Below are 269,037 nucleotides of genomic sequence, written 5' to 3' on the forward strand. Positions count from 1 at the left end.
AGATTATGGGGCGGCATACTATGCAATGTCACTTACATGTCTGAATTGTGTGACTGAAGAGTAAAAACAAGTACACCATCATTTACAAGGATCTCTTTAATCCCTTTACACTGATTTTCTAGCCACTACTGGCTTGCAGCCTCCACACTGGGCCCCTGCCGACCATTCTTCCTGCTGCCACTTAACAGGTCTATGGTGAGTCCTCATGTCATTTCAGATCTATCAGTACTTCCTCTTTTTCAGTGGGTGACCAATAAATTCAGCTTACATAGAAGGTCCAAACCAATGGACGGGCCTAGAGACCCAAGTGCTTACACTTCCTCCTGGCTGGTATGATCTTTAGATTGGATACGGGCATTATGTATTTGGTGTGCCATTTATTTCTACACCATGGTGCATGGTTAAACAGCAGCATTCCTACAACTGAGCAACATCTTTGCCTCTTAACTCCAGGCAGCAACTTGGCTTACACCCAGGGAATTTCCCAAGTTGTGGCAAGTGTTAGCACTGCTGTTCAGTCTTTGCTATTAGAACACAAGAGAATGAACCAGCCTGCATCTTTTTTTGCATAGGTATCCAAACCATTTGCTGGCTTTTACGTAGTTTTAAAAGGCATTTCAGGCCCTTCAAAAAAAAAAGTGAAAAACGCTTTAGCTTATTATGATCTCTAATAAAGTACCCTAATAACTAGCCAAGGGTTCACCCTTGAGCAACAGGTAATGCCAGGATATAGGCCATTAGTTATTTATGAAAATTTGTAGTGATACCATCATATGTAAAAAGTGCCTGGCTGGTACTGAAAAAGAGCTACTTCAGGCCCTTTCAGAAGATGCTGACCTTTATCTGAACTTTCATCATAGATTATGTGATGCCAAGCAAGGAAGTTGCCTCCATTTTTCATTAAAAAAAAAAAAGCTATCTTGTCTCTCCAGTGTAGTTTTCAATATAGCTAGTTGCTACCCTAACATCTGAGCAATACTTACAATTTTCTTGGCAGTGAGGGAAATATTTGTCAAATGGCACTGTCACACGAGAACTTCTCATCTTTATAATTTATCATTCCTGTGGCGCACAGGACACACAAAATACTTTTTTTCAGATTTTACTCTAAGAAAATAAATAGGGCGAATGTATCAACACCTTGACAATTACCAGAACAATTACAACAACTTGCCACAGTGCCCAACCAAGGGAAAAGTTAGGGAGTGGAGATTAGTTAGGTTTTAATCCACACTGATTTTTTGAGTGCTCCAAACTTAATACTCAATTTATTACTGGTTTTCTTATTAAGAAAAATGCCCATAGTGCTGTAACTATCTCTAAACATTAAAATAGTTCCTATCCATTAACTTTAAAACAAATCATCCCAATTATACCAAGGCTTTACACTAAACTACCTAAAAATTTCAAGCCCCAGGGATACTGCTGAAACACTAAACAGAACTTTATTAGCTTCACCAAATTGAAGTTTTTGTCTTTTTCCTGTCAAGATCTGAAGTCAGTTAACACACACAAAAACTTGTTCCCATTCTCAACATCTTATGAAACTGGTAGTTGTCATGACACACCCACTAAAGTTACAAGAGTTTCCTTGAGGCAGAATTCACTTTTAATTGGATCACTTACTAGCAACAGATGTTGACAGTTGTCATGCTGTAGCCATAAGCGGAAACATCCATGTAAGGATACTGACTTGTTCCTCTTGACTAAAAACTTCAATTTTTACAATAATGGCCTTTCTATTGAGGTCCTCTGTCTTAGAAAACTGATAAATTTAGATTTATGATCACTTTAACTGCATGTGCCTTGCTTTGAAGAACTATCTTGTTTAACCCAACATTCTGGAAGTAAACCTTAATTTTTCTGCATTTATATATACAACATCCCCTGAGAACACTGTTCAACAAAAACTTGCTTTTATCAAATCATTAACCTATTTATAAACAAAGTAATTTTAAAGGGAAAAACTCTGCCAGACTTTAGATTTAAATGGTGTTGGTAAGTTACTACTGGAAAGATTAAAATATGTATGTAACAAATTCTTAAGTGAAAGCCATTTAACTAATATTTAAAACCTCTGCAATTATTAGTTTATTAGTATCATCCAGGACTCAGATGTTCAGTATTCCTCCTGAAATTACATAAACAAATGCAAATGGAAAGAATCCAAGTCAAAATTATATAACAAAACAGCACTCCATCACAAAAGCGTGTAAAATTACAAGAACGCTATTTTAAAACACTGGCACTTTTAAGAGAACGATAATCTCAAAAAACCACAAAATTGCCAAATTGTTCCCTAAACTGCTATGTAGATAAACATGAGTCTAATGAATGGGTTAGGGTTTTGTAAAGAGAAATCAAATTCAAATCAGGTAACTCATACTGAAATACAAAGTTTTGTGTCTTCTTCCCTCAGGTCTATTTGACTTATATAAAGGAGTGAACTATAATATAGGAAAATACACCTGATTTTAAATGTGGCATACATTTTATAAGTTGGCCCAATTAATTAAAAATACCTTTAATGAAAGTCAAGTTTCCTAAGAAATCTATATTCAGGTAAATAGGAGAAGACATTTACAGCCAGGCCTTTTTTTCTTTTTTTCCAGAGCCTTTGCTGGGACTAATTTCAACACAAAATTTAATATGGCAGTCTTGTATTTTAAGCTCACGCTTTTGGGGATACATTCTCAGGTCTTCTTTAATGTGGGAACTGCAAATATAACTGCCATTACATGGTAATGGGAGTTAAAGAATGTAGAGTCCTCAAGTAAAGATTAGAACATACTTTTCTCTTAGTCCTTCAAGGACAGACTTTTCAAAATGTTTGATTCTACTAATCCCATGCTGTGACTAGATTGGTTACTCTTCACTTTATAAACGTGACTGGGCTATGTGAGATCTGGTATCAATTGATCAAGATTTGAGTTTCAGTTATGGATGAAAACTGTCTCAACTTTTATTACCCTCATCATGAGTATGCAGGGTGCAGACAAAAGCTTTTTTATCAGCTAACTATATGAAAAGATAAACACTGTAATAATCCATGTGATCCAAAATGGGCAAAAGCAAAAGACTAGCTTCCCCTCAAGAAGAAAAATTTCAGACCTATGAAAAGGACAACAATACTAATAAAAAAAATTGTATTTACTTAGAAGCATTCAGAATGTCAACAAAACAGCTGCAACTTTTTTTTTTTTTTGCAATTACAGAGTGGTATTCAGTTAACAGAACAACAATTATTTCGTAGAAGCTGCATCAGAGACAACTGAAGATGAAAAACTACCATCCCCATATATAACTAATTTGTGCTGTGCACCAACAAGAACCTGCTTTAAGTTTCCATGCCAATTTACAACCCCCATACTGTACCAGGCAAGGTTAGTGGCTATTGAAAATACCACCAGGACAGGGCTATCTAAAGACACATTCGGTAGTGTGTTAACTATACAAAAAAAGACACTGTACAGTTTAAAAACAAATCTTACACAGCCTTACATTTCAATTTTTTTCTTTAAAAGGAGTGAGTTGTGTACAGGGGGGTTAAATGCTTTATAGACAAGAAAAAAAAAACTGCGCTAGAACCAACTTATTCATCATCATCATCTTCTTCTTCATCTTCATCTTCTTCATCTTCCTCCTCCTCCTCATCCTCTTCATCTTCCTCATCCTCCTCCTCTTCCTTCTTTTTCTTGCTCTTTTCAGCCTTGACAACTCCCTTTTTTGCCGCATCAGGCTTTCCTTTAGCTCGGTATGCAGCAATATCCTTCCAAAATAACAGCAGGAGAAAGTGGAAGGAAAGACAAAACAGTTAAGTAAAGGGAGAACTAAAAGTAACACTGAACTTGACCAAAACTTCATGAAAACGTCAAGACCCCAATTACATGAAAATATTACATATCTTTAGACTCACCCTGACTCCATATATAAGGAGGACTGAAGAATATGCATATAAAAACACTAGGAAATAACTGCAATTAATAATGCATAACCTACAGAATGACATGATCTAAATCTGCAATGTTATGCCTCATTGAAGTACAATTATGTACCACATCTTAACTTTAGCTTTATTAAAACTAGAATGCAGTCTTTGATTAAAGGGTAGACACTGCCACCTTCTGAATGCAAAACAGCATTCTACAGGTTTCTATCAGACCCTAATCCATAGTAGGAAATTTTGCCTTAAAAACAACAACAAAAAAGGTAATTTGCTAGTAAGCACGCAATCAGGTTAAGAAACATCTAGCAACCAACATTTTCTCAGACACCTAAATAAGCTAAAATTCAACTTAATACTCCAATTCAAAGTACAGGAGCCAAATTTTTTTTATCAATTTATACAGATCAAGAGACTTCCAACTTTTTTTTTTTAAACTAAGTTGGGATTTTTTTCTTATCTAAGGAGGCAACAGAAATGTTTCAGGGTAGCTTTACGAAGGATATAGTATTTATTAATTTCCCCAGACTGTTTTTATAAATGTGTCTGATCATTTAAAGTAATCATCTGACTCAAAGGGACTACCAGAATCTCCACAAATTTGGAGGTATCAGAGAGTAATAAAAGCTGCTTAAGTGTATGGCCTTTGCACCCAAGTGTTTAAAAAAAAAAAAAAAAAAGTATAACAATTTATTTGATCTTCTGTACTCTTTGAATGATGGAAAAGAATTAAGACTATAGCCAGCCAATGGCATACTGAATGTAGCTGTTTATCTAAAAACTGCATTACACCCCAAGCTTATAGAAAACCACAAGAAAATAGGAAACTGAGATGAGGTACTAACTATAATCTAACATCTGGCATACCCTTTCATTGTTACACTGAGCAAATCCATACTTCTTACCTTTTCATATTTTTCCTTCAGCTTAGCAGCCTTCTTTTCATAAGGCTGCTTGTCATCTGCAGCAGTGTTATTCCACATTTCTCCCAGTTTCTTTGCAACATCACCAATGGATAGGCCTGGATGTTCTCCTTTGATTTTTGGGCGATACTCAGAACAAAACAAGAAAAAGGCCGAACTAAAAAGATAAATTTAATTTTAGGATTTTAAGTTGACTATCAAATGTGTATTGTATTATTACATAAAAGCTGCTTCTAATTTCTACCAGATACTGGACAGGGTGCAAATATTGTATCTAAACAGTCTTCATAACCAAAGCTTAACTTAGAGCTATTTAAACTTATGGCACTACTAGTTGAAGATGCACTAAATCACCCTAAAGTATTTCGGGTAATTGGTGTTTCTCAAAAAAATAAAATAAAGTTACATTTAGATGTATCAAGTGAAGGAGGCAAGTGTCTTAATTCAAATGCTCTGGCTAAACCTCCCATTTGATAGGAATTTTACTTACAATATTCAAATATACCAATGTGAACTACTTACCAGCTAAGAAACTTTGATCATACACTCCAAACCCACAAGGTGGCTTGCTTAACTTCTATCTTAATCTACTGCAAAACCCTCCCTGAAAATAAAAACAGGCGAGATACTTACGGAGGCCTCTTGGGTGCATTGGGATCCTTGAACTTCTTTTTTGTTTCCCCTTTAGGGGGAATATAAGTTTTCATTTCTCTTTCATAACGGGCCTTGTCAGCCTTTGCCATGTCTTCAAATTTTCCTTTCTCTTTAGCAGACATGGTCTACAAAAGAATTATTTGTAAACTTAAGTCAACAGAAAATTTTAGTAAATTGTCCTCAAAGTATTAAAATGACTAAAATCAGTATCCTTCATTATTTACTCAGCAGTCTGTTCTAATATCACTACTCATATTATGCAAATAGCACCTAGTTTTTAAAAAAATCTTAATTTTGATTTAACCTTTAAAAAAAATTATCTCCTCAGTAATTTCCAAGCCCCCTTACCTTCCACCTTTCTGAGCACTTCTTAGAAAACTCTGAGAAGTTGACTGAAGCATCTGGGTGCTTCTTCTTGTGCTCCTCTCGGCAAGTTTGCACAAAGAATGCATATGATGACATTTTGCCTCTCGGCTTCTTAGGATCTCCTTTGCCCATGTTTAATTATTTTCTAAGAGATAAAGCAGATGTTTGGTATTAGCAATAAAATTATAGCATTTTCAGAGCACTTTAACTTCCTGGGGTGTGAATGAAAACCCAAGCATTGGTTATTTAATGGTAGTGACTTTAACCTCCTATAACACTAAACAAGAAAATGGCAGTGATAGCCAATTCCTACAAGAGGCTATGCCAAGCAAACAAAACAGAACAAAACAAAAAACCCCAACAAACACCCAAAACGGTCCTTCAGGGAACTCAAAAAAAGTGTAGACACAATGGTATCCTCATACAGTATTCTTTACTTATCTGCTTTTATCTGTTCTGAATGAATACTAACCGGTCATTTAAAAACTTTTTAAATGCACAAAACCATTTTTGATCAACGAAACCAAAGACCACAAAACCAATGCTGCCGATTCGTGAATCTGCACCACATAAAAAATAAACAGGTAACAGCCCAAGTGAGCAGACTCTTTCCAAATTACGGGCCTAAATCACCGTCTACCTGAAGTTTTCTCAATGAGGGCTTTAAAAATACTCTCTCTGCACAAAACTTTGCAGGGAGGAGTAGAAAGCTCCTACGCTCGGACCCAGACTGGGGGGTGGCGGTGGTATCTGTACGGCTGCCACCGAGAGGCAGCCTCGTTTCCTATCGGTTTGGCCTCGAGATGTATTTCAGTTCTGACTAAACACGTCCGGTCTGAAGTTTCTTCGAGTAAACAAGGATGAGGGACAAAAGCCACTCCTGCTCGTTGCTCTGCCTGCCCCCCCCCCCACCAGGGGAGTATTTTTTTTTTTTTTTAATTAATCTGTTAAAAGTCGGGGCCCGCGCGAGGCGGGCTCCGCACACCTTCCCGCCACTCGGCCCCCACCCCCAGAACTTCGGTAGCGGCGGGGCGGCCGAAGAAACGCGGGACCGCGGCCCGGCCTCCAGGCCCCGGCCCGCCCGCGCCGGGCCGCCACGTGCGTCCGCCCGCCTGCCCGGCTGCCGGCGCAGGCCCCGCAGGCCTCCCCCATTTTGTCAGCTCGGCGGAGGGAGAAGCCCCGCTCGAAATGGGGGCTGGCTCCGCCCGCGGCCGCCGGGGCCGGCGCGCACGGAATGGCCGCTGCGCGTCTTCCCCGCCTGCGCCGCCGCCGCCGCGAGCGCGAGCGAGAATATGGCTCCTTCCCTTTGTGTGTGTATGTGTGTGAGTGTGTGTGAGTGTGAGCGCAGGCGGGCGGGGTGCGCGCCGCGCTCTGGCGCACACACTCGGCCATTACAGCCGGGGGGGAGGGGCGGGGGGCGCGCGGGCCCGGACCCTCCCCCCTCCCGGCCCGCGGGGGAGGGGGCCGCCCCGGGAGGCGCCCACCGGCCCGCCGCTCCCCGTCCCCCTCCGCGCGGGCCCGCGCGCCCCGGCCGCCCCCGCACGGAGAACGCGGGGCTGGGAAGAGAGGAAAAAAAAAGTTGCCTCGGAACTGCTGCGCCCAGCTCCCCCGCCCGCTCCCGCCCGCCTTGTTTTCTCTCCAGCCAGCAGCGCCGGGCCGAGTCAGCCATGTTCCAGCGAGCGCAGCGGCGCCGCTCCCCCCGCCGCCGAGCCGCCGCCGCCGCCGCCGCCGCGCCCGGGCACAGGCCGGCGGGCCCGGCCCCGCGCCGCCGCCCCCGGCCCACCGCGCCGCCTCGCCCTCAGCGCCCGTCCGTCCGCCCGCCCGCCCGCGCTCGCCGCCGGCGCCCGTCTCTCTGCGGCGGCCAATGCAGCCCGTGAAGCGCCGCCGCCTGCCCGCCTGCCCGCCTGCCCTCCCGCCGCCGGCCCCGCCGCCCGCCGACCCCCGCGCACGCCGGCCGCCCGAACATTCGGCCCGGGGGCTGAAAACACGTTAAAAAAATTTTTTTTAATTAAAAAAATTTTTTTGCGCCAGTCAGCGCGGACGCCGCCGGGGGTGGAAACTCGCGGGGCTCGGGGTTCGCAGCGCCTCAGGCAGCCTGTGGGCCGGGGTTCCGGCGCGGGGCAGGGCTCCCGGCGCCCGAGAAGAGGCTCGCTCCGTGCGCAGTTCCCCCCACGGTCCCCCCTCATTTGCCTTTGTGTGGATCCTGACCCGCCGGCTCCCGGCCGCGGGGATCCGGCCACCGCGCGGGGTGGGGAGCTGCCGGAGGCGCTCTCCCCGCCGCGGCGCTGCCCCAGACTCACCCTCAGCGAGGCACAGAGTCGCCCAGTGCCCGTCTGGCTCTCACTTGCCCCGGCGCTGTCTCTATGGAGCTCAATGTACTGCAATGGCTGTGAGAGCGGGAGCCAGACGCAGCCTCCTCACTCTCTCCGCTCTGTAACATTACTCTCCAGCCAGCGCGGCTCCTATTGGCTACCGCCAACTCACGGGGCTCGCTCATTGGCCCGATACCTCCCATTGTCCTGACCAGAGCCCGTTTGCTATTGGCTGTCTCCGGGGACACGTCATCAAGGATTGAAACAGCGCGCAAATCTGAATGTGTGTGTATGCCGGGCAAAGAGGCTGAGGCGGGAGAGGCAGAGGCAGAGGCAGCAGCTGCTACGGGAAAGCAGAGCTCTATGGTGTATGTGTGCATGTGTCTAACCCAAGCCAGCCCCACACCGGAGCGGCCGCCGGAGCGAAAAGGGCCTGACTTTTCCACAAGTGTCTCCAACTCCTCAGGCAAAAGAGACACTCACAGGCCTCCCCCCCCCTTCTTACCCCAAACTCACTTCCAAAGCCATTGAGATAAGAGACCCCAGAATTTTAACAGACCTTCAAAAGTGAGGGCGACAGTATGAGATCACGTCCCCTGAAAATTGGGGTATCGGCTAGGGCAGAGGGGCGAAGACAGCCAAGATTCGAGCCCCTCAACAGCATACGGTTGCATTACACTTTAGATCTCTGGAAAGGCAGGGCTTTTCCTATAACAAAGTGACACGATCCAGTCAGCCGGTTTTAAAATACCCCTTTTCTGGGCTCATAACCCGTAACGTCAAGCTTGCTGAGCAGCTGAAATCTTGACTCACTGAACAGGCATTCAGTTTCACTCTTTTTCTTGGTTTGATCGAGTTTCACAGCATGTCTAGAACTTTTTATTTAAATACAAAGCACTGTCTTAACTTCCTGGAAATCAAATAATTAATCCATGTAATTAAAGCACAGCTACTTCGTCTTGATATGGGGCACTCTAGCAGGAAATGTTTGTGAGGGCCTGCTAGAATTAGCAAATTCATTAGAGACCACATTTTTAACTGTTTGGCTATTTTATTTGACTTGGTGTGGATTACTGTTATAATCAAACGAATCCTTGTGATGCTATCTTTCCCTCCCATCACACCACTTAGTGCATCCATGTAACTGCTCTAGGATTACAGCAGTTGTAGGTATATTGTTACCCCGAGGATTAGATGCAGGCAGAGAGTGCATATGCCCAAATCCACAGGCTGTGGTTTCTCTAAACTCAACAAGCTGGCTGGTATTAATAGGCATACTTATGTCTGTAAAGAAAATGTGCTAGCTATAATGGCCAGTTCTGAAGACTATAGCTCTATCAGTCTTTCATGAACCTATATCTATTTCTCCTCAGTCTAAGCAGACCACACCCCTATTCAGTTATAACAGACTTCCCCTTTTTCACTCTCTACTGGTGTATTTATACACTTCTAAATCCACCAGCCAATTCCTCCCAATGTAATAGATCAAAGTTAAAATAAATCATTTTTTATGTTAATTTCATTTCTTACAGCCACTTCAAGCATCCATAACCTGATGTATTTGCTCCCATTTATTAAACTGTTTGAGAATAGGCTCAGATAACCTTTCCTGACCTATGGTTTTAATGCTTACTCCTTTTCTTAAAAAAAAATACATGACTGGTCTCAGGGATTATAGTCTTGTTGAATGGACAATGCGTGACACCTGCATGTGAAAATGAGTATAATATTAAAAAATATATAAACTAGTATAATGTACATGCAGTAATTAAAAAGTAAACATCTAACGTTAACTTTTCTGTTATTTTCATACATATTTACTCTTGTCTACTTCCTCTATGAATCAAATTTTGCTCTCTATTCAAATCTAGACATTTACTTCAATTCTGCTTTACATTCTCAGTGCCTATATTGCAAAATAGTCATAAAAATTGTTGACATTTTAAATGGCATCCATGATATTGAAATTTGACTATTATTTGAAGATAGCATCATCGGTATTTTTCAGGAACAATGTTAGATTTGCACTGTCCCAACCACACACTTTTACCAGTTTTCTAAAACAGCTTACTCCTGCCAGGCTAAGTTCATGGTGACAGAACCACAGGAAAGCAACGGGCCCACACAGGTTTCCACTTAAGCAGAGTGGTATAGTAAGTAATAGGCACTGGATTTAAATAGACCTGGGTTCAAATCCCAGCTATGCTACTCAGCTGTATAATTCTGGGTTTTTTAACCACTTTGTGCTTCAAGTCGCTCAACTATAAAATGGAGGTGATTACTGGGTTGTTGTAAAGATTAAACTTTTTTTTTTCAAAGGTTTCAATGTCATGTTGATCCCTTCAAACCCATGACTTAGAAAAACATCAAGTGCAATTAAACTTGAGTTTTTCTTGATTATTTTAATTTTACATGAGGGCAGTGGTTGCAAATCTAATTAAGCTTTTTTTTCTAAAGACTCAACACTAATTTTCATCCATTCTAGTGATGATGCCTTTATATACTCCCAAGTGTAACAGAGGCCATGTCAGAGAGAAGAATATAAAAAACTCCACTTAGGCACAACATTTCTCATATTTGTTTTTCCACAACTTAGGGAGGGTAAAACATAAAAAGGAAGGAAACTTTTAAATAAACCTACAAACTTCTAGCTCTAGTTCTGCAACCTTGATGTTCACTTATTCATGATGTTAGACCCCTTCCTTCTTCAACATGAGTCATTGGCCAGAAATCAGCATATATTTTACTTTAAAGTTATTGGGTATTTTATTCTAAATTACAAAGATAACTAATTCTAAAATCCTGAACACTCTCTCCCTACCTGATTTAGCTAATTGATTTACAGATTTTCATTAATATAGTTTACATCCTTCCTGAAGCCTACCTCAATCTCCTATAGGATAGATGAAATGCTTCTTTTCTGTGACCCCATACTATTCTGTACATTAATTACCGTGCTTACAAGTGTACTATCCCATTCTGTGTCTGCTTGTCCTACTATACTGCATCCCTTTAAAGCAGGGACCCTAGCTTATCTTTGTATCCCAAGCACCTAGCAAGCACTAAATAAAGTCTGTGGAATAAATGAATTAACAGCTGAAAAAGTACTTACTGCAAATTATTGTTTTAATCTTCCTCTTCCATCTTTGGAGATAAGCATTTGGGTGTCTCTAAATCAGAAGGCAGGAAAATAGAATAGTAAGTAATAAGTAAATGTTAGGATACTAAGATGAGGATAGGTGCCAATTGCATCTTATTCTTATACCTTAAAAGGGGGAAGGTGGGGTTGGGGGACTGGAGGGGATCTCAAATTTAGGCAGATACATACATTTTTAGCATTTATAGCAGTTTCCAACTAGGCCAAGGTCATTCCTTGTTGGATACCATGAACTATGGCAAGCCAAATAAGAATTTATCACAGAAAACTGCAAGAATGTCTACCCAAAGGTTGCTTCTAACAGGTCTTTGAAGCTTAACTCTAATGTAAATATATATATATATTTATATATAAATATATATTAAAATATATATTAAAATACATATAATATATATTATACATATTACATTTTATAATATATTTATATATTATAATATATTTATATCATTATTCTTATATATAAATATATATTTTATTATATATTTATATAGAGATATATTTTTATTATATATTTATATAATCATATAAATATATATTTATAAATATATAAATATGTGTATAATATATATAAATTTATATAAATATACATATTTTATATATTATATATAATTATATAATATTTATATATTTATGTATATATATATATAAAATGCAGATGGGGCTGCTAAGTTTTTGGCTGAAGGATACTGATTCCTTCCCAATGGAATAAGTCCTAAATTCAAGCTACGTGAATTCTCTTGTCTCTCCTTCTTGAAAAGGGTCAGGTTCTGAAAAAGAGTAGAAATAGTAAACCAAAATGTCTGATGAGGTCAACCATACTACGGATCATACATACTTAAAGCCTTTTTCCCCCCCACCCAAGGGTGCTACAAATAAAGGAGAGAGGAATTCAGGAAAAGAAGAGACAGGTTTGTGAAGTCTGGACCACAAGTTAGGACACCGCGTTCCAAGCCTCCCAATCCCCCACGCAGGGACTTCTAGGTAGCCCCTAAGGTCTGTGCTCCATTTCCGCAACTCTTGTGACTAGTGATACTCTATCTAAGCTGAAAGGGATACCGGATAGGCACAAAGCAAGACCAGAGGTGGAGGGCAGAGAGGTGGTGCTGTATCTGTCAGGGTGCGGAGAAGGGGGACCTGGTCTGGAGTTGCTTAAGTGCTTCTGCCCCCAGCCAGAGTTTTGTCTGAATGTGGCTTGCACGTGGGCAAACAATGGCTTCAGCTGTGGGCTGCACTGAGGGCTGAGGAAGAAAGAACAGTCGTGAAACTGATGTATACCAGAAATATCTCTAGAATTGGAATATTTCACTGGTGAATAAGGAGGAGATATCATACCTTTTCTTAATAAATTCTCTGCCTAGTGAAAGAATGGTATACCTGAGGAGGGGAAAACTTATTAGTAAAACTTTATATGAAATGATGATCTAGTTCAAAAAAGATTACTATTGGAGATCTTGATCTCAAGAAACACATCCACAGACCAACTCAGCTGCTGTATCGAAAGCGTCATAAACCTTAAGAATAAATGTTTTAGCACACCTACGAGATTGGCTATAAGCAAAAAGAGGGATGACAGCAAGTGTGGGTAAGGATGTGGGGAAATTGGAAACATCATGTACGGCTGGGGAGAGCGTGTAAAATGGTGTGGCTTCCTCAAAAAGCAGTCTGACAGGCCTTCCAAAGGTTAAACACAGAATTACCATATGACCCAGCAATCCCCACTCCTAGGTAAGTATCCAAGAGAGACAAAAACACGTCCACACAAAAACTTGCACATGAACGTTCATAGCAGCCTTATTTGTAATAATCAAAAAGTGGAAACAACCCAATACCCCTCAACTGGTGAGTGGATAAATGAAATGTGGTCATCTATACGGCTCGATATTATCAGCGACAGAGGGGAACGAAGGACGGACTCGTGCTACAGCATGGAGGAACCTTGGAAACATGAGGCTAAGTGAAAAAAGCCAGTGACAAAAGGCCACATATTGTACAACTCCATCCACATGAAACACCCAGAATGCAGAAATTTTATAAAGATGGAAAGTAGATTAGTGGTAGCCAGGAGTTGGGAGTTGGAGGGAAGGGGAGTGACTGTTAATGGTTATGGGGACAAAAATGTTCTAAAATCAGATTATAGTAATGGTTGCATAACCCTGTGAATATACCAACCATCACTGAATTGTGAGTTATAGCTCCATAAAGCTATTAAAAAAAAAAAAAAAGGAATAAACGTTTTAGGAGTGGGTTTGGTTAACCAAACAAATGTAGAGGGGATGACAGAATACTACCTACTAGCTAATTTTGCCCGGATGTTTCATTCAGCCAACACAGTGTTTATTAAGAGTTGGATTTTTTCCACATTGAAGAAGTCCAGATATTTGGCCTCTTTTGTAAAATCAGAGATCTGATAAGCTTGCATCCACACTTCGACAGGGTGACAATCTTGCAACATGAATCAGGGCTGCCTCCCTCGAAGGGGGTGTCCCTCCTGTGGTCGGGCCACAATCCCCACCACTACCTAAGCTTTCTACTTGACTCCTCCTCCTCGATTCATGCTTCCTGCCTGGCGGGTGACCAGGGCTAGACACTTGAGCTTGCAAGTCCTGAGTTGGGTCCTTATTATTTTATGGCTAGGATCTGTGATTCTAAAATTTTTTTGATGAACAATTCCTTTCGTAGGAAACACTTCTTATCACGACAAACCACACAGAGAGCAGGAGACTGAAGTAGAGGGTTCCCTCCGGTGAGAAACAGAACCATTTTTGGTGATGTCATAGGTAGCATGTGTTCTTGCGAGGAATGAGGAGTCTGACTGTGCTGTATAGAAGAAAGACTAGAAAAATAAGCTTTACTTATCACATGTTTCCTGTGTGGGGAGCGCTATAGACCAGTCATTTCATTTAACCCTCCATAGTGATCCTACAGGTCAGGATGCTTATTGTTTTTTTTTTATAAGTCATGACAAGGAGGCTCAGAGAGATTCCTTAAGTCGCCCAAGGTCACACAGCTAGTGAGAAAGGAACAATATTGACCCACTTCTGACCCCCAAGCTCAAGTTTTCTCCATTAAGTCACATGACCTTCCAGTTATTAGCTTAGCTAATAAAATTTTTAAGAAGATCACACTTTCCCACTTAAGTATACCTCATAACCTCACAGGAATCCTGACCTGAGTTTATAGCCTTGGCTTTCAAGTTTTTGAATAGGACCAAGACAATTTGTATATATAACATTTGAGGAAAGGTTTCATGAGACAATACCTACCACTACTGTGATAGAGTCTGATTTTTTTTTTTCCCTAAAATCCTAAATTTACTTCCCGGCCCATTAAGGAGCCCCATAGTTGGTAAAACCCCGCATTAGAACTATAGTAAATGAGCTCCGTTTCCCATCAAGGGTACCAGCAGCTCTAGGTGACAAGTGCAGGTGCTGCAGGCTGACTGAACAGGGGCTGAAGGGGGGTGGACAGACAATGCCCAGCATCCACAACCTGCAGCCAGAGTCCCCTTTGCCCCCAGCACAGCAAAGGAGTTTGGCACCAAGACTATGGGACTGTCCCAAGCCCAGAGAAAGACTCTGGGGACAAGAAAGGGGAGTGCTTTGCTCTGCCAGGGAGGACCAAGACAAAAACTAGTGCTCCAGGCCAGAGGCCTCTGGGAAATGCCAAGGAGATGCTTGCACATCATCAAACCCTAGAAGAGCCATCCTAGCAGCCCGGGTAAATGTCATCCTCACCTGGGTGAGGTCCCCCTCCTTGGATTTGCCTCTAATGACAGTCAGAGGCCAGAAGCACAGGAGTCCCTCTGCCAAGCAGGAGCTGGACTAGACAGGACAATGGACTCATCTCCCCAGGGAACCAGGCCTTTTTGTTAAAAAACACCAAGCGCCCAGAATGGCTTTGGGGCTTGATAGACGGTGATTGCTAACCCAAGCCTGCAGCTCATGAAGATGTTAATTAAAAAAAAAAAAGACTGACAAAAATCCATGTATGCTTTTTCTGAAAGGCTGCTGTTGATCTGTGTTCTAAGGTTTTGTTTTGATTTGCAAGAATGGGGATAAGGAAGTAGGAAGGAGATAACCCGATTTAGCATATTCTAAGGTAAGTACTACCAGCAAATTGATACCACACTGAGAACAGGAACTGATTTGGAAACATTCTTGGTTTACGACCAGTGATTTTGCTTCTAGGAAATATTTAGGAAATAATCAGAAAGTAGTAAAAAGTGCAAAGTTTGATTAAGAATAGGAACTGCAGGGGCGCGCCTGGGTGGCTCAGGGGGTTGGGGCCTCTGCCTTCGGCTCAGGTCATGATCTCAGGGTCCTGGGATCTAGCCCCGCATTGAGCTCTCTGCTCAGCAGGGAGCCTGCTTCCTCCTCTCTCTCTCTGCCCACTGCTCTGCCTACTTGTGATTTCTGTCTGTCAAATAAATAAAATAAAATCTTAAAAAAAAAAAAAAAGGAACTACAGCATTATCTACAATGTGGTAGCAACCTACATACCCATGACAGGGGCTTGGTCCGCCCTTATGACAGATTACCATGATGCCACTCACTATCCAACTGTTACGAATACTAAATTCAATGCCATGGAGAAATATTTATAATATCTTAGGAAGGATCCCTGGTTTAGAAAAAAGTGTGTATGTAAATCCAAAAGAGAACAGAAGGATATACTAAAAAATGTTAATAGTGTTTATTTCTGGTGAAAGGTTATCTTTGTTTCCTTCTTATTTCCTCCAGTATTTCCCCAGTTTTCTTTTTTTTTTTTTTAAGATTTTATTTATTTATTTATTTGACAGAGAGATCACAAGCAGGCAGAGAGGCAGGCAGAGAGAGGGGAGGAAGCAGGCTCCCTGCTGAGCAGAGAGCTCAATGCGGGGCTCGATCCCAGGACCCCGAGATCATGACCTGAGCTGAAGGCAGCGGCTTAACCCACTGAGCCACCCAGGCACCCCAATTTTCCCCAGTTTTCTATAATCAATTTCTGTATCTTCTGTAATTAGAAATAAAAGCCCCAGTTTTTTAAAAGAAGTTTGCTAATAAAGGACTCAAAGATTCAGATCATTTTGAAAAATTCAGACCTCATTACTCTAGAAACACTTCCCTATGAGAAAATAAACCAAATATATATAATTATATATTATTATATATATAATATACCATACATACTATATATAATATAGTATTATATATAAAATATACCATATATAGTATATTATATGTATATAGTATGTTGTACTGTATACACATAAGTCATGTGCATTTATCATAGCCTTGAAGTAAAGGCATATCTGTCCACTATTATCAAAAGGGGACCATCCTGATAATGCAAATCAGAATTAGGTAACAGGTGGAAAGAAAAGTTATCAGCATCTACTTGAAACAGCTTTTACCTCTCATTTCTACTGATCTGTCTCCTTTAGTGGATATTCCTTCTTTCCCCTTAAGTCAATCCCTAGTCAGCTTTCTGCTTCTCTGCTTAGAGACCTAGGCAAGCCCCACAGTTTAGCCCTAAGCTCTCTTTATAAATGACCCTAAACTTCCCTTTCAGCCTAAGGCTCTCTCCTGGACTGCACCACTTACCAATTTCTCAAGTTCATCTACCTGTTCGCTAGAGTACACCTCTTTCAGATTTCCCCACTCATTCTGACTTCCCATGTTAGCTCCAACTCTGGGAAACTGTGATTCCCCCTGTTAGCTCTTTCCTCACATTAAATTCTATAACATCTATGTCACAAGCTTTAAATCATTTCCTTTTTTTTTTTTTTTTTTCATTTTTATCAGCCCCAAATCTAGTTCTGGCATTTGCTATTTTGTGGTTCGGAAAGAAGAGTTTGGAACCAGACCCCAGTGTTTAAAATCCTGACCCCGGCACTTACTAGCTGCATCACCTTGGACCAAGTGAATTAACCTCTCTGAGCCTCAATACTCCTGTAAAATGGATAATACTCCCCTTTCCAAAGGGGAATTGTGAAGTTTGAATTAACTCATATACCGAAAGAGCTGAGCCGAGTATGTAAATTGCTTAGAACACTATAGATGATCAACAGATGTTGGCTGTATATTTTAGATCATTTTAAAAACTGGTATTATTAGTATTTTCCTAATGCATAGACTCTACTGCTTAAAAAGTTTCCACTTAATTACAAAATTTTCATCCAAATTAACTACATAGTCCTCACTTGACCTCCCTATTAAAGCACATTTCTCTCCGCTTCCCCTTCCACTGCTCGCCTATTTTCCAATCCACCTGGACCTTGTACTCTCCTACTTTGGAGCTTCAGATCACGTTGTTTCTTTGGCTGGTAGTGTCCTTCCCCCACCTCTACTGCTATGATCCAACCAGTCCTTTAAAACTTTCCCAACCTTTTGTACTTAACTCGGTGGAGCTTTCTTTCATTTTTGAGTTCTGCCTTTCCAATGGTTTTATAGTGTTGTGCATAGAACAACAATATATGATCATATATTTTGTAACCTATATAAATATATTACATATTATGCTCTCTTAGTCTGTTTCTCCAGCACTTTGTTCATCACAGGTACTCAGTGTCCACTGAATGTAAAGGTGAGATTTGACTTTCTGTCCATACCTACCACATTGTTCATACTCACTTTTAACAAGTGATGTCTAGAATTCCCTTCCCTTCATAGATTAAATTACATTCTAGTATGTTGACTTTAGGGACATGCAGCAAAATATTATCATGTTGTCATTTTTGTTGGTCAAAACCGGTTGATATTGGCAGCTTCGTGTTCAATTCTGTTCAGGGTGGCCCCTCTCTTGATCATTTGGGGCAATGTTTTTATGAACCACTGTTTTAACGGATTTTCCATTCTGCTTTTTACTGTGTGAGGTATTGTTATAGCTCGTAAGCTTGTAAATCTATTCACATTTTGATTCACATAGTTTATTAAAAATCTTTAAAGTCCAAGCAGTAACGCCAGGTTTCAAAATGGTTGCGCTTGTGTGGCAACAAAGATGCTTTCTGAGGTTAACACACATTTTTTCCTTCACACAGGGCCAAGATATCACAAAAGTTCATAAACTCCCTTAAAGTGTTATCATTGCTCTTGTGCAGAACATCTACTTTGACACCAAAGCGTGTGCTCGCTGAATTCAAGGAATTCAATCTAGATTTCATATTTGGAACAAGAGCAACAACAAACCAGTTTGGATTTGCCTGAAAGTACCCAGATGTAACAGGAGCAGCAGATTTCCCCGACAACACTGGTGGCGGTAGGAAGAGGGCTTCGAGGTCTCTGGAAGGAGCTTCTCTCTCTAGATTTTGGCCTCCTCCACCCTGTGCCCCATTCCCCGTACTGTCACTCTCCTCCTCCCTCCCTGCCTCAGTCCCTTTCTCTCCCCTCCATCCCCACCCCACCCCTCCCGCTGCCTCTCTTCTGCCCCCACCCACCCCCTGCTTCTCTCCCAACAATAGTTGCTGCTTCACAAACACAGTGCTTGGAGCACCTAGTTCCTGGGATTTACACTTGCCAAGTGGCTTTGGGGAACAAGCTTTTCTCAAGCCTAGGCATCAAAAGGCACTTATTTCAACACTTCAGGGAAAAATAGTAACTAAGGAAATTAATAATCTCATCCCACGCAGAAGAATAGATTTTGAAGAGGCTATGTCTCTGGTTTCCAGCCTCTCTTTTAAAAGAGGTAGAATATTAGTCTCTTCAATCTTTTTCCTTTTACCTTACCTACAGAAATGTTGACTTCTGGCAGTTAGAAACCGTGTCCTGGGGTGCCTGAGTGGCTCAGTGGGTTAAGCCTCTGCCTTTAGCTTGGGTCATGATCTCAGGGTCCTGGGATCCAGCCCCGCATCGGGCTCTCTGCTCAGCCGGGGACCTGCTTCCCCCTCTGCCTGTCTCTGCCTACTTGTGATATCTCTCTGTCAAATAAATAAGTAAACCCTTAAAAAAAAAAAAAAGAAAATGTGTCCTGATGTAAGCAGTATATGGTGGCAAATGGTTTTCATAAGCTATATGTTCATTAATGGCAGAAGACTCAAAGAACATTTTATGTAGCTCTTAAAATCTTCAGTGGCTCAAAGTGCACTTCCTAATCTTTCTCAAAGGTTTTTGTTTGTTTGTTTTGGAGCAAAAAAAATGCAAATGAGATTAGAAGACTAACTGCTAGAACAGCAGACGAAAAGAATGCCACGAAGGGGTAGGGGAACGCTGTGGACCGGGAAGCCAGTGCCAGAGTGTTCCACTCAGAAATGTTCCCTAAATCCATCCAACATCTAAGAAAGGTGGCCTGAGGGAGTCTGTGAGCCATAAATGCCAGGGGTAGATGCTATCTATATCCAGGAAGAGCAATCAGAAAGAATTTACATCCGTATCTCCTAAAGCTGAACCATTTGGAGTGGATTCAAGGCAGAAGACCTGCATTTTTCTAAACCGAGATGCCAATTGCAACAGAGCTGCAAGAGTGTTGGGGCAGAGTCAGCCTATGAAAGGAAAAAAGCTACCGTCTTACCCAGGAGCCAAACATTCCAGCTTCATTCAAGTATTCTTAGTCTTGAGTGTGCTACCATAGACACCTATGATTGTCACAAAGCCGCAGGTTAACTGATGTCAGTTGCTGGAAGGAACTCTTTCAGGTAAAACTTCTGTTCACTTAGAAAAGTTGCTAAATTGGATTTGGATCCCTTCCCCTATTCTCTTCTCTCCCTCTTTCTCTCCATTGTCTACGAAATTAAAAGCAAGGACAACAGCAAACCAGTTATCAGCAGGATGGTAAAGTTCAGAGCAGCATGGAGCTTCCCTGATCAGGGTGAGAAGGCCGTGCTGTTGGGAGAGTAAGCGTCCATGGATGGGGGCGGGGGAGGCAGAAACTAAGAATTATCGGGCATCTACCATCCGCTGGGCACCATGCATGCTAGATTTCCTGATAACTTTTGCAGCAAGTCCTTGGAGTTGGGGCGACCTTCCTTGTTTTACAGAGGATGGAACTATTAGGGTTGTTGAAGGCTTACCCAGTTGGGTGTGTCAGGCTCCCAAGTCATGACACCTTGTAAGGATGTCTCCTTATATTCTCTGCTTTGGCACTAAAACCCAACAATCACCAAGAGAGATGTTCCAAAGGTAGAAAGATGACAGCTGTAGCAAAAGTGGAACAGCACTGCCTCCTTCCAGGGTCTCTGTGGGACATGAGGAAACTGACTATTCTTCATCAGCTATTGAGGAGGAATCATAATGGACCAGAGGAGGGTGGGTCAGAGCCAGGGGGTAGCGCCTTGAGTCTGCTCCAAAGGTAAGTAGGCCAAGTAGGCACAGAAAACCCACTTCATTCTTAGACTCTTCCCTCATCCTTCCAGGTGCGCAATGACTTAGAAATTCCATAATGCTTTAGGGTAACCCTGAGAGTCAGGATTTCACTCACCTCTGCTATCCCCATGAACATCCGCTCGTGGTGCTTTCCAGCTCAGTCACCCTGGTCCCCCAGCCCACTCATTTCATCACTGATTCCTTTCCTTAACTCCCAATAATCAACAAACCATCAAGTCCTGTGGATCCTGCCTCTTTCATTTATGATCTACCCATTTCCTTCCATTTCAAAGGCCACCCTCCCAGCTGACTCCACTGTCTCTTGCTTGGTCTACTCTAACAATTTCAAACTCTCTCTCTCTCTCTCTCTTTTTTTTTTAAGATTTTATTTATCCATTTGAGAGAGAGAGAATGAGAGAGAGAAAGGACATGAATGGGGGGAGGGGCAGAGGCAGAGGGAGAAGCAGACTCCCCACTTACCAGAGAAATTCCATCCCGGGACCCCAGGATCAAGACCTGAGCCAAAGGCAGAGGCTTAACGGACTGACCCACCTAGGTGCCCCATTTTCTAACTATCTAATGTCCTTGGGCCTTGGCTTTAGAAAATTCCAGGTGGCTTTTCTTCTAAAGTAAATAGGATAATATGATCATAAGATTTCCCTACTTTAAAAAACCCCTCCAGGACTTCCCATTGTCTGCGGAATGTTCAAGCTCCTTAGCAGAGCATTCTAGGCCTTTCATGGTCGGCACCTGCTTCTCCCTCCAGCGCTATGCTCTGTGCTTCCGCCATTTTGAACCACTGGGAGGTCCTGGGACCCATATGCTTCCTCAGCCACTTTCAAGTTCTTCAGTTAGGATAATCGTCCACCTGTGCAGCTCCTGCTTGTCCTTCAGCTTTGAAGGACACTGCTCCCAGAAACCTCCCTTGACCCCTGGGATCTGAACCCAGCCCTGGGTGTGCAACTCCCTGCAAAGCTCTTACAGTACTCTGAGCCCCTTCCTATTTCAGCTCTCACTCAGGCCTGCAACTGCCCACCTTCCAGTGTGTAAGTCCTTCTAGGGCTGGACATGCTTTATTCACCATTTTTCTCAGCATTTAGCCTAGAAACTATCCTCTAGGAGCCACCTGAGTCATGAATAAACGCTTACAGAAAAGAAAGTGGAAAAAGTAATGAAGAGATGTGAGTCTAATCATGACTTTGCTACCAACTACTGTATAACCTGCTAGTAAAATCCATGGTAAAATGAAATGCTGTTTTCCCATCCTTCAAGAAGGATCTTCACCTCTTCCTCACCCACATCCTTTACCAACTGCTACCCTCTCCCAGAGATCAGGATGAGTATGAGAGTTTATTTTTAATTTTTAATTTTTTTAGAGGGGAGAGGGGCAGAGGCAGAGGAACAGAATCTTTTTTTTTTTTTTTTTAAGATTTTATTTATTTGAGAGAGAGACAGAGAGAGCACAAGGCAGGGAGGGGCAGAGGGGAGACAGGGAAGCAGACTTCCCGCTGAGCTGGGAGCCAGATGCAGGGCTCAGTGACGGACTGGGTCCCAACACCCTGGCTTAGATTATGGTCTGAGTCTAAGGTAGGCAGACCCTTGACCAACTGAGCCACCCAGGTGCCCCCAATCTTTTTATTTTTATTTTTTTAAGATTTTATTTATTTATTTGAGAGAGGGAGAGCGTGAGGGAAGGAGCAGAGGGGAAGGGAGAGGGACAAGGAGACTCTGCACTGAACACAAGCCTGACTTGGCGCTCCATCTCACGATCATGGTCATGATCATAGTCAGGATCATGACCTCAGCTGAAATCAAAAGTTGGAGGCCTAACCGACTGAGTCACCCAGGCGCCCTGAGAGTTTATCGTTTTAATTTCCCCCCCAGCATTAAGAAAATGACACGCAAGCGGCAATACACAGAGGAGGGAGTCTTTGATTCTGTAGACCGAAAGATCTCTCAAAGCTTTGGGAACGGACAAAAAGTGGAAGATGGCTATTCATGGGGCAAAGAGTAAAGTGTCTGGGCAGCAAGATTTCAGATGTACTTAGAAGATGATGGACTGTGAGCTCCTATGTATAGTACAGGAAAGGCATCTTGGGAGACACGGTTGGTAGCTGCAACAGTCCCCACCTTGGGGCGCGGCTGCCATCACAACACCTCCAGACCAGAGTACCATGAAGAAACAAATGGAAAACACCATTAACCTGGCCTTCGGTCCACACTGCTTTCTTCGGGGCTGGGGTCTCTAGAGATGGGTAGCAAAGACGCTTGAGCATTCTGAGGCTTTCTAAATAAAAGTCGATTTACAAAGACAAAAAATAAAAGACAACGGATCTGCAATCAGTAAAGCTGAGGAAAAAGAGGGAACCAGAGGAAGTTAATTGGGTCATGAAGAGACTGAACAAGCAGGCAAACCTGGAACACTAGAAATCGCGTTGCTCCTCAGCGTGTGACCACAGTAACAGGGACAATTGTGAGGGAAATGACTATCTTACAGGAGTGCTTTCAACACTCTTGTCCATCTACTATACTATTAAGTAGCAGTTTAAAGAAGGTTCATGGACTTTTAGAACATGGTTCTAATAAAATTCAGCTGCTCCCCCCGCCCCACCCTGCAATCATGTTCTAGATGAAGGAAGTAGGCCCAGGGAACTCAGAACCAGGCCTTGCCAGGGGTCACCCTCTGGCAGAGAGAGAGAGCAAACCCAAGGCTTCTCGCCCCTCGCCTAATTAGTGCTCTTTCCTTTTGATTATTTAATATAAAAACATGGCAACAGATGATGGAGACCCAAAATAGAAAAATTGGAGGAGAGGCCAAATAATATATCGGGAAGGAAAGCCAGAATGTTGTGTGCAGTGACCTTAGCAGTTTGGGGGCTGGCATGGGAGAGAGCAAGTGTTTTCTCTCAAAATAGTCCTTTGGGCCAGGCTCAGAGGCAGGAGACTGTTCTGGGTGACCTGCGGATCTATAACCCGATCTGAGATTCCCCCTCAGAGTGCCTATTCCCTAGACTGCAGGATCCACACTGTCCGCGGGGGCCGAGCGTAACAGGCTGGTTCACTGGGCCGCATTCCCTTCAAGGTTGGATGTCCAAGCCAACTGCAGCCACTCTAGGAATGTTGAGGTCAATGGAATTCTACCAACACTTGCAGGGTGGGGAGGGGAGACAGCTGCCAGTGGCGGAGGATGGAGGATGGGAGGGCCGTCCACCCCAGAAAATTCTGCTGCTGCCTCTGCCTGGAGTCTGGCTGTCAGAATGCTTAGTACCCAGGGAGACTGGGAGTGGGAAATATCTTAAGTATTCCAGTCCTCCTCTCTTGGCACTGCAGAAGCAAGAGAGAATAAAGCAGAGGAACCTGTTGGACGAGACGGTCAAGGTCGCTTCTCTTGTTGTTGGAGGCCTCCACCTGGTAGACAAGGCCTGAAGAGAAGTGTAGCAGAGAACTGAGCCTGGGCTGGAGAGACCTGAGTGAGTGGGATGCCATTTGCCAAGATCTCCAAGGAAGTGCTGGGAAACACTCCCGAGCATGCTTGAGCTTCGAGCTTCGCATTCTGTGCTGGGGGGCGGCGGTGGGGGCTGGACACAGATGCCTTAACAATGTGATCCTGAGGAGAAAAGGAGGCTGCTCAGACAGACAGACAGACAGACAGACACGGGCTGCCATAGATGTGTGCAGCAGAGGCCTCCAATTCCCAAGTTTGGCCCTGGAGGGGAAAAGAGCCCAGTTTCCCCTTCTTCATGCTGGTCTTTCCTTTCATGGCTCATTTTCTTTTCATGAAAAGATGGCTGTAATTGGGAGGAAAAAGGGATATGAGGGCCATGAGAGTGAGAGAGCCCGGCCTGGAGCTTGATGGGCAGAGGTAAGTGCAGGTAAGTGGGGGATGTGTGTGTGTGCCTGTTTTGGGGACAGGTCTGGGTGTCCTTTCCTCGGACACCTTGCAGAATGAGGAAGGAGCTGTTTTCAACTGTCAACAGCATCTCCACAAGGTCAGCCTTGACTCGGAGGTGGCCGGGGCCCGCCCGCCTGCTGCACCCGGAGGTTTCTGCCTTGAGCACTTTGCCTGGTGTTCCTATCTGCAAGGGGAGAGAGTAAGTGTTTGGCACAGAGCAGACTGCAGGAGATGGCTTCGTAGGACACACTTCTTGAAGGGGTGACCTAATGCGATGCTCTTTCCCACGTTTTTCTCAGAAAGGGACTGGGACTCATTTTTCTGTATGCAGAAATTTGCAGGAAAGAGGAGTATCTGAATTCTGACTTCGTGATTCCGACCAACCTATACATAAACCTCATAGAACTCGGTATCTAAGACATATGCTATTTATCTTTTCGTTGAAAGGAAGAAGCTAAATGACTACCCACCACCCCTTGCCACTCTCCCTTCTCTTTCAAAAAGCTGCCATATCTAGTTTATTTTACAGTCTAAAAAAGGTTGCATCACATTTGGTATTCCCTAAAAGGGAAATGGGAAAAAATTATTAAAAAGTGAAGAAAAACAGTACTTGCTTGCTTAGAAAATAAGATGTATGAACCCTTAAGAATGGGAAAACACCAGCTACTATGGCAGGGAGAAGACATTTTGCCAAATTTAGAACCCACTTGAAAATCACGGGTTCTAAGTTTAGAACTGAACTAAAAAACTTGAGCTCACATTGCATTTGGCATTGGTTAAAAAAAAATCTAAGATACTAATTAAAGGGGAAAAAATTTATACTCTTAGTAGTTCTAAAAGCTGGGAATTATTTTCAAACAAATTCTTTATTGGCTGAATGGAGGGGCCTGCACTTAGAAGGAACCATTTTTTTTCTAATTAGATTTCCTCACAAAATAATGATTTACAATTGAGGGGAAAAAACATATTGCCAAAGTCTTTCAAGAGTTACAGAATTGTTGTGTAACCTTTGGACCCCAGCAAACCCACCAGGTGGTCTACAAACTTGATGTTTAATACATTAAATGGTGTCCAAAATGGAAGCAATTATATCCTACTACTGGCAAACTTGAAATAATAAAAATGCAACTGGAAACTATCATTCTCAATAAAACAAAACAAACTACTACCAGCATTAGTTTTATTTTCTAATTTAGATGCTAAGATAGTTATTGCAACATCATGAAGAAATGGATTAAAATTGCTACGGAAATAAACTACAAAAAGTTTCAGATTCAGAGTATGCAAAGTAGGAAATCATGAACTAGCTGTGAATAAACAGTGCTTACAAAGCATCCATTGGCTCACCGGGATTCAAGGCAGCTAATGACTTTTGCAATTATAGAAACTTAAAGATGCCTATAAAATTTCTGCACACCTAACAGATATATATATACATATACACACATACATGGCCTAAGCAGAGGATCTGAATTCCAATAATTAGACAAAAGGTTAAACATGAACATTCAGTGCAAATATTCACCACAGCCCGTATTCAAAAACATAAACGTTGGGAAAAAAATTTTTTTTTCCTTTCTTTTTATGGCCTAGGAGTTTTACTACATTTTCGAGGACCTTTAAGGGATCAGGCTTAGCAAATGGTGGCTTTGACCCTCTTCAGAAAATCATTAACAGTTCCAAACCCTGTAACTTTAATTTCCAGGCACCTTGAAAACCTCTTGCTGAAGGCTATAAAATTAATTCCCAAGTTGAGTGACTTTTTCTGCCAAGAAGATGTGATTGTAGTCGTGGAAAGAGGGTCAAAATTTAAAGTGTGAAGGCAAAAAAACACTGCATGTGTAAGTGGAAAAGATTTGTCTAGAATATATTTCTAAATTTACTTGCCATCAAATAAGCATAGTGAAGAATCATTGTGTCCTGCTCCTAATAATAGCACTTGTAGCTCTCATTAAGAGAAGGGAGAGAGGTTAACCTTTCTAAGATGGGCGCCCAAGTCAGAATACAAACTTGGACTCTCTGGGTCTCCAGGCCCCATGCTTCTGAACACACGTTCTTCAACATATTCTTCTATCCCTTTAAATGAGCCGCTAAAATTGAACTTCAAATTTCGTCTCTTCCACCCTTATGTCCTCAAAACTGCTCTCATATTTATTTCAAACTCTTACTTATATTAACTTGGACTAGTGTCCTTCTTTCCTCAGGCCATTATACCCAGATAAATGGAGGGAAATAAGGAGACCCTTGATAGGAACAAAAAGTATTTCTCGAACCACCATGACATGGGATGAGCACTATTCTTGGATGGTGGTTGAATTCACTTCCGCCAAGCACTTGCTTCTCTGGGGCTCTAGAGACAGAAAGGCCCACACATCTACACCAACGCCAGGGAAACACGGCCAGGGATCCTGGTGCCCTGAAAGACGACTTTTTGAGGCATGAATTGGAATAAGAAAAGGCTGGGTAGTTTGCCAACGTCCAGATTCCTGATTGTCTTTGCAGAGAAAGTTCCCAGATCCTTTAGCTGTCTTCAGGCATTTTCAGTTCTTTAACCTGTAAATTTGTCCACAGAAATAATACATGAGTAAATTTAATGTTGTAAACCACAAGGTCTCCCAAATACTTTGTGACATGGTGCATTTGACCAAGTCTATGTCCAAGTCTTCACGTTTTCCTTTACCTTATAGTTGTAGGTCTTATCTCTAATGTCAGCCCATAAGAAATATGTATTTCACTCAAGAATTTAAGAATTGACAAGCAAACTTGACAGTGGTAAATAAAGATGCTTTTCTCCAGGGGCTGGGCAGAGATACACAGCTAGTGTTCAGCAAAAAAAAAAGTATCTCTAATTCCTTATTTCAATCATCTCATTAGATACCTCCACATGGAACAGAATAAAGACTCCAGAAATAGACCCACACATAAATGGTCAATTGGTTTTCAACAAAGGTGGTTAGACAATTCAATGGAGAAAAGGAAAATCTTTTTAATAAATTCTTCTGGACAACTACTTAGCCATATTGGGGTGAGGGGATGAACACTGACCATTACTTCATTTAGAAGAATTAGCTAATAATTTTTTAAAAAGATTTTATTTATTTAAGAGAGAAATAGAGCATGAGCCAGGGGAGGAGGAGAGGGAGAAGGAGAAGCAGACTCCTTGCCGAGCGGGGAGCCCAATGCAGGGCTCTCTTCCAGGACCCTGGGGTCATGACCTGAGCCAAATTCAGAGGCTTAACTGACTGAGCCACCTAGGCAGCCCTAACTAAAACTTAATGATAGACCTAAATGCAAAACCTGAAACTAGATGGCCCCTAGGGCTAAACAGAGGAGAAAATCTATTCAATATTGAAGAAGACAAAAAATCCAAACTTTCATAATGGAGAAAATTGATAAACTGAATTTTATCAAAATTTTAAAAAGTTTGCTTTTAGAAAGAAACTATTAAGAAAATGAAAAGATAGGCATAGAATGGGAAAAGATTTGCAATACATAAAGGTGATAAAGGACTGGTATCTAGAATATATAAAGATCATAGCTCAATAGGAGGGACACAACCTGTGCAATGTTTTAAGTGGGCAGAGATTTGAACAGACATTTCACAAAACAAAGTTAAGACAAGTGGCTAATAGGACATGAAAAGATAGTCAATATAATTAGTCATAGGGAAAATTGCAAATGAAGACCACAACGAGATACCAACACATACCAATTAGAATGGCTAAAGTTAAAAAGCTGACAATACCAAGCGCTGCTGAAAGTATGGAACGACTGCTGTTCTTTAAGAACGTAAGATAGCACAAACACTCTGGAAAACAAACAGTTCCTTAAAAAGTGAAAGGTACACCTACCATTCAACCTGTTCTTTCTACTCCTAGCTATTACCCAAGAGAAATGAACATGGGACATGTACCCAAACACATTACAGAATGTTGATAGTAGCTTTATTTATAATAGCCAAAAACTAGAAATAAACCAAATGCCCAACGAGAGACATATGCATGGACAACCCAGTCGTGCTGATAGTAGACTATCAGTCAGTAATAAAAAGGATTGAAGCACTGATAGGTGTAACAACGTGATGGTTGTCGAAATCATTATGTTGAGAGAAATAAGTCAGACACACAAAAATTAGGTGGTGTATGATTGATTCCATTCATATAAAATTCTAAAACAAGGCAAACTAATCTATAAATGTCAGAAAGCAGCAAATCAGTCATTGTCTGGGCAGGAATGGAAGGGGGACCAGGGAGGCCAGAAAACTTTGGGGATGATAGAAATGTTAGTTATCTTGTTGTGATAGATACATGGGTGCATGCATTCATCAAAAGTCTTTTGAGTTGTACACTCTAGAGGCAATTTACATTGTATAAACTCCACAGACTATTTAAAAAAATCTCCACCTGAATGGTCTTCAGGTCACTCTAATTTCATGTTTCTAAAAACAAGCTCATAGCCCCTCTCAAGCCTGTTTCTCTCTCTCTCTCTTTTTTTGGCTAATGATCTTCTTTTTGACTAATGGCCCCACCTCTACCCAGTCAGCTCAGCTAGACAGCTTGGCAACCACACATTCATTCCTCCCTCACACCTTGACCGTTATTCTCAAATGTATCTCTCTTTTAAAATAATTCAGAACAGTGTATTTTAAAAATTGTGCATAACATAAAATTGACCATTTTAACAATTTTGAAGTGTACAATTCAGTGACATTAAGTCTGCTCACATTGTTAGGCAACCATCACTACCATCCATCTCCAGAGCCTTTTCATCTCCCCAAACTGAAACTCTGTCCCCATTAAACAAGGATACCCCATTCTCTTCCCTCCCCCAGACCTTGACAACCACCACTCTCCTTTCTGTCTCTATGAATTTGACTCCTTGAGATCCCTTTATAAGTGGAATCATACAATATTTGTCCTTCGTAACTGGTTTTATTTGACTTCAATGTTCATCCATGTTGTAGCATGTGTCAAAATTTCTTTCCTTTTTAAGGCTGTGGAATATTCCATTGCATGTACACAGCACGAGTTGATGACCCAGTCATCTGTTGTTGGACATATAGGTCATCTAACTCTGAGTGCCCAATGCTACTACCCCAGTTTCAGGTCTCATCAGCTCTCGCCTGGATTATTTCAATGGTCTGTTAATTGGCTCTCACTGCCGCCTTCTCTCATGCATCTTATAACCCTACTGCCAGCATCATTTTGCTAAAGCAACAATCTGGTCCCTCCGTTACTCAGAAGACCTTGGGGCACAATTTCAAACTAAAATGGAATCCAATGTCTTATGCCGTTCTGAAATTTTTTTTCCTATTCCACTTTTGAATGACTCTGATCAGTACAATTTTTTTTTTAATTTTAATCCAATACATATTTCCTCATCAATTCCTTACATTGCTCCTAGTTCTGCCCTCCAGAGTGACACTGAATAACACCACTTCTCTCTTCTCCATGGCAGACAACGCATGAGATACCTGAAGATGGCCACCGGGCCCTCCTTATCCAAGCTTTTGCTCATTCCTCAGAGAACATGGCGGCCCTAGCGATTCTTCTCTGATTGTGACCCAAGTTGGTCAGGGTCCCTCTCAAAACGGGATGCCTAAGACAATATAATCCCATAGATGGAAGGTGGGACCACCGTCTCCTTTCTTCTGCTGGTTTACTACTGAAATGCAGCCTAACATGTCCTGAGCATTTTTTATCTCCAAAACTGATGCTATACTAACCTGCAGTAAATTCAAACATTTAGGCTTTTTTTCCCAAACAAATTTTGATGGCGCCGTTGGGCACTTGAAGAAAGGGGTAGGCAAAGGAAAGAAGACAGTGAGAGCTGAGATAGGAGAGAATTTTGTCCTCACCAGTTTTGCGTATTTATTTAATATTTACTACTCCTGATAGCAAATGCAGGTCGCCACCACACCCTTCAGGCCTCCTTCAGGCCTTCTATCGGTGCCTTACCAAACTCCAGCCCCTAGTAACTGCCTTTTTGACAATCTACCAAGACATACAATCTGACACATGGGCCTCCTCCTCACACCGTCAGTGCTGTCCCTGATAGCTACTGGGCATTTGTTGCAAGTGATTAGAAGCAGAAATTGGTTGGCAACGACCATAAAACATACATATTCTGGAAATGCATTATGCAAAATACTGGAAGTTCAGACACTGCGTCTAATAAAGGCCTTACCATAAAATACGCAGAGGGATGGACCAATCAACCAGTCTCCTGGCTTGCTCTCTCTGTGTAGTTAAAAAGCTAGGCTATCAGGGGGAGAAGATTCTTTGGGAGCATTGCTTATTTTTGTTGGATTTTCAAAAGTAAAGTAAAATATATTCAACAGGTGAAAAGAAGGCTTGCTTTTCCAGGCAATTTCCTTGAAACTCTGAGTTAAAAGGAAAGACAATGGAACAAAGTTTTGGCACTTTTTCCCTTCATGGTCAACTTCAGGCTGATGGTCATTTGTTCTTCCACAAAGACATGCCTTCCACCATCCTCAGACACACCACCAACAGATTCATCATTCCCCGAGTCTTGCACGTAACGTCTCTTCTACTCTTATAAATTCAGTGCTAATATTCCCCTACACAGGAAAACCATTCCTTCCCCTCCTCGGCCTTCCTTCCTTTCAATCCTAAGGAGAGTCCATAAGGTCCTCAGTCACCTCTTCTTTTTCTAAAATTATCCCCTAGCTCTATCCATTGGCTCTTTCCGCTTTCCCTTTAAATATAACCAGGACTCTCCAATGTGCAAGAGGTATTTCAGTTCAAATGCACTGTACCAACCCATCTCTCTCTTTTCACTTGCTGAACACTTCAAATGATTATCTAACATTCATTCCCGCCTCGGATTCACCACTTAAACTCTGTTTTCACTAATCTACAAAAACAGATTTCCTAAGGTCAATAAGGACCATCAGTTGGACCAAATCAATGGTCTTTTGGAATTTATCTGCTCATTATACTTTTGCTTATTCTGTTAGGATCCATCAGGAGTGGGAAATACTTGAGAGGAGTAATAGCTGCTGGGGGTATGAGTTTGTTATCCTCTGAAGATTATCATTATTCACTCTATCCCCTGCCCTTCATGTCTCGCTATGGAGCAGATACAATTCCAATAATTTTGCTCCAAATATCACAAATCTAGAGAAGTTTTTTAGTGTAGGAACTCACACAAATTATTTGCCCTAAAGACGGTGTCAGTAATCCTCCAACCCCTTCCATTCCCTGCTAACAGAAGAAATGAGACCCACGCTTGGGACTGTAATGGGCCCATTGAATCTCTCATCTCTAGATTAGGTGGTCTTTACCAGAATGTCTCTGGATCCTCAGTTCAAGAATTGCTGCTCTCACCTGTCCTTGATCCTTTTTTTTTTTTTAAGATTTCATCTATCTGTATGACAGACAGAGATCACAAGTAGGCAGAGAGGCAGGCAGAGAGAGGGGGAGGAAGCAGGCTCCCTGCTGAGCAGAGAGCCCGATATGGGGCTCCATCCCAGCACCATGAGATCATGACCTGAGCTGAAGGCAGAGGCTTTAACCCACTGAGCCACCCAGGCGCCCCCCGTCCTTGATCCTTAATCCAGTGCCTTCCCTGGTTTTCTTTTTCCTTGTTCTGAACAGAGTTTTCCTCTGTATCATTGTCTTTCATGAAACCTCATGGTCAGTCCCAACATGGATTTTTCCATTATCATGAGCATTCCCCAAACCACTTTTAAAAGCCACGATACCCCTTGCTTGTTCTCACAGGAGCACAAAGTATGAGAAATAACCTTTCATTAATTGTAGGTTCCCTCTTCTTTCAAAACTAGAGTGGCTAGTCTTGAACTTCTTAAGATCATAAGACCAAAAAAAAGAATCTTGAGAAGCCAAGTCTTTAGTTCTATTACCTTTAAATAATTATGTAATGACTATCCGGAGAGTTCAGAAAACAACTGAATTCACTTAAACATAATTAAATTCTGTCCCAAGCCACTGTGTTTGGTTAATGTGAATGTGAAGTCCATCTGCTAATCATCCTAGAGTCACCTGGATAGCTCATATCTGGAGAAGTGAGTATGATATTCTAATCAAGGAATTTTTTAGCTTGAAGAGTGACAGGTTAAAGATGAAAGTCACCATCAATGCAAAAGCTAGGAGCCTCAGTTAAATTACATGCTTTTAATTAAATGTACATATAAATGTATAAATGGAAACTATGGGTGTGAAGAAATCTATGGATACTTCCATACATTTGAATGATTTAGAACAGGAGTTATTAACCTGGGGTGTGGACCATCTTCAAACGTGTACATTTTTCTACTGCAAAAGTTCATCACTTCTCTCAGATCCTTAAGGGATTTATGGCCTCCAAAAGCTTTAAGAAATTTTGTTTTAGAGAAAAGGCAAGGGTAAATTCAAGACATTATTTTATATACTTACAAAGGCAATAAGATAGCAAAAAACTTCCATTTTAGCAAACAACAAGATAAAACATTTCAGATCCTGTAAATTATCATAACATGATCAGTGACCATGTTTAGACAGTAAAAAAGACAATTATTCCAGCATAAAACAAATTTTTCTGGGAAGGGAAAGTTCAAATACATATTTTAGCCTAGACTGAAAACTACTGATAGGTGTATTTTCACTATTTCCTAATGTCCAAGAAATATTTTAATCAAGTAATTCAAAAGTAATATTTCATACAAATACAATCACATCTTTTTCCTCAGTTACAGCATTTCATCTTCCTGTATTAGATAAGAAAAATTATTTTTCATGCTTTATAACAGATTGATTAAAAGACATACTGTGGAAACTCCTTTCATAGCCAAATTTTGCAGCCAAAAATCAAATTCAGAGCCTGAATTTTTAAACCAGGATCCATTCAGAGTATTCCAAGAATAGTTCTCAAATTGCTGGAAAGCACCACTTCCATAAATCTATCTTGGAAGTGGATTTTAAAAATTAGCAAGTTTGAGTCAGCCATACACAAACCTATCAAGTTATCATGCACACTATTCGGTTTCCACATTCATAATGTGATTTACTTATTCATTCACTTGACAAATATTTATTGATCCTCTGTTACATGCAGGCACTAATCTAGGTGCTAGAATAACAGCAGTGAACAAAACAGATGAAAAATATATAAGAATACATAAATATAGGCTCATTATAAAACATTCAGATACAGAAATATATAGAATAAAAAATCAAAGTTGTCCTCCAAAAGGCCCGCCCCATCTCAGTTCTTCCCTTTATAACTGTTATAATAATATGTATATATAAATAATATTGTTAACAGTTCAATGTATTTTCTGCTATATATATATTTTTTAAGATTTTATTTATTTGACACAGAGAGATCACAAGTAGGCAGAGAGGCAGGTTGGGGTGGGGGAAGCAGGCTCCTGGCTGAGCAGAGAGCCGGATAAGGGCCTCGATCCCAGGACCCTGAGACCATGACCTGAGCCTAAGGCAGAGGCTTAATCCACAGAGCCACCCAGGTGCCCCACGTTTTGTTTCTTTACACAGAATTTCTTATATAGGATTTTAAGACTGGCTCTATTGTGAAGCAATGTACATACTGTATATATACATACACATACTATAAAATTCACTTGTGTCAAGTGTACAATTCAATGATTTTCAGTAAATCTGTAGGTCTGTGCAACCATCATCAAGATCCGGTAAGTGGATCTGAAAATTTTAAATATATTTAATATCGTATATATAATTTATTAAAAATACAGTTATCTAGATTATGGTGATACGTGGATATACATGGATACAGAACTTTCATTTTCCAGTTAGTACTAAACCTTGAAGATGTTCTCTCAATGTTGGCATAGATAGATTTGTGATTACCTTCTAAAAAGAGAGGCTATCTTCCTTGTCAGTTTCCTTAGAAAAAGAATGCTCAGGCTGCTATTAGATAGGATTGCTTTTGGTAATCCTGTGATTTTAATAGACAGAGAAGCCAGTTGATTTACATGGTCTTAAGAGTCCAAAAATGAACTGGAAAATGGGGGAAAAAAGGGCAGAGAATATATTTTAAAACACACACAAAATAGCAATTTTGGGTATGTATCTTGAAATACTAATACGAGTAGTCGACAGTTATATAACCTTGACGTATAGGTTCTGACAACTGTTAAAGTTCTTACAATTCCATTAAATATTTACTGTTATTGTACCCATTTTTATAGATGTGGAAAGTAAGGCACAAGAGGTCAGGTAATTTGTCTACTAAAGTAATAAGCTAGAAAGAGACAGACTGGGCTTCAAACCCAGGAGGACTGGCTTCAGAGCCCACATTCTTAACTGATTGGATGGAATGTGGGGGTGTAGGTGGATGGAGGAGAGGGAGTAGTTCAGGATAAAAGTACTTGAGGTGAAGTAGGCTAAGTGTTTTTGCACAATGGCTTGCTCCGAGTAAGCCACCATAAACGTGAATAAAACAAAACCAAATAATAACATTATGTCATATATTTTAGGGTGAATGTTCTCTACTATTAGAAAAATAATATTTGCTTCTACCCTAAGGATTTGTTTAATGAGCTGTCTTCATTTGGAGCTGCTACCTTTCTGTAGGGTAACTGATGCTACTAGGCTTTTGGGGGAAACCTGGTACGTGCCAAACATGGGTGCTATGAAGGTAACCAAGACTAAACCTGAGCCCAAATGAAGGATATCGGTCAAATCTTTGGAAGCACCAGCAGAGAAATCAGTTTGATTTCAAGGCATCAAGGAAGGCTTTGGGAAGAAAAGCTACAGATGCAAGGGGAGAGACAGATAGAGTCAGATCTCCAGGAATTTGATATGCCCTTTAAGAAACTGGGTTTTATCCTAAAGAAAATGCAGAGCCATTTAGGCGGTGGAATGGAATAGGGTAGTCTTGGATGGAAGGACAATCAGAAGGTTGAATGTGAGCGACTCCGCCCCAGCCCATGACACAGGCTCCACCCAAAACATCTGCTGTTGTTGCTAGTCGGTTCCTTATCTTTTGACTCATAAAGTTACTTGTCTTCAAGTTTCTCAATCACAATGTGGTCTCAACTGAAAATTATCTTTTATACCTGAAATTTGTTTTGCATGCTTACTACCATTAAGCATCTTTCCAGTGCTGGAGAACTTCTAGACATTTCTTTTTTAAAATGTCAGAGACCTGTGAAAAAGCCGGACGAGTAAGGTTTAATTTCGAGATGCCCAAGGGGGCAGTCATTGAAAAACAAGTAGGACAACCAGCGACTCCCCATTACATCAATTACGTGATTGATGAAGCAAATGTTTATTGAGACTTTACCTATAACCAAGCCCTTCTTTAAACCAATCTGTAGTCACATCCACCCTCACTTCTTTCCTCCACCCTCTCCAGAGGATGTGCTCCTCTTTGCTCCTAGCCAGCATGTCTACTCTTGGCTTTCCTGGTATCCTCCCACCTCCTCCAGGGCTTTGCATCTGGGGTCACCCTGCACTCACCCTGCACTCACCCTGCCAGGCACCACGCATGCGCATGCATTCCAGCTCCTGTCCTCCCTCCCCTTGCTGCACCGCCTTTCTCCTCTCTCCCAATGCTTCCCCTGCTCTGCTTTGCCTTGCTGGACTACTCATTCTCCAAAGCCTCACCTTCTGCAGGAGACCCATGACTTGCATGCATCCTTTCCCAGGGAAAGTCCAGGGCGCTCCCTTGGGCCCCTGCCACACCTGAATGCTTGGGATTTTGAACCCCTACCCCACCAACCACATCCTGCTGATCCTTGAAGCCGTGGATTTCTGTTAACCACTCGTGTGAAGTATGCCCTGATCCTAACCCTGGTATTGTCTTCTCCTCTAGCCTGGAAGGTTCCTAAAAGCAAAGACTTCCTCTGTGTATTTCGAGCAATCAGCACGATGTCTGGACATACAAACACCTCAGTAGATGTTGGAGGAGGATATCAAGTATCTAGTTCCTTCACTTTCTGTCACTGCAGAAACATAAATAAACCGACACTTTCATGCTAATTTCTGTGGTCTGAGGAAGACAAACATCACAGTTTGAGTATCTGAGGTCTCAAAAATTAAAATCTCAGGAAACTACCCACGGTGATTTGGTGGCAGTGGAGTAAGAACTTTTCTAGTACATGATGTCCCATCTTCCTTTCCCTGTGGAACGTCAGAGACTGAGTGCTAGCTGCATGGTAGACCAACGTACCTAGGCCCTCTGTCATCAATCAACAAAAGCCAGAAAACTCCATGGCATGGAGCCACTGCTCTCATACCACACCGTATAAAAAATTAAAAACTGGGTGTAAATGTGTTCCTAAATATTACTGGTCAGGTTCGAACCCACAAAGTTAGTTCATCTGAAACTCACTTGATCATCTGAAAAATGAAGATTAGTCTAAGAAAGTTGTTTTTATTTTAATTTTTTGTAAAGATTTTATTTATTTGTTTGACAGAGAGATCACAAGTAGGCAGAGAGGCAGGCAGAGAGAGAAGGGGAAGCAGGCTCCCTGCTGAGCAGAGAGCCGGATGATGCGGGGCTCGATCCCAGGACCGATCCCAGGACCGATCCCAGGACCCTGGGATCATGACCTGAGCCCAAGGCAGAGGCTTAACTCACTGAGCCACCCAGGCGCCCAAGAAAGTTGTTTTTAAACTGTAGTCTTACAGAGCTGAAAATGGCAAAAATAAAATAAAATATAAAAAGCAGATCTTTAAAGAAATCACCTATTTCATCCTTGCACGCAATCAAAACAGGGCTCCTAAATTTAGTCTCCTCCAAATTTGCTTTGAGTATTTTTCTAAAGGTATCCTGGCTTTCCCCCTGGCTTTCACTTTGACAGTCAGGGGCTTTCCTGATCATAACTTGAATTTTCCTCCCAAATGTCTCTAAATTTCCCCTCTTCCTTGCTCTTCAATAGTCAGAATATCTGAAAGTATTTCTTGCCTATTAATTATTCATTAGTTGTGTTTTTAGAAATCCAGCTGAACAAAAGTACAACCTTCTGCTTTGCATTATCTTCCTGTCTTGGTTCCTCCTCAGACACATCTCTCATATCTAGAATATATTTATGAATTAGTCTAGTATTCTTAATTTTCATTCAAAGCCAAAATATCCAGACCTGTTCATATTTAGCTCTTGACCTCTGCCTGGAGGTGTGACGATAGTAAGATAACAGAGGGGGATTAGTGCAAAATTTGGTCTTCTTTTTTTTTTTTTTTTTTTAATGCTGATGCTGAAATAAAACTAGGGTTTCGGCCTGCAAAAAAAAAAAAAAAAAAAAGATTTATTTATTTATTTGACAGAACTAGCACAAGTGGGGGAGTGGCAGGCAGAGTGAGAAGCAGACCCCAGGACCCTGGGATCACGATCTGAGCTGAAGGCAGACACTTAGCTGACTGAGCCACCCAGGCGTCTCAAAATTTGGTCTTCTTAAAGGAATTTCCTCAACTGTTTGGTTAGAGAAGGTGCTGATACTATAGTAATGAAATATCAGTGATAATATCTTCAGTGTCTCTAATGTGCTATTTTCCAGGCCCACTAACGTTCATCTGATAGAAGATGCTCTGTATGGAGTATTGTCTCCATCTCCCACAGAGGAAGCTGAAAGCTCAGAATCATTAAATATTTTAACCAGTATCTCCCCAGGTCACCTAACCCACTCTGTTTTTTTTTTTTTTAAGATTTTATCTATTTATTTGATAGATCACAAGTAGGCAGAGAGTCAGGCAGAGAGAAACAGGGAAGCAGGTTCCCTGATGAGCAAAGAGCCCTATGAAGGGCTCCATCCCAGGATCCCGGGACCCTGGGACCATGACCTGAGCTGAAGGCAGAGGCTTAACCCACTGAGCCACCCAGGTGCCCCCTCCACTCTGCTTTTAACACTCACCTAGAGGCTAATGGTTTCCAAATCCTTATCACATCCCAGCCCTCTTTCCTGAAAAAGTCAAAACTTTTTTGTAAAATCACCTATTTGCCAGTTTCACCTGGGTGTCCCAAGGGCAGCCCGAATTCAAAGGATGGAAATCTGAAGGACAATCGGGGATTAGGCATTCCCTCTCCACTGTTGTCTGCAGCAGGCAAGGGCTGTCTAACCCACCTGGTAGCCCCAGCCAGAATCTGGAAACCCAGCAAGAGAGCGTAGAGCAGACAGGTAATAGACCCCAGAGAAGTCTTGTACGTCGGACTGATTTAATGAGTGAATGAGTGAGTGGGTGGGAGCGGGTCATCCTCAGCTCGTCCTTCACCCTCAACCTGAAGATTAATTGGTCATAAAATCCTGCTGTTTCTACAGCATAAATCTCTCCCAAATCCTTCCCCCCTTTATAATCCCTACCTTGCCTCCCTTGCTGGATTGTGTCGAGGCTAAAATGAGATTAATACACATAAAAGTGTTCTGTAAAGAAAAGAGTTGGGGGTGGGGGTGAAGAGGATAAATCCCTCCAGAATCTGTTACTAAACTTACCAGCCCTAGTTTGCCTACTCCTTTCAAGCTAGGATTTTTTGTCCTCCTAACCTTGTTGTGTTTTCTCTGCTGTGGCTTCCAGAGGCCCGTCACTCGGCCTGCAGGTAAATACGGCTAATCTCCGTGCGCGGCTTAGGGGCTAAGTTGTAGGTTCTTTTATGTTGCTTGCTTCTGGTTCTTTCTTTTCTTTCTCTCTCTTTTTTTTAAAAGATTTTATTTATTTATTTATTTATTTATTTATTTATTTATTTATTTGACAGACAGAGATCACAAATAGGCAGAGAGGAAGGCAGAGGTGGGGGGAGCAGGCTCCCTGCTGAGCAGAGAGCCCGATGTGGGGCTTGATCCCAGCACCCTGGGATCATGACCTGAGCCGAAGGCAGAGGCTTTAACTCACTGAGCCACTCAGGCTCCAGCTTCTGGTTATTTCTTATAGTAGGGTCTGGCTCCAGAGAAGGCATTAAGCTTAGGAAAAGGAGCTATTATTACCCTCTACAGCACCTCACACCACCTCAGGCATCTAGTAAGTGCCTAATGAACTCTTACTGAATGATTCTTTCTCCTCACCCCCACCGTCCTCTTCTCCACTAGCCCGAGTTTCTCTCAGAATTCTATTCCCTTATTCTTCCAAACTTACTGTTTATGCTCAGAACATTTCCTCCTAAGAGATCTGAGAAATGAAAACAGTCTAGATTAGCCTATAGGTTGGAGGGTTGTTGTTTTTTTAATATATATTTTATTTATTTATTTGACAGAAAGAGAGAGAGATCACAAGTAGGCAGAGAGGCAGGTAGAGAGAGAGGGGGAAGCAGGCTCCCAGCTGAGCAGAGAGCCCAATGCAGGGCTCGATTCCAGGACCATGAGACTATGACCTGAACCGAAGTCAGAGGCTTAATCCACAGAGCCACCCAGGTGCCCCTAGAGTTTTGTGGGGTTTTTTTGTTTGTTTGTTTTTTAAAGTTGCTCATTCCATTCAATGTCCTAAGTAAACCAGGGTGGGAGGGCCAGACTCTGACAGACTGTTCTTCACCCTGAAACCACAGTTTTACATACACAGTGCTTATAAACAGACACCTCAAACGAGTTAAGCACCCGAAACATTGCCAGTAACAATCATACAATTCAAGACAGTATTACCAGGGTCTTCCTCTTTTTTATTCTCCCTAGCCCTCCAGTCCCCAAGTCTTGTTGCTTCTGTCTTTGCAATGACAACTCAACGTGGCATTTCCTTTCCATACCTTGTCACTGTTTTGGTCCTGAGCTTGCATATTACATCTCAGTGCGTTGTTTCAGCTTCCTAGCTGGGCTCTTGGCTTTTGGTTTCTCCTTATCTGAATGCAGCTTACCGCCAGCCCCAGACCAACTTCCCTCCAACATGGATTTCATCAAGCCATCCAAGCACCCCCATCCCCATCTCCAGGGGCTTCCTTGTGTTCCGGAGGACAAGGGACACACTTCTCAGCCAAATACTCAAGGACTTTTAAATCTAAGCCCTCACTTGTGGTCACAGCTCTCTGTCTCTTCTTTACCGGGGAGTGACTGTGGACCGTCCCATGAGTCCTGGGAAGCTGTCATCATGATTAACCTGGATAAAGCTCCATACAATGGATATAACCAGCAGAAGTGAATGGAAAGAATGTCTCCTCCATAAATGAGTGATTGCGGAGCTGGGGATAAGGCCAAACTCCAATCAAAACCTGGGAGTCATAGCACGGAAGTAGGAAGGAAAAGCGATTGTTATTTGGCAAGCAGAAGCAAACAACGAACCTGGGGTAGAGAAAGAGTGTGACTAGAAGGGCTGGCAAAGGGAGCCTAAGGAGTAAGAAGGGGGCAACATCTGTTAGGTTAACCAGAACGTGATTACTCTGGCTCTGACACTAGTGAACACTGGAGTCACCTAGCGATCCTCTTCACCAGCCCACGACCCCAGAGCGAGCTCCTAGCAGACTGGTTTCCCATTGACTGGGTCCTGGTCAGCCTGGCAGACAGATGACTATAGCTCCCCACTGCAAGCATGCCACTTCCACTCTGAAAATAATAATAATTCACAAATAAAATAAACCCAATTTCTGAGCCTGAGGAAGAGCTCCAGGACCACAGGGAACTGATCAAGGTAAATGCGTTCAGGGAAGGCCTCAAAGCAGAGAGTCTGCTCCCCATCCGTGCACAAGGTCCGTATCTCTCCATGCTGAGTGCACCCCAGGAAAACCACACCAGAAAACAGAACAGTCTTCATCGGGATCCCATTTGCTCTCTGGCTACCCGTGTTTCTGGCTCTCTAGTCACTATTCACTTGCTCACAGAAGATCCTTGCTGGTATTCTCTCCTGGTTTTACTTCTGTCTCCCTGGAATCACCTGTTTTAGGAAGTCACTCCCCACAAACGTTCTCATATGCTGTGCACGTACCCATCTGGACACTACAACATCCACACGTGTGTTTGGATGTCTCTGCTTGGGTGTGATACAGATAACACAGCCTTACAGGAGCCGATGCTGAATTTACTTTTCCCTCCTTAGGCTGGTTAATGGTACCATCCTCCAAAGAACGTGCTGAATCAGACCCAGGAGTCATCCTAAAACCCCTTTCTTATTCATGGCCCACTTCTCCTCAGCCACTAAACCTCATCTACCCATTGTCCCTTCACATTCCTCTGTTCTACCTCTTAACCTCAGGCCCTTGATGTTGCTCATTGAGACTATGATGGTCATCTTCTAACTGGTCTCCCTGCTCTACTCTTGTTCCTAAATCATCCTCCACATGAGTGCTAAAATTATCATTTGGGGGTACAACACTATCCATGTTACTCTCCTATTTAAAACAACCCAACAGATTCCCCACCTATGGGGTAAATCCAAACTGGTGATTATGGCATACAACTCCCTGTGTGATCGGACTCCTGGCCTCCTTTCCAGCCTCATCTGTCCTTCCCAGTTCTCCGAGGTCAGGCCTTACAGAACCACCAGGTATATGAGCATTTCCCTAAATGGGCCACATGGTTTCATTCTTCCGTGCCTTTGCTCCTATCTGGAATTTTCCCTCCTCCATCCCAATGCTCCACATTCTCCTGGAAAACTATTCATCTTTGGAGGTAGTCCAAGAGAAGCCCTTCATGACCCATTCAAGTGGGGTTGATCATTCCTTGTTTTGTGATGCCATTGTACTGGACACACGCTCTTTCACGGTGTTTACCATACCCTAGGGGGATGATTTGTTTCCCTGACCCTCTCTCTCACCGTGAAGTCCCGAGGACTGGAAGCATAGTTTACCTTTGTATTAAAGACCCCTAGCAGAGTGCCTAGCATGGGGTGTAAAGACCTACCAAAGGTCTGTCACACTGAATGGTGACAAGGAGCAACGGACTTGGCACTGTTCCCGGTTCTGCCACTTGTTAGTGCTTTTGCCTCCCTAAGCTTCTGGTTCTTTGACTTTAAAACAGGAATCATTGTAGTTGGACTTTGTAAAGATCAAATGAGATAATACACATAAACAGCACAGTACCCAGGGCTCATAACTCAATAAATGTTGGCCATTACAACTATTATCCCGTAGGATCGAGTGTAATTTCTTTTTAAACTCTATCTGACCTTTCTAACCAACTGATTCCACTGATGTCGCCCTTCTATGAACTACGGCTGCACTAATTGTAATATTTATTTAAAAATGTATATTCTGCTCATGAGTATATATCTATCTACTAATTTTTAAAGGTTGGACAACTGGCATGTGTCTCCTACTTTGTGGTAGGCAGAATTCTATGAGCACCCCACAGTATCCCTCTTACTTGTAGAATCCCCTCCCCTTTGAATGTGGGTGGCATCTGTGAATGTGATATCATCCCCACGATTAGGTTATGGCAGAGAGCACAGGTGACTTCAAGAAAGGGAGAGTAGGTGGGCCAGATCTAATTACATGAGATCATTAAAAGCAGAGCGTTTTCTCTGGCTAGAGGCAGTAGAGGAAGTCAGAGATTCAAAGCACAGGAAAGACTTGGGCATGCTCTTGTGGGCTTGAAGGTGGAGACAGCCACACAGAAAGGACCTGAAAGCAGCCTTTAGGACCAGGGAGCTATGCTCTAAGACAATCAGGAAGAAAATGGTGACCTCCGTTGTGGAGAAGCAAGGAAGCAGAATCTGACAATAACGTGATTGAGCTTGGAAATGGGTTTTTCCCAAGGTCTCCAGACAAGAGCTCAGTATGGCTAACATCTTGATTTCAGCTTCTTGATACCAGCAGCAGAAAACCTGGCTATGTCTAGCTGGATTTAACACCTGCAGAACTTCCAACTGATCGGTGGGGGTCTTTTGAAGCTTCTATTTGTGATAATCTTTGTTATGTAGCAATAGAAGACTAATACTTCTTTTCTAATGTCTTAATTATTAACACATTATTTAACAGTACAGTCGATATATATTCATTGAGAAAACATTAATAGCTGAAATAACTTTACCTTATCACCAGTAATGTCAAAATGTCAACTACTCTTCTCTATTATTAAAATGTTTTTTTTTAATTTAGCAAAGATTTTAATTTGAGCAATATCTGTTATGCTCGTTTTATATTTATTAAATTGCTTAGGACACATTATTCCAGAAGTGATGTTTTTATAAAGGAATTACTTAAAGTGGAGATGGCGCCTAGATACACATTTTATACACCCAGGGGCTATATTTTAGTTTCAGGACGCCAAGAGTCCGCTAGCAAATATTTTACAAACTAAGGTAACCATCAAAGGAATTTATAGGTAAAACTTCTTTGAATAAATTACCATTACAAAGATGGATTCCACGTAACAATTCTATTTGCATGTCATTGCAGAAGATCCTTAGAAACAATGCTTTGTTGGTTTCCGGAAAAAAATTTTTTTTTAGAGATGTTATTTATTTATTTGAGAGAGAGAGAGTGAAAGAGAGCATGAGAGGGGAGAAGGTCAGAGGGAGAAACAGACTCCCCACGGAGTTGGGAGCCCGATGCAGGACTCTATCCTGGAACTCCAGGATCATGACCTGAGCCAAAGGCAGTGGCTTAACCAACTGAGCCACCCAGGTGCCCCACCAGAAATTTTTATTTGAAAAAATCTGGCAAGGGCTGTGTGCTACACACCCTTTTGGAGAGTTACACCACATATTACCACACTAAGAATTCAAAGAAGTCATGAAGTGAATCTACTTAATTTTTTTTAACACAGCATTTCCTAGATGTATTTACCGCAGAATCTTTGCTTTGAGACATGACTTGACATCTTGACACCACTTGGGAAATGCTGACCTAAACAAATTCTTCACTTCCCCAGACCAAACATCAAGTCAAAATTTTAGTAGGGAAAGAAATGTTTCAGAAGCTGAACTGATTCGAGATATTCGGGGGTCGGGAAAATATCCCCCCTTCTTTCCCTATTGGCTATAGCAACTTTTCACTATTTTTTTTTCCTGCGGTGAAAAATTGGAAAAATGATTTTTTAACAACTATATTAATAAAATACCTATATAGCCAAATGGATTTCCCAAGGAATTTTCTAGAATTGTTTTAGTGATATCATACCTATTTGTGCATCTCTGAAATGGGTATGTTTCAAATACAAGTGGAACAAGGTGATTTCTGTCATCTAATACTTTATAACTGAATACAGAAAACACATCAGACTACAGAACTTTTTAAGAAAAGGTACTTTTGGTCAGTGTTAATTGTCAAGTTGATTGAGGCCCCATGGAGGGGAGTAGGAGAAAAAGATCAGAATTTTAGGCTAGGATTCTTGTGCTTTTAAATATTCCAAATTCTAAAAAGAGATTTCATGTATAAAATATGAAAACAAATATTTTTTTAAATTGAATTTGAAATAGATCCGCAATGTACTTCAAAAAGGAGGAATAACCTTAGAGTCCTACCCACATTTCTGCTCAGGTCAGTGGTTCTCAAACTTTAGGAGGCTTCAGGAACCACTGGAAGACTTCGTAAAGCACCGATCATTGGGCCACAGCCCCAGAGCCTCTGATCCACAGTTCTGGGGTGGGATGGGAGAATCTGCATTTCTAATAGGTTCCCAGGTGATGCTGAAGTTGTTGGTCCAGGAAAGGTATTTCGAGAACCACTGAGAATCTAGTTCTTATCCCAGTTCCCTTGAGATTCTCACTCAATAGGTCTGGGAAAAGCTGCATAGGTGGTTTTGATGTGTGCCAATCTCTGAGATCCCATGTAGCTCTAAAGCTCCGTGTTTGGGGATTTTGTTATAAGATAGCCTCGTTCGGGCTCTGCACCTCAAATCCTTTGCAGTTCTCTCCAAGGGTGTTTCAGCACACAAAAGCAAAACCAGAATGTTCAGAGAATGAAGGTGGAAGACAGAAACTCAATTAGTTTTAACAGCTGATCGGCCCAATTTACAGAAAGAGAAAGTTGGAGCCTTTAACTACAGATTCTCACTTCTCTTGCTAGTACATGGGAAATGCAATGTTGGCCCCTCTGATCATTAACGTAATTAGAGAATGCCCAGAAGTCTGCAACTACCATATAACTTCTGTGTCCATTTGCTTCCTTGTCTGTGATTTTAAGACTCAATTTAGAATCAGCCACAAATGTGTTCTGGCACAGCATCAAAAGCATGATCTTTTTGGTCAGATGGATTCAAGTCCTAGCTCTGCCGTCTGTTGCTGAACGACAACAAATACATAATAATAGTGATAATGATAATAATATTGCCAAATCTCAGTTTCCTTTACTATAAAATAGGAAATAGTACTACCTTCTAAACATCATTGTTGTTAGGCACCAATGAGAAAATGTATGAAGAGCATACAGCATAGTATAGCATACAGCGTACTCCCAGCAGAGTAAGGGCTTATAAACAGCAAACAACACTTACTACTAATAAAAATTCTATGAAAGTCCTAGAACAGGTGTCCATTTTAATGCTTGAGAAGCTAGAGTTATACTAAATATTTATTTGTTTGTTTTTTCTTTTTTTTCAACGATTTTATTTATTTATTTGAGAGAGAGATGAGAGTGAGGGTTTGCGTGCATGAGGGCCAAGGGGGGCGGGGAGGCAGAAGGAGAGGGAGAAGCAGGCTTCCTGCTGAGCAGGGAGCTGGATGGGCTGGATCCCAGAACCCTGAGATCATGGCCTGAGCCAAAGGCAGATGCTTAACTGACTGAGCCACCCAGGCACCCCTTGCTTTCTCTTCCTGATGGATGCCCAGGTGGGCAGGGCTGGCCCTGGTACCACTATAATATTTTTCAATGCAACAGCTAGAGATGTTACCTTCAACTTAGAGGTTCCCACCATCCTCATGAACGACCATTAGTAAGTACCAAATATTATCAAATATAAGACCTCTGATTCTAAGATGCAATGTTATATTATGTAGCTCTTAGAAAAAATGTTGCCAATTAATTAAACTGTCAGATGATGCTTTCAATGAAAATCTTACGATTTTCACTGCATACATTACAAAGCTGCTCTTTCAAACTCTGATTTTTAAAAAGGAAAACATAAAAAGGAAAGCACAGGTAAAATAAATTGATTTAAAATATTCCTTTGGGTGGATGGGAGGATGGGGTAACTCGGTAATGGGCATTAAGGAGGGCACGGGATATGATGAGCACTGGGTGTTATATGCCACTGATGAACCACTGAATGCTACGTCTGAAACTAATGATATACTATATGTTGGCTAATTCATTAAATTAAAATAAAATAAAATAAAATGGAAAAAAATATTCCTACGTTGTCTTCACATTCAGAGTCCTTGTCTTCCAGATCATTTGTTTGACTCAGAGTCCATGTCCCTGTTTATTTACTCATTGTCACCCTCGGTACCACTGGGGGCATTGGCAAGGCATTTCTTAAAAGAATCCTAAAGTACGAAAAGCTCTTGGGGCTGGGCTCTTTGCTTGCCTATTTTTGATTCCTGCTTCAAGAATACTGCCAAGCATGTGATGATTTATCATTTTCCCCACTCCCTCTCTCATAAACATTTGATTCTTGGGATTTAAAGAGTGCTTGACTCTTTCTTCCGGGAGTTTACTGCAAGCAACAGGCACCCATTTCCCAAGTTTGGACACTGGTGCATTTGAAGTTCATGGCCATGTAGGTCATGACAGCTGTGGCCTGGTCAACACACTGGGAGGCATCTCCGATTATAAGATGCATCTTGACCTCACAAATGCTAGTAATAAGTCAACGAAGCCCTGAACAGATCCTTGCTGAGGTTCAACTCTGTTTGGTAATTGCAGAAAACACAGGATTACTCTGAATGGCCTTTGCACTGCACTTAATTTTTTTTTCCATAACAGCTTTATTGAGCTGAAGTTCACATAACATATAAAATTCTATGGTTTTTAGTATTTTTGCAGTGTATACCAACACATCAATTTTAGAACAACTTCATCACCCCAAAAAGAAATCCGGGACCCATTAGTAGCCACAACCCATTCTCCCCCCAACTCCCAGCCCTCCAACAGTTCAGCCACTTTTCATCTCTATGGATTTGCCTATTCTGGATATTTTACGTAAATGGAATCACACACAATATGTGGCCTTCCGTGACTGGCTTCTTTCATTTTGCATAATGCCAAGATTCATCCATGTCAGTTCTGCATACCCGTCCCTTGTTGAACAATACGAGGTGTATGGATACACCACATTTGATTCATCCGCTCGTGAGCTGATGGACCCTTGGGTTGTTTCCACTTTGAGGCTAGGATGAATAACGCTGCTACGAACATTCACATGCGAGTTTTTGTGTGGATGTCTGTTTTCATTTCTCCTGGGCACATCCCCAGGAGTGGAACTGCTGGGTCTTATGGTGATTCTGTGTTTAACTGTTTGAGGAACTGCCAGACTGTTTTCCAAAGCAGCTGTACCATTTCACAATCCAGCTGGCAAAATACGAGGGTTCCAATTTCCCCACATCCTTGTCAACATTTGTCATTATCTTGCCTTGTCGCTTACTGCCGTCCTAGTGGGTGTGAATGAGTATCTCATTGTGGCCGCTGCATTTATTTTTAAAAGCATTTTCACTTGCATTTTCCCATTTGATCTGCAGAACATCTGTCACCATTCCTTACCCACAGTCAAGGAAGTAAACACGAAGACTGATTCACTGACTTGCTCAAGATAGCTCAGTTCGGGACGGCACGGGAACTAACGCGCTTCTAGATTCTGGGACTGTTGTTCCTCCTCCGCACCCGGCTACTGGAACCACAGGATAGCTACCTGCTTCAGAGTGCGGGCAGGACTGACTGACGGATCCCAGGTGAGCTGATGGGGGTGGTGTGCTGGTGGTGGGGCGGTGGGGGCAGGACAGAGTTCTGCGCTACCTTGAGAGTTGCTGTGATGTCGCTGCTGACTTTCATGAGGCAGCAACAGCTAGTAAACTATATTGGCCAGCAACAGCTCATGAACAGGAGTCTGATTTGGGGAAATGGCCCAGCGGTAGCTTGGGAGGTCTAGAGGCAAACAGAGTCTACAACTTGCAGTACAAGTCTCTGACGTGGCCTCCACAGCTTGTACTAAAAGGCTGTACAACCCGGGTTAGTCTCTTTGGGGGACATCTGTTCTTGGACTTATGACACTGAGAAAGAATACTATTCTAGCTCTGCCCACCCCCCAGTACGAATAGCAGATGTCAGCCTCCGTTGGTAAAGCTGGATTCATTACTTTTCGTGTTCACGAACGGAGATAAAGAAGGAATTTTTGCTTATGCTTACATTTTCTATTCATGAACTATCTCCTTTATGTGCAAAAAAAAAAAAATCAATATTTTATGAAATAATCTCCTCGGAGGTTAAGCGCTACAGCACCACTCTTCTCTAGTCAAAGAAAATCCGCATGTTACTAAACCCCGGCTGAGCCAGGGAAAAGGCCTTCAAACAGAGAGCTTCCTTCCTCCCTGGGAAAGTCCGCTTCTCAGCATTGGACCATGACATTTTACTGGGTTTATGGAGTCCAACAGGTTGATTAGCATGTGGTGTAGATCTACCGAAACAAAAAAAAATTTTTTTTTCGGGATTTTGTCCCAAAGATGTGTTCCGTTCTTAGTGTAAGAACAACAAAGCGATGTTATTGATAGGGCGCACTCTCTGCATATGCTGGTGTGGTGAAAAGGACTAGAATCCTTTTTGTATTTGACACCTGCGAAGGTGATTGCGATCACGCTGACAGCAGCTGCTACGTGTAGCCCCTGGCATGGCCTTTGTTTTTGTTTTTGTCTTAATTGGAAGGCAGTATATAACAACATTAAAGAACCTATGTCTAACAACTTCTAATTATTCCATTTTGTTTCCAAGTCCTTGTCTATGCTTTAATTTGTGTAGTTGCGATGAATATACACACCTGCAGGTTTGCATTTTGCTTCATTGATCTGACCTAATATTGTAAACACTCTTCACTTTATATTTTTCTCGTAAATATTTTAGTGGCTGCATAACATTCTGTCATAATCCGTTAAACCTTTTCCTATTTTTGGACATGAAGGTGGCTTCCACCAGACCCATCTCTATGCTGCCTACAAGAGACTTGCTTTGGATGTAAGGACACGTGCAGAGCGAAAGTGAAGGGATGGAAAAAGACAGTCCGTGCAAATGGAAACCAAGAGAGCTGGGGCAGTTATCCTTACATCAGACAAAACTTGAAGACAAAGACTTAATAAAAGACAAGGAAGGGCACTACACAATGACAAAGGGGTCACTCCAACAAGAGGATATCACGTCTGTAAATATTAATGCGTCTAACATAGGAGCACCTAAATATGGAAAGCAAATATTAACAGACCTAAAGAGAGATGGTGGCTTCCAGGTTACGTCCTTATACATAAGGAAGATCTTCTGCTCCTTTTTTTTTTTTTTTTTTAAAGATTTTACTTATTTGACAAAGAGAGAGGTCACAAGTAGGCAGAGAGAGAGGAAGGGAAGCAGGCTCCCGGCCTAGCAGAGACCCCAATGCGGGCCTCGATCCCAGGACCCTGGGATCATGACCTGAGCTGAAGGCAGAGGCCCCAACCCACTGAGCCACCCAGGTGCCCCTCTTCTGCTCCTTCGTATTATTTCATTAGGATCTATCCTCACAGAAGAAACTTTATATTTACTGAACACCTCTTATAGACCACCGACTCGAGGGAAACTATTCCTTATTTCTCCAGCTCTATGAGATAGTATTTCTGTACTCCCATTTTGCAGATAAGAAGGTACCTAACGCCACTTGGCATGGACTAAGTCCTCAATACATGTAAAAAGGCAAGAACTACTAATGCAGTCCTATTGCCACCATCACTATTAAGGCACCTGTCCCAGGACAGAGACCAGAGGGGGCCTGGTCTATCAGATGCCACGGCACCTGCTTTTCCCCACTGTAGCACTCTGCCTTCCTGTGGCAGGGCTAGGTCAAAGGACTGACCATCTTCATTTTCTTGCTATTTTTCACAATCGTCCTAGTGATTTAGAAATACTCAGTGCTGTTTTGTCTCAGGTTCTCAGATCACAATCAGCCTGAGGTCTTTGCTCCCATGAGCCACTCATTTCTTATCTGTGTTTTCAACACATCCTACCGATGGTCTTTCTCTTTGCATTCCACAGCCATGCAGGCTTCTGGGCCAGGTAGGTCACGAAGGGGGCTGGGAGCCTGCACTTCAGCAAGTAGCCTGGGTACTGGCAGCTCAGGCATCTTCCCCAGAGCAGGGTCTGCGGTGGCTGTGCGTCAGGCCCTGAGCCACCTCGCTCTCCCGGGAGGTAGGACAGAAAGCTGGAAGGAGGACTTAAAGCTGGAAGGAGGACTTACTTCAGAAAGGGGACAGGACCCTGCCTGGGGAGGCTGTTGCTGGAACCAGGACGTAGGTCCCTGGGGTCCTGTTTGCCAGGACTGAAGCTTCGATTCTAAGAGACACTACAGGAAGAGAAAGTGCTGGCCACAGGCAGGATGATGGACAGAACTCGTATCAACTCTCACCTGGCCCTTCTACTAAGCCCAGGAAGTGCGGCTTTCCCTTCCCTACAGGGAATGACCAGGCCACATCTGGGCTGGGAGTGCGTCCTGGTGAGTCATGCCTGACTGATGAGAGCTTCCTTGGCTGAGCCTTTTCTGACCTTCCTCAGAGGTCCTCTAGTCTGTAGTGGTTCAGGGGACTTCCTTCTATGGGCAAAATAGCACCACCTATCTGCTACCCACTCCTGCCCTCATGGACCATCACTTCCTCACTCAGCATCATCCCACAGCATCCAGAGTCCCTTAAATACACACAAACTAGAAGGCTCTGATCCCATGTGACACACAAAGAGGTGGGAAGGGAGACAGGCAAGCGATCCCTCACTGAGCCCGGACCTGTGCCGGGCACTAGGCTGTGCCGTTTCACATTTGTTATTTATTATTCACAACAAGACCGAGAGGAAGTAGTATTCCCACTCACAGAGAAGCAAATTAAGGCTTCAAAGTAACTTTCCCAAGGTCACAGAGCCAAATACTTGGTGAAGCCAGGGTTCAAAGTCAAATGTATGTAATCATGAAAAACTTGTGTTCTTTACTTACAGTGCCTTCCATAACCCCTAAATCCACACACTTCCCACACTCTACCTCACACATCAAACTTAAAAAAAAAAAAAAGCGAACCAGGTGTTAATGATTTTTAAATTGTATTGAAAGTTGAGAACAACTGTTTAGAGAAAACTGTCAGTGGATTTATGGACTCTGGTAAAACTGAACTGGAAAAGGCAGACAGTTTTACAGCATCTCATCCTCACGTGGTCTTAACAACCTGATCCCAGACAGGGAACTCTGTGTGCTCCAACGCCCGTGACCGGGCCACTCACTTCCGAGGCTGTTTTCTTTTTTTTTTTTTTAAGATTCTATTTATTTACTTGACAGAGAGATCACAAGCAGGCAGAGAGAGAGGAGGAAGCAGGCTCCCTGCTGAGCAGAGAGCCCGACTCGGGGCTCGATCCCAGGACTCTGAGATCATGACCCGAGCCAAAGGCAGTGGCTCAACCCACTGATCCACCCAGGCGCCCCGGCCGAGGCTGTTTTCTATGTAAAACCTTCCACTCGGACCTTCCATTGCCAACAAAATGTAAAATGTCTTTTTGTGGGTGCACGGGTGAGGTGGGTGATCTTGAACCACGTACCCTCTCACGTGGCCAACTGTAAATGACTTAGGAATGTCAGAGGAGTGGGATAAAGGAAATTCGTACCATGTAGAAGGGATAACTTAAGGCATTCTCAGCCCAGAATCTTTCCCTTTTCAGGAAAACAAGGAAGGTAACTACCGTGGTGGGGGGAGGGTAAGATCATATTTACCTACAAAAATACTAACATAGTGCCTTCCCTTGCCTTTGACTGAGTCTACATAAACTCGTGAGGTAACGCTGGTCGCCACAGGTTGGCCAAATGTCCTATGCACAGTTGTATACACATCTGCTTGAGTTAAGAAAAAAAAAATGAACTAGTTGAGAATGTAGTGTGTTTGGAAGACACGCAATCTCAAGACATGAAGTCCACAGGGGAAAAGTTGATAGGTGTAAATACAGGTGAGAACCATTAGGCTTATCTCGGGGAAGCTACAGGAAAAAAAGAAAAAAAAATCCGAAACGGGAAATTTTCTTACCTGAGGTTTGTGTGATATTAAAATGCCCTTTTTCTTTCTTTCTATTTTTTTTTTTCTTTTAAGAGAGGGAACAAGAGCTTGAGTGGGGGTCTGGAGGGGAAAAGGAGAAGCGGGAGGAAATCCCAAGCAGGCTCCATGCTTAGTGCAGAGCCTAACACTGGGCTTGATCCCACGATCCTGAGATTATGACCTGAGCCCAAATAAAGAGTTGGACACAACCGACTGAGCCAGTCAGGTGCCCCGAGGTTGAAACGCTTTTGGAGGGCTGGAGTATTCAGAAAGAATCATGTCCTTTTATAACTAGGTGTCTCTGGATCCTAAGATGGCAAAACTAATAAACATGTCCTAACTGGTGAATAAGATTGTGGTGGCCATTGTCTGGTCCCATCACAGTGTGCCCAGAGGCCAGTCTCTCTACCTGTCCCCCTCCCCTTAGTGATGTCCCTGCTCAGACAGGCCTTCCCTTGAACCAAGGCTGCTCATTCTGAAAGGTGGAAATAATGCGTACAGGAACAAACTTAATAGTTCACCTCTGCTGGGCAATATAGGCCTTGTCTACATTGACAACTAAGGAGATAAGAAGTGACAGAGCAATCACCAAAAAACTGGTTGTAAAGATATCTGAACGCTCTTTTTCTCTTTAAGATTTTATTTATTTATTTGACAGACAGAGATCACAAGTAGGCAGAGACGTGGGCAGAGAGAGAGGGAGAAGCAGGCTCCCCGCCGAGCAGAGAGCCCGATGCGGGGCTCAATTCCAGGACCCTGGGATCATGACCCCAGCTGAAGGCAGAGGCTTTAACCCAGAGCACCCAGGCATCCCCTGAATGCTCTTTCTGCTTCGAAGGCTCTGCCTACATTTTGCCACACTGACAAGGCTCTTTACAGAGGTTTAAGACATGACCATTTCAAGGCAGTAATTCTAATGAAGTCTTATGAAATCCCTTAGGCATATGAGGCACCGCTAGCTGAAGCGTGCAGGCTTGATAAACTGATATTGGCTCTTCCCGATGCTGAATCAATAGCATGTCAGATTCTGGGGGAAAAAGTACATAGAGAATAATGGACAAGATTTACGTAGTTTCAAAAAAAAAAGTTGAACTGGAATAAATGACCCATTTTCAGTTAGGTGAGCAACTCAGGATTGCTGAATCAGCAGCCATACAATAATTGATTTCTATGCATAGAAATAGGCCATCATCCAACCTGCTCCCCATCCCTGCCATGGAAGTCCAAATATGAAACCATGACTACACTAGATTGTACTGTCTACTCTGACTATTCTTCCTAATGTTCTATCCTGGACCGTGTTCTAAGGATTCTTTTTCTTTCCTTTTTTTTTTTTTTTTTTAAATAGTGAAACAGGAAAGGAGTTTATTTCAATGAGGCCAACACCAGGAAGACTGCAGACTAGCGTCTCAAAGTTTGTCTCTCCCTATTTCTAAGCATATTAATATATCCCTATCACCATTTAACCAAGACTGCAGGCCAACCTTCCCATTGGATCTGCAGACACGCATAACATTTCCAAATAGATGTGGCAACAAAGAGATGTTTATCTTCAATCAAAGAAAATTCAAAATAAATGACTGGATCCATTTTACATATATCAGAGTTTAAAATAACAATAATTACAATCTAGGTGAAGGGGTGTGTGTATGGGGGAAAGGAACTGATACCGTCACTGCTGATAGAATAAATTAGTGTGACATGGTAATTATTATTCGTGTAGGTATACTTTGAACAACATTAATTCCAGTTGTAAGAATTTATCCTACAGATGTGCTCACTGAAGTGGGCAATCATATGTGTAAAAATATTTGGGGGGGACTGTTAGCAAAAGCAAGAACTATAACAATAGAGGGAATGGTGAAATCAATTATGGACAATTACGCAGTTCTTATAAAGGACGCACTGTATCTAAATCTAGAATATGGGAAGGTATTTATTGGCATACATGACATGGTCTTATTTGTATAACAGAAAGATACACACAGACATTTGCATACGCACAGACGTTTTAAAGACCATACACTGAACCGTCTCCATTCTGGGGTAGTGGGAATGAAGGGCAGAGGTGAGAATGGGGACTTTCAGTTTTTACCTGATAAACTTCAGTAATGTTTGAATATTTAAGAGGAGCTTAAATTATTATAATTTAAAAATTAAAATGAATGATGGCATGCCCTGTGAAGGGTGCCCTGAGCCCACTGACTAAAAGGGAAAAAAGAACAGGCCTCAACTATAATAATTGGGAAAGAAAAATAGGTATATTTTTACGTGGAAACGCCGGGTACAATGGTCCCTCTGCTACAGAAATATTCCATTTAAAGATGCAGACCACCCATGCTGAACGTGAATACTTGTAAATAACCACTCACTACCAAGAGGGTCTAACTGTCTGCCCAGAATTACTGTGCTAACACGAGCATGTACATGCATATATGTACCTCCAGCTAATTTTTTTCTGAATATAAAATTCACATACGTCCACCATAAAAACAGAAGAATGGACAAAACAGAAATTTAAAGTCCCTTGTAATTCTGACTTCCAGAGATCACTACAATACCCGTCTTTAAGCTACTGTAACATTTCTTTATGCATATCCAAAAAAATCTATGTATTTTTTAAAATGGAGGGGCGCCTGGAGTAGCTCAGTCAGTTAAGGGTCTGCCTTTGGCTCAGGTCATGATCTCAGGGTTCTGGGTTTGAGCCCCGCATCACTGGGCTCCCTGCTAGTGGGGAACTGGCTTTTCCTTCTCCCTCTGGCCTTCCTACCACTGGTGTGGCTGCACGCGCACACGCTCTCACACACAGAAATAAAATCTTTAAAAAGAGATAAATAAATAAATAAATATGGGATCATGGCTTTACAACTTGTTTTTTTCCAGTTAATGGTGTTGCAAATAGGAGGCACCTGACTGGCTCAGTCGATTAAGGGTCTGCCTTTGGCTCAGGTCATGATCCCAGAATCCTGGGATCAAGCCCTGCATCTGGGCTCTCTGCTCAGTGGGGAGCCTGCTTCTGCCCCTCTTCCCTGCTCATACGTGTGAGCGCTCTCTATCTTAATTTTCTTCTTTAAGATTTTATTTATTTATTTGTCAGAGAGAGAGAGAGAGAGCACAAGCAGGCAGAGGGGCAGGCAGAGGCAGAGAGAGAAGCAGGCTTCCTGCTGAGCAAGGAGCCTGATGTGGGACTCGGACCCAGGATTCTGGGATCATGACCTGAGCTGAAGGCAGCCGCTTAACTGACTGAGCCACCCAGGCGTCCCTCTCTGTATCCTAAATAAATAAATAAAATCTTTTAAAAAATAGTGTTGCATGTATCTTTCCATATCAGTTTACACCTCATTCTTTTTAATAGCTACACAGTATTACAATTTACTGATATATCGTAATTTTAAAAAATCAATCCCCTATTAAGGATTTACATGCTTGTAAAGTTTTGGTTCCATAAGTAAGATTGTAAGACTGCAATCAACCATCCACGTATATGAACGTTGGCCCATGGGTACTTACACAGATACACTCCTAGAAGTGGAATACATTTAGCTTGTTGGAAGGGGACATTAAATTGTCACCATGACTCTATCTCTCTAGGTATTATCTCCCTCCATTTTTTACTGAAAAGGCAACTGAGGCTCCGAATGGCTTCACAACTCTGTTAGTGAGTGACCAAACTAGTTTCAGGCCCAGATCCCCTGAGTCTAATCTACTACATACTACGTGGATTCACACTCAGGAAGTTAAAGCAAAGCCTTCATCAGAAGTGAGGAGTGGGGCTGAGCAAAAGGGTCTTGAAGCCAGTACCCCTTGCAATGTCCCTGCTGGGAGGAGCTAGGATTGGACAGATGGGGGGACATCTGTGTCATGACAGCCCAGAGACTCCACAGTACTGTGGTGTGCTCTCACGTGGCTCAACATGAGGGCTTCTCATTTTAAATCTCTACCAGAACCACAGAATCTCTTCTACACCAGTGTTTTTCCAACTTTTTGATTGCCTTTCACCCTGTCACCCAGCACATACACACACACAACTGCAACAATACTTCTACCTGCTATCTGCAAAGCATTGTGAAATTTTCTCTTTCATAAAAAAAAACAGTGCTGGTCAAAACCCCGAGTTTGAAAACTCTCCACTATACCCCAGAAGAGGCCATCTTGATCTCTCCCGGGCAGGCGGGCATGTAAAAAAGGTGAAGGTCCATCTGAATTCCTCATTCTGGTTTGCTTTCCTGAGCTGGTCCCCTTTCAGATTTCCATTCCCAGCCACTTTCCACATCCTCGCTCAAGCCGCATCCTCTGGCCCAGGCCAGGGTCAGTCCTGCCTGTCATGTTAGCCTTACAAGCCTCCCCTTTTTGAGGGGAAAGCTCTGTTTTATCTACCCTCCGTGGCTATCAATCCAAACAGTAACATTCCTTAGACATCCAGTCCAAGTGCAACCCGTCCTGGACATTCTGTCCCATGTTGTTCTCTTCCTTTTCTATCTCCCAGAGCTTAATACGTGCTTCTGCACGTGGCAACGCAGATTCTGTCTTGCCTTGTTGCACGTGTGAAACTGTTCCTCTGCAATGAGATAGCAACCATTCCAGCGGCTGTGAGGGATGGGCTGCCTTGTTCTATCCATAGAGGATATAGGGCCCTTCACAATAAGAGCACGGACCACAGCATACTAATAAAAAAGAAATAGGAATCAAGAATCTGGACTAGGAAAAACTTAAATAAGAGACAAAGTTCAAGGCCATGGCAAGAAAAAAAGAGAACATCAACTTTCACATCATGAAGGGCCACATCAATGTTATCGTGGAGCTCTGAATTTAGCTGGGAAGCTTCCTGGCCATCAAAGGTAAAAGGGGATTAAAGATAGATATATAGACTAATGGAATAGAATAGAGAGCCCAGAAATAAATCCTTGAATATATGGTCAAATGATTTTCAACAAGGGAGCCAAGATCATTCAATGGGGGAAAGGACAGTCTTTTCAACAAATGGTGCTGGGAAAACTGGATATCCACATGCAAAGGAATGAAATTGGAAGTTACCTTATACCATATATAAAAATTAACTCCATAGGAATAAATACCTAAAACTGTAAAATTCCTAGAAAAAACAGGGGTGGGGGAGCTTTGCAACTTTGCATTCGACAATTATTTCTTAGCTATGCCACCATAAAAGAAAAAGCACAGGCAAAAAATCCAAATAGACAAAATGGGACCTCAAACTTACCAAAATCTGTGCATCAAAGGACACAATCAACAGGGTGAAAAAGCAATCCACATAAAGGTGAAGGTATTTGCAAATCATATCTGCTAAGGGGTTAATATCCAGAATATGTAAAGAACTCCCACAACTCAAGAACAACAAACATCAAACAACCTGACTTAAAAATGGGCAAGAAACTTCGATATTTCTCCAAAGATGATATACAAATGGCCAAAGCGTATCAAAAGACGCTGAACATCACTCATCATCAAAGAAATGCAAATCAAAACCACAATGAAATTCCACCTCATACCCATTAAGACGGGTATTATAAAAAAACACAGAAAATAACAAGTGTTGGCAAGGATGTGGAGACATTGCACCCTGTGCATTGTTGATAGCCACAGTGCAAAATGGTATAGTGGTTCCTTAAAAAACCAAAAATAAAATCACAAAAGAACTCAGCAATCCCACTCTGGATATATGTCCAAAAGAGCTGAAAGCAGTAGCTCAAAGAGATATTTTTATACCATGTTCATAAAAGAATGCTTCATCTTAGTCGAAAGACGGAAGCAACCCAAATATCCAGAAGCAGAAAGTGGCATATCCACACAACAGAATATTATTTAGCCTTCAAAAGGAAGGAAATTCTGTCACTTGCTACAACACCGATGAACCTTGGGGACATTATGATCAGTGAAATAATCCAGTCCCCAAAAGACAACTACTTTAAGATTCCACTTACATGAGGCATCTAAAGTAGTCAAACTCAATAGAAACAGAAAGTAGAAGGGTGGTTGCCAGGAGCAGGGGTTAGGGGGAAATGGCTGCTGTTGTTTACACAGAGTTTACAGAGTTTCAGTTTTGCAAAATGAGAAGATTCTCGAGATCCCCATCTTGAGATGTATTGTGAATATACTTAACACTTAAGTATACTTGTACTTTATTAGTACTAAACTGTACATTTAAAAATGGTTAAGATGATATATTTTATGTGTACTTTACCACAATTTAAGACAAAAGATAAAAGGGGAGACAATCACATAATTTTATGATTAGAGAAGAATCATATGCTTACCCCAGGGTCTAGGGTCTTGCCTATGTTTTCAAAGAATCTTAAGTAGTGAGCTGTATTCCCTTCCCATCTAGTCTAGGGCCACGGCCACCCCTAGTGAAAATAACTGCAGTTATCCTCCTTGGCTGAGGAAATTGCTCTAGTTTCTGCCTCTAACACTTTGTGAAACCTTTGTACTCTTCTTTGGGCCTCCTCTTCTGTCTCCTTGGCTTTGTAGTGCATTCACCCTTCTCTCTTGGCCCTAGAGCCTGTGACATTCACCCCTGCATTCAACCCAGGCTTTCCAGTTAGTGCACCTCAGGGAAAGGTGTCTACATCCGGGGCCCTACCTAAACCGGGTGCGGGGGGGGGGGGGGGGATTGGAGGCAGGGAGTAGATTTCACAAAAATGATGGAGAAATCAATGTTCTAAACTGTCTTCCTACAGCAAATGCACTTAGAATTTAATTATATATGTAAAATTTATTTCTTACAATGCCATTTAATAAAAGCATTTCATTACAGGGCAGAACATCAAAATGCAAATCATTAAAGACAAAATAATATTCGAAGAGTTGTATTTGGAAGCAGCTTTTTTTTTTTTTCAACAAGTTTATTTATTCGAGAGACAGAGAGAGAACGCACTAGCAGTGGGGGAGTGGCAAAGAGAAAGAGAAGCAGACTCCCCACTGAGCACAGAGCCTGAAGCAGGGCTCCATCCCAGGACCTGAGATCACCACTCAGACTGAAGGCAGACTTTTAACTGGTTGACTGAGCCACCCAGGTGCCCCGAAGCCCCTCTCTTCCAGAGAAAATACTTCCTTTGTGCACTCAGATAATCTTGTCTTCTGTGTCAACTACGTACATTTTACCAAGTGCTTGGATTGTGGTTATTTGTATCATTTTGTTTTCCCTGTTCGATTGTGAGCTGTATGAAGGCAGGAAATATATCTTATTCATCCCTGTATCTCTCATGTTTAGTACAAAACTATGTTTAGTGTTGGCTGCGCTTTAATCTATAGAAAGGTGTTAAATATTATAGGCTATACTACGTGTTCTTTATTTTTTTTTTATTTTTTTTTTAAAGATTTTATTTATTTGACAGACAGAGATCACAAGTAGGCAGAGAGGCAGGCAGAGAGAGAGAGGAAGGGAAGCAGGCTCCCTGCTGAGCAGAGAGCCTGATGTGGGGCTCGATCCCAGGACCCTGAGATCATGACCTGAGCCGAAAGCAGAGGCTTAACCCACTGAGCCAACCAGGTGCCCCACTACGTGTTCTTTAAATGTACACATCAATCAATATGAAAAATAACAGAAACACCTACAAAATAATACATTTTAAAAGCACTCTAGGAGATCCTTATATCCACCAGAAAATGCCACATAAATGAATTCACTTAGTGGCTCCTGGGTGGTTCAGTTGGTTAAGCTTCTGACTTCAGCTCAGGTCATGATCTCCAGGTCCTAGGACTTAGCTCCCCGTTGGGATCTCTGCTCAGCAGGGAGTCTGCTTCTCCCTCTCCCTCTGCTCCTTCCCCACCCCCCTGCCCCTCCCAGCATGCCCCAACCCCCTCATATAAATAAATAAAATCTTTTACAAAATGAACTCACTTAAATCATGGCTAAATTTTGTAAATAAATCTTTTTTGGCAGATAAGTCTCAATTAATGAAACTTAATATTATGAAAATGTTGACTTCTTTTTATGTTGATCAAAATTTAGATATTATTGCTATCTCATGCTAGTTCTCAGAATGAACAAAGTGAGTAAACTACTGACTTCAGGGGATATATTTTATCTGACAACAATGTATGCTGGCACAATGTAATAACCCTTCACTTCAGGTTTGCCTTGTACAGCTTGATTACTAAAATGGTCGTTTTTTTCCCCACAAATATTAAAGGAATCAATATTCCAAAGACCTCCCCCAAATTTTAAAAAATTCACATCATCCTTTTTAAGGCATCTCTCATGGTATTATCCTTAGTGATTCTTTTTTCTGTGAATCTCTTTCCTGTGATTTAGGCGGTTTTTGAACATCACTTTCAAGGACTCCGTGGGATCTTCCATCTTTTTGAAGATTTGCATTTTCACCCTGCTATCAATTCGGTTTGCGCTGTCTCCTGTTCACAGCACTGGAGAGACTGGCCAATGGGTGGCATAGGTTACGAGATGGAATGTGAATGAGCCCTGATTTCCCAAGTCTGCTTCGTGTTATTCGGATTTTCTGTGGGGCCCCTGATCATGACAGCTTGGATGAGAAGGCTCCTTTCCAGAGCTTCCCCCCATCGGGGCTTTCTCTGTCTGCCCCTCACAAAGTGATCACAAACCCCAAACCCTGTGTTGACAAGCCTCCAACACAAACGGAGGGAGTTCATCAGAAGCTCTGTTTTGTCAGCCCTCAGAGAAGATAAGGGGGAACTTCCATACTTGCTCAGTTCATTTTGAAGTTTCATAATTGTCAAGATTTGGAAAAAATAAATTGCTTCTCATGAAAATGATAGAGAACTTCTTGTGAAATTCACCATTCTGGGGGGAATCAAAGACTTCATTGAAACTTGTGTGTGCATCTATGTGTGTGTTGCTACTTTCTTAAAGCCAAAAGGATGAGTAATGCTAGTGAGGAAGAAAAGCATCTTTTCCCACCAGGCCCATTTTAACCACCTGGGCCTTGGAAAAAAGATAGTTTCTAGGATTAACTGCCTCAGCAGGAACACTGCAAAGATGTCAGGTACTGTGCTTACTAAATTTTATTATTCCACTATTTGCACTAATGTACACCCCCCCCCATTTCCCCACATAGTTGTGACAGGAATACACTCTAAGTAAAAGCTAGGCAACACACTCAAATAATGTCTAAGTCCACTTTTGTAATTATTACAAAGAACATTAACTCAGAAAACAGAAGTATGTTTTAAATTTGATTTTCTAACATTGTACTCTAAATTTGATTTTCAAACATTTATAGAACTGGACAAAAACACTGAGGTGCACTTTATGATCAAGAAATGGAAAACTTTATTTTCTCGAATTAAACAGAAGTTACTGTAAGAAACAATTGTCATTGTGTTGCAGATGGACCAATTATTTTTCTTCTGATGATTACTGTTCTGTGAAAATTAATTATTGAAGGATTATACACACAGTATACATAATATTGACCTCCTTTCATAGCCTATTAGGACTCAGACCTTGTTCCTAACTTCTTTCTCATGACACAATGCACTTTTCTTTTCCCCTTAATTTCCTAATAGGAAGGTTTAAAAAATTAAGTCATTTTTCAACACTTATAATATGTAAATATTGCTCACTGTAGTGTACCACCATGACATTTCCCTTCCTGTACATCCTTGTTTTCCTATAGTCAGTAATTATCTTTTCTGTTTTCATTTGCTTACGTTTCTACGTGCTCACCACCATCGATCACCCTGCTCTCCAACAGAGCTAGTTGTTAACCTCCTCCCACACTCAGACTACTTTTTGGCAGTACTGCTTCTAGACCCCTGTTCTCCTGCCATAAGCCACACAGATGCTTGACTAGCCTGTCGCAAGGTGGCAGTTTTGGGATTTCTTTTTACCACCATTTTGGAGATTCTCTGTCTTTTCTGCTTCCTGGATCCTGTCTTCCCTGTTCTCTTACTTTCGTGAAGTACTATCTTCTAGAAACCACCTGTGAAAGGATGCACGGGTGCACATTTTTTGAGACTGTGTTTCATGAAATGTCTTTCTATCACCTCCTCACCTGACAAAGTTGGAGATACTAATCTCCGGGGAATGTTTCAGGCACTCCTCCCTTGTCTTGTAGTTTCCAACATCATTTTTAAGAAGTCTTAAGTTATTTTCTGTCTTCATCCTTTCATCTCCCCACCCCCACCCAGTCACACTGGAGGCTTTTATCTTCGGTTCTAAATTTCACTATGCTGTGTTTGGGTATGGAACGTTCAGAAATGTCAGCTTTTTACTGAAGAATAATATACTTGCAGAAGACAGCACGAATCATAATTATCAACTTGATGAATTTTTTACAAAATTCACACATGCCGCGGAACTAGTACCTAGAGGAAGAAACAGGACTCCCGAGAGCCTGCTTCCAGCCCCTGCCTGCCCCTAGTGGTAACCACTATTCTAATTTGTAACGCCATAGATCCAGTTTGCCTTGTTTCCAGATTTTTGTAGAAATGAAGTCATACAATATGTATTCTTTTACTACTGGTCTCTTTCACTCACCAAGAAGTTTGTGAGATTCAGCTGTGTCACATGTATATAGTGGTCATTCATTTGTTCTTGTTCCTTAGACGAACACACTGCGATGAATTTCACCCAACACTCATGCTGATGGGCTTTTCATTGTTTTCAGTTTCTGGCTAGGAAAGATGGTGGTGCCATAAACATTTCTGTACACGGCCTTTGCTGAAGAGATGTATGCATTTCTGTGGGCTGGCGTGACACTTTCCCCCATTTTCTTGGCTGAGGACTCAGCCTTTTCAGTCTGAATACTTACTTTTTTCATTTTAGAGAAAATTTCTGGAACGGCTTCTTTGGTAAAATCTTCCTTTTCTTCCATTTTTCTTTTCTCGCTCTTCTTTCTTTCTTTCTGTCTTTCTGGAACTCTAACACTCATAACTTTCCTTTCTTATTTTCTTTTGGGCTTATTTTCTGAGAGGACATCTCAATTCTACCTTCCAATATTTCTACTGCATTTTTGTCTTAGTATTTTTTTCATCTCCAAGAGATATAAAATTCTTTTTCTGATTTTTAAATAGCATCCTAATCTTGTTTCATTGTTTCAACGTCTTCTCTTTTCTAAGAAATTGAAAAAAAAATTTTGTTCTTACGCTCTCTGTAATATCTTGCTTTCAGCTCCTGTTTTTGGTTTATTTGTCTCTCTGTGACTGGGCCAGCTTTCCTCAAATGTGTGGTGATCCTTGGCTGCCTCAACATGTTTAAGAGTGAGGACTTTAAAAATGGGCTTGGAGCTCTAAGGTATGCGTGTGTGTGTGTTGCGGGGGGGGGGGGGGGTGCCTGCCACGCCATGGGGGATATAGACCTTTCCTCTCTGGCAGGTCAATTTCCTCAGGCAGGAATCCTCCAACCGGGGCCCCAACCAGTAGAAAGGGTTGAGAGATCTTACTAGTCACCATGAAGGATTTTACTTAATTTCCATTACTCATCCATCCCTGTTCTCAGCAGAGCCTGGATGTCCCTGGGTCTAGAGCGGCACGGCCCAGCCACGTGCCGCCATTTGAATTTAAATTAATTAAAATTAAATTAAAAATTTAGTTCTTTAGTCACACTAGCCGTACTGACTGCTGAGCCACGTGATGATGGGCAATGCTGGTATAAAACATTTCCTTCATCCCAGAACTTTCTGTTAGTGCTTGAGACTGAACCTCACATTTTATGCTTTGGGAGAAGTGGTTTCTTTAACTTTATTGCTGGATAAAGGGATCTGAAAGTTTGATGTCTTTTTTTTTTTTTTAAGATTTTATTTATTTGAGAGAGCGAGAACGAGAGCAAGAGAGAGAGAGAGAGCATGAGCACAGGGAGGAGCAGGGGAGAGGGAGAAACAGATTCTCAGCTGAGCCGGGAGCTCAACGATGTGAGGCTCAACCCCAGGATCCCGAGATCACGACCTGAGCTGAAGGCAGATGCTTAAACGACTGAGCCACCCAGGCACCCCTTGATGACTTTGTATATAATTTTTTAAAAAAGATTTTATTTATTTGACAGACAGAGGTCACAAGTAGGCAGAGAGACCCACAGAGAGAGAGAGGAAGGGAAGCAGGATCCCTGCCGAGCAAAGAGCCAGATGTGGGGCTCGATCCCAGGACCCTGAGATCATGACCTGAGCCTAAAGCAGAGGCTTTAACCCACTGAGCCACCCAGGTACCCCGACTTTGTATATAATTTTTTAAAATTAATTCTTTAGCTTTCAAATCTTGCCCCAAACCTAACCTCACAGGTACTGAAAGGCCTCCATTTTTGAAATTTGACTTAACCTCTCCCCACTCAAATGAACATTCTTGAAGGCAGGTTTTGGCTTTCTGCTGTTCGTTACCACTTGTCCATCTGTCTTCCACCTTTCAAAATGTGATCATGCCTATTTTACTCATTTACTATCATTTTATTGGGTTTTAGGCAGGGAGCAGAGATACACATGTTCACTTGGCCACCTTAGACCTGAGATCCTCCAGAGAATGTTTTGAACATAACTAACAGCAAAGTGAACGGTACAAAGTGATTTGCTGCTTTGCTTTGTTGAGCAGAATTTCCCCAGGCTTTGCTCTTAAGTGTTGTAGTTGTCAGAAAAGTTTTTCATTTTTGAGTTTTTTAATACTCCATTCCTTTATCTTTTTTCAAATATTATTTATTTATTATAGAGTAAGGCATTGCTCTGGTTACAAGTTTTCTTACTTTATCCTTTCATTTCATAAAATACTGTTGCTAAACACTGTCGGCGAAAGTTTCATAATAATGTATGGCAATAAAACCTAATGAACATCATATAGGGGAAGGTTATTTTTGTGTCCTTTCCCACAGCCTGAAGGAGAGCAACCCAGCTGAGCCCATCCTATATAAACTACCTTTGATCAGACCCCTGAGTATGAGAATAAATACATGTTGATGTAAACCACTGTGTTTGGGGTAACTTGCATCCTTGTTGCAACAGCTGTCTAATAACTTGGGATAACGGTCTTTACCAACAGGCCTTTAGCATTAAAAAAATAAAGGTCTGCGTGAGTCACCTATGTTTAGGAGAAAATAAAAATAAATGAAAATTCTCACTTTATAATGGAAAACCCTTTCTCATCTTTTTTTTTTTTTCATTTTCTCTAATGGTGTTTTCTTATGAGAACTTGCAATAAGAATACCACTGTATTTCAGGTTTTTAAACAGGGACATAAGCATCTGTTATGGGAAACTCTGAAATCACTAATATTTTTTCCCTTTAACTAAGAAGGATATTCCATTAATAAGCAGTGACTAGTATACAAATTACATCAAGATCTGTGTGCTTCTTTCCCAAAAAATATATTATATGCATGTAACAAAATTAGAGAGTTAGAGAATACATATTGTTTGCAAAAATTTTATGAGAGAAGTTCTTCTTTGCCCAGAATTATGCTTGCTTGCTTCTCGGTGTTTCCACTGAGTGATGATGTCACTCAGGACCTACAGTTGTTGCCCTAGGGGACATATAAAAGAGTCAGAACATGTCTCCCGTGGAAGCAGATGCCCACAAAGCAGTGCTGTGAGTTGTGAACTAACTCCCCAGGGTCTGTCCCTAAGATCAATCGGGTATGCTGGCCTTGGACAGCATTGTGCAGAGAGCTGGAAACAGTCACTATTAACAGTGTCCCTGATAGTAAATAAAGGGACAGTGTGAGCTCCTTCGGCTGCTTTCTCACTTGGTGTCCTGAAATTTTATTTTTTTTGGAATGAAAAGAATCAGAGAAAGGTCTGGCCCCACATCTGAAAGGTCTGGGGTAGCAGCCCTGTATTTGGCAGATCCTGAAATAACACTTTAAGTAATAAATACTAATTTTTAAAGCACACGAGCTTAGATTTTTTTACAAGTTAATATTCACATTTACTAGAAGGACTGTGAATGGAAGGTGTATGTGTGTGTACTACTAAAAAAAAACCTCATGTTTTCTTTAAAACACTAAATTGAAACCCATAACAAAGCAAAGGGTTAATCCCGTTTTGACTCTTGGGAGCTGTGATCCTTTTAGAAAGTCATGTATGTGCCTTTGTCCATATGTTGATTCATACACGTAAAAACTCTGGGGGACTGACCTTGTGCTAGGCACCCTATTAAATGCTAGAGAAACAAAGGTGGATGGCTTCCACAGCACTTATGTAAAGTCAAAGGAGGAAAGCAGGCAATTATCAACTATTGTAACAAGTGTGAAAAGTCTGTGGCTGGGCGGGATGGGAGCACATGGTCTCCTGAATGAGGGATGTCAAGGGCAGAAAATCTAAATTGAGGCCTGACCTTCAGTGTTTCCCTGATGTAGGGAGTCTCTCTCTGTAACCATCTACGATTTACTTGCCTTCTGTGTTCGGCTCACCACCCACCAAAGGAACTGCTCCTATCCCTAGGGATCATCTGATGACAACTCCACCTCTTTTGCCAGGGTATCTGCAATGTTTAGATGAGTTTGGCTTTAGCACCATATCTGTTCTGTCACTGCTACTCAAGCATAGGAATCACGACCAGTTGGAAATTATTCCATTTGAACATTGATGTTATACGAAATAGAAAGTTTCCTACTTTGCAAATTCTGTAAATGCACACTTCACATATCAAGTTTACTAAGATATAGAAATATCTGTGCTTTCTAAACTGAGACAGTCAACTAACTGATCGAAGACAAAGTTAATTCTAGACACATCTGATAGAATTAAAAAGTGCAGGTGCTTTAAGTGACCCTATCCTGGCATGTGTTTATTGTAGACTGCATGTAAACCAGTCCAACAGGTGTCTGGAGACAGATGTTCACCAAATGCTTAACCCTCGGGGAGAAAACATTAACAAAATATAGAGCATATTTCCCCTGAGTATCAGCAACTGAAGGAAGCACGTTATCCAGTATCGTGATTTATAAAAAGAATTAAAAAAAAATTATTGAATGCCTACGATATGCCAAGCAATCCCAGATACGGAGATGAAAGAGAAGTAAACCTTTGATGTATAAACCAATCTCCTTAATTTATCAGTCATGGCTAGAGAAGCTTGACAATTTTATCCCTCCACAAGTCTTCCTTTTCCTTTGGGTTTCAAAGAAGAGTCATCAACAGAACTGAACCACTTCAGCCTTCTTCCTCACCAAGTGAACTTGAAGGTCAAGTCCTGTTGATTCTTCTGCCATATCTAGTTGCATATCTAGTTGTCTTCTCCACTTGCTCTTTGGCACCATTTTCCTCTAGGCCTACAGAATTTGCCCCTGGAACTACTGTAATGTCCTATGAACCAATCCTTCTGCCACGATCTCGCCTCTTTCTAATCCGGTCTTGATAAACTCCTGCTGATGTGACCAACCTAAAACACAAAAGATGCGTGGAATCCTTAAATGTCACCTGAGGCCTTCAGGATGCAGCCCTGACACGCGTGCACACTCACCGCCTTCTCTCGCTTCACTTTTGCCATGCTCCCACTGTCAGCTGTCTCTGGTCTGGTCATACCCAACCACTCGCCATTTCTGAAAAGCCCCAAGCTTTCTCCTGCTTTGGTGCCTGTCACCGTCCCATCCTAGACCGCTCCTCCTCACCTTTCTCAACCCCTACCCATGCCCCCCAATTAATTTTTTCCTCTAGTTTTTTATCTTGTAAGATCAGTGCATAAACACTCATTAGCCCGTCACCTATATATATCAGTTGTGAACATTTTGCCACACTTGTGTTCATTTGCTCTCCCCTCATTGCCACACATGTATTTGCTTTTGCTGAATCATTTGAGTAAGTTGCAGACATTATGACACTTTACTCTTAAATTCTTCAGCATGTATCTCCTAAAAATAGGACATTCTCTTACATAACCACAACACAATGATCTCACTTGGGAAATGTAATATTAAAATGTTAAAATTTAACTGGAACATACAATCGATAGGTAAATTCCTCCCCAATTTCCCAACTGGCTACTACTGTGTGTTTTGAGACCAAACTTGAGGAAAATGACATGACATTCTATACACACACACACACACACACACACACACACACACACACACTACGTTAGGTGTCTGTCTCCTGTATTTTTATTCTTTCGTATTCTTCTCCTGAAGCACTTACCACGCTCTATCATATTGTCTATTTCCTTTTTTGTTAGTATCTGAAACTCAGCTAGACTCACTTCAATTTCTCTTACACTTCACATACTACTTGGTACAGCTGATGACTGAACGGACAAAGGAATGGTGACATCTGAGACTCCCATTTCACATTCTCATTCTAACTGGTCAATATGTCTCAGAGCCTTCTGGGCATCACTCTTGTCTTCTCAGCTTCACCTCTCATTTCAAAAGCTGTCACTGGTGCCCAGTCCTGCATAGGCCTCGATCAGGCTTGTGTAGATGCAGCCTGACAGCACCTGGCTTTGAGCCTGCGCTGGGAACTCTTGTTTCTGGACCCAGGGCTACGCTGGTACATGGCAAAGGATTTCCATGGAACCAGCAGGCCCTCAGGCATGCACAATCTGGAAACCAGGCAGTTAGGGACTCTAGGGCCACCCTTAACCACTGAGGGACAGAAGCTCATGAAAAATGCCTCCCCACTTTTGGATCTCCAGGGTGGCCAATTCTGAGACACATTTTGCGGGTTCCTCAGAAGCTGCCGCAGGATCAAGTAGTGGATGTTCATAATGGTTGCCAACTTAGAAAGGATCCTTGAATTGGCTTTCCCCCTTCCTGGGGTCATCCCTCTGTTTCTCACAGCCTATTCTCTGAGGTCACATTCCCTAACTAGCTATCTGAAGGAGAGCCCAGACTAACACAGTGTAGTAGAGTGAACAGAACACAGGCTTGGGCATCAGGCAGACTTGTATTTGAATCTAAGTTCAGTTGTTCACCACCTGTGATCTTGGGCTGCTAATTTAACCTCTCAGCCTCACTCTCCTCAGCTCTTAAGAAGATAAGAATACTTTGCAGTATTGTGATAATTAGAATTAGAAATTTCCTACACACACACACACACACACACACACACACACACACACACACTTAGAATAATACTTGACTATAATAAAACACACTGGATGTCTGCCCAGCTAAGGGTGATCTTCCCTTTTCTTATTTCTCTTACAACTTACTAGGAAGTGGGCTCATGTATCCATATTTTTCCTAGGGGACTTTGTCATCCTCCCCCTTCAAGCCATAGCTAATTAAACTATGAGTGGATTCTTTATCTGGGGAAATTGAATTTGAGATCAAGAAAGAGCACCTCTCATATGGCTTTAGCTATAAAATTAAATCCAGGATCATGGAGAGGGTCGGTCAGACTACATGTGAATGAAGCAGCACAAACATCTGATTTATAGAAAGAAGCAAAGATGAAGCCTCATACTTCATTATGATACTTCATGAGGAAGTAGAGACAACAGACAGGATGTGAGAAAGGACTTCTTGGAGTTCTGATGGCTTCTAGTTCCAGGGACCATTCCCTTCTTGAGGCCCAGCTGTATTCTGTACCTTCATCCCTTTTTTGTACTGGCTAATTTTAGTCAGCCACTTTTATTAGCAACCAGAGTTCTAATGAATGCACTGAATACACTAATACCCTAACAAACAATGTCCAGAATTGTTTTTTAAAATAATCATCCTAGGGGTACCTGGGTGGCTCAGTTGGTAAGTCTGACTCTTGATTTTGGCTCAGGTCATGATCTCAGGGTCATGAGACTGAGCCCCGCATTAGGCCCCGTGCTGAGTGTGGAGCCCAGCTGGGATTCTCTCTCTCTCCATCTTTCTCTGCCCCTCTTCACACCACCCTCCCCACCACTGGCTCGCATGCAATCTCTCTTAAAAAAAAAAAAAATCCTAAATTTAGGAAAAGACAAACCATATTTCACAATACAGTGTGATATAATAAATCTACATTTCAGGAAGAAAGTCTCAATCTTTAAGTGAGAAACTTAAGAAAACTGGTATGACATCAATATCTCATAGGAACATGTTGTCTTATTTCCATCTACGATTTTTGAAGCTTTGGAACCTCAAAAGTCGTCTTAATTCAAAACCTTCTACCCATTACCATAATCTCCAGTCAAACTAGGATGTATAAGGATTATTGTGCTTAAATTAAAAAATTAACCTGTATGGATCTCACAAAATACTCTAGGTTGTTTATACACTTAGTAGGAAATGGGAATTACTCAAAAGAAAGAATCTACTTTCTCAATGGGAGAAGTGTCAGCGACAAAGACCTCAGAAAAAAGCAGCTATTGGAAGCTGCTGGTATAGCTGCCCATAAGCAGGACACACCTGCAAGTATTTAGAAAGAATTCATTAAAACAATTTATTAGATTCTTAAGACAGCAAAATTAATTTACTTACACAACAAATTAAAAACAGATTATTTCTTATTCTCATGTTTTTTTTTAACATTATAGCTTTTTGTGATTTTAGGTAAATATTTCAGGTGTGTATGGGGGGAAGAGTAATACGTTTTTATAGGCTAATAAAATTTGCACTGAATCGCACATTTTTTTTACAGTTACCTTTCTTCCTGTTTTTACCTTTACTTTTATACAAGCAGGGTTCTAATGGAAATAAATTCCCCAATTCTAGTTAAAAAAAAAAAAAATTCCTTGGTTGCTACACATCAGTCTAAATAATGTAGCCTCTAAGAATTCAAGTCCAAACATCCTCGTAGTGATCCTTAACACCAGTTCAAGGGTGAAAAACTAATGTATTATTTGGCACTGTGGTTCATTTTTTGTGTGTGTATATACGTGTACACCTCTTGAAGGTAAAGACTATGCTTTATGTCTCTTGTGTATGCCCAGTCCATGGCTGTGCTCCAGTGAATGCTAAGCAAAGAATCCTAGAGTTAGTGATTCACCTTGGAGTTAAAAGGCCTTCGGAGGTCATCTAACCTATTTTTTTCCAGCTACCACCCTACGCCATGAATAGCCAGTCTCTGCAAAAACACATCCAGGGAAAAGAATGCCTCTGTGCCCAATTGCATTAACTATAACAGAGCTAATTGTCACATAATCATCAAATGGAGTCAAATCTTGCCTCTTTTTAGTCTTTTGTCCATTGGTTCTAGATCTCACCTTGGGGATCGTATCGAATACAGTTGTGGACAGAGCAGGGCACCTCGGGGAGAGAGGCAGGAAGGAGCGTTACCTCTCCATATTCAGAGATGGACTTGAACCACAGGTCTATCAATTGAAGTGGCTTTTGAGTTTGGAATATTGTTATACCAGTGCCCCCAGAGGTTCCTGCGTTTGGCTCCCTCCCCTTTTCTCATGTCTGGCATATCTTGTCTGTGCGGGGAAGGATCCATGCTAAAACTGTAATGACATATATACCGAAATTAGCATCACACAACTTCCAAAAATCGAGTCTATGCAAAAGCTATTAAAAAAAGGATAATGAAGGGAACAAGAATTTGAGTTGCTGCTTCTTGCCTTTCCGTTGGAGCAGATATGGAACGGAGAGCTTTTCCTGTCAATTCTGACTTGTGGCAATCTGGCAACTTAACCCTTGCTAGCTTGAGATTTGCTACCTTGATTGCCTGACTACATTCTTCAATGAAAAGGTAAAAACAATAAAATAAAATATTCTAGATACTGTGTTCTCTGTAATTTGATGCAATTCAGTTTATGTTCACTTGGCAAAACTGAGCACTGCTGAATTTTAAGAACCAGTGTCTATATCTTGCATTGCATTGTTAGCCAAAATTGTGGAGTTTAAAACCATTTGCTCACCAAGACCTCAGGAGAAATATATAAAAAGATAATTGAAATGAACATGTAACTCACATAAAAAAGAGATTAACATTTTAAGATGAAAAAATGTTCAACCTTGCTGGCTATGGACAACTATAAATTAAAACAGCTGGGCTTTTAGCAAGAATACTAGTTCTCAGTGAAACACCAAGTCTATCTTTAGCAGCCATGGGCTATGAAATCTTACTTCTTCCAAAAGACATTCTGACAGATACAATCAAATTTTTCAAGTGTCCACGACTACTGCAAATGTTAATCCTCAAAATCTGTTTTAGCTCAGCTGCCATAACGAATTGCCATAGACTGGGTGGCTTAAACAACAAACATTTATTTCTCACCGTCGTGGAGGCTGGATGCCAGCCTGATAAATTCCTGGCAAAAGCCCTTTTCCTGGTTTCCAGGTGGCCATCTTCTTACATATCCTCACCAGGCAAATAGCAGAGACAGAGGAAAGAAGCTCTCTCCCAACTCTTCTTCTAAGGCATTAACTGTACCGTCATGACCTGCAGTTAATCACCTCCCAAAGGCCTTCCCCTAATTCTGTTACACTGGGGGTTAAGATTCCAGCCTATGAATTTGAGGGCAGGAGGAGGACACAGACACGCAGTTCATAACAAAACCACAGGTGTTTGCACAACTTAGTGCAATGGTTCTCAAAGTGTTATTCTGGACCGGCTTCATTGGCACTCCTTAGGAACTTGTTAGAAAAAATGCAAATCTTGGGTCCCACCGCAGACCAACCTGGGAATCAGAAACTGGTGGTGAGGGGCAGCAGTGGATTTTAACAAGCCTCTAGGAGATTCTGATACACTTTAAAGTTTAAAGACTACCACTGCAGACTGGATTTGCCCTTGAAGGCAGGGACCAAAGCTTGCTGAGTTGAAACCCTGGCACGTGGTTCCCAGTTGAATGACTGGCCTCCACATTTTCCCCAGAAAACTCTGAATCTACGTTCTTTAAAATTAAAAATACCTTTTGAGTACTTCACTAGAAATAAGTGAAATCTGGTTCTTGCATCTACTTTTGGTCAAGAGTCACTAAATTATTACATTTCCATTAATCCTTAGATTAGGATTTTTCAACCTTGATATATATATTTTTTTCCTCCACCTTGGTATTCTGGACCAGATCAATTCTTTGTTGCAGGACTGTGTCTCCTGTCTTGTATGTGTAGCAACATTCTTGGCCTCTACCTCTACACCAAGATGCCAATAGCAGTAAGGAGAATCAAAAATGTCCCCATGCACTCCCAAACGTACCCAGTAGTGGGGAGCAAAATCCTCCCTGTTGAGAACCATTGCTTTAGATCATTCCTTACCAGCATAGTTTAGACACCTGCCTCTCTCCAAGACTAGCTGCTTTCTCTGCTTTCTCAGAACATATAGGATAGCGAAGCCCACCAGGGGAAAACTGCCTTCTAGCTACAACAATGATCATTTACAAAATAATGGACTATCTTACATGTTAAACCCCCAATCTCAGTCAGGATGCCAGAGTCTTAATGCTGATTATCAGTGCTTCCTTGAGCCACAAATTCAAGTAATTTGTCAAAATTATGAAATAATGGACGTCAGACTCAAACTAACTGTGTACTCTGTCCAAAGCTCTTCAACAATATGGCACACTAAAAAGGAGTGTTCTAGATGTAAGTGTAGTAGGCTGCCCACTCTCACGCATGAGATCTAAATTTAGAAAGCTACATGTGGAAAATCCACTTTTTAAGACAGAGGATGGGGTTCCCGTTTCAAATAGATGGGCACCTAGAATGCTGTGGAGTTGTTGCTGCTTTGGCCTGGCATAAGCGAGTTAAAGAGAATTTATGAAAATGTATTTAAGCCCAAGTCTCTACATAACTACTAATAGGCTGAGGAGACTGTACATAAAAAGGCTAAAAATATCTCCATTTGGAAACAGCAGATTGTGAGAGAGTATGTGACTGACAGTTATTAAATAATTAAGGGTATGACGAAGATGAATATGCATTCATTCACCAAAATCTCATATTGAAAAAGTAAGAAAAGTAGTACAGTATGATGGGTGATGTCTATAAGGCTTCAACCTTCAGGTGCACTAAGACTAGATCAGGCCCTGATTTGCATTTTTCACAAGCTCTCACAGCACTTACCAAAATTCATAATGATTTCTAGTTCCCTGTCTGATTATTCAATTGTCCCTCACTCCTTGTATCCTATAAACACCATGAAGGTAGGATTATTTCCTACTTGTCATTGGAGCTCCAAGGGCTAGCTCAATAAATATCTGCTAAATCAATAAATGAATAAAGAGGAGCCCCAAAGAGGCTGCAAAGGAAAAAGCAAGAAAGATGGGAGAAGTACCAGAGAAAAGCAGGATCATGTAAATCAAAGGAGAAACAACTTCCAAGGAGGGGTGGTCAGCAGTGTCTAATATTACAAAGGCACGATGTAAGGTAAAGCCCAAAAGCTACCCATCAGTTTTGGCAAACATGAAGCTTATTGGCAAGTTAGCAAGAACCATTTCATCAGCGTTTTGGGAACAGAACCTAATGGCAGTGGGTTGGGGAACCAAACAGGCATAAGGAAATGGGGATAACCAATTATAGGCCATTCTTCTAAGAAACTCGATTCCGAAGGAAAGCAGAGCTAGGTCAGTAGCTAGAAGGAAATAGGGAGTCAAGGGATTTTTCTTTTCCAAGGAGTATTAGAATATAATATTGGACCAAACTACTTGAGACAAAAGCAGATATCAACAGGGATGTTAGAACACATTCTTGAAAAGTTGGGAAGGGACTGGATTAGGTTTCAAGAAGTAGGGACGTCTGGGTGGCTCAGTGGGTTAAAATCTCTGCCTTGGGCTCAGGTCATGATCCCAGGGTCCTAGAATTGAGCCCCGCATCGAGCTTTCTGCTCAGCGGGGAGCCTGCTTCTTCCTCTTGCTCTCTGCCTACTTGTGATCTCTGTCTATCAAATAAATAAATGAAATCTTAAAAAAAAAAAAAAAAAGTAGAAGCACATTTTTCCCCCTGGGACTAAAAGTAAGGAAGAATGGGTAGATTCTCATGGAGGTAAATTTCTAAGTACTAAGGAGGAAGAGGAAGATGAACAAATTCTGGTATGATGGCTGGAGAAGTCTGAAAATCACTGAATTTGTCATTTATACTGAATTCATATCAGTGAAATGTTCTAAGTAGGAAAGTGACTGATTTAAGAAGACTGAAGAATATTCCTCCCCCCCCTCCAAATAGGAAGCAAACTGAGGCAAATTGAATAATCAGACAAATATTCTGGAATCAGGAAAGCCCACAGGAAGAGTATTTCACAAAGGTGGGGATGTCAATGACTTCCTTGTCTGGAGCTCCCAACGAAGAGGCAACTCTATCTGATGATATTAAAGTCATAGCTGAGATTGCCCAGCCTGGGTGTGCTGAAGGAAAAGAAAAAAGGAACGGAGAAGCTCCCGAGGAACACACGCATTAAATATGGCAGTTGTGGGAATATGGGAGAGGCTCGCAAAGGACACTGAACAACTGTTAACAGGGAGGTAGGACTCTGGACTCAGGGAAGCCAAGGGGAGATGTTTCCAAAAGCTAGGATGAGTGAATAACAGTGAGACTGCTGTCAAATATCAACCCACTGGTCACGAGGAAATCTCTGAAGACCCTGCTGAGAGCAAAGTCAGTGAAGTGGTGGAGAGCAGGCAGATGACATTGGGTTAAGGAGTGGGGAGAGAGTGAGAAGTGTGTGAGTGGAAACACAGCACAGACCACTCTCCTAAGGCATTTAAGAAGTGCAGTTATGCAAGAAAGAGGAGTAGCAGACAGGAACATGTGTCTGAGAAAGATGATTATTTTTTTAGTAAGTTAGAAGAGACTTAAGCATGTTTAAATGTTGGTGGGATAGAATTCATAGATCCTACAGATAGACCTCATTCTTGGAGACACTGGGGTCAGGACTGGACAACACATTTGAAGACGGAGGCCATGCCCCCAGGTTGGCTGGAGGAGGTACTACTACCCAATGGCAGGGGCTTGGCCTCCACCACAGGGAACGAATCAAGAGGAAAGATTTGGTTTTAAACTAGAGGATTCCAAAAACATAATGGTTAAGGTGGTTTATATAAGGCATAAGATCAGTAAACCATAAGATTTGCTCAAGAAGAGAAAAAGGAGTAGATTAAGCATCAATGACTATATTTTATCAATGACATGTTCAAGGTGGAACTGGGATGTAGGTTCTTTTTTTTTTTTTTTTAAAGATTTTATTTATTTATTTGACAGAGAGATCACAAGCAGGCAGAGAGGCAGGCAGAGAGAGAGGAGGAAGCAGGCTCCCCACCGAGCAGAGAGCCCGATGCGGGGCTCGATCCCAGGACTCCGAGATCATGACCTGAGCCGAAGGCAGCGGCCTAACCCACTGAGCCACCCAGGCGCCCTGGGATGTATGTTCTACACAACTTGGGCTATATATAAGGTGACAGCCTCCAGGACACAGTACTTAAGATCCCACAAAGCAGTCATAGCATGAAGCAGTCATAGCACGAAGCCTGCTGGCCTTGCATTCTAGGGGCAATTCTCAAGCAAATTTTACTAAGATTTGTTTCAAGGTCAAAATAGATTCCTGTATTGACAGAAGTATCTAGAAGTTTTCTTGTTAAAGAATAGGGGGAAAATCCCCACAAATTTAATTTCTAACATGGTGTCCCCCTACCACTACCTGGCCAATATTAGTAATATTGCCTGGGTGTTAATAACAAAATCTTTCCTATCATTTAGTAAATTATAGCCATGTGCTTCAAAGTCTAGTAGAGTTATTTTTCTGCAAATCTACATTGAGATTCTAGCCAAAAGGAATGTAGGGCCTTCATGTTAGAGGTGTCTCTGACACAAATGTTGCATGGGAGAAATGTATTAATCAACTGAGAATAAAGATACCTCTCTGCTAATGAGACATGGTTTGAGGATTTTATGTATCCAGTTCATTTATAAAAAACTTCTTTAAGCTTTATTAGCTGGTTTTCTACTCTATAAGTGCGTTCCTCTTTAATTTACAAGGCAATAAAGATTAAAATAGTAACTGGAAAACCTATCTTGCTTTTCAATAAAGAGTTTATTTTAATAACTTCAGGGGCACCGTGCCCAAAACATTTTAGCTATGGAAATAAATTTGATTCGCATTTTTAAAGGATTGATTTTATTGAGGTGACAGATTCTCAAAGGAAATGGAGACAAGTGATCAGGACAGTACACACTGAACATACTAACCACTGTCCTATGCTTGCAAAGATCTGTTCTTTAGTTCTAAAGATCGCTGGAAATAAATTTTCATAGGTTTATGATAATGAAGAGTAATCATCTCTGTCCTGCAGAAAGGTTCTGCTGAGATTTTTCTATTGTAGTCAGTAGTGGCAATATTCCAGAAGTCATATTTAAAGAATACACTTAGTACACTCAGCAGTTTTTCAAACAGGTACTTTTAGCCCTCTAATATTCATGATTGCAATTTATCAAATTGACCTGATGGTAAAAACAGCTGTACTCTCTGTGCCTCATGGTGACAGAAACTAGAGGCAAAAGTAGAAACTGAATGTCTAAGTATCTGTAATCCCAAAACGCAGCATGAGTTACTCGGCATTAGGAGTTGTAACAATTCTACTATAAAATGAGTTAGCAAGCACTAACACTTTGGTTAAATAAATCATAAAGTACCATTGTCTCCTAATGCTGCAAATTAAAACAAATAATGATCGCCATCATTGCTGGCTGGTGGTATCTTCTTCACAGAGATTCCCTCTCATATTATTAACCCCATTTTACAGCTGAGAAAATTTTGGCTCAGGAAGGTTATATACATTATAGAAAAATCACAAAATAGGCGGCAGATCTGGAACTTTAATCCAGCTTTGACCAGGGTCATATTAAACTTGTATTTCTTAATTTCTAATAGGTTGGTCATTCACCTTTGGCCCTAACAAATAAGCCCCTGCTCTCCCTCACTACCCACTTTCACTGTCGGAACTCCTGGTGGTGCACTGCCGTGGGAAATGCTACAATTCTGGAGCTTTCAGATCTAAGGGTTTAAGAAAGAAAAATACCAAAAAGCAGGCCTAGCTTAGGTGAGGACATTCCCAGATAGAGCTGGCATTTTTATGTCACCTCCCAGGGCCAAAAATGCATGCCCCCAAATTGTCTATTTGCTTTCACTTCACAGTATCACCTGAAATCCTGCCAAATTATAACTTTATTTGGATCCCGTCTCAATTTTTAATGCACATACACTAATCACCTGGAGATCTTGTTAAAATGTGAATCTGATTCAGTAGGTCTGGGGATGGGCCTGTGGGGTGGCCTTTCTACCACACTCCCAGGTGAGGCCCAGTGATACCTGGTCTGTGCTTAGAGTAGCAAAGGTGCAGAAGGCATCAGATTTATATCCTCTAGCTGCCTAGCATGGTCTCCCATTTGGGGGAAATTTTCTCTTTTTGCATCATCCTGGGAGGGACGGGTTGAAAATTAGCAAATTGAACGAGTACCTGACTCTCCCATATCCTGACAATGAGGTTTGGGGACGTGGTCTAGGTCTGGCCAACCAGAAACCTCCTTTCCAGGGCCACACTCCTTAAGGCTACATCGCGGAGATGCAAGGACAATTTAGAAATCATTCCCAGTGCTGATGGCATTCAGAGTTCAATGTCAATGGTTCCAGAGGCAGTGATCTGTTCAGATCATTTCTTAGCTTGCCTGCCTAGCAATATTTGACCAGTTTTTGAACACTGCGAAACGTCTGCCCAGCTTACAAGTGCCTGTACACTCTTCTTTCAGCCCGCAGGAGGGAAGCTTGGCAGCCCTGTGATACAATGACCTGAAGTCAAGCTATGAAGTGAGGAACAAACTCAAGTTCTTAATATTCTGAAGTTCAAAAATCAGCATTTTGATAGACACAGCACTACAGCAGATATTGACAGAATGCAAGATTCCTTCTGTAAAAGGTCAGAGAGTCAATGTTTTGGGCTTTCTGGGCCACATATGGTCTCTACTGCAACTACTCAACTTTGCCACTGAGGGCAAAGGTAGCCATAGACAATAGAGAAATGAATGAGCTATGTTCCAATAGAACTTTATCTGTGGACCCTGGAATTTCTGAATTTCAGACTTTCCATGTGTCATGAAATCTTCTGATCTTTGTCCAACTGTTTAAAAACAACCATTTTTAGCCTGCAAGCTACACAAAATTAGGCAGTGAGCTGGGTTTGGCCCACAGGCCATCTACTTTGCCAACACTTGTTCTGAAGTAATACCTTGATCTGATTTATACCAACCAATACATTTTCTCCTTGAAACCATGCATTTTTTTTCTTCTTACCAAGTCAACAGGAAGTTATTGTGAAAAATAAAGAGTCTGTACTTACTCAATCCAGCATTTAGATCATGTCATTTACTTTCTCAATATTTTAATCTTTGTGGAAATCAATCATAGCAACTTAAAAGGTGAGCAGCAATGGAATATACTAAATTATTGGCTGGTTAAACATGTCCTAAACAGGCACTGCAGTAGGAACCACAGACGCAGAAAGGAACAAGGTACTAACTAACTTTGAGGATGCGTTGGTCAAGAGATCTGACAAACAAATGAGTTTTGATTTTAAACATTTGTGCAAGGCTCACTCTTTTTATGGGCAGTTTGCTATACATACTGGTAGAAAATTTTATAAGAGAGTTACAACTCTCTGTAGTCCGGGTTTTCTTGAACTACTGCTCCAAACCATTTTAGGTAGAGGTACAAGGACACTAAGTATTCAAATTCTAAGTCTCAGGCAAAGGGTCCTCGTATGGGCACTGTCCTTGTTCCAGCCAAAAGTCACACTACTGTGGTGAAAAAAATTTGGTGATTTCCTATCTTTCCTTATCCAGCACTGGGAGCCAATTCCAGTGCTCCATTCAGAGCAAAACCCAAAATGTCAAAAATACTCATCTCCACTCACTCTGTTGGTAACCAAATTTCCAAATATGCATGCCTGAGGCAAGGTAAGTTCCTGTTGAAAAGGGGAGATTGAGGTCAAGTGACTAAGGGGCTAACAAGTAAAGAAAGCTATTGATATCTTAAGCAGGTGTTTCTTAGAACATTCCATCATGGCTTTCAAGCCCAAACCACATGCAAGTGTTTCTAGCTCCACTGCTTGTTCTTTCCCCAAATATGGTTAATAGGCTCCAAGAAACTACAGCACTGACATACTTGAAAAAGAAAACTGGACAAATCCCTTCATCTTCAACAATCCCACAGTTGAAGATGAAGACCTGCCCATTGGGCAGACATTTAATTGTAACTAGAAAATTGACCTTTAGGGGTTCCATGTCAATGCTGACAATGAAGATCCAGTATGTCCACTGGGTGGAATCTTCAGAAAGTACAGTTTTCCTTTACCAGTTCATTCTCTTTTTCACCTGAGATTCTGGTTATTTCCTCTGCCCATTGGGCAGACATTTAATTGTAACTAGAAAATTGACCTTTAGGGGTTCCATGTCAATGCTGACAATGAAGATCCAGTATGTCCACTGGGTGGAATCTTCAGAAAGTACAGTTTTCCTTTACCAGTTCATTCTCTTTTTCACCTGAGATTCTGGTTATTTCCTTACACAGTGGTCTCTCATACAGTGGTTGAATGGCGGTCCTCCCCAAAAATATGTCCACGTCCTAACACTGGAACTCGTGACTTTATTTGGAAAAACGGTCTTTGCAGATATAATTAAATTGAGGATCTTGAATGAGATCATCTTGGATTTAGAGTGAGCACTAAATTCAAAGGGAGAACTGAGATGGTCCCCAGGGGGAAGGCCGTGTGAAAAGAGAAACAGATTGGAGGAATGCAGCTACCAGCCAAGGAATGGCGGCATCATTACAGGCTGTTGTCTAGGAGCTAGGAGAGATGCATGAGACAGTCTCTCCCTCAGAGCCACCAGAAGGATCCAGAGGCTGACACCTGCTGACACCTCGATTGTGGACTTCTGGACTCTAGAACTCTGAAGAATAAATTTGTGTTGTTGTAGGCCACCAAGTTAGTGGGTAATTTGTTATGGCAGCATTAGAAAACTAATTCACAGTATAAAAAAGTAAAAATGGTTGATCCTAGGATCTAGCCAGGTTTTAAGCAGCAAAAAGGGGTTAATCAAGGGCTCCAGTTTTGTATCAGCAAAATAGGAATGAGCTTACAACTACAGGGTTGCTGGGATAAGTTCTTTTAAAACAAAGCTTTTTCCACCAATTGTGTGGGATTCCTAATTTCATATTTGGAGATTATGTCATTATACCCTGTTCAAAAGGTGCATTTTTTTGGAGGCAACATACTACAAGTTAAATGTATGAGTCTTCCTGTAAACAAGTCTAGTTCCTTTTTCATGTTTAGTTATTTAGGCTGCATTTCTATAACTCTTGGCAGTTTACGGAGCGCTTGAAGTACACTACCTTGTTTAATCTCTACAGGATTCTGTGAGGTAGCATTCTACCTATTTTAAGGATGAGAATACTGAGAAAGTAATGTCATTAAATCCCTCACTTGTTTGAGAGGATATACTTACTATGTGGCAGAACCAGGCCATAAGCTACTCTGATCTGATTCCCAAAGCCTCCATTCTTTTTTATCTTTTTTAGAAAGATTATTTATTTTGAGAGACAGAGGCGTGAGACAGAGAGAGCGAGCACGAGAAGGGGTAGGGGTAGAGAGAGAAGCAGACTCCCCACTGAGCAGGGAGCCTGATGAAGGACTAATCCCAGGGCCCCAGGATCACAACTTGAGCTGAAGGCCTAACTGACTGAGCCACCCAGGTATCCTGCAAAACCTCCGTTCTTAATGAACATAATGCCTTTTCTATATTGCCTTCAAAGAGTGGGCTTTGATGGAGGAAGAACATAAGCATGAGTCATGAGAAGGGGTTAGGGGAGGAAAAGAAAATTAAAAAATGAAAAAGGCTTGAAGACAACAAAAACCAAATGTATAGACAACTTGAATCAGTTCTTGTGCTAATGAGGCCAAGGGCCATGCATTTCATCTCAGTATGTTGTTCATCCTTGCTTAAGTCTGGAGAAAACTAAGATGGGTCTAGGCAGAGCCCAGCCACCCACAGTTCTCTAACCTGCCAAGAAGTTTATAAATGCATGGACTTAATTAGAAGGAAGACTGGGTAAATAAAGCAGAACATATGATTGCAAATTCAGTACATTCCCTGATCCTGATGATGGGATCATCCTCCCAACCAATTCATAGGTTGAAGCCTCCCTCCCAACCCAATTCATAGGTTGAAGCCCACCCTCCCAACCCAATTCATAGGTTGAAGCCCAGTTCTCCAATGTGATGATTTTTGGAGGTGGGACCTTTGGGAGCTAATTATATCATGAGGGTGGAGCCCTCATGAATGGGATTAGTGCCCTTCTAAGAAAAGACAGGAGACAGATGACACAGATACAGAGATCTGAGGATACAGAACTGAGAAGACAACAGCCTGTAAGCCAGGAAGAGGGCCTTCACCAGAACCTGTTCATGTTGCCACTCATCTCAAACTTCCAGCCTCCAGAACTGTGAGAAATAAATGTGTGTTATTTAAGCCACCCAGTCTATGGTAATTTCTTACAGCAGACTGGGCTGACTAAGACAATGGGTCAACAGCATTTTCTTTGTATGCGAAGGACAGGACATAGGTCTTGATGACTCACAAGCAGAGAGTGGGAGTGAAAAAGAAGTCTGAGGCATTGCACAGAAGCAACTCTTCTGCTTAAACAAGTACACTAATAAAGAAAGCATCAAATGATTCAAATTCTCATTCTTCAAAAAACTCATTTCTAGATGTCAGTGAAAACTTTTACATGTTGCAAAATTGCCTTAGTGCCTTTCTGGGTTCTCATTTACTCTTCAGGTTAAGATATAACTTTTTCACTCTGAACTTCGGTATTGTATTTTATGATCATTTAGCTTTCAGAAAGTAATTTCAGTAAGTGCCTAACTCAATCAGTTTGTGTGCATACACTGATGAATGGGACTCTACTTAAATATCCTTCATGTGACTGGGCTCCCATAAATCTTGATCTTTCCATATGGTATACTTCTGAATTTGTGTGCAGCCTTCTTGTTCAAGCACTGTATTAAATGCTCTGCTTCCTACACTTTTAGGGACAATAGGAATAAAAGCAGTTTTGGTTACCTCTTTATATCAAAAGAAGTTCATCTCCTGTTTACTAAAAGCTTTTATTAAATTATGTCCATCTTTTCCTGCTACTGTGCTAGGTACTCTACCAAGATGCATCAAATAGTGAAGGCCCATGCTCCGTAGAGATGATTATATATTCCATATTTTCTGGGGGAGTTCTGATTTCATGTATTTCTTCCTAAATAAAGGCAATTTTCATTTTCATATCTTCATAGGATTTTTAATATAAATTAATTCTCAAAATTTAGTATCATAGGCATTTTACAAATGGTTGTGTTCAAAAGTCATTCTCATGGCACAAAGCGTGTATGCATTATAAATTATATTTTCATAAATTCAACCTTAAAAGAGTAAGAATAGTAGGAAGGTGGTAGAAAAATCATATTGTGACTAGAAATGCACAACCATAAGGAAATTTTTGACATAGACAGACACTTTATTCTGTATTGTTTTATTTTTGATTGGCAGGCAAAAAATGATGTAGGAAGTCTGACAACTTATAGAATTAGTAGAAGTGCAGAAAAGCATCCTTCTAGGATTAGCAAAAAATGAGTATGTTCTGTTTTGGACAATTAAGCTCAAGAATAAAACTCCACTTATAATAGATGGCATAGTATTTTGTGGTTTTGAAGCCACAGACAGGGTAATGAAAAGCATTTAAATCTATTCAAGTCTAGAGAAAACTAGGATTATCTAAATAGAAAGAAAACAGTTTAAGATTAGTAAGAAAAATTAATACATTCAAGTATATTCTGCAGTTATAAATATTTTATATTGTTTTAAATATGATTATGATACTAGCTAATATTTATATTCGAACACTTCTTGTGAGTTATATGTATATTTTTAAATAATTTAGTGGAAAACTGCTTACACTTGCTTTCAGTATATTTAACGTGCCATCGTCTAGCTACAGGGACTGTGAGACTACAGCTGTGTCTGTACTGATATGAATTGAATAGCAGGTGTCACTTGGGAGGAAATAAAGTAGCTTCAGGCAAAGTTTCGCAAGCTTATGACTTGGGAGTAAGCATGACTTCAAAGAGATGACTCTGAGTTAAAACTTAAAAGGACGAAAGTGATGTCACTGTGTATGGAACAATTCCTGCACTACTCATGAGTACTGGGGGTAAGTGGTGCAGATAAATACTCCAACAAGAAGGTAACTTTCTCTTCTCTCTCTCTCTTTTTAAAAGATTTTATTTATTTATTTAACATAGAGAGAGAACACGCATGAATGCAGAAGCAGGGGGATTGGTTGAAGGAGAAGCGCTGAGCAGGGAGCCCCACATGGGGCTCAATCCCAGGACCCCAGGATCATGACCTAAGCCAAAGGCAGACACTTAACTGACTGAGCCACCCAGATGCCCAGTAACTTTCTTTTCTCATATGCATTAGCAACAGACTGCAAAGACACACTAAAGATAAAGTGTTCATCTTGGCCTTTAGACACTGTTCAGTTACATTTTGTAAAGGCATACGGATTTATTTAATTTTGAAGGCCACTCTAAATGCAAACTCTCCATTTTATTGATGGAAACTGGGCTGTGCATTTATTATAAAATTTTTAAAAATTAAGTAAAATATATTCACATTTACACTAGCAGAAGCAAAATTAGAATTCAAGACTTCACAATCATGGTGAGATGATTTTAATGCATCTCCATTCGTTAACTGAAATTTCCTCTAACTCACATCTGCCTTTGATTTCTTTAAAACATTTTCTAGTATTTCACCAGAACAAGGCATCGGCTGGGTAAAATCTCATACTGATGAAATTTGGTAATTCTTCGTAACTCTGGCATAAGGTTTAAGGAGAAAGTGAATGAAATTCTCATATACTTCTGCTTTCTCTAACTCATAAGACTACTGTAGAGAATAAGTATTTATAGGTTTATTATTTAAAAATTTGGAGTAAGAGAGACCATGATTATGTTTCATGGATTTTAACAGAACTTAAATGGTTTCATTAGAAAAGCACAGAGACCTCCCACTCTGTTGGTTTAATCTTACAATTACCTAGATTATCTATCAACAGAACTCTTAAGTAGTTTGTTAACTCTGGATGCCAAGGGCTGACAGTTTCACTTTCAGCTTTCAGAATATCTATTATTTCAGTGGTGTAAGAACGTCATCAGAGCCTCTACAAAGTAATTTGTTATAATTGTAACTTGTATTAGATTTAGTGCCAGAGAAATGTGGAAGACACAATTCATTAATTATGGGAATTTCACTAACAATTCTTCTGGGGGGGAGGGTGTCTGAATTTTAAATGGAGGCATCTTTGCCAGTCAGACTCAACTCCTCATTACTCTGTGATGCAGGCTCCTCCAAATGGCAGCAGAAATGTACTACTCTCTAGAAATTCTACAGTAGTGCTAAAATTTTATGGTTTCAGAGATAGGCACAAATTTAAAAAAATATATATTCTTAGAAGAATAGCATTATATAAAATAAAAACACTTCTGTGACTGTAAACCAGGATAGCTTTTCTATAATAGTGAGCTCTTTACAATTTTCTGTACATTTTTTTTAAGATAAAACTATTTTTTTCCATGTGGAAAAAAGAGTGAATTGTTTGAAAATATGACTTTTTGTATATGATTTAATAAAATTTAAAATGTGTAATTGCACATGATACCCTCACATATTTTTGCTAAGCTTCTGATTATACACAAAGTATGTCTATTATAAAAAACCATCAATTAGTCAAAACTTCATGTAACCATAGTGACCAAATTAATACTGGAGGGGAAAAACACAGAGTCCAATGACTTTAGCATTTCCCCAAAGGAAGACTCCAGGCCAGGGGTGTATCAGTAATCACGTTCAAGATGATCAGACAAGTAGATCTAGGACAGATGGGTGGAAGGGAAAAACAATGAAGATACCAAATGGACACAGTGGATCTGAGACGCCCAAGATCAAAAGTCACTTTCCCTGTGAAATCTTGTCAAATACTCCTACCTCCAACTGGAATTAACTTCTCTTCTGAGCTTACACAGGACTTTCTTGGTATTTTGATGATCACATAACTATATTTTGTTTATAGATACTTCTTATTGTTGCATTGCTATTTTATAGTTGTTTTCATATTTCTCCTGTAGCACCAATCATCTTTATCATATCTGCCTACAAGTGTTTTTTTCCCCCTCTTTCATCTACTCTTCCCCAGTCCCACTGCTTGAAGGCCTGTTATACTCATTTTTGTATTCCTAGTGCCAACATAGTCAGCATCCACACATAGATGATGTCCAATAAACGGTTGCTAAATAAATCTTCTTATGATAAGAACAGTATGTTGATATATAATCCCCAGCCAAAATTTCTTACTGTTTTACTTAATAAACAGAACATATTCACTTAATAAACATTTACCAAAAACCTACTAATTTCCACACACTGCTCTAGGATGGGAATATTAAGATAATTATGGTAAGCTCCTCTTTCTACTCAAAGGCTCAATGGTGCAGCATTATGGGTCAGACTTCCCATGAAATGCCTTCGGATTTCATATTTGGAATACTACATATTACCAGTCAGGCGAAGATTCTGCTATGCTCTGAAGCTATGCTTTACCTATTTCATAATTTTGTCAAGGGCCCTCCCTGATGCAGAAACTTATACTATACCACACATGAAAATTCTTTTGATGATGCTAACTATGTGCTATCTAGTTCTTCCATATGAATAGCTTATGCATACCGAATTTGCTTTATTTTCCATATAATGTACTCCTTGTAATATGCATGCACCACATAAAAATCCTGTTATTGGCCTAGTACCAAAGTTGTGTCTGTTAGTGAGCCGGTTATTACTCTAGATAATTCTACCTCCATCAATATATTAAAATCTACCAAAAATATAAGTACAGAGCAAGAGTATCTTTATGGTATACATATACTAATTATTTTAAGTGTTTTCTTATACATATGAAACTACAGTTATAAAATGGAAAAAATAGTGCTATTAAGTCAAATTCATAAGTCAAATTCATGTTTGCTTACTTGGTAACAAACAAGAAAGCAATTCATACACAAGGCAAGTTGGTCGCTAAACCTGCTTTCATTTTTGTTTTTTAAAATTTGGGAGTGATAAATATAAACCTGAGTGAGCTCACATATTTCCCATCATCAGTACCAAAGAGTACATCCTAGCACTCTTGACTACACTGATTCGATTAAAGTATTTGTGAATCTAAAGGTTCACAAGACATTGTTCCTACGCAACAGGTTCTACTGGTCTTACAGAGGGATGCTATTCAATTCATTAATACAACCTGAAGTGCTTAACCCAGTGCTTTACTTACAGTAGATACTCAAAAATACTTCACTAACTGAATTATAAGACAAACTATTAGTGGACAGAAGTCTTCACTGAGAGGGGTCTATATGGCTGAAGGCAACTCTGAAATCCTGTAGAGAAGAAAACCACTCTTCCATAAATAACGAAGTCTGTCAGTTTCAAGGCCCTATGAAAATACTGACTTAAAATTAATTTTCAAATAACACAGTATCACTCTGTATCTAATATGGGGTTAGTAATAGGAAAAAACATAAGGAGTCACATTTGAAAACACGTGCCCCCCAAAGCCAAACACAACACAACAACAAAAGAACATGGGTGCCCAGAGCATTTGAGGCGCCCCTGGCAATGTGCCACTTTCACTCACAATGTAGCAGGGACAGTCCGTCTCCAAGCCCTCTTCCACCACAAGTCAATTCTCTTATCACTATCCAAGGCCAACATCATCAATCTCTCCTCTTAAATGAAGTTTTCTACATTTTATATACTACTTCTTCCCCTCCCCAAATGCACATATAATAGCAATGCTGTGATGCCTCTTTCTCCACTTTATTCAGTGACTTTTTTTTTTTTTTTACAACTTAGACCTAATTTTCAAACCCCACAGTGATGAATTCCACTTCATATATTGTGAAAAGCACTGGAATGACGTCAGAGGCTTGGGAACGAAATTCTAGTTCTGCCTATGCCATGAAAGTGACAAATTACTATGCTTTGCCAGGCTTCAGCTTCCTTGTTTGTAGAGTGAGAGGATTATAAAATCATCTCTCTGGTCCTATTAGGCAATGAAATGCTGTGATTCTACAACTGTTTCCTTTTCTCACCTAAGAATACAAATCTGACACACAAGAGGCTACAGAACCGGAGTGTCAGAGTCTCTAGGTTTGAAATTCTCTCTTGCTTTGGATTCAGCCATAAAGGGTTCATATTCCTTAAGTCTCTCTTTGCTGTTCTCTTGTGTACCTGGCACATATTTTTCCCTCCTTGGCAACACCCCCTCCTTTTTACCCTACATATTTTCTCTACATGATGTGCCCACCTGTGGCCTCCCCTGCCATCCGTATGCCAGTGCCTCCCCTTACATCAGCACTGCCAGCTAGCTCCTGGACACTTCCAGGCCCTCCTGATTTCCTATAACCACAACTGAACTATCTTCCCCAACCACCCCTACCTGCTCCAATTTGTTCCTTTTTCTGTGTCCACCTCCCGCTTTTTTCTTTTTTAAAGATTTATTTATTTATTTGAGAGACAGAGACAGATAGACCACAGGCTCGGTCTCACAACCCGGAGATCATGACCTGAAGCCGAAATTAAGAACCAGCTGCTTAACCTACTAAGCCACCAAGGTGCCCCTTTCTGTGTCCTTTGTGAGACATCTGAGTCATCCTAAACTCTTCCTTCTCTCTCACTTTCCAAATCTAACCCATCACCAGCTTCTGCTGATTTTATCTTCTAAATGGTTTCTGGAATGTGGCTGTTATGGACTGGATGTTTGTGTCCCCGTCCCTCATTCGTGTTGGAGCCCTGACTCCCCACGTGACTATATTTGGAGATGCAAAGCCTCTAAGGAAGCAATTAAGGTGAAATGAGGTCCTAAGGGTGGGGCCCTGATTTGACAGGATTAGTGTCCTAAGGAGAGACACTGGAGAGCCTGTCACAAGCATACAAGGAGGAAAGGCTATGTGAGGGCACAGCAAAAAGGCGACCTGTCTACAAGCCAGAAAAAGAGCCCTTCCAGAACCCAATCCAAGACAGCACCCTCATCTTGAACTTCTAGTCCCCAGAGCTGTGAGGAAATAAACTTCTGTTGTGAGCCCACCCAGTGGATGGTAATTTGTGATGGCAGCTCAGGCAGACTTCTCTCCTTCAGCTACCGCCTCTCTGGGGCAGCCCTCCTCATCTCTCCCCCGTAGTCTGGTCACTGGCTTCTCACTTCTCTAATAACTGCATACCACTGTGGGTTAGTCGTATCACTGGCGACCGAGTCCCTGCTCCGCCACTGACTCTGTACTCTGGGCCAGATACTGAATCTGGGTGCAGGTGACCTCCCTGGAAAATGAGGCTGTGGATAGGAGGGCCATTTCAACAAGGTGGCTCTGTAAAATGCTGAGAATACTGCTTGGCACATTACCAGCATCCAGGGAAAGTCGGCTGTCATCACCATCTATGTTACCAGAACAAGCCATCTGAACCACAGAGCTTCCCATGCCATTCTCAGGTTTTAAAATTCTTCACAGGGCTCCCTGCCACCAACAGCATGAAGTCCAGGCTGGTTAGCATGACTCCGGGCTCTACAGGAAACTGCAAGTTCCACAGCAGGAACTCAAATTCCCCTTCCACTCCTCCTCTGGCCTCATTTGTACTACTCTTCACCCACACTCTGCTCCAGTAATACTAAACTCCACGGAGGACCCAGCTGTTACATAATGCTCATGCTGCTTCCCTGCGCCCTCTGCCTGGTATGCTCTTTGTCCTTTCTTTCACCTGGCCAATTCCTACTCATCATTCTGGATTCCACTTGGATGTTTCCTTCTGAGGATACCTCCGTGACCCTCTCTCAGTCTCGGTTATGAACCCCTCACCTTTGCTCTTTTCATACTTTATGCAAGTCTTTATTATAACACTTAATCATTATAATAATGAAGTGATCTATTTTCCTGCCTTCATTTCTCTCTAAACAGAAAACTTCTCTAGATCAGAGACTATTTCTTTCTTTCTTTCTTTTTTAAATTTTTTATATCACAGCATTTAACAACCTGATATACAGTCAGGACTCAGTAAGTATTTGACAAACTGGAATTGAGCTCTGGGATCTGGATGGTCCTTTCCATGCCCACCGCTGCTGTTTCAGTTTTTCTTTCTCATGGGAGGCCACACAAAGGATCTCCTGCCTCTAACCTTTCTCTTCTCCATACTATCCTTTAAGCAGCTGTCAGAACTGTTTTTCTAAAGGCACAAATATCTTATCTTACATAGCCTGGATTGAAAACCTCTCTGGGTTTCTCCCTGCATAAGAAGAATCTAAACTTTTAATAAGGCACATAGGTACTTCAATTCACACCCCTTCTCACTCCTCTTCGTGCTGCTTCTTGCTACACTAAATTTCTTACTGTTGCTGGAACATGTCCAGCCTTTCAAACCTCCCTGCCTATGCATACACAGGTCCTTTTGACCCTAATGCCCTGCTCTCTTACACCTGGAAAATCTTCATTCATTCCACATGACTTATTTTCATTAAGTCACCTCCCTCATCAAGACTTTCTTGAATTTCGGCTGGGAAAGTTAGTTGCTTGCTCCTCTGTTCCCATAACACATAGTTCATATTGATATTATAATACAGGGGACCTTTGAACAACACAGGTTTGAACTGTGCGGGTCCCCTTGTACATGGATTTTTTTAATAAATACTGTACAGTGCTCTAAATGTATTTTCTCTTTCTTATGATTTTCTTAGTATTTTCTTTTCTCTAGCTTACTTGATTGTAAGAATACAGTATATAATACACGTAACATACAAAATAAGTGTTAATCCCTGTTTATGTTATTGGTAAGGCATCCAGTCAACAAAAGAATACTAGTAATTGAGTTATATGTCAGAAGTTATATGAAAAATCAGAGGTTATACAAAGATTTTCTTTCTTTTTTTTTTTTTAAGATTTTATTTATTTATTTGAGAGAGAAAGAGAAAGAAAGAACCAACAGGGAGAAGAGGGAGCAGGCTCCCCGCTGAACAGGGAGCCCAAAGCAGGGCTCAATTCCAGGATCCCAGGATCCCAGGATCATGACCTGAGCTGAAGGCAGACTCTTAACCGAATGAGCCATCCAGGTGCCCTTATATGAAGATTTTCAATTGCACAGGGGGTTACTGCCACTAGCCTCTGCCCTGTTCAAGAGCCATCTGGAATTACTAAAAGTCATTGTAATTGTTGTGTGTCTTACCCATTTGAGTTCAAAGGCAAGGACTGAATCATACTCACCTTTGTAGATCCTGGGACCTAGAACTGCATCTGACATGTAGTAAATGCTCAAATATGTATAAACATATTTTGAGATAAATTTATGAACAGAATAGCTAAAAAAAGAAGAGAGGAAACGCAGGCTTATTATCCTACTGTTATACTAGGAATACATCCTCAGTAGATGCACATTGAATCACTACTTTTCAAACCCTAGGTCCTAATCCATTATAAAAAATAATTGGAATAATAGAAAAACTCAGAGGGCATCACATACAGCAAAGTCGGGCATTAGTTGGCACAATTTTTGTTTCAGCTCCGTGTGTGTATGTGCACGGGGTTGAAATGTAAAATTCTTTTCCCACAACAGGGTGTGATTTTTTAAAAAGGCTTGGGAAACATGGCCTATGGTCATTTCTTAGTTTATTAGTTTTTCTAATGACCTGAACTATAATATAATGTCCACCATGTAGAGTTTTGGGAACATTCAATGAGATGTGAAAACGGGTGGGAAAGACTGCGTCCACTGCATAGCTCATTGGGACAGCTTCTGAAACTTACTTCTTTATTTCACCTTACCCATAGTCTTTAGTTTCCTCATCAAAATCACCCAGAGAGTGCTGCCTGGGTGGCTCAGTTGGTTCAGCGTCTGCCTTGGGCTCAGGTAATGATCCCATGGTCCTGAGGTCAAACCCTGTATCAGGTTCCCTGCTCAGTGGACAGCCTGCTTCTCCCTCTGCCTGCTGCTCCCTCTCCTTGTGTGCTCTCTCTCTCACTCTCATTCTATCTCAAATAAATAAATAAAATCTTAAAAAAAAAAAAAGAAAAGAAAATCACCCAAGGACAGTAAGAGATAATGGAGTGGAGATAATGGGATACTGTATGTAAATGTATGTAAAGGCCCCAAGTACCAAGCACCACGCTTTTTATTCTGTAAATCTTAGCAATGGTGATGATGATGATGATGATGATGATGGCATAGTGGTACCTAAGACATTAAAAAAAATGTTAGTTCCTTCCTTTGATCAAATAAACTTAAATTGACTGTGGGTACTAAATTAGGCAGGTCATTGCTGGCATCTAGGAAAGGTAGATTAAAATTAAAAATGACTACTATAGGGGTGCCTGGGTAGTTCAGTTGCTTAAGTATCTGACTCTTGATTTTGGTTCAGGTCATGATCTCAGGGTCCTGAGATTGAGCTCCTCATTAGGCTCTGAGCTGGGCATGGAGCTTGCTTGAGATTCTCTCCCTCTCCCCCTACTTCTCCTTTGCCCGCCCTTAAAAAAAAAATGACTGGGACGCCTGGGTGGCTCAGTTGGTTAAGCAGCTGCCTTCGGCTCAGGTCATGATCCCAGCGTCCTGGGATCGAGTCCCACATCGGGCTCCTTGCTCATCAGGGAGCCTACTTCTCCCTCTGCCTCTGCCTGCCATTCTGTCTGCCTGTGCTCGCTCTCTCTCCCTCTCTCTCTCTGACAAATAAATAAATAAAATCTTTAAAAAAAAAATGACTACTGTATAAAAGTAGTGAATAGTTATTAACAAAGCCAGTTCACCTGAAATGATAGTGGAGTGACTCAATTAGAAGGAAGAGGAAAATAATGCAAGTGAATATATAACTTTACATATGACAAAAAGAAATAAAACATCAGACTATCAGTCTCCCAGACCAAGCCTTCACCTCCAACACAGAGAGACAGCAAGAAAAGAGGGTTTCTCTCAAATAAATGACTTTATCTCTCCTGGATTCAGTTTTTCATTAGTAAGAACACAGAATACAATTTCACAGAATTTTTCATTAAAAACAAACAAAAAAGTCCTAGTACAACACCAGAAACCAGAACTTAGGTGTTCAAAAAGAACTATTAGCTCTGCCTTATTAGTCAGCAGATATACACCTGGTTCTAACTCCCAAATTAGCTCTTATTTCTTTTCCTAAACAAGTCCACTGTATTTATTTAATTCAATCACTTCCCTTTACGTATTTCAGTGCAGTATAAGAGATATTTCAGTAATCTTGTTAAAATAGACATCTCAGGCTATTTGGAATCACCCTGGGTTCATGGTTAGACATTAGCTATGGCTTGTTTTACTTACCAATTCATCCACTGATTCATGTTAATTGAATCCATTAGAGAGTAATTTACAGATAATACCAATCTATTGATTTATAATAGGAGATATTAATTCAGCCACAAATATTTTTTGAGCATCTCCTACATACCAAGGAACGAACTCTATATGCTGGAAAGCAGATGCTAATAGGTATTTCTTCCTAATAAAAAAATATTCTCAGGAGACATTGCTGAACATTATGCCTTGCACATAACAGACATTTAACAACTATTAGTTGAATAAAATTAGAGACTAGAATGACACCCAAAAGTCAAGAAAGAGTCAAGCTGGCTTGTTGAGAATTTCTATCATGTTTTGCTCTTGACATTGTCTTCCTAAAGACAACCAAAGTTTACCTTTATCTATTCTCCATGGTTTTCCATGTAGCTAATCACCACTGGTTATTATAATTAAGACACCCTCTCCCTAGGAACTACTGGCTAAATAAGGACATTCATCCTCTTCAGCATTTCTGTCATAGATGATGCAGACCTACAGCTGTATGTCTACCTGCCTAACATCAAAAGGAAAAAAAAATTTAATGAACAAAAGAAATAATCGAATCCCAGAACTGAATCTTAGAATTTGGATGACTTATAGGAGTGGATCTATGATGGCACCTTCTAATCTTATTCCATAAATAGCACAGCCCAGGTGTTGGTGACAGCTGAAGAGTGTACCAGTTTGTCTAACAAAGGCCTAGAAAGAAGGGTTCAGCAAACAGTGGTTTGTGAGCCAAATCCTGCCTGCTGCTGGTTTTTGTAAATAAAGTTTTAGTAGAACACAGCTATGCCCACTCATTTCTGTATTGTCAGTGGCTGTTTCCAAGCTTTAACAGCAGAACTGGGTAGTTGTACCAGAGGCCATATTTATCACGTTTAAGCCTGTATTAGACAGCTTGGGCTGCTGTAACAAAATACCATAAATTGGGTGGCTTATAAACAACAGAAATTTATTTCTCATAGTTCTGGAGGCTGTAAGTCTAAGACTGAGATGCCAGTAGGAGTCAGGTTCTGATGAGAGCCCTCTTCCAGGTAGCAGACTGCCAACTCCTTTCTGTTTCCTCACATAGAGTAGACAGAGGAAGCAAGCTTTTGACTAAGTAATTAGGATTAAGCAGGCGATAAAGACACTAATCCCATTCATGAGGGCTCCACCCTCATAACCTCATCTAATTCTCATTATTTTCCAAAGGCTCTGCCTCCCAATACCACCACATTGCAAGGCAGGGCTTCAACATATGAATTTGGGGACACACAAACATTCAGTCCATAACAGACCCTTTACAGAAAGTCTGCTGATCCCTGGAGAGGACAAGTATTCTATGTTGCTGATTAAGAACCAAACTACATGTATCAGAGGCCAGAGAAGCAGGTGATAAGGCTAATACTCTATAACGGAAACTAAGGTTCCTAATCAGGGCCTCTTGCTTTGATAGAAGGTTATCTTAATGAGGAGGGAGACACATACAGGCAAAGTCAGAATTTTCTGCTGGAAGAAGTTTTGAGTCCATTTTAATATGTGAACAAGTGCTCAGCTGTATTTAATCTGTTGACTATGCGTCTACGGATGGTTCACCTTAGCAGAGATTGCTTTCTTCAGTAGGCTCCAAGACTTCCTGGGATGTGGGGCACCTGGGTCACTAAGTGGTTAAGCATCTGCTTTTGGCTCAGGTCATGGTCCCAGGGTCCTGGGATTGAGTCCCACATTGGGCTCCCTGCTGAGGGAGAAGCCTGCTTCTCCCTCTCCCACTCCCCCTGCTTGTGTTTCCTCTCTTGCTGTGTCTCTCTCTTCGTCAAATAAATTAATAAAATCTTTTTTTAAAAAAACCTGGGATGTGGGGAAGATGGGTTAAAAAGTGTCTCAGGACTTACTAAAGGGAGTGTTTCATGATTTTCAACAAAATCACTATCTCATGCCAGAATAAATGGGCACCAAAACCTGGAGCCAACAGCAAGGAGGGAAAGCAAAACAAGACAGGAGTAGGAGAGATGGCGTGGTTTAGAACTATCTGTGGAAGCTTTTTTTTTTTTTTTTAAATATTTTATTTATTCATTTGACAGACAGAGATCACAAGTAGGCAGAGAAGCAGGCAGAAAGGAGGAAGCAGGCTCCCTGCCGAGCAGAGAGCCCAACGTGGGGCTCGATCCCAGGACCCCAGGATCACGACCCGAGCCGAAGGCAGAGGCCTTAACCCACTGAGCCACCCAGGCGCCCCTCTATGGAAGCTTTTATGTGGCAGTGTGTTTCAGTGTGCTAGGAACTGGACACTTGAACAAGAAGACATACATCGGGAATGTTGATAAAACAATGGCCTCTATTGGAATTGGCACAATTTCTCTTTGTTTCTTTGTTTTTGCAATCAAAACCTTTAAAAATTGTTTGAAATAACATTTTTTTCAAGTAGCAAGAACACTAATATTATGCAGTCATTTAGGTGGTTTAAAAAAAAAAACCAACCACCACCAAAACACCAAAATGGGAAGAAGCATGAGGAATTACTATCCAAGAAGGAAGGGAGATAGCTGCTCAAATCAATTTGTATATTCATTATCTAACATGACACCACATCAGGACAGGTACTTAAGTCTCTGTTGAACATGACAATTCTCTTTCCCTTGTGGTCCCCATCCAGTCCACCTGTGTATCCTAAATTTAACCATTCTCTGCTAATCTCCAGGCTTACAGCTCAGGAGGAACTATCAATCTCACTGGACTAGCATAGATGCCTCATAGTGAGTCTGTTCCACAGGGCACTCAGACTGATCTTTCCAAGCGTAAATCTAAACTTGTCCCTTCCCTGATTAAAACCTTTTCAGGTCATTGGTTCAGTGTCCCACTCTTGATTTTAGCTTAGGTCATGATCTTAGGGTCATGAGACTGAGCCCGTGCTAAGCTCAGTTGTGAAGCTTATGAAACCTGCCTAAGATTTTTTCTCTCCTTCTCCCTCTACTCTTCTCCCCAGCCCCTATGTGCGCAAGTGTTCTCTTTCTCTCCAAACAAACAAACAAAAACATTTCAATGGATTCCTATTAAGGAAAAAACCCAAATCCAGGTTCCTTGTCCTAAACAACAAAACTCAAATAATCCCAATGAACTCTCTGAAGATCTACCATTCTATCCTTAGATGATTCCATATCCCAGGCACATCAGCCTTCTCATATCCCTGTTACCAGCCCAATACAATCCTGCTTCAAGACATTTGTACTTGAACCTCCTTCACCCATTATTCAATCTTAACTCAAAGGTCACCTCCGAGAGGCTTTTCTTGACTACTTAGAAAAAGACATCCCAGTCACTCACTACTATATTATTCCATTTTATTTTATTCATAGTTCATAGCACTTGCTAATACTAAGTACTGAGTAGTTTTATATTAAGTACCAAGTACTTTGTACTATACTAAGTAGTATGTGCTTTTTGTCTTCCTTCCACCTCTTAAAGTGTAAGCGTTTCTGGGAAGCAGAGACCTTTCCACTCCTGTATTAACAGCAGCTAAAACAGTGCCTGGAATATAGCAGTGACTGATATAAATTTATTTTTTGACTAACTATGAAACATTCTAGTTAATTTCATTTTCTCAGCAAAACATATATGCATTGAAAGGTAATTAATTAAATATTGGTATTTTTGCAGGTATGTTCCAATTATTTAAATAAAATATTACTATTTTGGTCACCTAGACACATTACATAGTAAAATCTTTTAGCAGATGGATAGCTTCTAAAAATGCTTACATTAACACAAGTTTTTCTAGAAACATGTATTCGTGACTGGACAAAATACATTGGATTTTTTTGGTAAGTTTGGACAGAACACAGTGAACTTTTTTCATTTATAAAAAGCAATGCAGGGGTGCCTGGGTGGCTCAGTGGTTTAAGGCCTCTGCCTTCGGCTCCGATCATGATCCCAGGGTCCTGGGATCAAGCCCTGCATCGGGCTCTCTGCTCAGCAGGGAGCCTGCCTCCTCCTCCTCTCTCTCTCTGCCTACCTCTCTGCCTACTTGTGATTTCTCTCTGTCAAATAAATAAAATCTTAAAAAAAAAAAAAGGCAATGTAATGTGGAAACCCTAAGTCCAGTGTGTATGTATGTGTGTATATACACACACACACACACACACACACACACACACACACACACACACACATATAATATGTACACAGTTGATTCTGCAAGGACCTTTTTTGTTTTAAATTTTAAATTCTTATTTATTTTTAAGTAATCTCTACACCCAACATGGGGCTCAAACTCACAACCCCAGGATCAAGAGCTGCACTCTCCACTGACTAAGCCAGTCAGGTGCCCCATTCTGCAGGGACTTTTAAAGTGTAAATACTTCTTTTAATACCAACCACAAAGCTCCAGTATCTATAGATTTAAAACTGACTGCTAGCTCATTCCCATCAAAATACTATCCTGTGACTTCTTACCTCTGTCTACTCATTTCTTTTTCACAGCGAAACTTAGGATAACTGTTTCCTCCTAATCCACTCACTTTCCTTTAGCCCACTTCAATATGGCATCAGTTCCTAGTACTCCTCCACTAAAGTTGCTTTCATGAAGGCCACCATCAATAATGTCTCTGTTGCCAAATCCAGTGGACATTTCCTGTCTTCCTCCTACCCAATCTCACAGAAGCATTTGACATAGCTGATAATTCCCTCCTTAGAACACTCTCTTCCTGACTTCTAAAAATACCCAACTCTACTTTTCCCCCCACCACGCCCTACTCTTCTATTGACTTTTCTTTCTCTGACCTCTAAATATTAAGAACAACTCAAGGACTGGACCTATTTCCTTTTCCCTCTGTGTGTTTCTCCTGGGTGATCTCATTCATTCCATGCCTTAAATACGACCTATAGGTTGAAAAAACTGTTATATCCTGATTTTTCCCCCTAGGCTCCCTTAAAATAATTGATCTACCTGACAAACCCACTTGGACTTTTTTTTTTTTTTTTAAGATTTATTTATTTTAGAGGTGGGGGTGTAGGCAGAGGGAGAGAGAATATAAAGCAGACTTCATGCTGAGCCCAGAGCCCGATGCGGGGCTTGATCTCATGACCCTGAGATCACGACCCAAGCCAAAACAGAGTCGGACATGTCACTCAACTGCGCCCCCCAGATGCCCCCCTCTTGGATATTTAATAGGCCACTGAAACTTAATGTGTTCAACAAACAAACTTGACTTTCTCTCCTAAATCTATCCCTACTTCCTTTAATAAATAACATTACCATTCCGTATTCATATACTGAACAAATGCTTGTTCCGTAAGTATATATTGTTGTAAATTTACTAAAAATTCTTTTCTCCGAGGGTGCCTAGGTGGCTCAATCAGCTAAGCATCTGCTATCGGCTCAGGTCATGATCCCAGGGTCCTGGGATGGAGCCCTACGTTGGGCTCCCTGCTCAGCAGGAAGCCTGCTGCTTTTCCCTCTCCCACTCCCCCTGCTTGCGCTCTTTCTGTCAAATAAATACAATTTTTTAAAAAATTCTTTTCTCTGTAGTTATTGTGATTAATAAACATTATTTTATATAAATATATAAATATTCATTATTATTTTATCTAAAAACTTCACACATAGGATGATGATGATGATGCTTTTAGTAGGCTCCACACCCAGTGGCTTGAACTCATAACTCTGAGATCAAGACCTGAGCTGAGATCATGAGTCAGACACTTAACTGACTGAGTCACACGGGCACCCCCTAGGATTATTTTTTTATTTTTTATTTTTTATTTTTAAGATTTTATTTATTTATTTGACAGAGAGTGGGCACAAGTAGGGGGAGCAGCAGGCAGAGGGAGAAGAAGAAGCAGGCTCTCCACTGAGCGGGGAGCCTGACATGGGGCTTGATCCTGAGCCGGAGGCAGACATTTAATGACTGAGCCACCGAGGCGTCCCTAGGATTATTTTTTTTTTAAAGATTTTATTTATTTATTTGACAGAGAGAGATCACAAGTAGGCAGAGAGGCAGGCAGAGAGAGAGAGAGAGGAGGAAGCAGGCTCCCTGCAGAGCAGAGAGCCTGATGTGGCGCTCGATCCCAGGACCCTGGGATCATGACCTGAGCCGAAGGCAGAGGCTTTAACCCACTGAGCTACCCAGGCGCCCCCCCTAGGATTATTTTTTTAAACAGAGATCAACATGAAGTAATATAACTTCTCTACTTCGTTAAAACTCGGTTTTCTCTTTGTGTTCCACTTAGTATTTCTTTGTAAAAACAATGAACCAAACCAACAGTGGTGTCAAAAAACTCACAATCTTAAAACAAGCATCATGTGTAGCAAGGAATTTTGCCATCTTATATTACAATAAAATTTTTTCTTGAACATTGGCAATCAAAATATGGACTGCTGAGGATAAGACTGCATTTTCCAGCTTCCCTTGCAGCTAAGGGTACTGCTGTGTGAACAAGTTCTAGCAAATGACATATAAATAGAAATGTCATGTGATATCTTCAGGATGCCTACCCAAAGGAGAGAGAGCACATGCATGATTTTTCCTTTATTTTCATAACTTTACCCTGATACCTAGAATGCAAATGCCAACATCTTCAACTATGAGTTTGAGGCCAAATACAGCGTGGCAACAAGCCAGAAGTTTAGTTCCTTGATATCTTAGAATGTTATACCAATCTTAGATCCCCTATGCAATCTTACATGGTCAAAGAAATAAACTTCCAACTTGCTGAGCCATTGAAATTTAGGGTTTTCTGCCATTCAGAACTGAATCTATTTCTAAATAATTAGCCACATTATCTATTTTCATGCTCTACCGTGGTAAGTGTTTTCCATAGATACATCGTGTAAGTCTAACAACCACCTTAGAGCAGTTATCCTTTTCCCCGTTTTACAAATGAAGGAAACTAATGCTTGGACTGAGGAACTTGCCCAAAGTCAGCCAGCTCTTCATGAGAGAAGAGTTACTAGAAATTGGTCTTAGACCAAAGCCCATGCCCTTTATCCATACGGCATCAGATACAACTCTTGTTACTTCCTACTTCAAAATGATCATATAGGTAATACTAAATGAATACAGTTAATGCCAAATTTCCGTATTTCTATTATATATACCATATTGTTTTATACAACACACAAGTAAGTAAAAACTAGGAGATAGGACTGAGCATGGCATATTAATGGGACAGTAAAAAAGATCTGCCTCTGTAGTAAAAAAAAGAATAATAGGAAGTTAGATGGTTAAAAGATTTGACAGTTAAGGTAGAGTGAGGATACTAAAGGTCTTGATGTTGAGGCAAAAAGGTACAATGATAACACAGGAAATAGAAGGTTAAAAAAGTAAGACAAAGTGGGGCACTGGGGAGGGGGTGCTCAGTCAATTAAGTGTCCAACTCTTAGTTTTAGCTCAGGTCGTGGTCTCAGCGTCCTGAGATTGAGCCCCACTCTGCTCAGAGCAGAGTCTGCTTGTCCCTCTTCCTCTGCTCCTCTCCCCACCACTGCTCCTCCCACTCCTTTCTCTCTCTCAAATAAAATCTTTTTTAAAAAATAGAAAAGGGAGTAACAAAGATTTGTAAATGTGGCATAAAGGATGGATTAAAATAGGGAGGACCTGGAGTTGGGGAAGTTAGCTAGAAGGTTACATAGTTAGGAGGGCTTTGGATGAAGAAGGTAGCAGTAGACATTCAAGAGGAAATGTTGGATACATGGTTGGTGATATCAGCTGTGAAGTACATGTTTGGTAGAAGTACATTCTGAAATCTTCACAATGCAAATGGGTATCTGTCTAGGCCCAAAAATTCTTCATTAGAGAGTCTCTCTATAAAACTCAAAGAACTGAGGTGGCTGGATGTATAATTGTTTAGAAACAATTAATTTAATAAAAATAAATGAGAAAGCAGGAAAAAAATAGGTCATACTACTTAAAATTATGTGCTTCCCCTACTATGCTGCATTTTTCTTTTAAAAAACGGTACTTACTGTTCTTTTCTAATTATATATATTTATGACCTCTTAGTTCATGTGCTATGACAGAATACCACAGACTGGCTGGGGGGCCTTATAAACAAGAGAAATTCATTTTTCAGAGTTCTAGAGGCTGGAAGTTCAGCATCAAAGTGCATGGCTGGGTTCTGGTGAGAGCCCTCTTTCAGTTGGACTGCTATTTTCTTGATGTAACCTCCCATGGTGGAAAGAGCTCTCTGAGGTCTCTTTTATTAGGAAGCTAATTCCATTCCTGAGGGCTACACCCTCCTGACCTAATTACTTTCCAAAGGCCCCACCTCCTAATAAGACCACATTGGATGTTAGGATTTCAACAAGGGAATTTTGGAGGGACACAAACACTCAGTCCATAACAACCTTCAATCATAAAGTTGAAGTTTACCATTTCTATTTTATACATGAGTAAACTAAGGCTGGACAAGATTAAAGCTAAGATCACAAAAGTAGTTAAGGGGAGGGCCCAGGATTTAAAATGAGATGTTCGATTCCTAAGACTATGCTGTTTCCGCTACATTTAGTGAGAAATAGATGGACTCAAGAAATGTTTAAAAGGTGGAATTTGGGGACGCCTGGGTGGCTCAGTTGGTTGGACGACTGCCTTCGGCTCAGGTCATGATCCCGGAGTCCAGGGATCGAGTCCCACATCGGGCTCCCAGCTCCATGGGGAGTCTGCTTCTCCCTCTGACCTTCTCCTCGCTCATGCTCACTCTCACTGTCTCTCTCTCAAATAAATAAAAAAAAAAAAAAAAAAAAAAAAGGTGGAATTTGAAAAGTGTCCGGTCTAGAAGGGAAGAAATACATGATATAAACTTAAATTTTAAACAGTAAAGTGCCTTAATAATGCAGGCAAAATGTTAAAATAAAGGAGAAATCTAACCCAGACATTGGGAATGAACAGGACTGGCTAGAAATGTTTCTTGCATTAATGATACACAATATAAATCTTGAAGGAAAAGTAGGTTTTAAATGAACAAGGAAAAAAAATAAATGGACAAGGAAGAAGAGAAAGCTGTAGTGGGCAGAGTATGGAACAAAAGGCTCTAAGGACACTGGCCAGTAGGACTTTCTGTGGTGATGGAAATATCTGCTATCTGTACTGTCCAGTAAGGTTGCTACTAGTCACATGTGGCTTTGAGTTTCTCATACACGGCTCGTGCAACAGGAACTGGGGTTTTAACTTAATTTTGGTGCATTTAAACTTAAATTTAAATAGCTACATGGAGGTAGTGGCTATCAGAGTGGACAGTGCAACTCTAAACTGGAAGTTAGATGCGAGCATGGAAATGACAAGCTGTTTCATGTTGCTAGGAGATGAAGTTCAAGGTGGGCTGAGGCCAGAAGAGGAGGCTAGAGAGGGAGGCAGAAGCCATGTTAACAAAGAAACCCCTTTTAAGGTTGAATCACATAAAATTTCCAATATTCAACCAGTTTTCATTTTAAAAAGGATCACCTGGCAATCTTATAGCACACTATCTGTGCTTAGCAATTTAAAACACTTTGCATTCTGCTCTCTAAGCTCTGTGCAAAGCAGCAGGGATTTTTAAATTTAAGGTAACCTAGTCAGTTCTTAATCAATATTAACAATATAAATAAGAAATAACTTCTATGTAATCTACATTCCATATAATCAGATTGAGAGCTTACCTTATGCTTCACAATACAGTCCTACTGTGGGAAGCCCAACAACTAAGGTAGTTTGAAAGATCAATTATTTATAAACTACTGTTAACTGCATTTAAACTACATAGGTTAAAAATATCTGTGCCCCTTTCCTTTCAACGTTAATAAAAGGAAGACTGTCAAAATTAGCTTATTTGAGAGTTTTTCCAGAGAATTATTTTGACTAAAATACATATTTATCAATAAAATATTTTTCTTTGTCAGTATTTACCAACATAGGGTATATACAGCCACTTAAAAAAAAATCTTTTCGGGGCGCCTGGGTGGCTCAGTGGGTTAAGCCGCTGCCTTCGGCTCAGGTCATGATCTCAGGGTCCTGGGATGGAGTCCCGCATCGGGCTCTCTGCTCAGCGGGGGGCCTGCTTCCCTCTCTCTCTCTCTCTGCCTGTCTCTCTGTCTACTTGTGATCTCTCTCTGCCAAATAAACAAATAAAATCTTAAAAAAAAAAACTTTTCCAATCTTATATTAGATTTACAGATTCCTGAATTCCTGAATTCCTTTCTGTTCTCTGCGTGCCTTTTAAAGTCTTATTTCTGACAGTATAAAACCATAGATCCTCTGCTTCAGCCTGGTATTTAGTTACTGTATTAACAAAATATAACATAGACTCTTAAATAAATCACATTTTCTTTATTCTTATATTGAGAATTCCATGAAAACATCACTCTTTCCAGGTAATTGCCTAAGACACTGTCACACGAAGAGTTAAAAACAAAGCGGTAACTATGATCACAGCATCAGAAGATATAAAGCTGTTTTATCTTCAGACTTAAAAAAAAACAAACATTTTTCACCTTAAAATAATGTTGAACCATTCACCTGTGATACTGTTGGAAATGTTGCATAAATAAATAGAAATACAATTAAAAATTTAGTGCTATTATTTTTTACAAGTGAATTCCTGGATATTCATATATACAAAACAACTGACAATTCAGGAATTCAAGCATTAAAAGAAATAATCTATCTTATCCTGCCGTCTTTTAAAGGGTCAACTTGCACTAAACTACTCAATGTGACTTAGGCATTTTCAAAGCACTGGAATAGGTTAAAAATGCCACGCAGCAGCAAGCTTAGGTTTTTCTTGAAATGGATGTGACTGTTGTAAGAGCAACAGGGATTCCTCCTGGGCAGAAAGGAGCACCCAGCACAGTTAAAGACTATCCCCAGGAGCGGGCTCCTGTCCTCTCTGGCATCCTAGCCTCTCTGGTGGTCTTCTAACATACAGTGTGGCATAGGAAATCTGTGTCACATTCCTCTTTGTATCCCCACAATCCACTCCAGTCACTGAGAGACGGTAAGAACTTCGCAGGTCCATTGAAAATACAGCTACAGCTCAAAGAAAATCCTTTGTTTCCATAGAAAGATATTATGGGCTTTTGGGGTAGCTAAGTTCATCATAAAGCTAAGTAAAACTACTTAAGGTCATCCCAATGCCAAGACATTTCTTGACTTTTAAAAATCCAGTTTGGGGGCCAATAAATACTGCTTATAGTAACATGAAAGACTGAAAATGCTCTTATTCTAAACATTTTCTAAGAAGTTGATTCTACAACAGGATTTGGGTTTCCATTTCAATTTCCAATAATTCTTTCAAACTAAGCGTGACCTAAATTTTTCTTTAAATTGATCCTTGGAATGGAATACTGTTTTCTCATTTTAGAATATTTAAGAGGATACTGAATCCTTCCAAATAAGCCCCAAATGAGGAACACTCAACCAAAAAAGTGTGTGTGGTGGGAACATGTGTTCTTCCAAAATGCCAGTGCCATAAAAGATGAAGCCTATGGGAAGATTACAGTTTAAAGGAGACCAAAAATACGCTAAATGCATAACCCCATAGTTGGTCCTGTACTGGGAAGGGGGAAAATGGCAAAAAGGACATTAATGGATCAACTGATAATTGGATTACAAACAGTAAATTATCACTGTTCAATTTAATCCAAGTTTGTTAACTGTAATTCTTAGGAACTAAACATGTAAGAATTTAGGGACATAGGGCTATGATACATGTGAGCTACTCTGAAATGATTTAGAAAAAATATTGTGTATGTAGATATATATACGTACATATATATACACACATACCTATACATGTACATACACATCTACAAACACATCACTGAGAGCAAGAGGACACAGGAACATAAATGATAAAGCTAATGAGGCAAGATCTTAATAGGTGAACCTAGGTAGAAGGTATACAGGTGTTCTTCATGTTTTTTTCAACTTACCCATATTTGAACTGAAAAAAGGACCTTCTTTTTCTCAGGAAATGTTTTTAACAGCTCTTCCTGGTTTTGAGTTTTTTTCCCTCTGTTTGTTTAGATAATTGTTAAAATATTAAGTCCCATATAAATAACTATTTTGGTTTCACTTGCATCTTTTAAACGCTCCAACTTCTTTTTAAGGAAACCTACTTAAAATACCACATTTACTTTCAAATAAAATAGTAAAGATAACTTACATCTTTCTAGCAAAAGCCATTGGTACAACCCAGGTGTTCTAGCCTTTATATAAGTCAATCACATTGAATTAAATACTTTCAGAGCCCTCTAATAACCTCAGTTAGGGCATACAAAAGTGAGTTAAGACATGAACTCTGTCCTTCAGTAGATAAAGATATAAACAGTGATCTGAAAATAGGAGAAAAATTAACTAAGGTAGTATTGTTACCTATTTTTGCATAACATATTTGCCCCAGACTTAGTAGCTTACAACAACAAACATTTATTATTAATGTTTCTGCAGCCAAGAATCCAGGAGGGCTTAGCTCTAAATATGGCTCAGTAGCAGACAAGATGTTGGCTGGGCTGCAGTCCTTTGAGTGTTTGACAAGGGCTGCACGAGCCGCTTCCCAGGTGGCTCCTTCATATGCCAGACAAAGATAGTGCTGCTTGTTAGGAGGAGGGCTTAGTTCCTCATCACTTGGACCTCTCCACAGGGCTGCCTGTGTCCTTACGACATGGCAGCTGAATTCCATAGAGTGAGTGAATTCTTGAACTGGAAGCTAAAATACCTTTTATGACCTAGCCTCAGAAGTCACACACTGTTATTTCTACAGTATCCCACTAGTATAGGTAAGTCCTATTTGGTAAGGGAGGGGACCTCTCAAGGAAAGGAATAACCAGGGGCCATCTTGGAGGGTGACTCCCATAAAAAGTTATAGGAGAGGTAAGTAATACCAAGAGAGCAAAGGAGGTGCAATCAAACTCTGTTCCTTGGGATGCCAATGTTAAGACATACTAGGTTATCTCTGGGCTATAACCTTTTATTTTTTTTAAGGATTTATATATTTATTTTAGAGAGAGTGTGTGTGGGGGGGCATGCATGCACACACACACACACAGGGGGTAGAAGCAGAGGGAAGAACCTTCAAACAGACTCCCCGCTGAGCACGGAGCACCATGAGGGGCTTGATCTCACAATGCATGAGATCACGACCTGAGCTAAAACTAAAAGTCAGACACTTAATGGACTGAGACACCCAGGCACCCCTGGGGTATAGCCTTTAAAGGTAGTTCTTCACTCAGGAATCTGGCCCATAACTGTAAGGGAAAATACGACAGTCCAGCAATATTCCTCCCACTTGTAATCTAGCATACACTAGAATGTATCCAAAGAGAACTTCACGAAATTTTTATAATCAAATACTGGGGCCCCACAATTAATGCTCATACATACTACTCCAGATTGGCTAGATAAGTCTTAATCTATATAGAGATTTACCATGTACTCTTTAGTACAAAATTAACTGTATTTTCCCTAACCAACTGATAACCCCAAATGCAAGAGAGTCTCATCACATTCACAGAATTAGAATCTTGGAATCCTAGACATACAAGGCACTTTTGAAGACCCTATCCCTTCTTTTAAAGAAACAGGAATTAAGGCTTAATGTAATTTGTCACAGGCAAAAAATGAGTCTTGAATCTTAGAACCTGTAGCAGAGTTGTGACTAGAACCTCTGAATGAGCCACCTGGCCATAAATGCTATTGAAACAGGCAAAGCACAGCTCTAAACCAATGCACACTCTCTACAAGTTTTCAACAACTACTACTATACTGTATGTCTATGCTTATTCTCTAGTAACAAAAGACCTTCAGTAAGTTCGTTCTGAACTAAATATACAAAGATTTTTTAAAAAATTTAATTCCAGTATAGTTTACATACAGTGTTACTTCAGTTTCAGGTATACAACATATAACTTCAGTAATTGCACACATTACTCAGCCCTCATCATAGTAAGTACATTCTTAATTCCCTCCACTTATCTCAGCCATCCCCTCAACTACCCTCCCCTCTGGCAACCATCTGTTTGCTCTCTATAGTTAAGAGTCTGTTTTCTGGTTTGTCTCTTTTTTTCCTTGTTCATTTGTTTTGTTTCTTAAATTCCACATGAATGCAATCATATGGCATTTGTCTTTCTTTGACTGACTTATTTCACTAAGCATTATACAAAGTTGGTTTTAACCTAATATTAGTACATGATGTGTTTATTTCTGTAATGGAAATGATGGATTAATTCTAATCCATCTATAATTTATTATTCTTCTGTGATTATCGGAAGGCACATCAAAGATGACTGGAATAATGCAACTAGTACGAGCAAGTACTACACTTGATTTGAACCTCATTATTCTATTATCGATTGTGTATTATGGTTTAAAGCATGTAGGTGAACAAGTAGTGGACCAGTCAGAGGTCTACATTTTAATACTAGTTCTGCTCCTAGATAGCTATAGGATCTGAATGACTTCTTTGCACTTTCTCGGTTTTGGTGTTCTTATCTGCACAACAAAGGCTTACAAAATGTTGTGGGTTGATTTGTGTTCTCCAAGAAAGAGCTGAGGTCCTAAGCCCCAGTACCTGTGCATGTGACCCTATATGGAAATGGGGTTTCAGCAGATCATAAAGTTAAGATGAGATCACTAAGGTGGGCCCTATGCCAATATGATTGTATCCATGCAAAAGTGGGGAAATTTGGACATAGAGACAGAAATAGAAGGAGAATACCATGTGAACATGAAGACAGAGATCAGGGTGATATGTCTACAAGCCAAGGAACACCAAAGTCTGCTAGCAAGCCACCAAGCTAGGAAGAGACGTAGAACCTCATGGCCCTCACAATGAACCATCCATACTGACACACTGATTTTGGACATGAGCCTCCAGAACTGTGGAATGATGTATTTCTTTTTTTAATTTTTGTTTAAGATTTTTATTTATTTCACAGAGAGAGACACAGCGAGAGAGGGAACACAAGCACGGGGAATGGGAGAGGGAGAAGGAGGCTTCCTACTGAACAGGGAGTCAATGTGGGGCTCGATACTAGGACCCTGGGATCATGACCTGAGCTGAATGCAGACGCTTAATAACTGGCTACCAAGGCGCTCTATATTTATGTTTTTTTTTTTTAAGATTTTATTTATTTATTCGACAGAGAGAGATCACAAGTAGGCAGAGAGGCAGGCAGAGAGAGAGAGGAGGAAGCAGGCTCCCCACCAAGGAGAGAGCCCGATGCGGGTCTCGATCCCAGGACCCTGGGATCATGACTTGAGCCGAAGACTGAGGCTTTAACCCTCTGAGCCACCCAGGCGCCCCTATATTTATGTTCTTTAAGCCACTCAGTTTTGTGGCACTTTGTTACAGCAGTCTTGTAAACTAATACATGAAAAGATGATTTCTCAACTTTCTATAGGGTCTAAAATTGAGTAATTCTATGAAATACTACAAGTGTTCAGAAAAAATTCTCATATTCAACTCTTTACAATATACCACCAGTCTTTCAACAGAAAACACAAAACAGATCCTCTATGATGATATGCAAGGGATGACAAACTTTCTGCAGAGACAGATAGTAAATATATTTGGCTTTGTGGGCCATATAAAGTCTTCATCATATTCTTATTTTTTTTTTAAGATTTTATTTATTTATTTGACAGAGAGAGATCACAAGTAGACAAAGAGGCAGGCAGAGAAGGAGAGAGGGAAGCAGGCTCCCCGCCGAGCCAAGAGCCCGATGCGGGACTCAATCCCAGGACCCCGAGATCATGACCTGAGCTGAAGGCAGCGGCTTAACCCATTGAGCCACCCAGGCGCCCCTCATATTCTAATTTTTAAACGACTCTTTAAAAATGTAAAATTCATTATTAGGCCAAGGGACATAAAAAAACAGGCCTCAGTCCAAACTGAACCAAAGGTCATAGTTTGCTGAACCCTGATACGTATAGGGTTACTAAGCTTCTTTACCCTTAGGCTCCTTTTCTTCAGAATCCCAAGCCCAAGGAAACCATTTCAAATTTTTTTAACAACTAGGTAGAAGACATTTTACACAAAACCAAGCATGCTTCCAATGTCCTTAGAGCTAAATGCCCCTTCTTGACTATTATAACTATTATAACTATCATAGCATTTTTCCTCCTGTTACTCTCCATTAAGAAAGGGGCATGCACATGAAAATTACTTATGACTGTCAGCAACATACTCTCAGAAGCACTAGTACCCCCATGCTATTTCCAGGGCCATTCCCTAAAGGTACCACAAGGATATGCAGCTTTCATATCTCACAAAAGGATTTACATTTAGAGATTTCAATAGTTAAGGTACTTTTCAGAACCATCAGTTATTGTGGATCTGATAATGGCAGAGCTAAGTATATAGAAACTAGGGCAATGGACAGAGACTCAAAGTTCCAAAGTGATGTCACAAGTCTATTACTGTTGCTTTTCCTTCTCCTTTTCTAAACTGGGCCTTTGCTGTTCTCTCACCGAAGTGGATGGTTTATGTAAAGTGAATAACACTGTACCTAGCATAAAGTAGGTGCTCCATAAATGTTAAGTCTCTCGGGGAACCTCAGTGGCTCAGTGGGTTAAAGCCTCTGCCTTTGGTTCAGGTCATGATCCCAGGGTCCTAGGATCGAGCCCCACATCAGGCTCTCTGCTTAGCGGGGAGCCTGCTTCCCTCTCTCTCTCTGCCTGCCTCTCTGCCTACTTGTGATCTCTGTCTGTCAAATAAATAAATAAAATTAAAAAAAAAATGTTAAGTCTCTCTCCTTCTTCAACTGGGCTACTCCAGTGTTTATTCTAGAGAGTAAAGGCAGAAAAACAACATGAATAATTTTCTTGTTATTTAGAAAATAACTAAAGCTTGTTAAGAGAATATATCTGGAAATATAAGGACTGAAGAGCCAGCTACCTAGTATGCAAGTGTGTTGGACAGAGCGGTGTAGGGTAGGGTGAAAGGGTAAAGAAATAGAAGGAAAAAGTTATAGCCATGGTGGTAGGATAAAGGGTAAGAAGACCCTTCTAATCTGTTCTATCTCAAATGCTAGATCATAATTTGGCTACTTTGTAAGAAAAGGTTCCTATAATCCATTCCTGGTTTCTGTTCCTATAACAAGAAGTTTTGGTTTTGAAAGAATTCCAACTATTAAATACCATGTGTAAAGGTGGAAAATAGCCTGGCTCCTGTATTAGTTTGCATGGGCTGCTGTTACAAAATACCACAGACTGAGTGGCTTATATAACTGAAATTTATTATTATTATTTTTAAAGATTTTAAGTACTCTCTACACCCAACATGGGGCTCAAACTCATGACCCCAAGATGAGCTGCATTCCCCACCAAGCCAGCCAGTGAACCCCAGAAATGTATTTCTGAAGGGTAAGTCCAAGATCAAGGTGTCAGCAGGTTTGGTTTCTTCTGAGGTCTTTCTCCTTGGTTTGTAGATGGGCACTTTCTTACAGTATTCTCATGAGGTCTTCCCTCTGCATGTGTGCAAGTCTGTGTCCTAATTCGTTTCCTCATAAAAACACCAGTCATAATGGATTAGGGCTCAACCTAAAGATTTAATTTTAACTTAATCACCCTTTAAAAAACCTTATCTCTAAATATAGTCACATTCTGAGGTATGGGGAATTAAAGCTTCATTGTATGAAATTTGGGAGGGGACACAATTCACCCCATAACAGGCCCAAACCTTAATCTGTCAGCATTGTAGTTGGCATTTATAGTATAGTGATTGCATCTGTATTTACCTAAATGTCACATTGTCAAGTGAAATAATATCGCATGGCAATCTGAACTCATTAAAAGGAATCTTTCGGGCGCCTGGGTGGCTCAGTGGTTAAAGCTCTGCCTTCGGCTCAGGTCATGATCTCAGGGTCCTGGGATGGAGTCCCGCATCAGGCTCTCTGCTCAGCAGGGAGCCCGCCTCCTCCTCCTGTCTCTCTCTGCCTGCCTCTCTGCCTACTTGTGATCTGTCTGTCAAATAAATTAAAAAAAAAAAAAAATCTTTAAAATAAATAAATAAATAAATAAATAAATAAATAAATAAAAGGAATCTCTCCCTTTTCTCTATACAAACCCAAATCTATGAATTGCATATATGACTGACTTGATCAATTGCCAGAGCTGGCCCATGGAGGTAGGCAGACCACAAAGAGCACCACTGAGAGATCTTTCTTTCCTCCTCTTAAGTCTCCTCACTGGCTTGTCAGAAAACCTAAAATTGCTTTATTCTATTCATTCATTGGGATTGTAGTACTTCTGAAAATATAAATAATGTCTGGAAGAGTGATATATTAAGTGATCATCAGCCATTAACACCTTAGGGTAGAACAGCTAAGACTGCAGTCTTATAACTAATTCCATCAGAGGGAACTTATTATTGACCTACTATTAGAATGTTAATGATGGTCTCCTTTAATAATAACAATTCTAGTCTGGCTCATTGAAATTTTTTTAAAAGATAACAAATAAGATATATAAAAACATTTCCTAATAAGGAAATCTGAGAAGAGTATGAGAAAGGTGGTGAAATTAATAATTTTTGAGTACCTGCTCTGAATCATGCACTCTACTAAGTGCTTTTCATTATTTTTTAAACTGAGGTATAATTGGCAATACAACACTTATTAGTTTCAGGTGTACAAAATAATGATTTTATATTTGTATACACTGGGAAATGATGACCACAGTAAGTTTAGTTACCATCTGTTACCATACAACATAAGAAAATTTTTTTCTTGTGAAACTTTTGAGATTTCTTTAGGCAATTTTCAAATATGCAATACAATATTATTGATAATAGTCACCATGCTGTACATTACCTCCCATGACCTACCTTACTTGCAACTGAAGTTCGCACTTCTTATAACTGGAAATGACCCCCTTCATACCCATTTTGCCCATTTTCCAAAACCCATCCTCTCTGGCAACCTACAATCTCTTCTCTGTATCTATGATTTTTGTTGTTATGTTTTAGATCCCACATTTAAGTGAAGTCATACAATATTTGTCTTTCTCTGATTTTGCTTAATTTCCTCAAGGTCCATCCATATTGTCACAAATGGAAAGATGTCCTTCTTTTTATGACCAAGCAGTATTCCGTTGTGTGTGTATGTGTGTCTGACACTTGTTTCTGTATCTTGGCTACTGTAAAAAAAAATGCTGCAATAAGCACAGGGATGCATCTATCTTTTCAAATTACTGTTATCATTTTCTTCAGATAAATACCCAGAAGTGTAATTTCTGGATCATATGGTAGTTCTATTTATAATTTTTTGAGGAACCTCCATACTGTTTTCCATAGTGGCTGCACCAATTTACATGCCCACCAGCAGCGCACATGGGTTCCTATTTCTCCACATCCTCAACAACACTCGTTATTTCATCTTTTTGATAACAGTCATTAGTCACAGGTGTGACATGATATCACACTGTGGTTTTGATTTGCATTTCTGTAATGATTGTGATGTTGAGCACCTTTTCAGGTGCCTGTTGGTCACCTATATGTCTTCTTTGGAAAAACAGCTCTTCAGATTCTCTGCCCACTTTTTAATTGGATTGCTTGCTTTCTGCTATTGAGTCGGATGAGTTCTTTATGTATTTTGGATATTAACCCCTTATTGGATATGTGATTTGCAAATATCTTTTTCCCATTCAGTAGGTTGCCTTTTCATTTTGTTGATGGTTTCCTTTGCCGTGCAGAAGCTTTTCAGTTTGATGTCCCATTATTTATTTTTGCTTTTGTTGCCTTTGCCTTTGGGAATCAAATCCAAAAAAAAATCATTGTCAAGACTGATGTCAAAGAGCTTACCACCTAATGTTTTCTTCTAGTTTTATAGTCTTAACACCTAAGTCTTACATTTCACGTCTTACATTTAAGTCTGTCATCCATTTTGAGTTAATTATTATTTATGGTGTAAGACAGTACACTACTTTCATTCTTTTGCACATGATTGTTCAGTTTTCCCAGCATCATTTATTGAAGTGACTCTCCCTTCCCCACTGTATATCCTTGGCTCCTTTGTCATAAACTAAGTGATCATATGGTCTTTATTAGTTTGAGGTATGTCACCTCTATGCCCAGTTTGTTGGGAGTTTTTATCCTAAATGGGTGTTAAATTTTGTCAAGTGCTTTTTCTGCGTCTATTGAGGTGATTAGATGATTTTTACTCTTCATTTTGTTAATGTGGTGTAGCATGTTGACTGATTTGCAGATGTTCAACCATCCTTGCATCACTGGAATAAATTCCACTTGATTATGCTATATGCTATACGATCCTTTCAGTGCATGTTGAGTTTGGTTTGCCAATACCTGGTTGAGGATTTTTGCATTTATGTTCAACAGGATTACTGGCCTTTTTCTTTTTTTGTGGTGTCTTTTCTGGTTTTGGTATTAAGGTAATGCTAACCCTGTAAAATGAGTTTGTAAGTGTCCCCTCTTTTTCAATTTTTTTTAAAATCATTTGAGGGGGATAGATATTAAATCTTCTTTGAATGTTTGGTTGAATTCACCAGTGAAGCTGTCTGTCCTGGACTTTCGCTTGTTGGGAGGTTTTTGATTACTGTTTCAATCTTCTTGCTAGTAACTGGTCTATTCAGATTTTCCATTTCTTCATTATTCAGTCTTGGAAGATTTTATGCCTCTAGGAATTTGTCCATTTCTTCTAGGTCATCCAATGTGTTGGCATATAATCATTCATAGTAGTCCCTTATGGTCCTTTTCATTTCTTTGGTATTAGCTGTTCACTTTTCCCTTTTCACTTCTAATTTTGAGCCCTCTCTCTTTTTTCTTAGTCTGAAAGTCTGTCAGTTTTTTTTTTTTTAAAGATATCAAAAGATAGCTTTTCTTTGTCTAAAAAAAATATAACTAGCCGAGCTTTCTTCTGATTTCCATTTGCATCAAACATCTTTTCCATCCTTTCTTTTCAGTCTGTGTGTGCAACTTTACATCTCAAGTCTCTTGTAGCAGCATGTAGGTGGGTCTTTGTTTTTCTTATCCATTCTGTGTCTTTTGACTGGAGAATTTAGTCTATTTACATATAATTATTGATAGGTATGTATTTATTGCCATTTTGTTAATTCTTTTCTGGCTGTTTTATAGCTCCTCTCTGTTGCTTTATTCTTCTCTTGCTGTCTTCCCTTATGGTTTGATGAGTTTGTAGCGTTATATGTAGATTCTTTTCTCATTATCTTTTGTGTAACTTACATGTTTCTGTTCTATGGTTATCATGAGGTTTACCTTTAACATATACATATTATATCTAACAGTCTGAGTGGATAGCAAGTTAAGTCTGAACACACCCTAAAACTCTACATTTTTATTCCCCCCGCCCATGTTTTGATACATTTTGTATCTTCTAATTTTGTGTATTCCTAAACTATTATAGTTTTAGTTACTTTTACTACTTTTGTTTTTTAACCTTCATACTAGGTTTTAAGTAATTAATCCACTACTTTTACCGTATGTTTTTACCTTTACCAGGGAGATTTTTGCTTTTATAAGATTCTCTTAGTGTCCTTTCTTTTCAGCTTAAAGAAGTTCCTTTAACATTTCTTTGTTTGTTTGTTTTTAAAATTTCATCCATTTTATTACACTGTTTTCAGGTGGTACAGGAAAGTTTTAAATTACACATGTGGTTCAAATCATATTTCTCTAGGGTAGGGTCCGTTGAAGGTCTAAGGCAGTCACGGGGTAGAGGGAGGAGAATGGTCAGAGCTTCTCTGAATTTCAGGAGTCCCTCTTGTCTGTAGCAGGTAGGTCAGACTGAGCACAGAATTAAGTGGGGGTCACTTCTCCAGAACCCTCTCCAAACCTCCCCGGCAGGCAGGAAGACTGGATTAGGGGCTACAAGAAGAATCTCCATGCAGGCATGAGGCTTGGTCCTTTTGGGCGACGACAGTCCTAGGAAACTGCCCTTTGGTTCACCTCACTCCACTGTCAGCACAGAAGAATGTGCTAGGTGTTGGCAGGGAGCCATCCTGGCTGGGCAGGCAGCCAAAGGGTCAGCTTCTCCCAAATTCAGGGATGATGGTCCTTCCTTTCTCCCTCCTTCTTTCCTTCCTTTCTTCCTTCTTTTCTTTCTTTTTGTTCTTCTTCCTTTCTTTTCTTCTTTCCTTCCTTTCTCTTAGTGATGCTGCTCCCCATCTCGTCGAAGGACTCATCTCGTCATCCAGGGGCTTGAGGGTCCCAATCCAGCCATGAACAAAATGATCGTTCCAGCTCTGTGCATAGAAGCATCCTCATAAGGGCCGGGCACACCCTTGTTGTCTGTGTTTGTCAAGGAGGAAGAAAAGGAGGTGTAAGAGGGCAACCTCAGGCTAGTGGCCATGTGAGATCTCTCCCAATTGTGACTTGCCACATTGGAGTTGGGGTTTTTAGTGAGACCACACCTCTGCCTCTTCCACCAGTCTCTATGTGGTCTTTTTACAGGTACTGTTGCAGAGGAACCATTCAGTTAATTTTCAGGTCTTTTCCAAAGGCAACTGTTCCATATGTAGCTGTAGATTTGGTGTGTCTGTGGGAGGAAAAGACTTTTGAATTTTCCTATGCTACCATCTTGAACGGCTTCTGCTAGGTACTTCAGAAAGCAAATCATTCAATCCTGAAAATAATTCTGTATAATAGTATTACTTTCATTTTACAGATGAGGAGTAGGCTCAGATATATCAAAAACTTTGCTGATTGGTAAGGAGAGACTGAAACAATGTTTGGTTCTATGGCTTGCCCATTTGGTGCTTGTGGTCAAACTACTAGTGCTGAGCTTTAGTTTCCTCACTTTAAAAATGAGGATAGTAACAGTACCTACTTTTTGTAGCACTGTTGTGAGGTTTAAATGAGAATCTGCTTTCATAATCATGGTAGGATGCAACAGAGCTGAACTTATGCAACTTCTGAGACTAGGTATTAAGAAGCCTTGTAGGCTTCTGGTTTTGCCCTCTTGGAATATTTCTGGTGCCATCTTACAAAACCCAAGGGAAGTTATGAATGAGGAGACATTCATAACTTCCCTTGGGTTTTGTAACCCAAAGGGTTTGTCTGCAAGCAGACAGAGAGAGATGCCCAGCTGATAGGGAGCACTTTGGCCTCAGACATGTCAGTGCAGCCATCCCTAGACCACTGAGTCCCAGGCCAACCTGCCAACTAACTGCATCTACATGAGTGGACCCAGGTGAGACCAGCAGAAGAACTTTATAGTGACCTACAGAATTATGAGAAATAATCATTTTTGAAAGCCACCAGATTTTGGAGTAGTTTGCTGTGTAACAGATGACTATCATTTAGACTAAAACATGCTCGTTTTCTTTTTTTTTTTTTTAAAGATTTTTATTTATTTATTTCACAGAGAGAGATCACAAGTAGGCAGAGAGGCAGGCAGAGAGAGAGAGAGAGAGAGGAGGAAGCAGGTTCTCCGCTGAGCAGAGAGCCTGATGCGGGACTCGATCCCAGGACCCTGAGATCATGACCTGAGCCGAAGGCAGCGGCTTAACCCACCGAGCCACCCAGGCGCCCCATGCTCGTTTTCTATCCCAAGTTAAAAGTATAAGAATGAGATGAAAAGAACACTTCACTCTCCACACTTTAAAGATTTTCCACCCCCAAATTTCCACGTTCGAAAAACTGATTTTTCTAAGGCATAAAAATTAAGAGTCTTGGTACCTATGACTAGTCATAACCAGCAGGCTCTGTTTGTCTGATGTAATCAACACTTTGATAAACCCTGAGGAAGAACAATTATTCAGTTTAAACTAGACTGAAGTAAAGGAAAAAGTTCTAAAGTATGACCAACTGACCCTATCTCATTTGTTTCCCTTGTCTTAGAGAAGTATCAGCAATCTCTTACTTTTTCTCCCCTACATTTTCCCCTGTGGCATATGATTAAGGAATTTCTGTAGGTTACCAGACTACATTTCAGCCTATCTTTCCAATTATGACATGTAAACATTCTCTAATTTCTGCCTGTTTAATGATTATTCCCAAATCTGTATCTCCAGCCCAGATGTATCTCTTGAGATCAAGATTCATATCTCTTAACTACATGACGGAATAATCTCATGGAGGGACCCTGGAGTCAGTTCAAAACAGAACTAATCATTTGCTCCCCTCTTTCTCTTCTCCCTCTACTATTAAACACATTTCTCTCTTTCTCTATTACCAGACTACATCCTATTTAGGCATCATTTCTTCTGAAAGATCTTTTAAGAATCTCTGAGCTAGGTTAGGTGCTAAGACTTTCTTTAAATTTCAGCACGTATCTTAGCACATCATTACAATCGTACCTATTATTAAAACTCTAGACTTTGTATATGTTATTACAGTTATATTTCTAAATTTTACTAATCATTTAATAAATATATAAACTGATAAATGTTGCAGTAAAGAAAAATAAAGTAGGGTAAGTGGCTCCGTCTACCTAGTAAAAGGGGTGTCCTTTCCAATTTGCATAAAGAGAAAAAGCTTTGAACAATAGGAACAACCTGCTTTTCAACAGGGGTGTGTGTGTATGTGTGTGTGTGTGTGTGTGTTTAGGGAAGGAATCTCATTGTGACTAATGAGATGGGAAGCCAATGGAATGTTTTGAGCAAAGGAATGACATGATCTTACTGATATGTTTACATGATGCACTGGTTGCTAGATGGGGAATAAATTGTGGGGAGGTAAGGAAGTAGAGAGAACAGGAAGTTATTGCTATCATCCAATGGTCCTCAACTGGAGGCAATGTGGCCCCCCAGGAGACATTTTAGTGATGTCTGTTGACATTTTTGGTTATCAAAACTATGGGAGAAGCAGTTGCTATTTGCATCCAGTGGGTAATTGCTAGGGACACTGCTAAGCATTCCACAATGCACAGGATAGCCCATCCCCTCAAAGAACTCCTGGCCCCAAATGCCAAAAGTGCTGGAGTTGAGAAACTCTGCTATAATGTGTTGTAGAATGGTGGCTTGGATTAAGATGGTAGTGGTGAGTTGAAGAAGTACTTAGTTCTAGATATTTTTTAAAAGTAGAGCTGAGCATTATGTGCTACAGGATTAAATATATAGTGTGAGGGAAAAAAAGGAGTCAGAGATGACACTAAGCTTTCTCACCTGACCAGTTAGGAGAATGAAGTGCCTAGTACTGAGATGAGGAAGAAGGTGGGAGTGGTAGGTAGGGAACAGGTGCTCTGTTTTGTTTTGGAGTGAGCAGATGTGACTGATGAGACTCAGCCATGGTTCTAGACATATTAAATTTGAATTTGTCTATTTAGTTGGCATCAAGTGGATATATTTGATAGGCAGACTGATATGTGAGCCTGAAGTTCTGGGGAGTTGGGGCTGGGGATATAAACTCGGAAGTCTTGGCATCTATATAGTACTAACGGCTATAGGACAAGATAAGATTAGTTACGGAGTGAATGAAAACTGAGAAGAGATTTGAGTTCTGAGCCATTCCAACAGTTAAAGAGGAGGGGAACCAGCACAAAATACTAAAAAGGCAAAGGAGAAGACCTGAAGAGTACCAAGAGTAAGAGAGAATCAACAACTGTGTCAAATGCTGCTGAGAGAGAAAAGGAAAATGAGGACTGAGAAATGACTATGAGATCTGGCAACCTGGATGTCAATGCTGATGTGGAAATGAACAGCGCTGGTGGGGAGGCAGGAACGAAAGCTTGACTGGCCTGGATGCCGAAGAGTTAACAGAAGAAGGTAGAGACAATAGTCTACAAAATGATACACTCCCTTGAGGCCTTTGTAAAGCTGAGTAAGAAAACAGAATTAATATCTGGAGGAAGATTTTTTTCTCCCAACTTCTTATAATACATGTTCAAACGTCCAGAAAACCAAACTATGGCAATACCCTGCCCAGTATATCTACCAGAGATTCAACATTTAACACTACACACATTAACACACGTTGTTTTTCCTATTTGTACATATGTATATACACACACACCCCCTCTGAATACTTCTAAATACTCTTCAGATACAGCTCCTTAAAAAAAAAAAAAGAAGGGCAATTCTCCTACACAACCATAACAACCATTAACACAAGTACAAAAGTAAAAAATACACTCACCAACATATTCTATAGCAAGGCATATTAAAATTCTCCCCAAACATAGTTTGCAGCAGTTTTTCTCAAACCAGCATTTAATAAAAGTCTATGCACTACATTTGGTTATCATGGTTCTTTGGTGTCTCTTAATGAGTTTTTGAAAAGACCCGTCTTACAGAATGGATCTTGGTGAAGCCACTTATCTTGTTCTTCTGTCTTGGAAGAGACTTTCTGAAAGTAGTAAATATATTCATTATTCCTGATATAATATCCTAAAATTAACACTTCCCAACTCTCCTGTATCTCTCTGCCCTTTCATTTTCAGAAAATTGTCAATTTATTCCAGGTTTGTTTGTTTTTTTTTTTCATTTAACTGCCACTTCTAAGCTTTGAGGACTTAATAACATTCAGGGTTTATATATTCCATAGTCAGAGAAAATATACTACCACTTCTCATTTACTGTAAGAATCATGGGAGATCTCATCCTAAAGCTAATCAGTACCCAAACCAAACATTTTATTGATTAAGCACCACAAACTACATTTGGAAAATAAAATGAATTCTCTGAAATTTCTTTCCTGCCAAGCGAAATAATAACTGAGGGTGAAAGCTGCTGTCAAATATGCCTACATGACTGGAAATTACAAGAGCCAAATGAGTGCACTGGGTCTTGTGCTAGTATGCTCCATACACGCCTCTGTGTAGTAAACAGCTTAAATATAGATGAAAGATTTGATTATACTTGTACTTGGGCTTCTATAACTGGTCGTTCACACATGAATTCTTTAAACAACTTAATGGATGTTCTTTAAGGAACTTAAAATGCAAACTTAGCCAACAATGTTTATGACTAGAATTCTAAAGAACATTTAGGCATTGTCAATTTATCTTAAACCATTTTCTGCCACAATCTTCAAATTATATTTTCCACAATGTTGGAAAACCTTAAAAACAGAATGTTTTTTACATAAATGATTTTGTACAAATGAACTTTATACTGTTTAATTCAATAAATAATTCAAATTCCTCAACTTCTATTGCTATTTATGTTTTGCTATCTTACAAAACCTGCATTTAGCATATTATTTTACAAATTATGATAAAAGTTCATTTATGAGTTCATAATGAAATAAAACGGTTCACCTCACATGGTGAAATAAATGACTAAAATAAAATGGTTGATCACTTTTTTCCCAAAGATTTTATTTTTAAGTAATCTCAACACCCAACGTCGGGTTCAAACTCATAACCCCAAGATTAAGAATCACACACTTTACTGACTGAGCCAGCCAGGAGCCCCAAAATGATGAATGATTTTAAACTATTTCATTTCACTAACTTGGACTTGTTTAGTGCTTTGGCATTGGAATTTTAATCAAACCAATGATGCTTACTTAAAGTGGTGTTTTTTAACTCCTTAGGGCCTATCACACCACCTTCTTGCTAACTCCTTCCTAGAGCAGGAGGGAATAACTGGTCTGGTAAGTTTGAAAGAAAAAATTCTGAGGCTCAACCACTTTCTCTTCCTTTTCCATTTGGGATTTGTCTAACTGAAGACAGCCATTTGTTCTGGGCTGTTCTCTATCGCACAGTAAACATAGTGGAACAAGCTCCATTCTTGTAGAGAGAGAAACTTGAGGTTTAAATCAGCCTAATTCTGGAATGCAACACTAGGAAGTTCACTGTTGATGCAAACCTCAACCGCATTTCCCAAACAACTTTTTCAGTAATTAAACTTGTATATGATTCTTCATCTACGTGATTTCTGCATCTTATTTCTTAACTGGATCTATACTTCAGCAAAGAAAAATCATGGGGCATTACCATCAACATCTAAACTAAGTACATAGCACTATTATGGGTATTTTGTGCCCATATGAGGTATAGGGTATATTTGGTGTGTAAAATATGACAACTTAAAGGTTAAATAGTAATATAATAATTACTTAGCAAATATAAACTATAAGAAGCATATAATTATTAACAAATAAGTGAGAAATTATAATCACTGGTAAGCATCAGAAAATCTGAAGGAGAAAGGCAAAAGACAGAGATGCCCAGATCCCAAGCCAAACCCACAGAATCAGGAATAGGACCCAAGCAATTGCATTTTTCTAAAATATTTTTTATTTATTTATTTGACAGAGAGAGAGAGAGAGATCACAAGTAGGCAGAGAGGCAGAAAGAGAGAGAAGCGGGGGGAGAAGCAGGCTCCCCGCTGAGCAGAGAGCCCCATGCGGGACTTGATCCCAGGACCCTGAGATCATGACCTGAGCTGAAGGCAGAGGCTTAACCCACTAAGCCACCCAGGCACCCCTAGCAATTGCATTTTTAATAAGTTCCCAATATAATGTGGATCCATACAAATTTAAGAACCAAGGTATACATAGTGAGTGCAATGACTTTGGGAAAAAAAAAGAGACTGCTGTGAACTATCAAAGGAAAGATTATAGCAAACAGAACTTGAAGCAAATTTTCAAAGATATGCAGGGTTTGGATGAGATTGAAGATAATGGAGGGAAACCAACATTTGCTGAAGGCATATGAACTGTCAGGCACTGTTCTATGTATCACCTCATTTAAGATAATTTCATTTCATACATGGGAAAACTGAGGATCAGACAGATTAAATAATTTACCTCAGGTCACAAAACTAGTTAAATGACACAGTGGGACTAGTGGATATTTTCATCATATGGATGAAATTGAGCTGCAGGGAAGTTAAGTATTTTGTTGGAAGGAACAAAACTGAAAGTTGCAGAACTGTGATTAGTAAGTGGACAAGCTGAAATCAGGTCTGTGAATCTAAAGACTTTCTTTTTTTTCCTTTTTAAGGAGAAGGGGAGGAGTCTATTGCTCAGGAAAACACACAAGAATAGGAAAGCAACAGTAAAGTAGAAATCAAATTAGACCATCAAAAGATAGTCTACATTTTAATTCATGGTGTGGTCAAAGAATCACACATTAAAGACCACAATGGCTTAAAAATCACTTTAAAAAAAGAGTTAAAAAAGATCATTCAGGGGTGCTTGGGTGGTTCAGTAGGTTAAAACTTCTGCCTTTGGCTCAGGTCATGATCCCATGGTCCTAGGAGCAAGCCCCGCATCGCATCGGGCTCTCTGCTCGGCGGGGAGCCTGCTTCTCCCTCTCTCTGCCTGCCTCTCTGCTTACTTGTGATCTCTGTCAAATTAAAAAAAAAAAAAAAAATCATTCAACAGTTTTGTCTGAATTGATCAGTTTACTAAACAATTACTAACTGCAATTAGCAATCAGAATCTAATTATTAGATTGAACTGATGACTTAGCACCTTGCTTGGAAACCACCAACCTAGTCAAAATAGTCAAATTAATTTTAAAGTTAGTCTCAATTTAGAATAATGCTTAAGGTAGAGTAATTTTATTTATTACTGAAATTTTTTTTTATTTTTTAAAGATTTTATTTATTTATTTGACAGACAGAGATCACAAGTAGGCAGAGAGGCAGGCAGAGAGAGAGGAGGAAGCAGGCTCCCTGCTGAGCAGAGAGCCCGATGCGGGGCTCGATCCCAGGACCCGAAGGCAGAGGCCTTAACCCACTGAGCCACTCAGGCGCCCCTATTACTGAAATTTTTAAAGATTGCCTTATGACAATGTTTTATAAGAGTTCTTTGTGATAAACATTACTATTTTGAAGACTTTCTAAAAAGGGAAGCTGAAAATTTATTCATCCCTATTCACCTCAACTATTTCTCTAAGACCAACGTCAAAATTCAACTCTGTAAGGCTCTTCCTGTAATTAAAATTAAGCAGTTTTCTTCATTGTTGCTACTGAATATTTCTTGCACATCTCTATTTAGTATTTATTTCATTTTGCCTTTGTATAAAACTACTTCTTTACAATTGTTTCTACTTTTCTTTAGGGATAAGGATTATGCATTATTCACCTTTGTATTCAGCCAGCATTTAGCACAGTGCTTTGCATATTCAATAAAAGCCTGGTGACAATATTTTTCTCAGCAAGAAGATAAGCATATAAATTACACATACATCTTCCCCAAAAAACGCTGAACTAACAAATATAAAAACACAGGGAAATAGACTATTGAAAACATTCCATCTTAAGAGTAGGTTTTGTCAGTCATATATGAATTGGGAACCATGAAGATTGTTTATTGATCAACAAATTTGTACTATGTATTAGGCAATGTATATGTAACAGGGAACAACACAGATGTAGTCCTTGCCCTCAGAGAGCTCACAACTTATTAAGACAGACAACACACACACACACACACACACACACACAAAATGAAGAAAACAAACAGAAGGTGGTAATTAAGGAATTAAGAGTAGGGAAGGCAGGTAGAAGGCTGCTCAGATAGGGTGGACAGCTTGACAAGAGAAACTGAGGCTGACACTTGAAGGGTGAGTCAATTATGCAGGGAAAAAGGGAACAGCCCCAGAATTAAGGCCATAAAGCAAGGGAAGTGGTTATATGCTACAAGGCCAGCTTCAGGGGAATATAGTTTTGACAGTACATTCTCCATTCTTCTATTTATCATCCTTTTGCAGTTGTTTCTATCTTTTCTCCTTTTCTGACTGCTCTGATTTTCTGGGTAAATTTAAAAATGGCATGAACTCTAGGGAATGTCAGACTATTTCTAAATAATCCTAATTTCCTCCCAGTCCGAATGACTGATAAATTGATCTCCAAATGACAACTGTGTTCCAATTAGGAAAGAAGAGTGTTTATCTAAATCAACTTTAATTTTTTGATTTGGAGTCTTCCTGATTGCTAATCAACATGTTTTGTAATTACTTCAATAATTGCTTATAGATGTTCTTTTGTCTTCAGAAAAACACCCTGCTGCTTTCTGAACTCTAGGCTGCTCTAGAGCCTAGGCAGAGAAGATGGACTGAAAGCAGTATTTAACCACTGGGCGTTCTCAGATCTACTGCTATAGCTACACGCGAAATTATGAGAAAATGTGCTATACTGGAAAAAGCCCTGCATTAGAAATTAGAAGACATTGGTTCTAGTCCTAGATCTGCCACTTTGTTACGTGAATTTGGGTCAATTGTTTACTTTTAGGTTTAGTTTTCTTAGTGGTAAAGTCAGAATACATAAAAGTTGCATCTCATATAAAGCAACTGTGTGTGCCTGGCAAGGAAGTTTAAGAGAAAAATATCAATTTACACAGTAGTCAATGCATATATGCCCAGAAGCAAGCATGAGCTGAAAAACCTAAATATGTTGTTACGTCAATTAGTCTCCATTCCTATAAGCCTCGTGTTGAAAATCATGCTCTGCTGCAGGATTTTAGTGTTTAAACATTACATACTTATTTATATAAACTTACATATACACTTATTTGTTCATTTAGAGCAAGGTCTTTACATATAATCTACTTGCTTCATCTATGGCTCAAAGAAAGACACAGCCCTTAAGATGATGTGATTTATTTTGTATGCTAACTTTAAAATTTTTTTTTTAATTTATTTATTTGACAGAGAGAAATCACAAGTAGGCAGAGAGGCAGGCAGAGAGAGAGGAGGAAGCAGGCTCCCTGCCGAGCAGAAAGCCCAATGTGGGGCTCGAACCCAGGACCTGGGATCATGACCCGAGCCGAAGGCAGCGGTTTAACCCACTGAGCCACCCAGGCGCCCCAGTATGCTAACTTTAAATACAAATAGGGTATTGAATCCACTATACTGCTATACTATTCTGGCACAGACAGCACATAAATCAAAGTTGATGGAAACCTGGGAATATAGTATTGAGACCCTGAGCCATCAATTTTTTGTTATTGTTATCTAATAACATAAAAATATGAATGACATGGTTTTATCAATTATGTCACTAACCCAATAGAGCTATGCCACTGTTTACAGAAAAGACATTCACATACATGGAAAATGAGGAATGTACAAAGTTATTCATTGTATAATGCTTTTAATAAAAATCTAATTTTTATTAAAAATCTAAATGTCCAAAAGGAGAGGACTAATGAAGTGATACATCATATGATGGAATATTATGCTGCCATAAAAATGAATAAGGAACCACCTTATATGACACAGAACTTCCAAGATAAATGAAAAAAAATAAGGTACATAAACAGCATAGTACCATCTATGTGAAAAAAGGCAAAAAATAAAATATGTGTAGTATTTGCTTATATACATGTGAAAGTTTTTTTGAGAAATATACAAGGAAACTGTTAGCATTGGTTGCTTCCTAGGCAAGGTGGCTAAGGAGCAGGAGAAGTAAAACTTTTCACTGCATATTCTTTTTTACCTTTTGAATTTTGAGGCATATGAATGTATTATCTAATCCAAAAGGAAAACATAAAATTTAGATGGGCAATAAAATAGTTTGAGATGAAATAGGATCTTGTTCTTAATTGAAAACACTTCAAAAAGTAGGCATAGTTCTGAGGATAAATATCTGCAGGTAGAATACTGAAACTGTGACTATCTATTCCAAACTTCTCACTTTATAGATCTATAAGCCAAGACCTTGAAAATTTTGTGACTCATGTAAGATCACACAGCAAAAGAGGATTAGAAATCAGACATTCCAATATCTACTCTATGCATACCATTTTCTCATTTTGTGGGAGGAAAACACAAACAAAAGTTTAGGCTACATAATGGGTTGTCGTGTTCGGTCTAAAGTTTAGAGTCTAAAGTACGAAATAACCTCAAATCCTGAGGCTACTAATTTCTTGTGTGGCCTTGATGTGGCTACACTTACAAATATGTGACTGTACCTATTACAATATGATAAATATATTTTTTCTAACCTATCTCAACTAAATTTACTGAAGGCAAGAACTAAAGTGTCTTATTTTAATTTTCTAAATATGCAAATGCCTAGCACAAGTGTACTGCCAAAAATATTTATATAGGTTCTAATTCCTTAACCAAAACCCAGAGTCTGGATGTGTTTTAAAAATAGTAATTTCTTGGGACGTGTGGGCGGCTCATTTGGTTAATCCTCTGCCTTCAGCTCAGGTCCTGATCCCAGAACCCTGGGGTGGAGGCCCTGCATCAGGCTCCTTGCTCACTGGAGAGCCTGCTTTCCCCCGTCTGCCACTCCCCCAGCTTGTAAGCTTTTGTGTTCTAACAAATAAATAAATCTTAAGAAAAAAGAAAAGTAATAATTTCTTGAAATTTAAAAATGTTACAAGGTACACAAACCATTATGTAACACCTCCCATACCAGTGGCCAACGGCAGTACCCCATAATCAAACATAATATTTCTTCAGCAAAATATATGGGATAAAAATTATATACAATTTCTCATTTGCTCAGGTCATATTTTGTTACCAAATGCATTTTATCTCCAAGCTTAAAAAGTTTTTGGTTTGCAAAGCCTTCTAATGAGATTATATAGACTGTATTCGCAAAGGTGCTGTTAAAAATATGGTTAGTCACTTTAACTCTCATCTTTTTGATGAGATCAGACCAACCAATCACAGCAGGCAGCTTTTACATCCCAGGTGTGGGCTGAAGACTTGGCTTGTGATTACGGAATCCAACCTAGCAGACAGGACAAAAGCTGACACTATAAGAAGAAAGAAGGGAAAGAAAGGAGAGAGGAAAGAAAGAGAGGAAAGAAAGGTAAGGAAGGAAAGAAGATAGGCAGACAGAAAATCCTAATTGTACATTATATTCCTATTGTAGATGTTCTAATAAAAACTCCCTTTGATTAGATTGTGTTAGTTTTTAATTCAAAACCGGTAAATAAAACTTCTGGCCCGCACTGCTGACAAAACTGCTTTAATTCTCCTGTGAGGTAATTGCCCTATTTCTGGGACCAGTGTAAACAGAAAAAGGCATTCCAAAAATATTGCTAAAGAAAAAACATAAATACATTCAATTTTTTCAACTTGGGACTGTTACTTTAATATAAACGAAAGGAGACTTTCTAGTCAACCTCTTCTAATTGACTCTCCTATATAATCATCATTCTTTTTATCTTATAAAGTCTTGCAGAACTTTTTCTACTTTTTACAAGGAAGAATAGCTGAGTCAAAACACAGTATATACTAAAATCCTCTTTTCTTTCCACAACCCAAGCCCCACATCCATTTTTTCCTGGCAAAAAAATCAAATTTGCGCTAAAAGACTGTAAATCAACTTTACAAACAACGTCTCATTGATACAGTTCAGTTTGGCGATGTTGATTTTTCAATCTTAAAATTTTAACTGAATCAATTATTTTGTTCCATTTATGCAGTTAACAATGCAGCAAACATTTATTACAAAAAAAAATCTAGTGTATTCCATCCTAAAAAATGGAAATAGCAATGATGAACAAGAAAAACTCTGAGTTTGGCTATTATTTCAAAGTGGAAATACTAGGTTCTCGCAATTTCATAATTCATTTAAAAAGAGAAAACTAGACCTTACAACAAATAAACCAGTATATTAATAATCGAGTACAACAAAAAAAGGGTAAACAAAAATTAACCAGCCTGGTTTTCAGTCTGGAGAAAAACAAAATAGACTCCTTATTGGATTTCTCGGCCATACGCATTCTTAAGTAAAACTAAAATCTTTTACTGAGGAATTTCTTGGTATATGGGACTTGTTTCCTCTATACCGCCCTATCAAAATCACCAGCATTATTCCAGAATATAGTTATATACTTTGAGACCACTAAAAATACCCCACAGCCCAAAATGCCAACGGTGGTTACTCTGCAAAAAGAAACGGTCAGAAACTACGTATTACTCTAGGACATAGAACCAATCGACCAAAAGGACTTCTAGAATATGCTGCCCCAAGATTCAGAATGCAACTCAGAAATAGCACACGCGGTCACGGTGTCCCTTAAACCACAAGACCTTCCTAAGAAAGCAGAGCCTTAAACTTATCAACTAAATGAGAACTCCCCTTTTCTCTGAAGTTAAAGCAAGGTAGGGCAGCTGAAACGAGCGCAGCAGGGACAGCTCGGCTGCTGACTACTTAGAACGGCTCATGGAGAGCAAAGTCCCTGTGCTTTGACTACTCCCCTTACCGTTAGAAGATCTGGGAGGGAGGAAAGGAGGAGAAACACCCCCAGAATCCTGGCAGAAAATCCCCTGGCCTCGAAGATGGGGTTTAGGGAGACAGAGAGGGGGCAGCTCCGCGTGTGGTGACCCTTTGTGAACACACACTCTGTGACTGCTCGGATCTCACCGAGGCTTTAAAAGAGCGGACTACGGGGGCCTTGCGCGACCCACAATCGTCGTGGAAGCCGCAGCGCTGCAGAGACGCTCCGTCCGACAAGCTCTATTGCACCTTTCCGCCTGTGCAGGTCACTGAGCCCTTCCCTCACCCACCCACCCAGGTCACCCTCCGCCGCGCCGACTTCCGACCGGGATCCCGCGGGCCAGGGCGGAACGCTGCGCAAACCAGTCTCTTCCCTCAGCCTAATCCCTCCGCTGCCGGACGCGCACTAGTTTTAATCACGCCCCACCCCCTGCCCGTCGGCGTCACCTCCGCCACTCGAGCGCTTTCCAGCAGCTTCCAGAAACGTCGCCTCCCCAAACCCAGCCACTCACAGATGCCGGGCTCGGCAGCCACCGGCCCCGCCCCTAGCCGTCGCGGCTGCTGAAACTGCGGCTGCGACTCCGGGCGGACAGCCACGCCTCTGCGGAGGCCGTCCGGAAGTGCTCTGGTTCTCGCCTTCCCCACCACGTTGACGTACTTTCAGGCCCCGCGCGGAGCAGGAAGGGGAACTCTTTTGCTGCGGACTCAAACCGGAAGCTGCTTTTCCAGCGGAGAGGCCGGTGGGGGAGGAGCAGGTCGAGGGAAACGTGGGTTGAACGTTGCACAGTGGAGTGTGGACCCAATCTGGAACAGGAGTTCGGACCGACTCGGTGCGAGCAAGGGGAGTGCACGCGGCAGGTAAGGGAGAAGAGAGTGTAGTTTCCTCTGGCTCCCGAAATCGGGAAGGCGGACAGCGCCGGGGAAAAGACACTGCCTTTGGGGTAGTCGGTGCGCAGAAAGGTGGACTATGCTGGGAGAGGAAAGGGGGCAGGGACTGGGCTCGGGTGGGAGGCTTGGTGATTGAGGTGTGGAGATAGAGTTATTGATTCGATTTGGTTCAGAGAGGTAAATGCTGAAGAGAAACCAGAGTCGTTTGTTTTTCCCTCTTCTAAAGAGCGCGGAGGTGGAGAGGGTTAACGGAATCCTGCACCTCCTCGGGTTTTCAAGGTTGGGTTTTGAACCTTTGATGTCATGGTCCTGTGCGTCTGTGATTCTGGAGGGCTGGGTTTGGAACCAGGCAGGGCTGGGCACCCAAAGCCGCCCCATTCCTCGGCTTTAAGTTCGCTCTGGTCGTACCTTTGGTAATTCATGTGCTGAGCCCCCTTGGTCTTGGAGGGGAAACTCAAAATGGGTTTAAGGCTCTTCTCGGAACAGCTGGTTCTGTGGGTTTCCCCACAGTGCACGCGGGACTGTGAAACAATCTTAAGTGCATATTTTTCGTCATTCCCAGGGCAACCTTTACACATTCATTGCGCTGTAACTGCGTTCGTATGGGGCTAAGTAATTCACATTCGGGGTCCGGGAGTATCAGTGACTCGCAGAAGTACTGAAAAGAGGGCGTCAGAAGAAAGGTGCTGAGGGTGGAGTAGAGGAGGGTAAGATTGGAAAGCCAGGTTGGTCTCAAGTATAGTGAGCTTTAGGTCATATACTACTTTCAGGTACGTACTGAGGTGTTTGGACTTTTCTGAATCGAGTTAGAATAAACAGGTGATTTTAAGCTGAGCTGTCTCAGCTTAAAACTCATTTTGTACAAGCGTCACTTTGGCAGTGTTACAGAATTGAGATGGGATGGAGAGGTGGGGATTTGAGGCTTCCAAAGAACTGTCCACAGAATTTGGTGACTTTTACTGCATGAAGAAGTGGGAAGTGAAAATTTCGAGGACCACTCAAATTTTCTTGTGTATGTGTTTGGAAAGATGAAGACACCAAAATATAGGTCAGATACAATAAAAAGGAGCAGGTTATGTTGGTAGGGAGAACAATGAAGATGAGCCTTGAAGCCAAATTGTAAGAATTACACCAGGGTTTGTATAGAAAACAAAGTTAATTGTTTTTTGAAAGACCTGGATAGCTCACCTCTGGTATTTTTTTTTTTTTTAAGATTTTATTTATTTATTTGACAGAGAGATCACAAGTTGACAGAGAGGCAGGCAGAGAGAGAGAGGGAAGCAGGCTCCCTGCTGAGCAGAGAGCCCGATGTGGGACATTGATCCCAGGACCCTGAGATCATGACCTGAGCCGAAGGCAGTGGCTTAACCCACCCAGGCGCCCTGGTATTTTTTTTTTTTTTTTTAATGAATTTTCTTTTGTGGGGTTTTGCATATTTGAATTTCCATCACCAACCTATCTGCTTTTCCCACTGAAATGTTGGCTGCTGGGATCAGAATCAGGAGCAGATTTGAAGGCTTATGTTTACTTATATAATTGAGAGAGAGAAAAAAGGCCAAGAAAGTTTTTTAGATCCCTCTGGCAGATGGAAATTGTCATCAAAAATATCTTACTCAGGTTGTATAGGGTTATATAGGGTTATATAGGGCACCAGTTTTTCTTTTGAGAATACTGCAGAATAATACAAGATGTGCAGTGTATTGTGTACATAGAGTGAAGTATAAAATTAGCACTGAATGAATAGTAGTTAAAATTTACTGTCTGTTCAGGTGCTAAGCATTTTACGTGTATTGTTGTATTTAATTCTTAGTACAAAGCAGTGTTAAAAATTTCTGAACCCACATGTGCAGTTGTAAAGCCCATGCTTTTAGCTAGTCTGGAATCATAAGCAGTTTGACTCTTTCCTGTATAGTTCTCTTTTGTAAGTATATTATAAATGGAGCCAGCCAAAAATAAGAAATTTGGTGTTGTCTTTGAGGAGCTGAAGAAGTAAAAGTTATCATCAGGCTTATTTTTGTCAAAAAAAAAAAAAAAAAGCAAAAAGCAGTGGTTCTCAGTGAGGCAGTTTTGCTTCCCCTGGTCATTTGGCAATGTCTGGAGACTTTTGGTTCTCACAGCTGGGTTGTGCCCATGGCACGCACTCACCATCTAGTAGGTAGAAGTTAGTGATGTTGCTGAACATCCTACAATGTGCAAGACAGTCCTCAAAAGGACTGGTTTTGTCTGGTCCAAAATGTCTGTAGTGCTGTAGTTCAGAAATCCTGCCTTAGCAATATTTCTTCAGGAGTTTGAGATTCACTTACACTTTTCTTAGAAGCATTTTTATTTTTGAAATTATTCCATGGCTTAAAAGATGTGTAAAGTTTATACATCTGGAATAGAATAGCATAACTGGTTTTTAAAGTGAATCTCTAAGCCACAGTTTCCCAGGAGGTGGTTGTCATAGAAATTCATAGATTTGGGAAAGACTTTTGCTTAAAGTTATTTTACAGCATCCCTACTAAGTGGTGATTTACTCTGCTTTAAGGTCTTTTGTGTCTGGTTTCCCTATATTTTAAATCCATATCTAAACTACTCTTAATAATTAATTTTCCCTTGTACTGAGCTCCAGACTTATAATTTTGACTTTACTGAATATGATTCTGTTCTATGGACTTAAAACAAGCTTGTTACATGTGTAATTTGTACTATAATAGTGTTTATATTTTTGTGTGATATAGTTTGTTTATTATAAAATAGCATATTGTTGGGAATTTTTTAAAAAATAGCGTAATTCTTTTGATGACCTTGGTGGTTGAGCAGTAAAAATGTATCGGGTTCTTTTGTCGCTGTCAAGCGATGGCATAATAGATCTGGCGTCTGTAAAATGTATTCTTAGTATGATGCTAACATGCTTGTTTCAGATTATGCATAGACCCTAAAAACCTAGGTTTTTAAACTCTGGTCAGTATAATTTGTTATTTAAATAATAGCTTATTTCTATTACAAGTTTTAATTAATTTGCTTACGAATGAGTCAAACTTGGTCCTGTTGCCAATCTGCCCTCTTCCAACAAATTCACTAGGATTATAAGTAAATATAGGTAATTTGTTTTTGCTTCAAGCTTACAATTTTAGAATATGTTTATTTTGGGACATACAGTTTCAAAACATACTTAATATATATGCATCTTATAAGATAGCATAGCTCTTTTTCAAAGTAAATAGGACTTTTATTTAATTGTCTATTGACTTTTTTTTTTCCAGGGTTCATTGAAAAATCCTTAGTGATATTGACATGTTTCAAGTGACATAAATTAGCCAATGACTCGGAATGATGGATTCCCCGAAGATTGGAAATGGTTTGCCAGTGATTGGACCAGGGACTGATATAGGGATATCTTCACTCCACATGGTGGGGTATTTGGGAAAAGTTAGTGAACTTATTTTTTGCCTCAGTGCAAAGTTGATTTTTTCCTCCTTTTTTGAGACTGAAATTCGGTTTTAATTTTACCAGTTAACTTTTAAAAAACTATATCTTCCACGGAAATCTTACAGAAATGGCGAAAGATTATTCTAATGTATTTACCTCTCTGTGTTTTATTGATATGTGAAAGTAGAAATAAAACATAGACCTTGTGGTTTATTCTCTGAAAATATGAAACATATATTTTCCCTGGCAGCTGACATTACTTTTTTTCTTGCAAATAAAACTGATGCTATTTTTAAAACTTAAAATTTAATATTTAAAACTATAATATATTCTTTTTGGAATATTAGTTGTATTTAAAGCATATATGCATTTCTTTTATTTGCCATGTTTAAAATATCTAGCCAGGACACTTCCAGGTGAAAATTGTATTTTTTTTCTGGGTTACTTTTCCATATAACTTTTTGTAATTTGATACAATCTAGGAATGTCTATATTTTAATTTACTTTATTTCTTTTTTAGAATTATGATTCAGCTAAAGTCCCGTCAGATGGGTATTGCCCTGCTTGTAGAGAGAAGGGAAAGTTAAAAGCCTTAAAGACTTACCGAATTAGTTTTCAAGAATCTATCTTTTTGTGTGAGGATCTGCAGGTAAAGTATTAATCTTAGATAGTATTAAGGTTTTAGCTTTTTGCTTTTTTCTGCAGTGTTTAAATTTGTACTCATTGTGTATTTTTTAGACTGTACATTTTTAATACATAGATAACCAGAGTATCTAGATCTGTCTAGTATACAGTTTTAAATATTTTGTTATTTTCCCTGAATTATTGCATGAAGATACTTGTTTTTATTATCGTTAGACTTGTGAGAGGAGAAAATACATTTCAAGATGGATTTTTTTTTAACCTTGCTGGGGTCCTTGTTAATTGTTGGTATGTAGTGGTTATCCTTTCATCTCTTTGATTTATAAACTTTGGAACTTACTGGAAAAGTTACTAATCTCTAAATATTGTATACTTAAGAATCTAAATATCCAGTGTATCCAGTGCTACAAATTTAAAAAAAAAATTTTGAGAGTGAGAGAGAGTACGCGTGTGCAAGAGAGCACAAGTTGGCGGGGGTGGGGGGGGTGGAGAAGTGGACTCCTTGCTGATCAGGGAGCCCCTACTCAAGGCTCAGATCCCAGGAACCCAAGATTATGACCTAACCGGAAGTCACTTAACTGACCGAGCTACCCAGGCACCCACAGTGGCACAACTTTTATATAGGAGCTCATTAAACTTCATAATACTCCCCGTTTTATTTTATTTGACAGTTTATGAAACTTTTATATATATGTTTAGTTCTCAAAACTTTGCGAAGTAGATATTTCCATTATGAATAAGAAATCAGAGAGAGTTTAGGAGCATAAGGTCTTCATAAATTTTGCAGAACTGTAATTGGAATATAGTCTTGTAATTTCAGGTGTGTTTCATTCCAAGTAAACTCGCAGTTCATCAGAATCACGTGGGGTACTTTTAAAAAATTTCTGGGTATCACCCCCAGATGCCAGTTCAGTAGACTTAACCCAGAATTATATAGTCTTGTAACTCTTAGGGATGAGTCTGATGATTGGCCAAGTTTGCAAAATACTAAACTAAATGAACACTGATAGTGATAGATACTTTTCCTGAGTGTAACTTGAAGAAAATCCCAGGCATTCCTACAAATAGAAAAAAGTTTCTTTTTGCATTTATTCAATAATTTTTTTTTTGAGTGTCACCACGTTGGCAATGTCCCAAAGGCTAGGATACAATGTATAAAGCAAAAAATACCTTATCCTCAAGAAGGTGGTTATGGGAGCACCTGGGTGGCTCAGTTGGTTAAGTGTGTGCCTTAGGTTTAGACATGGTCCTGAGATGGAGTTCCAGGTCCACCTCTCTGCTCAGCGGGGAGCCTGCTTCTCCCTTTCCCTCTGCCTACCACTCCCCCTGCTTGTATTTGTGCTTGTATGTGTGCATTCTCTCTCTCTGCCAAATAAATAAATAAAATCTTTTTTTTTTTTTTTTTTAAAGGTGGGTATGTTCTAAGAGGGAGGAAAAATCAGTAAGTAAGTTACAGTTTTTGTGTATGAGGTAATGAAAAATAAAGCCCAGGGACTGGAGTGTTAGGGAGTGAGAAGTTAGCAATTCTAAATAGAGTGGTGAAGGGGATCTCTTCATTGAGAAAGTGACATTTGAACAGAAACCTGAAAGGGATGAAAAACAAGCCATATGAATTTCAGATAGACAAGCATTCCAGGCTGGGAGAGTAGCAGGTACAAGACCCTGAGCCAGTAAAGTTTGCCTGTGCATGTTCTACTGCAAGGAAACTAGCAGAGCTGGATCTGAGTTAAGTAAAGCGGAGTAATAGAAGATGGGTTAGAAAAATAATGGTGAGGGGACTGGACCAAATAGGGTTTTAGAGGCTGTTGTAAAGTCACTGGCTTTTACTGTGGCTGAAATGAAGAGCCATAACAGGGAGAGTCATAATCTGATTTAAATGTTAAAAGGTTCAGTGTGGCTTCTCTCTTGAAAGTATATCTAATGGGCAGGACCTGAAGTAGGGAGACTAGTTGAAAGACACTTAGAATATTCCTTGGGGAGCAAATAGTGGCTAAGGTGATAAGATGTGGTTGGATTATCTATGTAATTTGGAAATAGAGCCAAAGAGGATTTGCTGAAAGATTGGGATGCATAGTAGGAGAGCAGGGAATCAAGAATGATTCCCAGATTTTTGGCTTACATAATTGGGAGAGTAAGGTTGCCTGTTGGAATAGTGGAGTTGCCTGTTGCTAAGATGAGAAAGACTTTGGGAAGAAGAAGATTTGGGGGGAAGATAGGCCAGGACCAGTCAAGCTTGAGACAGCCATCTGGTACTTGAGGGTATATGGAATAAGTGGTTGGATCTGTGTGTCTGGCATTAGGTAGAGAGTGAGGTTAGAGAGAGGTAATTTGGGAGTCATCAGCATGTAGATAATTGAACTATGAAAGGGGATAAGTTTACCTAAAAGTATTGGTGGCAATCCAAGGACTAAGCCCTGTTAACACTCCTGCATTAAGACACTGGGGAGATGAAGTGGAACTAGGAAAGGAGTAAGAGAAGAATTGGACAGTGAGGTAGGAGTAAACCCAGAAAGGTAAGAGTATTTTGTTCTTGAAGTCAAATTATTTACTTTCAGCTCAAGGAGAATGACGACTCAATTCACCACTGGGTAGAGTGTTGTGGGTTCATTGAGAAACTTGATGAGAATATTTTGGGTAAAGTGTTAGTGATAAAGGAAAGCTGGTTGGAGTGAGTTAAAGAAAATTAGAGAGGAAGAACTGAGAAATACAGATGTGAGGTGGTACCTGGAGGAGGAAATTTTTATGCTGATTATATCCAGTGGAGAGCGAAAAAGTGTACAGAATTACTGAAGAGCTATCCTTGAAGCAGGCAGTGGGCTCTATCAACAGCGAGAGGGCTTGATGTTAGGCTGTTTGACAGCTTATCCTAACAGGGGACTGTATAGGGTGTGTACTCATTAACTCAGATCAAAGTTGTAGAATGGTAACCATAGGAAAGAGAAATCTTTCTAGAAAAAGAACATTATATTTTCCCCTCTTCCAAGCAATGTATAGTATTTCAGTAGAGTTCTTTCACCATGGACTGCCATAATAAAGAAGTCCCTGTCCTTAGGACATTAGCTTTTAGCTATTAAAGTTAGAGGTATTATTTGCATTTTTAGTTTTGAAGCATTTTTTTTAAAGTGATGAGGAAAAAAAGAAATAACCAAGAATTTTAAGTGTATGCTTTGCAGATTAAAAAAAAGTACTGTAATTTTTGATCTAATTTTAAGGAAGTGTTCTATTCAGTAAGAGCCCCGTGTATTTTATGAAGTAGATTGGTTTACACCAGGAGTCCGCAAACTCTGTATGACACCCACAGGCTAAGAGCAATAGTTAATGTTTTTATTTGATTATTTATTTTTAAAGATTTTATTTATTTGTCGGAGATAGCAAGAGAGGGAGCACAAGCTGGGGGAAGTGGGGAGAGGAAGAAGCAGACTTCCTGCTGAGCAGGGAGCCTGATGTGTGGCTGGATCCCAGCACCCTGGGATTATGACCTGAGCTGAAGACAGAAGCTTGATGACTGAGCTAGGCACCCTGTTAGTTACATTTTTAAATTACTAGGCAAAAATGAAAAAAAAAAAATGCTATTTTGTAATATATTAAAATTACATGAATTTCAAATTTCAGTGTCCAAAAAAAGTAGTATTGGAATGTAGCCATACACAATCATTTTTGCATTGTCAATGGCTGCTTTTGTATTATAGTGGCAGACTTAAGTAGTTATGACAGAGACCTGGACTAGCCCACTTACCTGGCCTTTTATAGGTAAAGTTTGCTGATCCCTGGTCTTTAAGACCTTTGAATCAGTTTGTTAATTTGTTAATATTTTTATTGTAAAATTTTAAGTCCACTGAACATTCTGCTTTCACTTGCCAAATTGCCAAGAATCACATGGGAAAACCCTCTTAATCAGAAGTTTCTTGATTTGAAAAAAACACTAAGATTCAAACTCCGCTTCCAAATTAATAAATTGAAATTCAAGTTTTTTCAAACTGTAGGGAGTTTTATCTCTTTTTTTTTTTTTCTTGAGTATTCCATTGTAGTCTTTTATTGGAACATTTATTTAGGTTTTTTTTTTAAAGCATGAAATTTTTAAGGCTCTTCAGTCTTTAGTTAAGTCGTCAGAGAAAACATTCATTTTCTTGGTTTTCTTCATTTGTAAAATGAATGTAAACTGTTTATTTTTTGTAAGTATTTTTATAGTTTGTTTTTGGCATACCTTATAATTTTCCAAATACAAGGTAATGTGCAGTGTTTTCCTTTTTCTGTTTTATAGGAAAACAGGAATGTATTTAAGCTGCTCAAAAAAATCAGTGAAAGAGGGAGCATTAAATTTTTTCAACCTAAGATTTTAAATGCTCTTGCATGGTTGGGCTAGATGGAAAAATTAATTATGTAGTTATCATTTATGATTTTCCTTTTTTTTTTTTTAAGATAAGCTAAACTTCTAGTAAAAGAAATGGCATGTTAATTATAAATATAAAGTAGAAACTAAAGTCCAGGTATAAAGAGATAAAAATCTGAAAGCACTGATTTATAAGAGGGATAAAATGGGACAAGGACAAATTGTACTTTAAACTGGCCCTATGACTGGAGCACAAATTATCGATAGAAAAGTTAGTTGAGACATTTGCAAATAATGTAGGAGAAAACCATCTAGACCACTAAATTTTGCAGCTCCAGGGCCCATTATTGTTTATTGATTTTAATTAAATAGGGGCGCTTGTAGGGTATGCACATCATGATCTTGACTCTGAGATCAATAAAGCTTTTTTGTTTTTGTTTTTTAAAAAGTTTTTAATTGTAAAAAAAAAAAAAGGCATGACATTTACCATCTTAATCATTTGTAAGTGTACAGTTTAGGTGTGTTAGGTGTATTCACATTATTATGGAACAGACCTCTTGAACTTTCTCATTGTGAAAAACTTAAATTTTGTACCCACTGAATAACAGCTCCTGTTTTCCCCCTTCGCCCATGCTTTGGGACCACCATTCTACTTTTGGTCTCTATGAATTTGACTACTCTAGGTACCTCATATAAGTAGAGTCATACCATATTTCCCTTTTGTGACTAACCTGTTTTATTTAACATAATGTCCTCAATATTTATACATGTTGTAGCCAGCGAACAGATTTCCTTACTTTTTAAGGCTGAATAATATTTCATTGTATGTATATACCACATTTTCTTTATCCATTTGTCCATTCATGGACATTCAGGTTGCTTTCACCTCTAGGGTGTTGTGTATTATGCTGCAGTGGATATGGGTGTGCAAATATCTCTTTGAGGTCTTGCTTTCATTTTTTTTGGAGTATATACCTGTCTATGACTATGAATACAAAATTATTGCTGTTTTAAAGTGTTCTCTATTTTCTGACATTGGTAGGATTTAGGAAATAATCTCAGGGTGTAAAGTTGAGGGTCAAGTTGTTAGTTGGTGAGTGCATTCCTAGTTGGTAACAGTGAGAAGAATCCAGAACTTAGCTATTAAACTAAAGAATTTTATAAGTACAATATTATGAGCATAGTGTTCATTTGTATAGAAGAAGCTGTACTTGTAAAGAGGACTTAGTGCATTTCAGTATCTGTTGCTTACAACCTAGTGACTAAAAAAAGCTTAATGGCTTGACTTAGTATTCCTCATGATTCTGTGGGTTGCGTAGGTAGTTCTTATACATCACCTGCTGTCAGCCAGGAAGCCTAAAATGTCCGCATAGCTGGCAGTTGATGCTAGCTGCAAACTGGGAACTCTGCTCAGGCAGTCGGCCAGGATCTCAATTCTTTTCCATGAGGGTCTCTCCGTGAGGCTAATTGGTCTCCTCACAGTATAATGGATGGGACCTTCAAGGAGTGTTCCAGAAGGAAGGCTCCAAAAGACTAGCCTAATGCGCCTGTGCTTATCAGGCTTCCACATGCATCGTGCTTGTGAGCATCCCATCATAGCTGGTCCCATGGCTAAGCCAGGAGTGGTGCAGCAGAGGACTGACACTACCAGGGCATGAATAGCAGGAGGGGTAGTTCCTTAGACATAAAAGGCCATCAAAGTAGCAGTTACCATGTTTGTGTAGAAGTAGGCATTTATTTTAAATGAGGACACATAATATATTAGATTTGTCTTTTAAAATATTTTCCTAGGTTTCAAACTTGGGGAAAATCGATTATTTTGGTCATTTGTCTACACTTGTGATATTTGGCTGAAGTTGTTTTAATACATAATAAGATTTGATGAAGTTGTTAAAATTCAGCCAGTTTGACTCTTAGATCCAGTAAGGATGTAAAATTGGTAATGCTTATGTGTGCTCAGATTAATACTCAGTTTTAAAATTAAACACAGAAATTACTAATGCATATTTTTTTTTATTTGAAAATGCTTCATCCTGAAAATGAAAATACTTTTCTGATTTTTAATGTTATTACCTGTCCCAAAACGAGTAACACTCAGAATGTTTTTTTAAATTGTTGAAACTTGTTAACTCACTCAACATTAGGTTTTTATTAAAACCGAAGTATGTATGTTTTCCGTGTCAGCTACCTCTAGTGTGGATCCGATTAAACCCTCGATTGTTCAAATTAACTAAGGAAAATTATACTTTGGGGGGGCCAAAATTTTGATTTAATAGTGGTTTATTTCTAGTTCCTTTAAATTTAGATTGGTACAGTTGTACTGATGCTAAAATTTTATATGTATTTTTCATGACATAGAAATTGTAATATAAAACTTGAGCTTTATTTGAATATTTTGTAGTTTTTATCATTTTCTTTTTTCTTCCTAGTGCATCTATCCTTTGGGCTCTAAATCACTTAGTAACTTAATTTCTCCTGATTTGGAAGATTGTCATACTACAAATAAGCCTCAAAAAAGGAAGTTCTTGGAAACCAACTATAAAGATTCACCTCCTTTAGCAAATACCAAAAAGACTAAAAATCATGTTGTTGGTGAACAAGTTTTGAACAGCAAACATGATGGAGAAGCATATGATGAAACCTCGTCTCGCTTACCTGATTTACCACACAGTGGTCTACAGAACCCAGTTAGGACAGCTGATTCCTTGGAACAGAATGAGATTTTGGAGGCTGGTATTGACATGGCTGCTGAAGAATATCCTGCTACAGTTGATGTTTCTGAAACTGGAGGGATTTCTCCTCAGAATGAAGGATGCGCATCTGAACTGGAAATGGCATTGGAGAGCAAATGTACATCACTTTGCCGGTCTTTATGTGTCCAGTGGAAAAATGCTAATGCTCTCTGTTGGTTAGATTGTATTCTGTCAGCATTGGTGCACTTGGAAGGGTTAAAAAATACTGTGACTGACCTGTGCTCTAATGCGAACTCTGTGTTCTGGCAGTTGTTTATGAAGTATGATCAAGCCAATAAACTTCTGCACGCCAATCAGGTGGATGGAATTAAAGGTTGGTAATAATTTATTTCTCTTACTTATAAAGAAGTTAATGTTCAGGCATGCCTGGGTGGCTCAGTCGGTTAAGCATCTGCTGGCTCAGTTCATGATCCTTGGGTCCTGGAATTGAGGCCCGCATCATGCTCCTTGCTCAGCAGTGAGACTGCTTCTCCCTTTGCCTGCCACTCCCCCTGCCTGTGTGTGCGTGCTCTCTCTGACAAGTAAGTAAAGTAAAATCTTAAAAAAAGAAGTTAATGTTGGAATAGTTTTGTCTCATAACATGTGGAAAATATACAGACACAAATCACTTGTTATTCTACAACTTCCCAAAAATCTTGATTCACAATGAGGGATATATATAATTTTTTTTCTTGGAAATTGGGATACCTGTGAATCCACCTCCCGACCCAAAATAATTAAAATATTTCCAGTAACTTAATCTACTTATGTGTTCCTCCTCATCCCATCTTCCATCTCTCCTGCCAAAGGTAATTATTAACCTGAAAGGTGTTTTATCATTTCTCCTTTTTTGAAATTGTTTGTTTTGCATATGTATTACTAAACAATATATTCCTACTTTAGTTTGTTTTGAACTTAGTAAAAAGGATATTGTACAGAATGTCTTCTGGGACCTTTTCTTCTTTCCTTTTTTTTTTTTTTTAAATATTTATTTATTTATTAGAGAGACTGTAAGCAGGGGCAATAGCAGAGGGAAAGGGAGAAGCAAACTCCCTGAGCCTGATGTAGGACTTGATCCCAAGACCCCGTGATCATGAACCTGAGCTGAAGGCAGCTGCTTAACTGACTGAGCCACCCAGGTGCCCCGTTCTGTTTTCTTTTTATAAAGATTGATCTGTGAAGCTGCTTGTATTGGTGGTTCATTATTTTTCATTGCTAAAGATGTCCATTTTATAAATGTATCCGTATATTTATTTACCTATCATTGAGTTGGTTTTTTTGCCATTATAAGTAGTGTAGCTGTGACTATTCCTGGGCTCAAATAGAGTTTCTCTTGGGTATACCATAGGAATGGAATCAAATCATAGACTCTGGGGCATCTAGGTGGCTCAGTCAGTTAAGCGTTCAACTTGATTTTGGTGCAGGTTATCGTCTCACGGTCATGGGATGAAGCTTTGTGTCAGGGTCCACATTTAGCACAGTCTGCTTGAGATTTTTCTCTCCCCCCCCCCCACTTATGTGCGTGTGCGCTCTCTCTCATAAATATATCTTAAATCATAGGCTCTAAGTTCAGATTTACAAGATACCATCACTACTCCCATTAGCAATATGTGAGAGATCTTCCTGATATATTCTCCTATGGTTATTTCACACTTGGAGAATTTTGCTTTTTGAATGATGTAAAATGGTTTATGGTCTTGATTTGCCTTTCCCAAATTTTATTTTATTTTACTTTATTTTGTTTTTATTTTAATTCCGTTAAGAGTAACATTAGGTTCAGGTGTATCCAGTATAGTGATTCAGCAGTTCATACAGCACCTGCTACTCCTCACAAGTGTACTCCCTAGTCTCCTCACCTATTTAACCCATCCCCAACCCACCTCTCTGCCTTTCTCAAATTTTAAAGAGGTTGGACAGCTCTTCAAACATGAATTGATCATGTTTCCTCTTTTGTGAAATGCCTGTTTGTGTCTTACCTTATTTGAGTTTCTATGTCTTTGTTGCTATCTTTATGTCACGTGTGTTGCTAAATTGTGTCTTGTGTATTTACTTTTTTAAAGATACCTTTTGAGGTACAGAAATTGCTAATCTTTCCTTTTGTAGCTAGTAATACTTCTGACATTTAAAAGGAATCTTTCCTTTTCCAAGATCAGAATCCATATTTTCACTGAAAATTCAAAGTTTTGTTGTTGACATTGAATTTTAATTCAGCTCAAGTTAATTTTTGTGTGTGATAATCATCCCCTTTTCCCCCCATTACCTAGCCAGTTTTTCCTAGCTCCTAACTCCACATTTTTCTTCAACTGATCTGCCAGGCCACCTTTGTTACATAGTCTTCCATGTATGTGTGCAGCTGTTCTTTCATTCTCAGTTTTGTTTTCTTGGTCACTCTATCTGTCCCTGTGTCAGCACCACACTATTTTAATTACCAGGGTTATTGCTGTCTGGTAGTATAAGAATCCTCACCTTTATTCCACTTGTCTTTGGTCATGCCGTGTTTTATATAATTCTTACACATTTTTCCCCATTGTTGGCCATTCAGGCTGCTTATTATTTTTTACAATTATGAACAAACACCATGACAGATAATCCATATATCCTTTGAATCCATCCATTGCCAATTATATCTTAGAAGGGATATTAAAATTTGAATATAAAGAGTCTTTGTAAATGGCTTTCCTGAAGAGTTAGATCATCATTTTCATATGTAGAAGAAAACATCCCAGAGCACTCAGATCATCTTTGAGTATAAACATTTTAAAAGTTATAATTTTGTTAGGTAAGAAATACTGTTTAAACTTAAATTTCTTTGATATTGAATTTTTTGCAAATTTTAAATTCATTTTTCTACAAGCATTTTTGTTTTTGCCTCTTCTTCACTGTATTCTTGTACTCTGTAATTATAGGAACCCAATACTGAGTTAGGTGACAGTTCAGATGATTACAGAAGAATATATTTCATGTTCAGACTTTGACTTCAATGTTGAATTAATTTTAATTATATTTTTTATAAAGCATAGCCACTTTATTTTATTTTTTAATAGAACCATAATTAACATACAGTGTCGTATTAATTTTGGGTGTGCATTGAAATGTTTCAGCAGTTCTATATGTTACTCAGTAAGTGTACTCTTAATTCTCTTTATTTCACCCATATTTACATATTCAATCATACTAATTTTTAAATAATAATTATATTTTTTATAATGTTGTAATTGCATTTAGTAAGTTGACTTTTAATTTTAAGTTTTTTTTTTTCTTGGCGTGGTTAAAGAAAAATTCTAGTTATTGCTTCATATTATAGGAGAATCCAGATATTTTCATAGTAAAACATATCAGCAGTATGATCAGGCTATATGAATTATTTGTAAGAGATTTTAGTGAAATTTTTTGTAGCTTAAGAATAACTAGGGGCGCCTGGGTGGCTCAGTGGGTTAAGCCGCTGCCTTTGGCTCAGGTTATGGTCTCGAGGTCCTGGGATGGAGCCCAGCATTGGGCTCTTTGCTCAGCAGGGAGCCTGCTTCCTCCTCTCTCTCTGCCTGTCTCTCAGCCTATTTGTGATCTCTGTCAAATAAATAAATAAAATCTTAAAAAAAAAAAAAAGAATAACTAGAGTCAGATACATATGGGGGCTGGGTTTCTGACATAATAATTCTATTTTGAGGACTTTAATCCTAAAGAAATGAAGAAAAACATGGATGGGTATGTGTCCAAAAGATATTTGTCATGATAGTATTTATAAGAGTGAAAAAACAAAGAACTTAATTATCCAGCACTAGGAGAATTGTTAGTAAAACTCCGATTCAGGTGGAGTGTAGTAACTAGCCTGCAAAGTTTTTAATGAAGCAAATTCATGTGAAGTAGTAGAAGTAATAGAAATAAGTGAGTAGATGTTGTCTCTAGCATGAGTAATAATCACATGTAAAGACATAGCTTCAGCTGTTTCAGAGATAGGCAGAATGTCTGAAAACATTGCTCTCTTGCTAGGCCTGTGATTATTTGGATGAGAAAGGCTTTTACTGAGCTTTAATCAAGCACAGTGATACTGGCTCCTGCAGTCGGGACTGATGATACTGGGCTGAGGGAATATTAGGGCAATGTATGGTATAGCACAGGAGTAAGAACTAAGGAAATTTTGTGGTTTTCATTTTGTCTCTGCTAAATTTTTTGACTGATTAACTTTCATTCTTGGTACTGTCTTAATTTTCTGTGGAAAGACAGAGATTGATAAGAAATTGATAATCTATTTCATTTTTAGATGGAGATTGTAAAAAACTTACTTCAGAAATACTTGGAAAGATAGAGTCCTGTCTGAATGAAGTCAGAGATGAAATTTTCATTAGGCTTCAGCCTCAGCTTAGATGCACATTAGGTAAGTAATTTCTATAATTTAACTGTATTATTCATCTACCATAAAGAAATACTTACATCATAAGAAAATATAGTACTGTTTTATTAGTTTGGGTGATTAGATTCTTGGGAGAGAGAATCTGTGTAGTTTCATTTAGGAGCTTAACCACTGGTTAAATCATTGGTGGACGGGGTTGTCGTTTCTATATAAACAGTCTCGTTGTTTATATCCTTGAAAGTGGATGCATTTCTCGGAAGCAGGTGGATACTTGGGTGGACTCCATGGGTTGTGTTTCCAATACTTTCCCTGTGTAGACTAATTCAGTGTTGTCAACCTTGACTGTGCATTACAAAGCACCTAGGGAGTTGAAAAGTGCATGGGGTCCATTAAATAATAGTCTCAGGGATGGAGTCAGGTATCAGCAATTTTTAGAAGCCCCTGCGTGATTCTTAAGGATGGACAGGGTTGAGAATCTCTGATCTAGGCCAACCATAGTAATTAGACTTCCCTTGCTGGTGATTGGTTTAGGAATAGACATACGGCACAATTTTCGTCGGTAAAAAACAAGGAGAAATATACTGATGACCTTTTGGGAAAGCTTGCTTACTTTTAAAAAGGGCAGAAGAATGAGAGCTGTTTTTTCTCTGTGATTTGGCTTTTGGCCTCAGAGCAGAGTAGAGCTAGGGCACTAGAGTCCTGAGGCTTTTGAAATTTTTTCAGTGTTGCAAAAAAGAGTCATTGATGATTTTTTTTTTAATGAGTAGTGTCTTTTTGTTTTATTTCTCTTTACTGTTGTATTGACTCTTCTGTTAATACTGTGTCATAGTAAAGAATATATAATACCTCTATTAAATATATTACCCATATTGAATTACATAAAATATCAGTGCCTTCTAATTTTTCTCTCAGAAGATTTATTTCATCAGACTCATGTGTATCTGGAAGCAGCATCTTTTTTGTGTGGTAGTATCTTTGTCCCACCGTGCTGTTCCCTGCTTTTATTTGTTTTCCATGAACTCCTACATACATGTTTATTTTGTTCTCAAAATAATAAATGAATTTCCATATGCCAGATCTTTGGTATTGTCTCCTTTAGGTCTAAAGGACTGTTCTCATTTATTATCATCAGGTAGGATCTCAGATGGGATGAATATTCTTTTTTTTCCTTTTTAATAAAGTATAATTTCTGTAATAGTAAAACCCTTTTTAAGTGTATGCAGTGTATAACCATTATCGCAGTCAAGATAGAGAACAGTTCTGTCACCCTGAAAGTTTTCTTCAGGCTCCTTCAGCCTCTATTCTTTTTTTTTTTTTTTTTTTTTTAAGATTTTATTTATTTATTTGACAGAGAGAGATCACAAGCAGGCAGAGAGGCAGGCAGAGAGACAGGAGGAAGCAGGCTCCCTGCTGAGCAGAGAGCCTGACGCGGGACTCGATCCCAGGACTCCGAGATCATGACCTGAGCCGAAGGCAGCGGCTTAACCCACTGAGCCACCCAGGCGCCCCTCAGCCTCTATTCTTAATCCAGACCTCTGATCTGTTGGGTGGATACTCGTTTCAAAGGAGCCTTTTCTGTAAGATTACCAGAGTATAGATCGAGGGGCTCACATGGTGCATTTTGCAGGTGTCCTTTCCCTCCTAGAATGACCTGAGATATTTTATTCAGGGTCCCTGCTTTGTTCCCATTTGAATTAAAGAGTGGTTTCTCCCCAGTCTGAACCAGCACTCCTCTTAGCCCTGATAATTATTTTTGAAACAAGGTTGTATCTTGTTCCACTGCTGCCTTGGGCCGTGTTTTCTATGTAACAGACAAGGAATTTTTAAATCATTTTTTTGTGCAGTCATAGAAGTTGGGCAAGCATACAGCTTTTCTAATACAATGGAATTCCTCTCTCGTTTGTGTTTATACTATTCATTCAACAGTAATAGGTGCTGTGTTGGAGCTTAAGATCTTACTAGTGAAATCTGATCTTTGCTTTGGAGAGCGTTTTAAAAAATCCTACAACATACGTGTCTTTATTCTGAATGTTACTGTGTACTTACAAGTACTAAAGAAAGAAATAGAATCTGTACTGATCATGAGTGTTGGTTAAATTTTTAAGATCAGTCATTGTATCATTTTGATTATTGTTTTTTAAAAATTCATTATAAACTATCCTTTCTGTTCACCCTCCCCGCAGTTTAAGAAATAAAATATTACAAATAAACATGAAGCCCCTTTTGTACTCTAATTCAGTTCTTCCTTACCTCCCCGCAAAGGTAACTGCTCTCTTCAATTTAATGTTTTTCTTTTTCTCTAATTTTTTAAAAGAAAAAGCTCATATTGTGGTTTATACTAATTCATGTAATTTTAAAGAGTGATTTAGTTTTTGAGATATGTGTACACAGACCAGTAGAACAGAATAGAGTCCAGATGAAAACCCTCACCTTTTGCTTATGTCATACTGTGTGACAGAGGTGGTGATGCATATAAAGGGGGGATAAGAAAGGCTGTCTAGTAAATGATGCTGGGACAGTTGTTTCCTGAGACAGGAGAAATTGGATTCCTATTTGACACTGTAATCAGAAGTAACTTCAGCCTATTTGAAGACCTAAACATGGAAAAGCAGAATTAGAGAACTTAGGGAAACAATATGGGGGAATATTTTAGTTCTCAGTGGGGAAGAATTTCCTAAATAAGGTCCATAAAATAGTGGTAGATATGATGACATTGAAGTTTGAAACCTCCGGGCAAAGAAAGAACAAAGAAATAATATCCTGGATATCTTGTAAAGAATTCTGTACATCAGTTTAGAAAAAGGACAGCCTCATAGAAGAGTGACCAGAAAACGTTAACGAGCAATTATCAGAAGAGAAAACTTGACTAGACAGCAAAGAGCTGCTGAAGGATTTGTATTATGGCAAATTATGTCATTTTAGGGAAATATGGGAACTAGGTAGTTGGATACGTGTTGGGGTGAAGATACTGGAGACGAAGAAATCAATTTCTATTGGTATTATATGTTCTCTCGTGGATGGTTTATGCTTAATACCCATAAAATTTGTAAACAAAGGAAAAATAATTAAGATCAATTAGGAGCTATATAAATTCCCTAAAATGATCTGTATGCATATAACTTAACTGTGTACTCTTCTTTGATATTTTTTCTTTCATATTTTCATTCACTGAGGACTTTTTGTATTTTTAGACCTGAAGATTCTGTGTTGTCATTATGGAGTATAAATTACCTACTTTTTGATTAATATTCAGTCACAGTAGAGTACGACTTAAATGCTAGTAACTGTTACAGACTCCTGCTGTACTATGCGCGGTTTATGTGTGTGGTGATGCTATGTGTGTTCCTGTTTAGGAGACTGATTCGTTTTTATTTCTGTTTATAAAAAATAGATTATTTTGATTTTTAATTTTGTACAAAGGTAGTGGTGGGACTGTACCACAAAGGTGACTATTAAAATAGCCTTTGTAACTACTGGTATTTATAGAGCATGCTTAGGCAGAAATGCCTCCTGCTCTGCTGTTGGGTCTTGCCAAGGTGGCTCCTCCTGGCCTCGTTCCAGGCCACTGTCGCTCCAGGCTAGGGGGAGAACTGGACCATGGAAGTGAGACTCTCCCAGGTTAGGTAGGGGAGGGAAGGACTCTGATTCTTTCTAGGGCTGAATCTTAGCATCTAAGCTCCCCTAAGGACGGGAAGGTTAAAAACCAATTCCAGAATAAGTGTAAGAGGAATGTAAATCCTCCTGTTTAATTTGCATGTTGATCTAAAAACTGGAAGACTGGATTCACTATTCAGTTTTTATTTTAATGACACCGGAATCAGATCTTCTCTGATCTTAAAGTCATTGAAGTTTAATTTTAATTGTTTTGTTTTCTTTTGGTTTGGTTTTTTTTAGAGATTTATTTATTTGTGAGGGGAGGAGGGAGAGCACGAGGATCTCAGGTAGACTCCCTGCTGAGCTCAGAGCCCAGTGAGGGGGTGTCTCACACCCTAAGATCACGACCTGAACCGAAATCAAGAGTGAAGGCTCAGCCAGTTGAGCCACCCAGGCATCCCTAATTTTAATTGTTAAAAGAGGAGACTGAAGATTTTACAAAGAGTGGTACATGAGGAGTAAGGAGATTTGAGGCTGGCCCTTTAACCCTGTGTGTCACGTCATCTCCAACATAGAACAAGAGAGTTGGACCAGAAACAGCTTTTTAATGGTTTTGTCCACCTCTGACATTATTCTACAGTGTTAAACTAGATACGTTATTTTTAGTATTTGTGGTGAACTATATACATATATATATTCTTATTTTGTTTTATAGTGCTTTATTATAATTTTTATAAACCATATTATAATTTTGTTTTATATCCTAGGGCTATTATAGTTCTGAGGATTTTTTTTTTTTTTTCCCAGAGAAAAGCTAAAAAAGATCTAAGGAGATAGTATGGGTCTTTTGTCCTTAAAACATTTTCATAAGTATCCACCAAGAAGAATGAGAGACAGGAACTGAAGTGATAATTAAATCTTTATGATGGACATTTTTAGAAAATTGCTTTAAAAACTTCCCTAGCCTGGGTGGCTCAGTTAGTTAAGTGTGTGACTCTTGATTTCAGCTCAGGTCATGATCTCAGGGTTGTGAGATCAAGCCCAGCATCAGTCTCTGTGCTAAGCCCAGGAGTTGGCTTGAGATCCTCTCTCTCTCCCTCTCCCTGTGCCCCTTCCCTCTGTGCGCATGCACCCTCTCTCTCTCTCTCTTTGTCTCTCTCTCAAAAAAAAAAAAAAAAAAAAAAATCTTAAAAACTTGCCCTTGTTCAACTGCAAATAACTTCTTCATATACTCATATTTTCACATATATTTGTATTGTGAACATAGGTGAGAAAAGAGAACAGTAATTTTGGTTCACTTTTTTCAGTTAATGATGAGTAACAATTTTCCTTTTTCTTTTTGAAGGTGATATGGAAAGCCCCGTGTTTGCACTTCCCCTGCTCTTAAAAATGGAACCCGTCATTGAAAAGCTCTTCATGTATTCTTTCTCTTGGAACTTTGAATGTTCACAGTGTGGACACAGGTATCAAAATAGGTTAGTTTTTCTCTTTTTAAAAAATGGACGTATTTTATTGAAAATGGTTCCAAATAATAAAATTTGAATGAAACTTGCTTCCCATTTATAACACTGCTCTCTCCCTTGTTCTTCTGCACTCAGTAAAATTTGCTACCATATCTTGAAGTCTCCCCACCATTAAGATTAAAAGGAAAAATTTGAGCTCTAAAAACTACAGTTTGCTTGCTTTTTTAAACTAGAAGAATAAAAATCCATGGTTTGCTGGATTATTAGTAGGAGTTTTCTTAAGAAGTTCTTCAGTGGAAGGGGGAGACAAATGGGAAGAGTAATATATTCCCCTCACAGCTTCCCCTCTGGATTCCCTGCTGCGTAAGAATACTTCTTAGAATTCCTTGAAATAATAGTGTTTCGTTTGTTCCTCTGTTAGCAACTAGGGTTGTTGTTTGGTTATGTTTTTAAACATCATGGAAACTGATTTGAGGCTCTGAGAGCCTCACAGCAGTTTTGAAAAGTAACTTAGGCTCTCCCATTTGTCCATGAAACACCAGCCACCACCAGAATTCTCTTGCCTATGAGCTCTCTCAGCCTGCTTTCTTATTTCCTGCTGCCCTTGGGTGAGGATTACAGGGATCATGAGTGATACACTTTATCATTTTATGCCCTGAGATTGGGACTTGGGAACAACTGTGGAGAAGAAACCAGCCGCGGATTTCTTTTGCTTCCTTATTCTGACCACATAACAGAGACCGTAGATTTTAGAAGAGGAGTCAGGGAAAGTTTCCATCACACAGAGAAAGTTGCTGGCTGGCAGTTAAAAAGATTACCGAACTGGTTCTGTTGGTCATTTATTCAAATTACTATAATAGAGATCAGTCCTTTCCTCTTTTCTTACCTATTAGCAAATTAGAAAATTTAAATAAAAATGTGAGAGAAAACTATTGCTTAGATATTCATTATCTAAATTGAGATTATTTTTGGTAGGTAGTGGTAAGTCAAGGAGAGTCAAGTCTGAGAGGATGTTCTAGGGAATACACGCAACAGAACCCAGAATTATTATTTTTTTTTTAACATCATTTAACTCAAAAGTATTACAACAGAGTAAGGATAACCATTTCAGTCTCATCTAGGACTTAAAAATAATTTTCTATGAGTATAAGAATGAGTATTTCTTGGCCTTCTATCACTGATTTATATAAATTAATCTGATTTTTCCTCATTTGACACATGTGGAAAGTGAACCTTGAAGGTGTTAAATAGGTAGGCAGGGCCCGAGATGACACACTGCTAAGTGACAAAATTCAGGCTTAGGTTTCCTGGCCTCAGACTTTCCTACTCACTGTGGTATACTCCTTAATCACCACCTGGATTTTAAATAATATAAACGAGCTTGATGATTAAAATCAGCTTAATTACAGCTTTTCCAAAATCCACATCTGAGTTGTTGGGCTTTTCATTGAGTATATTTTATGTGCCAGGAACTCAACAGAAAAAATAATCTTTATCCTGGCCAAATTCAGACTAGTTAGTTAGGGAGATAACATATAAACACATAATTGAGGACCAGTGACTTAGTAATTATTTTTGATCTGTTGGATGCATTAAGTTACCTTGAATGCAGAAAGTTAAGTGCATTTTGGAGAAGTATATAAAAAACTGACGATTCATGGGAAAGAAGCCCTGGCATTTGGGGTTGCTTTTTTTTTTTTTTAATTGCTTTGTTCTAAAAATAAATAGAGGAAAAGCTAAAATGAAGTGTCATTTCATAATATATCTTAGTATATATCATAGTTTAAAACATTTACACTAAATCTGATGGGGGAATATCCAGCAAACTCATGGTTTTGTGCTGCTGTTTTTAGGGCCAGTTTAAGATCTTTTACTTGATTTACAGTGTACGTTTTGGAGGCAGTTTAAAAATGTGGTATTTGGAGTCAGACTCCCAATCTCAGGTCTATCATTTATCGTCTGATACACTCTGTATTTCACTTTCCTCATCTGTAAAATGGGGAGAGGAATGGTACCTGCCACTGAAGGTTGTTTGGGAGACGAGTGCTTAGCACAGCACCCCACTTTTACACATGGTAAGTGCTCTAAAGTGTTCGCTGTCATGTGAAGCATTAACATTTATTTGTTGAGACAGACTCCTTTTTATAGACTAAAATACAGGAGCCTTTACTCAGCAGTCATCTGTGAGAATCAAGTATTTAGTAGAGGGGCACCTGGGTGGCTCAGTGGGTTAAAGCCTCTGCCTTCGGCTTGGGTCATGATGGAGATCGAGCCCCACAGCAGGCTCTCTGCTCAGCAGGGAGCCTGCTTCCTCCTCTCTCTCTCTGCCTGCCTCTCTGCCTACTCGTGATCTCTGTCTGTCAAATAAATAAATAAAATCTTAAAAAAAAAAATTTAGTAGAAATAAATCATTCAATTTTAGTGATAACTTTGTCGTTTTGCTTTTAAAATGTTAGCTTCCCTGAGAATTGGTATATTTGTAACAGCCTGTGCTTATTTTACTTATGATTGAACAGTATTTGTTATTGTTTATTGAAAAAGCCAGTGCCTTTTAGGTAATTAATTGCTCTTTTAAAGGTATTTTCATCGACGTGAATCCAAATGAGATACAGTGTACCACTTTAAATACCATCTTTTTAGGTGCCTGTTGCTGTCAGGTATTTTGGCCAAAGAGCAAATTTACAACTTCTGTAACCTCTGAAAACAAAATTATTTCACCACTGGTATTCTGATTTTTTAAGATCAAGAGAATTAAGGTGTATGTATTCCTGATTGTATATTTGGAAATGCCTTTTTTTTGGTTTTGATTGGGATAGCTGGATTGTGAATTTTGTAAGTAAGGGTGAGCTCTTAATAAATTTGGAAACAGTGGTTCTCAACTGGGGTAATTTTTCACCTCCTGGGACATTTAGCGGTGTTTAGAGCTAATGGTTGCTATACTTGGAGCAGCTAGTGGGTAGAGGCCAGGGATGATGCTGGACATCTCAGAGCACATGAGAAATGCCTCACAGCCAAGAATTACCCAGTACAAAATGTCAGTGGTATTGCTCTTGAGAAACCCTGCTTTGAACATTCTCTTCATCTCAGAACTGAAAAAATAGTATGTAATATGGTGGAGAGTCCTCACAGAGAGCTTTACTGTGGTTTGGAAAGAACATTGGCATATTAATTTGTTACATGGGGGGGATAAGAAAATATGAATAAACAAAGCAAGGTTTAGGCATTTGTTTAAAGTGAAGTAAATGAATTTAAATGAATTTAAGTTACGTCTTCTTTTTTTGCAGACATATGAAGAATCTGGTCACTTTTACAAATGTCATCCCTGAGTGGCACCCACTTAATGCTGCCCATTTTGGTCCATGTAACATTTGCAGCAATAAGTCACAGATAAGAAAAATGGTATTGGAAAAGTGAGTTAAAATTGCCTTACTCTTTTTAAAACAAAATGAAGGTGAATTTAATGTGTAGAATTGCAAGTGATGACTACAACCTACTTTTCAGAAGTTTGAGTTAAATAACATAGTTACAGATTACAAAAATCCTCTCTATCAAGAACTCTGGCCAGTAAGCAAACTATCCCAGACAAAGTACCCCTGAAGAGCTCTCTTACGGTGATTGTCTGACCCCACTCTACTGGTGCCTTTCCTTCGTTTGCCTTTTTTCTCCCTTTAAGGGAACTAATCTTCAGTCTTGCTCTCCTCTGCCAACTGCCTGGAGTCTCTAGAATTCTTAGATTTCCTTAATCTAATTTCAAAAACTAAGATGACTCAACAGTGAACCACAGGCTCATCTGTCTGAATTCCCATCTTCTCCCAGAACTCGAGCTGCTAATTCTTTATCCTCTTGTAAGCTTTCTCTGCCTTTGAGCAGATGTGTTTTTACTATATTTTGCCAGCTCTTCTGTTTGTTTTCAATGGGACCACTGGTCGGAATTACCTTGTTCTAAAATTGCTACCAGAAGCCCCATACTTCAAACTCAGAGGTCGGTCGGTTCCTCCTACCTCCTCTCCGTTAAGCATCTACTTCACACCTTTAAGGTAGTATGTACTTTGACATTTCAGAAAAGTGCTTATTCTACCTTTATATAGTCTTCTCCTTTTATAGTAATTGAGGACTAGGGTTCTAACACCAACACCTGGGCCCCATTTCTGTGTAACCTCTCCCTGTCGTCCTTCCTATAGGATTACATTTTTTGTTAAATCAGTACTCACTGTTTATTTTTATGAACATACATATATTCCCTCTCTAGCTAAGCAGTATACATGGTTATGTTTCATTTCTTCTATAACTTCATTTTTCATGGAATTACTAATTTCCTTGTGTTTTCATTTGCTTTATGTATTTTTTATTTTTTTTAAGATTTTATTTATTTATTTGACAGATAGAGATCACAAGTAGGTAGAGGCAGGCAGAAAGAGAAGGGGAAGCAGGGTCCCCACCGAGCAGAGAGCCCGACGAGGGGCTCCATCCCAGGACCCCGGGATCATGACCTGAGCCGAAGGCAGAGGCCTTAACTCACTGAGCCACCCAGGCACCCCGTTTGTGTTTTTTTTTTTTTTTTTTAATTTTTATTTATTTATTTGACAGAGAGCACAAGCAGGCAGAGCAGCAGGTAGAGGGAGAAGCAGGCTCCCTGCTGAGTAAGGAGCCTAACATGGGGCTCTATCCCAGGACCCTGGGATCATGACCTGAGCCAGTGGCAGTTGCTTGACTTACTGAGCCACCCAGGCACCCCTTTGTTTATTTTTTCCAAGTTCTTCAGACACTCATCAATAAATTTTTCAAGCACTTAAATGTTTCGCAATTTTTTAATCCTCTTCTTCCCCCCCACTACCCTTTTTTTCTAGAAACCTTTCTTCTGCCACCTTCCATCCTTCTGCCCTAGTGTTCCAGTTTATACTGGTTCCTTTCTGCATCTGGTGCATGGGGGTGCTCTTTATACACTCTTTCTGTTCCTATCCCAGTTTTTAGCTCAGGGCCTTACCCCCACATTCTTCAACATCGATCATCTATCAGTATTGCGTCTTCTGGAGGTTCTGTGGGGTGGGTAAGTTCTTCTCATCAGTATACCCACTCCATAGCTCTCATGTCATCACTTTCTTTAGTCTGCTAAGTTACCACTTTACCATTTCCTTTTTGCCTTCAAAATATTTGTTTTCTTGTATGCTTATGTCATCTTTTCCCTTGTTGGTCCTTTTGGTTTATTACCCTTTTTTTTTGGTCATTCACTATCATTTGGGGGCATTCAAGTGGAAAAGAAGAGGAAATACCTTTAAGTGGAAGTCCATAGTCTTTTTTGGCTGTCTCAGATTTCAGACTTTTAGATTGGAGTGTTGTGGGAGCCTTTTTTTGTTTGTTTAAGCCCTGTCCTTGATGAGAATGAGGTAGAAGGGTGGTAAGGTATGAGTATTTGCCATCCTCTATGGACAGTTGGGTTGCTTGAGGATTCCCAGCTTACGTAATTTTATCTAACAGTTATACCTGCTTTTTCTCAAGCACCAGCATTCAGGATAAACTTATACTGCTATTTTGTCTGATGTGTTATTTGGTTGCATTGCAACGTACAAGTTTTAATTACACAAATGTGTTGTTTTACTTATATGAAAGACTCGATGCTCTGATCTGGCAGTGTATCCATTAGATATAAGTGTTTCACTGTGAAATGTGTTTAGAGTTCTAATGGGTCAGTTTGTAAACAGAATTGATAGTTTGAATATTTACTATATTGAAAAGAAGTTAAACTAGTATGTTAAATTTCCCTTACATTTTAAATGACAAGGTCTTTTTGAAGTTCTCTGTAGTTTGTTTTTTTTTTAACTATCTTTTTTATAGATTTTTTTTTTTTTAATTTGAGAGAGAGTGAGAGAGAGCATGAGCGAGGAGAAGGTCAGAGAGAGAAGCAGACTCCCTGTGGAGCCGGGAGCCCGATGCGGGACTCGATCCCGGGACTCCAGGATCATGACCTGAGCCGAAGGCAGTCGTCCAACCAACTGAGCCACCCAGGCGTCCCTCTCTGTAGTTTTTTACTTTGAAATTCATAGTCTTGATTTGTTGATGTCTAATGGAATTTGGAAACAAATTTAATATAGTCTTTAAGGTTAACTTAAAAGTAATTAGGTCCATCATGATATCATGCATAATTCAACTTTACAGCATTCTAAAAACTAATAGTATTTCTAAGTTCCCTGAACACCTTGTCTCAGGCAGTCCTCATCTCTAATATGTTTCCATTAGAAAAAGTCCATTGATAAATGAAAGAGATCTATCAAATTCAGGTCTGCTACTTTAAATTATTTAGGAATTATACTCACAGCATGGTAACATGAGGCACCAACTTAGAATCTGATTTACTTCACAGACTCTTAAGATGAACCTCATTACTGCCATGATCACCTCTAGGAGTCCGGTCACACACTATCCTGGATTGTCATTTGAAAAGTTTATTTATATAAACTTCTTTAAAAAAAAAAAATCATTTTTAATAGTAATTATTTTTTAAACAACTGTAAAGGTTAGGAGAGGATAGGAGGAAAAATTGGATGTTTCTGATCTGTGCTTACAGGCCTCTTAAAGTGTCATCATTAAGTATTAATGATTTTGAGACTTTTCTTCCAAGCAGATGAACTAAACCATCTCCTACAAAAGTTTGGAAGGAATGTTGATACATAAAATAGTTAAAATTGTATTTGTTAATTAAATCTTCATTGTGTGGCAGAAAATGATTTATTATTTTATGAGATCCTTGAACTTACCTCCAAAGAATAGTTGTAAACCTTTGTTGAGCCGTTGAATTTTTTCTGAAGTATTTTGTTTATAATTAATATGAATAGTTCTAATTATTTTAATTACATCTGATTTTACTCATATTTCATCTTTTGTCATAGAATCTGAAATAGGAAATCGTTCAGTGATGTAATTAGATCTAAAATGTAATGAGGTTTAAAAATTATATTTGCAGATTTTTTTGCCTAAAGCCTACATTATTACAGTTTAGAAATACATATATGCACATTGTTAAATTTGCATTTTCTAAAATAGGAGTTACTACTTTACATTAGTTGGGATAAAAATAAAACACATATCCTCCAGGCCATTTGCACAGGACTTTGGCTCCTCTTTGTGGGACAGGGATTTGGTGTTTCCCTGCTGTCTGTGGGTAGCAGGGCAGTTGGCATAGTTCCCCTGCTGCTTTCTCTAGTTCTGTTTTCTCTCTTTACCTAAGGGTAGATCCGTATAATAGGAGGAGTTTAACCTAAAAGTTGGGGAGGTAAATGCAAATGGAGCTTGGCTTGAAATCTCTTATGACTCTCACTCCAGTTCTATTAACTCATCCTACCCAGTTTTTTTATGGTTGAGTCATTACCTAATTTGATCCTCTCATCTCTGAGCATCATCTTTGACATGCCAGGCATTGTAGGTAGGAAGAAACCTGAAACAAAATCTATTACCAAACTAGGAGTAAAGCTCTACCCTCAACAAAGGGCTTCGGTATGAGCTAAGCCAGAATTTTTGGTAGAAGTGACCTGTGACTTTTAGGGAACACTAGAGTTTGGGGACCCAGAGAAGAAAATTAATAGAAAAGGATGAGGGGCATATGCTTTATTTTGTCGAATCCAAAATACCATCATTTATAAGTTGTACCAGGTTTTAAATACGCCATTAAGAAAGAAATGCTGCATATTTAACCCTTTCTGTGTTTAACTCACACAAAGAAGGCAGGAAGTTCATGAATTTGCATAGTCTAGTGATAAAAAAGAGAATGTTTTAGTAACTAGACTCAGAAGATATCTTGGGGGCATATGGGTGGCTCAGTCTGTTGGGCATCTGCCTTTGGCTCAGGTCATGATCCCAAACTCTTCGGATCGAGCCCCGTGTCTGGCTCACTGCTCAGCAGGAAGCCTGCTTCTCTTTCTCCCTCTCTTTCTGTGTGTGCTCTCTCTCTAGCTCTCACTCTTCCTCAAATAAAATGAAGATATCTTGAAAAGGTATCTATCACATGAGACCAGGAGAATTAAATATTAGTACTTACAGAGTCATGCGGTTGCCTAAGCCCTGCATATCCAGCTGTGAGAACAGATCTCTAGTTTCATTGTAGATTATTGATTCAGAGACACACTCTTCACATGTTAACACTTGAAATCGGAGTACATCTAAGAATTGATGGCATAGTAGAGTTTAGTTGGCAGTTTTTTTTCCTAGTGGTATATGCTATAATCAGTGGTATCTTAGATCAGTTAAGTAGATATGATAAAAAAAAAAGGGGGGGGTTAGCATTATAGACAATTTTGCAGGACTTTATTTATAGGTACTTAAATTTTGAAAAGTTGATTATTCCTCTCACATGATTGGCAAGAGATAACTTACTAATTCCTTATCAATCAGAGTGGTCTGCATTTTGGACATTGACTCAGGTTCATCTCAGCTAAATAAATTTTGATAAGCTAAATAAGTTTGACAGCTATTTAAATATTGGGAAAAGAGATACTTGACATTTTTCTGAAATCCTGAGACCTTTGTTAAATTTGGTTATTTGAGGCCCATCATTAGATTCTGTATTCTGGTTTGGTATGTCACTATAATGATAAAGTGTATTTTTGAAATTATGAATGTCTTAAAGTTTATAGTAAATCAGCCACTATGTTGTATTTTCTTTATTTTAGGTACAAATTAAACTTTCTAAGTAAAAGTTTTACTTTGATGGACCCCTCTGCTTCTGGAGATAACAGTGAAATAGGACAAATGATTAGCATATTGAGGTTTTTTAAATGTTTATTTCAATGTCTTAGGTTTGTTACTTTGTTTCCAATATTACTTATATAACAGAAGTAATTCATTAAGGCACTAGATGCCCAAGAAAATTCTAAAAGGTCTGGATTTTTCCCTGTGATTTTACAGAGTAGTTGTTATCAAGAGATCTTTAAGCCAAAACAGCATTGTGGCTTACAGAGCAATTTTTGTTTAATGGTCTTGTGTTAGAGCCTTATTGCATGATGGCTCCAACTGTCACTGATACACCATTTTGAGAAGAGTTTACTGTTACATACTTCATAGAGTGCGTTCTCCATTTCTAATTAAGGCATACATCTGGAGGTTCTCAAGAAAAATTAGTGCAGTTAGCCTTGAAAGTGTTATATGTGACTTCCTTGCTTCAGACCATCTTTTTTATAACCAGGCACAGGGCATTACATTTGCTTGACTTCACTTGCCTTTCTCTCCCACAGAGTATCTCCCATATTCATGTTGCACTTTGTGGAAGGCTTGCCACATAATGACTTGCAGCACTATTCATTTCATTTTGAAGGCTGTCTTTATCAAATAACTTCTGTAATTCAGTACCAAGCAAATAATCATTTTATAACATGGATTTTAGATGCGGATGGTAAGTATTTAAACCTTTTTCTTTTGTGATAATAGGCATGGGGGCCAAACCCTAGATAATTTTTTTTTTAAAGCAAACTTTGACTCTTTCTTTCCTCTGACTTACTGCCCTTGTCTTTAATTCTTTCTCCCCCTCCTCTCCTCTGTCACTCTGGTTTAGAATCACTCCTGTCTTTCCTTTGTATATGTATGGGTGTACATAATGCATATTTCTTTTCTAGACAGAAAAAGTGATCATACAATGCTGTTGGTTTACAGTTTGCTTTTTCCCACTTAGTACGTTTGCTTTTACTCCGTGAGTAATACATGTTCAGTATAGAAAAATGAATGGTGGCGATTTTGATTTTTTTAGGTAAGTGATCATGTGATTCTTTTAAAAAGAAAGTGTATCATACTGAAAGTTTTTAATTGAGAAAGAAACACATTTGCTTAGTTTGCAGTTGTTAGTAATATAAATAAAAGTAAACATCTACTGGGTGCCTGGCTGGCTCACTCATTAGAGCACGTGACTGTTGATCTCAGGGTCATGAGTTCAAGTCCCACATTGGGCATGGAGCTTCCTTAAAAAGGAAAAAATACTGAAAAAAAGAAAACATCTGTTTCTAGGACTATGAAATAGAATATCTGAAATCCGTAATTTATTTATCCAAGATAAAGCCTTTATTTATAAACGTTTCAGTAGAAGGCTAAATAGTACAGCTCATAATTTTTGCTAAGTTTTTCCTTCCACTTATCTAATATGATTTAATATTGAGTTTGTTTTTCTTACAATGTTCACTTTGTCTTAAACAAGATCACTCAGTCCCATAAAGAGTTATATCAGGCTGTTGATAAGAGATCTCTTTGATATTTTTCTTTTTCTTTTTCCTGTTTTTTTGGACACTTTTCATACTTGATATTTTCATCTTGGGGATAGTTGGGGTGGATGACAAAATAATGTGTTATAAAAGCACCTTGCAAACTGAATCTCCCATTATAAATACTATCTCCTTAAAGTTTTACCCTACTTCAGAATTTGGGGAGAAGTGGTTCTCAATAACATAAGCAAAAACTAAAAAAGTAACTTAATTTAATTTTTTACTGCATTCCAGGGAATCTGAAATCCTCTTCAGGTAGGTTAGATGGTTATATGGTTCCCCTCCCTGACAACGTATAAAAATCATGGTTACTTTATACAAAATGTCTTGGCTCTCCCCGTCATTGAATCAGTGTCTGGGGATTAGGCCCAGCTGTGACTCAAATAATTCTAATGTGCATGTGTGGTGGTGAACCACTGAAGTAAGCAAACAAAAGACTCAAAGTTTTAATGGGTTTAGAAGAGGAAATAGTAGGTTTGTGTGGTTTGTAAAGGTGTATCCATATAAATTTAGTGAATGGTTTTCTTAGGGGGGTTTTTGTGTGTAGGAGGTTAACCTCTTCCTTCATAATCCATCACTTCATATTCAATTGACAAATGAGAAAACAGAAGCTCAGAAATAAAATAAACACCTAAAAACCTCTAAGTTTTCTTTTAACCAAAAAAAAAAAAAAAAGAAAGAAAGAATAATTGAATTAAAATAAGAATTGAAACAAATGTGGATACTTGAGGGTAACAGGCTTCATTTATCTTGAAAATGCATATATATGGAAAAATTTAATTCATTTTCTAATGTTGGATAAATTGGGTGATATACTGTATTCTAAGTAACAAAAGTTAAATAGACTTCTGTCCTGATTTTTGTGGGTATTTTAGGAAAAAGTAAAAACTATCTCAGTTTTTCAAATTTCTGGTTGTTAGTCTATAACTTTTATTAGCCACATAAGGACTTTAACCTTGGCAGAGAAAAATGGTGATATAAGCATAAGGCCTTGTTCTCGAGTGTTCTCCTTTGGTGGATATTCAGGGATATAGCAGATAAAATGGCCTGAAGAAAGCGAACCTCGGCTGGTGGGTTTTGAAAGTCTAACCTCATGTACTGAACTTTCCTTATCCCCAGGAAGTTGGCTGGAGTGCGATGACCTAAAAGGCCTACGTTCTGAAAGGCGTGAGAAATTTGAAGTTGTTGCTTCAGAGGTACATATTGTTATTTGGGAAAGAAAAACATCCCCATTGACAGATAAGGCGTCTGCCTGCCCTCCATTTAAAAAGACTAATGATGAGCCTCCTTTTGATGATGAGAAGCCAGCCTCTCCAACTCGGTGTTCTGTGGGCGATGCTGCCTCTGCTGAGCCATTCTCAAGGACTCTCCCCACCGGTGTGGCAGTTGGACCTAGCACACTCTCACAGGGTGAAGCTGTAGCTCTAGCTCATGGGCATCATTTACTTTCAGGTCCAGAAAGTTTGGTTGACAATAGTATTTTATCTTTGACACTTGAAGAAATACAGGTTAACTCTGAACGTTTCCTCTTAGAAAATGAACCTGTGGCCGAAAATGCAGGAGTTGGCAAAACAGAAACTTTGCAATCGCAAGAGTTATTAATGGCTTCTTTAGTATCAGCTCCATGTGTTGAAAAGCTTACTCAGGACCGATTCGTGGATTTAAGCTTGCCATCTCCAGTTGTAGGTGCAAACATGCAGTTGGCACAGCCGAGTACAGAAGACACTGTAATAATTAAATCTGTGAATACTGTTCATGCTACTGACTCTATAAGTGGAGTAAAGCCGGTAGAAGTTGAGGGTACAGTTGCCCTAAAGAAGGATACTCCATTAAAACACTTTCTTTCACCCAAAACTGAGAAGTTAAAACCAGAACAAGCTGTTACAGCTCAGGTATCTGATTGGAAAAAAAATGAAACTGTGGCATCTTCTCAAACCATAACAGCGAAATCAGGACAGAATCCATCACTGAAAGAAACTCAGAAGAAACCATTTGTAGGAAGTTGGGTTAAAGGCCTATTAAGTAGGGGTGCTTCTTTTATGCCACCTTGTGTTTCGGCTCATAATAGAAACGCTGTAACTGATTTGCAGCTTTCAGTTAAGGGGGCAAGTAATTTCGGTGGCTTTAAAACAAAAGGCATAAACCAAAAGGCTAACCGGGCATCCAAGAAAGCCAATAGGTGTGCAAATAAGCCACCTACAGTTAGTAACCCTCTACCAGGCCATCCATTGTCTGGTAGCACGACTTCTCGTGTGTGTGCTGATGTTATCACTGATACAGATGCTTTGAAGAAATGTGAAAATACCTCCTATGGAGCTCACCGTAGTCATGATTCTTGTGTGAAAGAAAATGGTGTTTCTTCTGCAAACCATGGAGACTCAGTTGAGTCTCAGATTCATAAACTTCGTCTAAAACTTCTTAAAAAACTTAAAGCCAAAAAGAAGAAATTAGCTGCTCTTATGTCTTCCCCTCAAAAAGGAACACCTCCAAGTGAAAATTTAGAACATGTGTCCCACTGTGGCTCTCCAAACGATTGTGAATCAATAGAAGACTTGCTAAAAGAACTACAGTATCAAATTGATACTGCTGATAATAAATCTGGGTGCACAGTTTCATACAGTAGTCAAAGTCATGAAGAAATTTTAGCAGAATTATTGTCTCCTACAACTGTTGTCTCAACAGAGCACTTGGTAAATGGGGAGGCTGACTTTAGGTATTTAGAAATGGGAGATGACCACATCCCAGCACCAGTGTCTACTGAATTAAGTGATATTCCCCAAAACACACATCTGAGACAGGACCATAATTACTGTAGCCCCACCAAGAAAAATCAGTGTGAAGTGCAGCCAGATTCGCTGACAAATAATGTCTGCATTAGGACTTTGAATTTGGAAAGTTCCATGAAGACTGATATTTTTGATGAGTTTTTTTCCACTTCAACATTAAATTCCTTAGCAAATGACACATTAGACTTACCTCATTTTGATGAATATCTCTTTGAGAGTTGTTGAGTGCATGTTCTCTCTTTTTAGTTTAGTATTTATTACTGCTCTTGGAAAAACTTAATAAGTTAGTATAGTGTTTACACACTGGCCTTGTCATGAATAAAATGTAAGCTGCTGAAGGTTTTACCTTTGCTTCTACTCACAAAGCATGTAATCTGTTATGCAAATAAAAATGATCAAGAATTGGTTTTCCTTGTTCGCTTCATTTTGTATTGTAGGAGAAGGAGGATTTCAGAATGTTAAACATGAAAACTAGTGTCTAGTTTCTGGCATTTTTTATAGCTGGGTACATTAAATTTCTACATTTTTAATTTAGGTTACACTGGTTCAAGAAAAACAATCGTTTGTACAAACTTAAGTCATTGTATGTGGGATATAGAATGGGTGACTGTTTGGTAATGATTGTGTGATCATTTTGGACCCTAAGCCTGTTTGCTACACCAGTTGAATGCTGTGGAATGTAAACCGCCCCCTGTAGAGAATACAACTTCTCTATTTAGAAAAGATGGTAGGAAACCTTGTTACTAGAACTCCAAGTAATGTTACATGATTAATAAGTGATCTCTAACAGGAAAATAATCCATGTTTGTGTTGATATGCAAAGAGTTCACATTATCATAAATACCCTCTTTCTCCCAGCACATGTATATCTGTAAGCAAAGTGGGACACCATCCAGAGGTTCTGTTTTGGGAGAAAATAATAACCAGGTGCTTACTAGGCTTGCTATATGCTGGGTTCTGTTTTGTATGAAACACTAATTCAAACCCCAACATTTCTATGAGTGAGACCCTTTTTATCACATTTAACAGATAAAGAGCACAGAGCTTAGTAAATTGTACAGCTGGGATTGAGGAGTGTGGTTACCACAGTGCTTTGAAGCATGTGTTCCACCTGTCAATTTTCATTAAAAGTTTGGACGCTTAAACAGCACCGCTGCTATAGCGATTTGAGTTAGTAAGAATGGTTGCTAAGGTTTGAAGGGTGGTAGTCTTGGGATAGCATACTTTGCCAGGGACTCAGCACTTCATGATTGATTTGTCCAATTTACTCCCAACACACACACCCCTGTTAACCCCCTGTTTTCTGATCCCAAGCACTGCATGTTTCTTGTCAGGAGAAACTGGGCAAATACAGGAAAATAGGAAGATTTTGGATCATCCATCTTAACATTTTAGTGGTAATAACTACTACAGACCTTTTCATTTTTTTAATACATGTAGACTTTTAAAAAAAATTCTGTTGTACCTATTTGTACGATCTTTTTTAATGTTTAATGAGCATTTTTCCATCTTACAGTTTTGACAGCTTTTGGATAGCTATGTTATATTACGTTGTATGAATTATCATTGTTTCACCGGTCTTTAGATTTTGAGGCGGTTTGTACCATTTTATTAATTGTGCCACAGCAATGATTAAGTTTTTGCACAGACCCAGGTCTTATTTTTGGGGAGTGGAATTGCTGTGTCACAAGATAGGCATTTTAAAGTCTTTTAGTGATTGCACGATTGGCTTTTATAAACCCTCACCACCAAATAGTAGCATCGGGGGTGAAAAAAACCTTGGCTGTTTTTATTTACATTTTCATGATTACTAGTGATTTTAAATATAACTTTAATAAGCTTATATGTTTATATAACTATCTATATAACTCTATTGGCCAGTTGAGTTACTCTGACGACTTGCTTGTTCATCCTTGGTATTAATTAATCATTTAAGTATTTGTAGGTTTCTGGTAAATACCAAGCAGTGTTGTAAACCTCAGAGATCAAGCAGTAAAAAAATATCTTTCCCATTGGAGGAACTTGTCTTCTAAACCAGGAAATACAGGGGTGCCTGGGTGGCTCACTGGGTTAAAGCTCAGTGGGTTAAATCCCAGGGTCCTGGGATCAAGCCCCACATCGGGCTCTCTGCTCAGCAGGGAGACTGCTTCCTCCTCCCTCTCTCTGCCTGCCTCTCTGCCTACTTGTGATCTCTGTCAAATAAATAAATAAAATCTTAAAAAAAAAAACACAGGAAATACATAATGTTAAGTGGTCCTAGATACTGTTGATTCTAATTTGTGGCAGTTCTGTTTTGTAGTTTCCAAGAGCATTCCATGAACATGAAATACTGAACCATTGCTCCTAGGGGAAATAGAAGGTTAGGTTCCTGTGAGCCTCTGGTCACAACATTATGGTCAGCTGATCAACACATAACCTTGTTTGTGGGTTTCTGTTTAAAGATACCTTACGTAATACATGTTGGTTCAATCCCATTGGATATTAAGGCCAACAGCACTATTAGTCATGTCCAAATGAAGCTTATCTAACACACGAGTTTTTTTCTGTAAGGCACATGACAACTTTCTTGTGCTAAGAAACACCAGACGGCACTTAACGCTATACTTGGGGGGCATCTTAAACCAAGAAATCAACAAAAAGCACAAAAAAGCAAAAAAATATGGCACTAGATATGCCGTAAAAAACATATATTTACAGTATGAGAGCTGAATTAAAAAGGTGTACTCTACAAGTTGGGTGACTGGGGGTGTCCATAATGACCACAAAAAGCAGTGTGTTAATTTTTTTTAAAGATACTTAGAAGGAGGGGTGAGAAGCAGAGTCTCAAGGAGACTTCATGCTGAGGGTGGAGCCCAACATGGGGTTGATCACAATGTGGGGACTGGGACCTGAGCCAAGACCAAGAGTCTGAAGTCCAACTGTGCCACCCAGGTGCCCCCATAAGTGTTGATTTTTAAGGTTCCAAATAAATCTTAGCAAGTAGGCAAAATCACAGATACAGAATCTGAATAATGAGGATTGACTAGATGACGTCAGCACTAAATACTATGGAGGAAAACAGCAGAGGAGAGAGCTCTTAGACTGAAGGCCCTTTGGAAATTTCTAGGAGGTGGGTGTCATGGGAGCAGGGACTTAAGTGAAGATAGGGAGTTGGCCATGTGACTGGAGGAAGGGCATTCCAGGAAGAACAGAAGGTCCTGAAGAGGGAGGGTCCTTAGCAAGATTGAGGACAGGGAAAAGGCTTGTATGGTTGAGCAGAGTGAGAAAGGGAAAGAGAACATGAGATTAAGGAGGTTGGCAGAAGCCGGGCTTTGTATAGTTTTGTGGGCCATAGTGAAGACCTTGTCTATGCTTGAGAGTAATGGAAGCTACTGAAAGTTTTCAGGTAAGGACATTAGAAGATCTAGTCTGAATTTTGAAAGGATCACTGAAGTGTGGAGAATGACTACAACCAGTGGGAATGAAGCAATGGTCTTCTTACAGCCTCCCCAGAGTTGAGGGTGATACCTGTGGAGGTGTTAAAGTAGCTGGATTACTGTTGCATTTCAAAAGTAGAGCCATCAGGATATGTTGGGTTGGATAGGTGGCAGAAAGAGGAATCTCAGGTTCTGTTGCCTGAGTAGATGGGTCATGCCATTTGCTGAGATGGGACAGACTTGGGAAGGAAAAAATGTAAAGGAGAGCATTCTATTCATTCAATTTTGGATATGTAAGATTCCTATCCTATTAGACTTTCAAGAGGAGACAATTTAATAGGAAGATGGACCTGCAACTCTGGGGCTGAGGAGAGGTGCACACTAGAGGTTCTCAATTAGGAATTGTGAAGGCGTGAATGGTATCTAATGTCACAATAAAGGATGGGGTCATTTAGGGAGTTAAAATAGCTCTGGGGAACAAGAGGGACCATGGGAGGAAGACCAGATGAGTGTGGTGTCCTGGAAATCAAGGGAAGAAAGCCTTTTTTAAGGAGGGAATGATGAGTTTGTCAGATGCTGCTGAGAATGGGAGGACTGAGAATTGACCATAGGCTTTGGTAATTGGAAAGTGCTTGGTAACTTGGTAAAGACAGTTCAGTGGAGCTGAGACAACAAGAGAGAAGGGATGGTGAGAAAGTGCAGACAGAGACCTACCCCTTTGAAACATTCACCTGGTTCCTGGTGAGGGAGTGTGGGATCAAGGTTTTTGTTACTGTGTTTAAGATGGGAAATGTCATAATATGTGTATGTGTGGACCTGAATCTCCTATGAATGTTGTAGATGAGAGGAAGGACAGTTGCAGGAGTAAATTTCTCCAGGGCTGAGCGCCAGTATATAAGAGGAGGTATGACCATAGGAGCTAGAAGAGTTAATTGATGTTAATACTGGGGAAGACAGTATATGGATACAGATATTAGGAGATGTGATTAGAAAGTGAGAAAGTCACATTTTAATTTTCTCAGAGACATAGTAAGATTACCAGCTGAGAAGTAGGGGAGGAGTTGAAAATTGAGGAGAGGTTAGAATTTTCAATCTTGAGAGCTAATTGACAGGGACATAGCATAGCTTGTTAGCCTGTGCTGAGAATCCACCAGAGGTCTGTGGCCATAAATTTAACTGAGATGAGTTAAAAAAAATTTTTTTTCTCCAATCATATTTGCTGCTCAGGACAGAAAGAGTAGATGAGAAGTTGGATTCATCCAAGGTTAGAGGTATTGCCAAGCAAATGGGACAGAAGAGAAAAGGAATTAAGGTTGTATGAAAGGAAAATGATAGTGATGTATGAGGAAGGATGTAGGGACATAAGACAGGTGATGAGCATTTAAAAAGTGGTGGCAGATCTCAGTGGATTATAAGTGGATTCAAAGAATGCCAGAGTGGGATTAGTAGAGCAAGTAAGCTGGTTTGAAAGTAGGGAACAGTGATGACAAGGTCTAAAGTATAACAAGGGAAGTACATGGCCAAGTTTGGGTGAGAAGTTCATGAAGAGTGAGTAGATAAATCAAGAGCCCAGGGGTGCCTGGGTGGCTCAGTCAGTTAAGTGTCTGCCTTCAGCTCAGTCCTGGAATTGGGCCCCATATCCGGGCTTTCTGCTAAGCAAAGAGCCTGCTTCTCCCTCTCCATCTTGCTATCAAAGAAATACAAAAAAAATCTTTTTTAAAAAATTTAAAAACAAAACAAAACAAACAAAAAAAGAAATCAAGATGCCAGAAGGATGTATGGATAGTCTTTGTGGAAGGCAAAATCATTTAAATGGCAGCAGGAGTCCTGGTGGAAAGAAATCAACAGTAAGCCAGGAGCTAAAATCCTTATGGCAGAATACCATGAGAATGGGCGATGGCAGCGAAAAGAACCAAGTGGGTAGTTCAATCAAATGGTTTGTGTTTCTAAGGCACTGGAGGGTTAGAACGAAGATGGGGAACAGTGGTTGAAAAGCAACAAGGAACCAGGAACACAGGACAGCCACCACTTGAGCTGTGGAGGGAGCTGGTTCTTCAGTTCATTAGCACAGGGCCGGGAAGAGAGTGTTCAGGAAGTTGAGGACACGGGAAGGCCTGTCAGTAACAGACCTCGCATCCCAGAGGACACTGGAGCCCAGAGAGTGGGGCAAGCAGTGGAGGGAAGGGTGGGTTAAGGTGCTGGATAGGAGCAGAAGGTTGGGAGAAGTGAAATCTAGAGTTGAATGTCCCAGGAAGCGTGGAGTCACAGGGTGACCGAGACAAACTGCAGCTTGTGATAAGTTCTCTCTGGGAGAGGAGACTGGGAGGACCATGGGTTCTAACTGCAGCATTCCTCTTGAGAGGGGGGTTTTTTGAAGAGGGAGACTGTGAGAAAGGTGTGTGAAGGAGCATGAAGAGCGCTGTGGGCCTCCCTCCCATCCTGTGGTGGTGGAATTGGAGTCTTAATCATTTACGTCTGTTCTTTAAGTATAAAGGGATTAAACTTTTCTCTGCTGTGTGGCAATTTTGGTTTCTAGCTGACCATCATTTTTATTTTTTTATTTTTTTATTTTTTTTAAAGATTTTATTTATTTATTTGACAGACAGAGATCACAAGTAGGCAGAGAGGCAGGCAGAGAGAGAGAGGAAGGGAAGCAGGCTCCCCGCTGAGCAGAGAGCCCGACGCGGGGCTCGATCCCAGGACCCCGTGATCATGACCTGAGCCGAAGGCAGCGCCTTAACCCACTGAGCCACCCAGGCGCCCCTGACCATCATTTTTAATGGTTTAGCAGAATATTTACATTATTTTATAGTCCTTTTGGTATTATAATTTAGCAGGGTCATTTCCACCCCCCAAAATATGCTGATATGTATGTATATCTTCTGATGAAACCATGTTTCTTTTCTTCTTCTTTTTTTTTTTTTTTGGTCATGAATCAATTCCTTTGGAATGTATTTTGATGTGTTGCACCGTTTTTTTCCTCCCCTGACAGATAAATCCATTTGAACGCCATTCACTGAATCACCTTACTGTTCTTTAACCATCCACAACACACCGTTCACCTTTCCCATTAAATTTAACAAACGTTCGATTCCTGTAGTAAATGGAGGTTATGTGGGAAAACATTTTGGTGATCAGTTACAAAATGCCAATTAAACAGTGTAAATCCCAGTTTTCCAGAAGAAAATAGGCTGGGAGGAAAGTATCTTACATTTGAGCTGGTCTTTTTCTTCCAGTCAGCGTTATCGCGATAATGCAGTGTGCAAATCAGGAACACTGTGAGAAGTGGGAGATATGATTTATTAGAGTTTGCTTCTGTTTTTGTTTGCTTCCATTTGTGTAGCGATGTAACCGACATGCATCCCTGCCTGAGCTTAAGGTGTACGGCATCGTGGTTGGACTTACATATACCGTGAAATGATTGCTGCAACAGCTTCAGTTAACTTAGAGCTCTGTTGGCACCACCAATGCCAACAACACAAACCGGACTGGCTTCTCCAAAAGCAGCGCCCAGGGGCCAAAAAAACCATCAGTATGTGTTATGACAGAGGAGGAAGAGGAGGAAGGGCAGGATGCACCTGGTGGAAGAGAGAATGCATCCCAAAGAAGTCACGTTCGATTAGTGACTTCATTCTTAAAGTTTTCCACTTTTCTTAAAGTGACAGCTCCTGTAGGTGCCCATAAAGAGCCACTCGTCCTTGGCTGGCTCTGACATGGGTCTGTTCAGCGAGCTTCTCTGAGAATACCTTTCTGACTCTCTTTGGCTTTTGAGCACCAGCAGCTCCACAGCCTTCTCCCCAACCAGTGTTCTCCCAGGAAGCCACTGAAGAGGCAAGGGGGGCTGAAGGGCACACCAGAATGCTTCTAATTAAAACAGATCCGTGAGAAGGGGCTTATTAACTTCCACATCACAGCAGAAGTGCTAACGTGACCCAAAGTCTGGTACTGGAGAAGTTTTAAATACGGTCATCAGGAGTTTTCAATGCACCCACAGCAGGAAGAGGTCATCAAGAGAAAAGGAACTCCTACAAAATACTTCAGAATGAAACATCATTTTCTGTTTGGTTATTATAGACACTTAATAGCTCGGTAAAGCACCCTCCTTACCAGTCTTCTATGACAGCCTTCCCACCAGGGCTGGAGGCAGAGTTGATCTAAATGGACAGAGGAGGTTCAAGTGTCTCTACAACACACCAGATATTTGATTCCCACCTCCCCCCGCTCCCCCCCCAGCCGTAAGGCAATGTAAACCAGACCAATTCAGCAGGATGGCAGTTGTAAACTGCTGTCCCCACTGGCTACGTGAAGAATCTCCGTGCTTGGTAATTAGTGAAGAATTCTGTATTTCAAACTTCAGTTCCATGTTGAGTCCTGTCCCTTGTAGATTTTCATATCTGTTCGTATTTATTCGAGTGAACTCCAGTGATCAGACTAGCCTATACTCCAGTACAAGTGAATATGCTCTACAATTAAGTATAAATAAATACCACTATGCTCACGCATACATATGATAATCTATAATAATCTACTCAGTTTAGTACTAAGGTAGTCGAGGATCTCCTTAAAGTGTATATTTGATTTACTTTGTCACTTTATCTTTGCTTGGGAATAACCAGTTTGAGTCCTCTTTGACAGACTATAATTTCTGTTGTTTTGTTTTTACTAAAAAAAAAAAAATGGCAATGAAAAATGGCTCAATTCCTGGGGGGGGGGTGGATAATAAAATATGACAGTTTGCTGGGTGTTATTAAAATAAGTCGCAAGAAAAGAAGCACAAATTAGAATCTGCTGTTGCTGCTGTAAATCCCTGTAGATGCGACCCCAAACGGATCAATATAGTAAAGCCCTTCACACCCAGTCATTCCAGATTAATAAGGTATTAAGTGTTAAAACTCCAAAGCAGCTTTTGTTGTCTCAAGTCATTAATTATTAATTTTGCATATCTACGTAATTGCTCAGTAAAAAAAAAATTGGTTTCTTTGTGGCTTGTCAATAGTGTTAGACTATTCTAGTTCTTTGTATTACCTTAAAATCTTCAGTTTAGTAATTTTCCATACTTAAACACTCTGGATTTGACACACTTTATAACCTTTATCAGTAATTAGAATGCACATAGAATAAGTACAATACAAAGCCAGGCCTTCCAAATCGGGCCAGGGGGCAGGGGGCACAGCAGAAATCTGTTCTAGACTCTGTGACTCCCTCGGATACTGTAAATAAACTCTTTTCTGTAAATGTGTACATTATGGGGAGAGGGTAGTTAGCTTCCCATTCAGGTTTTTACAGGGCTTCGTGGACCCCTAAAGTATTCTCTTGGGAACTTTACCTTAAACAAATGAAATTTAACTTAAAATGAAATTAAGCTTAAAAAAATGATGATTGATTCTGGGACTAGGTTTTAGATGAATTCCATGGTGGAGAACAAGCCACAAGTAAGTAAGTAAGTTAAAAATATGGGGAATTTATAATTTCTCTAATTTCAAGATTTCTTTAAGACCCGGTATCCAACAAAATCACTATCACCATTTCCTGGGGCATCGAGGCTCTAAATGTAAACATTACCCTCCTCATGTTCCTCCCGTTTCAGTCCCTAAGTCTTATCCAGTCTTTGCTGGAATTATATCCTTCTTTTCTAGACCCACCTCATTGCCTCTCCTCTGCAATGTAATTGCCTCCTAACTGTTTTCTGATCTCTTATTTCCCCTATTCTGCTGCCAGACCAACCATCTAAAATAAATTTCTTATGTCCTGAAACAGAAACATTTAACAGTTACTTCCTTGCTTTATAGGGTGAAGTCTAGCTTCCTGCCTTGTTCTTCAGGGCCCTTCCACAAGCTAAGAACATTTTCAGTGTACTCTAAGTACATTTGTTCTATATTCTGGTTATGCTCATCTCCTACCCACCCCCTCTTGCCTCCAAGTTTAGTCAGCTTTAAATAGCCCTCCCTTGCCTTCTGGCCTGTCCAGATCTTCCAGGGTTGTTTCAGATCCTCCGTGAAGACACAATACAGCCTGTGTTGACTTTCTCCTTTACTACCCGGGAACATTCTTCTGTGGCCCTCATGCTGACATTTCATCATATGCATTTTAATCTAAGTGTCCATCTCTGTTAATAACGTACTCGGAGAAAGCAGGGGATGCTTCGGTCCTGAGAATGTGCTGTGTGACAGACCTGAGCTAGATGAGCGAACAACGTAAATGAAGACCTAGTCACTATACTCAAGGAGTTCATATGCTAGTGCAGGTGACGAGGAACTCCCTGGTTTCAGGGTCATGTAATGAATGAATAGAGGATGAGGCGCCTAAATTAGAAAGAGGCAGCCTCAGGGGAGGTTTCCCTGAGAAGGTAACTCCTCACAGATGTTACTCAGGTAAGTACAGAGGAGGTGGGGGCGGGCACATCAGGGCAAAGGGAAAGACATCTGGCGTGGGTGGAGGGTGGTACAAGCCAGCATGAAGCAGGAGCTTCATTGAAGCTTTTGGTAAATGCATATAGCCACTAGAGGGTTTCATGCAGGAACATGGTAGGGGAAAGCTCCTGTGTGCTAAGCTCGAGAACTTGAACTGTATCTTGAAGGAAATACTTTGGGACCTAAAATGATCATTAATTACAGAAAATGGTATTTTCCCTCAAGGAGCTTACAACCTAGTATAAATACACTCAGCTTAAAGTGGAAGGTTGTGCTAAGTCCCCATAACTTAAGTACTAGCGAATTTCATGCGTTCCTCATCTTGAAATGTTAGACTAGATTTGAACGGTATATAAATGGTCGTATAACCTAATTTCCTCGTTTCCGCTGTAGGCTATCCTTAAGTATGAGTGGAGAGTTTGGAATTTTGAGCATCAGAGAGACCCCTACCCAACAACATTTTGGGGGGGCTATTCCTTACTTTGTCTGAAATTCTACAAGTGCAACACTGTGTCTCTCTTTTTAGGGCTCCTAACTAGACAACAGGATTTTTTTTTTTTAAGATTTTATTTATTTATTTGACAGAGAGATCGCAGGTAGGCAGAGCAAGAAGGGGAAGCAGGCTCCCTGCTGAGCAGAGAGCCCCATGCATGGCTCAATCCCAGGACCCTAAGACCATGACCGGAGCCAAAGGCAGAGGCCTAACCCACTGAGCCACCCAGGTGTCCCCTACAACAGGATATTTTTATTATCAACAACTATTTGATAAGTAATTACCAGCCAGCATTTGCCAAACTATTCCCTAAAGGACAGTTGAATGAGGCAATTTAACTATTTCTTCTTCCAAGTCACTAAATCTATCCATGAATTTACATCCCAGAGACAAAGCACCTGCCCCATAACCTCAATCTTGGCAGAAATGAATTATATCATCAGGTTACCATGTTATTGTGTGGTTCCCTATCTTTATTAAAAGTCTCATATGAACCATCTGCTTGAAAAATATCTGTGTCTTCTGTGGGACCAGAGTTGAAAATACATCATTCAAAACCTTTTTAACAGGAACCCATAAAAACAATTTCTGCCCGGATTTAATTTCAGGGAAACCCCTGTGGGCGATCTAAAAGCAAACATGAACACCTTCATCTAGGTTCAAGTCTACTGTCCAAAAGCTGTAGCAGAGCTTCATTTAGCAGACGGTTACATAGGGTGATTATGTCTCCACACACTCTTAGGTGACTCCCCTTGCACATTTTCATCTACAGCCCCTCAGATCCTTTTGCCAGTAGAAAAGGCAATATCGAATAAGGACATTTCCCTTCTGGTGGTATCAGGTTTTCTGAGAAGAAACCAGTGGCATTTATTCACTCACTCGTCAAGGGGCATTTTTTCCCCCTCCCCTCCATTACAATGAGGGCTGTTGAAGCAAATCTTTGGGCCGGTTTCCCGAAGAACGTGTGCAAATTTCCCGGGGACATGACAGTGGAATTGAATTGCCAAGCCCTGGGCTGCCAGTCCAGAAGCAGAGTCGCTCTTACATCCAGCCCCGCTGGGCGACAAATACTGAGAGAACGTGGTCTTTCTCCGTCCCAGATGCACAGGAGCGTCGTACTCCTGTTGGATTAAAAATCTCACGGTTGCCGTTTTAAAATGAATCCGTCTCAGGAAAACGAGCGCCTTCGTCCCTGGGTGGGCTCGAACCACCAACCTTTCGGTTAACAGCCGAACGCGCTAACCGATTGCGCCACAGAGACTGGGCTACAAAACCTGCCGCGCGATGTGTACAGATTTCCGCGGCCGCGGAGGCTCTCGCTGCCCAGGGCGTCACCGCGCCAGCCGAGCGGAGGAGCGCGCGGAGGCGGCCGCGGGAGGGGCAGAGGCTGCAGGCGGCCCCGGCGCGGGAGGGGAGCGGCCGAGCTGGCGGCCGCGCGGAGAGAGAGAGAGGGAGGGAAGGAGGGCGGGCGGAGCGGCCGGCACCCACTTGGGGAGGAAGCGCGCCGCCGCGGCCGGCCGGGGCTGGGGTGCGAGCCGACCGCCTTCCCGCGCCGGCCCGTGGGTCGCGGAAGGGCGCACCGTGCGTGTGTGCATTGGCCGCGTGGGGGCACCGCCGGGTGAGCGAGACCCCGAGGAGGCCGCCCGGGTTCCGCCGGGAAGAGATGGGGAAAGGGGTCACGGTCAAGTCTGGGCGAGAAGAGCCAAGTGCTGTGCGGCCTTGAAACGGGGGGGGGGCTCGGAGCGTGTGTTAGGCCCCAAACTTTCGGGCAGTTTCTCAACCTTTGTGTGTCCCCCTCCCCCACCCACCCCCTACCGTGGCTCCCCGCCCTCCTCAGTACCCCCTCCCCCACTGTTAAATTTTAATTCCAGAGATACACCGTGTATCCGAATTTGCCGAGCGTTTATCTGTGCTTGCTTCTTAAAAAAAAAAAAAAAAAAAAAGGTAAGATTTTTCCCTCCTCCTAAGAACCAACTTCTGCCCGCTTTGAGGGAATATGGCCTCCGTTGATAACGCACGGTTTAGGGAACATCAAAAGGGGCTTCGCGGAGGGTGTGGCGATTAAGACAAGGCTTTAAGTTCGAAGTGGCCACTGGAGGCGTCCCTCTTTCCCCGACTTCTGGACTGAGCCCACTGAAATCGAGGATGCCGCAGTATGTCGGAGGGGGGACGGCCGCAGCAACAGCTTGGGCCAGACCCGACCTGGGCGAAGAAAGCACTTCCCGGCTTCAGTTTTCCTTCTGGACGCCCAGTGGCAGGAGCTCCGCGGGCCCCCTCCAGCCTCCTCGCCCTACAAAATGAGGGCACTCACTCCAGCACTCCACGGGGTAAATCCAGTCCTTGTGTGTTCCGTGTTTCCATCCGGTTGGACCCCAAACCCAATCCTCCTAGGTCTTTTTCTTACCCCCTTTTAAAAAGCGCACAGTTCGGGGCCTTGAAGAACATCCGTATTGCTGTGCAGCGTCGCCGCTCTCCATCTGCAGAACCTTGTCTGTCCTCTTCCTCAAGTAGGCTCTGTACCCATTAAACACTGAGTCCTCCTTCCCCTCTTCCCCCAGACCCTGTCAACTACCCTTTTACTTGGTGGCTCTGCCAATTCAACTAAGCTGGGTAACTCATGTGAGCGGAATCAGGCCGTAGTTGTCCTTTTGTGCCCGGCTTATTTCACTTAGCACGATGTTTTCAGAGCTCATCCATGTTGTAGCAGGTGTCGGAATTTCATTCCTTTCTAAGGCTGAATCATATTCCATTGTATGACTACTTGCCACATTTTCTTTACCCAGCCACGTGTCAGTGGACGCTTGGGTGGCTTTCACCTTTTGGTTATTGTGAATAATGCCACAGTGATCATGGATGTGCAAATATCACTTTGAGACCTTGCCCTTAATTCTTTTGGGTGTATCCCCAGGTGTATAATTGAGGAATCATAGGGTAGTTCTATTTTTTAATTTTTTGAGGAGCCATTGTACCACTGTGCCACAACAGCTGCACCATTTTACATTCTCACCAACAAGGGTTTCTGTTTCTCTACATCCTCACCAACCTCCCTCCCTCCCTTCCTTCCTTTTTTTTCCGCCCCCCCAGGAGTCATCCTGGTGGGTACAAAGTATTACCTCATTGTGGTTTTGATTTGCAGTTCCCTAACAATTACTGATGTTGAACATCTTTTCTGAACCCTTCCTTTGAATCTGGGTTCTATGACCAGTCTTCTCTTGGTTTCTTCTAGCAAGAGCCAGTTCTGCCTCATGGAGGAGGAAACTGAGGGCAGCTTCTGATAAGGAGGGCAGCTTGTGATAAAGAGCAGAGAGAAGCGGCACAGTGGAGCCCACAGTTGAACCTGAGTGGTGCCAGGAGAGGAGATGAAGGGGAAACCTTCTGGGATCCAGAGATTCTGTTGTCAGGAGGTTCTTGCTCCTCTGGGCTGGGTAATTTTTGCAGTAGTTACATTTATCCTGGCTCTGTAGGGACGGATATTTGTGTATGTGTCTCCTGTGAGTGGCCAAGGGTGAAGAAGTACTTGTTGGGCTCCCCCCTGTACATACTGGAACGCATGTTTTTGGAACTGCGTTTGTAAAAGTTAAGTTAAAATGATGCTCATTTAACAGAATTTTCCATTTGCATTTTCAGTTTCTTCTCAAGAACTATGGGGATGCTTATTTAAGTGTTTAAATAATTATCTCTTTTGTATGTGTGTGATTGCTCTTAAAAACACGAGATCTTTTAGATGTATAAGAAACAGAACTTTCTATAATTCCATTCAGTTTTTATTTTGATTCCTGTTCTGCTGCTGCCAAAACCACAATCTCGGTTAATTTAGGATTCTCTCTGTCTGCTTCCCTGGAGTTGTTTCTGAGGGCTGACACTTTGGAGGGCGGTCGTTTATCTGGTCCTTGAGTCAGATGTGTACACAGATTGCTGGGGAGGCCATTTTGCTCCTGTCGTAGGACCCACAGCTGTCCTGTGCATCCACTGAGGGGTGGGAATCTCTACAAAATTGATGTTGGTGCCTCAGCCATTCCATAAAGTCATTCCTGGCACAGTGCCCTCTGCTTATGGGACCTCTTTGTGTCCTCCCACAAATTCACATATTAAAATCTAATCTCCAATGTGATGGTTTTTGGAGGGGAGGACTTTGGATGAAACCATATGAATAGGATTAGTGCCCTTTTAAGGAGAGGCCAGAGAGCTAGCTCAATCTTTTCCCACCATGGGAGGAGACAACCAGAGGGCTGCGGTCTGCAACCCAGAAGAAGGCTCTCGCCCAGACCTGACCATGCTAGCACCTGGGATCTGAGACTTCCAGCCCCCGGAATTGTGAGAAGTAAGTTGTTGCTGTTTACAAGCTACCCAGTCTGTGGTACTTTGTTATGATAGCCCGAGCCAACTCAGATAGGACCCCAGACTTCTCCATTTTCTTCATCCCCCCTCACACTCCTGTTTCTCCAGCTATGAGATGTACAAGTGAGGTACCTGTGTGAAAGGAAAAGAAAGCAAAAAAGAAAGAACCACTAGGTGTACTCCTGATGCACCAAGTCCCATCTGAAAGTCTGTGGCTGCCCTTCCAGTCATACTTCTTTGAAAATATTATCTAATTTTCTCTATCAGGCTAAGCCCTGGGGTTTCTCTTCCTCTGTATTCATGTGACTGCAGTGGTTTTCTGAAGGGAAGATGCCATTAAGAGGCCAATTGTTTCTAAGAAATAGGTACTTAACAAAACTCTAAATCAGACATTCCAGGAATTAGATGGTTCTGTTGATTGCAATTACACTCTCGATTAGAAGCCCCCACTAACAGGTAAGGTCTCTGAGGACAGAGATTTTAGTTGACTTTGCTCCCTGTTTAATCCCCAGCAACTACAACAGTGCCTGGCACATAATAGCCTCTCAATAACTATGTGCTGACTCCATGAGGAAATGAAAGCCATAAGCCATAAAGTAAACTGGAAAAGATAAAATGGGACAGAAAAATTAAATTCCTAATATATAAAGTGCACTTACCAATAGCTATGAAAAAAAAACTCTTTGCAGCTCAACCAAGAAAAAAACCCCGAAACAAATGCCAAAAAATTGGTACATGAATGGAACGTTCCTAAAAGAAGAAATGCCAATATAATCATGAAAGTTGGGCTACACTAGTAATCAAAATCAAAATTAAATCAAAAATTTCCTTTTTCCCAAATAGCAAAAAAAGAAAAAAAAAGAGGTAATACTAGAACACTGTCACCGGCGAAGAGGCCACTTTCACACAGGACTGATGGGAGCAAGCTTGGAATGTTTTCTCTGGATAGCAGTTTGGTAATATAAACATTAAACGATGTTTATACCCTATTGTTCTAGAAATTCTATGTTAGAAATCTATCCTAAGAAAGCAAGCAGATTGTGTGACTCAAGTTTTACGTATATTGTCACAGTATTATATATCATGGTGATAAACAGGAAACAATGTGAATGTCCCGAAACAGGAGAAAGTGATAAATTGTGGTATATTTAGAAGATAGAGTGTTAGTTATGCAGATATCAGAAATAATTTTTTAAAAGATTAAAAACGCAGAGGCGTGGTAAAGCATTAAGTAAAAAGTAGGATAGAGAAACATATCATTGTAAAAACAATATTTTCAAAGAAGATTTGATGACAGGGTCCTGATAAAATGTGAAGTTCAAAGACAAGATGGGGAACTGTGTAATTCAGAGCCACGTCATTCTTTCTCCACATCTCGCTGATGGAAACACCGCATGACTATCACCTCACCTGAGCCCACGGCAACCTTATGAGGCTGATACTGTGATTCTCATTTTACAGGTGAGGGAATGTGTGCGGGGAGCAATGTGTTCAGGTAACAGAGCCACTGAGCTGTAGGGCCGGGTTTCAGACCTGGAGTCAGGCTCCAGCGGCCACGCTTGTTTAAATTTAACCTTGACCCACACAGCCTCTCACCGCACAGGGAACATGAGCCCGCAGCGTGGCAGGCGTGTGTCCACGTGTGCTCCGTAGAGGGCAAATTCTCCACAACAGTATTAGTGGCCATCCCTGGGGGGTCATTTTTCTTTTCTTCTTTACCCCTTTTCACCATTTCTCAAGCACTTGCAGCAAGCGGTAGTACCTTTAAGGAGCCAGGGAGGAAGGGCGGCAGCGGCAGTTTCCCTAAATTACAGATAGAGGGTGGTAGGTGGTCATTCTCCGCCCGACCTTCTGGGGCTGGGGCCAGGAGAGTGCCCCTGCGAGGTAGGGACTAGGACAGTCCAGCCTGTGTACTCCAAGGTTTCTGCCAAGCGCAGTGTAACCGTTAACGCCCGCCTCTCTTCTCCAAGTCTTTAACCTCCTGAGAAAAGGGTGTCCAAGGGCATTGTAAACAGTTTCTGTGGGGAGTTTTGCAATGTGTGACTCTTTCAGTAATGAATATGCTTTCATTTAAAAAGAACTGGAGTGCCTGAGATTTTTAGGTGACTTTTATTTTTCTTCTGAATGTATAAAGACACTTCTTTGCATTGATTTTATTTTATCTTTTACAACGAGTTGTTTTCCTTTAGGAAGTATAACCCAACCTACAGGAGAATATTAAGACTTTTTGTAACATTGGTAAATATGCTATGAGATATTTATACATTTTGGGCTAAATGGCGGTCTGCAGATATTTATTGAATCCTGTCAGGAGCTCGGCTAGATGCCTCAGGGACCTCCCTTCTGCCCAAGACACATCATTCCCACCCACAGATCATTTTAATCTACTTTGGGAACCAGGAGATATCTAAAAACATTTCAGGCAGGAAGTGCTAACAGCCTGGCACAGACGGTAAGTGTTTCAGGAATCTGAGCTGGGAATCATCACCGAGCCATCAGTAAAGAACCTATGGAGGAAGTGGGTCTTGGGCTGTGTCCTTGGCAGGATCCTTTGGTTGGGAAGGAGAAGGAACAGAGGCGGAGAAGAGAAGATCAGCCCAGAGGAAGCAGAGGATTTACACGGGATGTGGTGGGACATGAAGAAAGCTACTGGGGGATGGAGCATGGAGGGTTTTAAATACCCGGCTAGAAAATTCACATTACAAGTGATATTGTTCTTAAGAGAGGACAAATTTTAATGACTTAAATACTCACCAAAGGGGCAATGTCTGCCTTTTTATTTATATTTATGGCATATTTATACACTTGCACTGAACATTTTGAGAAGAGAGACTTGATGATGGCCAGGAGGAGGCTTCGTCTAGCACGTGAGGATGGGGGAGCATCTGGAAGTAGGATGACTAGGTGACTGTTTCACTAAACCAGATGTGAAGAGAGGAAGCCTCATTCGGACGGGGCCCCGGGGAATGAAGAGGCGATGAGAGACAAAGGCTTAAGGAGAGAAGCAATAGGATGTTATTGATAAACACATGTGTTGGAGCTACGGGTGCTACCCATGGCAATGACACTGGCTTTGAGAATTTTATTGTGCCATGACATCTAATGATCGTTTACATTGTGTTTTTTGTCTTGTTTTGTTTTTTTTAAAGAAAGATGTTCCACAGCTCTCCTTACAGGTCTGCCATATAATCGAGGCTTAATACAGTTTTTGACTACATGGGCTCTCTCAGGGGCCCTGTCCTATTGCTGTAGCCCTTACTAACCAGATGGCCTTTCTGATTTCTGATCTAAATATTGCTATATATTAAAACCCCATTTCTCAAGTGTATCTTTCATGAAGAAGGAGATTTAGCTGTTCCTTCCGGTTGTCAACTTTCATATCTGTAATCGAAGGCAGACTTCAGTTTGGTTTCATACTGATAAACAGCAGCCAGCCCTGTAACCTTTGTCTTTAAGTCCGGTTTTGCAATACAAATTTGCCTGTACGAGCAAGGTGCTTGCATGAAATAGAAACTGGATTTGTGTAGGGTCCTGGAGACCAACAATCTGGAAAGAATTTGTGTGTTAACTGAGGCATTACTTTGTGCCCTGAGGAAGACAGAATGATGACCTCCGGGTGAGAGGGGATTTCATAAACACGACATAATAAGTATAAATGGAAAAGAAAGGGTTGATGCATTTGATTAAATTCAAAATGCAGTAAAACTTATGTTAAATGAATAAAAAGTAAACATGTTTAAAAAACAAATTGGAGAAGAATTTTCACCGCATGTACCCAACAAAACCTTAGTATACAAAATTCATAAGGAATGCCTACCAGTTAGTGGAAGATAAACAACAAAACAAAAACATCAATGGAGAGAAATTCCATATTGCCAATAAACTCGTGAGAAGACACTCAACTCTTCTAACAATCTGGGAACCAGAATCATAATGAGATGTTATTTCACACCCATTAGGTTGGCAGACTTCGAGAAACTTGACAAATCCAGTTGATGGGGATGTGGAGCACCAGCACTTTCATCTGTTATGGATGAGAACGGGTGCACCTGCTATGGAGAATGACTTGTCAGTTTCCTGGTGACATTAAAGAGACTCATTCCCTCCCGCACAGAGTTTCCTTCCTAGAGACGTGTGTACAAGGATATATACAAGACTATTTGATCCAATATTGTTCCTGATACTGAAACATTTTAAATGACTCAGATGCTCATCTGAAGGGCTGTGGATAAAGAAACATGGTATATTTAGATACCGCAATACTGTATAGCAGTTTCAATAATGGATTGGACCCTTGTTTACCAATGCGTATAAATCTAAAAATATAATGTTGCAGAAAGCTTAGGTATAGTAGTCCACATGCCCATGCAGATCAAATAATACAGAGCAGGTTACAGTGGAAAATCATGGTCTTCCACATTTCCTCCCTTCCTTGAATCCACAGCTCAGAAGATGTTTTCATTCTCTTTCTTTTCCTTCCTTCCTTCCTCCCTCTCCTCTCTTCTTCTCTTCTCTTTTCCTTTCTTTTCTTTTTTTTCTTTCTACTTTCTTTCCCCTCCCTCCCTCCCTTCCTTCCTCCCTTTCTTCCTTCCTTCCATAGAAATAGTTTCTCTACTAAGTTCTTCTTGTGGTTACTGTCATAACTCTAGATTATATGTTGTTATCTCTATTAGTTAGCCTCTACTTATTTAGAAGACTTTAACATTCCCTTTTAAGTCTCCAATATGAAGATATTACTTCACACTCTCCCAGTCTCCCACCCTCTTCCCAGTATTAATATTTATATATGTGGTAGGCAGAATTTTTTAAATGTATGAGCACTCCTTTGTGGTTCTCTGAATGTTCCATTTTCATAGCAACCTATTCTTGTTGCATGGGTACAACAGGGCTGGGCGGGGGGAGGCTGTGGTTGAGCCTGCAGGACTTTCACTCAATGCTCGGCTCTAGGTGTGGCACCATCAGCAATTACACCTAATCCTGCAGGGGAGCCCCTCATTTGTCTGGTAAGCCCAGCAGTTTGCTCACCTATAAAGCAGGAAGACCGTGTAGCCAACTTGGGCTTCCACAGCCGTTGTCTATTTTCAGGCAAGGTATCTTTACCGAGTAGACTTTGGATTCAGAGCTCTGAGTAAGGTGGTAAGACGTGAGCTGTCAGGCTGCAGGGGTCTCCAAATAAAGGCCTCAAGAGGGCTGAAATGTTTTGTTCAGTACCTTTGGGTTTGGCTTGGTTTTGTATGGGGGTAAATGCTGACAGCTGGCTCTCTGGGCAGTGATGGGTTAAGGTGGTGTCAAGGGTAGTTGTTCATATAACATGGCCCCATGTTCTCTCGCTTGTCATCCCACTTCTTTCCTCTGCCTTCTAACACAGGTGCTGACTCTGAGCCCAGAAACATGTCAGGGTCCTATCAGGTGGATCAGCTTCCAGCTTCTCTGCAACAACCACAGAAAATTCTAGACTATGTTTTCTCTTTGAGTATCATCAGGCAATTTTCTTCATTCTGTCTTGCAGCTTCCAAACACTTAGAGATGTTTCTCTTTTGTTGGAGCGGCAGAAGCTTTTAGCTGAACACCCAATATTCATATTATCTTGGTTACTAGACAAAACCTCTCTATTGTTGGAAGTGATGGCTAAATAACATACCCCAGCTTTCCTTGCAGAGTGGCCAATGAAATGTAAGTGGAAGGCATTAAGAGAGACTATCAACAAACACAAACAAACAAACAAAAACCACAACTCCTAAAAGAGACTTGGGGTGCCTGGCGGGCTCAGTCAGTAGAGCATGAGACTTTTGATATCGGGGTTGTGAGTTCAGGCCCCACTTAAAAATCTTAAAAGAGATCACTTAAAAATCTTAAAAAAAAAAAAAAAAAAGAGACAGATTCAACCAGTACTTCTTCCTGTTTGTCTTCCCCCTTTTCTTTTCCTTCCTGTGTGGAACAAGGCTGTGTTTCCTGGAGCTGCAGCTGCCATCTTGGCACAATGTAGAAAAGGCCAAGAACTCTCCCAGGCCTCAGGCCTGGCATTTTTTTATATTTTCAAATATTTGTTCCTCCAAAGGAGGATTAGGTATTGTTGCCTGGTGCCTTGGGACTGTGGCAGGAATATATTTCCCTGCCTCATTGTCAGGTTTGGCCATGTGACTTGCTTTGGCTAATAAAATGTTAGTGGGAGAAACCAGAAGACAATTGCTCATTTCCACCAGGCTTTTTGCTCTCTTCCCTCTGCCTTTACAAAGGCACAACCAGGAGAGAGGCTGTTCCTTTAGCCTGGATTCTGAGAAGACTGCTAACATATACGATGAGTAAGAAATAAACCTTTGTTGGGGCCCCTGGCCTACTCAGTAGAGCATGCGACTCTTGATCTTGGGGTTGTGGGTTCAGGCCCCATGTTGGGTGTGCAGATTACATAAGGTCTTAAAAAATAAATGAACCTCTGTTGTTGTAAGCCACAGAGATTTCAGGTTTTGTTACTACAATGTTATCTACTGGAAAGTTCACTTATACAATCTGTAATAGGATATTAGGTGCTGGGGTTTCAGAGCTGAGGGGAAAGGGTGAAAAGTGCTTGCAAATTCTGAAGAGAGATGGCAGCTCAACCTGCAGCCAGGTACTGTGATTGAGGGAAAACGGTTCCGAAATTCTGAAATGGTGACAGTTTGGATCCTCTTGGGAGCTGACCCTGAGCTGAAGTTAAGAAGGCAGGGGTTTATTGGGGGAGGAGTGGCTATAACAGATGATGGAGGAAACAGGGTTGGACAGAGAGACCCCAGAGGTGACAGGAATCTGGGAAAGTATTGGCTAACCCCGTGGGGACCTCTGGGCCAGCAGCCGTCCACTAGAGGTGTGCCATATGGAGCCCAAATAGTCAGGCCCTGCTGTTCCTGTTTGAGGTTCCACAGTGACCCCTGTGCTGGGGAGTCTGTACCTCGCTAGCTCTTCAAGTGGGTGGTCCTTCTCCAGCTGACCTTCCGCCACTCGCCTCGGTCCCTGTCCCCAGAAGCAGGACAGCTCTGGACTCTGTCTTCTTAGGTTTCTCGATGGTGGGCAGTTCTGTGGGTGGGGATCCTTTTGGGATCACAACAGGTACCTTCCACAGTGCCCATTTGGGCCGTGGGAAACCCTATACATCCCTCTTCTTTTTGTGAAATTGTGGTCAAAACCATATTATAAACTTTGACATCTTAACCATCTTTAAATGTCCAGATCAGTAGGGTTAACTAGATTCCCATTGTTGGGCAACAGGAGACCCGTGCATCTTTCATGGACAAATTCTGGAAGTGCAGGCTGCTTCCACTGTAGCCCTCATCCCACGCCCCTGGCACCAGGCTCTATGCCTCCCAGACTCAAGAGACACAAATCAAGCTCTTGCAAGAACCATCCCGCAGCCTCCTGCCCACCCTATAACAGCTCCAGCCACACGTCCTTCTGCATGTGAGAAGGGCTCCCGCTTCTTCTAGGGGCTTCCTTAAACATCCTTTCACTTGTCGCTTGATCTGGGGAGGAAAGTACCCAGTTCCTTTCTCCAGGAGGGAGAAGAGGGGGCAATGTGTCAGAACTCGGACGCTAATGTTGCTGCTCAAAGAAATCTCCATTCCTGGATCCCTCAAAGCAGGTTACAGCAATATAGGTGCCCTGGATTCTGTCTACAGGAAAGAACTTGCTGCCAGAGGGGAGGGGTGAGGGAGAGGAGCCAAATAGGGGAAGGGGATTAGAGGGACACACTTCCACTTAGAAAATCAATAAGGCCCAGGGATGAAAAGAATTAGACAGTAATACTGTAAGAACGTTGTAGGGTGACAGGCGGTGACTACGCTGGTGGTGGTAAGCATTGCATCATGTATAGAGTGGTCCATTCACTACACCGAACATCAGAAACTGATAAAACATTGTATGTCAACTAAACTCCGATGAAAAGAAAAGAAGGAAAGAACTTGCTGTCCCGCTGTGAAGACTGCAGTAAGACTCCAGTCTCCAGCCTCCAGCGTGGCACCTCCAGCATCTGCCATAGTATTTGAGCCAAGGTCATGTGCTTCTGGGAAGTTCCCCATGGAGGGATCATGTGGACCCTCCTAAAGCTGACTGAGATGAGAAGGAGGCAGCGTTTGGATGATGTGTGCTGCCATGATGGCAGGAACTGGACAGGGGAGAGAACTTAGCAAACAGTACCAGCCCAGTAAGAAAACCAACACAAGCACTCCCTTTCCACTCCCATTTCCTTGCCCCCTCCCTTTCCCTCAGATCCTGAGAGCAAGTGGGGGAGGAACCCATGTGGGGGATAGAGTCCACACACCCACTGCTGGCCTCGGCCCGTGGGGGTCCCCCATGAACAGCCTCTGAGCCTCTGCTCTTGTGTTTTGTTCCCTGTGCTCACTCTCAGTGGGGAGAGGATGCCTGTTCCGCCTGCACAAGGGGTGCTGCCCTTTGTTGATGTCTCACAGGGAACAACTGGCTTCACCCTGGAGGACTTGGGGAAGTCTCTCACAGGAGGAACATAAACAAAGCAGGACTCAGCTGACACCGGAGAAGACACTCGGAGGACAGATGGTTAAAGTCTGGCTCAGGGAGAAATCTACTTTGGAGCAGAACGAGGATGGGCTTTTGATAATGTGGTTGAGGACAGACACAGGGACAGAAGGAAATCTGCAGCCAGGGGCAATGGCCAGGAAGGAGACGAGAGAGAGAGAGAGAGAGAGAGAGAGAGAGAGAGAGAGAGAGAAAGGCAGCAAGGAAAGGAGAATTTAGAATGGAGATGTGTTAGGATGCCCAAATCCCTGGTCTAACACTTGCATCCCTAATTAAAAGGCAAGGGGATCTTTGTACTTCCTGTGACATGTTGCCGGCTAGTGTTCAAGAGTCTTGACCCGAATGACAGGCCTGCCTCCGTTGCTGTGTAAGCACACTCTTTTGCATAATCACTCCTGCATAGCATTTTTTCATTTTTATTGATTTGTCTTAATTTAATACACATGTAAGAACATCTTCCATTTAAAAAAATTTGCATCTCTTTAATTGCTTTGGAGGCTGTGCACTTTATTCTTTGGTGATTTACTCTGCCAATAAATCTGTAATCCTACTGTGAGCATGTTTTATTTGTGTAATAAGCCAAGATAAAAAAAAATACACAAGAGGCACTGACTATAAATTAGATGCACTGATGGGGATCAGGATGACCGAGGTGAGCAAGGTGCCGTCCATGTTTGGAGTAACCTGCAGTTTGGTTGGGGAGACGGGGCTTGTACATCAAAAGGATCGAAGTAGTAAAAGGCAGAGTTTATTGGAGGCTGGGCTTGTGCTACAGAACACGGATGCTGAAGGAGTTTCCTGTAGGGAGAGATCAAGACTATCCCAAGCGGTAAGAATGGATACATTTATGACATTCGTTTCAAAACTCACCCCTCTCATAGCAGGATGTGTCTTTTGGGGTGGGGATAGAAGGTCTGCCGGTCTTGCTTCTCAGGGAGACTGAAGGGGGCGGGAACACAAAGGACAAAGGACCAAATGGAGGAGGGTGGTGCCAACCTCACGCCTAGGTCACCTCCTTAGCAGCCTGCTCTCCTTTAGGAGCCCTCCCAACCAGCGTGTTCTGTCATGGTTCTTTCAGAAGCTACTTCTGGAAAAGGAAGGCAGAAGGAAGTTTCCAGCAAAAAAATCCAAAGGGAAATCTATCCTACATGCACAGGATTGTGTCCCATCTTTCCATATGGAGCGTACCTAGAAAAGCCCGTTTCTCTGACAGGTTCTAAGAGGAGGGAACATCCTTTGCAACAGGATCATTCATTCTCTCCCCTTTATCCGAGGCGCTGATGGAGTACCCGTGTCACACCCTGTTCTTGCTGCTTCCTGGAGGGTCCTTGGCTTCCGTCTTGCAACAAACGTGCTTAACTAACTCTTCCTTGGAGTCTTAACCACGATTTAAAAAAAAAAAAAGGAGACAGTTTGCTCAATCTGGCTCTGCCAGCCTTTCAGAGATTCTAAATTCCCTTTTGAAAGTCAGGCTGGGGCTAATGGCTCTTTCTTGCAGCCGCTAAGAAGTCAGAGGGCTCTCATGCAAGTGCTGAGTGGTTTGAAAGCCCTGCTTCCTGTCTCTGCGTTTGTAGCAGCGGTTGTGGGGGGGAAGGGGCTGGGGAGCCCCCTGAAAGATCTGGGCAGAAGGAAGGAAGGGGAGCTGAGAAGAGCTGGCCCCAAAGTTACAGCAGCATGGACTGCTTCCCCCAGAGAAGCCCTGGCAGGGAAGTGAAAAGACACAGTTTTGAGAAAGAATGCATAAAGGTGAGGAGATATGAAAAAGAGCCTGAGCAGGGTGCAGTGGGGAGGGGGAGAAAGAGCTCTTGCCCCAGCGCACAATGATAAGACAATGATAGGTGGCAGGCAGTGGATGACGGTAGGCTTCCAGGAACTGGGAAGCAGCTCTTTCTCATTGGAAGAGGACATATACAGAAGGATAGCAGGAAGGAAGCAGAACTCGGCTGTCACGTCTGGGCTGGCAAGGGCTAGCGTTCTCATTTACAGATGAGGAAACTGAGGCCCAGAGAGGAGAAGTGGTTTGCTCAAGAGCAGATTCTTGAAAGGATCATCTGCTTTCCCCCTTGCTCTCCACTTCCTCACCTCCCCTGTGGTCCTGAGTCAGAACTGAAGGACCGTAGGCCAGAAGCACTATGTGGAGGGGCCTGGGGGGAGAGGGTGTGGGCATGAAGCTCGCAGAGGTCCTGGGTATGCCTTCGATTCTTCATTCCAGGTCGGGGAAGGGAAGATCTTTATGATCATCTCCGCTCCTTTGGAGCCCCGCACCTCTAGACAGAACCCCGAGGAGTGCAGAGCTGGCGATGTGAGCTGGGAATGGTAGCCAAGAACATGGTTGTGTTCAGAGCTCCGGCTCTGGCCGTTAAGCAAATGAGTACTGAAACTCTCAGCCCTTTCTCCTTGCCCCTGTGAAGACATCTCTATAGAGCATCCTCACAGGAGACTTCAGAGATAAGAAAGGCAGGGCCCTGCCCTTCTGCTCAGTTTCCGCCTCCTCCAGGAAGCACTCCTGGTCTGCAGAATGAATCTGGGCTCCTCCCAGGGTCTGCTCACCCATCCTATTAACTCTACCCTTATGCCTTAGCCCACTCAGCCTGGATTTCAGTTCTATGGGCCTCTGTCTGCTTCCTTCTCTAGACTGGAAGTTGTCTGAGGCCAGGAGGACACAGTCTTGGTCGTATCTGCACCATGCCTACCTATGTCTTTGCACCAGTGTGCTCCGTGTGTTGGCTTTTGGAAGCAGCAGTGGCGGAGGCACACTCCACATCTTCAGCAAGAGGTCTGAAGGGTGGAAAGAAGAGGGATTCTTCTCTTCTTGGTGTGGAAACGGAAGGTTATTCTAAGAATGGGTGTGGAAGGAAAGACAAATGTAGCTCTTGCAGTGGAGGGCGTGTGGGAGGAAAGGAAGTGGAAGTCAGAAGGGAAGGGTGGAGAGGAAGAGAAGCATCACAAGAGCAGGAGGGGAAGGGAAGGAAGGGGCAGACCCCGCCCACAGGGCTCTGCAGCAGGCTCCCCGCTCCCCCCGCCCCACCATCCCAGCCAAGGGTGTGCTTGACTGCTGCTGACAGACAGACCTTCCTGCTCTTCTGTCTGGCATTCTAAAGCTGGGTCATTTCAAAAGATCTTTTCTTACCACCAATACTCTGATTTCAGACATTTGGTGGGGGGGGGGAAGGGCCATGGTCCCTTGCATGCCATTCCACTGAGATTAAAATAAATACATCCATTGAAACCATTTTTTCCCCTCAATAGTTATTTGTGGAATTAAAAATTTCCATGATCATTGAGGCTCTAAATATCCTTTTTGGCTCTTTCAGGATAAAGTGTACATCTGATGCAAAATAACTGTGAGGTGTCTGTGTCTGTAGGCGTGGGTAATGGGATTCTCTTCATCATTATGTCTTCTGCCCTGTGCTTCTGCCCTTACCTCTTTTACCTGTGCTGCTGTTTGTCAAACATAGCGTGGGTCTAAGGGGTTTGTTGTTGTTAGGAATGAACCCCTGGTTGGCTCCCGGCTCTGTGACAGGGTCCTGGGCTAGCTTATCAGGAAAATGTTGCAAGTCCTGGGCCAGAGGTGTCTGTGGCGTAAGCTGCTTGAGCCCCATTCAGAACCTGAACATTCCCTTTGACGTTTACAGTCTCCAATACTCATTATTAGTACAAATGTGTTCCAAGGCAGTTTTTTTTTTTTTTTTTTTTTGAAAGTGAAACAAAGTCCATAACCTCTTCTCAGGGACCCACAAAAAACATGTGGCAACCCTCAGCCAGCACAGGCCACTGCCCGCCCCTCCCTCCCTGCCCAGCAGGTGTGCTCGTGGGTCCAGTGCAGGTGGTTAGACCCCAGGGCCCATGCAGTATTCTGTGCCCCCTGGAGGCTGCCAGGAAACCTCACAGCCCCCCACCCTCACCCCCCAGCTCTGGCTGGCTAATCGTGTCCTCCAGCACCTTGTTTCAGATGATGGTTCCTTCTCCCTGGGGACAGTCAGGGACTTCTGTCCATCTGGAGAGCACCCATCTCGGAAGGATCCAGCTCATCATGGAGACCCGATCTGGGTCCCACTTCCTTATTATAATGAGGACATCGCTTCCCTGTGCAAAGGCTTCCTGCCAGTCTATGAGTCACCAAGCTCTTCCAGCTCCTCCTTCAAGCCATTATCAGGAACACCTGTTGGGTCAGATGATCTGTGGGGTTCGGGGGCAATTCCCTGCCTTGGGCCCTGCATGTGACATTGACTGGGGGATGCGGCTGGTGATGAGGAAGAATCTTTGCTCTCCCAACCCACGGCCATTCTGGAGAGTAGCGGAACACTTACTCTTGCGATGATGTTGACTTTTTCATTAAAATGAGGGAACCAAATTCCCCCAAATAAATATTTGTAATCAATTATGAGCAGAGAGCCAGTTAAAGAAGAAACATGGAGAAACATCGGCTTGAATGCCTGGTTCAAATCCGGCATAGCTGTCTTTCGGTGGGCACGGAGGCGCTGCTGAATCATAGTGCAGTATATTCTGTGAGCCAACATACAGAGAGAAACGAGCCACATTGCCAAAAATTAGCTTTCTCTTCTCGTTCACTCCGTGACTCCGGAGGTCCTCTTGTTTGTGTGTCTTGGTAAGGAAAGCACAATGCTCTCATTACTTGCAGAGAGGAGGGTGTTGTGGGGAAGGTTCTGTGGGCAGAAGGGTGAAGTACTCAGAAAGCTTTGGGGGTCATTTTAAAAAATTATTTATTTATTTTAAAGAGAGTATGTGAGATGGAAGGGGGATAGGGGAAGGGGAGAGGGAGAAAGCACTCAGCACCGAGCCTGTTGCAGGGCTCAGTCCCAACCTGAGATCACCAGCTGAGCCAAAACCAAGAAAGAGTCTGAGACTTAACCAACTGAGCCACCCAGGCCCCAAGAAATGGGGGGCGGTAATTTTTATAGGCTTCTCAAACTAGTGAGCATTGATCTTACCTTTTTATGGGAGATAGGACATAGTCACTGAACAATTGGGATGTCAGTAGCATGACCATGAAAGGAAAGGGTGACCACAGAGCCTGACACAGATGGTCTGTCCGTATACACCACCCTGCCTGTCCTCTCCTCCCTCTGCACTCCTTAGCCCCCTCTAAGCCAGGGCTTCTCTGCTGGTTCTACCCCCCAGCTCACCCTCCATGTAAAAGTAGGAGTCAGTGGAGACATTTGGTTTGCAAACACATTTCATTTTATGGTCCCTTTGTCCCAATATTCTGTACAACGAAGGACTTCTGTATAGTGTAGTGATTTAAAGTGTGGGCTCTAGAGGCAGATGGCGGAGGTTTCTGTTTCAGCTCAACCACTTATTATCTGTGCATCCTTGGCCAAGATCCCTAACTGAGGCTTGTTATCCCCTTTCTGAAATGATAACAGTAATACTTACCATATAAGGTTGTTGTAGAGATCCATCAGATAATACATGTACAGTGTTTAGAACAGTGTCTGGCACATAATAAGTGCTCAGAAAATATTAACTCTTATTATTCATAATAAACTGACATATATTTCTTGAGTGGGGTGGTGGATACATTGTGTTCATTTTATTAAGCTTTAAACTGTGCATAGGTCTTATAAATCCCTTTTATGCATATTATATATTTTGCACGCATTCAAATAAATGCATTAAAAATAAATGAGCATTTATGAGGTTTGTTTTAGCAATCGTATGTCCCAGGGTTCCAGGAAAACAATGAGGTAAAGTATTCCATCCATTATTGGGTCCAAACAATGGGACGGCCCGGGTATTCTTATTCATGATTCAGAAAAATACAGTAACTATACAAAGAGTACTGTTTTTCTAGGAATTACTATGTGAGTGTGTTTTTATTTTTTCCCTTCCTAGGTGATCAGCAGGTTCTGGATTCATAGAGTCACTAAGAGTGGATCGCCAATATGCCTGTGCTCTCCAGGCTGGCCGCCTTGGTTCAGATAGGGGAGGGACAGTGCTGGATAGCCGGAAGTGAGGATTGATCCATTTTCCAGAGAAGCCGTGCTGCCCAGAATTCTCACCTGGGCACGCGAACTTCAGTGTTGCCATTGAGACTGGCAATCCCGTTCCTGTTTCCTTCCTTGGCTCTCAATTCTCCGCAGGGAAAGAGGGCAGGGTTGGTAGGGTGGTTTTGCTCTAGGGACCAAGAGAGAGTGTCCAGATCTTTCTGGACAAAGAAAGACACTGCTCTTTATCTCTGATGTAGTTTGTGGAGGATATTCTTGATCTCAGAAGCTTCTAGAAGCTCTGCCCCGCACCATACAGGCTGAGAATTTCTGTTGGGATATGCTGCTTCATTCTACTCCCTTTCTTCATGCCAACAGTTGTGTTACCGTCTTTTGTGTACCCGTTTGTCTCCTCCACTGGATTTCAAAGGTCTTAGAAGGAGAAACTTTATCTTGTTTATCTCCAAATACCCACGGTGATGTTGTCAGTGAGTGTTTCTTAAGTATATGAATGGATGAGTAGGTGGACGAATTGAATAGGAACTATCATTAAAAAGTTGAGAATAAAGTGGAAAGATGGAGCCACAAAATCTAGGTAAAATATTTTTCAAATCCTAGGAATATTCTGATATGTTGAATTGATGGAGTAGAGAATTTTAAATGTGGCTTCATTTTTCCAGTCATTTATGAGAATATGCAAATGTTTCACTAGGCTGTAATGCTACATTAGCAAGAACCACCCTTATTCCCAGCCGCTAGCACACAGCAAGCACCTAGTACCATGCTAAATGAAATATTCTCTTCTCTTTGAGGATTTAGCCCAACCAGTAACCCTCACAGGAAGGAAGACACATTCAATTCAATAAACTCACACACAGCATCTTCTGAAAGTTCTTTGCCAAGGACTGGGTGAACATGAGAATAAGTCATGGGCTCTCTCTTTCAGGAGTTTTTGGAGGTAGATACATTCATACCCAACTATAATACAAGGCAGACTGTGGTAAGTACTATAGTAGAAGTAGAAATGCCAAGTGGACCAGGAGAGGAGGAATTTATCAAAACTTATGGGATCTGGGAGGACCGCACGGCAGTGAGTTCTGGTGGAATAGATAGAATTTTGTCAGGTGAAAGTGGGAGGAGGATCATTTGTGTGACTACAATGCAAGGTGCACAGGGTTAGAGGGGGAGGGTCAAGGTGGGAAACTGCCTCCAAGATGGCACCCAGGGTTCCCCACCTCCTGGGACTCCTGCTCTTTCGGAGTCCTCCCAGTGTTGTATGTGGGTTGGTCTGTGTGACCCATGGAAGGTAGTAGAAGTGATGGTGTGTGGCTTCTAAGATTGCATCACAGAAGATATGGCCACTTCCCTTCTGCTTTCTGGATTGCTTGCTCTGGGGAAGCCAGCTGCCTCTACTAGAGCCCACGCAGCAGCCTAGGAAGAGACCTGCACGGTGGGAAGGAACAGAAGTCTCCTGCCAAGAACCAGCACCAACCTGCCCTAGGTGTGAACGAGCCATCTTAGAAGTTGATCTCCTGGCCCCAGGCTGGGGCTTCAGGTGACGGCAGTCCCAGAAGACATGGTGACTGAAACTTACTCAAGACCTTGACCCAGAGCCACTCAGCTAAGACGGTCCTGAATTTCTGACCCACAGTAACTGCGAGATAAGAAGTGCTTTATCAATGCTTTAGGCCTCTAGTTTTGGGGGTAATTTGTTAGGCAGCAATAGATGCACCAGACAGAAATGAAGGCTTGGGGAAGAGTTTGGGATTCGATTTTCAAGGAGCTGTACTTGGTGTGGAGAGGAGGGGCACTGGGTCTTTTTTAAAACTTAAAGGATGATTGGGGCGCCTGAGTGGCTCAGTGGGTTAAGCCGCTGCCTTCGGCTCAGGTCATGATCCCAGGTCCTGGGTTCGAGCCCCGCATCGGGCTTTCTGCTCAGCAGGGAGCCTGCTTCCTCCTCTCTCTCTATCTGCCTCTCTGCTTACTTGTGATTTCTCTCTGTCAAATAAATAAATAAAATCTTTAAAAAAAAATAAAAAAAAATAAAACTTAAAGGATGATCATTCTGATGCTGTATATATAAGTTGGCAAAGGAACGTGGGGGAAGAAAGTAATTTAAGAGGCCACTGCAGTATATTCCAGACAGGAAGAGATGAGGGAGCCGAAGTGGGGGCACTGCGGGGTGGGTGTGGGGTGAGGCTGAGAAAGCAGGTGCATCAGTATCAATGTGGGGAGTGAGGGCGAAGAAGCTGTGGAGGTGACTCCTTGGCTTTGAGTGCAGGAACACAGGGGAGCTGCGATCTCATGTACCCAAAGAGGAAACACAGACGTGAGCACCGGATTGGGGGCCGGGATGGGTGGGAAGAAGCAGCGGCGTCGGTCTCCTAGTGAGGAGCGCTCGGCAGAGGGCTGATCACCAGGCTCCACCACAGATCGAGCTCGCGGAGAAATATCTCCCTAAAGGACAAGGCTGTTCCATTTCATAGCACATCTTCCTCACTGCCAAGTGTTCCCTGGTGACAGCCTCTGCCATTGATATTTTTAGCATGTGGCCTTTCCGAGCCTGAAGAGCAATATCCACTTCCTGGAGCTCCTTCGCCAGCTGACAGCCAGTGACCCACGGAGGAGTGAGCTTCAGCTGGCCATGACAAGTGGGAGTCTGTCGCCGCGCCAATCTGCTGGGGGAGAGGCAAGCAGACCCCATGTTTGAGAGAAAGCCTCCATCTCATTCCCTTCTGTTCTGCAGCAGAGGCTGACCAACTTCAGGGCTCATTAGAAGCTGGAAAACAAAACAAAACAAAACAAAAAAGCCTGTCCATGAATCCCAAATGGAAGGAAGCTTCTTGGGCAATTTCCTTATGGGACAGTTCTATCAAGCCTGAAGGTAATACCTGGCCAGGTAATGTCAGAAAACCACCAGGACCTATGTGTTGCTTTTATAGATCCTAGAACAGGCCTGAGCTAAAATCCTCTGGTATTCATAACACATTCCATTGCCTCAAATGGAGCCAGATTTGGGGCAAAGCAAGAAAGCACTGAGGGAAGCTTGAAAAGGAGTGAAGGGTTTCTCAGATGGGGTTTGCAGTCCCTGGCTGAGGCCAGGGTGTGAGAATACAACTGGTGGTCCCCTAAACTTGTAAGAGTTTTCTGCAAGAATTTTAAAATTGTGTGTTTCTTGCTTATGGTAATCTAAACAAATTGGGTCGAGCATCTTTGGTGCTGTCTGACTGCCCATCCCCCCTCCTTATGTAGGAATACTGTCTCGCCACCTCAGGACCCACAGCCGCGAATGCGTTTGTGATCATTTTGATGTCAAGTGGCATTTTTGTTTTTTTAAAAGATTTTATTTACTTATTTGAGAGAGAGAGGGAGAGAGTGAGCACAAGCAGGGGGAGGGGCAGAGGGAGAGAGAGGAGCAGGCTCTCGGCTGAGCAGGGAGCCCGATGCGGAACTCCATCCAGGAACCTGGGATCATGACCTGAGCCAAAGGCAGACGGTTAACCGACTGGACCACCCAAGCGCCCTGCAGATGACATTTTTAAAGGTGGTTGCAGACTAATGGAAAAGATGAAAGATGGCTTTAGTACAGAACAAAGTATCTGTGTCCCATAAAGAGCACAGGACATCTTTGTGCCCTAGCCGAACAAAGGTGTAGCAGCAGCTCAAGGCAAGATTTCTGGGGACAGGCAGGGCTACCTTCTTGATGTGAGGATTAGGGTTCAGCAAAACAAGGACCATTTGTCATTCTGAACCCAAGTGATCCCTGGAACTTGGGGGTGTTAGAGAAAAAAAAGCCCCTCTTGGGGGGCATCTAATCACTGCAGCAATCACCATCATCACCATCACCGTCATCAAAGCATTTATCCAGTGTGTGTGCCTTCAGGGCAGCAGTGGGGCTGGTAAGAGGCCGTGGTTGTTGTTGTTTCTTTATGAGGACTGCACTGGTGGGGAGGAGGTGTGGGGATCAGGAGACGACGGTCTCTTGCTAATGAAGTGAAGGCCCCGCGTGAGTCTAATTTGGGGGGCGTGGATAAACACAGGTCTACACTGGAAAGACGACTGCAGGATTTTCTTCCGGAGCCACAGGAGGGCTGGGCTGGTGGGAATAGAAGAGGATCTGTGGAGAACGCCTGCCCTGGAGCCAGAGGTTGAGACTACATGTGTTGGGTGAGGTAATAACTGGGCAAGGCAAGAGATTGTCCACCGGACGGTCCAGTACTGCTGTGAAAACCGCCCTGAGCTAAACCGCATCACCGTGAAAGTGGACATGTTGCATGTGGGGCGGGGACAGAAGCACGGGGGAGCTCAGAAGGAGTCAGAGCACCAGGGAGAACCCCCACCTTCTTCCTTGGCAAACCCACCTCTTCCTTTATTTGAGGCCTCTTGGAACTTCAAAGCTTTGGGTATATTGACTCACACACCAGGTTTGCTGACTGGGAGTATCTAAAGCTGGTCTAGGGATGCCTGGAACATCTAGCTTGCCTTCCCTAAGGCCTCAGTCTCCCCTCAGGAATAGCTGCATGTGTCCTATTTCCATGCAACTTGACTCGTGCACAAAGCTCGCCCACCAACGCCAGAAAACCCTTTAAGCCACATGATTAATGCACTTAAGGTTATGTACTTCCAGGGATTGAAGGACTTGTGCATGGAGCTAATGCTGTGTTCCATACTTCCTGCTGTTGACTCTTCATTTTCCCGTTACTATCTTTATATTTTTCTTCTAGTTTTTCCTTCCTGAATCAGATGGATTGCATTTGGCCCCATTAACAGAAACCTGACTGCAGGGGCTTAGCCAAATAAGGTACTTTTTTGTTGTTTTTTGAGATATGGTTTGTAAAATGTAAATCCACACATTTTAAGTTTACGGTTCGATGAGTTTTGACAAGGGTACTGTAGCTCCCAAAACCATCCCATCAATATACAAGACATTTTTATCACCCTAGAAAATGAGCTCATATTCCTTTCTTGTGAATCCTGACCCCATCCCCCAGGCAACCTCTGTTCTGATTTCTCTTACCATAGCTTCGTTTTGCCTATTTCTAGAACTTCATATAAATAGAACAATACAGAGTGTATTCTTTTGTGTCTGGCTGCTTTTGCTCAATATAATAGTCGTGGGATTCATCGGCTTTGTTGAAAGTTTCAGCAGTCCTTTCCTTTTTATTGCTGAATAGTATTCTATTGAATAAATATACCACAATTTGTGTATCCATTCATGGCTTGATAAATATTCCGACCGTTTTCAGGTTTGGCCTATTGTGAATAAAACAGTTAAAAACATGATTGTATAAGCCTTTTGTTTATAAGTTTTCATTTTCCTGGGGTAAAGAACCAGAAGTAAAAGAGTTGAGAAATAAATAGGTGCATATTTAATATTTTAAGAAACCACCCATCAATTCTTCAAAATGCCTATGCTAATTTATACTTCCAAAGTGGCGATGAACCAGAGTCATGCTCACTGACAATTAGCATTGCTGGTTTTGAACATTCCAGCCATTCCGGTGGGTGTAAAGTGTGTGGTTGTGATCACGTTCCTCTGATAACTGATGACATTGAACATCTTCTCGTGAGCTTTTTGGCCATTTCTACTGCTTCCTCTGTGACATGCTCATTGAACTATTTAGTTCATTTTTGAAAAACATTGGGTTGTATTTTTCTTAGTTTTCTTTTTAACACACAGCCGTCTATATGTTCTGGATACAAGCTCTTTGTCGGATCAATGTATTGTGAATATTTCCTCTCAGTTTGTGGTTTGCCTGTTCATATTCTTAATGTCTTTGATGAGTGGAAACTTTAAATTTTGATGAAGTTCAGTAGATCAGGTTTTAATTTTATGGCCAGTGTGGATCTATTTCAGGACTCTCTGTTTTGTTCTATTGATCTGCTTGTCTACTCTTCCTTATGCCAATTTCTACCTTCGTGATTCAGATAGGGTTATTATTTTGTTTCCAGAGGTGGGTGGGCTGGGACTGGGGAAGCTTGCTCCAGAGAGTTGTCTGCTCAGAGCTGGGTTCCTTGCAGCTCTCCTCTCCACCATTTTCAGCCAGCGGTTTTTGTTTTCCAGATAGCAAGATGGCCGCTTCCTCATTGACTTCACATTCTAGCTTCTGGGAAGAAGAAGTGGACAAACGGGTTAACAGCCCTGCTGAGTCTGACCCTTTTTATCAGAAGAAAAAAATTAATCCCCAAATCCAAAAAGCCAAACCATCGTAAAAAGCTTCCTGAACCCCCAACTAGAATTCCGTGTACATCTCAGAGCTGGTCAGGTGGCCGCCCCCCAGTGGCTGTGGGGACTGGGGAGAGGAATATTTGCATGCTATGCATTGTCTGCTTTAGTGACTTGGCCACTGAAGCAAAAGGGGAGGGATGGCACCTATCAGTCTGGGTAAGTCAGAACCCATTGGAGCTGGAGGTGGTCAGTCTCACAAACCCTGAAGATGCTACAGAATGTCTTGGGATGACAGTGAAGAGTGAGGACAAAGAGAAACATCCAGGAAAAAGAAAAAAATATATAGATATAGATATAGATGTAAATTGAGTGGTACTTCTTTGGTTAATTCTGTATCAGTGCTTCTCTACCTGGTAAGGGACTACACCAGAAGGCATAAGATTTGTGAATGGAGTTTTTAAAAAGACATACTCTTCCTTCCACAGGGCTAACCCTACTTGCAGTATAAGCAGCAATGTCTCCTTCAGATCATTAATTAAATTTGCAAGTTTTGAATCTTTAAAAGATAACTGCCTGGTTGCTATTGTAAATGAATCAATGTCTTAGAAACCCAAAGCCAGAGAAAGCGCTATGGCAAATGTTTGGATCCCAGAGGCATCCACGAACATAGGCACTCCTGTTCAGAGCCCACCCTTTGTTCATGTAGTGACAGAGTTCAAGGGTTGACTTATCACCATGGCCCACACAGGTGCTGCTCAAGGTCCCAGGATAGTGCGTCGTTTCTTGCCTTCGACTCCTATAAGTCCGTTTATACTGCCAGCTGTTGAGTCATCTGTTTCGCCTTTAATATTACCCCATCCTTGTTCCTGGAAGAAATTGAGTTGAGTGACAGGAACCAGGTAAGAGCCTAGCAGGCCTCAAGCCAGACAGTCTTCCCTTTGGTGGGATGACTTGAGACACAAGCATCTTCATCACAGTGATGGTTAGTGATCCTTAAGATCCCTTTTGAGCTGGAACAACCCGTATTTCCTGCTGTATTTGTTCCCTAACAACGCACCATTAACTGGGAGGCCTTACACAAGAGAAATGTATTCTCTCGCAGTTCTGGAGGCTAGAAGTCCAAAATCAAGGTGTCAGCAGGGCCTTGCTCTCTCTGAAGCCCCCAGGAGAGAATCTGTTCCATGCTTTTGTCTAAGCTTCTGGTGTTGCCAGCAATCCTTGGCTGGTAGATCCATCACTCCAATCTCTGCCTCTGTTGTCACACGGTGTTCCCTCCCCCCAGGTGTCTGTCCCTGTGTCTCTTGCCGTCTTCTTATACACAATGACGGCCTACCCTACTCCAGTATGGGTTCATTTTAACCTCAATAATTATATCTGCCATGACCCTATTTGCAAATCAGATCATATTCTGAGGTTCCAAGCATGAGGACTTGAGCATATCTTTTGGGAGGATGCAACTCAACCGGTAACAGCTGCTAAGACATAACTCGAAGCTTGTAAGGTAAGCCAGGACCAAGGTATCAGGATTATTACTCTGCAAGGTCCAGGAACGAAGCTGGGCTTCTTGTGACATGCTTTCTTCATGTAGGACCAGAGGAGGTTGTTACTCCAGCTGACAACAGAGGTGGTCTGCTGGAGCTCTCACTGCTGGGGAGCCGGAACGGGAAAGACACACCCACCACCTCCTTCGCTCCTGAGTTAGAGCCGGGCTGCAGCTAGAGAGGAAGAAGCTGGCCTGCAAAGACACAGAGCTATAGGTAGGGAGCATTCTAAGGATTTTGGGGGTTCTAGTCCTGGACATGACTAAGTATGACTCCCTTACCTGGCCGTGCCTGGGTATATGAGCCCACAAATCTTCTTTTCTGCCTTTCATTTTCTCCAATCCTAAATTGGCAAAAGTTGAGCAGAGGAGAGGCTCTGTGTGCATTTGAGCTAAGCCCGAGGTGCTGGGTGTCCCAAGACACAAGACAGGACATCTTGTGGGAATGAGGGGTGCAGGGGTTGAAGGTAGAGGGGCTAGAGGTGGTGGAGGGGAGGATTAACTTCCTAAAAAGGGGAAGGGGTGTGGACACCAGGCTGCAGGGGTGCAGTAGGAGGCAAATTAAGTGGAGTGACACAGAGGTTAGGAAAGAGGAAGTGTCCACCCGGAACACTTGTCCTTCTGCAGACCTGAATTGACAAGCCTTCCTCTCTGCATGGTACAAGGAAATGAGTAAGTGAGATAACGTTGCAACTTTGGGTCCTCTCCTTGCACTAACCCCACAGTGAGCAAACCATGACTCCCCCATCCTGGTCTGGAGTGTGTTTGGTTTGGGGAAGGCTAGTGAGTCAAGAGGCCCCCAGCAAAGGAAGAGAAATCACTTCCCATCGCACGGGACTCTGGAAGTAAAGGTGGCAGAGATGGGGCAGAAGGGGCTCTAGTTGGGGTAACTCTTTAGTTCCTGATTTCCCCACCCTCACTTCTGCCCCTCTCTCTCCTCTGCTCCCAGACCCTGTGCAAAGGGGGAGTCCTGACATACTTGGATGATCGTGCAAGAACTCTGTAGAGTCAGTTTCCCTGCACACAGGGCATTGTACTGTGGGAAGTCAGGCAAAAATGCTAGCATTTAACAGCAGCTCCGATGATATACACAGGAAAATCTGATAACCTCTGAATTTCGGAAATCTTTTGGCACCTTGGGGAGCCTTGAGGACACACAAGCTGTCAGCTTTCTCTGAGGGGCTAGTTGTGTGTGTGTGTGTGTGTGTGTGTGTGTGTGTGTGTGTGTTGGGGGCATCTTCGGCAGGCCCCCTATAAAACCACCTGGACCCTGGGGCCCCATGCAGCGGTTGCAAAAGCTGATGTTCCCAGAAGGGTGAAGGGCAGCCGGGCGGGGGAGGGGGGTGGTCCTGGGCTCTGTGGCCAACTCCACCTACCTCCGTAGCAAGTTTCTTCTCAAGCCTTGTTCCATAAATCTGAGTCATGGGGTCACAGTCCTAGTCAATAGCTTACCTGCCTTGCATTAAAGAATTGTGTGTCCCTGAAAGGTGCCTTGTGGAGGTAACTCCTAGCCCTGGCTCTTTCTAAATGGATGCTGAATAAGCATCAGCATAAATGATGGATGAACTAACCTTAAAAGAAAAGACCTGAGCTGAGTGTTGAGAGATTCGTCAAGAGCTGAGAACACCTCTCTGTTCCTCTGGAGGGAGATGCCAGGGGGTCCCTTTTGTTCTCTCCTGAGCAGGACACCTGGGCAGGGAAGAACTCTCCTTCTCTCCTCACAGAGAGGCCTTTGCTCTTGCAGGGGTGAGGGGGAGGGGGCAGAGCGACGGAGACATCCACAGGTGCGGAAACCAGTGGGGTGAGCGCACTGTCATTGATGCTGGATGTGATGATTTTTGTCGGTTTGTACGTCTTCTAGAGCACTCTCCCTGCCTCCTGCGGCAGCGGCTGGCAGGGGGCTTGGCAGGACGACTCTTGCCAGTCATGCCAGGCTGCTGCTGCCCATGAGCCCCGGGAGGCTCTGGGGAGCCAGCACATGGTTTGCAGGCTGCTGACGGGCTCTCGTGCACGCTCCAGCAGGGAGGACCCGAGACGTGGGAAACACTGGCAGGTGCTGCTGGTGGGCACTTTCTGTGGCCTCTTAGAAGACTGCTTGCCAACGGGCCCTGGGCATTTGGCAGAACGTCTCCACTTAGCTTACGGTCTCCGATTCCTGTTAGGAAATGCAGGGCTTGCCAAAGTGTTCATTTTCCTAAATGAACAACCCCGGGCTTGGCATCAATCTTACTCACTGCAGTATGGGGCCGAGCTCCCCCTTCTGAGCATGCGTCAAGCTTGTGAGAGAGCATCTCTTGGGGGACCGGGCTAGATCCGAGGTGGGGTCATTTCTCAACTGGTTAGGGCATATCACAAGATGCAGGAGGGCTCTGCTTCTCCTGAGATCTGCCACCTTGCTCCTTCTCCTGGGCCTCCGTGAGATGGCTAGACCTCACTGGCTTTGGAGACTCACAAGTCTGGCTCTGAGCATGATGTTCCACCTTGCTGTGTGATCCTGGACAAGTGACTGGGGGCTCTCTGAGCTGCACTTTCCTCATCTGTAAAAGGGACGCTCAGAATAGGGTTTTGCCCATATTCAGTGAGACATGGGGTACAAAGCACTTGGTACAGTGTCTGGTTCATTTACTATAATTAGTATATGTTATTTTTCGTTATTAGGAAGATTCTACGATGCTGTGAGGATAGCTGTGCCATGCCGCTCTGGCCACGGGGAAGGGGGTGAGCACCTTCCTTCTCAGGCAGTGGGTGCTGAGAAACTGTCCCTGCCACTCCTGGCTTGCTCCTGAGCCTGAATGCCTCCCCATCAGTCCTGTGCAGGGGAAAAGGCCACAGTGAACTTCAAGGCCTGTTAGTCATTGTCATTACTGTTCTTACGATTCTCTACAGCCAAACCCACCTCGGCTGGGACTTTACATTTACCACATACTCACTGTGCTACCCACTAGTCTCAGTGTTCTCATCTGCAAAATGGGACAATAATATCTCTTTGTAGGGTTGTGTAAGGATTCAGTGAAGTAACAGGCGTAGGGTTGTTTGCATTTATCTGCATTTGGTAAATGTTGTCATATCCTCACTCACATTTCCCCTCGTTCTTTTTCTGTGGGTATAGACTTCACACCACTAAGCTCGTTATAATCCTATATAATATGACCAGGCTTCTTACGGCATTTCAGAGAATCCGATACTGCCTAGTGAATATTCTCTGTGAAATCTATGCGGTTGCTCAAGGTTGTCTTTGCTGTGTCGTACGTCACAGCGTGTCCTACATAAGCGGGGTTCATGGACAAGTTCCAGGTTGAGTGAGGAGGGATGGTTTGAGCTCTTCTGTGGATAAGATTGAGGCCGTGCGTGTGATCCGAAGACAGCCTGAGAAAGCTCTGCTTCAAATGCTTTGTTTTCCTCCTTTTCAAGGATGCTCTTCCAATGTGTGCTTGCATTTGGAAAATGTGATTGGCGTTTGTTTTGAATTTTATAGTATTACACGTTATCGGAGGCTATGGGTTCCTTAAACTTTAAACCCTCTGGCCAACCAAAAAGAAAATCTCTAAGTGGTTCTCAGCAACCCGCATATATGATGCAAATTGTAATATCTCTCAGGGTATGTGAAAACATCTGCTTTTCTTCTAATGCAGTAAACCTATAAGGGTCTCTCGGGATGTATTTTAAATAGCCTTAATACAACATTCAGGAATGATAAGCAAAATATAATCATAGTCTTAAGGGAATGTGAACATTTCATATTAATAACATTGGAAACTTATGTTTAATGCAGTGTTAAAAGTTGACAATTAAGCATGTAAGAGTCAGGAAATTCAATTAAAATGATCACAGTAATATGAATTTAGCCACATCCTGTATTGGTTATGAAATCCATTTAACACCACAAACAATAATGTTTTCAGCTGGTTTATTCAAAAGGAAAACAGGAACAGGAACACTCTAACGCTATATATATTCTGTTACTGTGGTCAGGCTAATTTTGCTGGAGGAAGAAGTCTCTGACTAACTTCTGAATCTTTATTTATTTATTTGACAGAGAGAGATCACAAGTAGGCAGAGAGGCAGGCAGAGAGAGAGGAAGGGAAGCAGGCTTCCTGCTGAGCAGCGAGCCCGATGCGGGACTCGATCCCAGGACTCTGGGATCATGACCTGAGCCGAAGACAGCGGCTTAACCCACTGAGCCACCCAGGCACCCCCTTCTGAATCTTTAAATGCCCAGTCATTTAAACTGAGTACCCTGTCTCCTTGCTTGTTGCATAATCTCTTTCAATAAAATCAGACAGAACAACTACTAGAGGAGCTTTCCTCTCTTCTCCCTGCTCCTTGCGAGGGGACTGGGCTGTCTGTGGGCTGAGGGCATCCTTCTGGGAGCCTGGCCACCTTCCTAATTCCTCCCGACCCTTCTCTGTGGGCTCGGTGATTGTAGGGATTGTGATTCTGTGTGTATGCTGCACCCTACTCTAGAGCTGGGAACCCCTGGGACCTTGCACTTGGGGGGAAATGGAGCTCGTAATTCCATTCTCCATCAGGGCACAGGGTTCATGGACCCTTCGCTGAATCCATTCCTCATGCCTCCCTTCTAGCTGTACACACCTCCCTCTACTCCTTTCCTATCTGAGATGACGGAAGATGAGCATACATTTTTAATACAAACATATCTGCAGCAAGTCTAATTTTGCCACGTCCCAGGAGTTTCACCAAGCGATTGTTTGGAAGTTCAGGTGCTTAGCAAGCATTCACTCAACAGTAGCCAAAGTCAACCAGGCACTGGGAACTTCAGCTATAGACTCACACTGCCCCAGTTAAATGCTGTAAGGATAAAGACAGTGAGAGTCTCGAGAGGAACTTCTCAAGGAATTACACCAGCATTCATCTGGAAGGTTGACAAGAATCTGAGAATCAATCTTTTTAATTTATTTTTTATTTTTTGAACGAAAGAGAGAGAGAGAGAGAACATGAGTGGGTGGGGGAAAGGGCAGAAGGAGAGAGAGAGAATCTCATGGCAGGGGAGGGGGCTCAATCCCAGGACCCTGAGGTCATGACCTGAACCAAAATCAAGAGTAAGATGCTTAACTGACTGAGCTGCCCAGGTGCCCCAAGTCATTCTTGACTCCTCTTCCTAAATCTTGTAGTTACTCTTCAATGAACAGCCTTCAAATCCACCAACTTCTGCCCAAGGCCATTGCCACCATGCCAGTCTAATTCACCACCTTTACTCCATAGACTTCTGGAACGCTCTCCCAACTGCTTTCCCTGTCTCCATGCTGTCCCCTCCAACCTGTTCTCCACCCTCATCAGGCGATCTCGAACGCAAGTCTTGTTTTGAAACAAGTCCTCTTAAAGTCCTTGAGTGGCTTCTCTTTGTTCCTGGGATTGTTTCAGAACTCTTGACAACACTGTCAAGGCCCTTTGTGATGTGTTCCCCAGACCCCTCTCCTACCATCTTCTCAATCTACCTTCCAGGAAATGCAAATTGTTTTAGTTCTTCAACTGCATCGCGATCTTTCTCTTGCTCGGGATCTTTGAGCACATCATTTGCTCTTTCCTCAAGTATCTGCTAAACTCATTTCTACTCATCCTTCAGGTTTTATCTCGGTTACCACCTCCTCTGGGAAGATGTTCCCAAGGTCCTCTGTAAAGAGGGCTGAAATAGTTTCCTGCCTCATACCCATTCCCCATTCATCCAAATCTCTTCAGGGCAGTAATGCACCCAGCTTCAAGACTATAGGCAAGCCATATTTAATTTCACCTTGCAGATATTGTGTTTTTTACCAGCTGAAGCTTTGTGGCAACCCTGCATTGAGCAACTCTATTGGTGCCATTTTTCCTTTTCTTTCTTCTTTAAAGATTTTATTTATTTATTTGAGAGAGACAGACAGAGTGAGCAGGGAGAGAGGCAGAGGGGGAGGGACAAACAGACTCCCCACTGATAAGGGAAACTGACAACAGAGGGGTTGATCCCAAGACTCTGAGATCATGACCTGAGCTGAAGGCAGACGTTTAACTGACTGAGCCACCCAGGTGCCCCTAAGAGCCAGAAACCACAGCACTATGAGATGATGAAATTAATCAATAGATGTTGTGTGTGTTCTGACTGTACCACCAACCAGCCGTTCCGCCTCCCTCTCTCCTCTCCCTCTCTCTCCCTCTCCTCAGGTCTCCCTTTTGCCTGAGAAACAACAATATTAAAATCAGGTCAATGAATAATCCTATAGTGGCCTCTCAATATTCAAGGGAAAGGGAGAGTTGCACATCTGTCACTTTAAATCAAACACTAAAAGTCGTTAAGTGAGGAAGGCATGTTGAAAGCTTAGATAGGCTGAAAGTTAGGCCTCTTACGCCAAACTTTAGCTAAGTTGTAAATGGAAGAAAAAGTTATCGAAGGAACTTGAAAGTGTTACTCCAATAAACAAACAGATAAGAAAAGTCAAGCAGCCTTTCTGCTGGTACAGAGAAAGTTCGAGTGGTCTGGAGAGATCAAACCAGCCAGGCTTTGTTAAGCCAAAGCCTGACCCCGAGCAAGGCCCTAGGTCTCTGTGATTCTGGGAGGGCTGAGAGAGGTGAGGAAGCTGCAGAGGAAAGTCTGAAGCTGCAAAGGCTGGTCCATGAGGTTGAAGGAAAGAACCAGCTCCATAACAGAAAGTACAAGGTGAAGCAGCAAGGGCTGGGGGAGAAGCTGCAGCCAGTTCTCCAGAAGGTCCAGCTACGATAGTGATGAAGGCAGTTACACTCCAGTGTAGACAAGACAGCCTTCTACTGAAAGAAGATGCCATCGAGGACTTTCAGAGCTAGAGAGGAGAAGTCAATGCCTGGCTTCAAAGCTTCAAAAGGACAGGGTGACTCTCACATTAGAGGGATAACACAGCTGGTGACTTGAAGTTGAATTCAATGCACATTGGCCATCCCTAAAATCCTAGGGTCTTTAAGAATTACGCTAAACCTACACTGTGCTCTAGAAAAGGAACAACGAAGCCTGGATGACAGCACATCTGTTTACAACATGGTTTATGGAATATGGGAAGCCCCCTGTTAAGATCTGGTTAGAAAAAAAGATTCCTTCCAAAACTTCTGTTCAATGACAACTCAGCTGGTCTCCCAAGAACTCTGATGGAGATTACAAGGAAATTAATTTTTTTTGAGAATAATGCTGTTTTCATGTGTGCTAATACAATATCCATTCTGCAGCTCATGGATCAAGTAGTAATCCTGATTTACAAATCTCAAGACATACATTATGTAAGCCTACAGGTGCCAGAGGGAATGATTCCTCTGACGGATCTGGACAATGTCAGTTGAACACCTGGAAAGGATTCACCATTCTAGATGCCATTAAGAACATTTGTGATTCATGGGAAGGTCAAAATATTCACATTCACAGGAGTTTGGAAGAAGTTGGTTTCCATCATCCTGGAGGATAGTCACCGCAGAGGTGGTGGAAACAGCAAGAGAACTGGAGTTAGAAGTGGGGCGAGAAGATGGGGCCGCGCTGCTGCCGTCTCATGATCAGACTTGGACGGACGAGGAACTGCTCCTCGTGGATGAGCCAAGAAAATGGTTTCTTGAGAGGGAATCTGCTCCTGGTGGAGATGCCGTGAAGACTGTTGCAATGACAACAAAGGATTTAGAATCTTTTTTTTTTTTTTAATTTGACAGACAGAGATCACAGGTAGGCAGAGAGGCAGCCAGAGAGAGAGAGAGAGGAAGGGAAGCAGGCTTCCTGCTGAGCAGAGAGCCCGATGTGGGGCTTGATCCCAGGACCCTGGGATCATGACCTGAGCAGAAGGCAGAGGCTTTAACCCACTGAGCCACCCAGGTGCCCCAAGGATTTAGAATCTTAAATCAACTTAGCTGAGAAAGCAGCAGCAGGGTTTCAGAAGATTGACTCCAATTTCAAAAGAAGTTCTACTGTGGGTGGAATGCTGTCAAACAGCATCACACACTTTGGAGACATAATTCATGAAAGGAAGAGTCAATCAATGAGGTAAACTTCAATCTTGTTTTATTTGAAGAAATTGCCATAGCCACTCCAACGTTCCTCAACCACCACCCTGATCAGTCCAGCAGCCATCAACACTGAGGCAACACTCTATACTAGCAAAAAGATTATGATTCACTGAAAGCTCAGATGATAGCCTTTTTTAAAGCAATGAAGTATTTTTTGATTGAGGTATATACTTTTTTTAAAGACATAATGCTATTTAATAGACTACAGTATAATGTAAACATAATTTTTATAAGCACTAGGGAATCAAAAAATTCATTTGAATCACTTTATTGAGATATTGGCTTTATTGTGGTGATCTGGAATCAAACCCACAATATCACCCAAAGATGAAGAGAGACTTATATCCTCTTTTGGGGGGAAAGGGTTAGTGAATTTTCTATTTTGTGAGAGAGAGTTTCATTATGTTATACGGAAGCATGATTTTACCACTGTCTTTCTTGGATGTTAACTTCAGTTTGGTTAAAGGGGTGTACATGGAAGTCAAGTTGACAAAGAGGTGGACAGGTTTGTAATGTGGTAGGTAGATAGGTTTGTATTGTGTCAGTTGACCTAAGTGGAACCATGTTTCCCTCAATTCATTTCCCTGCATAGTTATGGGTTAGTGTGACTCCAGGAAACATCCTACATGGGGTTGGAAGGTGGAAGTGAAGCAGCAGCCATCTTTGATGCTTAGCAGGTGAGGCAGGCCACATGGCTCTTTTGCACACACATTCTTGCTTATCTGTTGGCTCAACTGGTTGACTTAGGGCAGTCGGCTGGGGCCCTCAGTTCTTCTGCTTCTGCAGGGAATTCCTTCAGCTTCTTTGGACTGTGACGAGGGGACCAGATTCTCCTGCAGAAAGTCCTGATCATTGAGGTCTGGGCTTAGAGTCTGTGTGTGACAGACATGGGTTCCAGCCTGTCTTCATGGTTTCCTCACAGATTTTAGTGTCAGTTTAGTTCTTGCTTCTCCCGCTTCATGTCCCTCTTACCTGACCCTCATTGCCTGACAGTTCGCCCTTTCAGATTTTAGGCTTCAGCACCAGCAGCCGAGAACAGCAACGGTACTGTCCAGGGTTGAGCTGTCTTCCAAAAGACCTGTCCAAGTCCTAACCTCCCTTACCTCAGAATGTGACCTTATTTGGAAATAGGGTCATTAGAAATATAATTAATTAAGAAAATTCATACCAGAGAAGGGTGGGTTCCTGATTCAGTCTGACTGATGTTCTTCCAAGAATTTGACCATGTGAAGACACAAGGCATGAGTACTATGGGGTGATAGGTGCAGAGACTGCAATGCTGCTGCTGTGGGTTAAGGGACACTGAGGACTTTGGTGACCACCAGAAGTTGGGATGAGCAAGGAGGGATCCTCCCCTAATGGGTTTCGGAAGCAGCATGACCCTGCCGACACCTTGATTTTGGACTTCTTCTACTCTCCAGCACTGTGTCACAATAACCTTCTAGTGTTTTAAGTTTCTTTAGAGCAACCCTAGAAAACAAATACATTCACACAGACGATTTTGCCAGCTCCCCAAATTGCGTAAGCTCAGATCCCTATAACACATTCATATAGGTATATGAATTGTATGTATAATCTCCTAGTGGTTCTGCTTCTCTGGTAAGAAACCCTGACTGCTATGAGACATGTGTTTTCATTTCTTTTGGAAATTGTTAGGTCCTAGAGCAAATATGCATTTAGCTTTTTAAGAAACTACCTTTTTCCAAAGTGTTTTTATTTCTATTTTACCACTTTTACATTTGCTGCTTCGCACTCTGACCAGCAACGGATTAGAGTCTCATTTGCTCCACGTCCTTGCTAACCATTCTTGGAGCTTTGTGATGGGATCTTTTACTTTGCATGTCCCCAGTGACTAATGACGCTGAGCATTTTCTCATGCACTTATTGGCCATTTGTCGGCATTTTTCTGTGACATGTCTGTTTAAGTCATTTACTCATTTTTAAAAGGGTGACTGTTCATCTTATCATCGGCTGGGAATAAGTTCTTTATATATTCTGGGTATAAGTCCTTTATCAAGTGGCTATATTACAAATATCTTCTCTCTGCCTGTGGCTTGCCCTTTTATTTTCTTAATGGTGTCTTTTGAAGCACAGATGTTTTAAATTTTAATTAAGTCTAACTTACCGATTTTTTTTTCTTTATACAGCTCACACTTTTTGTGTCTTAAACAAAAAACAACTTTTACAGCATAGGGAATCTAGTCAATGACACTGTAATAGCATTGTCTGGTGACAGATGGCAGCTACACGTGTGGTGAGCACAGCATAACATATAGAAATGTTGAATCACTATGTTATACACCTGAAACCAATGTAATGTTGTGTGTCAACTATACTAAAAAAAAAAATTTTAGAAAACTACTTTGCCTTCCATATGGTCACAAAGACTTTCTTTTATTTTTTTCTTTTAGAAGCTCTGTAGTTTTCTTTTTTATGTTTAGGTTGAAGACCCATTTCTAGCTGTATTTGTGTGATTTGAGTACCCAGTTGTTCCAGCATCCTTCATTTGAAAGACTTTTCTTTCCTGGTTGAATTAGTCTGTCAAAAATGAGCTAAGCACATACAAGCCTCACAATTTTTAAATCTACTAGAATGCCCACTGCTGACCTCTTTTCCTTAGAGAGCTTGTAAGACAGATTCAGCTGAGAGTCAGGGAAAGGAACCCACATGTAAGCTTTGTTTTTGTCCACGATACACGGCATGACGTTTGCTGTACTTCCAGGTTACTTGCTTGATTCCTCCACAAACTCCTAACAATGCACTGTGTTTGGTATGTTGGTGATCTGGGAGGGAAGATGCTTTCTGGACACCCCCTCGGGTTCTTGCCGTCTGTGCAAGGGTCTGTGGACTTCTACTTCCCTTTGTGTCCTTGCACTGATATCAGTAGCCTTTAGCTCGAGTCTGAGTAATGGAGGTCATATCTGTAAATGTCGTTTTGTTCTAAGAAGCACCTAGCTCCGTGCCCTGAGTACATGTGGAATTTAATCAATAGCATTCAGATTACAGCCAATTCATTCCCCTTCAGTTTCCTCATCTGTGTAATGGCATGAAGGCTCTTCTCGAGTTCATTCAGTTCAGTTCAGGACCAGATGGGTGATTCGTGTAAAGAAAGGCCATCGGACCACGGCTGGGGAAGGAGACTTGGCCTTTTCACTAGACTGATTTGGTTCTCTTAGAGACTATGGGTGTGTGATATCTAGAACAGAAGACCACCCGGTCTTTGTCCATGTTGCTCGTCTTGCAGATCAACCTTCGTCTGGAGAGTTTTTAGGTCAACCGAAATGAAAGGAACTGCTTTGCGCCCATGGATAGTTTGTGCCTGTGGCCCTGGGCTCTATCTCTAATGTCCCAGCTAGTGCTGAAGCCCCAGCCCAGGAGAATTCCACACTTGCTCCCTCACTCCCAACATTAATGTCCAGTCCAGGGAAAGCCTTGTGCTAATGGATACAGAGGGCAAGCCTGTGCAGAAAGGGAAGGGAAGAGATGTCACAAAATGGCAACAAGCACCTGAGGTGAGACGAAGGATATGTGAATGTTGTGGTTTGACAGCCTGACGAAGTGGTCCAACGTTGCCATGGTGACGGAGCCTGTTGCCGCTAAGTGTGTGAGCAGCTCCTATGTTTTTTATAGCAGCTGGTCAGTGCTATTGCCTTCTCTGGATTGCTGCCGCCCTGAGTGGTTGCTTGGCCCCAGCTGTCCTGATCTCTGTTGACAAATGGTTGTCCTTCACAGTCAAACTACTAGCAGTACTCTAATTAATGAATGTGCTAATTATCCTTCCCAACTCCCAGCACATTTGTCTAACTAACCTGTCACACTCTGTAAGTGCGGCACAGGCATGATCAGGGAGGTGGGGGAGCAGGGGTCTGGGAGCAGAGCGGTAGGCTCACAGCTAAGAGCTGGGGATGGGGGCGCTAGGGGGGTAGGGAGTGGGGGATAGTTCTTGTTAAACCTCCTTTACCAACAGTGGTGGGGGGCTGGAGAATCTGTTATTTCCTGTGACATGTTTCTGTTTTCCTTTCCATTCTTTTTAAACATCTCTCTTTAGGGGCTGGGGGCCATGCGGAAGGACCAGGGAGTCCTAAGCTCCGAAAACCATTCCAGAAGCTCTAAGGGCAGCATTCAGAGCGGTTAAGGACCCAGACTTTGGAGCTAGGACAAGGCTGGGTTTGAATCTTGGTTCTGGTCCTTAATGCATGTGTGTCCTTGGGCTTGTGGTTTAACCCCTCTGCCTCCCAGTTTTATCCTTTGGTCTGTGGGAGGAGTAACACGTCCCCAGAGGCCCCTGTTGAGGAGCAAAGGCGAGGCTGCCCGGGGCCACAGTCCTGTGCCTGGTCCGGCCTGGCTGAGCCCTATCGGGACCGTTGGCAGGGCAGGAGACCATCTTGTTAGGAAGGGGAATGGCGAGCAGGGCCGCTGCGCTCCCCTCCCCCGCTCCCCTGGCGCCACTCGTCTTTTTGTTCTGTCTCAGCAGCTCTCTATTGAGATGAATGGCATTTCCAGAGGCTTCACCTCTGATAAGTGTTCCTCTGCGGCGGCAGCCAGAATCTTAATGTGCGCGCTTTAATTTAATGGCCCTCGCAGCTGACTATTAAAATGTTCTTCCCGGGTGAAGTGGACTCGCTCCATCGGCACGTGCTGTCCGACCTGCCGGGGTGACTCCAGGGAGCACGGATGTGGAGGGCCCCCACGGAGGGGGTCGTAGCTACCAAACCTCCTGCCAGGGCCCTCCTGCCTCCTAAAGTGGAAATGGCAGGCCATTACCCACCCCTACCTCCCCACATCCAGCCCGGACCCACTGCACCTCACTCCCACCCCACCCCCCATTTTGTGGGGTCCCTGGAGGTTTGGGAAGCAGGAGAAGAGGCTGCCCCTTCCTGGGTTCCTGAATTCTGGATTCTGGATTCTGTGGGTGCTGTTTTTTTATGTGTTGCCAGTGACGTTGCCCACCTACATGCCATAAACACACGAGCAAGAAGGAGGCTAGGCTGAGCCTTAAAACCATCAGGCTGTGTGATAGAGAAGCTTCTTTAATAACTTAGTGTTTCAGGGCACCTGGGTGGCTCAGTTGTTAAGAGTCTGTCTTCAGCTGGGGTCATGATCCCAGGGTCCTGGGATTGAGCCCCACATTGGGCTCTCTACTCAGCCAGGAGTCTGCTTCTCCCTCTCCCATTCCCCCTGCTTGTGTTCCCTCTCTTGCTCTCTCTCTCTCTGTCAATTAAATAAATAAATACAATTTCAAAATAAATAAATGAATAAATAAATAACTGGGTGTTTTGATCTGGAATTTTAAGTGGTGGACAGTCATGGCATGATGGGAGATATACCCGGGCATCCCTCCACTCCCTGCCCCCACCCAACGCCCAATCTTTCTTTAGGGAATGATCTCCTTCAACATATGACAATTATGGAAACTACCAGGTTCTTTCATTTTCCTGCCATCTGGTTGTCCTAGGAATGATATGTGACTAGCCAGGGCCGATGAGACCATTCTGAGAATTTAGATGAGAGAAGTCAGTCCTTTACACTGTGGAGACACGTGGTGTGCAGAGAGAATAAAGCTGACAAACCAAAAGAAAGCTGAGAGAGAAAGAGATACAGTGAGAGACAGAGAACTCTATCCGGGAGAGAGAGAGAGAAGGCCTGGCCTCCAAGGCCCAGCCACATACATCTCTGCTCTTTTCCACTTCCAGTTGTTCAGTTCCTTGGATTTTTTTGAGCCAATCAATTTCCCTTTTTGCCCAAGCTGGTTTGAGCTAAGTGTCTATTGTTTGCAACTGGAGTACTTTTAAAAGGGACCAGCCTTCACTTCTAATGCATTGTCTTTAGTTATGATGGAAAGGCTGCCTCTTCACCAGGGTCAGACACCTTATCTCCTGGGACCTAAGCAGCCACTGAAACTTACCAGATCTCCTGTACAAATAAGATCTCATCAAGGTTAATATGCAAATCTGGCTGGTGCTGAGCCCCGAACCAAGCTGATCTTGTGACATCGTACTTGGCAGAGTGCCCCCGGCCCTCAGAGAATACTCCTGAGGGTCAAGACCTTGTCTGGCCGGCCCTTGCCATAGCCCTCCACGTGTCCAAGCTCCGGACAGCGCCTCCCTGGACCTCTGTCTCTCTCCGTTGAACAGAGGACGCTCAAGCTGCCAGTTCCCTGCTGTCACCAACTTAGTGGCTCATGCTCTCAGGAAGAAAAGCTCCTCTTAATCACTGCCAACTAGTTGTTGAGTCTGGGCTGAAGATTGCAGGAAATCTTGCATTTTCTGTGTCGCTTCCGAGAAACTGCCATTTACACGGAGAAAGCTATCCTGGAAAATGCCAGGCAACCACCTACCTTACCCAGCAGGCTCACTTTTACCCCTTCTCTCTACTCTTACCATGACATTGAAAAGACTCCAGAAAGGCGTCTCAACCATGACCTCTGGGGAGCCAGCAACGGTGTTTAGTAGCACTGCCCGTTTGGAAGTTTTCCTTATGGGTCATCCATATCCTCATTTCTGCTCCTTATCTAAATTCTTTGGTTTAGTTTTACTTCTCTTGTTGCATTTTTTTTTTTTCTGTTGAAATGGAGATGTCAGCTTGTCCCCCTCCCCTTCATTCATTCATTCATTCATCCAGCCCTTATTACGTGGCTGTCACCCTGGACCCTGCTATATGTGAAGTATTCCATTTTTTTCCCCTGGGAATTCAAGAAAAGAAAGGCAGCACTCAAAACCCAGATCTTTTGGATGCTCTATAAATAAAACCCAAGCTTCATTTTTTCTTCCCTTCCTGCTTCTCTTCCAAGCTTTGCTTCTCTTGGCAGGTCACACGAGCCAGGGTGCTTTGGTGGCTAGTGAAAAAAAAAAAAAAAGAGAGAGAGAGGGAGAGAGAGAAAGAAGAAGTCACTGTGTAACTGTGCTGGGACCTTCAGAAATTCTAATGATGAAAGACAGCATGCGGGCCCTCACTTCCCCTTTCTGCACGGCGCAGGCCTGGGCGCCCGCCACCAGACGGGAGCAGTCCTCCCTGGGGAGCCCAAAGCAAACATGGATCAAGAAGCCGTGGGCAACATCATCCTGCTGGCCATCGTCACCCTCATCAGCGTAGTCCAGAACGGTAAGGGGAGGTCCTTACTCATAAGGGGGACCAAGGGCAGATTTTGTTTGCCTGTTGCTATAAAGTCAGGCTCACACGGGTCTCTGTATCTGGGCTCACTTTGGCCCACTTTTGCCTTATTCGTTATTTGTTTCTTGTTCTTTGAATGTATCAGTGTGTGGATGCCTTTGGGGGTTTTCCTTCTGCTGGTATTCCCTTCACTTTAATGGTGGTGACTAACTGTGTTTGCAGAACCAGGTCAGCAACCTAGAGGTTTTCTCCAAACCCTGATTGAAGTGTCTTGCGAGCAGCATTTTAACCATTAATTACTGTGACTGGAGACAGGGCAGGAGGCAAGAAGCCTAGACGGGGAAAGTAAAGTACATCTTTACTCAGACACTGGGCTTTGGTAAGTGCAGCTGGGCTGACTTCAATACAGCTGAGATTATCTGTCACCTGTAGGCTTAAAAAGAAAAGAAATGTGAATTTGGAAGGTGGGAGGGAGAAATCACCTTACCATTATTTTATCTATGAGTTGCTCTTTTTTTTCCCCCTTGTAATACTTCCTTTTTTTCTGGCAATGTAGTTTTGAAGCATTTTTCCTATGCATGATATATTTACATAGAGAGAGGAAGCATTTTTCTTGTGTGGGGTTTGCATTTCCATTAACCGCACTGGCACTTGAAAAACCAAGTAAGGGACGCAGACCTGAAAAAGACAAGACCGTGTAGAATTTTCTCTTTAGACTTCTGAGTTAAGACTGCCACAGACCGTTTTGAGAACTATTTCCAGTGGCTTCATGTTTTGTAGTTTATTAAGACAGGGGAAAAAAGAAGAGTGATTACTAAGGGCAGCTGCTGTAACCTAATGGTCATTACTGCATGTCCCCACACTGTCACACTTGGGAAACTTGAGTATTTAACCAATTTGGGATATCCTGTTATTTCCCCGCACCCTCTCCCAGCTCGAATGTGGACAGAGGCTTCGGCTTCGGCTTCTGAACCCTAGAGTAAGGCCCCCTGAGACCTCCCCACACCTGAGAGGCCCAACTTTGCATCCTCCCCATAGGTTTCCTATATGGAACAACAGTTGGCCACTTTTTGACCCAAACATTTTCGTACTAAATCCACGCCATCAAGTTGCTCAGGGAGCAAAGCGATTGTGTAGGTTGCCGTTCCTCAAGCCATTTCTGTTTCATGCAGGGACCATGAGTGCCCTTGGTCTTGCATATCAGCCAGAGATGCATTTATTCAACCCGCATACGCCTCGCAGGACCCGCCGTGCCAGGCAGTGTCTGCCAGGCAGTGTCCTGGCTTTATGGGGACAGCGCTGGTGCAGACCCCCAGAAAGGGAAAAGATAGTGAGAACAGATGGCCAGCCATGGTCAACAGAAAGAATTCAAAGACCCTTCTGGTGTCTGTGCAGGCAGTTTTGCATGGGGCGGTGGGGGGGTGGGCAGTGATTTTTCAGCTCTGTGTAGGGTCTCCCCTCTGGCTCTTCCCCGATAAGCATCACCTTAGCCGACAATGCCAGTGGACTGGGGAGCACTGACCTTCCCATGGCCTGTGTGGATGGGGCTAACCTAGTTGGAGGGTTGGCGCTCACCCTGAGCCGCTCCCTCTCAGTGCAGAGCTGACTTGGGGGAGGCTGCCGAGGGTCCTGTTATGAGTACAGAGTCTCTTCATCTCCCTGGAGATGCAGAACCCACCCTTGGTCTGTGGAGTGGGTCTGGGGCTTTTTCCCCTAGCGGCAGAACAAACCCTGATCGGACTTGAGGAGGGACGGTGAGTTCCTAATTGGTTTTGGGAGTGAGATTAAGTCTTCTTGGTACAGTACGGAAGGAGAGATTATAGCTGGCTGAATGTCTGAGTCTTAACAACCACAGTCTAAGGGCTTTGACTTTTGACAGGCCATTTCAGATAGATAGTGACAGAACACCAGTGGCCTCGCTAATAGAGGTCCACCAACTGAGGAGTGGGATGGAGGGTCCCTGATGGGAGATACAAGTATGGGTTTGAGTGGAGCTCCCATTTTTGGACTGGAGACTTTTTCAGGCTGAGCAGACCCTACATGGTGGCCACATCTTATCCTCTGCCTTCCCCCACCCGCCCTGAGCCGCTAGGGCAACATGGCTCCAAGGGTGACTTTGTAGAGCTCAGGCACACCCTTGCTTGGGGAAGGGACAACCGGCTGCTCTTTTGAAGCCGCAGAAGCAGCCTAGCCACTCTCCCCTCTGAGGCAGAGACCTCCGACTACCATGTGATGCTGAGACCACTGTGTGAGGCCTGCCTTTTATTTGTAACTGTAAAATGTGCCCATGTTGGGGAACAAGGAAAATTCCAATGACTTGGGATAGAACATCTGTACTTGCTTGCACCATGAGTTTCCAGGTAAACACAAAGTTTCAAGTGCATGCCCAGAGCCTCTCTTTGCAATTCTAATTAACTGCAATGGTGCAACCATAGGTCTTCCTTACAGAGTTCAGAAAATATGCAAAAACTGTGCCTCTCTCCTTCTGCCCTGCAAAATGTCATTTTGAGCCCTTCCTGTTAGTTTTAAGGAATATTTACATGTTGTTGCCAGGTGCCACAAGCTTTGTCTTTGTCCCGAGACAAAGAGGTCCTATCCACCTGTGTCCATGATGATATCCAAGGTCTGTGCTCTCTGTACCCTGTGTGAACCTCATTTCCTGGGAAGAGGCCACACAGCCCAGCCCGCCTGGGGGAACTTCCTCCTCTGACTCTTAAACATTCTGTAGTCATCAAGATCTTTGAACCTGGGGTCCTCTTCCAGCTTGATCCAGCAAAACACAGATTTGGAAGCACAGAACGAGTTGAAAATACATCGTTCCGAGAGAGCTGGGCCAGAACCACCAAAGCCTGGTTTCCCAGGGAGTAAAGATAGAGGCGTTTCCTATGAATAGCATCCAGAGAGCCTCCAGCTTCTCCTGCCAAGGTGCCAGCAGCGCTGACATGCAGCAAACCTGAAAAAACACAGTTTTGGGGAAAGTGATTTCCATAGGAAGCCAAGCTAATGAGATTGAGAGGAGAGGGTGAGCTGGGGGGAAGGGCACTGAGCCTGGTGCATGGAAGTCTGAACAGCAATAGCAGAGAAAAGATGTCCTCCAGCAGGAGAGCTATTCCCACAGCCCTTCTGGTTTTAGGGAAAGGTGGTGGGAACTGGCATCATCCTCTCTCCTTCACTCTCTTCTTACCGTGAAGCCAAGAAGTGGGGGAGACATCATGGCCCCACAGACACAAGGGTTTGTGAGAATACCAATAAGGAAGGATATAGAGCTGGTACTGAGCGCCTACCTTCCCACACCATCCCTGGTACTCCTATCCCAACACCAACACTCCTAACTAATCTCATGGGCACCATATTGGAAGACCTCACAACCCAACCTAGGGTTGAATGGGCTCTAGAAACAGGACTCATGAAGTGCCCCAAAGCAGAAATCTTATTCATGCCATTCTCAACAGCTCCTACCTGAACTCTCCCGTGCTAGAGAGCTCATGACCTACCTATCTTGCTTTCCCCTCCTGTGCTAGAGAGTTCACAACCTACCTAGCTTGCTTTCTCCTCGTTGGGTGTCTTGAGGTATTATTGCCAACACAGAGCTTTGTGTTGGCAATAATGCCTCACTGATCCTTGAAGCCTATGGAATATACACTATTATTATTCCTATTGTACAGAGAAGCCATGTGGGGCTCGGAGAGGCTAGACCATTGGTTGAAAATCCTAGATTCAGTAGTGGTGAGACTGGGATTCAAACCCTTTCCAAAATGTAGACGCTTCCGCTATGTATATTGCCTCAGATACATTTATTCAAATGCACACCCCTCGAGAAGTCCTACTGCCCTATAACTTCCATCCACTGGTCCTGTTTCTATTCTCTGGAAAAGCTTGGACTATGCTTGCTGCCTCTAGATTTACAGAGTCAGCTGTACCATCCTGCCTTCAGTGTACCACTTCTCAGCTGACTTGTTTTCCGGGGTCCCTTGTCGTTGGGTTGCCCCCTCCCTCCCATCTTGCCCTGTGCTCTCTAAGATGCAGATGATAGATGCTTGATGTCCAGGGAAACAGTTCCTGGGATCCAGACAGCAATTCTGTGAAAATAATCATGGGCGTGTTATGCTTTTAACACTTGTATCTGTCTGCTGGTGCCTATTAACTTTGTGCTTAGCTGAATTCTCCAGATCTTTTTATGTGATCCTGAGAAAGTTAGTTGGCTTCTCTGGCTCTCAGTTTCCTCAACAGAGAAGTGGAGCTATGATAACTTCCATATGTGCTGGTCGGAGGCACTGTGTAGAACACCCGAGCCAGCGGGGGCCCAGTGTGTGTGGTAGGTGTTCAGGGATGGCCTGCAGCCTTTTCTCTCCATGTCTCTGGCTCTCTGTCTCCCTCTCTCTCTCTCTCTGGTTTGGCCTACCGTCCACAGCTGGCCAAGATAAGCTTGCTCATGGTCTCTGCACGAGAAGTTTCTGTGACACCATGGAGGATAACGTGGGAGATGGGGGGTGTGAGTGGGCGGTGAGGAGTGGGCAAAGGAAGCCAAATTCTTTCAAGTTTAGCTAAGCAGGAGGGAGAGGTAGAGCCTAGTGGAATGAGGCAGGCTGGCTTTAGTTTCATTTGATGGGTGGGAAAGATCAGAGTCTGTTTCCAGGGTCAAGAGATGGAGGAAGAAAGAGAGGGAAGGTTCAGGAAATGGGGAGAACACCAATGAAACAGAGGGCTGAAGGGGTGGCAGGAATGGGCTCAAGGTCACAGGTAGAGGGCAAGCCCTGGCAAAGAGGAAGGGGTTAGTTCCTCTGAGCGAGGGGAGAAAGAAGAAAGGCAGATACTCAGTACAGCCACGTGGTATGGCTGGTGGCGGAAATGACCTCTGATTTTCTTAATATCTGCGTCATGTTCAGAGGCAAGGGCCGTCTCACTGGGTTCTGGAAAGGCAATGGTAAGAATTTTCTACCGTATTCTGTGGTCTGAAGAGACATTCAGAACAGACAGATGTGTACTTATGCCTCGTGTGGCTGATGGAAACCCCGTGGTGAGCTTCAGTGTGACAGCAATGGGGAAAACACCACCCCCAGAAGCTCCCGGAATTGAATCCCCAGCTGCACTGCTCCCCAGTGGAGTGACTCTGAGAGAGTTATCAGCCCTCCCTGAGTCACTGCGTCCTTGTCTATAAGGTGGGGACAGCACTGCCGACTTTGCAGCCGTGGGCGCAATGCCTAGTAAGGGAGCAGAGGTCAGACGTCTGCTGGAGAGCCTAGAGTTGGCCGCTGCCCCCTTCAGACCAGTGGCCCCATAGCTCTGTTCCAGACAGGCATGTTGCTAGGGTGGGGCTGTACTTTTGCCCCAAAGAAAACCAGGGCAAGCTTTTATTCATAGACACGCTTGATAAGGCATCCGTTTGACATCTTTTTGAGGAAACTGATAGGAAGATGATGAAAAGGAATCCCGTAAGATCCCTGATATTCTCAAAATTGGAGTAAAGGAATATCACAGGGCAGGGGGGAGGGGAGGAGATAGAGACCTTCATTCCCACCCCATGCCCCAATCTATAGACAAACCCTTGGGATTCTGGCCCCTCGGCACCCCTCACATCCCATAGCCATCCTACTCAGCTCCCTCTTATTTTCCCCCTGTCGTAGACCCTGACCTGGCAAAAGACAGAAAGCTCTCTGCTTAACACCATTCCTCAGCTTACACCTGCCAGAAACCCCTTGTTGCTCGTGAAATGGGAATAAGTTCTAATTTTCTTAACATGGCTCTCATCAAGGTCACAGTCACGCTGCTAAATCCGGAAAGCACTTCTCAATGATCCTCTTCTTCGGGACTGGGCTCACTGCTTCCTCACTCCACCCACCCTGGAAGCATGTCACAGGGATCCTTACCAGCTCTGCCTGCTCTTCTGTCCATGGCTTGGCACACTGTGCAATTTTAATATAAGTGTTTTGTTCACTGTCTTATGGTCTGTCTCCTCTCCCACCCTTGCTGGTACATAAGCTCCTCAGGCCAAGGTTCTTGGTGTGTTTTGTTCTCTGATGCAAGCTAAGGGTCTGGCATATGGCAAGTCACAAAGAAAAATGTATTTGAAAGAACAATTCACCATCTACCTCTTTGGCCTCATTTGTAATTCTGCCAGTTTCCACTCCCTGCTCTCGATTTCCCCCATTGTAAGCCAGACAGCAAACTAAAGACGGTTCTTGTCTCTGTGCCTTTGCACATTCCATCGCACTCGAGTGGGGTGATCTCCTCTGTTGCTTCCTCCACCTCATTGGCTAATTCCTACTTGTTTGCAGATCTTACCCTAGAGGTCGCCTGTAGGGATTCCTCTGTGAACCCAACACTGAATTAAGTTGCTTCTTGGACCCTCGATGGCTTCATGTTCTCAGTCAGTTCTGTCTTCATGTGAATCACTAGAGTACAATTTCTGCTCTGTGTGTTTATTTCCTTCACCTGAAAAGTCCTTGAAAGTGGGGGGCTGTGTCTTGGATAGCTTCACCATCACCAAATGCAGTGATTTGTAGAGATAGCGGCAGAATGAATTTTTGGTAAGTGGCATTTGATGGAAGACGTTTAGGGCAGTTTGGAGGGCACACAGAGGGAACATTAAATGTTCTAGTAAAATAATGGGATGCCAGGCTCATGAACGTGCGTGTTATAAACCAGATCCAAACCTTTCCCTCTGCCAGGGTTCTTTGCCCACAAGGTGGAGCATGAAAGCAAGACACACAATGGGCGGAGCTTCCAGAGGACGGGAACACTTGCCTTTGAGCGGGTCTACACTGCCAAGTGAGTCCAAACCCTGATACTGCAAACCAGCAGAGTGGGGCCCTGGGCATAGGGGGCTCCTTGCCAGAGTGAAGACCACTCTCGAGGCGACCTGAATGTCTGGGCCAACCTTCAGAGTGTCATGGGAGGCAGAGTCCCCGGGAAGGTTGAAGTTTAGCTGGGGGTGGGAGTGGGGATGGCTTTGTGGGACCCTTTGTCATCTTCATAAGTGCTAGTGTTTAAAGAAAGAATTGGGCGTACCAGGGGTGCGAGTGGGGAGTCGTGCGATCGCCACGGCTTTCCCTGGTTCCAGAAACTCTGAGCCAGCGTGGTCAAGAGTGTTACCAATTTCCGGGGGAATTAGTCCACAGGTACTACCATGAAAACCAACCGTTACTCATTGGCTGGCTCTGCCCCTTGTGTCCTACTCAGTGGACATATGTGGAGGTGTGGCAGGACCTTTCATAAGGCCTGGTTTCCTTGAGCAACCAGAACAAGGACAGTGAGAAGGGGGGAACTGTGCAATTGGTTCCCCTTCCCCTTCTCATTCTTTACTTTTGAATAAAAAAGCTGCTTGAAGACACCTGAACAGCTCAGTGAAGGAGACGGGAATTATTTGGGATGCAAATCTGGATGGCTGTTATTCCAACGTTAATTTTTTCCTTTATGCAGAATATATCTGAACAGTAGTTTCAGGCAGTGGCCTGTCTGCCTCTCTGTGCCTGTGAAGAGGGGCTGGTCAGAGGGGAAGTCTTCAGCTCTGAGCTGGCTAAGGAGCTGGCCTTCAGTCGTAACTCAGAAGTGACTCTGAGGGCCCCCAGAGAGCTTTCCAGAAGGGCAGTTGTGGACACCTAAGGAAATCACTGCAGGCTGATATCCTGGTCCCCTCCCCCTGTCTGGGCCCTTTGTTTTTGGGCTTGGGCCTTCAAGTTGCTCCTGAGTATCCGCAGGCCCTCCAAGACCTCCCCCTCTCTTGGGTCCTCTCCACCTAAGCAGTCCTTGCCAGGGTCACTCCGGCAGTCGGATCTCGAGGAAATCCTTTGCTGAACTACCTCCAGGGATGTCTTTTTTTTTAACATTTGAGCCTTCAGCGTATGAAGTTAGGTTTCCATTTTGCCAGCAACGAAGAAATGGAGCAGGCCAGGCGGTTCAGTGTCTGCCCTTTCCCCTAGGGGTGGGCTAGCTCTGTGCTCACATCAGTCCCCCGGGGCCAGCCCCCAGATTGCAGAAGTGCCCTTTGGTGGTGGCTGCCCTGCGTCATTTGGAAGGGTGGTTTGGAAGTTCTGCAATGGTGTGGGGTTCCTGACAGAAGAAGTGGCCAGAGGAGAGGAGTGGGGCATTTTTGCTGCCCAGGGGTCCCCGTGGTATGGATGCCACAGCCCAGCTCCCCCGATCCATGCATCTTTACCACTTTATCTCCACAACAGAGGAGTGAGAAGAACGAGGAAAAGAAGGAGCTGTGGAGAGGTAGGAGCTCAGGTGGAGAAAAAGAATTTTCTGTAAGATGAAGTTGGCCCAGACAGCGCTGTGGTTCTGTTACCAAGACCACTTCCTCCCCGACCCAGCTAGCAGCAAGCACTAGGTGTGCCTGTAGTGGTTATATAAGGGCAGAAAGACTGGGGATGCCCACTACTTACTGTGTGCCGGCAAAAGCCAGGGACGCCTGGTCTGCTTGCACTTGCCAGGAAGCTACAGGCAAGGGGTTATGGGTTGGCCCAGCAGAATTTCTTCTCCAGTGGTAGCTTGTCTAGAGACCTCCAAAAGCACCAAAGAGGGTGCTTGTTGAACCAGGGATTTGCATAAAGAAAAGAACATGTACTTAATCCCGCTATCTAAAAACTAAGAAATTAAGTTTTACTCATGTTTAATACACAGTTTGAAAGTGGACTGTGTGTGCATTATACTTGTCACAAGGTTGTGTGATCAAATCTTCTGGTTGATGGGGTGTGAGATCATAAATGTTTCCAGACCATGGCTATTGAGAAAAACTAGCATAACAGGATAAATGGTGCTGGTGGACTGAAAAGCCCGATGCATATTTTTCAGCCTAAAATATGACTGCTGACGGATACAGATGGATTTGGGGGGCAGTTGGTAAACAGACATTGTAGTGAGGTGTGGCCCATCAGCTCCAATTTGGCCTCGGTTAATGGTCTGTCCCATCACCCATCACCCACCAGGGCAGAACGGAGTCAGGGTTTGAGAGACAAAAAGAATCTTAACCGTGACTCTCTGTTCAGGTGTATAAAACACAGTTCAAAGCTCTGTTCCCCGAGGAGGGAGCACAGCTAGAGCAAAGTTTGATTTTCTGGAGGAAAAGCTCAGTTAACAGGTCCACGATTCTTCCCTACGAGGCCAGGCAAACACAGGCTGTGGAGAGGAGAGGGGTCTCTGGAGAAGTGTAATTTTCTGACATGTTTTCCATAGATTACCAGTTCATGGGCTGGTATCACCTGTTACAGACAAGAGAAAGTTCTGGACAGCAAGACTTCTGAGAACTTTTAATGTACTGAGGAACATTGCGATTCTTAGTTCTCTAAGAAAGGGAAGTCTTTTTTTTAAATTACAGATACACACCCTTTTTTTTTTTTTTTTTTGCAAAGCATTTTTTATCAAGGGTTTAGTGTTTCACAAAATACATTTTCGGTAATGCCACCTTAATGTTCTTTCTCCTCTGCACCACTCAAAATCCCCCTCAGCCTCCCTTCTAAGTGGGGTGGGCTTGTAAATAATTTGAAGGTGATAGACCTGCCTTGATTATATTAATTAGTAGTGATACAATTTACGATTATTAGTGATGTTTACTTAAGTTAATCCAAACTAACAACACACCATGTAAGTATGTCAGTATCTGATTCCCAAAGGTGGAGAAAAACAAAAGGGAAAATACATGTCCTTTTCTCTATGAAACAGTGATAGTGTAATGCATCAAATTGAATGCAGCACAGGGAATTGTTGACAAATCTGGCAAGCACCTCAGAATTAGACCTCAAGAAATGAGAGCCAAGATGGGTTTGTCAATTTTGTCTTACAGAAAAAATGGCATAAAACTCTCCACAAAAGAAAATTTAGAATAATGATAATTTGTCAGCAGGAAAGACATTTCTACCAGGGACTATAAGAAGGAAGACATCGGAGCAGTCAATAGCTACCAATTATTGAAAGCTCATTATGAGTCAGATACTGCTTCATCTCATTTTATTTTCACAAGCCAGGGCAGTAATTGCTAATGTCTCCCCTCACCTCTCCTAGATGAGGAAAACCAAGGCTCAGTGAGGCTAAGAAACGTACCCACATTCACTCAGCAGTTGATTAGAGAGTGGACCGAGGTTTCATGACTTTAAAGACCATGTGAGCATCTGTTAGGCTCCATCTCCAGGGACAGCCTCGTCACTGACCAAAGCTACTTGAATTCAGCCCAGCGGTGGCCCTCTGTCAGGGATGGGCACCTTGCGTGGAGTTGTGGGTAGAAGATGTGTCAGAAATCCTGGAGCAGATAAGGACTGGTTTGAGTCAGAGTGAGGAACAGGACTCTGGGTATATTCTGGAAATCCAAAGGAGGAACCCATTCTCTTAAAGTTGGGGGAGATTCATTTAACTCCAGACAGACCACTGTTCCTGGAGACCAAGGTGACTTGAGACAATAGGAAGAATGATTGAATGACTAAGTCAATGTCACAATACTATACCATTCTAATGAGCAAATTCCTTAGATAATTAAGAATTTTTTTTAATAAATTTTGTATCACCCAGATGAAGCCAGTACTTAAAAACAAACAAAATAGAAGCATGAGAATGAGGAGGCAGGAGAGAGCTTGGTATTAATAAATTTTCAAAGGATGTCTTCCTACTTTTTCTTGAACTGGGAAATGGATCACATTCGGAATTCCAAGGCTGTGGCTTTGTGCCTCTGATATGTAGTAATAGATACAACACTTGTGCTCCATGCTGTATATGGGACCTGTTTATTCACTAAGTACTTCATCCCAAATAATAAATTTGTTCTGCCGCCTGAACTTCAGAGTTCCTACTGTGTGCACTAGACACAGTGAACCCCAGGCACCTGGCAAGGCCAGCAGAGCTCTGCTCTCTCCCTTGTGCCTAGAGCCCAGGATAGGTTACACTGCTTTCTTACCTTTAATTTCATTGACTTCTCCACTAGAGGATCTTCTGATCATCAGAAGGACATAAAGACTCCTATATCCAGGGACACAGCCCATCCTCTCTGGGTTGTCTGCAGGGGATGGACCAAGGGTTGTTCATTCCAGAGTTCTCGTTGGTAGTAGTGAGGCATGAGATGCTATCAGTCTGAACAAGAATTCACAGCTGATTTAGGAGGAAAAGCATGAGAACGAGATCAAGGAGGATCCTGATGAAGGACTCTAAGGAAAGAATTCAGATAAAAGGCTGAATATATTTTGCAAATGGCATCTCTGCTTTTACCCATATGGTTTGAATTAAATTAGACCAGTGGTCTTCAAACTCGAGCATGCTTCAGAGACTCCTGAGGGTCTTGTTAAAACGCAGATTGCTGTCCCCCCCGCCCCCCCCTTGGGAGGTTTTAATTCTGTGGGTCCAAGACGGACATTGACATCTGCATTTCTAGCAAGTTCCCAGGTGCTTCTGACCCTGCGGAGCCTGGCACCACCCCTCGGGCACTCTCATTAGAGCACCAACTCTTTTTTTTTTTTTTTAAAGATTTTATTTATTTATTTGACAGAGAGAGATCACAAGCAGGCAGAGAGGCAGGCAGAGAGAGAGGAGGAAGCAGGCTCCCTGCTGAGCAGAGAGCCCAATGCGGGACTCGATCCCAGGACTCCGAGATCATGACCTGAGCCGAAGGCAGCGGCTTAACCCACTGAGCCACCCAGGCGCCCAGAGCACCAACTCTTAAAGCTTATGTGGATCTTAGAGCTACTATCAGTCTCTTAGTTTTTTCCGGTAAGGAAACAAAGTCCAAAGTCATTGCTTTGCAATTGACAAACAGCTAGTGGATGTCAGGGCAGTGACCAAACACTAGTCATGTGCCCTTTCCACCCCGTTGCTCTGCCCTCCCATCCTTTCATGCTTCCACGTCTTTGAAGGTTGTTCTTCCATGGATGTGTATATCGGTGGTCCTGATCTAGACGAACAGACCTGGTTTTAGAGCTGGACTGAGCAGGATGTGAATCTTGACTCTGCTACCCTGTTGGTCGGTGATGCTGAGCAGGTTACTCAGCTTCTCCAAATCTTGGTTTCTCATGTGAAAATGAGAGTCGCTGTGGTAGGCTGAATAAAAGGCCCCCCAAAACATTCACATCCTGACCCCGGGAGCCCACGAATAGGTTCTGTTACACGGCAAGAAGGAATTAAGTTCACTAACCAGCTGACCTTGAAATCAAGAGAGTATTCTGGATTATCTGGGAAGACCCCAGTGTAATACAAAGGTTCTTTTAAATATGGAAGAAGGAGGCAGAAAAGTCGGTGTCAGGAAGACGCGAACGGCCATCACTGTCTTTGGGGTTGGCAGGGGGTCACAATGCAGGTGATCTCCGGAAGCTGAGGAAGGCAAGGAAAAGGATTCTTGGCTGGAATCCCTGGCAGGATTGCCGCTGTGCAGATACACCTTGATTGCAGCCTGGTGAGACCCACTTTGGACTTCTGACCTCTTCACGATTTGTCTTGTTTGAAGCCGCTGAGTTGGTTCCAGCAGCCATAGAAAACGCCAGCAGTCACTCCTGTGCCCTCCAGGGACCGCAGTGAGTTTGTGGGAGATGGACCTGTAAGACAACAGCATGGTGGCTGGAGTGAGATGACAACCCCTCCACAGGAGCCAGGACTGAGCCCCGCACGCTGCGATCGCACTGCCAGCCAAAGACCTTCCTAGGCACCAGCTTTTCTGAGTCGACCCTGGTTTCTCTTAATGCTTGTAGCTTACCTCTCGCTTCCCCAGCCCAGCCTGTGGGTCTGCGCTGACTTGTGCGGCTGACAAAGGTTTCCTGAGTTGAAGTCCTCTCCCCTGCACCCTCCCCCTAATTCTGACAGCTGCCACAGCCCTGCTGTCTGTGTTGCTCACTTTTCAATTCCAAGAAGCACTTTGGCACAGCCCGGAGCAGGAACCCTGCCAAAATGAATCCATCAAGAAACCAAGTCTCCCGTTGGCTTCACGGAGAAAGGGAATGAACAGATTCCAAGCATGTGTTTGCTTCGTCCCGCTGCCCATTTCTGATGGGGCAGCCGTGTCTTACGGGTAGATGTAAGTGCGATTATGAATGGGGTTTGCGCCTCATATGTGATGGTGATTGTCAATCTGGGGTTTCAGGTGATTTTCCAAGTACCCTGTAATAACATGTTTTCCGATTTTTCTCCTCCTTGTTTTTCTTTTTATTCTACAGCCAAAACTGTGTCGATGCATACCCCACTTTCCTTGTCGTGCTCTGGACTGCGGGGCTCCTGTGCAGCCAAGGTAACTGGGGCTTCTCTGTGGTGTTCCCTTTCTGAAACGTGCATTTTGAGGGGGTTCAAGTGCAGGCGTTTTGTTGAAAAGACTTTGCCTGACCTCCAGCTCTGCCTTGTGAAGCCCGGTGAGGGGAGAACCCCCGGGGGGTGGTGTTTCTGGCACACTGTGTGCCCGGCAGGGGTGGGTGCGATTATGCATGGCTAATGCCTGCTCCCCAGTGGCTGGGTGAGAGCGGCTGTGCCGACAAGGGTGGTTTAAGGCTAAATGTGACTCAGAATCCTTAAGCATCGTTCGCTCAGATACAAGGGCATTATAAATGAGAGCGCCTGAGGGATCTATTCTGGGACCGCTGTCACTCCGCGCGTCTGCTAATAAGCTTCCAGCGTGGCGGTCCTCTGCCGGGCGTGTGTCTGCAGAGCTGCGGGCTGGATTCCAGGTCTGCAGCCTTCTCCCAGGTTATCAGCAGCCCACAGTCCCGACTCCAGCAGGTTGACTCCCAGAGTTGATTTAAAATGAAATGGAAACCAGAGTCAGGTTTTGGTTGCCTTTGGAGCTTGGCATCGCGCCTGACAGAGGCTTGGTGTGACCTGGCTAGCTTCCACACCGTGGCCCCGCAGGGTGCGCACCTAAGGCCACTGGTGTCCTCTGAGGGGCTAGGGGATCCTTATCATCCTCGCCCACTTTATAGAGGAGGTGGAGGGGATATTATCTCCCTCTAGTGTCTGTGAGGACACTTATGTTCGGGGAGATAAGGTAACTTGTTCAAGGTCACTCAGTGAGTGAACGTGGAGCGAGGATGAGAGCCCAGGTCTGTGGGGCTAACTCCTGGACTTCTCATAAGAATCCTTCTGCATTATTCACGTTATCTACTGCATATACATTGAACACCTTCTACATGGCAAGCCTTGGGCTTGGACACACAGTGATAAATAAAGAGATGGCCATGCAGCACGTGACACTTGGTGAGAGGAACCACAGGGAAGACATGGATGGATAAATTATTACCAAGAGTGAGAAGGGCCAGGAAGGAAAAGGGTCAGGTGCAGCGACAGGGAACGGAGGTGAGGGATGGCAGCAGAAACTCCTTCAGGGACACCATGTGGCCTCCTTCTGTGCTCCATAAGGCTGTCATTACTCACTATTTATTTACCACTATCTATCCTGAGTGAAAGAAGAAACACGTCTGGCGTAACTTGAAAAATCAAGTCAAACTATGCCTATATGAGGAGTTACGATTCCTTTTATGTCTTAGATGACACTTGATAGAGATGAATCTCGAGATGTTCTAGCTCGATTAATACACAGGGGGTGGAAAGGTGTTTTGGAGCCCTGAAACCACGCATTTCAGCCAAAGCAAATATTGGCATTGCTAGGTGATGAAAGCGTCAGTAAACCCTTTTCAATCATCATCATTCCTTATGACTGTAGTAAATTCCTGAATTTTTTTAGTCAAAAGGAACCTCAGCGATCCTTCCAGCCCAGATCCTTCACTTTACAGAGCAGGAGCCCAAGCCCCAGAATGACAAGTTGCTTGCTCAAACTCAGATTTTTCGAGTCCAGATTCGAACCCACCGTGCCTTCCTGCTGTTCCGCGCAGCCTGGGTCCGCAAGGCACACTGTGTCCTCTGCAAGAGGGCAGTGAGCACAGCCATTTTCCGTCCCTGACTCCTGTCAGCCCTTGTTCGGTTTCGCGGCCCATTGAGAGAGAGACGGGCTAGTAAGTTAGAGTGGAGCCGTCCAGATGGGCCAAACCAAGAAAGACTTCGTCCGGGGCAGCTTGTAAATTACGGCAGTTTTGTGACCTTCAGATAATAGCAGAACCTCATAAGCGGTTCCTTTTGTGCTTTACCTGGCACATGACACTAGTATTTGGGGAGGCAAGGTGGAGTTGGGGCAAGTACACGGATCTGAGAAGGACAGACCGGAGATCGTTCTGAGGACACTTGTTGCCAGTGCTGTGACTCCTGGCTGTTACTCAGCTTTCCTCGGCCTCAGTTTCCCCATTTGTAAAGCAGGAGTAATTGAGTTCCCCGGATGATTAAGTGAGACTGTGTGCATAAAGCCTCTGACAGGCTGCATGGCAGAGATCAGACCGAACCATATACACCTGCCAATGCCTGACTGTTTAGGATCCTCAAACATGGCAATTTCCTACAGTCCAGCCTAATAGTAGGAGCCCAGTAGATGTTACTATTGATGGTGCCATGCTGGTGGTGATAATAGAGCTTTGAAATTATATAAACACAGTTAAAATCCCACCTTGTTAAAAAAATGAAATTCAACCAAGTGAATTTTGACGATCTAATTAGCTTTATCAAAGGACTCATGAATCTGGCAGTATCCCATCTAGCAAAGAGAGGGGAGCTCCCAGGGGTTGTAAAAGTGGAAGGCTTTTTCTGCCTTCGGCTCAGGTCATGGTCCCAGTGTCCTGGGATCGAGCCCCACGTCGGGCTCTCTGCTCTGCAGGGAGCCTGCTTCCACCTCTCTATCTGTCTGCCTCTCTGCCTACTTGTGATCTCTGTCTGTCAAATAAATAAATAAAATCTTTAAAAAAAAAAAAAGTGGAAGGCTTTTGTACGAAGGAGGGTGGGGCAAGAAAGTTGTTAGTAAAAAAAAAAAAGGGCTGTTCCGGGAAGGTTTCTTTCCCTTAGAGGGAGGGAGGAGTGTGTGTGTGTGTGTGTGTGTGTGTGTGTGTGTGTCTGTGTCTGTGTGTGTGTGGAGCGGGGGGGGGGGGGGGGGGGGGCGCTTATCCCGTAGATTATCTCATCTTCCTTTGAAGGAAGGAGAGGGCCCACGTGGCCGATTACTTCACTGGCTCGCCTCAGAACATTCCTCACTATGTGTTAAGACCGCCTTTCTCAGGGAAGTTGAAACGGCAGTTAGCTGAGGAATTAAGCCCCGCTCTGGGGACTTGGCTTAAGTGATGCCATTTTGGTTTTCTTTTTAACAAGCTTTTCCTCGGCTCACCTGACTTTTATGAGTTCATTTAACAGACCATTTTTGAAAGCCAGTGTGTGCCAGGCACTATGCCGAGCACAGAGATGATGGTTAGCAAAAGGTGGCTGTCCTCTTTTGGTCTGGTAAGCGACTTTGGGCAAACTGACTTCCTTGGGCCTCAATTTCCTCATCTGCCCAATGGGGACAGTAATGTGCTCTTCATCAGGTGGCTGAAGGATTGGAGACCCAAGGACCCAAAGAGCCCGGAGCAATGCTTGGCATGTAGAAAGTGTTCTGTCAACACAATTTGGCCTTCAAAAAATGCGGGCAGGTCTCCAGAGGGCCCATTCCATGGGCCTATCTCACCCCCCACCAGTTTTCCTGCTAGGTAGGAAAGCTGCAGTCAGCCCTCTGTTCAGACGTAGGATGAGTTAAGTGTTAGCACCTGATCATAGTAGTTCTTGTGGGGTTGGAGTTTCTAACTCTCAACTCCAAGGTTCAGGACTCCTGATCCTCATGGTTGTTACAGGGCTAGAAGGCAAAGGGAGTCTTCCTCCCTAGAGATCTTTTTCCTCCCCAAAGATTGATTTATTTATTTGAGAGAGAGAGTATTTGAGAGAGAGAGAGAGAGAGAGCGCACGAGGGCACACAAGTGGGAGGAGGGACAGAGGGAGAGAGAGAATCTCAAGCAAACTCCCGGCTGAACTTGGATCCCGACATGGGGCTCGATCTCATAATCCTGAGATGGCGGCCTGAGCTGAAATCAAGAGTTGGATGCTCAATCGACTGTGTCCGCCCCCCAGCCTCCCCCACCCCCACCAGAGATCTTTTCTGAATTGGCTGCAGTTGTTCAGAAAAGGCTGAGCATTGCACTGCCTGGAGGCCCAAAGGGGAAGGGTATGCTGTTAAGAGAGCCAGCCTAGGCTAGGCTTGGGGTTCAGGTCTGGCTCTCCCAGGCCCTGCCCTGGACCACAAGGACAGACAGACAGACACACACACACACACCTTGACGATCTTACACATGCTCCTTGACCACTGGAGCCCCAGGTGTCACCTCTGGAATAGAAAAGATGATACTGGTCACGTGGAAAGGATTCAAATGAGATGATGAGCAGGAAAACACTTTGTAAACTGTACCATGACACCAATAGAAAGTAACAGTACTATCACTTCTAGGTTTCCACCAGCCCTAGGCTTTTTGCTGAAGTCCCCATCGGCCCCAACTACCGGAACCCAATGCTTCGGCTAGATTTTGCCACCAATATTAGCTGTGCCGTGACTGTTAATATTATGTAAACTTAGCACGTTCTGGCACCTGTGAAACTCACACTGCGTCTCCCTTTCTCCGCTTAGTTCCCGCTGCCTTTGCTGGACTGATGTATCTGTTCGTGAGGCAAAAGTACTTCGTCGGCTACCTGGGGGAGAGAACTCAGAGGTAGGCCACCGGGACTGCTTCAGAACCAGGGTGTGAGTCATGCTTTTTGAGCAAGAAGAGCGACCACTCACAACCATATTCTGCCTAAGATTTAAGGCTCAGGTGGGATCCCTTGGGGCCGGAGGGGGAAGGCTTAGTAGCATCCGTCATCCTTTACCCCCTGAATTTGAGGGCTCTGCAAATGCAGCTGGGGGGCTGGAGTCGTGCCTCCGCTAGCCAACTCCTCCACATGGTCTTGGGCTCACAAAGGATGCTTTAACGCCACGCGCCGCACACGCATTTTTGCAACCCCACACCCTCTACGCCCTCCCTTCAGGGTCTGGGCCTTGAATGACTTTCTGTGTCTGGCTTCCCAAGGCCTCTGGGGAGTGAAACATTTTATTGTCTGCCTCAAGAAACGAGAGCTCAAGCTTGCACCTTGTGAGACGTTCTCTTGAGTAACAGATCTTCCAGGGACCAGCAGGAAGAACGTTGCAAAAATAGTCCGCGCTCACAGGCAAAGGATGGAGTCTGTGAATAGCGTCCCCGTTGCATTGCTTATAGACGCTGCCAGACGGAAGGCTCCGGAACAGCACTTACATACTTTCACGACACCCGCCTTGGGAAGTCGGGATTTTCATAAAATAAATGAGGATACTTACAGAAGAGACGTTCGAGTTCTAGTCTGCCATCAGTTCCTTAGAATTCCTAAGGTACCAGGAGGGCTCCGAGAGGCAGGCTGGTTCTTACCAGTTCTGGGAGGCTGCCGCCCCTACGGGGACTCCAGCCTTCCCCTCCATTTCTCTCCCTTGTCTGGTTTCACATCCTTCTCTGTCTCTCACAACAGCACCCTTCTGTAGTGGTTAATGGGCTCTCCGCTCAGATAGCATCCTTCAGCGGTGACAAAGGCTCTGACATCCCGTGAGGTCGGCAGGTGAAAGCACTGTCATCTGGGGACCTTGGGAGCCTGTGAGGTTAAATGGCTGGTTGGGGGGAGCAGGGAGGGAGGGTGGGCTTGACGGTGAGCTGCCGCGCGGAGGACGCTCTCCTTCCAGCAATTCTTTCCAGGGCTCATTTCTTCTTCATGCCTCTCTGGTGGCGTTCGAATTTATCCTCGAAAACCACAATTCCGTTATATCTCTTATCCTTATCAACACTGTCATAAATGATGTTCTTTATCCTCTTCCACCATGGAAAACCTCTATTCTGCCTTTGCCGGGGAGATCACCTGTTGTCAGGAGGTGGAGGAGAGGTGGAGTGTCCATCAGTGAAATCAGGGGGGAGTTCTACTCTCTTGGGCTGGTTCCCTGGGCCTCCCTGTCTTCCTCCCCAAAGTCTCAGAGGTCTGGCCGAGGCCCTGTTCCCTTTCTCTGTCATCACTTGCCTGAGATCTTAAAGTTGCTTTAATTCTAAGACAGTCTGTGGAGCATGACAAAATGTGTTCATTTACCCACGGGCTCTTTTCATTTTCAAGGTAATCACTACTAGGGAACGAACCAAGGTGGCAAAAATAATAAGATAGAGACTTAAAATCTTAGAACAATTTGATTTCCCCGGACCTCATAGAAACGCGAGTGGCCTAACCTCTTAAATGCTGGCCTGGTGTCCCCCGGGAGAGATAGGTGTGATGCCACCAGCCCCCATACCCTGGTCTGTGTTTATTAGAGCCTTCTCACCTCTCCTGCATGCGTAGCCTTCGTTAGTCATCCATCATGGCACCCTTTCCTGCGGAGACCAAACATGGCTTCACACTACTTCCGAATAGAGGGTCCTGAGCTATTGTCATCAATAGAAATGATAGGTACTAGATGAAATGTCTAATCCTAATCTAGACCAAAATATAGCTTGAGGTGGATGTCAGCCTGAGAGCCTCAGTCACTAGATCCAAGAGGATTTTCAATTCTGCCTTCTGGAAACTATGAGCTGATACCCTTCCACTGTGGATTCCACTACAGATGTCCACCTCTTTCCTTGGGCTGTGTCACACGTGGACTCTGCAGAGGCTTTCACCACCTAATGTCTTCGGGATCTGATTATTTCTTAGGCTCGCCAACAGTGAAAGATACTGCTCAGCAGGACCCTGGACCCTTCCAGGAATTTCTCCCTTGGGCTTGCAATCATCTTTTGCTCCTCTGTAGAAGTTGCTTTGGCCCCAACCGCATCAGAAGTTCTAGTGTCCTTTTTGGTCCATTGGGTAGGCATGACATTCCTTGATATATCTCCCCCACCAAAGCTTCTTCCTCTTGGGATTCTGTAGTCCCCTCCTTTGTCCCACCCCACCCTCCCCAGAAGTTTATGGCTCCTAGTCTCAGTCCTACATCCTACTCCCTGACCCTTTCTCCCTGTCTTGATTAGGTAGTTTGTAGCATCTTTAGACGCAGTTAAGGACGAATTTTAGTTTCTTCCTCTTTCATTCTAAGCTACCATCTGGCCTAAGTTCAGTGGCTCTTTGGCATTAAAGACTACTTGCCTTTTATTATCTACCTTCCCTGGTTGGCACTAGGCTGCCCTCTCTTCCTGTCCCTCAGAGGGCAAAGATTGGCAACACTTGAGACCAACAAACTCAGCTTAACCAACTCCACCTTCCCTGATTGCTCACTCAGTCCTCATTCACTCCCCATCCGTGTAGTAAATACTGACCACCTGCACCCAGTGAGATACTAAGTCATTTTGTTGAGATGATAATGAACATGACAGAGGCCCGGGGGCTGCTGGAGTCAGGGGCAGTACCCAAAAGACTAAACCTATAGAAATAATTAGGGGCACAGTTTTCAAAAGTGCTACTCTATCGAAATCATTTTCCCCCTTAGTGTCAACATTTTAGAATCCCTGCCCCCGCTTCCTCAAATATGGACCATGGGGTTACTTCACCAGTGCTAGACTCCTGGGGTGAGTCTAGGGATATCAAGGCTGGTGTTTCTAAAGTGAAACCCAGCAACCAATGACACCAGAATTGCCTGGGATGTTTGTTAAAAGCACAGATTCCTAGGCCCCACTCTGAACTTATGGAATCAGAATCTCTGGGGTGGGAGCCCAGGGAATATACATTTTTAACAACTTCTACACACAATTTGGTAAACACTGAAGGCTGTTCATGCCTCTTTTCTAAGAGTGATTCATTTGACAAAAATGTATGGAGGGCCTGATTTATTGGAGGTATGTGGGTGAACAAAACTGTCAAACTGTAAAACTGTGGGTGAACAAAAAAACTGTAAGGCCCGTGAGAGAAAGATACTGAGGCAGTATCTTTCTCTCACGGGCCTTACAGTTTTTATTCACTTTAGAAGTTATTAGGTTTAAAGTGGCATTTCTTTATTGAAAAGAACCTAATTGTAAAGCCAGAAGGGACCATAGAGTTTTCTTCTCCTACCCACATCATGTATATATTTTTGTGTGTGAGGCAGGAAAGCTCAGCAACTTGCCCACAGCAGAGAGCTGGGGCTGGAGCTCAGGTGCCTGATGTCTGGGCTCACCTGTCTCATGCCACAGCTCCTTTTCCTGGAAGCTTTAGGCACCTTTGAAAGGGAATCGTTTGTCATAAGGCTTCTTTTATGTTTTCATGTAGGTTTCGTGTGTGTGTGTGTGTGGTGTGTGTGTGTTGGAAGGGGGGATACGTTTGCTTCAAAACTGACCACAAAATCCTAGTCTCCAAAATCTGAAGGAGCCCTCAGGAAAGCAGAAGGAGCAGGACTGTAGCCTCACACAGACAAGTTTGAATTCCCACTCTGCCTCTTCTTGGCTGTGTGACCTTTAGGCACATTGTTCAACCCATCTGCTCTGTTTTCCCACCTGGAAAATAGGTTAGCAACATGGCATGGAGTAGGTCCGAGGTTCAGTGAAGTCGCAGATGGAAATGGCCTGATCCCTCAGATGCTTAACTTAATGCTGACCTTCCCCACCCCATTTAGGGGGAACTATGTATCACCTTTTACAAACAATAAAAGAGATGCCTTCAGTTTCAAAGTCTGATTAGACAGCAGGTGGCCGGCTCTTCCTTCTGCACTCTCCTGAGCTTCGCGAGAGCCTGGGGCAGGTCCTTCCGTGCTCACCTCCCAGGGTCACAGCCCGTCTCCAAGCCTGACAGACTGAAAAAGGAAGTCCGTGAAGTGCCGGAGCTGGGGACCTTCATTCACCCTTCCTAGCCCTGCAGGTGACGCGCATGCGCAGAGCTCCTGCCTCCAGCCCCCTTCCCATGGTCTGGGGATTGCTGAGGTACCAGGCAGCGGTCTCTTTGCGGGCGATCTGCCCCGAGGCCTTTGAAAAATGCTGCCCAAAGTCAGGAACACCACAATTTCAGCAGCAGGCACTGCCATTTCATCCTTCACCACAGATTTATCTCGAGCACGTTCTGAAACAGCTTTGCAAATCACTTTCTCTTGTTTCTGTAATGAGCATATGGTGGCCTCATTCATGTGAGAAATCTGAGCCACCACAATATTTGACTTTTCACAATTTAATTTCTCTGAACCCTCTGTTCTCTGGCTAGAAAATATCCCTTACTTAGACTCCTTGACTTCCTTATCAGCATTAGCAGGTACTGTCTGTATTTGTCTGCTGGGAACACTATGATGGAGTACCACAGACGGGGGGCTTCAGAAAACAGAAATGGATTGTTTCACTGTTCTGGAGATTTGAAATCTGAGATCAGGGTGTTGGCTGCCTCGTTTTCTCCTGAGGCCTCCTTTCTCAGCTCACAGATGGCCATCTTTGCCCCATGTCCCCACATGGTCTTCCGTCTGTGTGTGTCTGTGTCCAAACCTTCTCTTCCTAAAAGGACACCAATCCTTTTGAGTCAGGGTCCCCCCTTGGTGATCACATTTTACCTTAATTACCTCTTTAAAGACTGTCTCTAAATACAATCATGTCCTGAGGTATTGGGTTAGGACTTCAACATATGAATGGGGGGGGCACAATTCAGCCCATAATGCTCCCTTGAGGAGTCAAATATTCTTCCCAAATAAAGAGACAGAATGTCTCACTTCATGAACATGACTGTAAACAGGAAACCAAGGAAAGAAGAACACAGCTGGCCAAGGAGCAGTGGTAGGGGCAGCTAGCCATGCCGCTCAAGCTTTAATGGCCTGTGAGTCAAGGAGGACTTGTCCAAATGCCAATTCTGGTTCAGTGAATCCAGGGAGGGACATGAGATTCTGCATGTCCAGGAAGCTCCCAGTGGATGCTGCTGGTCTGTGGACCACACTTGGAGTAGCAAGGAAATTAGACAGTCAACTGTGGAATGGTTTTCACACTCCTGGCCCAGGAAAGAGATGAGTTACAGCATGAACCTCTGGGGTCCAATTCCAAAAGATACAATTTCTCACACTGAACCTGACGAATTGTGCTCTCTCTTGATTATGTCAAAAAACAGGCTCAGCAGCCCCCACTCACCTGTTTAGCTGAGCTGGCTGTTCTTGTTGAGCGGTCTTGATTACCAAAGAGTCCCCTCGCCGGGGTCGTTACTAACATCCTTAACGAGCCATTTGGCTGGACTTCCCGAACATGCGAGTGCTGGCATAGATGGAACCAGCCCCAGCGGTCACAGAGGATGGAACAGAGGGAGGCCCGGGCAGCCGCTGTGTACAATTAAGCGGTCGCATATCACTGGGGAAATGCCTCCTGACCCCAGCTGCTGATTTGCCTAAGCAGTTTAGGATTTAGAGCCTTCGAGAGAAGAATATGAATGCACTAAAACAGCTCTTTCCCCTCCATTCACTTACAATGTAAGAGCCCATCTTCCATCGCTAGGGGCCACGCTCTCCTTAGCAGGGACATAATGGTATTCCCAAGCAGCCTCAGGAGCCGAGCCTGAACTCTCAGACACCCAAGCACCTTTTAGATTCCTCTAGCCTTATTGGCTCACTGAAACCAGTACCCCTCCCATAGAGGTACTTAGGTCCCTCATTAGAGCCCACTGCCAGCACGGCTTCCCTGGTACTTCCTGGAGCGGAAAAGCCGCAGAAGGGGTCTGACAAGTCAATGGGGTTCCAAATCCTTGGTCAGCATGCCTGATGACCAGCTGACAGAACACTCCACCTTCACACCGTCGGGGAAATCGGGAGAGCACCAAGAAGCTGCCCAGCAGAGCTCTAACCATGATGGGGTTTGGGGTCTAGTCTTTTTAGCTTGGTTTTGAAATACATTCAGTGACGAATAATACCGGAGACACTCCCATTCTTCCTACGAAGCATATGGAGTAAAAGGAACTCTAATTTAAACCCCATGTATCTCAAAGATGATAACTTTTTTTTTTTTTTTTTTTTTTTTGTGAAATTGGTGTCATTTTGCTGCTTCTACAGTTTTCTTTCTCTTCTAGCACGCCAGGCTACATATTTGGGAAACGAATCATACTGTTCCTGTTCCTCATGTCCCTTGCTGGTGTATTCAACTATTACCTCATCCTCTTTTTCGGAAGTGACTTCGAGAACTACATAAAGGCAGTAAGCACCACCATCTCCCCGCTGCTTCTCATCCCCTGACTCTTCTCTGAAGGCAGGGTCAGCGCTCTCATTGGATCAATACCGAAAGTCGTCATAACTCAGCCCTTGCAAAGCTGTAGCTCCTCTTCAGACAGCCGTAAATCTAATGGCCATCTGGGCTCCGCAGCTTGAGTTAACCATGTTTTCCCTGGAAGAAAATACCTTTGTATCTGCCCCGCCCCTTGAGAATGGCAGTGGCCCCGTTATCTCTTATTCTGACCAGTTACTGTATGTTTCTTGACTTAGCCGGCTTTCTGGAGATGTTTTGTTGTCTCACTTATGTGTTCCTAAAATAAAATGCAGAGGCATGTTTTAGGCTGCTGGGTGAGTCTTTTGTGGGTTTGTTGCTACATGTGAACAATTGATCTGCTTTCCTCGCCCTCCATATAATAATAGGAAGAACACTGTTTTTACCCACACACGGGGCTAGAAAGGCAGTCACCAAAATGTCAACTCTGATTATCTTGAGGAGAAGGGATTTGGGGTCAGTTTTACTCTATGGTTTATATCTTCATGTATTATTTGAAGTTTCTTAATGAGCAACTAAATAGCACTCAAAAAAACAAAACAAAACCAGAGAGATGGGGTACTTGGGTGGCTCAGTGGGTTAAGCCTCTGCCTTCGGCTCAGGTCATGACCTCAGGGACCTCAGATCGAGCCCAACATTGGGCTTTCTGCTCAGCAGGGAGCCTGCTTTTCCCTCTCTCTGCCTGCCTCTCTGCCTACCTGTGAACTTTCTGTCAAATAAATAAATAAAAATCTTATAAAATTTTTTTTAAAAGATTTTTAAATTTTTATTTATTTGACAGAGAGAGAGTGAGGTCACAAGTAGGCAGAGAGACAGGCTTCGAGAGAGCGGAGGAAGCAGGCTCCCCGAGGAGCAGAGAGCCCGATGCAGGGCTTGATCCCAGGACCCTGAGATCATGACCTGAGCCGAAGGCAGAGGCTTAACCCACTGAGTCACCCAGATGCCCCAATAAATAAAAATCTTAAAAAAAAAAAAAACAAAAAACCAGGAGAGACACAGCTGAAGCCTGGCCTTTTCCAGGAAGCCTTTCTTATCTCCAGGTTGGCCTGGTGTTGTGCTCTTGACCTTACAACACCCTCTGAACATCTCAACCGCAGCAAAGCCATATTACAATATAAAGAAGTTTATTAGCGTCTGTCACCCTTCCCCACTAAATCATTTGTACTTGAATATCTCTGATGTCCTATTTATTTTGCCTTTCCTGTGCCAAGCTTGGAGACTGTCACATAGCAGGCATCCTGTCTCAAGCTATTTTAGAACTCAAACAGACGTCCTGTAAAGTGCTATATTGTAGAGGACAGTGGGGGTGAGTTTTATGGGATTAAGATGTGTTTTCTTTCTATGCTTTAATGGGATAAATTGTGGATAAATGCAAAAAAAAAAAAAAGAAATGAAAAAGAAGGAAAGAAAAAGAAAAACAACCCCAAACCAAAAAACAACAACAAAAAAACCCCACGCTTTCCTTCCTATAGACAAACAGACTTCTTAAGAATCTTTTGTCGACTTCCTTAAGAATCCTCCATGTGCCGCATGAGGATTAGGTTGGTGTCTCTACGTGCTAGAGTCGTGCCTAGCACCCACCATATCAATTCAGTTTAAAATGTGCCGGAACTCAGAGAGGCTAGGATAATGTCAGGCCCATTGTGGGGGGCCCCAGTTATCAAACAAATGAATAAATGAATGAATGAGTTCAGAAGTCACTGGCTGGCGATATTTAATAAAATATGTGTGTTGAGCCATTTCCCAATTGGGGATAGATTCATGGTGGTCCAGCCATGGTCACAGATGGTGTCCCTTGACACTGAGTACAATTTAGAGGATAGATGGGTATGATCAAGAGTCCAGGACACATGACAGGAAGAAGCCAGCTCCTACAAGGGGAGTCAGTTCATGAGGACTTAGCTTTTAGTTGAGGTGAGCAGTAATAATAGAGGAGTCGTCTTGACGCCCCCCCACCCCTCAAGGCTCAGGATGCTCATAATCTTAGGAAGAAGGAGACAAATCCAGGGCCAAACCTCCCCAGCTCCCTCTGAGTTGCCTGCTTGGGGAGTGGAGTGAATGGAGATATGGAATCTGGCCCGTGGGATGTCTAGACCAATGTGATTCATGTGTGATGCTCAGGGCAAGCAGATTGCTCAGTTCTAGGCAAAACCCCCCATGTGAACACGGTTTCCCAGTCCTATCTGGTGTCCAGACTAAAGTCTCATCTGGGCTTTTATGGCCAAACCCCACCCAGCAGAAACTTCTTAGTGCCAGTTGTTTCCGAAGAGTTGCTTCTGCCCTTAGCTCTCTATAGATAGCAGACTCAGATGACATGGTGGGCATTGGAAAGCAAAGGTCACAGCAAAGAGCAGTGTGGAAGTGGCCCCAAGGCCTACCTCAACCTGGCTTGTTTTGGAGGGGAGCAAGGTAAGGTGGTCATCCTAGTTTGCCTGGGGCTGAGGGATTTCCTGGGAGGGGGGGCTCCCAGTTTTAAAACTGGGACAGTCCTGGGCAAACCAAGATGAACTGGTTGCCCGAAGGGGGAGCTAGGCCAGAATATGCTCAGGGGAGCCTGGGGACACCCTAGCTCCCAGAGGCTGCCCTGTCCAAAATGACTGGGTGATCCCCAGAGTGCAGAGAGGGCACAGAGGCATTGACAGGCTGGTAGAGCAGGCATCACTCTTTTAAAGAAGAGAATCTCAGGTGCGGAACTCCAGCTCGAGGGGTTCTTCTTCTGGTTGGAGACAGCACTGCCTAGTGATCAAACACTCCGTCTTCAGAGTTCTAGGGCTGGGCTCAATCCCTCCTCCGTCACCGTTCTGTGACTTCTTCCTAAACCTCAAGTTTTGTATTTAGTAAGTTGGGATAATAATAGCGCCAAATTGATGGGGTTGTTGTAAAGAATAGTGAGATAAAGCAATTGAAATTGTTTAGTATGTAATAAATGTTGAATATTATCATCTCATATTGCTATATTTATTATATTATCATCACCTTTTTGGGTTAATTTTCTATTGCTGTGTAAGAAATTCTCACAAACTTAGTGGCTTAAAACCCCATACGCTTGCCCCTGCACGGGTTCGTTGGGTCAGAGGTCCTCATGCTTGAGCTGGGTCCTCTGCTCAGGGTCTCAGCAGACCATAGCTAACATGCCAGCCTATATGCAATCTCAACTGAGGCTCAGGGGTCTTTTCGAGGCTCACTGGTTGTTCGCAGAACTCCTCTGCAGTTCTAGGACAAAGGACCTCAGCTCCTGGAAGCCCCTTCCTGACACATGGGCTTCTCCACAACATGGCAGTTTACCTCTTTAAGTTTACCTCTTTAAGGCCACCAGCAGAGCAACACTGGTGTCTTTTTCATCTCTGACCTCTAGACCCACTTTCATGGGGTTCTTCTGATTAGGTCGGGCCCACCCAGGTCAGGCTCCCCTTTGATTAACTTAAAGTCAATGGATTTGAGACCATTAGCGACATTGCAAAATCCTTTCACTTTCACCTTATAATGTAATTTAGTGAAATTACAATCCAGGCCCTGCTCACACTCAAGGGGAAGGATTATATAAAGATGTAGGCATTTTAGGATTCTGACTCCTCAGCTTGTCTTCCAGTCTCAGAAGATCCAAAGGGAGCTGGACGGATAATGAGATTGTGGGTCTTCTGGGCAGAAGCAGGGTGGAGTGTGTGTGTGTGTGTGTGTGTGTGTGTGTGTGTGTGAATACTTGGGTGAGAATTCTGTGAGGAAGGAGGCTGCGGTCTCCTCCAACATCTTGGAAGCAAGGAAGCTTCCTAACCTTTTATATCTCCTGTGGGAAACAGGACAGTGAAAGGGCAGATGAAGCTGAGACAAAAATAAATAAATAAATAAATGAACTTCCCCCTCCTTTCCCATTTTGACCAAAATAGGCTATTTTCATGAAGAGACTCTCCCAGATCGGAAAGAGATAATCTGCAAGTAGTTTGTTTTATTCGCCCTCCACCCATTCTTATTGCTGTCAGTAAATGTCCCACCCATCACTCAGTGGCTCAGGCAGCAAAAGAACATGCTGTCCCTCCACTCCTTCCTGTCTTCCTCCCCAGAGCTGATCCATTACCAAATACCACCAGCTCTACTCAACTCACAGCCCCATCGCTGTCCGTATCTGAGCTGACATGACTCTCCTGGACAGTTCCCATAGCCACCTCCATCGGGGGTTATGTCACATGCCCTTGCTTGAAACCCACCAGGGCATTTTCATTGCTCTAAGGATAAACCCCAAAAGCCTTGATGTGGCTTTCCAGGGCCCATGCAGCTGGTGGCTGTGTTCCTCTTGGCACTCTCCCCTTCAGCTCACTCAGCTCCAGCCCTGCTGGCCTTCCAGCTGCTGGCTCTAATGCAGGGCTCTTCCCCCACGTGCTCTGGGACTCCCTCCCTCCTCGCATTCAGAGTCTACCAGTGGTCACCTCCTCACAGAGCCCTCCAAGACCAGCACACTACTTCTACCTAGAAATGCAATCCTTCCTCTGCCCCGCCCACTGTCTCCTAGCCTTGCTTTACTTTGTCTTCTCCATCACCTGAAATTAGACCTCTTATTTAGTCCTCTACTTGTTTACTGTCTGTCTCCTGCGCTAGGGCTAAAGCTTCCAAAGGGCAGGGATTTGGTCTGTGTTTCTTATCATTCTAGCCCTATGGCATAGAACAGCATTAGGCAGATAATAAGTGTTCCACACACACACCGAATGAGTCAATAGAAGACTAGAATGAGTTGTGCGCTTCTGTCTACTGTATGGGGGGAGGTCATGGTGGTGTTGGCTCAGGGCCTATGAGCAAATTTGGGACAGGGAGCCTCATGGATGATCTTACATTTGAGTAAGCAAAACTCCAGCTCTGGAACCCGTCAATGCCACCCCCAGAGACCTGACATGGTAGGTTAGGCATGGGGCCTAGGAATTCACATTCTGATGAAGATTCTCTGGATTTTCCTGATGCAGATGGTTGAAGACCACTCCTTCAGTAGCTTTTTATATTACAGCTGCATCACCCAATATGGTGGCTCCCAGGTCTTGAAAGGTGGCTACTCTAAATTGAGATGTGCCATAAACGTACAATGCACCCCACATTCTGAAGACTGAATACAGAAAGCATTAAGTGTCTCATTCATAACGTTTTCATCTTGATTACACATTGAAATGATACTGTCATGGATATAGGCATTAAATAAGATTTATTATTGGAATTAATTTCACCTGATTCTTTGTACTTTTCTGGATCTACTAGAAATTTTAGTGACATATATGGCTCGCATTATATTTCTATTGATCTAGAAGTTCTGTGGCCAGCAAGCCCTCGCAGACGAAATAAATGCTGGACCTCACCCTGAGCACTTATCTTTAGGTATGATTTCTTGCAGACAACCTTGGAAAAAATGTGCCAATGAAAGTTACCGTAAAAAGCCTAACTGGTCCTGTCTCAATCTGGAAAGAATTCTTTGAAGCTTGTTACCATAGGATCACAAGAGTGTTTCATTAAGTATTTCTGATCACAGATGTGGCACATTATTAAAATATCATTTTTACGGTCACCCTAGAGGCGAGGGTTATCTGAATATGGAGAGAGAAACAGCTTGTGGAGCTGTTGTATAAATGAAATTACTAGAAAGCAGTGCACTCGACTGCATATTGGCCTGGGGGCTTATTCTTATTAAAATGTTTAGATAGCAGTTTCTGTTCATTTTCTGCAGAATTGCTCTTCAAATTAAAAATTTGGCTTGGCACACCAATAGACCAGAGTCCCAGGAGAAGTTTATCCTCCATTCTTCTTGTTATCCCCTCCTAAGCACTCAGATGTCATGCTGATAGGTAAAGCAGAATGTCTGTATGGAGAATATGCATTAGAATTTCCCGCCTCCCTGCAAACGGGCATATTCCTACTTGCCTAAAAGAAGTCATCACAGGCTTCAAGAATATTAGAAGGTCTATCTATAGGAAAGCAACCCCTCTGTCTCTCTCATAATTTTTAGAAACAATTTTTTAACAGAAACTAGCCTTAACAGTTGAAGACTGTTGCAAAAATGGACTTGCTATTAATAGACTGAAAGCCACTACGTAAATATACTGAAATATAAGCCTTCTCAGAATTCAAACTACTATATAACTGTTCAGCCAGTAAACAAGATGGCGAAAGGCTGAAAAAGTGGTGCAGGATGACTTCCTTCCGGCATACAGGTTTGCGTCCTTGACGTCAGTACTATGGCAACCAGAAGGAGGTCACAGCGACTGTCTGGAAATGTTTGTTCTGGTCGGGAGCCCAAGAGCCACGCCCACTGGGGCGCACAGCTTCCCCCACTCCCCCAATCATATTTAAACTTATCAGTGCATCAGCTGGAATGAAAAGAGTGCTGCTTGATGCGACTGACACCATGGGGCTGGATAGTGCCTGGAACTTCCCTCAACAAAATGCCTGATGGAGAGGGCGGTTGCTGGGGAAAGTCCGTACACATGCACCTGTGTGCGTTGTTCGTGCCTACTGAGAAGACAAAACCCACAATAACATTTTGTGTTTCAGCTGACAAATCCTTTCTCTCTTTCAATCACCTGGGTTGATGAGGACCATGATAAACGTAGCTAATGCCTGAACCTCATCAAATTGTAACCCATTGTTTCGAAGCCCTTCCTCTCTTGAGTTCCTTGTCTTCACTCTTCCCCTGTGGTGAGACAGTTATTGAGGAATTAAGTGGGAGAGGCCAAACAGGGAAAGAAAGTGGGTCTCCAGGAAGTCAAGAATTGCTTGGGTACTCTTCTGGAAAGTTCCACATTGCTTCAGTGAAGGATTCTCAAATAGCGTGTTACCAGGAAACAAGTTAAATAAATTTCTGACCTTGATAAGATGCTAAAAATTAAATTAAAATGTAACCATTACTTATAGTTTTATTACTTTTTTATTTTGTTGGAAGCATTTTATTTTTTATTTTATTTTATTATTATTTTTTAAGATTTTATTTATTTATTTGACAGAGAGAGCAAGAGAGCACAAGCAGAGGGAGCAGTCGAAGGAGAGGGAGAAGAAGGCTCCCCGACAAGCAGGGAGCCTGATGCCAGGCTCCATCCTGGGACCCTGGGATCATGCCCTGAGCAGAAGGCAGATGCTTAACCATCTGAGCCACCCAGGCGCTCCTGTAGGAAGCATTTTAGAGCATAGCATCAGAAGAATCTTCTACCACTAAGAGATATATGCAAAATTCATATGCAAAATTAATATGGCTATAAATATAAAACACAAGACTTGAAAGTAATCTCTCCCACTATGTACTTGAGTCAACCTACTCTGTAATTTAGGGAGACTGGTGAGAAGATTTAAGAAGTGTTGGACTACGAACACAGAGATCAATAGGAGATAATGAGCAGACCATTTTGAATGGAGTGAAAGATTGCCCAAAAGAAAGGGCCATGGGTTAGATCATGGACACTTCAGTTGCCAGCCAGCCTACGGGATTTGGATAGTTTCAGTAGAGAGTTGTTGAAAGTGCTTGTTTTTGTTTTTGAGAGAATGATAACTTGTGTGAAGCAAGATTTTAATAGAATAATCTGGCAGCTTTGTTCAAGATGAAGAAAGGAAATAGCTAGATGGGGGAGGAGGAACAAACTGGAGATAATTGGTAGGTGAAAATTTCAACGGTTTAAATGCAAGATGGAGCCCAGACTAAGATGGCGGAGGAACAGATGGAGAAGAGAGTGGAAGATATAACATCATGAATAAACAACAAAGAGGGAGCATGAGTGGTTGCATGGGAGCAGGGAAAAGGCAAGAAGAATAAAAGAGAACTGGTTTGGAGCCTTGGTGAAAAGAGAATCACTGTGTAATTAAATTTCTGGAGTGTCCCATACCATATCCCAGGCCTAGGGCTAGGTTCTGGGCATAGATAGTGACAAAGAGAGAAAAGATTGCCCTTGAGGAACATTTATTCTAATGAGGCAGTAAGCAGTCAGAGGGGTAGAGGAATCACCAGAGAAACATAGATTACAAGAGCATAAGAGTGGACAGTTTTGACTTATAATTCCATCTAAATCACCGAGGAAAATGAAAATCAAGGGACATTGAAAAGCCACTTATAATTAGGAGAAATGAGAATCCCTAAACACTTAATAATAACCATGACCATGCTTTTATTACTCTTTCACTGTGCTTTGTAGGGCTTATCTTATTTAATCCTCTAATAACCCCCTGGTGAGGACATTTGCCCAAGGTCAAAGAGCTGGGAAGGAGCACATTCTGGATCCAAACTTAAGTCTATCTTATTTTAAAGTCGTTGTGAACTGACTTTATCCAAAAGGTCCAACCACAACTCATGGGTAATTTGGGGCATATGCTGGGACTGGGACATTTAAGGTGGGTGAGAATTAGCTAAGTCCTCGACCTCATTATCTCGTTATTAAGAAAGCGATTCTCAGACCAAATTTGGCCACAGATACAGATCTTTTATTAAACAAACATTCCTTTAGGAACCAGGCCCAGGACAGTTCATACAACTGTGAACTTGAGGAATCCCCCTCTTGCCTAAAAGCTTCCCTGAAGTCAGAAGCAACAACATTCAATGCCATCCGTATGGACATGGCCTCAGGCCTCACTGGATCCCTACAGCCCATTCCGTTCACGCATGGGCTGGGGAGCACCATCCCAACATTTACCCAGTCCTCAAAACTTTCATTTTAACATTGAGAGCCTATTTTGGATATTCACCATGTACACCAGCAAGCCTTACGCCTCTCACTTCACCAATAGAAACTCACTTCTGATACTCACTATCCTAATTTTCAAAGCCTCAGGTGGCCATTGAGATCGGCAGAGCTGATGTCTTTCTGACGTAATCCCATCTGACCACCCTTGGAGGCTGAATTTCTCCACTGCCCTTGAATTTCTAAGGGCAACTAAAATGCCCCTAGTGTTGAGGCTCCCACTAATACAAACTCATGCTCTCACGCTCAATGTCAAACTATTTTAAAGTAGATAATGAACATTGTAAAGTAAACCCAGCCTTTTAGCAGTTATTGCATAAAACCTGTAATTTGGATTTTGGGGGGAAAATGGTATTAATAAAGTATCAAGTACCTATATTATTCTCTTTTTAAAAATTTTATCTATTTATTTAACTGAGAGATACACAGAGAGAGAAGGAACACACAAGCAGGGGGGTGGGAGAGGGAGAAGCAGGCTTCCTGCCGAGCAGGGAGCCGGATGCGGGGCTGGATCCCAGATTCTGGGACCTGAGCTGAAGGCAGACGGTTAATGACTGAGCCACCCAGATGCCCTATAATATTCTTTTTAACCAGAGAATCTTAACCTCATGGCCCAAGCATGAAAATGTCAGCTGACAATAGCCAGCTGTCATGATGGGAAAGGCACTGTGCCAAGGGGTCCAATATATCTTCCCATTTAACCTTCAGAACAAACCGATGAGGTAGATGTCATTATTACACGCCCTTTTTACAAAGGGGGAAAGTGAAACTAAAAGAGAGCAAGTCGTTTGACCCAGATCAAACAGCCTGAAGCTAATGGATGTGGCATACAGGTCTGCTCCTTGCCGGCGAGGAAGCTCGAAAACCCTGAAATTATCCTCAGGATTTTGCATGTGGGCATCCTTATCATTCATGTTGTTCCTGGGGCTGGAGGGTGGGGAAGGCCTTGGTAAGATTCCATGACTCTTACTGGATTCCTGAAGACTTTCAGCACCATGACCTAAACCAGCACCGTCAGAATCCAGACGCCTTGCTTGACTGCGGCTCATCATAAGTCATCTACCTAATGGAAGCTCAAGGCAGATGTTTCGTTTCCTCTTCTGCGGACAGACATATTGAACTGGGTCTTTTAATCTAAAAACACAGCAACGTTATCCTAATTTATGGAAAACATGTCAGGTAAGAAAAATCGCGTTCATAAGAAATCAATTGATCTTATGTATTTATAATTTATTTTTCTGAATTTTCCAATTTAGAACTGGGCTCAAAGAGAACAGGATGGCTCAACTGTGAAAAATAAAAAATATGTTTTTTTTTAAATTGTTTCTTTGTTAAAAAAAAAAAAGGAGAGAGACTTTAAAGAATTTTCCAGATAATGGCCATATAAGCCTTCCAGATGTTATAGGTAATTTCTAACTCTATGGTCCTTTGCTGCCTGAAAAAAATAATCTACTCCCATATTTATTTGGACCAGAGTAAAATGATCATGTTTCCTTTGGCTTTGGTGGGGTGTTGACAGAACAGATATTTAAATATCTTGCTGTTGCAAAAGCAAACTGACTCAAGAAAGAAGAGGAGAGGAGATAGAGGAAGTAGATATTTTCTTGAAATAATTTTCCTTCCATCTTCCTTCTGAGCTATCTTGAGTTGTAATGAAATAGTATTTCAGGAATTAGCACAAAAGAGAATATATGGTTTCTCTGATCCCTTCTCTACTCAAGTCATACACATTTATCTTAAAATTATTTGAAATTTGTACAGAAAATAGGCATATGAATTTTTCAATAACTTGCACTATATTCTACTTACACATGCCCAACAGGCCACTACTTTGCCCAGCCCACACTCCAGCAATTAGACTAAAACAGGGAAATACCCGATTGTCCTTTGAGGCTCGTTTGCCCCTTACACAAAGAGCTCCTGTGAGCACTGAAGCTTGGCACAGGATAATACGAGGATTTGGTTATATTACACAGAAATACATGAACTTCCCACTGTCGTGTTTGGGTATGCAAAATTGAGAAGTATTTTGGGTTACCATATCAGACTGAGGGAGAAAATGGTGTGGAAATTGATTTTTCCAAAGCTTCAACATTTCAAATGCAAAAACTCTTTTATCTGGTTACTTCTGGGGAAATAACAGCTGGAGGCTCATGAATGGGAAGACACCAAGTTTTCTCAGCTCCACGTTGGCCCGAATTTCACTTCCACTACCCGTCTTAGGAGATGCTTAAACCTGAGGCTGAACATCTAGAAGTCTCCTCTGACTGGCGGTGGGTGGCCTGCGTGCTTTGGGGCCACTTTCTCAGAGGTTGTCATGGTTGGATGCTGATTTATTCATATCTTCTTGCCTGATCCCCAACTTCCATGGGACCTCCGTCTCCCACACATATGTGAACTACGGCAAAGGGAAGCATTTCAGGTTGGAGTTCAGGAAGAGAGCCTTTGAGTATGAATGGCTTTCTTCTTCAAACACCTAGGGCATTCCCACTTTACAATGTAGTGGTACCTTTATTTCTTCTCTAAAAATTTCATTTGTGTTTCCCCCAGTCTCTCGACTACTTTGTAAATTCCATGAGACAAAAGCTTTTGTCTTACATTTCTCTTCTATGTGTGTATATATACATATATATGTATATACACACACACATATATTTAATAGTTATATTAATATTATATAATTATATTATACAATATAAATATATAAATATTATATATATAGCTAAAGATTTTATTCATTTGTTTGACAGAGAGAGCACAGGCAGGGGAGCAGCAGGCAGAGGGAGAAGCAGACTCCCCACTGAGCAGGGAGCCCGGCGGGGTAGGGAGCTCAATCCTAGGATCGTGACCTGAGCCGAAGACAGACACTTAACAGACTGAGCCACCCAGGCTCCCAGACATTATGGTTCAAAGCCAAAGGCCAAGAAAGAATTCTTGAGACGTCTTTGGTGCAAGCAGGTGGTTTTATTAAAGCAGGGGGACAGGACCTGTGGGCAGAAAGAGCTGCCTCTCCTCTATATTTTTAACCACAAGAATGCTATGAGTTTAGTAGATACCCAGAGTACCAATGGATTAATTCCTTCTTTGAATGTGACAGAAGCTTTTGTGAATGTTGTGTTTCCTCTAGTAGATAGAAACCTTCATGAGGACAGAGACTATGTATTAATCATTTTTGCATCTTATGCAATGTCCAGTTTAAAATTATTGATCAGGATACAGGCTCAGTAATTACCCTGGGGAGACTGAACAGATAAGGCAGTGACAGGCAAACCAAGTTTTCTGATGGTCTCACCAGAACAATTTATAGTGTTAGAAATGGGGACGGGTGGTATTTGGATTTTCTTCCTTGCATGAGAGCACCTACCTAGCATGGTTTCACCACTCTCTTCTCTTGGAACATTTTCTTCATTTGGCTTCCAACAAGACTCCGCCCACCAGCTGTGTTCCCAGCTCACCCTCTGTTGCCAGCGCCTCCCCAGCCTCCTCATGGGAGAGAGCTCGAGGTTGGTATGAGGATCTCTTGGGCGTGTTCTTACATTGAAACCGAATCCCTGTGTATTCTTCTTTACATTTGCCAATTTCTAAAATTTTGTCTCTGAATTCTTTTTTTAACCTTTAGGCTTAAAAAAAAAAAAAAAAACAAAAAAAACCACAAAAAACCTCCAGACTAAAATAACCAGTTTCCCCCATATCTACTTAATATATGCAAACACAACCCCCGATTGCTCCAAACCCCAAATTGCGGTCTCCTCCAGGGGTCTTCATCTTAATATATGGCAGCTCAGCACTAATTACTTAGGACAAAGTGTTGGGGTCAACTCTGACTCTTCTTTCTGCATATCCAGTTCTGAGCAAACTGTCAGTTTTGCCTTAAAGAGACATTTAAAAAATCCAGCCCCCCTCACCCTGCCATCTCTTTCCACCTTCTTCTGAACGCCCACCATCATCACAGCATGAGCTCTATGAGGGTACAGACCTTGTCTGGTTTTTTGTTGTTGTTGTTGTGGTATCTTCAGGTCCCGGTGCATTGCTTGGCACATTGTAGGAGCTTAGTCTGAATTTGATGAGTAAATCTCTTGCCTAGATTATTGGAGTAATGTCTGAACTTGGGATTTCTCAGCCACAGCACCAGTGACATTCTGCGCTGAGTAATTATCTGGTGGCGGCTTTGTGTGCCCTGTAGGAGGGTCAGCAGCTTCGCTGGTTTCTACCCACGGGATGCCTCTTGCACCCTCTCCTTCCATCTCAAGCTGTGACCACCCAAAGTGTCTCCAGACATTTTCAGATGTCCGCTAGGGGGCAGAACCCCCACCCCAGTTGGTGTTCTGCTTTCCGCTGGTGCCCGCATGGTCTCTGAATAGCCATGGACTTCCTAAATTTATTAAGCCAAATCATTGCTTCCATCGACTCAGAGTAAAATCCAAATGCCTTACAACACCTCTAAGGCCTCTCTCCTCCTCTGACCTTGTCCCTCCCCGCTGCTCGCTCTGTCTCAGACCCATTTCTTGCTTATCTTCCGGATGTACCAGGCATCTTCCCAAGCCTTATGGCCTCTACGCTTGCTGTCCCCATACCTGGAGTTCCCTGCTTCCTGACCCCTTCAGGAAGCCTATAAAGCCTATAAAGCAGCATTCTGGTGTTCCATATTCCTTCACCCTGCTTCTGCGCCACTATTGTTCCTAATTGCCTTTTGAAGGACAAACATGTCTAGAATAGTTCCAGGCAGTGGTGAGGTGTTCAAAACAAGTGCATTGAGTGACAAATGGAGAGGTGGGTGGACACAGAAGATAGTGGCTTACTGAGATCTTCACTGGCCTCCTTCCTCTTCTGTCTTTGGCTTTCTCATAATTCTTGCCAAATCATGGTTAAGGTTCTCTTTCCTCCTAACATCTGACCAGAACTCTACAAATGGTATGAAACCAACCTGCATAGACAACAGAAAGCCTCACAGGGACTATCTTCCAGAAACTAGCTTGGACTCAGTCCCATTTATGTCCCAGGATCTGGTGGTCCCAGCTTTCTTTGGGGTTCTCCAGGCAACTCCTTAGTCTTAGTGTGGTCATGGGCAAATCACTTTTCCCACCTGCGCTCCAGACCTTTGTCTGTTAAATGGGATAATGTATAATAGAATTTCTAGAGCTATCATGCGGATTAAGAGAATCAATTACACGGGTGAACTGCTTAGGCATGTGACAAGCCCTGGATAAACATTTGCTAGTACTATTAGTCTCCATATAGTCTGTCTTCATGAGGATTTCTTCATGATGCTGTCTTGTAAGGATTTGGTGCCTGGTGATGTGACAAAGCTTTGAAAGTTCCTGCAAGACAGATGTATTGATAGCTTACTATATCCTACATGCTGTGCTGGGTACTGGGGATATGGGTCAAAGAGGAAAAATTGGGTCTCTGTCTTCTTGGAATTTACATTTTATTTTGAGGATCCAGAGACAATAAGCAGATATATGAAAAGTTATGAGCTAGTGGTAAGTGTGATGATAAAAATAAAATCAGGTGAGGGACTTGCTATAGGTCTCCTGATCTAGAAAAACTGCTTTCCAAGGTAATTGTAAGCTGTTCCCTGGATGACAAAAAGCAGCAGCCAGCCAAACACCCAGGGAAAGAGTTTTTCAAGCATAGTAACCAGTTCCTGTGGAGCCCTAAGCAGGGCTCAGGGTTGGTGTGTTTGAGGAGCAGAAGGCAGGCCAGTGTTGGTAGAGTGGGGTGAAAGCCGTCCGGGAGAGTAGAAGAAATTGAGGCCACAGGGGTCGAGTCATGTGCATTGTAGATCATATGAAGGGGTTTGGATATACTTTAAAAGGCTGAGGAATCATTGGAAGGTTTAAAATGGGACAATGACATTTTCCAAAGATCCCTCTGACTGCTGCTTGCTTGAGAATGGCTTGCGGAGAGGCAAGCCTTAAAAATAGGGACACCAGTGGGGGACAGTGACAAGTAGAACACTTGGCCAATGGGGGTGATGGTGATGGTAGATTCTGTCACAGTGTGACACTTCAATGCAGCTCTGAATCTTGTTACTAACATGAGGCATCATCACACCAGCCAGGAGGGGGGACCAGATGTCTGACCAGTCCTCCTGACCCAGGATGGTGATTGGTTCACCCCTTCAGCCCTCTTACCTTTTTTTCTCTTGCAGGAGGTTTTACTGGTAGACTTGTAATCTGATCAGTGTGCCTGTTGGTGGGGGAGGGGGAGAGGGTGAGGCTAGGTTCCCTTAACTTCCAGAACTTTCTTCCTGGCTCCCAGGAATATTAAGATAAGCTAAAATTGTGTGGAATCTAAGAGGGGAGAGTAAGAGTGTCTAAATAAAGACTGAGAATTCTGGGCTGACAATGGACTATTTATTAAATATCAGCTTTTTGACAGCGACAGAATTACACGCGAATGATTTTTAAGAATCTCGTAAAAAACACTGAGACTTTTTCTAAAGGTTAAAAACAGAAAGGTCCCTTGTGCTCCCATTCCATAAATTCTGTTATGAATCAGGCTGTATGTTCCACATTTAATAAACAGTCAATGGCTTGGAAGGATTTCTTTTCTGGATCTAGTGGATGGAAGGCCAGAGTTATTGTTGATGTTGTTGTTTCTTCCCTGTTCTGATTTACACCTGCCATTTTCCATACTTTCCAGAATGCCAGAGAGAGGCCAAAGAAGATGCTCCAGGTCTTCTACCTCCTGGTTATTCGAAAGAGGCAAACCACTCTGATGGGAAGGCTAAGTCCCTGAAGCAACCGTCTTTGACCCCGGGCCTCGTCAGCTGTCTCCTCCATTTGTCCCTACAAGATCCCTTCTCAGGTGGCCTGCTTTAGGGTTGCCAGATCAAATTACAGGACAGCTAGTTAAATTTGAATTTAAGATTTTAGAAAAATGAGTCATTTTTTAGGATCAGTATATCCCAAGCTTTATATGGACAGATACTCGTTGTTTATTTGAAATTCAGATTGAATGGGGCATCCTGTGTTTTTATTTGCTAAGATGGCAACGCCAGTCCTGATCGGGGATGGGTGTGAAGACTTCCCCCATGGTAGGGGCCACTAACACCACACATCAGCTGCCCCCCTGGGCCTGTCCCTCTCCGGTCACCTGCTTCCCTCAACCCAGCTGGACTGCAAGTAGGTATTGTCGCTGGAGTGAACAGCTCTGTCACTTCACCTACCTTCCTGTGTCTCAGTTAGACTCCATGGCTATATTTAGAACATTCACTCCTTTCCCTATAGTAGGAGTTCTATAGTAGAAGCTATTTTCTTTCCTTCCATCCATCCATCTATCCATCCATCCATCCAATACGTATTTATAGAACACCTTTTAAGGACTAGACACCAAGCAGGAAATCCATAATCTCCCTGGGAACATGTCATGTGGACGACTCATGTTCTGTCTTGGAGCCAGCTTCTTGGAAGACCTCCAGAGCATAGGAAGCGGCTGTTACAATGAGCAAAACAGCTCTGAGCCCAAGAACTCTGGACTTGTCCAGCTGCGCCTGTGTATCTCAGATGCCACTGGTCACCCTGAAATTAGTCCTGACCTGTGGCATGTGGTACAGGGAAGTTGAAAGCCAGACAGGACAGTCTTGTGGTATCCGTTAGGGAAGGCTACTTGTAACAAACAGACCTCCACATATATAATCACACTAAAAGTCTGGTACTTCTGGGTAGGTGTGAAGACTTGGGGGGCAACACACTCACTATATTTATTTGAGGACTTGGGCCAACAGAGGCTCCGCCATCTTCACCAGGTCACCAGTCAATTCCAAATTTGCCCAGGGGTCATCAGCAGTTCAACCAGCCATGAGAGGACCAGAGCCTAGAGACATGTATGGGAGATTGCCTAGAAGTGGCCCACATCACTTCCTCTCAGATCCCTTGGATAGCCACGTGGTCACTCCTGGTTGCAAGGGAGGCCAGGTAGCGTGTGCCCGGAAAGAAGAAATGAACATGGATTCAGTTAACTTTCTGAGCCTCAGTTCCCTCCTCTGTGAAATACTCCACTAATTGCCTTCTAAGACCAACTGGTAAAATCTCTGCTGGGACCCACTACTGGCAGGTGGCAACAGTTCTTAGCTCCCCTTTCCCAGCATCAGACTTCTCACCCCCACCCTGGAGAGAAAGGAGACCTGATCCCTTTTCCATTTTCCCCATCTGCCTGCTTCTTGGTTCTTGCCCATTTCACACCAGCTTCCTAGAGCAAAGCCACTTTATCTCACAGGTTGTATTCCAAGAGTTCACTTACTGCTGGTCGCTTTGCAACTTTGAGTGCATTTCTCCCAGCTGTACGTGGATCACCGCTGAAACCCGGCCTCCATCTTTCAGCTCAAGGCAACCCTAAGGGGGAGGGGGTGCTGGAGGGAGGCTGTGGCACCTGGACAGCATCTGAGAAGGCTCTGCAGCAGGGAGTGCGGGTGGAGTTCCATGGCCCCAGAGGCTTTGTGAGTGGTTGGTTCCCATGGCAACCAAGGGGCAGCCTCAACGACTTCGGGGACTGATGGTTAGAGGCTCACAGTAAGCTTAACGTTTATAAATCTGGACTTGCCTGTGGCTGCAACCTGGAGCAGAGTACCTTTCAAGTTGAGAGACTTCATTACCAGCATGCCCTACGCTGTGCCATGTCCATTTCATTGAAACTAACACTTACTGCTCATCTGCTTGCCAAACCCTGGGGTGGATACTGGGAACCCCGGGAATAAGACATAGTCACTGGCCCTCCTCGCATGCCGGCCTAGAGGGTGAGATGAACACAGATGGACAACAGAAATGAACAGTGACCCGGGAAGGGTGGAGGTAGTTGGGAAGGCTCTGGAAGGAGAGACTTGATCTGAGCCATGGCCACAGCATGTGCAGGGATGTAGAGTGAAACTAAAATACTTCGACGAGGTCATGTGCAGAGTGAGTGTGTGGATGTGTGGGGGAGGGACGCTATGGCATAGGAGCTGTTGGCAGGAACAGGATCGGGGACACCCAAAGGACCTCAGGTCATGACCTGGAGGTATGTGGACTTGGAAGCCTTCTCAGAGATGAGCATTTGAGGTGGGTGGGTCCACTGGATCCATGACTATTTTCAAAAAATTTTTAGCTAGTTTTAGCTTCCTAGAATTCTTATACACAGAAGAAAAACTTGGGGATGTTTCTCCAGTGTTTGGTGTCTCTAACCCACTGACAAGTCCCTCCTCTCCCTCCAGATGATCTTGATTGTGTTCTGGCCTGGAGACCAAAGCTGCAGCCCTCTGAAATGTTGGACACATCACAGTGTCTGCCCTGCAGGGGGCGTCTTTGCACACAGGGAGCATTCTTTCCCTTGGCTCTGCTCTTCCCAGCATCTACCTTCTACACCTGGGGCCCACCTCAAGGTCCAGGTGTCCACAGTCCCGGGATGGCCAGCTGTCCCCGTTTTAGCCCCAAAAAGCCCATGTCCCATGAAACTTCTCAGTCCTAGTGTTAGTTTCCAGGACAGAGAGGAAAGTCTGAGCCCAGACCTCAGGTTTACAGGGTATTGACTCGGTAGGGAGGCCACCAAAAGAAGGTTCACTTTGGGACCAGGCCTGCCCAACTGAAGCTTGTTTGCAACTGTTCCATCGTTCTCTGTGTGATCTTGGAGAAGTTCCTTTATCTTTTGGAACAGTAGTTTTCTCATCTGTTAATAGTATAAAGAATTCTTATGGGAATGGAAATATTGTATGTTAAACATGGTCAGGTAGGAAGTGCTCGAGAAATGGTATTTTCTAGAGTGAAGGCATATCAAACAGTCTCCACAGAATGTGAAAAGGTGTAGTGAGCTTTTATTTTGAGGTTGAGGACACAAAGGAAGAGCATGTAACTGCCTCTGGGGGTCAGGGAGGTCCTACAATTACTACAAATTGTTGACAAGACTGGGGATGGGGCTCTCCTGCCTCTCACACGTCCATGGTGGACTATGATTAAAAATTAGAGAAAATGGAAATGTACTATAGTGAGAAAACACTGAGTAGCAAAAAAAATTTGAGTGGTGAGGTAACAGACATGAAGTACAAGTCATCTCTGAACTCCAGTTCAGTTCATGGTGGAGGAAGGATCTATAGGTGGGAGATTCTAAAGTCTGCAAGGGCTCTGGAGGAGAGAGCTGGGTAGGCTTGGTCAGAGAGTACAGGCATTCCAGAATTCTCAGGAAGTTCTAGAATATTCTAGTATATTCTGGAATGCACTTCCTGTGGGTGAAGCTGGAGAGCAGGGAGAAGTTCATGGTCTGTTTGTAAGAGATTGGGTTTGTTGACTTGTCTGCTTGTGGGGTGCCCCAGAGAGGACCACAGCAGCCTTGCAGTCATATCTGGAGAGTTCTGCCCCTTTAAAGAGGCCAGGACTCCAGTTAATGAAGCAAACTTCCTCCAAGAGTGTAGTCAGGTCTATATGGTACTGTGGTTTCTTTTCCAGAAAGCCTGAACAGTATTAACTGAAAAATCGGTACCTTCCTCCACACTTGGATGTCTCCTCTTCAAGGTCGTCTTTTGTGCTGAAGCTGTGGAGAAGGCACTTTTCTTTCTTGCTCAGAAGTCGCAGCTCCTTGGCACTCAAAAATGTCATCGACAATGACATGAAATAAGATAAGTGATGTGCAGGTCTCCAGTCTCTCAGGAATGCTCCACCTCTCAGGACCCATGGCTCCAATAATGGTGTTGGGAAAGAACAGCTGGATCTGGTGCATTGCCTCTTATTCCATCCAAAATGGTGGAGAATTAATTACCAGCCGTATTCTGTCCCCAGAGCTGTATGAAGAGGCAGCTTATTATAAGGGCAAGTCTGGATCTGCTGTCCTGTGGGGACCAGAACAAATGCTCTGCCCTGACGTCTCTGTTAAGCCATCTTTTTTTTTTTTTTTCTCCAAGTTCACGCCTGGCGGGTAATGTACTGAGGTTATAATGAGGTTGGAGGGAGAGGCACATGGCGCACCATGGCGTGAACACCCAATAATCACCCTCAGGAACTATAAAAGGATCCGTTAAGCCATCTTTCTCCCTTAACTCTGCCTGGGATTAAACATCATTACCAGGACCACGTGCACTCCGTTAACTGTTGAGCCTCTACCTGGGGGACCACTGAGAGGTGACAGTGACCCATGGACATTTAAAGTGTGAGGTCCTGGGGGATCTGGGTGGCTCAGTCGATTAAGCGTCTGACTTCAGCTCTGGTCAGGATCCCCAGGGTCTTGGGATCCAGCCATCAGACTCTGCTCAGCGGAGAGAGCCTGCTTCTCCCTCTCCCTTTTCCTACTGCTCCTGCTTGTGTTCTCTCTGTCAAATAGATAAAATCTAAATAAAATAAAATAAAATAAAATAAAATAAAATAAAATAAAATAAAATAAAATGTAAGCTCCTTTAAGTAGACATGTCCTTGACAGTGGCATCTCCCCAGGGCTGTCTCTCACCAAAGTGGCTGTGGCCGCAGGGGGAGAGGCCTTCTGCATGTTCGGCGTTTCTCTAGCATGATTTGGGTTACTAAAAAAAATACGGTAAATTCCTAAGCAGGGCCCCCAGAATTCAGTTCCATAACATGTGGGCTTGTGTTGTAATGAGGGAGGTGGAATGACTGGGGGGCAGGGAGCGATCACTCCCTGGATATCCGTCCGATCTTATGCTACGGTGAGCGCATCATCATGGGGCTACATTGTGGATCAAACAGAAACATCATTTCCACCAAGTGCAAAGGGAGCAAACTTGACCTGCATTTCCAGATGTAGCTGAGAGATTTGCAGGCAGAGAAGTCACAGTTTGAGCAGGGGAGGAGGTCTGGGAATAGCTCTGTCCAGAGGCTCTGGCCCCAGTACCACAGTCCCTTCCTGTCACTCCAGTAGGGAGTTCAGGGGTGTGATGGGGTTGACTCTGGTGCATACCTGCTGAGCCTCCTGAGCTGGGCAGGGAGCCCTTTAGAACAGTGCCTGGGTGCCCCCTCCCCTGAGGACTGGCCAGTGAGCTCCGTAGGTCTTCTGGATCTCATTAGGGCTGCAGCTGTCCCAGCCTGGACACCGTGAGCAGAGCACGGGCCTGGTTTCCATCACTGGAGTGTTGATTTGGCCTGTAATCATCATCAGAGGGCACATTCCACATTCTCGTGGTTTAAGAAAAAGCGGACTTTTGTCTGCCATCGAGGAGCCATTTAGCCCTGAGCCTTTAATGCCCCTCCTGGCTCCACACCTCTCCCTCTCCTCTCCAATCTGCCCATATAGCTTTGATTTCAGAAGCAGCCCAGCACGTTGCTCGGAAAGGCACGGAGGCCCCTTTTCTAGATATTCCTAAGCACTTAAAAGTGCCGGTGTGGCCAGATAAATGTGTGCTGTGTTCCCGTGCTGGGGATTCCTCAGGGAGGTGCTAGGCTCTGCATCTTTATTGGAAACACCCCATAAACTGCAGGCCTCAAGGCTCCGTTGTTTTCATGCCGGGCTCACATGCTGTCCCCTCCGGGCTGCCAAGATACCTCTGACCAAATTGTTGCTTAAAGTCCCATACCATACGTGGCTCCCCGAAGCCCCATCCTGCCCCCGGACAGCCAGCTGGTTGGCTCTCACACACAGGCATGAGTTTTCAATGCATTAACTGTGACATCTGGGGCCACTATCATCAGGCACGGGGGATGATGAGTGAGCTCTGCTCAGCCAGGCACCCATTCACCCATGGGAGACTTTCAAGGTAGCTGGCTAAAGCTCAGGCTGTATCTTGAGGGCAAAGGGACAGAGTCTGTCTCTGAGGGCAATGAAACTACCTTCAACCCTTCAACATATCTTTTCTTTCTTTTTTCAGACCCCAGTGTGGGGCCGGATCTCATGACCCCAAGATCAAGAATCAGATGCTCTCCATTGCTTTAAGTCATGACTAGCCCAGGCATAACAGCCAGCAATCTGATAATCAAGGACTGATGGGATTTCTATTGGCCAGATAAGCAGAAAATTAAGGCTTCTCTTTTAAATAGCTTCACAGAAGAAAAAAAAAATACATATTCTAGCCACAGGCAGGTCCTGTTGTTGCCGAGCCCCCAAGGACGATGGCCTGCTGGCTGTGGGCCTGGCCGACTCATGGTGAGAGGGTGGCCTTCAAGGCTGAGCTCAGGGCACACAGCAGATGACACGTGCACAGAAAGCCAGCACTGGCTTCGGGGGCCAAGGACACACAAGTCAGGGCTAGTTCCTGATGCTCAGACATCTGGGGTCAATCAGGGATCCATGGTGCCAGAGGATTTAAAACAATTGCCACCAGCAGGGCAGGCTCGGGTAGGATCAACAGTGGATGGCAGTAGTACCATCCCTAAATGAAGTCGACATCTTCCCCGTGGCAAGGTCTTTTTCTTTACAAGTGGGATCGTCCACAGCTAAGGCTTAACCACCTGTCAGGGCAATGACCAATGACTTGATGGGTCACCTAGCCTTTGCCGTGGACATCCAATTCACAATCATTGGGGGAGGCATCTGCCAACTTCTGAGGAACAATCAAGGCCAACCTAATCTGATTTCACCCCCACCTTACATTTTTAAGCTGTAGGTTCTCGTGAGTCTTTGACAAGAATATTAGGTCTTTATATATAGTGTCTTTCATTGTTGTGCCTGCCCGACACAAGGTTAAGTTCATGGCAAAGTTGGATTTTTAACCACAGGCATCGTGGACTTCAGAAAACCAAGAGCAGAGGGGAAGTGGGGTCAGCCGAGGCTGACTCCAGGAGGCAGAGGGGTAAGTGAGGTCTCTTGTCTGGCAGGAATCAGGGGCACATAATCAGAGGCCGGGCGGGACGACCTGGGAAGATAACAGAACCTTCCCAGGCCTAGCTTCCAAGCTGCTGTGCCTGGAGTTTGTTCCTGGCTCAGGATGGTTCCTCAGCATTCTTGCTGCCCAAGCCCTTCTTTGATTCTAGCCGCATGGATCAAAGGTGGGGTTGTCATCCTTTTCCGTGTCTCTACCTCCCTGGTCTCAGTCCCCTTGAGGAGATGACATTGGAGACAGTCCCTCTCTGAGGTTTATTGGAGCTGCAGCTGGTCGGGGAGAGGTGTTCCTTCCTGGGAGGGGGAGAAGAGCCCGGAAACTGCTGGTGGTCATGCCCCCCACCTCCACTACCTTTTGATGAGAATGAAGCTAACATGCCAAGAGAGGCATGTGGCAAACGTGGCTGGAAGGTTCTGTCGGAGCTTGAGTCCCTGCTCCAGTAGGTCCTGAGGCTAGGAGGCCGCCACCATCATCTGGTGAGATGAATCAGTATGTTCCTCATCTCGCCCAAGTTCACGTTGCGTTCCTTGCTGTGATACGTGCTAACGGTTTCTTAGTGTTCTGCATGTCATGTCGTTACTATTATCTCCGATGCACCATTTTTGGCACGTTTTGGCAGCCAAGCCCTGCTCCATTCCACAACGCCCAACGTGCGGGGTTGGCGTGGGCAGCAAGCACACTGTGCTGGAGCTTAGAAGCCGGAAAAGACTTTGCTTCTTCCCATCGGATTCTGGCACTGAAATCACACTTTCAGCTTCTGTTTTATAACTGAGTCGATACTCAGTTACACTCAGTTATAAATAGTCAATACTCAGGATATAAAATAGGAGCTAAAGAGTGTCCTTTCAATCTGCACTTGGCGAGACTTTTAGTATACACCGGGCAAGGTCAAAAGCAATGAGGAGAGCTCCATCTGGGATGACTTAGAGCCTTGTGCGGGTATGAGGGTGTGTGGTCTTTGTGGAGGTTGGCAACATTGGCTTCTGCCTCCAATGAGGCGTGAGCAAGGAGGATTTAGAGCAGAAGCTAGAATTTGCCATTCTTTCCAATCCATCCTGCAAACGTCAATTTAGTTCAACAACAGAACACGCAGCACGTGGGAGTCGTAAAGTTAAGTTCCGGTCTCATAGACGGACCCGAGAGTAGTTCTAAGACACTGAACTCATCCCATGACTCAGAGACGCTTCAGCAGACTCCCCCGATATCCTCAGAATAAAGTGTTGGCTGGGGGGTGCCTGGGTGGCTCAGTGGGTTAAAGCCTGTACCTTCTGCTCAGGTCATGATCCCAGGATCCTGGGATTGAGCCCCGCATCGGGCTCTCTGCTCACCTGGGAGCCTGCTTCCCCCTCTCCCTCTGCCTGCCTCTCTGCCTACTTGTGATCTCTCAAATAAATAAAATCTTAAAAAAAAAAATAAAGTGTTGGCTGGGACTAGCTCTCAGGCAGCTCGCCTGTCATCCTTACCTTCTGGGTTTCTGAGGCTGCTCCCCACTCTCCCAGCAGCCTGCCTCCCCTGCCTCCGCAAGGCCCAGCCTCCACGCTGAGAAGGTTCGTCTTTTTTCACTCCTGCACTGGACTGTCCGTATCCTACCCACCTGAAGGGTCCAGCTCACGTTCTTCCCTCTTTAAATCTTCCCAAGTCCAGTTCTTTTAAATCTTTCTGGTGGAATTTCCCCACCATTTATTTTTAAATACTCTCAAATAGGGACTTCTTTGGTTGTTTTAAATCAGGTCCTTATATCCAGTTGTCCATATCCTCCTTGAAGCCCGCCGGCAGCTGGGTCACGTGCGTGCAGGGTATGCCCAGAGCCGAAGACTGGGCGAGGGCTGAGGGTCTAGGTTTGAGTCTCGGTTGTGGGATGTTGGGCCGCTGCTCCCTCTGCTCCCTCTGCCTGCACTACACCTCCCCGTGTTGGCCTGGTGGTCTCTGCTGCCTGCAGTTCTTAGTTCAAGGCTTCCCTCATTACAGAGACCCTCTCCTGCCCAGTTTCCCCTGCTTCCCACCCAAGATCCTTCCACTGGACTTCAATTCCAGGGCAGACCCCCTCACTGAGTCTCGTCACCCCAAGCTGGCCTTCCTTGTTGAGACGTCTGTCTCCCCGACCCGCCAGGACCCCTGGGCTCAGAAAGGCCATTCAATTCATCGCAAGTTCCCAGAGTTGCCGAGGACCTGGTGTCTAACAAGGACTTAACACAGGCTCATTCAGTGAAGATGAAGGGGGCCTGCCTACTCCACAGGGTAGGGTCTCCCAAATAAATTACAATAAAATAATTCTGTGATCATGACGACTATCCAAACAGCCATGTGCCTGGCACTATTCTGGACTGTTGTCACCTGTCACCTAGCAGCACAGCCCATGAGGTAAGGACTGTCACCATCTCCACTGAAAGGATGCGTGTATTAGTTTCCTTATGTGGTGGTAATAAATGACCACAAACCTACAAGTCTAAAATCGAGGTGTCCGCGGGGCTGCATTCCTTCTGGATGTTCTGGGAGAGCGTCCTCTCCTCTTTCAGCTTCTGGAAGCTGCCCACATTCCTTTGCTCCTGGCCACGTGGCTCCAACTGTTAGCTTCCCTTGTCCCGTCTACCACAGACTCTGACCCTCCTCCTTCCCTCTTATAAGGACCCTGGTGATGACCCTGAGTCCACCCAGAGAAGCAGGATAATCTCTCCATCTCTAGACCCTCCCCGTAATCCCATCTGCAAAGTCCCTCTTACCAGGCGAGGTCACGTAGTTGCAGTTGCCAGGGATTAGGGCGTGGGGGTCTTCCACTGCCACTATTCTACCCACCAAGTGAAGACCCCGAAAAACAGAGACAATTCTTTGAAATAAGCTGACGGCTGTAAAGCACTTTATACACACAAGATCATAATAATTTCCCCCACAGCATCAAGCACTTGGGAGGTACTCAGTGAATGCTTCTAAGTTGTTGAAATATTCTTTAAAAAGTGAAATGAATTGTCCTGATTTCTACTAAGATGCTCGCTCGGAAATTTGAAAAAACAGTTTTCCAGCATTGTTTATTGTCATTGTTTAGTTACCGGTTGGTTATTCCCGAGGAGCTCTCCACGAGGCAGTGTAACCTTGTTTACCATCTGAGGGAACAAGGTCAGACCGACTGGCGATCTCTGAAGGAGAAAGCACTGAACTCAGGTTGACCAGGTAGAGGCTGCTGTCCCAGAATATGGATTGGAGACACAAGGGTTCTATTCCCAGGCCACGATCCATTCTTCCAGTCTGCCAGTTAGCATTCATCACGTGCCTTCCACGTGCCAAGCCCTAGACAGCGACCCGGGGGACCACATCCTCTGTAGACGGGCACAACATCATCTGCAGAGCTCGCGGTTCGCAGAAGGGAAAGATGTATAAACATACAATTATGATGTGGCACGGAAGGAGTAGGACCCAGGTGAGAAGAAGCAGCCTGTGCCATGCTTCTGGTGGTGTCAAGGGAGCCGGGGTACCCACCTGGGTAAGAAGGAGCTGCTGGATGTCAGTGTAGCTCCCAGGGATCCAGGGAACGGAGGGTGGAAGGGCCTGCTGTGGCTGGTGGAGGCTGAGGTCTGTGTGAGAAGCAGAGGGCAGGTGCAAATGGGCAGGGGTTGAAGGCGAGTGGGATGGGCTCCCTCTCTTTCAGAATGGGGCTTCCTCGGTTCTGTTCACTGAGGTGGCGCCTTAATCCTGCATCTGTTTTCTTTTGTCTCTGAAGTCTTTCTATTCGCTTGAGTCTTAATATATATCTTGAGGTAAGACAGAACCGATTTACCCAGTGGGCCTCCATGAAGGCCCAGGAAGTGGGTTAGCGTCGACCTGGTAGAGAAGCGTGAAGGAATCCCCTGTAAACAGGAGCCTCCTCCCTGGTCTCGGGGACACGCAGTCTCTGAGAACATGTGACTAGCAAGGCTTCGGGGTTCGGAAGAGCACCACTGGCCCCCTTTCTCCACAGTTAGAGTTCCCACCGCTGGCTCTGTCCCCCCTGCTCTGACACCGAGTAGCTGAAGACTCCGAGGAGATAATTTAACCTCTCTGAGCCTCCGTTTCTTGGTGATGGTAAGAGTCCCTTCTCTGGCTGTTGTAAGGATTAGAAGATTCAATATACGTAACGTTCCGAGCCTAGCGGGTAGAGCTTAAGGGGAGCACAAGAAACATGCCAAGGGAAGCTCTGCCCAAGGAAAGTTTTCATTACAGTTGCTTTCTCTTTCTTCCAGTTCAAGAGTTTGTTCCCAAGATAATTCATAGACCCCAGAATTCTGCTACCTCTCGGCCAAGGGTAGCCAGTGGACTCCCCAGAGTGGCATCAACACTGTCTCTCAAAGCTAGGTCAGTGAGGCAGGTGTCTGTGTTTGGCTCCTGGGACATTCAGATCCATGAGAGCTGTACAAGAAACGTGTTTAATATTTACTCTGCTCGGAGCCACCCCGGCATGGCGGGGCTCAGAAGAAAACCTGAGCTCTGGCGTCACCCATCTCTAGCATGGTGGCACTGTCTGTCTTGATGGGAGGTCTCATCACCAGACTGGGCAGGCCTATTGTTTTCAAAAACCAACGGTAATTATCTCCACTCAAACTCAGGAATATCAGGCATAACAGATCCCTTGTCAAACTGGGGCAGTTAGAATGGTTTCCTGGGCTCATTTCTCTGAGTGGCCAGGTCCATGGCTAAGTTCCCAGTGTGGACACACAGTAAGAATGCTAGAGGTGGGCGGGGGAGGAGAAGATCTGTTTAAGCACCGGCTGAGTGCCTGGTGTGAGCTTTCCTCTCACCGATGCTGCAGAAACGTTATAACTATGATTTTTTCTATTTTACAGATGAGACTGCCTGTGGATGAGAGACAGACGGACAGGAATGTGCCCAAGGACACACAGCTATGAAAGGCGCGGCCACGTTCTGGGTCCTGGCCCCTTGCCTCTAAAATCATGCCACCGAGGCAAGACTAGCTCAGGAATATGTTTCCCAGCATCTTTGAAAGGCTCCCCGAGGAGGCAGGTCCCAGTGGGAACCACAGTGACCAGCGCATCCCAGCTTCATTTGATCGTTGGAGGTTGCGAATTCCTTTTGCCAAAGGCAGCCGTGATCCCTGTGCCTGTCTGTAAATTTCTTCCATTGAATATGGCTCAGGCAGTGTCTCTCTAGGAATGTGAATAGGATAGGGCCAGACCCACATGCCAAACAGGCAGCCAGGGGGATGAAGGCCATCTCCAGGGTAACTGAAATCCATGCTCTCAAGCGAGAGACTCTAATGCTCTCTTGGATTCTACCCAGGAACACTGAGGTGAAAACACCGACGCACACAAGAGGGTTTCCGAGTCTGGAAGGCGGGCAGGCCCAGTCTGCTGATCGCTCCATGGGGGACAGCACGCCTTGGGGGTCCCCTGGAGCCTCCAGGCAGTGTCTCTCCCACGGGAGCCCAGCATTTCCACACCTGGAGGGAAAGTCTTCTGGGGCCATCATGGGAGACCAGGAAGGCTGTGTGGTTCAGGGACTGAGAGGCAGGTGTGGGAGGCCTTGTCTTCCCTCCATTTCCTGCCCTGCTGGAGACATTCTGAGTTTGTGGGGAGCAATGCTGGTGGGGGAGGGGGAGCATCTGCATTTTTAACAAGCCTTTGCTGGTGATTTTGATGTGGGATGTCTGTGGGCCATATTTTGAAAACTGCTGCTTTCCCTGCCAACACAGTTTTCATTGGATTCTCCTCTGGCCAGAGGGACAATTCTTGGAGCCACTGGGGTTTCCAGAAAACGAATCTGTGCTGAAGTCAATAGGCATCTTGGGACACCTGGGTGGCTCAGTCAGTTGGGCATCTGCCTTCGGCTCAGTCATGATCTCAGGGTCCTGGGATCGAGCCCCACATTGGGCTCCATGCTCAGCGGGGAGCCTGCTTCTCCCTCTCCCCATGTGCTTGTGCGCTCTCTCTCTCTCTCTCAAATAAAGACAATCTTAAAAAAATTAGGAATCTTTACTGGACTCATCATGGAGTTGTGGAGGGTCCCATTAAGGCCTCGGGGACAGGGCTGGGCAGGGAGCAGTGACCTGGCCAGGGAGAGTGTCCCCTCTTGTTCCCCCAGAGTCCAGAGTGAGTGGCCTGGGCGTGCCCAGAGGTGGACAAGCTAGGGCTCAGAGCAGCAGGGGGTACCTGCAGGGTTAAGGCCCTGAAAGGGTTAATACTCTCTCAGAAGCCTGGATTTCAAGGGGTAATTTGAGCCCAGAGCCTTTCAGCCTGGACCTCTGGGTGTACCAGCCAGCACCTCAGTCCTGGTGCCTACCCCTGGGGCTCCCCTTCCTCCCTTCCCGCACCCTGGGCGCTCCGCAACAGACACAGTTACCCCAACCCCTCAGGACAAAGAAGCTTTCCTTATAGAAACACAGGCATGGAGGAAGAATGGGTCTGTGTCTACACACTTCCCAGTGTTCTGAAAAGGAGAACAAAATAAACACATGTGTGAGGTAGCGATTAAGAAATTCAAAATATTTTCCTTTACTGCTGAAGAAATCTGATGGCGGAAAAAAAGAACTGATTTTGTTGTTTCCCCCTACCCTGCACCCCCTTCAATTTTGGCTCCTTATTGCTTTCTGGATCTTTCAGGGTTATAACCGCTATCTCAATGACTAATAGAAAACTCCATTAGGCCCTTTCTTTATGAAGGGAATTAATGACTTCGAAAATTTAGTGCTTTGTAAACATAGAAGGAAAAGCATTTCCCCAGGCTCGACGATTCCTTGGCAGGGAGGGAAGCTGGTTAGGAAAGTAAATGTTTCCAGCTTGCCGAGAGGCCCCCTCCCCAAGCACTGTCTGCTTCTTGTAAAGCCTGGCCCCACAACACGGTGTTTCAAAGTCCTAAAGAAGGAGTCAAAGTAAAAGTAAAAGAAATAGGAGCCAGAGAGAATGAGATACATCCGTGGACCTGAAAAAAATACCAACTGGTGAAATTGTCTAATACAAATGCATTTTTTTTTTCATAAAAATGTGTGTCCTCAGTAAGCCCAGATTTTGACCTGAATTAGAGAAATCAGTTGTTTACACAGCCCAAACCCACAGACTAATTACCCTCTTTGTTCTTTTAAACTTTCAGGTCTGGCCAAAGACCCAAAACCCTCAGAAATGAAAAACCTTTCAGAAAAAAAATAAATAAAAATTTTAAAAAATTTTAAAAACCTCTCAGGACAAACATTCAGAAGTCAGCTCAGGAAAGAAGGGGCTGTGGGATTAGGGGGCTGGGGATTCATTGCTGGCATTCATGTGGCAAGTTGCTAATACTTGAGGGAGGCGAGGTGGTGGGACAGAAGGGAAGGGGCTCGTTTTATTTAAAAAATGACATTCCAGGCATTACCCCAAAGCTTTCCTTGTCTACCAAGTCTTTCTCCTTCAAAGCTGCCTTTTCCAGAGACCAGCCTTTTCCAGCCCTGTCCCTTCCTC

General features: G+C 42.5%; 3 protein-coding genes, 2 long non-coding RNA genes and 2 other non-coding genes across 13 annotated transcripts; 3 read left to right on the forward strand and 4 right to left on the reverse strand.

Moving 5' to 3' along the window:
• Positions 1-3,129: 3,129 nt before the first annotated feature.
• HMGB1 (high mobility group box 1) lies at positions 3,130-8,328 on the reverse strand. Its single transcript, XM_047723069.1, has 5 exons — positions 8,187-8,328; positions 5,869-6,031; positions 5,500-5,645; positions 4,849-5,023; positions 3,130-3,769 (listed from the first exon to the last, which is right to left on the reverse strand). The coding sequence occupies exons 2-5, from the start codon at positions 6,016-6,018 to the stop codon at positions 3,593-3,595; spliced, it is 648 nt and encodes a 215-aa protein (XP_047579025.1). The 5' UTR covers positions 6,019-6,031; positions 8,187-8,328; the 3' UTR covers positions 3,130-3,592.
• A 429-nt stretch (positions 8,329-8,757) lies between these two features.
• LOC125096269 (uncharacterized) lies at positions 8,758-129,144 on the reverse strand. The gene is made up of 3 exons (XR_007126118.1): positions 128,769-129,144; positions 11,311-11,368; positions 8,758-8,906 (listed from the first exon to the last, which is right to left on the reverse strand). It is a non-coding gene; the product is annotated as an uncharacterized LOC125096269 (long non-coding RNA).
• Positions 129,145-129,276: 132 nt separating this feature from the next.
• On the forward strand, positions 129,277-163,618 carry USPL1 (ubiquitin specific peptidase like 1). 7 transcript variants are annotated; one of them, XM_047723071.1, is made up of 9 exons: positions 129,278-129,640; positions 132,916-133,081; positions 133,602-133,730; positions 140,483-141,119; positions 145,044-145,157; positions 150,073-150,202; positions 153,475-153,600; positions 159,412-159,569; positions 161,545-163,618. In XM_047723071.1, the coding sequence occupies exons 2-9, from the start codon at positions 132,983-132,985 to the stop codon at positions 163,434-163,436; spliced, it is 3,285 nt and encodes a 1,094-aa protein (XP_047579027.1). In that variant the 5' UTR covers positions 129,278-129,640; positions 132,916-132,982; the 3' UTR covers positions 163,437-163,618. The 7 variants fall into 7 exon arrangements, with proteins under 7 accessions (XP_047579031.1, XP_047579027.1, XP_047579029.1 ...); XM_047723073.1 differs by having other exon boundaries at positions 150,073-150,190; XM_047723074.1 differs by having other exon boundaries at positions 129,283-129,640; positions 132,916-133,063.
• An 11,099-nt stretch (positions 163,619-174,717) lies between these two features.
• TRNAN-GUU (transfer RNA asparagine (anticodon GUU)) lies at positions 174,718-174,791 on the reverse strand. The gene has a single exon. It is a non-coding gene; the product is annotated as a tRNA-Asn (tRNA).
• Positions 174,792-194,999: 20,208 nt separating this feature from the next.
• LOC125096127 (uncharacterized) lies at positions 195,000-198,920 on the forward strand. The gene is made up of 3 exons (XR_007126074.1): positions 195,000-195,238; positions 197,064-197,140; positions 198,404-198,920. It is a non-coding gene; the product is annotated as an uncharacterized LOC125096127 (long non-coding RNA).
• A 16,051-nt stretch (positions 198,921-214,971) lies between these two features.
• Positions 214,972-239,485, forward strand: ALOX5AP (arachidonate 5-lipoxygenase activating protein). Its single transcript, XM_047723079.1, has 5 exons — positions 214,972-215,153; positions 221,831-221,930; positions 228,284-228,354; positions 232,639-232,720; positions 239,013-239,485. The coding sequence occupies exons 1-5, from the start codon at positions 215,084-215,086 to the stop codon at positions 239,173-239,175; spliced, it is 486 nt and encodes a 161-aa protein (XP_047579035.1). The 5' UTR covers positions 214,972-215,083; the 3' UTR covers positions 239,176-239,485.
• Positions 239,486-258,767: 19,282 nt separating this feature from the next.
• LOC125096690 (small nucleolar RNA U13) lies at positions 258,768-258,873 on the reverse strand. Its single transcript, XR_007126347.1, has one exon. It is a non-coding gene; the product is annotated as a small nucleolar RNA U13 (small nucleolar RNA).
• Positions 258,874-269,037: the final 10,164 nt, after the last annotated feature.

This window comes from Lutra lutra, chromosome 3, assembly GCF_902655055.1.
Source record: "Lutra lutra chromosome 3, mLutLut1.2, whole genome shotgun sequence".
Classification (NCBI taxonomy): Eukaryota; Metazoa; Chordata; class Mammalia; order Carnivora; family Mustelidae; genus Lutra; species Lutra lutra.

Excerpts from the sequence above, each read along its gene's own strand:
- HMGB1 (XM_047723069.1), bottom strand. The coding sequence starts at position 6,018 with ATGGGCAAAGGAGATCCTAAGAAGCCGAGAGGCAAAATGTCATCATAT. Across the intron at positions 5,024-5,499 it reads AATGCACCCAAGAGGCCTCC|TTCGGCCTTTTTCTTGTTTT; the intron begins GTAAGTATCTCG and ends TTATCTTTTTAG. Across the intron at positions 3,770-4,848 it reads TGAAGGAAAAATATGAAAAG|GATATTGCTGCATACCGAGC; the intron begins GTAAGAAGTATG and ends TTATTTTGGAAG.
- USPL1 (XM_047723071.1), top strand. The coding sequence starts at position 132,983 with ATGATGGATTCCCCGAAGATTGGAAATGGTTTGCCAGTGATTGGACCA. Across the intron at positions 133,731-140,482 it reads TTTTGTGTGAGGATCTGCAG|TGCATCTATCCTTTGGGCTC; the intron begins GTAAAGTATTAA and ends TTTTCTTCCTAG. Across the intron at positions 153,601-159,411 it reads AGAAAAATGGTATTGGAAAA|AGTATCTCCCATATTCATGT; the intron begins GTGAGTTAAAAT and ends TCTCTCCCACAG.
- ALOX5AP (XM_047723079.1), top strand. The coding sequence starts at position 215,084 with ATGGATCAAGAAGCCGTGGGCAACATCATCCTGCTGGCCATCGTCACC. Across the intron at positions 215,154-221,830 it reads CATCAGCGTAGTCCAGAACG|GGTTCTTTGCCCACAAGGTG; the intron begins GTAAGGGGAGGT and ends TCCCTCTGCCAG. Across the intron at positions 221,931-228,283 it reads GAGCGGGTCTACACTGCCAA|CCAAAACTGTGTCGATGCAT; the intron begins GTGAGTCCAAAC and ends TTTATTCTACAG.